This window comes from Oncorhynchus mykiss, chromosome 7 (genome assembly GCF_013265735.2).
Source record: "Oncorhynchus mykiss isolate Arlee chromosome 7, USDA_OmykA_1.1, whole genome shotgun sequence".
In the NCBI taxonomy this organism is placed as follows: Eukaryota; Metazoa; Chordata; class Actinopteri; order Salmoniformes; family Salmonidae; genus Oncorhynchus; species Oncorhynchus mykiss.
The window spans coordinates 66850024-67138295 of record NC_048571.1 but is presented as its reverse complement, the minus strand read 5'-3'; the positions used below and the strand labels follow the sequence as shown (position 1 = coordinate 67138295).

The window sequence follows — 288272 nt, the reverse complement described above, 5'->3', positions numbered from 1 at the left end:
TGCAACATCAAGGTCCAGACCCATTTCCTCGCAGCATGGGCAGCGCTCTTATACTTTTTCTGCGTTTAGACGTCACATTTGATTGGTCTAAGTTGGTACCAGTTTGCTTTGTGTCAGTCTCACCAGAGATGCTCCCTTTCTTCTGCTTGCCTGACTTTCTGAAATTTGACTCCCTTTGTCGCTCGGGCAATTACCATGTCCATATCTTTCTTTTTCCTCATTAAATCCAATTAACTTCTTTACATTTTTTATATTTTGGCACAAGGGATGCTGGAGCAACATTTTGGTTACTGGAAATCTCTGCAGGTTTCTTTCTTTTGAGTAACTTCTTTATCACAATCAGGAATGGGAGCTTGGCAGACTCACAGCTTCTGTTTGAATCCCAGTTTTTGCTTGAAAACTCTCAGGACATGTCGCGGGACATGGGCTTTTCAAACAGAACATCTGGTAACGTTAGCTCACAGTCACAGGAGGTAGATATTAGCCCATATTTTCCTCAATTTGCTGAACCAGCTTCTTTTCACATCATCATGTCCATGTTTGTGCCACAGTGTTGAGTTCAGTAAATGCATTATATTTGCTCATAATATGTAATATACCATCAATTTACAACACAATGTTTGGAAATTCACCTGATGAGCTCAATAACAAACTCTAAATTGTCAGAGCTTCTCTTTGTTTAGTTTAGTTTATTAATTCGTCCATTTAAAAAAACAAGCACACATAAAACTTAAAACCCATACATGCACATGAATAAAATCATTGAGGATAACACACAAGAAAGTCTGGGACTTATTTCCATTGTGGTCCTCTTGAGACACGATGGCTAGACAAGATGGAACACAGTATGGCAGTGAAATAATAAAACAAAAACAGAGAAGAAGAACATCTATCTCATCATTCCAGTTACATCATATGGGTTGTTTCAGGTAAGTGAGCCAAAGATTTTTAAGCAGTTACAATGCCACACTATTCCTGTTTGGAGACGTAAAGGACAAAGTGAGGGTGCCAAGCTTTACAAGGGACAAAACTATTGGCGTGAAGAGGACGAGAAAAAGGCAAAAATAAAATTGTGAGAGGTAGCTGTGCCTCATGAGTGTCACCTATGTCCATGTTTCTGCATGGGTTTTATTGTGCGAAAGATACAACAATATAAGGTAGCCTATTTTGTGGTTTAATTGTATTTTTATCAGTGACATTCTCACCTCTGGATTCCTACAGTTTTGTGACAACCTTGAAAATGTAAGTCAACATCCAGAATGAAATATTTTTGCTGAATGGTGCTGCTGGCCTGGTACTCGTTTTCTGATATGATAATGATCAACCCTGCTTCTATTTGGGTTGCAGATCAAGCTCTCTGTAAATCACATTGATCAGAGCACTACAACGGGCAACACAGATTTTGCAGACATATAAATTGCTTAGAACAATTTATCTTAACTTTCAGTAGAATATATTTTGTAATTCTCATTAATAAACATGTTTATAAAGACATAATTTCTCAGACCAGTAGAGGGAGCACTTGTTCAGTAGTCAAATGATGATCTTGTGCATATTTTATTTTTTAGAAAAGGTCTTAACCTCTATTTTGAAATTATGATGAATGAACTGGTCTCGGTGGCTATAATGGCCAGTATGTAATATAGATGGTGTCTATCTTTTTGCATAGGTCTCTAGTTCTCTGGATTGTGTTGTATTCATTTGGATTATCATTCAACATATTTTACAGTGCAGAAAAACCTAGCCAGCCTGCGGTTTGGCTTTGCACAGCAGTTTGAGGCCATGCTGAATAAACTGAGCTCCCAGAATCAGATGCTGAGAGAGATGGAGGACAGAGGTGAGAACAGGTGGAATTTATATCTGTAATTAAAAGCCTTTGTCCTGATGTTGAATTTACACGTTATGAGGGTGTTTGGGGGGTGAGTTGGTAACAAGTGTGATACTTAAGTGATAATGCCCGAGAAGCTGTTTGGAGTATATTGTCACAGGTGTTGTTAAGGCCGGCAAACCATGGCAATAAACTCCTCTCACTGTCAACTGTGTTTTTTCAGCAAATTTAACGTGTAAATATTTGTGTGAACATAAGATTCAACAATTGAAACATAAACTGAAAAAGTTCCACAGACGTGTGACTAACAGAGATGGAATAATGTGTCCCTGAACTAAAGGGGGTGGGGGTCAAAATCCAAAGTAACAGTCAGTAACTGAGGTGGCCACCAGCTGCATTAAGTACTGCAGTGCATCTCCTCCTCGTGGACGGCACCAGATTTGCCAGTTCTTGCTGTGAGATGTTACCCCACTCTTCCTGAAAGTTCCCAGACATTTCTGGGGGCAATGGCCCTAGCCCTCACCCTCCGATCCAACAGGTCCCAGACGTGCTCAATGAGATTGAGATCCGGGCTCTTCGGTGGCCATTGCAGAACACTGACATCCCTGTCTTGCAGGAAATCCTTCACAGAACGAGCAGTGTGGCTGGTGGAATTGTCATGCTGGAGGGTCATGTCAGGATGAGCCTGCAGGAAGGGTACCACATGAGGGAGGATAATGTCTTCCCTGTAACGCACAGCGTTGAGATTGCCTGCAATGACAACAAGCTCAGTCCGATGATGCTGAGACACACCGCCCCAGACCATGACAGACTGTCCACCTTCAAATCGATCCCTCTCCAGAGTACAGGCCTCGGTGTAATGCTCATTCCTTCGGCAATAAACGCAAATCCGACCATCACCCCTGGTGAGACAAAACCGCGACTCGTCAGTGAAGAGCACTTTTTGCCAGTCTTGTCTGGTCCAGCGACGGTGGGTTTGTGCCCATAGGCGACGTTGTTGCCGGTGATGTCTGGTGAGGACCTGCCTTACAACAGGCCTACAAGCCCTCAGTCCAGCCTCTCTCAGCCTATTGCAGACATTCTGAGCACTGATGGAGGGATTGTGCGTTCCTGGTGTAACTCAGGCAGTTGTTGCCATCCTGTACCTGTCCAACAGATGTGATGTTCGGATGTGCAGGTGTTGTTACACGTGGTCTGCCACTGCGAGGACGATCAGTTGTCCGTCCTGTCTCCCTGTAGCGCTGTCTTAGGTGTCTCACAGTACGGACATTGCAATTTATAATTTCGATAATATCAACAGAAACATGGCAAACGTTGTTTAGAATCCATCCTCAAGGTGTTTTTCTAATATCTATTTGATAATATATCCGTCGGGACAATTCGTTTTTCTTTAGGACCGATTGGAGTAATGGCTACCTCTGTACTTTACGCGAGAATCTCTCTCGGAGCCACCATGTGACCACTTACGCAATGTGCCCGCATACGGCTATTCTTCAACAGAAATGCGTAAAACTACGTCACAATGCTGTAGACACCTTGGGGTATACGTAGAAAGCGTAAGCTCGTTGATGGTACATTCACAGCCAAATAGGGAGTCATTGGAACACAGCGCTTTCAAAACCTGGGGCACTTCCGGATTGGATTTTTCTCAGGCTTTCGCTTGCAACATCAGTTCTGTTATACTCACAGACAATATCTTTACAGTTTTGGAAACTTTCTATCGAAAGCTGTCAATTATATACATATTCGGGAACGTTATTTTCCCAAAAATGAGAATACTGCCCCCTAGCACCAACAGGATAATAACAACTGTTCCACAGGTGCATGTTCATTAACAGTGTTTATACCCTTTACAATGAAGAGCTGTGAAGTTATTTGGATTTTTATGAATTATCTTTGAAAGACAGGGTCCTGAAAATGAGATGTTTCTTTTTTTTGCTGAGTTTATTGTCTCCAAACACCAGCTACGAGGGCATTATCACTTTTATATAATGGGTTACCAACATATTCAAATGTAGGGTTGCCACACAAGCCTGCTGGTCATTCGTTCTATCAGTTTGGTTGCCAGAGGCGCGACCCAGTTGTTAAGTCTTTTCGTTGTTGTTCTATTGTTCTATTGCCCTACTGGCCAGCAACTTTCCTATACTGAGTGGCGCAGTTGTCTAAGGCACTTCATCGCAGTCCTAGAACCGTCGCTACAGACCATAACAGTGAGCTAATGAGCTAATGATGAGCTAATGATGCATGATTTCACCTGGCATAGAAAATGTGATCTCTTCAGGACAATGTTGTTCAGAGGAGCTAGCCAACAACACAGCTAACACAATCACTTAAAATTGAAGCAGGAAAGACTGCAAACTAGCTGCGCTTCGTTTTTCGTTTTAGCTGTTTTCTATTGATATTTTTTTGTGTATATATACATAAAAACGATGCTGATTCATGATTTCGACTGGCTGAGAAAAGCTGCCTGCCTGTCTGTCTCATCCTGACTCCTGACACATTCATTACTATGCGACAACTGGAGATCAAATTTGAATATTGAAACAATGTTGCAAAAGTCAGAGAGACTGGCAGAAAGGTTTATTCAAATCTCAGCTGTTGAAAACGAAATGTTAGTCAAAAAGAAATGTGAGATAATGTCTAGAAAGTTTTTTTTTGTGGAGATCAAGTTTATAAATTGCCTAGCTGGGTTGTGGATTGCCAGTTGACAGTGGATTGACAGTGGATTGCGCATTCAGATGGAACAGAATAAATAGGCATTTTAAGGCCATAGATTTAGCCATGCTAACTTTTGGAATAGACACCAGCTGGAATGTGGTTTTAACCAGTCAGCATTCAGGATTAGACTCACCTGTTGTATAACCCTATAACTAGTCTCTCATGACAGACCAAACATTAACTGGCCGGCACACACAATATTTGGTTCTGGGTGCTGAGAATACTATTTGACATACTTAAGATAATAATTTAATGTAAATTATGCACATTTGATTATGTTGTCTTTGCTATTAGTTATTATGGGTACAAACAAACGTTGTTGTCTTCTATTCTGTCTTAGACTACAGCACTCAGCTGCCACATGCAGGGCCTGCAGCAGAAGCTGGAAGTCCTGAGACATGAGCAGAGCCGGGATCAAAAGCATGCTAGGAGAAGCCCTGTCCGTTCTAGGCACCTTAGTTTCCCAGCACTGGTCCGAACACCAACTCACCCCTGTCAGGGTGACAGACTGCATGGCCCAGATGTCCCCAGGACTTGTAGAGGTTCTGCCTGGTGAGTGAGGAGAAGAGGTGCTTCGAAGGTGTACGTCTCTGCGGCGCCTTCAATAGCAGTGGCATCATGTGTTGTAAGGGATACTGAAAGAGGGGCAGCAGGGCGGCTGCACCCTGCAGAGAAAGGACCCAGAGAAGGACCCTCAGAGATGTGACCAGGGCCAGGCCAATGCCCCCATAGCCCTGTACCTTCCTCCTGTGATGATGAAGGAGGCGGAGGAGGATCAGCTGGAGCGGTATAGCCAGATGGTGCTGGATAAGCTGGCTAAGACCTCCTGGCAGATGGTGTACCGATACCAAACATACTCTACCGCTGTGACTTATGGACCAGGGACAGGCACAGGACCCTCTGCAGCTACAGCCTTACAGTACTCCATGCAGGGCTTTCAGGACCCCAGCAGGGCCTACGCACTGCTACAGGACGTGACCATTAGGAGCACCCGCACCATCATGACCTCAAACTGCGATCCAGAGTAGAGCAGGCAGCCCGACCACAGCGAGCCTGCAGCGGTCCCCTCAGAGAGCCCCAGGGGCAGGAGCACCATGGCTATACGTAGGTTCACCCAGAGAGGCCAGGGACAGAGGAAACCGCCCTTCAGGAGCAGGAGGAGGGAACCGATGCCACCACAGACCAGGAGTAATGGTGGAGTAGTGGGCAGGGGTCAGGACAAGAACTGACAGCCCCTCAAAAATCAAAGGAAGCAGGGAGATGGATTGACTAGCAAGGAGCAGCATGATCCCAAGAGAATGGAAATGGACATTCTCAAACCAGAACCTCAGAAACGACAGCAGGACAAGGAGAAAAGGTCTAACAAAGCCTCTGGAGGCTACCGCAACCCTTTCAGCTTGTGGTCCCAGGACAGTAACAGCTCTGTGTGCGGGGCCACAGGGAACAATGTCAGGCCCGCCTAGGAAGAGACTCCGTCACTACCTGAGCCCCAGGCTGTCTCAGAGAGAAACAGGCTTATGGCAGCAGTTTGACATACTGTGATTCTGATTGATGTCTGATGGGGAATCAGGATGTCAGTGTATGGAGGGAATGAGAAGGGAGTTGTTTGACAAGCTGTTGTATTTGGTTAACCTCATTGTAAAAAAAAGCACTTTGTGTTTGAGTGTTTTCAAAAACCTTGAAACTGAAAATGTTAAATAAGTAAGATTAAACCTTTTATAGAAAATAATAAGATACGCTAATATTTGTGTTTTGTTGATTAATTGTGTGATGAAAGGTCAGAGAATATCTGGCCACACAAAAAGGAGCGGATGAAAAGAGGGAAGCAGTGGGATGAATAGTTGAAAGGAGAGAACATTTTCTATCTTTACTCACTGAGTGGATTATTGCCAACAAAACAGACCAGATATGTAAAAGTCTTATGTTGTCATAGTCAACCACAAGAGCACATGCGTTATATTCTTGACAAATAGCACAAACATATGACATGACAATATCATTTGAATTCCTAATGTTTTGTAAAATCAGTGTATAGTACTGTACAGGGTTTCTACACTTTGTTGGAGAGCGAGGTAGCGGCATTGTTCCTTCCCATTTGAAGTGTTTCCACAAATACATGATTAAGCCTGAGCAAAGACTCAATTGTACAGTGGCTTGCGAAAAAGTATTCACCCCCCTTGGCATTTTCCTATTTTGTTGCCTTACAACCTGGAATTAAAATAGATTTTTCGGGGATTTGTATCATTTGATTTACACAACATGCCTACCACTTTGAAGATGCAAAATATTTTTTATTGTGAAACAAACAAGAAATAAGACAAAAAAACTGAACATAAGCGTGCATAACTATTCACCCCCCCAAAGTCAATATTTTTTAGAGCCACCTTTTGCAGCAAATACAGCTGCAAGTCTCTTGGGCTATGTCTCTATAAGCTTGGCAAATCTAGCCACTGGGATTCTTCAAGGCAAAACTGCTCCAGCTCCTTCATGTTGGATGGGTTCCGCTGGTGTACTGCAATCTTTAAGTCATACCACGGATTCTCAATTGGATTAAGGTCTGGGCTTTGACTAGGCCATTCCAAGACATTTAAATGTTTCCCCTTAAATAACTCGAGTGTTGCTTTAGCAGTATGTTTAGGGTCATTGTCCTGTTGGAAGGTGAACCTCTGTCCCTGTCTCAAATCTCTGGAAGACTGAAACAGGTTTCCCTCAAGAATTTCCCTGTATTTAGTGCCATCCATCATTCCTTCAATTCTGACCAGTTTCCCAGTCCCTGCCAATGAAAAACATCCCCACACCATGATGCTGCTACCACCATGCTTCACTGTGGGGATGGTGTTCTCTGGCTGATGAGAGGTGTTGAGTTTGCGCCAGACATAGCGTTTTCCTTGATGGACAAAAAGCTACATTTTAGTCTCATCTGACCAGAGTAGCTTCTTCCATATGTTTGGGGAGTCTCCCACATGCCTTTTGGCAAACACCAAACCGTGTTTGCTTTTTCTTTCTTTAAGCAATGGCTTTTTTTCTGGCCACTTCCGTAAAGCCCAGCTCTGTGGAGTGTACGGCTTAAAGTGGTCCTATGGACAGATACGGCAATCTCTGCTGTAGAGCTTTGCAGCTCCTTCGGGGTTATCTTTGGTCTCTTTGTTGCCTCTCTGATTAATGCCATCCTTGCCTGGTCCATGAGTTTTGGTGGGCGGCCCCCTCTTGGCAGGTTTGTTGTGGTGCCATATTCTTTACATTTTTTAATAATGGATTTAATGTTGCTCTGTGGGATATTCAAAGGTTCATATTTTTATTTTCATATTTTCATATTTTCAGTTATATTTTCAGTACATCCTAATTAAGACACTCCCCCTCTCCATCCTTAGTTTATGTCCAAGAGAAAGAAGGTAACCAGATACCAACCCTGATTACTCCTTTAAGGGGAACTGACCTCAACCCTCACCTCCTAATCCACAACCCCTCCTTCACCTAATCCACAGATATCCATCTGTCTTCCCTATATCAACATATCGCTCTCCTCTCCTCCATCAAACACATTCCAAAGCCTTCTGGGTTGCTACAGATGATTTCTATTCAAGACTTCGTCTCTATCATTTATTTAATATCTCAATGTTCAAAGTTTAGCCAATTCCAACAATAGCAAAGGGGGTGAATACATATGCACCCACCACTTTTCAGTTTTAATTAAACATTTTTTTTTAAGTTTTAAAGTTTTAATTAAGTAATTTTTTTTCCATTTCACTTCACCTATTCAGACTATTTTGTGCATGTCCATTACATGATATCAAAATAAAATTCAATTTAAATTACAGGTTGTAATGCAACAAATTAGGAAAAACGCTAAGGGGGTGAATACTTTTGCAAGGCATTGTATGTAAGCTTTATTTGAATGACAAAAATATAATCTTGAACACAGATGTAAAGAGCAAAAAGCAGTGAATGATTGATTTAAAATCATTAGATTGTGAAGGACCTGTCTATGGTTTACTTTCCAAAATTCTAGAGATCGCCAGAGGCATTTTACAACGAGATACAAAATCACAACAATTATATTTACAAGCTGTGCCATAAAACCCACTAAGGTATGATATTCATTGAAGATAGATACAATGTCTACTTCTAAATGTGCAAATCAGTAGTTCATATACAGTTCAAGACAAGTGCAGAGTTGGATTTTGTGCAGTGCCCCACTCAGGTCAGGGCTTCAAACACTAACTGTAATGTCACGAGAGATCAAATGCATCTCAATAAACCAACAAGCATCACCAGGATCAGCCAGCACTACTGCATTTTCACTCCTGGCCCACAGCAGCGGAAAGGTTTTGCTCAATATTATCAGCTCTCAGTTTTCAGAAAAAATCGTTATTGCCCAAGCTGCTCTTAGATAAGAACGGGTCCTTAGACCTTAGGGTGGGTGGGTGTCACTGAGTTACTAGGTCTGCCGGGGGAGACATGAGCTCCCGGGGATTGAGGCTTGCCACCAAGCAGACGTCGTAGGCATCATGCATCAGAACATGGCGGGCCACCACGGTCCAGCGGTTCTCCCATGGGTCTAGTTCCAGGATGTCCTTGATTATGTCCTCATGACAATCTGAGGGACACAGGGATTGGCATAGGCCAGGAATATCATTTTTGTCACTATTAGAATCAGGCATTTGAAAGAGTGGTGTGGCAATCAAATTAAACAGCATTCAGCTACAGTCAACTTGTTTAGGTCTTAAAAGGACAGGTAATCGTTTACTCAAACAAGTCCCACGTGATGTCACAGTTTTACGAACAGTGGAAAGTAAAAAAAGGCACTTGCTAAAGGTGCACGGGAATGATGCGATAACTTCAAAGAAAAGAGAAACCTGCACACCGCTCTTGCTAGTATCACTTAATTTTATTGAAGCTTACGTGTTGGCCTTCAAAGCTTTGGCGAAGGCCAAGAAGGCTGACACGTAAGCTTCAGTAAACTTAAGTGATACTAGTAAGGGCAGTGTGTGGGTTTCTCATTTTTTATGAACAGTGGAAAGGAAAGTGGGTTTAGTTACCGGCTCCCTTGTTGTATCCGCACACATATAGCTTGCCCCCCACCACTCCGGCGTTGGAGGCATTGCTGCGTAGGGATAGCTGCGGAGAGGGCATAGTGGGCCCATCTCTCCAGAAGTCTCCATCGGGGTTGTAGATCTCCACAGCATCAAGGCAACGACGGGACTGCCCACGATCTACCCCATCACAGCCGATGCCCCCTGTTAGAACACAACTGGGTTGTTTTTGTGTACTGAGACATTCACTTCTTGTGTTGTCAGGTACTACTTTCAAAAACTATTAAACTGATCTGTCCAAACATACTATTTATTTTTTTATTTATTTATTTTATTTTACCTTTATTTAACCAGGTAGGCAAGTTGAGAACAAGTTCTCATTTACAATTGCGACCTGGCCAAGATAAAGCAAAGCAGTTCGACAGATACAACAACACAGAGTTACACATGGAGTAAAACAAACATACAGTCAATAATAAAGTATAAACAAGTCTATATACAATGTGAGCAAATGAGGTGAGAAGGGAGGTAAAGGCAAAAAAAGGCCTTGGTGGCAAGGTAAATACAATATAGCAAGTAAAACACTGGAATGGTAGTTTTGCAATGGAAGAATGTGCAAAGTAGAAATAAAAAAAAATAATGGGGTGCAAAGGAGCAAAATAAATAAATAAATTAAATACAGTTGGGAAAGAGGTAGTTGATAGGGCTAAATTATATGTGGGCTATGTACAGGTGCAGTAATCTGTGAGCTGCTCTGACAGTTGGTGCTTAAAGCTAGTGAGGGAGATAAGAGTTTCCAGTTTCAGAGATTTTTGTAGTTCGTTCCAGTCATTGGCAGCAGAGAACTGGAAAGAGAGGCGGCCAAAGAAAGAATTGGTTTTGGGGGTGACTAGAGAGATATACCTGCTGGAGCGTGTGCTACAGGTGGGAGATGCTATGGTGACCAGCGAGCTGAGATAAGGGGGGACTTTACCTAGCAGGGTCTTGTAGATGACATGGAGCCAGTGGGTTTGGCGACGAGTATGAAGCGAGGGCCAGCCAACGAGAGCGTACAGGTCGCAATGGTGGGTAGTGTATGGGGCTTTGGTGACAAAACGGATTGCACTGTGATAGACTGCATCCAGTTTGTTGAGTAGGGTATTGGAGGCTATTTTGTAAATTACATCGCCAAAGTCGAGGATTGGTAGGATGGTCAGTTTTACAAGGGTATGTTTGGCAGCATGAGTGAAGGATGCTTTGTTGCGAAATAGGAAGCCAATTCTAGATTTAACTTTGGATTGGAGATGTTTGATATGGGTCTGGAAGGAGAGTTTACAGTCTAACCAGACACCTAAGTATTTGTAGTTGTCCACGTATTCTAAGTCAGAGCCGTCCAGAGTAGTGATGTTGGACAGGCGGGTAGGTGCAGGTAGTGATCGGTTGAAGAGCATGCATTTAGTTTTACTTGTATTTAAGAGCAGTTGGAGGCCACGGAAGGAGAGTTGTATGGCATTGAAGCTTGCCTGGAGGGTTGTTAACACAGTGTCCAAAGAAGGGCCGGAAGTATACAGAATGGTGTCGTCTGTGTAGAGGTGGATCAGAGACTCACCAGCAGCAAGAGCGACCTCATTGATGTATACAGAGAAGAGAGTCGGTCCAAGAATTGAACCCTGTGGCACCCCCATAGAGACTGCCAGAGGTCCGGACAACAGACCCTCAGATTTGACACACTGAACTCTATCAGAGAAGTAGTTGGTGAACCAGGCGAGGCAATCATTTGAGAAACCAAGGCTGTTGAGTCTGCCGATGAGGATGTGGTGATTGACAGAGTCGAAAGCCTTGGCCAGATCAATGAATACGGCTGCACAGTAATGTTTCTTATCGATGGCGGTTAAGATATCGTTTAGGACCTTGAGTGTGGCTGAGGTGCACCCATGACCAGCTCTGAAACCAGATTGCATAGCAGAGAAGGTATGGTGAGATTCAAAATGGTCGGTAATCTGTTTGTTGACTTGGCTTTCGAAGACCTTAGAAAGGCATGGTAGGATAGATATAGGTCTGTAGCAGTTTGGGTCAAGAGTGTCCCCCCCTTTGAAGAGGGGGATGACCGCAGCTGCTTTCCAATCTTTGGGAATCTCAGACGACACGAAAGAGAGGTTGAACAGGCTAGTAATAGGGGTGGCAACAATTTCGGCAGATAATTTTAGAAAGAAAGGGTCCAGATTGTCTAGCCCGGCTGATTTGTAGGGGTCCAGATTTTGCAGCTCTTTCAGAACATCAGCTGAATGGATTTGGGAGAAGGAGAAATGGGGAAGGCTTGGGCGAGTTGCTGTTGGGGGTGCAGTGCTGTTGACAGGGGTAGGAGTAGCCAGGTGGAAAGCATGGCCAGCAGTAGAAAAAATGCTTATTGAAATTTTCAATTATGGTGGATTTATCAGTGGTGACAGTGTTTCCTATCTTCAGTGCAGTGGGCAGCTGGGAGGAGGTGTTCTTATTCTCCATGGACTTTACAGTGTCCCAGAACTTTTTTGAGTTAGTGTTGCAAGAAGCAAATTTCTGCTTGAAAAAGCTAGCCTTGGCTTTTCTAACTGCCTGTGTATAATGGTTTCTAGCTTCCCTGAACAGCTGCATATCACGGGGGCTGTTCGATGCTAATGCAGAACGCCATAGGACGTTTTTGTGTTGATTAAGGGCAGTCAGGTCTGGGGAGAACCAAGGGCTATATCTGTTCCTGGTTCTAAATTTCTTGAATGGGGCATGTTTATTTAAGATGGTTAGGAAGGCATTTTAAAAAAATATCCAGGCATCCTCTACTGACGGGATGAGGTCAATATCCTTCCAGGATACCCCGGCCAGGTCGATTAGAAAGGCCTGCTCGCTGAAGTGTTTCAGGGAGCGTTTTACAGTGATGAGAGGAGGTCGTTTGACCGCTGACCCATTACGGATGCAGGCAATGAGGCAGTGATCGCTGAGATCTTGGTTGAAGACAGCAGAGGTGTATTTAGAGGGGAAGTTGGTTAGGATGATATCTATGAGGGTGCCCGTGTTTAAGGCTTTGGGGAGGTACCTGGTAGGTTCATTGATAATTTGTGTGAGATTGAGGGCATCAAGTTTAGATTGTAGGATGGCTGGGGTGTTAAGCATGTTCCAGTTTAGGTCGCCTAGCAGCACGAGCTCTGAAGATAGATGGGGGGCAATCAGTTCACATATGGTGTCCAGAGCACAGCTGGGGGCAGAGGGTGGTCTATAGCAGGCGGCAACGGTGAGAGACTTGTTTTTAGAAAGGTGGATTTTTAAAAGTAGAAGTTCAAATTGTTTGGGTACAGACCTGGATAGTAGGACAGAACTCTGCAGGCTATCTTTGCAGTAAATTGCAACACCGCCCCCTTTGGCAGTTCTATCTTGTTTTTGTTATCTTATTTATGTTGAGGGGAGTTGAGGTGTTTCTCTAGGAGAAGTGACCATCATCGCCATGACCATCATGAAACTAATGAAATCAATGTGCTAATAAACAAACAGCCTATGTGTTGTTTATCTTTTAAATCTCACCCATCACGTAGATTTCCCCATTGAGCGCCACAGCACTACAGCGGTACTTAGAGTGCTTCATGGGACCCAGCTCTGTCCACTTGTTTGTCTCAGGGTCATACTCCAACAGACGGTTGCTCAAGCGGTCTGGCTCGTCATCCACCCGCCAGGACTGCCATGGGGAGTGACAGGACAGGACAGGTGCAGAGTTTAGAGAAGGAGGAGGGGATAGAGAGCAGGCTCACAGTCACACACTGACACAGATAGTGTGTCTCTCTGCTCTCAAGGCCTCACAGCCTCAAGCATAGTGTGTACATGAGTGAGAGTGAGGGACTCCAAAAATACATGGATGTTGTGAGACTGAATTAAACAAATGTGAAATGCCCCTTGGCCTACCTGCCCGCACATAGCACACACGCAGACACAGATGCACACACACACAAACACACAAACAAAAACATAATACAGAGTAGCATTGACTGACTATTCATCTTACTGTATATCAAACCCCTTCTCTTTAGTCCATTACCTGTGGAGTTCGACCCCCGAGCACGTAGAGACGGTCCTTCAGACGCACCACGCTATGATAGGCCAGTGGCATGGGTAGCGGGGCGGCACTACGCCAGGGCCCACCCTGCAGGGACCAGCGTTCCACACAGTTGGTGATGAGGTACTGGTTCTTCAGCTTCATCTGGCCTCCCAGCAGGTAAATAGTATCACCCAGCGCCCCCAGTGCATATGAGTCTCGGTATTCAGCTGAGCTCAGGTGCTCCCAGGTCCCCTGGGCCTCCACCCTGTACCTGAGGAGGACAACACAGACAAGTCAGGGACAGGGGTTTTAGTCAGACTCTAGCATGCTAAAATAAACACAGGGGTGCTGACCATCATTATCACCTGACCACACATTCTACCTGTCTACATGTAGCAGTCTAAAGTGTCCCCACTTGCACCAGAGAATGTCTAGCTTTCACGTGGCACAGACTGGTAAGAAGCTTCAGGAGGGCTGTCACGTGTGCTAGCAAGGCAGAAGCCCTGGGTTCAAGCCTCGTGTGAGCCCAATCAGGAGGAAGTGGTACTCCCTAAGCAAGCATAGTGACGTTGTTTACATACACACACTACCTGGCCACAGCACGTTAACAGTATGCCACTGACTGTCACTCTCATCACTGACCAATGGGTTTATTACTGCTGATGATTTCATTCAAACACACAAAGCTCATGATACCGTTCTTCCAGATTCCTACCTGAATAGCTCCACATTCCTGTTTGTTTGCCTGGCCATTTTCCTCACCCCTGCCTCCCCAGCCACCACAATCTCATTGCCCTCGGTGACGACCCCGGCACACACGACTCCCAGAACATCTCCGTAGCGCGGGGATGTGATGTAGTAGGTCCGGCCCGTGGAGGGGGCATAGCAGAAGCTGCGTTCTGAATAATTTCCATACCGCGATCGGATCCCTCCGCCCTCGTTGCCGATGCAGAGTAGCAGATCTGTGGTCTCCATTCCATATCGGAGCTTCAGTTTCCTGGGAGCAACTGAAGGGTGCATCCCAGTGGCCTCCAGAGCCTCCTCCATCATCTCCAGACACTCTGCATCTGCCAGAAGGGACATATTCCTCTTCATGGCCTCCTTCAGGTAGTCAGGGGCCACCAGGGGGAGGCGCACCTTCCTCAAGAGCTCAGCCAGGTGTCTACTCCGCCCGTACTCCACCCCGTCTCCTAGAGTGTCCTGTCTGACCCAGTGCAGCACCACATCCAGGATGGTCTCCTCGCGTGACACGTTGAGGTCGTCGGAGCTCAGCAGCGCCCCCAGCTTATGGGCCTCTAGTTCTAGAATCTCCTCGCTCATACACACCTGAACGAAGTGCGTCCGTAGGTATCTCTGGGCATGGTCGGCCAGCTCCTCGGCTCCAAGGTCGCGGGCATAGTAGTACACCCCGAGGCAGTTGGAAGCGTCCATGTTCTCCCTCATGTGGCTCTGGCAGCGGTTGAATACCTCGTCCATCTGTAGAAGGAAGGCGGCAACGGACACCCCCTGTACATTGGCGTTGTTGAGTGGGAGCTCAGAACAGTACATGTAGTTCAACAATAGACCCAGGCTATCGGCTGGGGTGTCACGCAGAAATACTTCCCTAGTACTGCACTCCCGCAGGCCACAGGTGAACATGACCCGGAAGTAAGGGCTGAAGGCTGAGAGGACCACGCGATGGCAGGGGAAGCTGATGTCCTCAGCCACCAGCACCACATCTGTCAGCTTCTCTGTCTCCCTCATCTTCCTCAGCTGGTCCAGAAGACCCAGACTATGTTTAGCTCTCAGATCCATTTGGATCTAATGTCTATTCAACAGTAATAACTTAACTTAGAAAATAATTACGAAAAATGTAAATAGATTTAAATAAATATCAAAACAAGGAGGTTCTTTATCTGAAAATATAGAAAGAAAGAAACACAAGTTCAATGTTAATGATCAAGACCCCAGTACATTGTTTACATTTATGTTGAGTAGAGTTTTGTAATCTAAGTCATTTTGTGAATATTTGATAGTTAAAAAGACATTCCTTATCTTCAAATTTGTAGTTCTGACCTCGTCAATATAAATCAGTAAGTGTGACATTTCTTACTGGAATTCCAATTTCCCCTATTGACACATACACCACAGCATAACAGTACCACAACTAAAGCACGTTCATGCCCTGCTTGCCTCTGTGAAACCAGGGATCCATGTTAAACACTAATCAGTATCATCTCCCACTATGCATTATGTTACTAAAGTCTTACGTTCTTTAGTCTTATTAGAGATTATTTTGCCCTTTGATCACACAGTAGTCAAGCCTATTTCATCCTGTCCTACCGGTCCGTGGGAATACTCTTATTCCAGTAGACCATCAGGTTCCTCAGTCAGCCAGGCTGCAGGCGTTGTTGTTAATGTAGCTGAATGCACCAGGAAGAGTGGTCAGAGAGACAGGGGGCCAAGCTATCCTCTCTGAAACCCAGCACTGTTTACCTTCCCCTTCTCTCGCTTCCCTGCCTGAATGCCCTGTCCTTCTGAGCTGAGCAACACACCTTAAAATAGACTATGATATGGCCAATGGAACGGCAACTGGGTCAGAGAGGCAGCAGGCATATATGGGCGAGGGGCACATTTTGTTTTTACATGGAATAATGTCAGGAGACTCACATATGATAATGTTGTGTCATGTTGAGCAATGGTCTATTAGAATTTCACAAGTAAAATATAACCCGATTGCTATTCTTTGCTATCGCTATATTTTTTTTGGGGGGGGGGTGTAGGCTTATGATCACATGTAGGCTTATGTATCTGTGGACTGGCACATGGAACCAGCTTCTGGGTTGGATTCTTCACGTCACTCTCTTAAAGCAACTACAGTCATTTTGAATGATAATAGTCACAATATTCATAATAATCATAATAATAATCTTGCGATGATGCAGCTGATACTTTGTTCATACCACTCAACAGATTGATGTTAAAATTTTAACCTGAGGCGGTGTGAACCATAGAATTAGGAATTAGTAATTGCATAGTATCTCTATGGTGTGTACATCCTGAACAGAGAATCAGAGAATGGACTAATCTGACACAGCCTCCCCTGACTGAGCGTCTAAAAAAGTCCTTCAGGTAAGGCACAGAAGATGAGTGTGTGTCTGTGTGTATGTGTGTGCCCACGCACTAGTCTAAGGTGTGTGAATATGTGTGTGAGTTTCTGATTTATTGCAAATAGATGTGGTCCTGTGGCTCATGCTCATTGCTGCCTGTTGGCTGGAAGCATATACTGTACGGTAGATGAACCATATAGTGTACTGTAGATGAACCATATACTGTACTGTAGATTAACCATATACTGTACTGTAGATTAACCATATACTGTACGGTAGATGAAATATATACTGTACGGTAGATGAACCATATAGTGTACTGTAGATTAACCATATACTGTACTGTAGATTAACCATATACTGTACGGTAGATGAAATATATACTGTACTGTAGATTAACTACTGTACTGTAGATGAACCTGTCTTCCTATAAAAATACTTTAAAGCACTACTATATATATTTTTGACATCTTTTACTTTTACTCCACTACATTCCTAAAGAAAATAATGTACTTTTTACTCCATACACTTTACTGACACCCAAAGTTACATTTCGCATGCTTAGCAGGACAGGAAAATGGTCCAATTCACGCACTTATCAAGATAACATCCCTGGTCCTCCCTACTGCCTCTGATCGGACAGACTCACTAAACACAAATGTTTCCTTTGTAAATTATGTCTGAGTGTAAATTTTAAAAAACATACTTTACTTTTGATACTTAAAAGTATATTTAAAACCAAATACTTTTAGACTTTTATTCAAGTAGTATTTTACTGGGTGACTTTCAACCCCCCCCCCCCCCCCCCCCCCCCCCCCAACACCTCCAGATGCACAGTACGCAGGCTGAAAGGTAGTGTGATGGGCTGTCTGCCTGTACTCTACTAGCTGCCCTGGTACACTGTCTGGGACTATGGCATGCCAGACCTCATCTCTGGCATCAGTGAGGGTATCATGCACTTGCCACAAGGTACAGTAAGACCACAACCCCATGGGTAAACCACAAAAACACTATTATACTAAAAAACAACATGCCTTTCAATGGTCGTCATCTTAATGACACACACTTCATGTGGACGGCTACAAAACAGAACATTTCATATATATTATTCAAGTTATAAAAGAATGAGAGGAAAATTAATAGTTGAATGTTTTTTGAACAGCGCTGGTATGGCATATGTATTGCTGGCCTCCTGCATAGGTCTACTTCTTCTTTGGAATGTCCAGACATATTTCCATAGTCAAGTGGACAGAAATATGTACCAGTAGTTTGGGAATGGTTGATAAAGACTAAGATTAACACTCTCAGTCAGCCCAATTCTTTATGTGTATGCAATGTACATACACAGGTGTCGTTATGTTGTGTGCAGGTGCAGGTGCGTTTGCAGTGCTCAGTGTCATGGTTGGAAGTGTGACAGAGAGGTTGGCTCCAGACAAAAACTTCCAACAAATCAAGTCACATTTTATTAGTCAGATGCGCCGAATGCAACAGTGAAATGCTTACTTACGAGCCCCTAACTAACAATGCAGTTTTAAAAAATACAGATAAGAAATTAAAGTAACAAATAATTAAAGAGCAGCGGTAAAATAACAACAGCGAGGCTTTATACAGGGGTACCGGTACAGAGTCAATGTGGAGACTATATACAGGGGGTACCGGTACAGAGTCAATGTGGAGGCTATATACAGGGGGTACCGGTACAGAGTCAATGTGGAGGCTATATACAGGGGGGTACCGGTACAGAGTCAATGTGGAGGCTATATACCGGGGTACCGGTACAGAGTCAATGTGGAGGCTATATACAGGGGTACCGGTACAGAGTCAATGTGGAGGCTATATACAGGGGGGTACCGGTACAGAGTCAACGTGGAGGCTATATACAGGTGGTACCGGTACAGAGTCAATGTGGAGGCTATATACAGGGGGTACCGGTACAGAGTCAATGTGGAGGCTATATACAGGTGGTACCGGTACAGAGTCAATGTGGAGGCTGTATACAGGTGGTACCGGTACAGAGTCAATGTGGAGGCTATATACAGGTGGTACCGGTACAGAGTCAATGTGGATGCTGTATACAGGTGGTACCGGTACAGAGTCAATGTGGAGGCTATATACAGGTGGTACCGGTACAGAGTCAATGTGGAGGCTATATACAGGGGGGTACCGGTACAGAGTCAATGTGGAGGCTATATACCGGGGTACCGGTACAGAGTCAATGTGGAGGCTATATACAGGGGTGTACCGGTACAGAGTCAATGTGGAGGCTATATACCGGGGTACCGGTACAGAGTCAATGTGGAGGCTATATACAGGGGTACCGGTACAGAGTCAATGTGGAGGCTATATACAGGGGGGTACCGGTACAGAGTCAACGTGGAGGCTATATACAGGTGGTACCGGTACAGAGTCAATGTGGAGGCTATATACAGGGTACAGAGTCAATGTGGAGGCTATATACAGGTGGTACCGGTACAGAGTCAATGTGGAGGCTGTATACAGGTGGTACCGGTACAGAGTCAATGTGGAGGCTATATACAGGTGGTACCGGTACAGAGTCAATGTGGAGGCTATATACAGGTGGTACCGGTACAGAGTCAATGTGGAGGCTATATACAGGTGGTACCGGTACAGAGTCAATGTGGAGGCTGTATACAGGTGGTACCGGTACAGAGTCAATGTGGAGGCTATATACAGGGTACAGAGTCAATGTGGAGGCTATATACAGGTGGTACCGGTACAGAGTCAATGTGGAGGCTGTATACAGGTGGTACCGGTACAGAGTCAATGTGGAGGCTATATACAGGTGGTACCGGTACAGAGTCAATGTGGAGGCTATATACAGGTGGTACCGGTACAGAGTCAATGTGGAGGCTATATACAGGTGGTACCGGTACAGAGTCAATGTGGAGGCTATGTACAGGGGGTACCGGTTTTTGATTTTATTTTATTTTACCTTTATTTAACTAGGCAAGTCAGTTAAGAACAAATTCTTATTTTCAATGACGGCCTAGGAACAGTGGGTTAACTGCCTGTTCAGGGGCAGAACGACAGATTTGTACCTTGTCAGCTGGGGGGTTTGAACTTGCAACCTTCCGGTTACTAGTCCAACACTCTAACCACTAGGCTACCCTGCCGCCCAATGTGCGGGGGCACCTGTTGGTTGAGGTAATATGTACAGGTAATATGAGGTAATATGTACAGGGTGCAGGTCGCTGTTGCTAACACTCTCCTAGGAGGACTCATCCAGGTCACAAACAGAACAGTTCAGACGCTAATAGAAAATGCAATACAATACAACACAAGACAATATTCTACACTACGCTTCAATACAATACAATACAACATAAGAGCTATGACACATAATCAGACAATCATGGATAATTTATCCTTACTATGACAGACAATAAGTATACACTATGTTGTGTTTGAATTTTCATGCTTCCACTTTTAGGTGGCACTGGGGGTGGTGAAGTTTGTGTTTGTGGGTATCTACCTGTCGGAACCCCTGGTGCGAGCCTACACAAAAGCAGCTGCTGCCCATGCTGTGGTTGTGTGATCGCACAGCTCTTTGGGGTGTCAATCACATGCTTCAGTGGACCACTGTCACTAGTTTATGTGAGTACCGTGCGTGTGTGTTTACATCATGTGTGTGTGTTTGTATCATGTGTGTGTGTTTGCATCGTGTATGTGTGTTTGTGTTTGTGTGTGTGTGAGTGACACTAATTCAACTGACACTTTAAGTCAACCTCTGAACTACACCCTGACCCTGCTCTAATATCAGTGTGACCCTTGTCCTTAGACCCTGGTGGAGGTGTGCTCCAAGCTGCCTTAAACCCATCTCCCCACTCTGTTGGTCAGTGGTGTATCCATGGTGTTTCTAATCGCAAGCAAGGAAATCAACTTTTGCAATCAGTGCCCAACTGCCCATGCCCATTACAGTGGAAGTCATCACAGTCAGTTTCTATGATACTCTTGTCCCTTGTCGTACAGTCTATTCTTGATCTACATCCCCTGTTGTTCTGTCAGTCTCTTCTTTATGTTTTTTTTCTACAAAACTATCTTGACTGGTCGTATGAACATTTGAACTTTGAATATTTGACAATGATTATTTGTTTGGGTATATAATGGTAAAATAATTTCTGTCCAGTCTAGTTCATGTTGACGAGTCTTGGCTGCTGCATATGAAAACAGACATGTAGCAGAACGGCCCTAGTCTAAAACAGAAGAGATAAGTCAACTATATGACTCTTCCAATGTAGTGTATTAGTATCATACACAGCAGACACAGTGGATTCATAACTAATTTTTACATTTTTTTATGTTTTAACCTTTATTTAACTAGGCAAGTCAGTTAAGAACAAATTCTTATTTAAAATGACGGCCTACCCCGGCCAACACTGGGCCAATTGTTCGCTGCCCTATGGGATACAGCCTGGAATCAAACCAGGGACTGTAGTGAGGCCTCTAGCACTGAACAGCAGTGCCTTAAACCGCTGCGCCACTCGGGAACATTTCTGACTTCTGATTGACCCCGACCAATGTCCACTAAATGATTGACGTGATGTTTTCCTCTCAAAATTCCCACCAGACCAGTTAAATTGAGAAGATTGTGACTAAGTCGTATTGAAAAGGGTGTGTTTTTATTTTGATAAAGATTGTGGCAGCGACGGTGATATTGTCCTACACCTACCAAACTCAGTAGTGGGGGATATTCCCAGAGGTTAAGTATTTAGAGTGAAAGAGACAGTGTTTGCACTCAACAGTATGTGTGTGTGTGTGTGTGTGTGTGTGTGTGGGGGGGGGGGGGGGTCATAAAGTGTGTGTGTGGGAGTGAAACAAGTAATAATCATTAATAGCTTGTTTGATCTTTCAAATTGTACTTCTCCTTCTGTTGACCTCTACTCTTGCTGGTATCTGTTGATTCTTATTACTGACCCCTGCTGGGTCATGATTGAGATGTTTCTACAACTTGACTAGAGTCCACCTGTGGTAAATTAAATTGATTGGACATGATTTGGAAAGGCACACACCTGTCTATATAAGGTCCCACAGTTGACAGTTCATGTTAGAGCAAAAACCAAGCCATGATGTCAAAGGAATTGTCCGTAGAGCTCCGAGACAGGATAGTGTCGAGGCACAGATCTGGGGAATGGTACCAAAACGTTTCTGCAGAATTGGAGAGAGCACCGAGGCCTCCATCATTCTTAAATGGAAGAAGTTTGGATGCACCAACTTCCTAGAGCTGGCTGCCCGGCCAAACTGAACAATCGGGGGAGAAGGGAGATGACCAAGAACACAATGGTCACTCTGACAGAGCTCTAGAGTTCCTCTGTGGAGATGGGGAGAACCTTCTAGAAAGACAAACATCTTTGCAGCACTCCACCAATCAGGCCTTTATGGTAGAGTGGCCAGACGGAAGCCATACCTCAGTAAAAGGCACATGACAGCCCGCTTGGAGTTTGTCAAAAGACACCTAAAGACTCTCAGACCACGAGAAACAAGATTCTCTGGTCTGATGAAACCAAGATTGAAATCTTTGGACTGAATAAAAAATAAAATAAATATTTCACCTTTATTTAACCAGGTAAGCTAGTTGAGAACAAGTTCTCATTTATAACTGCGACCTGGCCAAGATAAAGCAAAGCAGTGCAACACAAACAACAACACAGTGTTACACATGGAATAAACAAGTGTACAGTCAATAACTGTCACGCCTTGACCTTAGAGATCCCTGTTTATTCTCTATATTTTGGTTAGGTCAGGGTGTGACTAGGGTGGGTACTCTAGTTTTTGTATATCTATGTTTTCTTTTTCTTTGTTAACCTAGTATGGTTCCCAATCAGAGGCAGCTGTCTATCGTTGTCTCTGATTGGGGATCATACTTAGGCAGCCCTTTTTCCCACATTCAGTTGTGGGATCTTGTCTTTGTTTGGTTGCATGTATTTTTGCACGACGATCGTTGTATTGTTTATTGTTTTTTTTGCTGGTTCACATTTTAATAAAATATGATGAACTCAAATCACGCTGCGCCTTGGTCTACCCTTAACGACAAACGTTACAATAACACAATAGAAAAAAATAAAGTCTATATACAGTGTGTGCAAATGGAGTGAGGAGGTAAGGCAATAAATAGGCCATAGTAGCGAAGTAATTACAGTTTAGCAAATTAACACTGGAGTGATAGATGATGGTGTGCAAAAGAGCATAAAACTGGACGACCAGTTAGATATACCTGCTGGAGCACGTGCTACGGGTGGGTGTTGTTATCGTGACCAGTGAGGTAAGATAAGGCCGAGCTTTACCTAGCATAGACTTATAGATGACCTGGAACCAGTGAGTCTGGCGACGAATATGTAGCAAGGGCCAGCCGACTAGAGCATATAGGTCGCAGTGGTGGGTGGTATAAGGGGCTTTGGTGACAAAACAGATGGCACTGTGATTGACTGCATCCAGTTTGCTGAGTAGAGTATTGGAAGTTATTTTGTAAATGATGTCGCCGAAGTCAAGGATTGGTAGGATAGTTAGTTTTACGAGGGTATATTTGCCGGCGTGAGGGAAGGAGGCTTTGTTGCTAAATAGATTCTAGATTTAATTTTGGATTGGAAATGTTTAATATGAGTCTGGAAGGAGAGTTTATAGTCTAGCCAGACACCTAGGAATTTGTAGTTGTCCACATATTCTAAGTCAGAATCGTCCAGAGTAGTGATGCTAGTCGGGCGGGCGGGTGCGGGCAGCGAACGGTTGAAAAGCATGCATTTGGTTTTACTAGCGTTAAAGAGCAGTTGGAGGCCACGGAAGGAGTGTTGTGTGTCATTGAATCTCGTTTGGAGGTTAGTAGGGTTGCCAGTCCAAGGTCGGTGTCGAGGGTCGCCGTTCCAAGGAGGACACTAAAGCGGACAAAGACTATGGTGGAGTGGGGTCCACGTCCTGCGCCAGAGCCGCCACCGCGGACAAATGCGCGCGGGGGGGGGGGGGGGGGGGGGTACTGTCACGTTCTGACCATAGTTCTTTTGCATTTTCTTTGTTTTATTGTTGGTCAGGACGTGAGCTGAGTGGGCATTCTGTTGTATGTCTAGTTTTCCCATTTCTATGTTTGGCCTGATATGGTTCTCAATCAGAGGCAGGTGTTAGTCTTTGTCTCTGATTGGGAACCATATTTAGGTAGCCTGTTTTGTGTTGGGTTTTGTGGGTGGTTGTCTTCTGTCTTCGTGTGTCTGCACTACACAGAACTGTTTCGTTTTTTCACATTTGTTGTTTTGTATTTTGTAGTGTTCACGTGTATCGTCTTTATTAAACATGATGAACACTAACCACGCTGCGCTTTGGTCCTCTTCTTCGTCCACAGAAGAAAGCCGTTACACACTGGGAGACAAATTCACCTTTCAGCAGGACAATAACCTAAAACACAAGGTCAAATATACACTGGAGTTGCTTACCAAGATGGCATTGAATTTTCCTGTGGCCTAGTTACAGTTTTGACTTAAATCAACTTGAAAATCTGGAGGACAGACAGTGTCACCCTAGTGACAGAGTCGGAACTGCAAGACAGGGACACCACCACTCTGGGCTCCACAGTGAGGATACCATGAGCCGGGACCTGGATAAGTTCTCCCAGGGCTCGCTGGGCAAGAGGACTTTTGACATCCATTCCATCATCCTAGACCTATCCACGGCTAACTTCATCAACACCGGGGCTATCAAGACCATGAGAAATGTGAGTGGGTGATGATGAGGAGAGGGAAATTATGAGATCGGGGAGATGGCCTTGAATTGAAGAGACAAAAATCAGGAATGTACCTCCAATAAAAAGCATAAGGGGAGAAAATGATTAGGATGACAATGGTTTGGTAGGTTGAGATAACAGGATCAGTGGGTCCCCCACAGGATGGTTGAGCTTACGTAGGCTATGGCGATTAGGATGAGGTTGTAAGTAACATGAACATTTCCCAGGACATAGATATCTGATATTGGCAGAAAGCTTAAATTCTAACTGAACTGTCCAATTTACAGTAACTATTACAGTGAAAGAATAGCATGCTATTGTTTGAGTGCGTAGTTATGAACTTGAAAAGTTATTAATAAACCAATTAGGCACATTTGAGCATTCTTGATACAACATTTTGAACAGATGTAATGGTTCATTGGATCAGTCTAAAACTTCACACATGCACTGCTGCCATCTAGTGCCCAAAATATAAATTGTGCCTGGGCTGGAATAATACATTATGGCATTTCTCTTGCATTTCAAAGATGGTACTTTTTTTTTTAAACATGTTTTTTTCTTTGTATTGTCTTTTACCAGATCTAATGTGTTATATTCTCCTACATTAATTTCACATTTCCACAAACTTCCATGTTTCCTTTCAAATGGTATCAAGAATATGCATATCCTTGCTTCAGGTCCTGAGCTACAGTTAGATTTGGGTATGTCATTTTAGGTGAAAATTGAAAAAAAGGTTCCGATCCTTAAGAGGTTTTAAAAGCAGAGTGCTTATCCTCCAGTCCAGTTTTGACAGATATTTTACAACTTTGGTGAGATTGATGTTACTGTCTACATGGCTAGGTGTCAATTTAAGTGAAACCTGTATCTGTAGCTAATAAATTAATAACTCATTACTTTGAATAGGATGTGTAAATAACTCATACTCTTACTATCCAGCATCTGTAGTGGAGCAGTTAAGAGCTGGGAGTGTTCTTCTGAGTCCATCACTAAAAGACATCTGTTTGCTCCAGTCCATGATGCTGCGCTTCACTGCCTTGGCCACCAGAGAACATCAACGCCGAGCTGTGAGTGTTCACTGATGAGAGACATGCATATCTGCATGCCAAAACACATACAATACAATCATTCAGTACAGTTAAATGGAAAATACAATATGGAAGACTCTGTAAATATTAACCATGTCTGTAAATGTCATTGCAGGAGATGCAGTGCAACACCAAACTCTGAGGAGCCTTACCCGAAGTCTGACATTCTGCATATTTCTCATATACTTTCTGTTATGGGGGTGGGCCTACCCTTTTGAAAAGTTACTGTAAATTGGGAATATAGTATACAGGTATATACTGTGTATATGGTAGTTCTAATGCTGCAAGAAATGCATGACTGCGAGGTCAGTGCATGAAACCTCAATGTATCAACATTTAAAAAAAAGAGCTTAATAATTAATGAAATACCTACAAAAAATAGAAGGTACAGTAAACCCCTACAATGTCCAAATAATATCCTCCCCCGAACAAGAGCAACAGAGCAGGGGGACTAGTTGCCAAATATGGATATGCTTCTGCCAGGGTTCTGTCAGAAACAGCTTTGGCAATGGGCCTTACTTGATCTCTGTGACTCCACTGAAATTAGAGAAATAACTATTACTCAAAACCTAAAGTATACTTTATTTGGAGCAGAGGAAAGTGATTCAGTGCATTTTGGAACAAACACAAAACAAGGTGAACAACACAACATGGAACAAAGTGAACAATATGGAATAAATAAATAATACTTTAAAAATACATATACATCCAATACCGGAAGTAGATTGAGAAGTACTGGAATCAAGTGACAGAATGAAAATAATTTCCCCCATACATAAAACATAGATAATAAAACAATCTGTGCAACGTTTAAATAACAGTTAACATGCTTCATCACATCTGAAGATGGGGGAGGGGTCTTTGGGTGATGGCAGACAACGTCATCACCCAAAGATACAGAGGATCAGAGCAGACATGATCTAAAGTCATCACTCTAGTCTATGTTAAACATGACACTGTAAAAACCTGCACAAAGCCTAATGTAACAGCTCATACGAATGCACGTACATGCAAATAGTAGCATGATTGACCCTCTGCAATATGTGTATCAGAATGACAGTCTCACTCACTGAAAATCTAACATGAATGTTTTGTGACACACAGAAGGGAGGTAAAATTGTGCATACATATAATGTAAACAAAGTTTGGAATTACACATGAATTCAACAAACAGTGAACAAACAAGGAAATCAGAAAATTTGTTTTTTTTCCCCCTCTCACAGTTGCATAAATCCTAAGTGACCACAGTCCCTGAATATCAAATATCTCTTCGTACTGGCCAGAGGTGTCGTCATGGGAGATTGTGAACAGCAGGACAGAGTCAAGTTAGGTTGGGGCGTGGGGTGGTGGTAGGGTAGCTTTCTGGTAGCTTTGGGCTGAAGAAGAGGGGTGGACGAGGTCTATGCCCACAAACTACAATGTCTGAACAAATATTTGAACCACCCATCTTTGGGACCAGCTTTCAAAGTTGGAACTAGTGTAATTAGTGGACTTAAGGGGAGGTTATTGTTTTTGGTTTCTAGGCTACAGCAGTACAGCTACAGTTCCTGATGGGAGTCAGCAGTGTGCAGTTGTTCAGGGCTGGGCTGAGACTGCTCCCCCTCGTCCTCTGCGTCCTCCTCCCCCTGCTGTGACACCAGCTGCTGGTAGCGAGCCTGGCGCTGGTAGTCCGGGTCGATGTTGATCCAGTTATTGGCCACCCACTTAGTTCCGCGGGTGACCACACAGCCGCCGTGCAGAGAGTACTCATCCTGCTCCCCCACCCAGCCTGTGGGTAACAGAGAGCAGTTCATATGTGCATTCAAAAGCAGCTTTGATAACAGCATAACTGACATGTGGACTAGTAGGAGTATTCTTTTTCAATGCGTTTCTAAAACAGTGGGCATAACCTTCATCAAAACTACACATGCTTCAGTTTTTAAATAAGGACCTGAACAGCAGTGATAGAATGAAGGGGTAAATTGCTGTGTACAATAAGTTGTGTGTCCTGTCTGATGGGCAGTAATTAAGCTGTAGTAGTGTGTACATTGAAGGGTCATTCTATGTCTGTACCTTGTCCATCAGAGAGGTAATTGTACCATAATACAGCTGTCCCTTTAGTAGGGTTCACCCTCAGGTTGCTCTTATCACAGTTCTTCCTCGTGTCCATAAGATCCACATCGTTCTGAATCAGAGACTGAAAACAAACATACGCACCAGGGCTTGACATTAACTTTTTTTTGCCAAAAGCTCAAGTCACTTGTCCCAAAATAATACATGGTCTAACACAATTTTTACATCACTGTATGATGCAAGGAACCACTTTACAAAATAAAATGCATTGCTATCCATTTTACCATAGAGAAAGACAAAACAAAAAAAACTCTGCCTATTGGCTGCCTTGCATATTCAAGCCTGTCTCAAAATACAACAATGCCACTTTAAGGCTCTCCTGGAGGATGGTTGGCCACCCTTGGTAGCCTATAAAATATTGGGTAACACTATACTTGTCACCCAATGTCATAACACATTCATAACCATGGCATAACAGCTGACATAACTTGTCATAATATGGTCATAACACTGTCATGAGCCACATATTTATTGTTACATATATTGCGTTATTTTATGGCTGGTTATATCACCTACATAAGTGTCAAAACCCACATTTATTCAACAAATGATTCATTACAACAAAGGATTTAAGAAACAAACATTCAAAACAATAAAAAAATCCTTGGCAGGGAAATAACTAATTTGAATATATGTGGGTTGACACTCTTGTGTAGGTGTCATAAGCAGCCATAAAATAATGCAATATGTCACAACAGGTGTAAATATTTGAGTCATGACAGTTATGTCCATGTTATGACAAGTTGACAGTTGTTATGACATGGTTATGACCCTGGGTGTCAAGTAAAACGTTTGACCAAATATTGCAACAATACATTGACCAAATACTTTCTCTTTATAAAATAATTCCCTCCAGAGTTCTAAATTATGGGCGTCCCATCGTCCCTGTGACAATAAAAAAAAATATATGTCTATGATTCAAAACGGACTCTGGGACGACAGATCCCAAATTCATACAACCACTGCACATAAAAAATATTTAAAAAGCAATGAGGCTGATGGATCAGACCATTTAGCTTAAAATGTTGATGACGTTTTATTTCTTCATATTACACCCCCAACAACGTGCACATGGCTGTAGGTTATGCGTGAATGTTCCAAAATGCAATTAGCGGGAAAAAACTGTCCTCAAAAGCACATCAAATGTGCGAGCTGTTTAATTTGACAAGAGATTTAAATATCCGTTAGAAACGAAGAAAGGGGAGATCTAAAGATCCATCAACTAGCATGGGTTACTAATATGACTAGGATTATGCCTTCGGCTGCTGGACAATACAATAAAGTTGATTTGAAAACCAATAGAACATGAGAAAAATGCTAGGATATTAAGTGTTTATAAAATAATTCCTTCAGCATTTCTATGATGGTATTTTGGCTAGCCTACTTTGAAACAAGTTAAGACATGCTTCATGAAATGACATAAAATGTCCAGGTTTTAAACAATTAAGTTTATGGTTAAATAGTTTCAAAATGTTCCTCAGCTCAGATTCAAGATGGGTGATGTGCGGTGCACAACAGGCACTGTCCTTCACTCTCCGGTCTTTTTACTATTTGATCTGAACAAACAGAGCCTCGTGTTTTTCAACAGAATCAAGCCTTTAAACGTTAATAATCCTTCATTAGACTATATTTGTCACACATGACTGGTGTTTAGCCAATATTTATATTTTTGTAATTAAAGGTATCATTAAAGCATCGGGTTGGACATGAGGCTCTAGCCAATATGTATGTCACCCACACTTTGACAAGTAGGGTTATTTATTTATGTACATGAAAAATAGATTTGAATATTATCCCAATGTTGGCCTCTCTGATCCTATTCTGATTAAAGTAATTGAGGCGCCAGGTAGCCTAGTGGTTAGAGTGTTGGGCCAGTAACCCGAAAGGGTGCTAGATCGAATCCCCGAGCTGACAAGGTAAAAATCTGTTGTCCAGCCCCTGAACAAGGCAGTTAACCCACTGTTCCTAGGCCATCATTGAAAATAAGATTGTGTTCTTAACTGACTTGCCTGGTTAAATAACATAAACAAATATTTTTTTCAATTGTTTGATATTGTGATTTTTACATTTGATTTTTTAACTTGTTCAGGACAAGAGGACAAGCCTTAATGCCAAGCCCTGCACACATAATCACTCATTAATACCATTGACAAAAACATAGAGATACAAACACGCAAACACGTAATATAGAAATTATATAAACATACAAGAACCCACACACAGACACACAGAGTAAATAACGCACCACTTCCTCATATGTCCTGTTGTCTGCCACAGGGAACGCGGTCTCCCCACCCCCCTCAACAGAGTTTAGGTAGAAGAGAACTGTGATGTACCTGGGTGTGCAACAAAACATTTAATACACACACAGACCAACAACACCATAGATATGTAAGACTTAGTCACAAACTAACTGATATATTTACATGCGCTAAGTTAAAGCCATACACCACATAGTTTACCACAAACACATCCACCTAACGTTCACAGACTTTACAGTACATTATCACACAATAACTCCACCTAACCATCTTAACCCAAAGGACATCTAACCAGAATTATGAATATACAGTATTATTAAAACAAAGCCAAGATCAAGGCGTTGGCTGACTCAACACAGCACTCTCTCACCTGCAGGAGGTCTCGAAGGGTGTGGAGGTGTTGGCAGCGAGGCGTGTGTGTGTGCAGGCTGTCTCAGGGTAGACAGGGCCGCTGTCGTGGTGGGCGTGGTAGTGACCACCCTGCTCATAACGCACCACCTGGAGTGGCTCACTCAGATCCACCAACGCAGAGGGCAGCCGGGTCAGACGGGTCACCCTAGGGAGGAGAGACAGAAGAGAAAAGAGAGAGAAAGGGACAAAAATCCTTAACATCAGATTCCAATAACCTTGGCCATGGTGTTTATTCTAACTGTTTTTATTCATGTATTCAAACAGATACTGAACAAAACTATAAACACAACATGTAAAGTGTTGGTCCCATTTTACACAAGTTGAAATAAAAGGTCCCAGAAATGTGCCATACGCACAAAAAGCTGATTTCTCTCAAAAGTTTTGCACAAATTTCTTTACATCCCTGTTAGTGAGCATTTCTCCTTTGCCAAGACAATCCATCCACCTGGCAGGGTGGCATATCAAGAAGCGGATTAAACAGAATTATCATTACATAGGTGTACCTTGTGCTGGGAACAATAAAAGGCCACTCTTAAATGTGCAGTTTAGTCACACAACACATGCCACATGTCTCAATTTTGAGGGAGCGCGCAATTGGCATGCTGACTGCAGGAATGTCCACTAGATTTTATGTTCCTTTCTCGACCATAAGCAGTCTCCAAAGTTGTTTTAGGGAATTTGGCAGTACATGCAACAGGCCTCACAACAGCAGACCACGTGTAACCACACCAGCCCAGGACCTCCACATCTGGCATCTTCACCTGCGGGATCTTCTGAGACAAGCCACCCAGACAGCTGACGAAACTGAGGTTCTTTTCTGTCTGCAATAAAGCCCTTTTGTGAGGAAAAACGTATTCTGATTGACTGGGCCTGGCTCCTCAGTGGGTGGACCTGGCTCCCAAGTGGGTAAGCCTAGGGGCCCAGTCATGTGTAATCCATATATTAGGGCCTAATGAATGTATTTAAATTGGCTGATTTCCTTATATTATATCAGTAAAATCATTGAAATTGTTGCATTTATATTTTTGTTCATTATTCTTGGCTTAAAAAAAAAAGAGAAAAAAATCCTCTATCCCAGTGTTATCTATACACATGCAATGGAAACAATATCAGTAAAATCCCACTACTCTTTTCATACAAAACTATCCGTCATTAAAACATTTGGAATAGTAACGTAATAGAGGGAATAGAAGAGAGAGAGGAGAGATAGAGAGACCAGTGCAGAGGCGAGACTATGAGGCCAAGACAACATTTGACAGTGATGCTCTCCTCACCTCTTCTTGAGGTCTCGGAGTACCTGATGTGCCCCCTTTCCCTGGTACAGCCAGGTGTGTCTGCTGTTCCTGACCAGCTGGCTGCTCTTCACCCCGCGCTGCTGCAAGAACCGCTGGAACGCATTACTGTCCAGACTCCTGAACTCCTCCAGGCTCAGCAGGCCTAATGCAGACACACACAGACAGATTGACAGGGGTCACAGACACACAGGGGTCAGATAGCTATCACAAAGACACACAGACAGGGGTCACTTAGCTACAGGTACAATTGAAGTCGGAGGTTTACACACACTGAGGTTGGAGTCATTAAAACTCATTTTTCAACCACTCCACAAATGTATTGTTAACAAAACTATAGTTTTGGCAAGTCGGTTAGGACATCTACTTTGTGCATGACACAAGTAATTTATTCAACAATTGTTTACAGACAGATTATTTCACTTATAATTCACAATTCCAGTGGGTCAGAAGTTTACATACACTAAGTTGACTGTGCCTTTTAACAGCTTGGAAAATTCCATAAAATTATGTAATGGCTTTAGAAGCTTCTGATAGGCGTATTGACATAATTTAAGTAACTTGGAGTTGTACCTGTGGATGTATTTCAAGGCCTACCTTCAAACGCAGTGCCTCTTTGCTTGACATCATGGGAAAATCAAAAGAAATCAGCCATGACACAAGTCTGGTTCATCCCATTTGGGAGCAATTTCCAAATGCCTGAAGGTACCACGTTCATCGGTACAAACAATAGTACACAAGTATAAACACCATGGGTCCACGCAGCCGTCATACCGCTCAGGAAGGAGACGCGTTCTGTCTCCTAGAGATGAACATACTTTGGTGCAAAAAGTGCAAATCAATCCCAGAACAACAGCAAAGGACCTTGTGAATATGCTGGAGGAAACAGGTACAAAAGTATCTATATCCACAGTAAAAACGAGTGCTATATCGTCATAACCTGAACGGCTGCTCAGCAAGGAAGCAGCCACTGCTCCAAAACCGCCATAAAAAAGCCAGACTGTGTTTTGTAACTGCACATGGGGACAAATATCGTACTTTTTGGAGAAATTTCCTCTGGTCTGATGAAACAAAAATAGAACCGTTTGGCCAAAATGACCATCGTTATGTTTGGAGGAAAAAGGGGGAGGCTTGCAAGTCGAAGAACATCATCCCAACCGTGAAGCACAGGGGTGGCAGCATCATGTTGTGGGGGTGCTTTGATGCAGGAGGGACTGGTGCACTTCACAAAATAGAGGAAGAAGAATTATGTGGATATTTTGAAGCAACAACGCAAGACATCAGTCAGGAAGTTTAAGCTTGGTCACAAATGGGTCTTCCAAATGGACAATGACCCCAAGCATATTTTCAAAGTTGTGGCAAAATGGCTTAAGGACAACAAAGTCAAGGTATTGGATTGGCCATCACAAAGCCCTGACCTCAATCCTATAGAATATTTGTGGGCAGAACTGAAAAAGTGTGTGTGAGCAAGGAGGCCTACAAACCTGACTCAGTTACACCAGCTCTGTCAGGAGGAATGGGTCAAAATTCACCCAACTTATTGTGGGAAGCTTGTGGAAGGCTACCCAAAACGTTTGACCCAAGTTAAACAATTTAAAGGCAATGCTACCAAATACTAATTGAGTGTATGTAAACGTATGACTCACTGGGAATGTGATGAAAGAAATAAAAGCTGAAATAAATCATCCTCTAGTATCATTCTGACATTTCACATTCTTAAAATAAAGTGGTGATCCTAACTGACCTAAGACAGGGATTTTTTTTCCTGAATTAAATGTCAGGAATTGTGAAAAACTGAGTTTAAATGTATTTGGCTAAGTTGTATGTAAACTTCCGACTTGAACTGTATACCTATATGATAAGCCTGACAAGAAGAAGCTCGTGGAGACGTTGCTGTGGATGATCATTGTCCCTGTGCAAAGAATACTACTTTTTATTTTCATGCTTGTTCCCTGGAACTGGTTTTCAATTTGACTTGGTGTCACAGACGGATTATAGTGGATGTATTCTGTTGGTGTTATGGATTAGTTAGCTCTGTATGCTGAGGCCTTGCTGAGAATGACACTCTCTTACCGTTACCGTCAGGGTCAGCCTTCAGTCCAGCATAGATCTCTCTCAGATTCTCTGGTGTTAGCCAGATCCCATCCCTCACTCGTGAATGGGTCAATATCTGTAGAAGGCCCAGGAAACACATATATAAAATGTTTTTTTTTTTTAATGTAAAAAAGCACACATTACACAGACATATAGAAGATAATACAATACATCTTTATTGATCCATTATAAAGGAACAAAATACATTGATATTTTGCTGCCACAGTACCCAGCCCCACCACCCAGTGCGCACAGTACCCAGCCCCACCACCCAGTGGCCTTGTGGTTCGAGTGTCTGCCCTGAGATTGGAAAGTTGGGACTTCAATCCAAACACTGTAAAAATTGGGACCCGATGAGTCTCTGCTTGGCACTCAGCATTAAGGAGATAGAATGTGGGTGAGGCCCTGCGATAGACTAGTGTCCTGTCCAGGGGGTGTACTTGTACATCAAGCTGCCTCACGCTAGAGAAACAGGAGATAGGAACCTGCTCCTATGATCTAGTCTGGCTCGCACAAACCAAGACTTGTGCAAGGTTACTTACTTCACTCACAGACACACACATGCCTGCTTGCCCACCCACCTCCTGGAGTTGGAGCTGTCCGTCCTGATTGAGGTCCAGCAGGTTGAAAATCTCATCAGGGCTAAGGTTGAGCTGCTCCGTCAGCTCCTCCTGTCCTTCAGGCACCATCACCTGGCTCTCCATCAGGCCCTTCAGCTGGGCCAGCTGCACCACCACACGACACTCCTCCTCAGACAGGAACCCTGGGATCTCTGGAGAGACAGATACACACACAGCACACACACGCGTAGGTGTTCACACACACGCAAATGCACGCACAAACACACACACATTCAACTTCAACGTAAACAGAGAACCTTTGAGAGCAATGACAGCAGACACTAACTCCGTGAAGAGGGCTGAGCAGAGCAGAAGTTTAGTAGCGAGCTCTCACCAAACAGTAGGGGCTTCAGGCTCAGGGTCCGCATCTCATGCACTTTGTCTGGCACCAGTGACACTTTCTGGACATGGCCCACCTGAGAGACAACACTGTGACTATAACTTCATGCCTTCAAGATTACATGGAACGCACCATTCATATGGAAGTAGAATAGCACAACTGACACTAGCCCAGCGCTGAAGCTTATTATACACCTACTTTCTGCAAGGTTGAGTTCTGGGCTAAACAGACACAGAATTACACGGGCATCCTTATCTCACCCGTATGCCCTCTAGGCGTGGAAGGTACATGTCCCGCTGAAAGCCAGAATATGACGGTTGCTGATGGGACTCGGGAGGCTTGTGATGACTGCTTCCCCCGCTTGCCTCATCCCTGTTCTGGGTGGCCAGTACGTCTCCCGGGCCGTTGTTGTAGTGCACGTATAGGAGTAGCACAATGACATTGATGATGTATACATGGAAAAAGACCATCACCACCATGAAGTAGGAACGGGAACATATGCTGCTCTTCTGCAAAGGGACCCGCTCTCGTGGCATAGGGGGTAGGGTTGGTAATGGCAGGGTTTCATGTTCATCGCCGTCGTCGCAACACTGTGGTTCAATCATCTTTGACCTGATATGATTACGGACCATAAGCTTATTCACTGGTGTGTTGTTCTGATTACATTTGTGGCTCTAACGAGAAAGACATGTCATTGAATTGACGTTGTAAACAATGGAGTCAGTTCTCTTCTGGTAGGCTAGGTCATAAAAGTTACCGCATCAGTGCACAATCCATACTGTCCCGACTCAAATCACCATATCTTGCCAGTCATAATAACCATTCTCTGTTATGGTACCTGTCAACTAGCTAGTTTATGTTATTATTTTCTCTAAATATAAGCGACGAAACATGTGAAGTTTGGTGGTTCTTTAGGTTGAAATCACAGCAACGTTAGTTCTAAATCACACTCCCAGCACCGCAGAGGACTTAATCCAGCGTCTTGTTTACGTTGCGATTTCAGCTATCCGTGTTGCGTACTTCTAAAAATAGAGGAAAAATAGCCATTTCAAAAGGTGTGCGATATATCCATTCGAAGGTCCTTGGTGCAGTAATCATCTAGTAAAATTGAAAAACGAACAAATATGCGGCCGACCCCGAACTCTCATTCCTGCCACAAATTCCTCTGTGGCGTTTGTTTTCCGGCTGATAATGCGCCACCATTGCCCTGACAATTACTGCAGTAGCTCATCTCGCAGCTACTTCAAACTATCACGCTGACAGCGAGCAGGGAGCAAAAGGACAGTAGTGCCCCCTGACGGCTCGAGTCGACACTGCATGCTGATTCCCTTGCGAAAGTAAGTGATTGACAGTGCATTTCCACGTAACACTTAGGCTCGGTCTTTCAACCAAATGGTTAATGCACTTTTCAGGTCAGTTCAGATCAGAGTGCAGAGCCGCGCGTGTGCACAGTTGTTGATATTCTTTGCTAGTTTGCAAGTTATTAGCCCAGTTATAGATAAGTATAGGTCAGCAATGGGGAGTTGCTGCTTAAAAAAGTAACTCCTTGCACAAAACGTGTAGGCTACATTTCAAAATGTCTTTGAAAAGCCAGGTAAAAAGCTTACGTCTTAATTAAAGGGGCAATGTTGTATTTTGAGACACGCTTGAATATTAGGGGTAGCCTACATTGTCTAAATATCTGTATGGTAATAATAATTAATTGTATTTTGTAAAGGAGTTATTGCATCATACAACACAATATCGTTTACAGTGACCTCTTTGGCCCATGGTGTTACAGAACAAGTTAAAAAATTATGAATTAATGTCAAGCCGTTCATAATGTAAAAACGTTTTTAAAAGTCTCATGCAATGTAGTCCTGCACTGAACACCACATATAGGCTGATGTAGGCTATATTTATTTAACCTTTATTTAACTAGGCAAGTCAGTTAAAGAACAAATTCATATTTTCAATGACAGCCTAGGAACAGTGGGTTCGTTCTGCCCCTGAACAGGCTGTTAGAGCGTTGGACTAGTAACCGAAAGGTTGCAAGTTCAAATCCCCGAACTGACAAGGTACAAACCTGTTGCCAAGCAAGGGCTTTGGGATGGAGATGCAATATGGCAGTCGTGCCAACATATCTCATTAGCCACCTGGTGGAAGGGACTTTTTGGATCCGAGGCTCTTTGCCCTGTTGCCTCCATCATCCTCCAAATCCAACCAACATCAGCCACCTCAGAGCGCAACTGGTCCTTGTTTGGGAACACACACACCAAAGCACGCAACAGGCTGACCAATACAAGGGTTGAAAATTGGTGGCCATCCTGGCAAATTTTAGGCTTTTTGAGCCTGACAATGAGCCATCTTATACAAGGTTGGAAAGTGACAGTGAAGATGAGGCCTCAGAGTCTGATGTTCAAGAGGTGGACATTGAGGAGGTCCAGGGAAAAGACATGGAAGCCTGAGAAGAAGATAACCAAAGATTTAGTTTCCAGACTATCATTTTTACAGATGTATGTTGAAAACGTTTTTGGGAGATGCGATGGATCATTGGGGATCATTCAATATTCCCTTTCTTTTGTTGTTCAGTGAAATCATCCCATGTGAATAGTCAACTCATTTATTTAAAGTTCAATTTGTAACTAAATAGCTTTTTTATTTTTTATTTTGGAAGGATTTAATTATTTTCAATTATGTCTACTTATGTTAAGGTAAAAGGTTTCTGTTTCTGTCTCCATAAGATATGGTAAATATATCCAATGCAAAAAACATCTACATTTAAATGGTATTAATATTAATTTGCATATATTTCCATTAATTCCCATATATTCCTGTTAATTCCCACAGAAAGTTTCCACCTCTGAGTATTCCACAAAATGTGCTACCCTAGCATTGAGTGACTCAGTCTGTATAAGTGACAGCCAATGTTAAAATTATACCTTCAAGTCATATGGCCAAGGTACAGTTGATGTCGGACTTTTACATACACTTAGGTTGGAATCATTAAAACTCGTTTATCAACCACTCCACAAGTTTATTGTTAACAAACTATTTATTTGTTATTTTATTTTTATCTCACCTTTATTTAACCACGTAGGCAAGTTGAGAACAAGTTCTCATTTACAACTGCGACCTGGCCAAGATAAAGCAAAGCAGTTCGACACATATAACAACACAGAGTTGCTCATGGAGTAAAACAAACATACAGTCAATAACAGTAGAAAAATAAGTCTATATACAATGTGAGCAAATGAGGTGAGATAAGGGAGGTAAAGGCAATAAATAGGCCATGGTGGCAAAGTAAATACAATATAGCAAGTAAAACACTGGAATGGTAGATTTGACAGTAGATGAGTGTGCAAAGTAGAAATACTGGGGTGCAAAGTAGCAAAGTAAATAAATAAATACAGTAGGGGAAGAGGTAGTTGTTTGGGCTATTTATAGATGGACTATGTACAGGTGCAGTGATCTGTGAGCTGCTCTGAAAGCTGGTGCTTAAAGCTAGTGAGGGGGATAACTTTTTCCTGTTTCAGAGATTTTTGTAGTTCGGTCCAGTCATTGGCAGCAGAGAACTGGAAGGAGAGGCGGCCAAAGGAGGAATTGGCTTTTGGGGTGACAAGTGAAATATACCTGCTGGAACGCGTGCTACAGGTGGGTGCTGCTATGGTGACCAGCGAGCAGAGATAAGGCGGGACTTTACCTAGCAGGATGACTTTACCTAGTAGATGACCTGGAGCCAGTGAGTTTGGCGACGAGTTTGAAGCGAGGGCCAGCCAACGAGAGCGTACAGGTTGCAGTGGTGGGTAGTATATGGGGTCTTGGTGACAAAACAGATGGCACTGTGATAGACTGCATCCAATTTGTTGAGTAGGGTGTTGGAGGCTATTTTGTAAATGAAGTCGCCAAAGTTTACAGTCTAACCAGACACCTAGGTATTTGTAGTTGTCCACATATTCTAAGTCAGAACCGTCCAGAGTAGTGATGTTGGACGGGCGTGCAGGTGCAGGCAGCGATCGGTTGAAGAGCATGCATTTAGTTTTACTTGTATTTAAGAGCAGTTGCAGGCCACGGAAGGAGAGTTGTATGGCATTGAAGCTCGTCTGGAGGGTTGTTAACACAGTGTCCAAAGAAGGGCCAGAAGTATACAGAATGGTGTCGTCTGCGTAGAGGTCGATCAAAGACTCACCAGCAGCAAGAGCGACATCATTGATGTATACAGAGGAGAGAGTCGACCCAAGAATTGAACCCTGTGGCATTTGACACACTGAACTCGGTTGGAGAAGTAGTTGGTGAACAAGGTGAGGCAATCATTTGAGAAACCAAGGCTGTTGAGTCTGCCGATGAGGATGTGGTGATTGACAGAGTCGAAAGCCTTGGCCAGGTCAAAGAATACAGCTGCACAGTATTGTTTCTTATCGATGGCGGTTAGGACCTTGAGCGTGGCTGAGGTGCACCCATGACCAGCTCTGAAACCAGATTGCATAGCGGAAAAGGTACGGTGGGATTCAAAATGGTTGGTGATCTGTTTGTTAACTTGGCTTTCGAAGACCTTAGAAAGGCAGGGTAGGATAGATATCGGTCTGTAGCAGTTTGGGTCAAGAGTGTCCTCCCCTTTGAAGAGGGGGATGACTGCGGCAGTTTTGGGAATCTCAGACGATACTAAAGAAAGGTTGAACAGGCTAGTAATTGGGGTTGCAACAATTTCAGCAGATCATTTTAGAAAGAAAGGGTCCAGATTGTCTAGCCCGGCTGATTTGTGAGGGTCCAGATTTTACAGGTCTTTCAGAACATCAGCTGACTGGATTTGGGAGAAGGAGAAATGGGGAAGGCTTGGGCGAGTTGCTGTGGGGGGTGCAGTGCTGTTGACCGGGGTAGTGGTAGCCAGGTGGAAAGCATGGCCAGCCGTAGAAAAATGCTTATTAAATTCTCAGTTATAGTGGATTTATCGGTGGTGACAGAGTTAAACTATAGTTTTGGCAAGTTGGTTAGGACATCTACTTTGTGCATGACACAAGTAATTTTCCAACAATTGTTTACAGACAGATTATTTCACTAATAATTCACTGTATCACAATTGTGTTTACATACACTAAGTTGACTGTGCTTTTAAACAGCATGGAATATTCCATAAAATGATGTCATGGTTTAGAAGGTTCTGATAGGCTTATTGACATCATTTGAGTCACTTGGAGGTGTACCTGTGGACATATTTCAAGGCCTAACTTCAAACTCAGTGCCTCTGCTTGACATCATGGGAAAATCAAAAGAAATCAGTCAAGACCTCAGAATTTTTTTTGTAAAATCTCCACAAGTCTGGTTCATCCTTGGGAGCAATTTCCAAACGCTTGAAGGTACCACGTTCATCTGTACAAACAATAGTACGGAAGTATTAAACACCATGGGTCCACGCAGCCGTCATACCGCTCAGGAAGGAGATGCGTTCTGTCTCCTAGAGATGAACTTACTTTGGTGCGAAAAGTGCAAATCAATCCCAGAACTACAGCAAAGGACCGTGTGAAGTTGCTGGAGGAAACAGGTACACAAGTATCTATATCCACAAAAAACAAGTTCTATATCAACATAACCTGAAAGGCCGCTCAGTAAGGAAGAAGCCACTGCTCCAAATCCGCCATAAAAAAGCCAGACTACGGTTTGCAACTGCACATGGGGACAAATATTGTACTTTTTGGAGAAATGTCCTCTGGTGTGATGAAACAAAAATGTAACTTTTTGGCCATAATGACCGTCGTTATGTTTGGAGGAAAAAGGGGGAGTCTTGCACGCCGAAGAACACCATCCCAACCGTGAAGCACGGGGTTGGCAGCATCATGTTGTGGGGGTGCTTTGCTGCAGGAGGGACTGGTGCACTTCACAAAATAGATGGCATCATGAGGCCAAATCATGAGGAAAATGATGTGGATAAATTGAAGCAACTTCTCAAGACATCAGTCATGATGTCAGGAATTGTGAAAACTGAGTTTAAATGTATTTCGCTAAGGTGTATGTTAACTTCCGACTTCAACTGTATGTCTCCATGGCTTTGATGCAGATTGAAATATGGAAGTTGAAGCTTGGTCGCAAATGGGTCTTCCAAATGGACAATGACCCCAAGCATACTTCCAAAGTCGTGGCAAAATGGCTTAAGGACAACAAAGTCAAGGTATTGGATTGGCCATCACAAAGCGTTGACCTCAATCCTATAGAAAATGTGTGGGCAGAACTGATAAAGCGTGTGCGTGCAAGGAGGCCCACAAACCTGACTCAGTTACACCAGCTCTGTCAGGAGGAATGGCCAAAATTCACCCAACTTATTGTGGGAAGCTTGTGGAAGGCTAACCAAAACATTTGACCCAAGTTAAACAATTTAAAGGCAATGCTACCAAATACTAATTGAGTGTATGTAAACTTCTGACCCACTGGGAATGTGATGCAAGAAATAAAAGCTGAAATAAATCATTCTCTCTACTATTATTCTGACATTCCACATTCTTAAAATAAAGTGGTGATCCTAACTGACCTAAGACAGGGAATTTTTACTATGATTATATGTCAGAAATTGTGAAAACTGAGTTTAAATGTATTTCGCTAAGGTGTATGTTAACTTCCGACTTCAACTGTATGTCTCCATGGCTTTGATGCAGATTGAAATATGGTTGTTTAATGACAACTAGTGGTGGGGACACGCAACTGCAGGTAATTTGGGTCAATATTCTGCAGTATTTTTTTATATTTTTATTTCACCTTTATTTAACCAGGTAGGCAAGTTGAGAACAAGTTCTCATTTACAATTGCGACCTGGCACCTGTTTAAGTGCTGTTTAATTTTTTCCGTGGTGCATGCAGTTAATTTACGTAAACAAAATGGTAGCTACTGAAATTTTGGTTATGATGTTATTACAAATGGTATTACATTATAGGATATATTGTTATATGCGTCAGGACCAGCACCATCTTCAAGTGATACAGTTTTGTCAGGGAGGAGTGTGGAAGTGGAGGAAGAGGTGAAAGACAGTGCAGGCAGTACCACTGCAGATGATGAGGATGGAGCAAATGAGAAAAGGAGCACAGAAAGAGGTAGACAAAGTGAGGATGTTGAAAAACAAGCTGATCGGTGACTTTCGGTGACTTCTTGGTGAGTAAGGCTGAGCAAGGGCAAGTGATAACTGTTAAATGTTATGGCTTTGGATATTGGATCACTACACACATGATGCCCACAGGCTGAGAACAAGACTGAGAACAAGTAATTTTGCAAAGTAATGGCTGGATTGCCATAAAATTTGTTGTGCACAATCAAGACCCCAAGTGGAATAAACCTATTGATTTGGTGACCTCTTGACCTTTCCTCTAGCGCCACCATCAGGCCTTTTCAATACCATTTCCATTTTGTTTTCCATTTTCCATTTCCACTTTTACAGCTGCTTATTTTCTAGTTGGTATGTATATTTAGATCAAAAATCTGCTGCTGATTTTATTATTTTGTTTGTTATATCATTCTATAGATGATTATTTTATTTTAATTGAAGAGGTCAATGTGTATTTAAGTTATATGTATTTTAAGTTATTCATTAATGTTAAGATCATTTTCCATTCAAGCATTTTATCATTAAAATCACATTCAGAGTGTAAAAGATGGGCTTTAGCACATTTCTTATAGACGGTATCAGTCTTGCATCAAATAGTGAATTCCACTGTATGCATAATGTTGCACGCATGTCTGCACAGTGTTATATTTTCACAACTCACTGTAATATTGGACTACAAGAGAGTTGCAAGCCTGCAAAGGTAGAGTTATTGAAAGCTTTGAATGGGTCTATTAGGTTCTGGAGGTGTGTGGTTATAGCAATTGCACAGGGTTGGTGTGGTCTGTAGTTGTGGAGCCCAATGTGATATCATTTCATGCGGCCCAAAATCCCTTGTGGTGTCCCTGACCACAACACTACATAAAGAGAGACATAAGACAACAACATAGCATGGCAGGAACACATGAAAACACAGGTCCTTGGTAGCAACACAACATGACAACAACATGGTAGCAACACAACATGTCAGCAGCACAACATGGTAGCAGCACAAAACATGGTACAAACACAGACAACAGCGCAAAGGGAAAGAAGGTAGTAAACATTAAATCACGTGAAGCAGCCACAACTATCAGTAAAGTGTCCATGATTGAGTCTTTGAATGAAGAGATGGAGATAAAACTGTCCAGTTTGAGAGTTTTTTGCAGCTCGTTCCAGTCACTAATTGCAGCGAACTGAGAAGAGGAGCGACCCAGCAATGTGTGTGCTTTATGGACCTTTAACAGAATGTGACTGGCAGAACGGGTGTTGTATGTGGAGGATGAGGGCTGCAGTAGTTATCTCAGGTAGGGGGAGTGAGGCCTAAGAGGGTTTTATAAATAAGCATCAACCAGTGGATCTTGCTGCGGGTATACAGAGATGACCATTTTATAGAGTAGAATAGAGTGCAGTGATGTGTCCAATAAGGAGCATTGGTGGCAAATCTGATAGCCGAATGGTAAAGAACATCTAGCCGCTCGAGAGCACCCTTATCTGCCAATCTATAAATTATGTCTCCGTAGTCTAGCATGGGTAGGATGGTCATCTGAATCAGGATTAGTTTGGCTGCTGGGGTGAAAGAGGAGTGAAAATATTATAGAAGAAACCGAGTCTAGATTTAACCTTAGCCTGCAGCTTTGATATGTACTGAGAGAAGGACAGTGTACCCTCTACTCATACTCCCAAGACCTTGTATGAGGTGACTACCTTAAGCTCTAAACCCTCAGAGGTGGTAATCACACTGGGGGCATTATTACCAAACCACATTACCTTTGTTTTGGAGGTATTCAGGACAATATTAAAAAACAAATAGCAATTTACATATATAAGAGTTGTATACGTTTGTTGTCCCTCTCTGCTATCGCCGGTCCGTCTGCTGGATAATAGTTCATCAGAGAGTCTATGGTTGCATTACACAGAAGTCCCAAGGACTTCGTGGTTGTTGTTGTTATAATGGAAACTTCAGAATACCATTCGGAAATGTTCTTAGATCGGAAGCGTTTACCAGACTAAGGTATTTAAACAGCTGCAGTCTGAATAATTGTTCTTTAATTTGTAGATTTCATAGCCATTTCAATGAGGGGACCTCATCCCTGTGTTTTTTACTCTTGTAGAGTTGCCAACCAGGACTAGTGTTAAAAAAAAGAACAAAACATTAAATATATAAATATGGGTTCACAGTGGGGCCGAACCGAGGTCTCCATACCGAACGGTTTTCTACCAATATGTGTACCTTACACCCCTAGTATACTCTATACTCACCAATGGTCACACTGCAAAGTTGAATGTACACTATTTGGACTCTCTCTGGACAATTGTTGTCATGCTATATTTAGACATGATGATAACAGACATGCCTGTCAGACTGTGGTTATTATGCGACTCACCGTCACTGGGTCTTGATGCTGACAGTCTTCTACACCACAAATGTATTCCTCATCTTAGCACATGTGGTAGTTTGTGTCATACTCTCACCCTCACTACAACATCAGCTCCAGCTCCAAATGCACATAGGCCTACACAGACACTTGCTTGCACATAGATGCTTAAATTCTCTCTCTCTCTCTCTCTCTCTCTCTCTCTCTCTCTCTCTCTCTCATTGGCTGCAGCTGTGGGCTTACAATACTTCACATTGCAGGGAAGATTAGCAGTAGTTACAACATGTAGTTGTACATCTGTTTATGTACAGATTCAACTGCACAGTTTTGAAAACAAAAGTACCAATAGAAACATTCATTCACATACATTTCAACCCAAAATGTGAAGGTAACTGTGCAGCCATCAGGGAGTTTGAGCATAGGGTGTTCTACAGCTGGATGCTGAAAAGTCACACTTACATTACTGCATTAGGCCAGTTATTCCCAAACTGGGGTATGGGGTACGTGCAATGCCGTCGGGGGTATGCCAAATAAAAATGTGATTTACATTTTTTTTTCTCACATTTTCAAACAGTACATTTATATTCTCCAACAGGGCTATATGTTTGGGTGAGGTTTTTTTTCTCCCCTGAGTAGCCTCATTTCAATGTCAAAAATAAAATGAAACCATCTAGTGTTCAGCGAAATAACAACACAATGTCAAATACAGGTAGCCTAGTCAAATAATTAACATCCAATTACATTAACCGTTACTCTCTCGCGGGAAACCTTCACTCATAAGCAGACATTTAGAAACGAAACATGACAATTTGAAAAATAAGCCATGGGAGTTTTTTGAGTGAGAATAAAGACAGCTTTCGAGTAGTAAGACATGTATAAAAGCAACAGATACCATTAATAACAAGGGGCTAGAAGCGTCTTATATGGTGAGCTACCTAGGACAGACAAGCCCCATACTATTGTGGAGGACTTCATTCTTCCTGCTGCCGCGGATATGGTTGGGACAATGTTGGAGGAGAAGGCAAAAAAACTATACGGACAATGTCTTCATCAAACAACACTGTTTCACGACACATCAGTGACATGGCAGGATATATTTTGAAACAATTAGTGAATTATATGCGTTACAGCCGGATAAGTCAACAGATGTGGTGGGCCTGGCACAGCTCCTGACGTACAGTATGTCCGTTACGTTTATGGGGGGTCAATTAAGGAACACATCCTCTTCTGCAAACCACTGAAAACCAGGGCAACATGAGATTTGAAAAGTACTGGACAGCTTTGTGACATCAAATGGACTTTGGTGGTCAAGATGTGTTGGTATCTGTACTGATGGTGCAAAAGTCATGACAAGAGACATAGTGGAGTGGTAACGCGCATGCAAGCAGTTGCTCCCAACACCACTTGGGTACAGTGCAGCATCCACCGAGAGGCTCTTGCTGCCAAGGGGATGCCTGACAGATTGAAATACATTTTGGGCATGACAGTGAAAATGGTTAACTTTGTTAAAACTTCTTATGGCTGGGTGCAGTATTCAGTAGCTTGGATGAATAAGGTGCCCAGAGTAAACTGCCTGCTACTCAGGCCCAGTTGCTAATATATGCATATTATTAGTAGATATGGATATTCTGTAAGATGTCCAGTCATTTCAATTATTCTTCTTTCACAGGCATGATCACATCACATACTAATGTATTTCCTATTGTATATAGTTTTAATATCACCCTTAATCATCATGTCAGATACAAAGTATTGAATGCAAGTGTCATCCCTGATGGACAATTTATTGACAACAAGAAGGCTTCAGAGAAGCTCCTGGGATCAATAGATGTGGACAAGAGTCAGTACAAGTTTGGGCACACTAAGGTAGAGCAATGGACTGCAGTATCACTTTTCCCACAAAAACCACAAACATTGAGCTCAATTGAAAAAAATTGTAGCTCTGTATTTTCTATAAATATAATAAAGATCAATATTCCTATAGGTGTTCTTCAAAGCTGGTCTTCTGGGTACTCTGGAGGATATGCGAGATGAGAAACTGTTTTTTAAATGATTATTATTAACAGAGAAGCAATTTACTCCATCCAATACAACATCCGCTCATTTATGAACGTAAAACAGTGGCCATGGATGAAGCTGTACTTCAAGATCAAGCCTCTTTTAAAATCAGCAGAAGCTGAAAAAGAGATGGCCGCAATGAAGGAAAACTTTGAGAAAATTAAGGAGGATCTGGCAAAGGCCTTGGCCAAGATAAAAGGACTAGAGGAGAAAATGGTTTCTCTTCTGCAGGAAAAATAATGACCTGCAGCTACAGATAGCATCTGTAAGTTAACAAATTGCTTGTTTAATACAATTATTTTTGATGTCATTTAATTTGCCTTTGATTTCCAGTGTTGTTTAATTTATATTTAATCTGCTGTAGGAAGAGAATACTCTCTCTGGTGCTGAGGAAAGATGTGAGGGACTCATCAAGAGTAAGATCCAGATGGAAGCCAAACTCAAAGAGATTACTGAGAGGTTGGAGGATGAGGAGGAGATCAATGCTGAGCTGACTGCCAAAGAGAGAAAATTGGAGGATGAGTGCTCTGAGCTTAAGAAAGACATTGATGACTTGGAGCTCACCTTGGCCAAAGTGGAGAAAGAGAAACATGCCACTGAAAATAAGGTTTACCTTTTATGACGAGGTTGTGAAGTTGTGTATTAATTTTAAATGTAAAAGACAAAGCATTGATGATTTTATATGAAATAATTCAATTTAGGTTAAAAACATGACAGAGGAGATGTCTTCTCAAGATGAGTGCATTATCAAGTTAACCAAGGAGAAGAAAGCCCTCAAGAGGCACACCAGCAGGTCCTTAATGATCTCTAGGCAGAGGAAGACAAATTCAACACTCTGACCAAGACCAAGACCAAACTTGAACAGCAAGTGGATGATGTGAGTAAGAGATGTGACAACCAAGGTCATACATAGCCCTCTTAAAACAGCGTCATGTTATCATCCAAGGAAATAAAATAAATGTACTGTTTACTTAATATTGTGAAACTGTTCTTGTGTGGTCTAGTTGGAGGGTACCCCTCCGCATGGACCTTGAGAGAGCCAAGAGGAAGCTTGAAGGAGATCTGAAACTGGCCCTGGAGTCCTTGATGGACCTGGAGAATGACAAGAAGCAGTCTGATGAGAAGATCAAGAAGTACATTTAAAATCTAAGCAGTTGTTGAACCATTCTCTAGAAGGGATCGCCTGATATATATTTTAATATATACTTTTTTATCCAAAACAGGAAAGACTTTGAGACAAGCCAACTTCTCAGCAAAATTGAAGATGAGCAGGCATTTGGTGCTCAGCTTCAGAAGAAAATCAAATAACTCCAGGTGATCTGTCAGTTCAATATGCCACAACAAATAAGATTAATAACATAGATACATTATGGAGCCCTATTTAAATATGTAATGTTTTAAGCAAATAAACATTTAAATCCATTGTATGTTTCAGGCCCGTATTGAGGAGCTGGAGGAGGAGATTGAAGCTGAACGTGCTGCTCGTGCCAAGGTTGAGAAGCAGAGGTCTGATCTCTCTAGGGAACTTGAGGAGATCAGTGAGAGACTTGAAGAGGCTGGTGGTGCAACATCTGTTCAGATTGAGATGAGCAAGAAGCGTGAGGCTGAGTTCCAGAAGCTGCGTCATGATCTTGAAGAGTCCACACTGCAGCATGAGGCCACCGCTGCTGCTCTCCGTAAGAAGCAGGCCGACACTGTGGCAGAACTGGGAGAGCAAATCGACAACCTCCAGCGTGTCAAACAGAAGTTGGAGAAGGAGAAGAGTGAATACAAAATGGAGATTGTTGACCTCTCCAGCAATATGGAAGCTATCGCCAAAGCAAAGGTGGGAGATGATGTGGTTGCCAGAATATTAAAAAAAAAAATAACCTGATGAAAATAATGAAAAATAACCTGTTAAACGTTCTTGATAGGGTAATGTAGAAAGAATGTGCTGAACCCTTGAAGGTCAATTGAGTGAATTAAAGATAAAGAATGATGAGCATGTCCACCAACTTAATGACATAAATGTTCAGAGAGCAAGGCTTCTGACTGAGAATGGTGAGTTTAAAAGGGAAGGTTAGTATTTCTGTTTGTTTTCCATAATACCAATAAACCTAACTTCCAACTTTCTGTCTCAATCAGGTGAACTTGGTCGTCAAATGGAGGAGAAAGAATATCTTGTTTCACAGCTGACCAGGGCTAAGCAGGCTTACACACAGCAGATTGAGGAACTCAAGAGGTATATTGAAGAGGATGTGAAGGTCAACTGCCATCTTCTACTATACTGCCTCTTTGTGATTCATATAAATGTTCCATTTTGATGAAGTGCTTAATTTTAACTTTTGTTTTGTTACTGCTGACCATTAGGCCAAAAATGTCCTAGCCCATGGTGTGCAGTCAGCCCAACATTACTGTGATCTGCTTCGGGAGCAGTTTGAGGAAGAGCAGGAGGCCAAGGCTGAGCTGCAGTGTGCCTTGTCCAAGGCCAACAGCGAGGTCGCTCAGTGGAGAACCAAATATGAGACTGATGCCATTCAGCGCACTGAGGAGCTTGAGGATGCCAAGTAATTTAAAAAACATTCTACCACTCTATCTTCATAATCACCAAAGTACCTACAATGGCTAAAATTAGAATTTTCTTCTGTCTTTTTACAGGAAAAAGCTTACCCAGTATCTGCAAGATGCGCAGGAAGTTGTTGAAGAAACAAACTCCTAGTGTGCTTCTCTGGAGAAGACCAAGCAAAGACTGCTGGGTGAAGTGGAGGATCTCATGATTGATGTGGAGAGAGCTAATGCTTTGGCTGCCCAGCTTGACAAGAAGCAAAGGATTTTTGACAGGGTAACGTTTTGACAAAGATATCAATGAAATACAGTCAAATCTATACATTATGAATTCTTGCATATTCATTTACTTAACTGTGCTCCCAGGTTCTGGTCGAGTGGAAGCAGAAGTATGAGGAGGGCCAGGCAGAGCTAGAAGGGTCTCTGAAAGAGGCTCGCTCTCTCAGCACTGAACTGTTCAAGATGAAGAATTCATATGAAGAAGCTTTGGACCACCCGGAGACACTGAAGAGAGAGAACAAGAACCTGCAGCGTATGGGGAAATTAAAATAAATCACTCTCTTTTTAACAATGCACCATCTATGCTCTGGTATGTGTGGATACAAATCCACAATGTTATTCATTTCCCTCCCTTTTTCATTTCAATAGAGGAGATCTCTGACCTGACTGAACTGGTTGGTGAGTCTAGAAAGAGCATCCATGAACTGGATAAGGCAAAGAAGACTGTGGAGAATGAGAAGGCAGAAATCCCGGCTGCACTAGAAGAAGCAGAGGTGTACACCCCAATAGTTTTTATCTCAACAAAGTGATCTTGATAATATACATGTCATTCCTACATCACTACATTATTTAATGGTTTGGTTATTGTTCAATTCTATAGGGCACACTGGCGCATGAGGAATCCAAGATTCTTCGTATACAGCTGGAGCTCAACCAGATCAAAGGGGAAGTTGACAGGAAGCTGGCGGAGAAGGATGAGGAGATAGAGCAGATCAAGAGGAACGTGATGGACTCCATGCAGAGCATTCTGGACTCTGAGATCAGGGGTAGGAATGATGCTATGAGAGTCAAGAAAAAGATGGAGGGAGACCTCAATGAGATGGAGATTCAGCTGAGCCATGCCAACCGTCAGGCTGCTGAAGCCCAAAAACAGCGGAGGAATGTCCAGGGAGCACTCAAGGTATAAACTTTATTTTTGTATTGAGTCCCACATGGATTGTTCTTTCTCTTTAGATGTTGTTAAAATACATTTTACAAATATCCTCACGATGCCCAACTGCAACTTGACGACGCCGTCCATGTCGCAGATGACATGAAGGAGCAGGTATCTATGGTGGAGCGCAGGAATAACCTAATGATGGCTGAAATTGAAGAACTGAGGGCTGCCCTGGAACAGACTGAGAGAGGCCGCAAAGTGGCGGAGCAGGAGCTGGTTGATGCCAGCGAGCGTGTAGGACTCCTGCACTCTCAGGTACATATAAAATATTAACTTTCTCTCGGTTACAAATGGGGTGAGGTACAATCATGTTTTGCAATGTGATTAAATGCCCCCAATTCATACAGAATATCAGCCTCATCAACACTAAGAAGAAGCTGGAGGTTGACCTCACTCAGGTCCAAGATGAAATGGAAGACACCGTCCAGGAGGCAAGAAGTGCAGAGGAGAAGGCCAAGAAGGCTATTACTGATGTGAGTTTCATGTTCTGGCTTTTGTATATAATAACAATATCTTACAATGTGATAAGTAAAAATAGTTTGGACATTTAATTGTTCATACATCATCAGTAACTATCATATCATTTACCTTTTACAACTACTGCAGAAGTGTTCATATAATCAATGTACACAACATATTATTCCAGGCTGCCATGATGGCAGAGGAGTTGAAGAAGGAGCAGGACACCAGCAGTCACCTGGAGAGGATGAAGAAGAACCCGGAGGTCACAGTCAAGGACCTGGCACACTGCCTGGATGAGGCTGAGAACCTGGCCATGAAGGGAGGATAGAAACAACTCCAGAAACTGGAGGCTATGGTATGTACTATACATTACAGCATGTACAGGTGTAGAGCAAGCTACATTGTATATGAGACCTTAACTGAGAAAAGTAAGGTAAGGTCCAAGAACTGGAGGGTGAAGTTGATGCTGAACAGAGACGTGGAGCTGAAGTCATTAAAGGTGTTCGCAAATATGAAAGAAGAGTCAAGGAGCTCATCTACCAGGTATAACCATGATTCATTGATTATAAAAATAAAAGATATTGTGTACTGCAGTGGAGTATTTGACAGGACATTTCCAACTCTTGTAAATTCTACAGACTGAAGAGGAGAAGAAAAATGTGAGCAGGCTGCAGGATCTAGCTTCAGTTGGAAATGAAGGCCTACAAGAGAGCGGCTGAGGAAGCTGTGAGTATCATATTCCTTTACAGATTTTTTAGTATTGGGGACATACAGTGCCTTGCGAAAGTATTCGGCCCCCTTGAACTTTGCGACCTTTTGCCACATTTCAGGCTTCAAACATAAAGATATAAAACTGTATTTTTTTGTGAAGAATCAACAACAAGTGGGACACAATCATGAAGTGGAACGACATTTATTGGATATTTCAAACTTTTTTAACAGATCAAAAACTGAAAAATTGGGCGTGCAAAATTATTCAGCCCCTTTACTTTCAGTGCACACAAACAATGACTACATCTCATCAGCCCCACATGCTCACATCCCCATCACTAGTGCCTGCATTATTATTTGGCCTTAAATTGTATCAATTTGTTTTTCTCAGTCATCCATGTTTGCATTTGAATTATAACAGCATCTAAACAGACCACCTGGTGTCTCTTTCAGCGTGTAGCTGAGCTATGCCATTATTGTGTCCATATCAGTCCTTTGATAAAACTGGCATTCCTTTGTTTTCCCATGAATAGGCTGTCAGTATCATACATCTATCCATTTGTCTGGGGGTGTCAGTTCTCTAAAACCTCATAAGACAATTACTGCCCACTTTATTTACTGGCCTCTGTTAATCAACACATCATTCAGCAGAATATCCTCAAATGAAGTTAACTGAAGTGGCTATTGCACTGATCTGATGGTGAAAACTACATGAAAGATCAATGTTCATGCATTTAGAATAAAGCTGTGAAAATGCAACTTAAAATTGGGATGGGGATATTAAGATGTTGTTCACACAGCAGTACTACATCCAGATATAAGGGAAATTAAAGTCTAAAATGCAGATGTTTTATGGTTCTGCAAGTCAATAAATGGCAACCATTAGATCACAACCAGATTGCTGTTAGCAATCTTATGACATTTCTGTTAGTATTTCATGAGACTCCAACCCCTTTAATGTTTTAAGCAGTTGCTTTGTTGTTAAGAAAGACAGTGATAGAGCCTCATACCACAAATGACATTGCAGCCTCATCTTCCACTCCACACTATTCTATTAGCTTGGTACTGTATGTATGCCTGTATGAAGGTAAGCGCAGATACACAAAAAAAGAAGGAAAGTCTTTCTAAAAATAACACATTTAGCTAACTTAGTCCTATTGTTCTATGAAGAGTGTCATGTTAATATCTCGGTAATGTAAAAAATAAAAAAAGAGGTGTTTTACCAATTAGTCTTGCAAGCATTTGTCAAATGTTAGTCCTACTGTACTAAGTGAGCAAGGACACGCTCTGTTCTTCTAATTTGTCATTTAATTCACAGGACAAAATCAGTCCAGCACGTAAATCCATTTACCATTTACTTACCACAAACCAGTATTGTAAAAGAGAGTAAGCTACCTGCAAATCTTAAACTGATGGTTATCATATACATCTACTTGACACAAAATGTTAAAATGGAAGAGGTACAACATAAAAACTAACATGGGTTTGACATATTATTTTTTGCTGAAAAATGGCAGAAGAACTTTGACTTACAGTTGCATTTCCAACGAGGGGCTAAATCATGACTGAAGAGAGCAAGACAGTTTTATATCAAAAGTTGACACAAAATAAGGCTTTGTCACACTTGGTGACAAAAAACTAGGCTGTGAGAGCATTGCTGAGTAGGCAGCTATATTTATATTCCATCCTAATAAGAACACAGGGGAGGGTAAGAGATCAAGTATCGGATTTGGATTGAATATATTACCTATTTTATGATGTGTAAACTTCTCAGAAATGTCTTAATGCCCTCTATCTTGGCCTGTTCAATATCATCTTTCCACAAGGAAAGAATGCGAGCTAATTCACAACATATAATTCGAGCCACTCCTTACTTCCCTATATGATCGAATGATATATTGTGAATTAGCTCTCATTCTTTCCTTGTGGAAAGATGATATTGAACAGGCCAAGATGGAGGGCATTAAGACATTTCTGAGAAGTTTACACATTTTTATACAAAAGGCTAAGCTGTGTTTCAATATATTTAACTTGTGATTAGGAATATTTTCTAGTAATATTTATATCCGTTGCGTTATGCTAATTAGTGTCAGTTGATGACAACGCTCCCGGATCCAGGATAGGTAGTATCAATAGGTTTTAACTACCAGGAAACATCATTATGGTGAGGTTGATTTCACATCTTGCCAAGTATTATACAGATGAAGAACAGAGGGTCAAATCTGTGGAGTGGTTGATTGACTTACAGAGGCATAAATCAGTGGCAAGTTTCTTTTTTGCAGTTATAGGTGTAAAGGATCTTACTTTGACCAGTATTGTCGTAGCAAAATAATCCTGCAGCAACAGGATTTGAATGTTACTTGATCGGTGGTAAGGCTATGAAACTACAGTGCTCAGAATATGTGGGAACTCCTTCAAGACTGTCACCTGGAATGCTTTTCCAGCAATCTCATGAAGTTGGCTGAGAGAATGCCAAGAATGCAAAGCTGTCATCAAGGCAAAGGGTGCCTGCTTTGAAGAATCTAAAATCTAAAACATATTTTGATTTGTTTAACACATTTTTGGTTACTAAATTATTCCATATATGTTATTGTAGAAAATAGTAAAAATAAAGAAAAACACTTGAATGAGTAGGTGTGTCCAAACTTTTGACTGGTACTGTGTATTTTTTTAAAATTCTGCAGTCCTTTAAATGTACTTTTCAAGGAGATAAGCCTGTTTCCACTGTCATGTGTTATCATCATTCTATCAAGTCCACAGACTGACAACTGTTTAGGCCCAACTTTGCTTGTTAGTCACATGAAAGACTTGCAAGGATTCTGGAACAGTATGCCGGTGACATGTGAGAGCTTCTCCACAGTTAAACTGGGATCCTCTGCAGTGCCAAGGTGCATTAGGGGAGATTAGCTTCAACATAAGACCAAAACAATGTCTGAACTCCAGTAACTGATATCCTTCACAGAACAGCATTTTCACAACATTAAGAAACGGTAGATCACAAGTGACCTATTCTATAAATACTCAGTGAAATTGAACCCACAGTTTGGGAGGCTTAATTTCCATTGTGACTAGGTTGCCATTTATACTTCCAATACCGCATTCTATTTGAGAACAGAGCTCTTAATCAAGAATTAAATATTGATGTCAGCTATAAAAACATATTTGACATAGTAACATATATTAGATTATCCATTTATGTTCAGCAATGGCCACAATCACTTGACTACATTGATAAGTATTTAAAAATGACAGAAATATCAGTGGCAAGTTCAGTATCTTTGTATGTTAATGACACAGACACAAGATACAAAATCAGAATAATGAATACTTCTATAGACTGTAAAATAGGTGGCATGATGTACAGATGATTCATATGTTTGTTATTTACTTTTTGGTATTACATGACTTGAATATCAATATCAAACTTGAGCAATTTTACCAGTATTCTGATTAGTACATCCTGATTGAAATAATAATGAGTCATTATAGATACAAATTCCCTTAACAAATATCCACTTGGTTTTCCTTCTTATATTTTCAGATCACCTTTGCAGTACACATACTTTTCTCTTGGAGAAGGAAAGCAGGAAGATTAAATAATATTTGCTTATTGATCCATCTTGAGTAGCATTTATTAGCATTTAAAAAAGTTGATTTATCGCTTTGAAAATGCATTTTTCCAATTAATCGAAACTAACAGAATTTGTTGGCATGTACCAGACAAAAGTTTGGACACACCTACTCATTCAAATTATTTCTTAATTTGTTTTATTTTCTATAATACAATAATAGTGAAGACAACAAAACTATGAAATAACACATATGGATTTATTTTGTAACCCAAAAAGTGTTCAACAAATCAAAATACATTTTATGTTTGAAATTCTTCAAAGTAGCCACCCTTTGCCTTGATGATAACTTTGCACAAGCTTGGCATTCTCTCAACCAGCTTCACCTGTAATGCTTTTCCAACTGTCTTGAAGGAGTTCCCACATATGCTGAGCACTTGTTTGCTGCTTTTCCTTCACTATGCTGTCCAACTCATCCCAAACCATCTCAATTGGGTTGAGGTCGGGTGATTGTGGAGGCCAGGTCATCTGATGCAGCACTCCATCACTATCCTTCTTGATCAAATAGCCTCTACACAGCCTGAAGGTGTGTTGGGTCATTGTCCTGTTTAAAAACAAATGATATGCCATCTCATCTGGTTTGCCCTTAGAGGGACTATCACTGCAGAATGCTGTAGTAGCCATGCTGGTTAAGTGTGCCTTGAATTCTAAATAAATCACAGACAGTGTCACCAGCAAATCACCACCACATCTCCTCCTCCATGCTTCACGGTGGGAACCACACAAATCAAATCAAATTGTATTGGTCACATACACATGGTTAGCAAATGTTAATGGAAGTGTAGCGAAATGCTTATGCTTCTAGTTCCGACAATGCAGTAATATCTAACGAGTAATCTAACAAATTCATGACTACCTTATACACACAAATGTAAAGTGATGAATAAGAATATGTACATACAAATATATGGATGAGCGATGACCATGCGGCATAGGCAAGATGCAGTAGATGGTATAGAATACAGTATATACATATGGGATGAGTACTAATGTAGGATATGTAGACATTATTAAAGTGCCGTTATTTAAAGTGACTAGTGATACCTTTATTAAATCAATTTATTACATGTATTAAAGTGGCCAGAGATTTGAGTCTGTATGTTGGCAGTGGCCACTCTATGTTAGTGATGGCTGTTTAACAGTCTGGTGGCCTTGTGCTGTTTGGTGGCCTTGTGTCTGGTGCTGTTTTTCAGTCTCTCTGTCCCAGATTTGATGCAGCTGTACTGACCTCACCTTCTGGATGATAGCGGGGTGAACAGGCAGTGGCTCGGGTGGTTGTCGTCCTTGATGATATTTTTGGCCTTCTTGTGACATCGGGTGCTGCAGAGATCATCCGTTCACCTCCTCTGCATCTCACAAAGACACGGAGGTTGGAAGAAAAAATCTCAAATTTGGACTCATCAGACCAAAGGACAGATTTCCACCGGTCTAATGTCCATTGCTCGTGTTTCTTGGCCCAGCAAGTATCTTCTTCTTATTGGTGTCCTTTAGTAGTGGTTTATTTGCAGCAATTTGACGATGAAGACCTGATCCACATAGTCTCTTCTGAACAGTTGATGTTGAGATGTTTACTTGAACTCTGTGAAGCACTTATTTGTGCTGCAATCTGAGGTGCAGTTAACTCTAATGAACTTATCCTCTGCAGCAGAGGTAACTCTGGGTCTTCCTTGCCTGTGGCGGTCCTCGTGAGAGCCAGTTTCATCATAGTGCTTGATAGTTTTAGCAATTGCACTTGAAGAAACTTTGAAAGTTCTTGAAATGTTCTGGATTGACTGATGTCTTAAAGTAATGTTGGACTGTTTTTTTTCTTTTTGCGTATTTGAGCTGTTCTTTCCATAATATGGACTTGGTCTTTTACCAAATATGTCTATCTTCTGTATACTACTCCACCTTGGTCACAACACAACTGATTGGCTCAAACGCGTTAAGAAGGAAATAAATTCCACAAATTAACTTTTAACAAGGCACATCTGTTAATTGAAATGCATTCCAGGTGACTACCTCATAAAGCTGGTTGAGAGAATGCCAAGCGTGTGCAAAGCTGTCATCAAGGCAAAGGGTGGCTACTTTGAAGAATCTCAAATATAACATATATTTTGATTTGTTTAACACTTTTTTGGTTACTACATGATTCCATATGTGTTATTTCATAGTTTGATGTCTTCACTATTATTGTACAATGTAGAAACATTTTCCAATAAAGAAAACCCTTGAATGAGTAGGTGTGACTGGTACTGTATATACAGTGGGGTCAAAATGATTGACACCCTTGATAAAGATGAACAATGATGTCTATATAAAGCAAACAGTTCAAATACTGAGCTGTATTGTTTGCTCAAAATCTTCAGAACATTTTTGGAATTATATTATTGTATACAATTGTTACACAAGTAATATTTTTATTTAAAAAATGTGTAAAAAGTTTAATGTTTGGTCCCATATTCCAAGCTTGTGACTCTACAAACTTGTTGGATGCATTTGCAGGACCCCAGTCTGAGGTTATGAACACTCTGGAGATGGTTTTCATCAAGGATCTCTCTGTACTTTGCTCTGTTCATCTTTCCCTAGATTCTGACTAGTCTCCAATTCCGTGCAGCTGAAAAACGTCCCCACAGTATGATGCTGCCACCACCAGGCTTCACCATATGGATGTTGCCAGGTTTCCTCCAAACTTGACGCTTGGCGTTAAGGCCATTAGACCAGAGGATCTTGTTTCTCATGATCTGAGTCCTTTAGGTGCATTTTTGCAAACTCCAAGTGGGCTGTCATGTGCCTTTTACTGAGGAGTGACTCCCATCTGGCCAATCTACCGTAAAGGCCGGATTGGTGGAGTGCTACAGAGATGGTTGTCCTTCTCAAAGATTCTCCCATTTCACAGAGGAACTCTGGAGCTCTGTCAGAGTGCCCATCGGGTTCTTGGTCACCTCCCTGACCAAGGCCCCGATTGCTCAATTTGGCTGGGTGGCCAGCTCTAGGAAGAGTCTTGGTGGTTCCAAACTTCTTCGATTTAAGAATAATGGTGCCACTGTGTCCTTGGGGACCTTCAATGCTGCAGAAATGTTTTGGTACCCTTTCCCAGATCTGTGACTCGACACTATCCTGTCTCGGAGCTGTAAGGACACTTCCTCTGACAAGCGCTGTTAACTGTGGGATGTTATATAGACAGGTGTGTGGATTTCCAAATCGTGTCCAAGCAATTGAATTTACCAGAGGTTGACTCCAATCAAGTTGTAGAAACATATCAAGGATGATCAATAGAAACAGGATGCACCTGAGCTCAAATTCAGGTCTCTTGTTTTCACTTTGTCATTATGGGGTATTGTGTGTAGATTGATGAGGAAAGACATGTAATTTAATCAATTTTAACATAAGGCTCTAACGGTAAAAAAATGTGGAAAAAGGGAACGGGTCTGAATACTTTCCGAATGCACTGTATAGGTTGGGGGTCCCTAGGTTGCTAATTTGCCATGGGCGGGGTCTCTGTGCAAGAAAAGGTTGAAGACCCCTGATTTACATTGTTGTTTTTATCCCATAATGTTTATAAACCCTGGATTGCGTGTGCAATGTATTGGCCATTGAGAGGCTTTGAAACCACCGGCCGGCCATATTGGGACTCCCCAGTAGGAGCAGTCCTCCACTGGAATTAATGGAATTCTACAGTATTTCAATAAAAAAATGTCAAGGACAAAAAGACAAGCATTTAAGTGTTTTGTTGTTGTAGTGGGGACAGTAACATAAGTACTCTAAAAGTATAATGTTTTTATATTTATTTTTGTATGTTTAGTTCACATATAATTCAAAAGTATGCATTATGGTGTCTGTAATAGAATAAACATGTCAAAAACGAATTAATAAATGCATTTCTATGGCTTCTAATATATTTTTTTACAGTGGAGGAGGAGGACCAAGATTGCTGTTCGGTGGCTTCAACACAGCGCCTCCTGAGAGAGGCAGGTTGAAGTGGCCAGAGTCAGAGAAATGTAGAAGGTGTCGTATGCTGAGTAGTAGATTTGTGCCAGCACAAAGGGATAGGCAAAAGAGTTTGCCTATTTATTATTCAGTAAGGTTGGCTTTTTAGCGTTCACAGCAATGGTTATCAAAATAGTGATTTATTATTCAGTAAGGTTGGCTTCTTAGCGTTCATAGCAATGGTTATCAACTGTACTGCAGAAATGGAACATAAATCACAGAAAATATATTTTGTAGTGGCAGCTGCAGAGATGTATTTGGGTATACGAGATTTGACTTCAGAAGAGTTACAAGGTGTGTTGAGGGGTGGTGTCCCGTCCTCCCAGGCCATTGGCATCGTGCAGGAGGAGATAGGGTCAAAATAGTGGAATGGGGTAGTGGGTTTTTAATGACTGTATATGGTGGTGTTTCACTTCCTAGACTACTAGATGAACAAGACTAATGAAGATAATTTAATGTCGTTCGACCGTGCCTGGCTTTACACTCCAGTACAGTAGGTGGCGGTGTACGCATGTAAAAGTTTAATCCGACCGCCAATCAAATCCCAAAGAAGAAGCACCTGGCACCCCTTGGCATCTTGTGAGTGGCGGTTGATTCAATATGGCTGCGGCAGAAATGGGAAAGAACGACTCAGGATTTGTTTGGATCAATGACAGTATCCTTTTACTTGGTTTCAATCAAAGACAGCCCCCGTATCTTATAGTCAATATTGTCAGTATGTTGATGAAGGTTGGATACGTTTAACTAACAAGCCGGGTGTTGTGTGGTGAATTTGCTAACTAGCTATAAACATTAAATTATGCTAGCTAACTTTAGCAAATCTGGATTTAATTGGCTAGTTTACGTTAGCTAGCTAGTGGTTTCTCACCTGGCTGGAAAACTGATCGGTAGCTAACTAGTTTGTTAGTCAAGGGATGTGAAATACCTTGCCAGAAGATACCGACCCTACCGTTACACTTCTTTAAGACTTGAACTGCATTGAGGTCGGAACGCAATCATTAACGCACGGCAAGCAGTACCAGAGCGCCAAGTCTAGGACCAAATGGATCCATAACAGCTTTACACCCCTCCCCCTCCATTTGTTTTGTACACTGCTGCTACTTGCTGTTTATTATCTATGCATAGTTACTTCACCCCTACCTACATGTTCAAATGACCTCAACTAACCTGTACCCCCGCACACTGACTCGGTGTCCCCTGTATATAGCCTTGTTATTGTTACTTTTTTAATATTTTTTTTTACTTTAGTTGGTAAATATTTCTTAACTCTTCTTGAACTGCACTGTTGGTTAAGGACTTGTAAGTAAGAATTTAACGGTAAGGTCTACACTTGATGTATTCGTTGCATGTGACAAGTACAGTTATATTTGATTGCATTAAAGACACCATGGTGCCAGTGCGAAATATGGATAGGAAATGTACCACAATGCAGGGATTGGATTTGCCTGGAACCTTGACATTGAATTGCATTGAATTCTATTTCTGGCAGAAATTTGTGTTTGAATCAGGAAACTTTCTTGTGATCTCTACAAGCCAAATGTAGAATAAAATTATATTTTAACGTACTTTACCAGTTGTCCATGTGGTTGGTCCTTTTGGCATTAGGAATGTGAGAATCTATCCACAAGAAAGTGGATATTTACATCAACTTTTCAAAGTGCTGGTAGTGTGTAGAATATTTATATCACCTGAAGTGTACAGACAACATAAAAATACATGCACAAGAAGAAGCATGCATATTTGTGGGGCTTGTGCACATGTTTACATGGTTCTGAGCATGCTCCAGGTGGTAGAAATATGAACAAGTTGTAATTATACTTTCCTGTGGATCTATTCCAAATTCAAATGCTTATTTCTGCCTGACTTAGAATTCAATGTAAGGATGGGATAGGCCACTGAATTCCACATTTTTGATTTGTAGTGCTCCATCGAGAAGATTGAAATATTCCTAGTTTTCCCAGAAAACTGCCATTTTCATCCTCATGCTAACTAGCAATATCCACCGCAGCCATTTTGGAATGGCAGTGTCAGCCAATCAACTCCTTTGTTGTTCAACTCAACGTGCCATTCCATAGTGGCTACTCGTAGCTAGCATAAGGACGAAAAGGGCAGTTTGTTATGGGAAAACTAGCAGTATTTCAATCTTTTCGATGGAGTAGTATAGATAAAGGTACCATTTGAAGTACAGTGGCACGTCCCATAACTGCTTTGAGGTACAATTTCCAACCAATATCTCGCGCATGCTCCAGTGTCTTAATGTAAACATGATTGTGTTCTGAGCTCAGTGTAAACAAGCGTAGCGGTAGGGTCCATTTCTTTTGGAAATGAAGTACCAATGAATGAAGAAACAATGAAATACCTATTCAAATGTTTGTAGTCCCGTGTGGCTTAGTTCGGAGAGCATGGTGCTTGCAATGCCAGGGTTGTGGGTTCGATTTCCTTGGGGGACCAGTATGAAAATGTATGCACTTACTACTTACTGTAAGTTGCTCTGGATAAGAGCAAATGACTAAAATGTTAAAATGTAGCTAATTTTGCCTAGTTAACTAATTAGGTGTCCGCTTCCTATTTTTGGGAAGTTGGCTAACGTCAGCTAATAAACAAATGCCAGCCACTTTCTGAACCCAGTTCAGTGGCTTGCCTAAGCCAATTACAACATGCTGATTTTTATTGAAGTGAGGGTCTTGTTAGAGACCATCAAATATATTTCCTAATTCAATTCACACAGCATCAGATGAAGACCAACCTGTGGTGTTCATTCCAGGTGAGGACATTAGCACTTGTCAAAGGCATGTGTGAGATAGTTCTGACCACTTTTCCTATTGCTGGCTGCTAATGTTACTGCATTTTCCATGTTTCTGTCTCTCAGGAGCGAACAAAGAGGGACACTTTCGGACAGCTTTTAAGTCGGGCACCTGGTCCAACAGCAGTGAAAGAAAGGTGAAAATGAGGTCTAAATATGGCTGTCAGATCCGAGGAGAGGCTCCTCTGAGATGGGGCAATAAAAAGCGAGGCCAGCCTCTTTCCCTGTCCTCTGTCTCTGAGTCCTCTATGGGTAGAGGACAGCTCCAGATTGCACCTGAAGCCGCAGTCCCATCCCCCAGCCCAGCCACTCGGCAGCATCTCCTCACCACCTCGCAGGTAGGTTTGCCAAGAGGGACCTCTCCCTTGACCCTAACTGGTTACTAGCTAATAACCTCTCCAGTCGGAACAGGCCCTTGAAAACATAAAGACTGGGTACACAGCTATTTCTTTATTCAACAGGGATGTGGATGAATAAAACATTTCTGATTTGAATTCTGATTGAAATTGATATTGGCCCTCTTTTCTCAGATGTTCTAAGTTGTTCTGGTGCTGATCTCATGCCTGATTAAACAATGCTTGCTAATTTGGCCAAACCAGGTAAAATAAAAAAGCAGAAACAGGCTGACATTCAATAGGGTAGTATCACTCAATATACTGCACTGTTGCTCGATGCTTGCCAAAAGTCATTGCGCTCTTTTTTTTTCATGATCTATATGTCCCCGTTTTATGTGATTCATAAAAAAACTGTCTTTTGCTCAGGCACTCTCTGAGGTGACCCAGGCTAAGAGCAGGGCCTCTCTGAAGGACCTCTGTCCCGAGGATAAACGGCGCATCGCCAACCTCATCCAGGAGCTGGCCAGGTAACTGCTCATTCAACATAAGAGGGATTTTGTGTGTGTGTTTGGCAGGGAGTGGGGGTGTAGAGATATTAGGGCTGTCCCCGACTAAAAAAAATCTTGGTCGACCCATAGTCGTCCTGTTCTTTTGACCAATCTATTGGTTGAAATGTTTAAACTTATTTTTCCATATATAAACAGACATCCTATGTGTTTGAATAAAATCAACTGCATATCTACTGAGCTTGTCTGACACTATTTGATTAAATAATTAAATAATTAGCTACAACGTAATTTCAGCCATTTAGTTTCTGACTAAAAAGTTGTTACCGAAATCCCTAATTTGTTTATGAAAAAAATGGCCCTGCTCTCTTTACGTGAAACATGTAAATATCGCATGCATGTGACCAACAGAGCCTGACCTATAGCCTATCATTATCACATCAATCAATTGGTTATAAGAAACTCCGAACACAGTAACACGTGACAGCAAAATGGATGTGGAGGACGTAAAAAATAAACTTGAAACGGGCGATTGTTTACTGGTTGCTAAGGAGGGAAATTAAATCAAGCTTTATTTATACATCACATTTCAGAAATGGAGTGCAACTCAATGTGCTTTACAGGAAAAATAAAAACAATGAAAATAAAAGCTGAAATATTTACTACACAACAAACATAAGAGGATAAAACAACAAAATAATGAGACACACTGAACAACTAAAAAGCACTGCAAGGAAAAGCAAAGCTAAAAATGTGTTTTAAGATCTCTTTTAAATATGTCCACAGTTTCGGCCACCTTCAGGTTCTCTGGCAGGCTATTCCAGAGGCTGGGGGCCTAATAATGAAAGGCTGCCTCTGCATGCCTCTTGGTCCTTTGCTTTGAGATAATTAAAAGGCCAATGCCAGAGGACATGAGCGACCTACTGGGTACATAACTTAAAAGCATGTCTAAAAACCAACAGAATAATATTAAAATTAATTCTAAAACTCATAGGCAGCCAGTGCAGAGACCTTAAACCGGTGTAATGTGTGCTCTTCATCTGGTCTTGGTCAGTACCCGTACTGCAGCATTTTGAATGTTTTGCAATTGACCAATGGATTTCTTGGGTAGACTAGACAGGAGAGCATTACAGTAGTCAAGCCTACTTGTAATAAAAGCATGGCTGAGTCTCTCTGCATCAGCCTGAGAGAGAAGCGGCCGTACCTTGGCAATGTTCCTCAGGTGGTAGAAAGCTATTTAGGTCACAGGGGAAGTCAGATCTATGGAAGACATTTGACTTAGTTGTGGAAACTACTGGAGATCAAGAAAAAGGAGGGTATAAGAGCAAGCATTGCGAGAGTATTATGTGTGCCAAACAGTTGCTGTTAGATTACAATATTATTATTATGTCTGACCATTTGGAACAGTGTAAACAATACTAAATAAATAAGTGTACCTCAGAGTCTGTTCTAATGAAATAAATATATAGTCTTTATTACAGCAGGCTAAAAACATTTACATTGCGGGTTTATTTATTGTTTAAGTTAAGTAATGAAAGCTCCCTTTATTTAATTGTATAACAAAAATGCTTGATTGCATTTCAAAGCATGAATGTCTCGTATGCTGTGTGACGGCATGAAGGAATGATTGATTGATACAGTAGCCTATACAGTATATTGAAATTTTCGGCCTTAGTAAGTTACGGTATTAAGACTAGACAGGACACGCTCTTAGGCCTACAGCTCAATGATGGTTATACAAGGCAACTATACAAAGCCGACTAATCAAAACGACATTACTTATTATAATGATGTGTATAATAATAATTGTAATAATAACAATAATGAGATCAAGAAAAATGAGGGTATAGGAGTGAGAGCTGCGTGCATATGTGTGACAAAAAGTGGTGTTAGATTACTATATTTTTTTCTGCGTGATTGGAATAGTGTATACAACACTAAATAAATTCAAAGTAATACCAGTCGGTTGTAACGAAAAACAATTGTAAAGCCTTTATTATAGCAGAGCAAATCTTAACAGCCAAATCTGTGAAATTGCTAAATCAAACTTTTTTTCCGTTGCATGAGGCTTAAGTGCTCACGGAATCAGTAGGCGATTAAACTCTCAAACAGGCAACAGAAGCAAGCCAAGAGTGTGCAAAGCTGTCATTAAGGCAAAGGGTGGCTACTTTGAAGAATCTCAAATATAGAGAATATATTTAGATGTTTTTAACACTTCTTTGGTTACTACATGATTCCATATGTGTTATTTCATAGTGTTGATGTCTTCACTATTATTCTACAATGTAAAAATAATGAAAAATCCTGGAATGAGTAAGTATGTCCAAACTTTTGACTGATACTGTATATGGATGATTTATAAAGCCAGGGACATTTAACAGTTAGGCTATTGATTATTGGCCTAATTAAGTTGGCCTAATTGACCTAATTAGGCTAGGGCTCTTTCCTCTTCTCTGATGCTGCTGCCTCCGCTGCATTGTTCTCAATACCACCCATTATTCTGGTTAACTTGGCTATTATGCACAACATAGGGAAGGGCGCCAATTATACGGCGCACTGAAAATTGTTTTAGAACTGTGGACAGAGACCGTATCCTCCGCGGGAGAAAGCGCATTTGTTATAAAATAATATTAGATTTATTAGTGTTAGACCATTATTTTTACATAATATAACCATGTACAATTTCAGTATCACATGTGTTTGAGTGATGGACTGTGCCATCCCCGTGGTCGCCTCAATGGAATTGTCCACTGGACAGGCATGAATCAGACAGATGTCTTTTGCGCCATGAAATAAATATATATAATTGCAACTGCTCGACTAAAGAAATCTCGGTCAACCAACAGCATATCGACCACTTGACTAAATGGGATCAGCCCTAAGAAATGTTCTCAAGAATTAAGTTTATTCTGCTATAATCCCTGACCCTCCACCTCTTCTTTCCCAGAGTGAGTGAGGAGAAGGAGGAGTCGGTACAGAGGTTGAAGGATGAACAGGAGAACTTTGAGTGCAAGATTCTACAGCTGGAGCAGCAGAACCAGCTCATTGTACAGGAGAGAGAGAGTATCCTTTTCTCCATGGATGCATACAGAGTAGAGGTCGACCGATTAATCGGGATGGACGATTAATTAGGGCCGATTTCAATTTTGACCAATTGTGGCCGATTACATTGCACTCCACGAGGAGCCTGCGTGGCAGCCTGACTACCTGTTATGCGAGTGCAGCAAGGAGCCAAGGTATGGTGCTAGCTAGCATTAAACTTATCTTATAAAAAACAATCAATCTTACCATAATCACTAGTTAACTACACATGGTTGATGATATTACTAGTTTATCTAGCTTGTCCTGCGTTGCATATAATCGATGCTGTGCCTGTTAATTTATCATTGAATCACAGCCTACTTCGCCAAACGGGTGATTTAACAAGCACATTCGCGAAAAAAGCACTGTCGTTGCACCAATGTGTACCTAACTATAAATATCAATGCATTTCTTAAAATCAATACACAAGTATATATTTTTAAACCTGCATATTTAGTTAATATTGCCTGCTAACATGAATTTCTTCTAAATGGGGAAATTGTCTCACTTCTCTTGCGTTCTGTGCAAGCAGTCAGGGTATATGCAGCAGTTTGGGCCGTCTGGCTCGTTGCGAACTGTGTGAAGAGAATTTCTTCCTAACAAAAAACGTAATTAATTTGCCAGAATTGTACATAATTATGACATAACATTGATGGTTGTGCAATGTAACAGCAATTTTTAGACTTGGGGATGCCACCCGTTAGTTAAAATACAGAACGGTTCCGTATTTCACTGAAAGAATAAACGTCTTGTTTTCGAGATGATCGTTTCCGGATTCGACCATATTAATGACCTAAGGCTCGTATTTCTGTGTGTTATTATGTTATAACTAAGTCTATGATTTGATAGAGCAGTCTGACTGAGCGATGGTAGGCACCAGCAGGCTCGTGAGCATTCATTCAAACAGCACTTTCATGCGTTTTGCCAGCAGCTCTTCTGTTAATGACTTCAAGCCTATCAACTCCCGAGATTAGGCTGGTGTAACCGATGTGTAATGGCTAGCTAGTTAGAGGTGTGCGCGCTAATAGCGTTTCAAACGTCACTCGCTCTGAGACTTGGAGTAGTTATTCCCCTTGCTCTGCATGGGTAATGTTGCTTCGAGGGTGGCTGTTGTCGTTGTGTTCCTGGTTTGAGCCCAGGTAGGAGCGAGGACAGGGACGGAAGCTATACTGTTACACTGGCAATACTAAAGTGCCTATAAGAACTACCAATAGTCAAAGGTTAATGAAATACAAATGGTATAGAGAGAAATAGTCCTATAATTCCTATAATAACTACAACCTAAAACTTCTGACCTGGGAATATTGAAGACTCGTGTTAAAAGGAACCACCAGCTTTCATATGTTCTGAGCAAGGAACTTAAACGTTAACTATTTTACATGGCACATATTGCACTTTTACTTTCTTCTCCAACACTTAGTTTTTGCAGTATTTAAACCAAATTGAACATGTTTCATTATTTATTTGAGACTGAATTGATTTTATTGATGTATTATATTAAGTTAAAATAAGTGCTCATTCGGTATTGTTGTAATTATCATTATTACAAATATATATTTTACATATAAAAATCGGCCGATTAATCGGTATCGGCTTTTTTTGGTCCTCCAATTATCGGTAGAGGCGTTGAAAAATCATAATCATTGACCTCTAATACAGAGGGCCTATCTCACTGGCATTGTCTGTGTGAAGTATCCTCAAATCCAGTCTTTGAGGGCCACAGTGCCTGCCGGTGTTCTGTTGCCTTCCCAGGTCTGTATCAGTCACTGATTTAAAAGAGCCATGTGTATTTGCCCACACTGCAGCCCAGTCTGCCACTAAATAATTAAAAGCTATTCCTATCTGTCAGCAGGGGGCAGCATTGCATACAGCTTGATATCACCACTGCAAACCTCAGTGGTATGACAGATACTCCATGAGCGTTATTACATGCACACGTAGCTCCATTCCCTCCTGCTTTTTCTACGATTTTGAGTCTTGGCCACGTCTTGACATTTTAAAATGACATTTGCCCCATGTCTGAGTTCACTGTGGTTTACATCCAGTGTTTTGAAACCGTTTCCTTCTCTGACGTTTTATCTTGTGGGACTGTGGCATTTGCTCTTCTCTCATGTCTTGGTAATCTTGTTCTTCTTGATGCACTGAATTCTGTCATACACTACAAGACCAAAGGTATGTGGATCCCTGCTTATCGAACATCTCATTCCAAAATCATGGGCATTAATATGGAGTTGGTCCCCCTTTGCTGCTATAACAGCTGCCCGTGCTTTGTGCACGGGGGCATTGTAATGCTAAAATAGGAATGGGCCTACCCCAAAATGTTGCCACAAAGTTGGAAGCACAGAATCGTCTAGAATGTCATTGTATGCTGTAACGTTAAGATTTCCCTTCACCGGAACTGAGGGGCCTAGCCTGAGTCCAATGGCGGCGTGCTTTACACCACTCCAGCCGACGCGGCTACTCGGCCATGGAAACCCATTTCCTGAAGAACAGTTCTTGTGCTGATGTTGCTTCCAGAGGCAGTTGCAACCGAAGACAGATGATTTTTGCGCGCTTCAGCACTCTGCGATCCCATTCTGTGAGCTTGTATGATCTACCATTTCGGGGCTAAGCCGTTGTTGCTCCTAGACATTTCCACTTCACAATAACAGCACTTATAGTTGACCAGGGCATCTCTGGCAGGGCAGAAATTTGACTTGTTTAGAAAGGTGGCATCCTATGACGGTACCATGTTGAAAGTCACTGAGCTCTTCAGTAATGCCATTATACTGCCAATGTTTGTCTATGGAGATTGCATGGCTGTGTGCTCAATTTTATACACCTGTTACCAACAGGTGTGGCTGAAATGGCTGAATCCACTAATTTAAAAGGTTGTCCACATACTTTTGTTTCTTACCTTTTTATGACCAGTTACAGCACCACCAGTTGATTCTCTTGGCCTGACCTGGCAACTTTTCTATAATTCCAACAGCATCCCATAATTACCCTGTTTCCTCTACTTTTGCACCCCCCACCCTCCTTGATGTCCTCTTTAATGATTCCACTCAGGTCAAACCGACGTGGTGAGAGCCGTCAATTTAGGGGGAAAACGCTGCGAAATATGAAAAGTAATCGCCGGTTGGTAAATTGCACAATTGGCAGCAGAGCTGGGAAATTAGAAAAGCACAACTCAATTAAAGGCACTTTGACTGGGAGACCTGGCATTTACACAAAACTTCTAAACTCCATTAAAAACAAATTTGAGGGGGGAAAACCCTTTGATTAAAGCACCCCGAGGGGATAACCGGTCTTTAACGCACACAGAGTCGTAAAGAGTTCTGAGACGTAGGATTCCAGATGGATCTTTTAAAGGTTAAGGAGACACCAAAGGCAAACAGACTAGGGGAAGACTTGTAAAGTCTAATTCCATGACAGTCTTATCTACCAGAGTCAGGTTATCAAGGGGAGGATGTGTATATTTCTCCTATCTAAAGACCCGCAATGAGAGATGAGTGAAAGCGTTCTTGTTGAAATGTTGTTTGTCAGGACCATTTTGGAGCTCAAGTGCTGAATAAAATGTAAGATTTGAATAAGCTTGTAGTTGGTTATTTCTCCTTGGCATGATGTCTTGGAGAGGTAAAAAGGATAGATATCAATTCTGAGTTGGTGCTTCACAAATCACATACTTCTTTTTTAATCAATTACCTTACTATTCTGTCAGTGGCCGTGGTTGAAATAAGTGTCTCTACCCTCCTCCCTTAGGCAATGGTTAAAGGGCTAAACTTAGAATTTTCTTTGTCACATAATTTTTGTTAGACCTTTTAATACCATCAATTGACAGAGTAAACCTTAAGCTATAGTGATTGTTAGCAAGTCTATTTATTGGTATTTGGTTGGGTTGATTGTAAACTGGTTTATTTGTATTGGCTATAAGGCAGTTATGCTAACTACACTTTCATCAATTACCCATCACCGTGACCTAACACACACCCAGTCGATTTTGCACAGTGCAAAAATGGCCGGCTTTAAAAATATTCCTCTCCTGTGCAAATTTATTCCACCTAGAGGTGGATTTCATTTGGGCGTGGCCTGACGGGGCGAGTGAATAATTTTGACAGGCCCTGTCTGAAGCCTTCGAAAGCAAAGTCTTGATTTTGTATATTTTTGGATTGAGGGGCAGAAGAAGCAGTTGCTACCGCTTTGATTGAAGAGGGTGGGCATTCGGATTGGCTCATGCCCAAGACTTTTACTGTTTTTGGCATTGGAATAGAACCTTATCAATTGCTCTCTAGTCGTCTTAGATTACCAGGCCTTGAGAGGCGGGTCTGCGTCTGCCCAACAATGTTTTTAACGTAAGTGTGTTGTTTACACTCAGAACATCCACATCCTATAATCGGCATAGGTATTGTTTGTGGTTGCAATGACTGTTGGTTGGAGCATGAGGCTTGCAATACCAGATTTGTGTGGGTTGACTCTGACATGTACTAGATTCCTTTGAATAAAAGTGTTAACCCAGAGGACATTATATTACCTATATGAATCGGTTGACATGGAAATTGAAACAAATGATTGGTCGGTTCTGTCGAGTTTTGATAGCCATGTGTCATAACATAACTTCAGTTGTCATGACTCCCTATGATTGCTATGACGTAACGTCAGTGGAAAAACAGCCTTATGCAGACAGACGGTTCAGGTGTTACTTACCGGTAGAGTGTATGAAAGAAGCTTTGGAGCATTTGTCGACAGGGCATTCACTTTCATTCCACTTCATCTGAAGTCTTTCTCTTGCTCTACTCCGTTTCATTTCCCAGGCTTGATTGAACTCCTCCGACACCAAAGTGTTTTCTCCTAGCTTATCCTTCCACAGACTGTTACTTCAATATGGCTTCACTTTGAAACTTTCATTTGCTGTTAAATCAGGGACTTTTAAAGGTGATGTGTTGAGAAACTCATCAGCCAGGGGCGATGGCCCACCCATAAAAATATATGGCCTGGAGCAGGGAGGTTTATGGGTAGTAGTTGGTTGGTAGGAGTGCGTTTGAGACTGTGTACCCGTCTTTGTGGGTGACTACAGGTGAGGATTTGGTAATGTGTTATTCTAGGTTCATTGCAAATTCTCTGTGTGGGGGTTTGCATATACAGCTCTGGAAAAAATGAAGAGACCACTGCAAAATGATCAGTTTCTCTGGTTTGACTATTTATAGGTGTGTTTGGGTAAAATGAAAATGTTTGTTTTATTCTATAAATTACTAACAACATAAAATGTTGTCATTTAGAGCATTTATTTGCAGAAAATGACAACTGGTCAAAATAACAAAAAATATACAGTGTTGTCATACCTCGAATAAAACAAAGAAATACGTTCATATTAATTTTAAACAACACAATACTAATGTTTTAACTTAAGGAAGAGTTCAGAAATCAATATTTGGTCTAATAACCCTGATTTTCAATCACTGCTTTCATGCGTCTTGGCATGCTCTCCACCAGTCTTTCACATTGATGTTGGGTGACTTTATGCCACCCCTGGCACAAACATTCAAGCAACTCGGCTTTATATGATGGCTTGTGATCACCCATCTTCCTCTTGATCACATTCCAGAGGTTTTCAATGGGGTTCAGGTCTGGAGATTGGGCTGGCCATGACAGGGTCTTGATCTGGTGGTCCTCCATCTACACCTTGATTGACCTGGCTGTGTGGCATGGAGAATTGTCCTGCTGGAAAAAACAATCCTCAGGGTTGGGGAACATTGTCAGAGCAGATGGAAGCATGTTTTCTTCCAGGACAACCTTGATTCATGCGTTCTTCACAAAGACAAATATGCCCAATTCCAGCCTAGCTGAAGCACCCCCAGATCATCACCGATCCTCCACCATATTTCACAGTGGGTGCGAGACCTGGAGAGGCCTACATGCCTCTTCTTCTTATTGGTGTCCTTTAGTAGTGGTTTCTTTGCAGTAATTCGACCACGAAGGCCTGATTCACACAGTCTCCTCTGAATAGTTGATGTGGAGATGTCTGTTACTTGAACTCTGTGAAGCATTTATCTGTGCTGCAATTTCTGAGGCTGGTAACTCTAATGGGGAAAAAAAAAAAAATAACTTATCCTCTGGGTCTTCCTTTCCTGTTGAGGTCCTCATGAGATCCAGTTTCGTCATAGCGCTTGATGTTTTTTGCGACTGCAATTGAAGAAACTTTAAAAGTTGTTTAAATTTTCCGGATTAACGGACCTTCATGTCTGAAAGTAATGGACTGTCTTTTCTCCTTGCTTATTTGAGCTGTTCTTGCCACAATATGGACGGTCTTTTACCAAATCGGGCTATCTTCTGTATAGCAACTGTACCTTGTCACAACACAACTGATTGGCTCAAAGCATTAAGAAGGAAAGAAATTCCACAAAATAACTATTAACAAGGCACACCTGTTCATCAAAATGCATTCCAGGAGACTAAATGGCAATAGTGTGCAAAGCTGTCAAGTCAATTTGATTTTTTAATATATACCCTTATTTTACCAGGTAAGTTGACTGAGAACACATTCTCATTTACAGCAACGACCTGGGGAATAGTTACAGTGGAGAGGTGATGAATGAGCCAATTGTACGCTGGGGATGATTAGGTGATCGTGATGGTATGAGAGACAGATTGGGAATTTAGTCAGGACTCTTGGGTTAACACCCCTACTCTTACGATAAGTGCCATGGGATCTTTAGTGACCACAGAGAGTCAGGACACCCTGGGGGTGGCTACTTTGAAGATTCTCAAATATAAAATATACTTTTTTGGTTCATACATGATTCCATATGTGTTATTTCATAGTTTTGATGTCTTCACTATTATTGTACAATGTAGAAAATATTAAAAATAAAGGAGAAACGTGGAATGAGTAGGTGTGTCCAAACTTTTGACTAGAGAGAGAGATCATTAGGAAAGTATTCAGAACCTTTGACTTTTGACATGTTTTTTACTTTACAGCTATATTCTAAAAATGATTACATTTAAAACATTTTCCTCATCAATCTACACACAGTGACAAAGCAAAAACAGGTTGTTAGAAATGTTTGCAAATGTAACAGGACATCCACCATAAGTACACAGCCAAGACAACGCAGGAGTAGTTTCGGCACAAGTCTCAATGTCCTTGAGTGGCCTAGCTAGAACCCGGACTTGAACCCGATCGGACGTCTCTGGAGAGACCTGAAAATAGCTTTGCAGTGATGCTCCCCATCCAACCTGACAGAGCTTGAGATGATCTGAAGAGAAGAATGGGAGAAACTACCCAAATACAGGTGTGCCAAACTTGTAGCGTCATACTCAAGAAGAATTGAGGCTGTATCCTCCAGACGTGACATCCCACAGCACGATGCTGTCACCATCATGCCAGGTTTCCTCCAGACGTGACACTTGGCATACAGGCCAAAGAGTTTAATCTTGTTTTCATCAGACCAGAGAATCTTGTTTCTTGTGGTCTGAGAGTCCTTTAAGTGCCTTTTGACAAACTCCAAGCGGGCTGTTGTGCTGTTTTCTGAGGAATGTCTTCTGTCTTGCCACTCTACCATAAAGGCCTGATTGGTAAAGTGCTGCAGAGATGATTGTCTTTCTGGAAGGTTCTCCCATCTCCACAGAGGAATTCTGGAGCTCTGTCAGAGTCACCATTGGGTTCTTGGTCAACTCCCTGACCAAGGCCCTTCTCCCCCTATTGCTCAGTTTGGCCAGGCAACTAGCTCTAGGAAGAGTCTTGGTGGTTCCAAACTTCTTCCATTTAAGAATGAGGAAGGCCACTTTGTTCTTAGGGACCTTCAATGCTGCAGAAATGTTTTGGTACCCTTTCCCAGATCTATGCCTTAACACGATCCTGTCTCGGAGCTCTCCTTTGACCTCATGACTTGGTTTTTGCTTTGACATGCACTGTCAACTGTGGGACCACTTAGACAGGTGTGTGCCTTTCCAAATCATGTTCAATCAATTGAATTTACCACAGGTAGGATGGAAAGGATGATCAATGGAAACAGGATGCCCCTGAGCTCAATTTTGAGTCTCATTTCAAAGGCTCTAAATGCTTATGTAAATAATGCATTTCTGTGTTTTATTTTTCATAAATATTCAAAAATGTCTAAAAACATGTTTTCACTTTGTCATTTGTCGTTGTGTTTAAATTGATTATATTTATTTAATACATTTTAGAATACGGCTGTAACGTAAAAAGAAATGTGGTAGAAGGAAGGGGTCTGAATACTTTCCGAATGCGCTATATACGGATGATTTATAAAGCCAGGCACATTAACAATTAGGCTATTGTTTATAGACCTTATTAAGTGGGGATTTCCTCTCTCCTCACTTTTCTTAGACAGTTAAGGCAAGGGCTGTTTTCTCTTCTCCTAACTCCGCTGCTGCCTCCGTCGCATTGTTCTTAACATCAATATGTTGGTTAACTTTGCTATTATGCACATACCAACATGGTCTAGGGAAAGGCGCCAATTCAACAGTGCCCTAATGTTTCAGAACTGCGGACAGTGACCACTATCCAACGCAGGAGAAAGTACATTTTATGTAAAAAAAAAAATATATATATATATATATATATATATATATATATACATACAGTGGGGCAAAAAAGTATTTAGTCAGCCACCAATTGTGCAAGTTCTCCCACTTAAAAAGATGAGAGAGGCCTGTAATTTTCATCATAGGTACACTTCAACTATGACAGACAAAATGAGAAAGAAAATCCAGAAAATCACATTGTAGGATTTTTAATGAATTTATTTGCAAATTATGGTGGAAAATAAGTATTTGGTTACCTACAAACAAGCAAGATTTCTGGCTCTCACAGACCTGTAACTTCTTCTTTAAGAGGCTCCTCTGTCCTCCACTCGTTACCTGTATTAATGGCACCTGTTTGAACTTGTTATCAGTATAAAAGACACCTGTCCACAACCTCAAACAGTCACACTCCCAACTCCACTATGGCCAAGACCAAAGAGGTGTCAAAGGACACCAGAAACAAAATTGTAGACCTGCACCAGGCTGGGAAGACTGAATCTGCAATAGGTAAGCAGCTTGGTTTGAAGAAATCAACTGTGGGAGCAATTATTAGGAAATGGAAGACATACAAGACCACTGATAATCTCCCTCGATCTGGGGCTCCACGCAAGATCTCACCCCGTGGGTTCAAAATGATCACAAGAACTGTGAGCAAAAATCCCAGAACCACACGGGGGGACCTAGTGAATGACCTGCAGAGAGCTGGGACCAAAGTAGCAAAGCCTACCATCAGTAACACACTACGCCGCCAGGGACTCAAATCCTGCAGTGCCAGACGTGTCCCCCTGCTTAAGCCAGTACATGTCCAGGCCCGTCTGAAGTTTGCTAGAGAGCATTTGGATGATCCAGAAGAAGATTGGGAGAATGTCATATGGTCAGATGAAACCAAAATATAACTTTTTGGTAAAAACTCAACTCGTCGTGTTTGGAGGACAAAGAATGCTGAGTTTCATCCAAAGAACACCATACCTACTGTGAAGCATGGGGGTGGAAACATCATGCTTTGGGGCTGTTTTTCTGCAAAGGGACCAGGACGACTGATCCGTGTAAAGGAAAGAATGAATGGGGCCATGTATCGTGAGATTTTGAGTGAAAACCTCCTTCCATCAGCAAGGGCATTGAAGATGAAACATGGCTGGGTCTTTCAGCATGACAATGATCCCAAACACACCGCCCAGGCAACGGAGTGGCTTCGTAAGAAGCATTTCAAGGTCCTGGAGTGGCCTAGCCAGTCTCCAGATCTCAACCCCATAGAAAATCTTTGGAGGGAGTTGAAAGTCTGTGTTGCCCAGCAACAGCCCCAAAACATCACTGCTCTAGAGGAGATCTGCATGGAGAAATGGGCCAAAATACCAGCAACAGTGTGTGAAAACCTTGTGAAGACTTACAGAAAACATTTTACCCCTGTCATTGCCAACAAAGGGTATATAACAAAGTATTGAGAAACTTTTGTTATTGACCAAATACTTATTTTCCACCATAATTTGCAAATAAATTCATAAAAAATCCTACAATGTGATTTTCTGGATTTTCTTTTCTCATTTTGTCTGTCATAGTTGAAGTGTACCTATGAAAATTACAGGCCTCTCATCTTTTTAAGTAGGAGAACTTGCACAATTGATGGCTGACTAAATACTTTTTTGCCCCACTGTAAATAAAAAAGTGTTTGTGTTGCACCATTGTTCAAACATAATATAACCATATACCATTTCTGTAGCAAATGTCTTAGACTGATGAACTGTGCCACCCCCATAGCCTCCACAATGGATCAGTCCACTCAGACAGGCACGAATCCGACAGGTGTCGTGTACACCATGACCAACAGCCTATCGACCAAACAATGGACCAGTCGACTAGATGGGGTCTGCCCTAGTACACAGTATGAGATCCCATGCTTTCTTACCCCCATTGCCACTCTTGCATGAGTATGTATCCATATATGTGTACCTACCTTACTCACTCAGCCCGGGTGTGCGTGCGAGCGGTGCCACCACCGCCATTAGCGGGACCCTCATGCCCAGCAGTGGTTCTGCACCAGATGAGCTGTGTCCTGCCTTCTGCAGCGTGGCGCCAGTCAGGTGCCAGCTCTCTGTCTGGCATCACGGCCCAGCTCTGCTCAGCCTGGGCCGACCCAGATGGAGAAGTCTATAAAGCCCCTCAACTTTTTATCATGCTCTCTTTTCAGTTTGTCCTTTTCAACTTTTTGAGATAACGCACTGTTCTGTTTACTTTCCTGGCCTAATGAAGGCATGGTGGTTGGAGATGTCATTTTGGGGTTATATTTGATGTCTTCAAAATGTCAATTGAAATTTTTCCCAAAAAAGGGAATAAAGACAAGAATATTACCCTTAACCCCCGCCCCCTGTTGCCCAGGCCTACAGCAGCAGTACCGGGAGTGCCAGGAGCTGCTGGGGCTCTACCAGCAGTACCTCTCTCAACAGCAGGAGAAACTCAACCAGTCTATCGCCCAGCTCAGCCACTCCCGCAGCTCCAACTCCCACAGAAAGGTACTCACTCTGTGTGTGTCTGTACGAGTGTGCGTAGTAAGTGTGTGTGATACAGACGTGTGTCTGAGAGAGATGGCGAGTGGTGCGTGTCTGTGTGTATAATCTTCCCCGGTGAGCTATCTCCAAGCTTCCGCCACTGTTCACCATCAATCACAATGCTGCCAACTGGGAGAGAGAGACTCACACACACATTTTATTTTTAAAGGACCCTTACTTGGACCTAGACAGCATATCAGATATCACAATAGTATAAAAAAAAATAATATCACTATACATTATGACCACATACAGTAAGTAGCAGAACCGGTTGCTTTTCTCAAGGTAACCATTTAGAGACATCTTCCTGGGTCCCCCTGCTCTGAGGATAGATCACTTTGTCGTCCTCCGTGTCCTACAGTGGGGCTGAGTAATGTGTTTGCATGCTCTGTGACCTCACACTGAATTAGTCACTCTCTTGTCTTGCTGAAGGTGGGCTTTACCTTACTTTGTGTTTATCTCTCTCGCTTCATTGACCTTCGTTTCCCTGTGCTCAGCACTTTCATGAGAATCTCAGTCTTTCCCAAACCCAAATCTTAGTTCTGCATTCTATTGGTGTCGGGTCCATCTTGGCTTAACCACTGCTTTCTCACAGAAAAGTTAAAAAGGGTGAAGGGAAGGAGTGACTATCAGAGTGAGGTAACTAACTGCAAAATTGACCTCTTGCCCTTACCACTTATACACTTGTGGAGATAGGAGACAAACACATGACACATTTCAGATTTTATTGATGCTCACATAGAGCTTACTATAGGCTGAAATTTAGTACAGGTGCATAACATTAAATAGTAACATTGAATAATATATTTACAATAGATGATAAAGAAGGGTATATTTGACTAGGTGGCTCTCTTGTCTCCACAGGCCCCCAGCAGTGAGGTAGGCTCCACCAAGCCTAGCAGGGCAGAGATAGCCACAGCCTGGGATGGCTCCTACCTGGGCCTGCCCACTCCTGGAGGAACAGGGACAAACGGAGGAGGAAGAGAGAGAAGTGGCAGGGGAAGAGTCCCATACCTCAGTCCCGCCTCTCTCTCAGACGACCTCCACTCAGCCACCTCCCCTCCCTACTCCTCCTCTAGCAACCAATCCCAGGGACCAATCAAATGCCAGGGTTGCCGGGGAGTAGGAGCCCGTAGCAGACGGGAACATCTGGTCAATGGGCGGTCTCCCCATAGGGGGGCCACAGAAGATCATCGACTGGGCAACACCAGCCCACGGCTCCACAACAATTCTGGTGAACCACCCGAAGACAGCAGACGTCTACCTGGACCCCGGAGGTTACTACTCGAAGGGGACCCAGCATGGCAGGAAGCAGGGTCAGAGAGGGACCTAACCGCTCCCCTCCTGGGCCGGGAGGACTGGGAGGAGAGGAGGCACCAGCTGCTCCTGCAGAAGCTGCAGCTGGAGGTGGAGAGGGAGCGACTGCAGGCGCGGCTGGCGCAGCAGGAGGAGAGGCTGATCAGACAGAACCAGCAGCTCCTCCACACACGCCTCGATTACAGCAGGTATTGAGTTTAACTATATTTTAGAAAAATGATACATCTAACAATATATGCACAATAATTGGGGCATGTACTTCATTTTGTCTCTCTTGCAGGTTCCAGCAAGCCACTGCAGCTGAACTCGGCCACTCCATGTCCAGAAACGGAACTGATCCTTTACCCAATGAACATGTGTTACTCAGGTAAAATCATGTCACTCACTCACTCACTCACTCACTCACTCACTCACTCACTCACTCACTCACTCACTCACTCACTCACTCACTCACTCACTCACTCACTCACTGTATCTAGTAATCTAGCCTTTAGCTTACCAAGCAGTTGAATGTGAGCTTGACTGTGTGTGTCTGCAGTGGAATGAGAGGGTGTGACGATGCAGAGAACTTGGGTGAGACAGCAGAACAAGAAGCTCCTCCACTCAAAGACCATACTGCACACATCCCCCTGCAAAACTCCATACATTTACCTGGTAGGTTGTGTGTGTGTCGGGTCGCCAGTCCTCCATCCCTGGCTAATCGTCTCCGTCATTAGGGTTTTGAAGTCCATTTGTTGTTGTCCTCCATCTGCAGAGCCTTGTCATAACAATTCCAGGAGGGATATGGCCACCTCTCTTGTGGTGTCCCATAGCAGACTCGAAGCCACCCCAGCACCAGTGATGCCTCCCGCGCTACGTAGGACTCCCGATGCAAGGTAAGCCACATTGGATCCCGGTGTCCCAATCAAAACACTGTTACATCCCATATACCACTGCTGTTTCCACTGTACTGCACCGCAACACCACATCATTATCAGCACTCTCAAGGTCAAAATAAAGTGTGTTGTCCAAAAAGTAATTTATGATGACATTATTATTATTATTGTCAAATTTTGTGTACGTAAGTTGCAGGTGCTGGGTACAAAAAGTAAACACAAAATAGAGAATAGGTCCCTGATGGAATAGAGAATAGATCCCTGTCCACCGATGAATTCTCCTGGTGTTCTGTTGTGTAAGGTCAGCTTGACCTTTGACCTTGGGTCAAAACGCTGCACAGTAAAACAGCAGGAGCGTTCATCAGTGTGCGGGTTGCTATACGTTATATCATATGTGTACATTATTACAATCTATTATTAACACACACTATGAGCACTAAATAAACAGAGCATCTTTAAAAGTAGTTCTATATTTTCAACAGCATTTCATAGTGCATTTTTTACCCACTTACCCACTCTGGAAACATTTAGATTAGAAATACACAAACCAGACTATTTTTATGAACAGAGCACGGGGGAAATGCAATATATCGGTGCACGGGTAAGGAAACAAAATACAGGTTAGAAAAAGGAAAGGAAGGAAGGAAGGCAGGCCTGAGGCAGGCCTGGCCGGCATTGGTCCTTAGTGTTTGATGGGCTAAATTAAGCTTTCTCCCAGGCTAGCGGCGAGGCTGACAGGAGCCAAGCTGCGTTCCATTAGTCGGTCTAGCTGGGACCCAGCAGCAGGTAATTGAACAGACTTCTGTGGGGATGCACTGTCTCTCTCTTTCTCTAGCTCTCCCGCAATAATGAGAGGGGAGAGAGAAGAAGGAGAGACAGAGAGCGCAGAGAGGAATGAATCACTAGCGTGAGACACACTATAAAAAGGGAATGAAATTCAATTATTACCCCCCCCCCCTCCCCACACTTTTTGTTGAAAGGTAATTAATGTGACAATATGTGTCTGAGTGTGCACTTCTAGTTAGCAGAGAATGCTGTGGACAAATGTTTATTAGCATGTCATTTTTATGTTTCTTACTTTTTCCCTTTTTTACTTCTGGCAAGTGTATTTTTGTCTTTGCATATGAGATGTTCTTCAAGTGTGAACTCCAAATTTCCTTCTACTGGTCCATAGCCTAGCCAACATGAAACAGAAAGACAGCTTGTCTCTGACTCAGCCAGAAGGACAGCTCTTCACAATGTTCTGAATCATAAACAATGCAGTATGGTTCAAGTAACCACCACCACCATGCCAATCGAACAGTGTAAACTCAAGCAGATGGCCATTAAAACCACAAAGGGAAATAATGGATACAGATCATAATGACAGTGAACTTTGAAGGCATTTCAATTGGGTCCTTCTGAGAGGTTTGCTCTTAACAATGACCTCGTTTATCATTGTTAAACCGCTGTATTCACCATTCAATAGTTTAATTATTATGCGCTTGATCCATTGTTAAACTGTAAACTTTAAACAAAACAAAAAGTTTTGCTGAGGTCAGTGCAAGACATCCAAGATTGTCTTGCACATTTCACACTCTGTATGTTCAAAAACCAACAGATGTCTGTCTTGGATAATTGATCGAAGCCAACTAAATGGGAGCAACAGACAGTTCTGGTCTCCTAAACCCCTCCAACCAGCATAGTAGCCAAGAGTTGATTTGTAATCTTCCAACAAACCGACTGTAATCAGTCAGATTAGACTAGCGCATCTCCTCTGCCTGCTCTGCTCTTAACTGCCCTTTCATCCAGACAACAACCAACCCCAGAGATGCAGAGCTGCTTAGGCTAACAAGCACCGGAGAATGCTAGCTTATGTATGGACAGATAAATATTTTGTAGTCCGCAGTCTGGCAGCAGCTTCCTGCATTATTCAGATAAAAATCTGATTTTGTGTGTGTGGAGGGAATCAATGAAGCGAGTCATTTTAAGGGTTTTTGTTTTGCAGGGAGGGGATGTTGGCGAGGGTCGTCCTGACACTGTAGACTTTTGCAGATGTTATGAGACTGATGGGTAAGCCCTACGATGCCCATGTGTCCCCCCAACAAACCCAAACAATCATTAAGTCTTAACTAATAGAATGTTAAAGGTGCAAATCGCTAAATGGGACTGTGGGTTAATCCCCGGCCTCCTGTGTTAGTTAGTAAAGAGTTCCATTGCACCCTACTGCTCCTCCTGCATTGAATGGCAGGGTATGTACCTGCCTGCCATCATAGGATTTTTAGATTACTGTTTGGACTGAAAATGAAAAGGGGAGCTGGGCAAGATGGCCATCTATAATGAGAGAAGAGCGAAACAACTGGGAGGGAAGGAGAAGTGGATAGACAAATTGCAGTTCTGCGAGAGCCAAGTTAAAACTTTTATAGTAACCCAAGAAAGTATAGATATGTCTGGTGAATTTAGCCGCCAGTCTGATGTGGAGGGTAGCAACATTTTTGAATAGTCATTGTCTAATGTAATTATTATTTTTGTCATTGTGACTGTGTAAATACACAGAGAGTAGTGAAGCAGAATCATAAAGGGCTCCCTTGAGTTATATTAATACCCGTAGGCCGTTCGCTATTGAACCTTGCGTAAAACAACGAAGGCCTTTGGTACACATGGCCCCTCCAAACCATTAGAATTCTCACCATTCGGCCAATTCCCTTGCCGAAACTGTACCCACCCCCCCAACCCCTTCCTCTTGTTATAGATTGTGACCACCGGTAAGTGATGCATTATTCATTACAGCGATGTCATCCGTTGATGGATTGCTGTTTGAGAGCCCTGTCCATTAAATAAATCTACAAATATAAATGCTAATTCTCACATTTCAAGAGGGAGCCCAGACAAAGTTTCTCTCTCTCCCACTCGTTCTCTATCTCTCACACACACACACACACACACACACACACACACACTGTCATTCCTCTCCCCACTAACTGCTATTGACCGGCAGAAGGAGACCAAATGAAGAAGACAGATTTACTTACTTTAGCTTCAATCATGTTTATTTCCCAGCGGGTATTATCCCCTATAGGTGTCCCCTCTGTTTTCTCTCTCCACACTCACAGATTCATTCAATGTACTGTACATAGATTTTCTAAATCATTTGATGGAAAACTACAGTGATCATTATTTCTAAACCAATTAAAGCCATGAAGTTAAAATACAGAAAATAGAACTAGAAATATTATGTAAACAAATACAAAAAGACTCTGACCGCACATGCCAACTGTCGGCCAGATGCAAATCGATGCTGCTTAAAACGAGCAGAGAATTATGTTAGCGTGCTTTAAGAATTCATGTTTTCTATCTGGTATGCACTCGTCCAACTGTGTACACACTGAATAATTTATCAAGCAGCCATACTGAAGGATGGAATCTTTATTAGCTTAATCTTTCGCTTTGGTTTATTTATTTCTGCCCTCATTCTTATTCTGGTAGAGAATGCCCCCGTGCGTCCTCGCTCGACTCTTTCTGTTGCACCTGTAACATCTCATGCCCTTTTGCTTGTCGACCCCAGGGCTTTAGACTTTTATCGCTGGTTGTGTTAGGCATCAATGGACACTACAGAACAGAAACATTTTATTTACAGTTCATCCGTATAGGGATATCCTTTCATATCTTCTGTATGCTAACAAATACGAGGTGCACTACACATTTGCACTACAAGCTTTGTGCCACAGACATGCTTTGGCCTCATGCCTTGTCTAATTCTTGTTAAGCAATAGAATAACATGAATGCTGGAGAGTTTTAATTTTAAGAAAGGACAATATTACAAAGGCAATATTGCAATTATGTTAGCAAGAAGACTTACCATAGTTATCAAATGCGTTTTCATTCATTGATTCCTCTCTTCATCTGTGTTTTTGCTCTAGGTTGGACTCCTCCTTGATTGAGTTGTTGGAGGTCTTCAGTCCCATCTCTGTGCCCAAGCGAGGCAACCCTCCCCGACGCCCGCCCCCCCTCAGTGCCCCAAAACCAGCCCACCAAGCTCTGCTCTCCCGTCCTGGCACCTACCGGACCCCCCAGCAGGACCTGGAGGAGAGCCAGATACTGGAAGAAATCTTCTTCATTTGCTGAGGGGGTGGGGGATCCGGGGGTAGGTACCCTGAGAAAAATATGTATATTGAAATCAATCTTAATAATTAAAATCAAGATCAGTGCCTTCTGTTTGTCTTACAGTATGAAGTTCCAAAACAATCATGATTTTGTTAATTATACTATTTTGTGTTTGCAATACTTATTTTTATATTTAATATAAATAAACTGTAATTGAATATCTTTGTGTAGTGGTCCCCACATGTAGTGACATGGTCACCCACAAAGTAGCTAAATGCGCTATATTTCTACTCATATATGGATGTCTTTTAACTTCAACATAAATGGTCAATTGTTTGTAAAACTTCTGTGTGCTCCACTGACCACCTTGGTCACATTATCTCAGAGATGGACACATTAGGAAACTGAAGTATTATTAGATCTGGGTCATATTAATTAGGGCAAACCGTAGCAAAACAGGCCCTGTTTAAGGCCCTTTTAGAATATGCAGTAAGTTTGAGTCAAGACACAGGTGTATTCTAGACTGTGCTTTATTATTGAGCTAAGCTGAGACGCATCATTCATTAAAATGACAAAAGAGTCCAGGGACCAGAGAAGAGATGAGGGCGGGAGCCTAAAGCGCATTAATCAATGAGAAGCCTACCTCATCAGACATGGCAAAGCTCAACACGTAACATTCAATTCCCCATACCCTTCATGTGCTGAAATTGTCTTCAGAATACGTTTGAATCCATTGAAGAAGTAAATGTTATTCTCCTAAGAACACTAGCTTGTAGGAATAAACCCTTGATAACAGCATTGAAGGTAGACTAAATGATCAGAAATTTAGTAACAATATTTGATGAAATAGTGCAGTTTTTGATGGGTGTTTTACCCTGGATAGAACTGAACACTTGTACAACACCAGAGCTCTATAAGACATTAAAAAGAAAGATAACATGATTAATACAGAACTCCTAACACCTCAAAATAAGGTACACATTGTATGTGGGATTTATAATTATCTTAATTGTATTATCCCATATTGTATTATCCCATATTTTGAAGTGTTACAAGAGCTTAGACAGTCAACAACAGAGCAGTGTTGAAACAGAATGATAAAACATCAAAGGTCCATTCAAATTGTTGAACACATTCACAGCTAACAAGGTTTTTATGTTTTTCTGGAAAGGTTTAGTTGTATTTATTTACATTTTGAAACAGTAAATTGTCATGTTATTGTCATTGCAGCCTATAGGCTGCCACATTTAGCTGAATTCTCAATTTGTATGTGAACATTTACTAATATACCGCAATTTGAATGGACTTATAAGCAATAATCATCTAGGAAGATTGAACAGTTGACATACATTTAAATACATGTGGGTAATGTCTGGTATGATAAAGTAGAACAGTAGAGCTCTGATATTGAATAAAACAGCATCACAAATGGTAAAAGAACAGCGGAAAAAAACTCAGATTACTTAACAAAACAATTGTCAAATATGAGCATAATCTCTATTTCTCAGTTAACTGTTGGAGTCGTGATCCTGTAGACAATAACAGTAGTCAACAATGTACCACAATGTAGGCCTATACGTGAATATAAAAAACTATTTGGTCACATACCAACTCATAAAAAAATAATGCCATGAAATCATGCATATCGTATTGTTTGTAAACAGAAGTAATAAATACGTAAATAAATCAATTAAAGACACCCCAAAACACTTGTATAAAAAGGCCAATGCATGTCTATGCTCTAACTGAGTTCAATGCTCTCCCTGACTTTTCTGGTTAAATGCCTAGGTCAGGTCCCACAGTTGTACCATATCCCTATGGACTCTTTTTAAAAACCTGGTTTAATTTCTTGTATGTTTTCTTTCGTTCATCTTTTCTAAGTATTTCAAGTTGAATTTTTATTCAGTCCTTGTAGATAGAAGTAAAATTCCTATAAAATATGCAAACCTATGTACAGAGGAAAACAGAGCAACAAAAGCATTTACAGTATATTCATCGGTTTATGTATATATTTATAGATATTTATATTCAAACTTCTGTTTGTTTCTCATTTGTTTTTTAACCACTGTTCTCTCGGTGTATATGTAAACAGTTGCAGCTGAAAGTTAGAGCTTGTGAAAGAGGTGCTCAATTCCAGTCATTCCTCTGTCTTCATTTGCTCGATTAGAAAACATTGGGATAGGTCTAAGAAACTCACTAATAGATCTATAGCCTATTTGAAAGGCTAAGGGAGTTTCCATGATATTGCTGACACCTATCCAGTACTCTCAGGTCTTGGAGTTCAGGTTGAAACTAAGCAGAGAGAGGGGAGCAAGCAGGGAAATAAGACAAAACAGAACAAAATGGTGAGTAAGGGTTGAATTTCAAGGGGAAAGTGTACATGAAAGGAGGGAGAGAGAGTGAGCTGAGTAAAAGCTGGTATGGAGAGAAGTGAAGGCCTCTTTTCTAAAGGAGAGGGGAGACACATTGAAGTGACTTAGGATTCAAATCCTAACTTAGATGCTCATAAAACTTTGAATTTCAAGTAAATCATAAATTGATCGATGCCAATGGGAATATCTCAAGAGCTCAAGATAGGGTTGACCCTTGATAAATAATGGGGAGAGGTGTTTTAGAAACACTTGACTTGACAAACCCAACGAAATATGGATGTGTCAAGGAGAGTTTTAGGCCTGTTTGCATCGGGGGGGACAGGGTGAGATGGACCTTGTTGCAGGGATGTAGTAGAGGCTAGTTGCAGGTAAAAACAGTTTTGATATGATGTTTAGCAGTTATGCACCTAGTGCGCTAAATTAACACTGTTAGCATTGGCGTTGGGATCTGCCTGGCAGTCTCGACCGGCGTTCAGTGTTTACCCACCTTTTATTTACCACTACATCCTTGTCTGTTAGGAAAGGTTAGACGCGGGCACTGGAATGGTGTGGCGAGAGCTCCATACAACAATGGCTGAATTGGCGCTGGCTGTTTACATTAAAAAATACTTCCTGGTTTCTTTGTGTACAGTAGAAAAAACCCTTTTCTAGGTCTGCAATTTGTTTTAACATCATGAAACTTCACAAATAAGTTATACAATTCGCAATGTCAGGCATTTAACCTCTTATCATCAATTTAATTTTGATCAAACCTAATGGAACCCAGCCTCAAGGTTTCTTATACTTGCACAGCATTTCCAAGCACTCCCTTTAGTTAGTACCTGTTCTAGCGGAGAGTACATAATGCCCACTTTGATAGAAAGTGTAATGACAAATAATGCTAGTCCAAGTAGTTCATGGTACTTTATGGATGTTTGAGAGGACATTGATGGTCTTAACATCTGAACGATTTGTTAGCTTTGACATGCTTTACTGCTAAAGCTCTCTATGGAGATGTGAAATGACATGACTGATGCGACTGCAGTATTGACATCATCGTAGTGCGTTGGCTGCTTGCAGTAGTGTTATGAGTAGGGTTGCAAAATTCCTGGAACATTCAATCAATTCCCTGGTTTTCCAGAAATCCTGTTTGGAGGATTCTGGATGTCCTGCTTATTCCCTCCTTATTCCAGGAAAACTAGGAAATGTATTGAAAGTTCCAAGAATTTTGCAACCCTAGTTTTGAGAGCACAGTGCTTGATGGCAGATTCTGCAGGTGACAAGGCACACCTATGGTGACAGCCCATACACTATATGCACTTACTTACTGAATGCAATTAAGAGAGCGAAAAGGTCATGGTATCAATTTATTTTGGTTAAAGTTTCAAAGAGCACACTTAGTTTGTACATGTTCAAGTTTGTGTAGTGTACTGTGAAGTTAAAAAGATAGGTTTGGAATCGAGTCGAAGATGTTTGTCCTTTACGTCTAATATTAATTTAGCCTGATTTCTCTTTGAGCCTGCTACTGAGAAGTGGCTTTTTTGCATTTTCAAATAGTATGTACACCTAAATATGTGAATATTCACACCAGTGGAGGCTGCTGAGGGGAGGACAGCTCATAATAATGGCTGGAAACCATGTGTTTGATGTATTTGATACCATTCCACTGATTCCGCTCCAGCCATTACCATGAGCCCATCCTCCCCAATTAAGGTGCCACCATCCTCCTGTGCTTCACACATATATTTAGGAATACGTGTGTATCAGCATGTATAGTTTTTCAGAGAGAGGAATGACTGCAGTTTTGGGAGCTGCCAGATTTGCGCCTCATCCTAAGCACAGCAGTGTTTCAAACTCCAGCTAAAATCTACAAAAAAATTACAACATAGTCAATAGCCGTTCTATATACAGACACACATACATAAAATATGTGCATATAAATACATATCTTATTTTGATTAATATCTTTATCCATATATACTGTATATATGTGTATATATATATATATATATATGAATACATTAGCTTTGTGTGTTATACATATACAGTACCAGTCAAAAGTTTGGACACACCCGTAGTAACCAAAAAAGTGTTTCACAAATCAAAATACAGTGGGGCAAAAAAGTATTTAGTCAGCCACCAATTGTACAAGTTCTCCCACTTAAAAAGATGAGAGAGGCCTGTAATTTCCATCATAGGTACACTTCAACTATGACAGACAAAATGAGAAGAAAAAATCCATAAAATCACATTGTAGGATTGTTTATGAATTTATTTGCAAATTATGGTGGAAAATAAGTATTTGGTCACCTACAAACAAGCAAGATTTCTGGCACTCACAGACCTGTAACTTCTTCTTTAAGAGGCTCCTCTGTCCTCCACTCGTTACCTGTATTAATGGCACCTGTTTGAACTTGTTATAAGTATAAAAGACACCTGTCCACAACCTCAAACAGTCACACTCCAAACTCCACTATGGCCAACACCAAAGAGCTGTCAAAGGACACCAGAAACAAAATTGTAGTCCTGGAGTGGCCTAGCCAGTCTCCAGATCTCAACCCCATAGAAAATCTTTGGAGGGAGTTGAAAGTCTGTGTTGCCCAGCAACAGCCCCAAAACATCACTGCTCTAGAGGAGATCTGCATGGAGGAATGGGCCAAAATACCAGCAACAGTGTGTGAAAACCTTGTGAAGACTTAAAGAAAACGTTTGACCTCTGTCATTGCTAACAAAGGGTATATAACAAAGTATTGAGAAACTTTTGTTATTGACCAAATACTTATTTTCCACCATAATTTGCAAATACATTCATTAAAAATCCTACAATGTGATTTTCTGTATTTTTTTTTCTCATTTTGTCTGTCATAGTTGAAGTGTACCTATGATGAAAATTACAGGCCTCACATCTTTTTAAGTGGGAGAACTTGCACAATTGTTGGCTGACTAAATACTTTTTTGCCCCACTGTATATTTTATATTTTATATTCTTCAAAGTAGCCACCCTTTTCCTCGATGACAGCTTTGCACACTCTTGGCATTCTCTCAACGAGCTCCATGAGGAATGCTTTTCCAACTGTCTTGAATGAGTTCCCACATGCTGAGAACTTGTCTGCTTTTCTTTCACTGTTCACTCAATTGGGTTGCTGGTCAGTGATTGTGGAGGCCAGATCATCTGATGCAGCACTCCATTCTCCTTCTTGGTCAAATAGCCCTTTCACAACCTGGAGGTGTGTTTTCAGTCATTGTCCTGTTAAAAAACAAATGATAGTCCCACTAAGCGAAAACCAGATGGGATGGTATATCGCTGCAGACTGCTGTAGCCATGCTGGTTAAGTGTGCCTTGAATTCTAAATAAATTACTGACAGTGTCACCAGCAAAGCACCCCCAAACCATCACACCTCCTCCATGCTTCACGGTGGGAACCACACATGCGGCGATCATCCGTTCAACTACTCTGTGTCTCACAAAGACATGGCGGTTGGAACCAAAAATCAGACCAAAGGACTGATTTCCACCCGTCTAATGTCCATTGCTCGTGTTTCTTGGCCCAAGCAAGTCTCTTCTTTTTATTGGTGTCCTTTAGTAGTGGTTTCTTTGCAGCATTTTGACTATGAAGGCCTGATTCACACACACTCCTCTGAACAGCTGATGTTGAGATATGTCTGTTACTTGAACTCTGTGAAGCATTTATTTGGGCTGCAATCTGAGGTGCAATTAACTCTAATGAACTTATCCTTACTTTCCTGGGGCTGTCCTCGTGAGAGACAGTTTCATTATAGTGCATGATGGTTTTTGCGTCTGCACTTGAAGAAACTTTGAAAGTCCTTGACATTTCCTGAATTGACTGACCTTCATGTCTTAAAGTAATGATGGACGTTCGTTTCTCTTTGCTTATTTGAGCTGTTCTTGCCATAATATGGACTTGGGCTATCTTCTGTATACCACCCCTACCTTGTCACAACACAACTGATTGGCTCAACGCATTAAGAAGGAATGAAATTCCACAAATTGACTTAACAAGGCACACCAGTCAATTTAAATATATTCCAGGTGACTACCTCATGAAGCTGGTTGAGAGAATGCCAAGAGTGTGCAAAGCTGTCATCACTTTGAAGAATCTCAAATATAACATATTCGTTTACTACTTGATTCCAAATGTGTTATTTCATAGTTTTGATGTCATCACTATTATTCTACAATGTAGAAAATAGTAAGAATAAAGAAAAACCCTACAGTGAGTAGGTGTGTCCAAACTTTTGACTGGTACTGTATATGTACTGCAAATATAAACAAGTTCATATATTTCAAAACATTATTATGTTGTTTTAACTATGAGGTTAGGATTTCATGTTAGAAAAGGTAAGGCTGCAATATGGAACAAACCTTCCCATGCACTCTCCATTTCATCCCCCAAGAGAAAATGAGAAGGGGGGAAAAAATTAACATTTTGAAAAGTTAATTGTAAACTAGTGAAGTGAGCGACCCCATCGGCATCGGAAATAGTTTTGGCTGTATTCAAAAAGCATATCAGCAATATATATGTATGTATACATGTATTGTGTGTGTGTGTGTATGTATGTATATATATATATATATACACACACACACTGTACACCTTTTAAATGCAACTCTTTAATCGGTTAACAGCGATTTAAAAGAGATACAGTGGTCTGAGTATATTAATAGAGCTACAAGTCCTCAGCAATAAAAATGTTTGGTCTTTTGGTCCCTAAAACAACTAAGGAATGACAGGTAAGACTCCCTGGAGACCGTTGCTCTGGCTCTCCTTGCCAACGGTGTCCCCTGGAAACAGACAGGCACTCCAAGCTAAAGATGAAATATCGCTTTCCCTACAAAGTTCTCTTTCTTCCGAGAAACATATTTTTTCGTTTGTTTCTAGTCCTGTAAAATTGTTCTTTAAAAAGTTGTTTCCCCATACCCAAACACATTTACATAGAGATATCCTATGGCATTCCCCCATAAAGTATTTTCAAAGTTTGTTTAATTCTTGGAACTCTTATTATCCATGTTTCCTCCATCTCTGTTCCGTGTGTTTTTTTTATTTATAATTCCTCACTTGTGGTCCTGTAAGGTAGCTGTCGTTCAGGTGTGGTTAGGTAGAGAGAGAGAGGAGGGGAGGCGATAAAGACAGTCGGAGCCCTGGAGCTACCCAGGCTTGCAGGAGTTTTCTCTGAGGTCCAAAAGGTACATCCAACAGAATTTTCTGTTACTTGGTCATCTATTTGTTCATGTTCAGCCCAGTATCTGATCCAGTTTCATACCAGCCTCAAAGAATACCTGTGTCCCGGTGATCCGTCAGTTCAATGGCGTTGTTCATGTAATCAACATATGTTCCAGCTCAACAAAAACCTGGAAAATTGAGAATACTGTCCTTTACTCATTGCTTACAGTAAAATCAGATCTATGCATAGTCACTTTAATAACTCTACCCAAATATTACCTCAACTAACCGGCACATTGACTCTTTACCGGTACCCCCCTGTATACAGTCTCGCTATTGCTATTTTACTGCTGCCCTTTAATTACTTTTTACTTTTATTTCTTATTCTTATCTGTATTTTTTAAACTGCATTGTTGGTTAGGGGCTCGTAGGTAAGCATTTCACTGTAAGTATGCGACTAATACGATTTGATTTGAGATTGCTCTATATGCCCCAGCAAAACATATTTTCACAGTAAAATCAAATATATTCTAATTTGTTTGAACTGTATATATGTAATTAAATAAATTAAAATGTACTATATATATATCAACAAATATGATGTACTGTAAATGCTAATTAATTTAAATATACACATGTTAAATATTCCATGCCTTCATAAAGTATTCATACCCTTGACTTGTTCCTCTCTATACATTTGGTTGTTGATCATTTTTGTTTTCAAGTTTTGCAAGACGATTTCAAGTTAAAACTGTAACTAGGCCACTCAGGAACATTCAATGTCATCTTGGTAAGCAACTGCAATGTATATTTGTCCATGTGTTTTAGGTTATTGTCCTGCTGAAAGGTGAATTTGTCTCCCAGTCTCTGTTGAAAAGCAGACTGATACAGGTTTTCCTCTAGGATTTTGCCTGTGCTTAGCTCCATTCTGTTTATTTTTTATTCTGAAAAACTCCCCAGTCCTTAATGATTGCAAGAACACCCACATGACGCAGCCACCACTATGCTTGAAAATATGGAGTGGTACTCAGTAATGTATTGTTTTGGATTTGCCCCAAACATAATGCTTTGTATTCAGGAGATAAAGGTCATTTCTTCACCACTTCTTTTGCAGTTTCACTTGAGTGCCTTATTGCAAACAGGATGCATGTTTTGGAATTATTTTATTCTGCACAAGCTACCTTTTCACTCTGTCAATTAGGTCAGTATTGTGAAGTAACTGCAATGTTGTTGCTCAATCCTAAGTTTTCTATCACAAACTCTAACCGTTTTAAAATCACCATTGGCCTCATGGTGAAATCCCTGAGCAGTTTCCTTCCTCTCCGGCAACTGAGTTAGAGTTTGCAACGTATAATGTGACTTGTTAAGCACATTTGTATTATTGAACTCATTTAGGCTTGACATAACAAAGGGGTTGAATACTTACTAACTCAAGACATTTCAGCTTTTCATTTTAATAAAAAATATATAATTTTGAAAAAACAATTCCACTTTGACATTATGGGGTATTGTGTATAGGCCAGTGAGACACAATCTCAATGTAATCTATTTTAAATTCAGGCTGTAACACAAAACCTGTAAAAAGTCAAGGGGTGTGAATACTTTCTGAAGGCACTGTATTATATAATTTAGGGGGTCTAATTGCGGGCGACTGCTCACCTGTGTTTCCCTGTGTGCAGCATCTGCCTTATCCCCCAGGGCAGGGGTGGCTAGGAGTGGCTAGTAGGGGCGGTTGGCGTCCTTCGGCCTCTTGAGCTGCACCTTGAGTCTCTTCATGCCGATCTGAAAGCCGTTCATTGACTGGATGGCAGCCTGGGCACTACCTGGGTTGTCGAAGCTCACAAATCCTGGGGGATGGGTCGCAGAAAGAGAGATGGAGACCAGAAGATGGAAATATATATATAGCGTGAGAGAGAAGAGGGACGGCGTTAGATAAGTGCAAGACCAAAGAAAGGACCGTATGAGTGACAGTTGGAGGTTTATGAAAGGGTAGCATGAGATGGAAAGAAAGAAGGAAGACGGAATACAGGATGAGCGGAGTGGTCAGATCAAAGCTACTTCAGATTTCAAGTCGATTACATGATTTCTTCATTTTGCCACATTTGTAACACACATACATTAACTTGAATGAATACTGTACTTCATCATGCAATCAATATAGCACATTTCCTGCCATAGCCATTCAGATTATCAGATTTTTTTTTTTTAAATCTCAGTTTACAACACTTTAAAAACACGTATCACTTCATTTACAATACCATCGTGTGGACTTAACATATAATGCATGTTAAAGTTACTATACATTAGACACAGTTTGACACGGCATGCAATAGAAACACAACACTAGGTCACTCAACTCAATGGTATTAACCATAGAATTAGAACATATAGAACAGACATCACTCGTCGAAACGGCACTTTAGTTTTTATCGGCAATATTTATGACTCAATCTGCAAAACATCACCTCTCAGTGAAATAATAAATATCTATTTAATTCTGGCTCTGTTAAAAGGCCCATGAAAATTATTCATAGACTATGTTACACTAAATAGTACAATGTCCATTCCAGATGTTGTAAATCTATGGTGGCGACTACTCAATGAATGTGTTTCGCCAGGCCTGTCATGGGTATCACCATAGAGAGAGTGTTTAAGGGTTAACACTGCTAGAACTCCACGTAATTTAATTGTCATAAACCTGTCATTAGCATATAACAGCTGTTATAAGCAGTCATGATATGTCCATTTATGCTGCAATACATTCCTGGTTGCGTTCAGTGATATGCCAACTAACCACTAACATTTCCTATGGATACCCTCTTCATAATGCATACTGTATTGCATTATGCATACCTCATACAGTATGGCATTAGAAATGTGTTTATAAGGTATTATGAAGAGGATATTCATAGAAAGTGTTATGACCATGTCTGGTTTCTCAGCTTGTTGACACTCTAGTCTAAATTATTAAAGCCATGACATGTATCATATGTTGTCATAACCTGACATAAACCATTATGACAATTTATTACATCTGCTCTGTCATACTAATGAGCATAAGGATCACTTTATGATGCAGTTACAGGTGTTTCCTACCCCTAAATCCATTGCATTTACAGTGCCATGAGAAAGTATTTTCCCCCTTTCTGATGTTCTCTATTTTTGATATTATTGACACTGGATGTTATCAGATCTTCAACCAAAACCTAATAGATAAAGAGAACCTGAGTGAACAAATATAATACGTATTTTTTAAATGTAATTAACAAAGTTATGCAACACCTAATGCCTCTATGTGGAAAAAGTAATTGCCATCTTACACTCTTTAATTGGTTGTGACACCTTTATCTTCAATGACTGCAACCAAATGCTTCCTGTAATTATTGATCAGTTCCTCACATCGCTGTGGATGAATTTTGTCCCACTCTTCCATGCAGAACTGCTTTAACTCAGCAACATTTGTGGGTTTTCGAGCATAAACTGCTCGTTTCAGGTCCTGCCACAACATCTCAATTGGGTTGAAATGTAATGCTTTTCAGCCATTCTGATGTAGACTTGCTTGTGTGTTTTGGATCATTGTCTTGCTTCAGGACCCAGCTGTGCTTCAGCTTTAACTCATGTCTGGCCTGACATTCTCCTGTAGAATTCTGATACAGAGCATAATTCATGGTTCCTTCAAGTCATCCAGGTCCTGAGGCAGTAAATATCCCTAAACCATCACACTACCACCACCATGCTAGGTCATTGGTATAAGGTTCTTACTGTGGAATGCAGTGTTTGGTTTTCGCCAGAGATAACGGGACCCATGTCATCCAAAAAGTTTATTAAATAAATGACAGAAATTGCATTTTTGTGTTATTCGTTCACTCACGTTTCCTTAATCTAATATTAGGTTTTTGCTGAAGAGCTGATAACATTGTGTCAGAAATATTCAAAAATAGAAGAAAAAAACAAAGGGGGCAAATACTTTTTCAGGGCACTGTTGTATCTGTAACAGAAGACCCGCAAGACATATTCACTCCCGCCTGGGCCCTGAATTTTCAAGCAACTATATAATTTACAATGTCTCTTTTCAATGTTTTCTAAAAAAGAATGTGAAAGAATAATCATACGGATAATAATGAAGAATAAATCATCTTTACAGGTGTTTTATCATTTTTACCCACCAAAGCATTTACTTTGGTTTGTCGCCCGATCCACAAACACTTTGGAGGAGATGACATTACCGAAAGGCAGGAACATCTGCATCAGCTCGCCATCCCCAAACTCCTGAGGGAGGTGATAGATGAACAGGTTACAGCCCTCCGGCCCTGCACAGAGAGAGAGAGAGAGAGAGGAAGGATGGGATGGTGGAGAGAAAGGAGAGGGGAGGGGGAAAGAGAGGAGGGGAACGGTGGCATCGGGGAGACAAAGGAAAGGAGAGAGGGTGGGGTGGCATCGGGGAGAGAAAGGAGAGGAGAGGGGTTGCGGCAGGGAAGAGAGAGGAAAGGGGTGGGATGGAAGAGGGGGATGGGGTGGGAGAGAGAGGGGGTTATAGCAAAGGAGTGAGAGATGGTGGTATAAAGGGGGGGGGGGGGGGGAGATCAATCAACATGATGATGCAAGTAAACAGGTACATAATATGATATCAGAAAGACTATGTAGAACAAGTTCTGGAGTCAGATGATGCCCCAAAAGTAGTGCACTATAAAGGGAATAGGGTGCCATTTGGGACGCAAAATGATTCCCATATGTTTCATCTACACTCCACAGGGGGGAGCCAGAGTCCCAAGCCAATGTCATCCAGCACACAGGTCAATGAGTTCTCCCTCCACATCGGCTGATTACAGCAAGTCTACCGTTATGCATCTCTCTCACTTGCTTTCTTCCAGGACAAAAGAAAACACAGAACATTGGCTGTTTCCCAAAGTATCTACATGCTAAATCGCCGGTGCTGCTGGTGACAAAGAAAGGAAGCTATTGAGGTGCACCCCTCATGTAACATTGAGGCATACTGCATGGAAGTGCTATGAAAGGGACAGTTGATTTGCTAGTAGTGTATGAGCCTGGAGACAAGCAAAAAATACCAGCCACTTTAATACTTTGATCAGATTGGCATAGACCAGGGTTGGTCTGTGTGTGTGCCTCACCTTCTCTCTGCTGTTGTGGGATGATGGGAGGAGGCTGGGGAAAGGCCTGGCTGATCTGGCCATATGCAGCAGGGTAGGCTGCTAAGACACACACATACATAAGCAGATCAGATAACACTCAAAGGCTGGAGAGCCGAGCGCACACACCTACACACCCACTTATACACACACAAATGTATTTGATAAGACACTAAGACTAATGTTTTTACACACACACACCTACATATCAGATTATGCATACACACACACCATGTGAGAGTGACATACCTGCATACTGCTGGACTCCTGTGTAAGCCTGCTGTAGGTGATCTGCTGCAGTGGGACTCTGAGCTGTTGAGTCGAAGAGAAGGAGAGAGAGAGTGAAAGGACAAGAAGAGTAGGAAAAAACAGTAAGAATGGGAAGAGGCAATGAAAAAAGGAGGGAGAGGGAGATATGAAACGGTTAGAGAGGGAGATATGAAACGGTTAGAGAGGGAGATATGAAACGGTTATTGAGGGAGATATGAAACAGTTAGAGAGGGAGATATGAAGGAGTCACTGTGTGCTTTGTTTGAGCGTGAATGGCAATTTAACTTAATCTCTCACCATTTTCTCTCAAACAACTAGGCAAAAAGGACAGTCTGGGACTGGCTATATTTCCACACATACAGACACCAATTTGAACAGTTTTAATGACCAGATTGACCACTATAACACGCCAAGATTCATGTAGATCCACCCCCTCCGCACAAGAACTCCTGGCACTATAGGATATTCTTGTGTGGTGCACATTTTTGGACCAAAACATGTTACAGACACACAGTGAATTGGAAATATTACACCTCAATAATAACCAACACCAATACCATGCCACTACACACACTCATCAGAACCACACTGTCACACACATGCATGTAAACACACCCACATTTCCACCATGAAGCACCACACACACAGACACAGACACACACACACACACACACACACACACACACACACACACACACACACACACACACACACACACACACACACACACACACACACACACACACACAGGGGAGAAAGGCTTGAGGATGGGGTGAATGGGTACCTTCAGAGAGAGAAGAGAGGAAGCAGCCACCCTGAACTCCAAAACAACTCCGCTGAGCCAAACCGTTTTTCTCAGAGTCCTCTCTAAAAACCACCTCCTGTAACACTGGAAAGAGATTGGAGAAAGAAGCATTTCCTCCACTATTCACAAACCCAAGGACGTTGACACACATACTGGCTAACATTGGAACATGATGTAAGCGCATACTGTACATCAGCAACCTTTATAACCTTTTATAAACATTCATAACACAGCTGTTCGTTTTTTTGTCCTTTTGTAAGATGACTACAGAAACCTGTTTTTCAATACAGCCAGCCCTCCTGAATAGAATCCAACATCATGCCCCTCTGAAAGGATGGGAAATGTTTGGGGCAAAATAGACCTGCTGCACAAGTTACCCTCAGTCACAGATTTGCACCACAGCCACATCATCATTACATGTTAGAACCGTGTAAAAGATGAAATTAAACGCAGTCTCAAAAAGCCCCCTGTCCCTTCTAATAGCCGGGCAATGGCACACATTTCAGCAAATAAACGTCTGTTTCAAATAAACGTTGGGTCTAAATGAATTGTTTACATGGTTTAATGTTTGATTTTTTACATTACATAATTCAGTAATGACTCGAAAAAATGATGTAAATCATATATTTCTATCACCAGTAAGAATCGTCTAGCCATTGGCTGCTAACAGTTGAGAACTGCTAGCTAATAGTGATGTGCAGCTTGCGAACGATAAGCTATTTTTGAACAAGTATTTTTACTGACTCAAGAGTCATGAATCAGTGACTCCTTCATTTTTGATGTTCATTTGACCTGTACTAGTGCTGGCCACAATGAGTCCTGCAGCAGTATTAACACACACTTCTCAGGCTCAGCGACTCCAGAGACGTGCTCCGAGTCCGACCGTGAACTATCTGTCATATGAGCGTAGCAAAATAGATCATGAGCATAAATAAGAAAAATACACTTTTAGATCTGATAATTGATCACATGGTGGAAAAATGTGTGCAATTAATAGATTTTTAAATGTTATGATGCACACAGCTTTTTAGAACCAAAACATACACAGCTTCTGCTCAACAAACTCGAGAATAAATCGTTTGCGGGGCTGCAGTTCGCAAACGGCATTCTGTTTATTACCCTCGTGGCAGTCAAGCAAGGCATTCTGTCAAGAGTCGTTTGCATTCTAGTCTAGATGCGGTCACAACTGGACCTCGCTTCAAATGTATCAAGAAATAATCTTATTTGTATGCCTAGCAATCAACAAATGTTAATTGTTTAAAGCACATGTTTACAACTCTCAGTCACAAATGACAGCTTCTAATAAGCCCCCTATGTGGAAAGACAACCTGTGAACAAGAGGCTTGTAGAATCATGACTCTTTCAAGTTTTCAGTTCATTGTCAGCAGGTATGGGGCCCTGTCTGCTCTGGGAATTACTGACTCAAATGAACAAAATTAGTCAAAAGATTTGAGTTTTAAAAAAAGACCCAAACTTCCCATTAGTACCAGCTAACTGGCAAGCACAAAAGCAGTTAACAACTTCGGCAGTACAGACCCCAGAAAATGCCCGATTGCCTTCTAGTGGCGAAAGTAAGAACTGACGAAAATGCACAATAAAAAGAGGAGAATAATTATTCTGTCAAGGAATAATTTTTATAGAGGAATGCTAAGACAAAATAAACTTGACACAGTGTGTAAATGATTACACAGTGCAGGAAATGAAGAAATTGCTTCAAATGCTGGAAGTGAATGCTGGAAATAAACAATTAACTGCAAATTAGCAAAAGCTGTGTGTATTAAGGAAATAGACGCCTGGCTCAAATAGAAGTCTGTCTCCAATAAGTGCCTGATTTAAGCAAATAAAAGCCTGGGCAATTAATTTAAGTTTCACGGTAATTACATCAGTCTTTGGGAATTCAAAGATTCAGGTAAATGTGTAATATTGGGTAATATGTAACATATAATATACATGGCTCTTGTTCTATCCATGTAATGCATGTAGGCCTACTGTATATGTCAATCATTGGGTGCACCTTGCATGCTTTGTGGTGAGTCTGTTGGCAAGATCAGCACAGAGAATGCTGAATTCCTAAGGCTACACAGAAGAAATTCTTCATACAATGAAATGAAGAGTCACTTCGGGGGCTGCCCTACACGTGTATCACAGCGAGTGTGTGTTATTTTGTCAGCAAGTATGTGTTCTCTGCAGTGTGTGTGGTGCTGAATGTTTGTGGTAGGTGGATGGGTGGTTTGAGGTGGCTTACCAGGATAGGAGTGTATCCCGTTGGTATACACAGCTTCGGCAGTGGGCTGCCCATTGGTCTGATGGGGGGGCATCCCAGCGAAACCATTCACACTGATGGGCGAGGGGATACTGGTCACTGTGGGGGCGCCAATACCAGGGGGGGTACTGCCACCTGGCAGAGAGAAATAAATAAAGAGATGAGCAAGGGACATTGTCAGTTGTAAGGCCAGTTAACTGACAAGTTTGGTCTGACAACTGACAACTGACCACTGAGGGTGTTTTTTACTGACAACTAAGTCCCCCCCCCCCCACACCCGACAGCTGATAATATCTTAATATGATTGCCTTACAGGTGGAAAAGTTGAACCCTTGACCCCTGGCCTCACCTGACGTGGGGGTCATGTGCCCCCCTGGGAGGCCGTTGATGGTGGCCATGTGCTGCATCTGTGCAGCGGCAAAGGCTGCCATGGGGCTGAGGTAGCCCCCCTGCCCTACTGACGCCATCAACGCTGCCTGCTGCTGCTGCACCTGCATGGAGAGATGGAGTGAGGGGGAGATAGAGAGATATTTTTATTTATTTTTTATTTAACCTTTATTTAACTAGCCAAGTCAGTCAAGAACAAATTCGTATTTGCAATGACAGCCTAACCCGGTCAAACCCTAACCCAGATGACGCTGGGACAATTGTGCGCCACCCCATGGGAATCAGGGTCTGTAGTGACGGCTCTAGCACTGAGATGCAGTGCCTTAGACCGCCCCGCCACTCAGGAGAGAGGGATGGAGAGTGTGACTTTCTTATTCTGCACAATTGTAACTTTTTTTAATACTTTAGCTCATATTCTATTTTGTGCATGTGTGAGTGTGTGCGTACTTGTGTGTGTAAATAACTGTATATATGAATGGACACAGCCATCGATCACGTGATACCATTCATTCCTATGTGAAACTCAGTAGCACATTGAAGCCAAATGGCGTCTCATGGAGACATAATAGATTGAGCTTATCCAGGAAGGGATGTTGCAGGCTAGCTCAGTGCTGCCCAATGTTCCCTCCAAAATATTTCTTCACTGAGTAAATTTCAGGTCTCGTTTTCACAGCGCGCATTTACTGTGAACACTGTACACGCTTTAAGTTATAGTTTCAACAGTGGCCAAATAGGCTATGGTGTCTATTTGATCATAATGTATGCCTACCAAAAACAATGAAGAACATGCATCCCATAACATTTTAACATGGAAATAGCTCTTCTATCATTTAGCCTACAGTAGCAGCCAAAGTGTGGTGTTCCTTGTACATTCCATGAAACGTTTGAAAAAAAAACATGCAGGGCTTGACATTAACCTGTTCATACAATTGTCCTTCAGACAAGGTGACTGAAAATGTTGTTGTGTTGCTTGATGCAAAAAACACTTTACAAAATAAAATGCATTATTATTCCCATTCCATTATAACAGAGAATCAGACAAATTATGCTACCCTTAGCGTATTCAAGCCTGTCTCAAAAAACATCACTGCCCCTTTAAAAAAAAAAAGAACTCTTCACCTGACTCGCTTTTCAAAGATGTCTAGAAATTTCCACGTTTTGTGCTCTTGTATGAATCAATCACTTCCTTATCGCTGACTACAAATTATCTATAACTGGGCTAATAACTCACTAACTAGCAAAGGATGTGAACAAATGTGCATGTGGCTACATGTAGCTCTGACTTTGATCTCAAAACAAGCGCATCTACTCACGACCGCTCGTACTGTAAACACAGTCCAGTTCAAAGCAAATGGCACAGACCCATATACGGCAATGGTATATTTGCATATAGGCATACTGCAGCTCTGATTGGTTATGCCACACCGGTCAGTCTAGAGTACGGGCAGAGTTGTGTGTGCCAATGCAATAGTATCCTACTCTGATGCTTTCTGCCTACAATGTTGCATTTAAAGTGCAAATGTTGAGTTGATTCGATCGAAATTGACACAGTAAAGGGAAACGTTTACAGTGTTAACAGGGAAAAATCTAGAACAGTGGTCGCCAACATTTTCTGAGTCAAAATGCAAGCTGAGATCTACCGCTCAGATTTTTTTTAACCTGACTTAAAAAATGTAAGCCTATGCAACATTAACCAATTAAAAACAGTACTGTAGCAATGAGGTTTGTCCAGTAAGCTATAGATCAAATCAAATCAAATCAAATGTATTTATATAGCCCTTCGTACATCAGCTGATATCTCAAAGTGCTGTACAGAAACCCAGCCTAAAACCCCAAACAGCAAGCAATGCAGGTGTAGAAGCACAGCCCAATACATTATCACCACATATTGGCTTTACTTGAATTGCCCTGCCAATCTATTGTTGTTCGGGCCATTTGAGATAGGCTATATGATCACACCAGTAATAGAGCCATTGTTGTATCACTTGTAAGGCACAGCAAAGTGAGTATACAGTTAAATCATTTAATTTTAATTTTACTGAACTGATGTTGCCCACATCTGATGGTCAGTCTCAGCGGAAGAAGACAGCAGCAGACTGAGATGACAGCAGCAGACTGAGATGCCGCCTCTCAACATCCCTCCGCTCATCCCTCAGCTCTCATTGACACTGACCAAAAAGGGACACTGTCTCCCAGCTTATTGCAAAACTTGAGTCGCACCTCATTATTTCAGCCTCATACACAAATTCATGTTGTCACACTCTGTTTGAACAGAGAAAGTGAAATATTCCTCAATACTAAAAAGACCCAAGCTGCTAATAATGACAACAACGCAAGCCTATAGATACACTTTCCTCTTCATTCATTACTGCTGCAGTGCTTGTTGTAGCACTGAGGGGAAATAGGAAGAACGCACATTTTATGGATTCTAAAAGTGTTGAATAGAAAGTGTTGACAGTGCTGAGTAAGAACTTAAACATGAACTCAGTCATAAAAACAGTAGCTCTTTGCTGTATTCATTGACAGTCTCTCTCTAGTCTGGTTTGAAATGTTTTGAAATCTCACACTATAAACTTTGCTCTAGCTTTCTTTTATGCCTGCTCCGTTACTGGAGACACGGTCACTGCAGCTACTTGATTTGCTCTCCTGCCGGGAAAGCAGAGTTTTTACCTTCAGACACATGAAATGGTTAAAAAAGGCAACAGTTCACCTCCCCGGGGCGCAGGGCAGTTGAATTGGGTGCACCTACCGCCGTCAGGCCGAGACCAATAAAATAAAAAATCATTGGGTTTTTACAGAAATTGTTTTTTAAATTATTTTTAATCCCCAATTGGTAATTACAGTCTTGTTCCATTGCTGCAAATCCCTTTACGGACTCGGGAGAGGCGAAGGTCAATAGATGTGCGTGCTCCGAAATACGACCCTGCCAAGCCACACTGCTTCTTGACACACTGCTCGCTTAACTCGGAATCCAGCCGCACCAATGTGTCGGAGGAAACACTGTACAGCCCGCCGCAGGAGTCACTAAAGCACAATGGGACATGGACATACCGGCTGGCCAAACCCTCCCCTAACCCGGATAATGCTGGGCCAATTGTGCGCTGCTTCATGGGTCTCCCGGGCGCGGCCGGCTGCGAAACAGCCTGGGATTGAACCAGGATCTGTAGTGACGCAGCTAGCACTGTGATGCAGTGCCTTAGACCTCTGCGTCACTCGGGAGGCCCCCTTTACAGAAATGCTGGGCAATATTGACCGGTTGCTGACCACTGCTCTAGAAAGTTGAGTGGGTGTGTTGAGTGTAGGCTGATATTTATTCTGTGTGGCTGTCCCGGGGAGCTGCATGGCAGTCTCGGGCTACTGCGCCCGCTCACATGGGCAGCTTAGAGCGAACATTGGTGCTACCCCCACTCATTAAGTAATTCAAGTTGAAGGCCGACCGGGGTACTGCAGGTTGCCATTAGCAACAAAATTATCCTTATAACTTCTTCTGTATGCAATAAAAAAAAGCTTAGTTCAAGGACATACATCTGGTGTATTAGATGCAATTATTGGTACCATGATTGTCTTCTAAAATTTTTTTCATTTACACAAAAATTGACCACGAAGATTTCCATTTTTTCCATTCACTATAATGGGGGATCCTGTTTTCTGCTAACTATGCCTGCAGTACCGTGGTCGGCCTTGAATATCCATGGTTTCAATGAGAGTCAAGTCATTCTCCCCTGGTGTGTCCTACCTGTGCATAGGCCCCGTAGGCCCCAAACTGCAGGGCCATGGGGTTGAAAATACCCATCTGACCAGCCATCTGCTGCATGCGCCGGATCGTGCGCTCCTTATCTGTGTCGGCAAACTTCACCACCAGACTTGAGGATGCACCCTGCCACACACACGCAGGTAAGCATGCGCGCACACACACACACACACACACACACACACACACACACACACACACACACACACACACACACACACACACACACACACACACACACACACACACACAGAGAGAGAGCAAAGGAGTACATATGTTAACACATACACACACACAATACAAAGGACACACACTAGCTGATACACTCACCATATTGAATACTGAACTCACAGGCATTGTCTGGCTGCCGTGTAGAGCACTGATAGCTGCCTGAGCTTCAGCGTGAGAGGAGTACTTTACAAACGCACAACCTGAGAGAGAGAGAGAGAGAGAGAGAGAGAGAGAGAGAGAGAGAGAGAGAGAGAGAGAGAGAGAGAGAGAGAGAGAAACAGAGAGAGAAACAGAGAGAGAAACAGAGAGAAAAAGAGAGAAGCAGATAGTGTGAAAGAGACAAAAAAGACAGTCAGTCAGACAGTCAGTCACTACCCACGGGGCACACATTGGTTGAATCAATGTTGTTTCCAAGTCATTTCAATGAAATAAAATTTTGAACCAATGTGGAATAGACGTTTAATACCCACATCATTCAAACCCGCTTTCATTAGAGGTTAACTGATGAAGCCTAACGATGATGCTTACACTTACAGTGTAACCCTTACTACCTCTGAAGCGTTACTATCGATTAAACCTAGTGATGAGTCTAGATGATCAAGCTCACAGCAAATATTCGGCATCCCCCATGCCATCGTTCCCATTCAACTCACTGAAGGAGCTCACTGATGAGGCTTACTGATGACTGTGAATGATCAAGCATACAGTAATTATTGGGCTTAGTTGTGATGGAGCCTATTGATTAGTGTCAGCCCACTGATAATGAAGTGAAGCAATGAAGCGGCACTGAAGAAGCTAATGAGGTTTACTACTGAAGCCTGCCAATAAAGCACACTGATGAAGGGTGTACGGTGAAGTTACCCCTAGACGCCGATCTTGGGTCAGTTTGGCATTTTTCCCACAAATGGTTCATGTTAGGATTGGGGGAGGGGAAGCTGATCCTAGATCTGTACCTAGGGGAAACTTCACCTCGAGCCTGATGAAGAGGATGGTAAAAGCTTTTAGGATCACTGTTAGCCAGACATAAGCTATTGCACATCTAAAGATAAATGCCAGAAAGGATTCAAGGATTCTAATTCAAGGTGTCAATTGTTCAAACTCAAATAAATACAAATAAATAGATAAATAAATACATGTCTTTAATGATATGGCGTGAGGATGAACATAACAAAATTATGAAAAGCTGGAACCACAGACACTGACCTTTACTGTTTCCATCAGGACCTCTAAGGATGGTGCACTCTTCAATGCTGCCGAAGGACTCGAAGAGACATCGCACATCATCTTCAGACTGCTGCTTGTTGAGCATGCCCACAAAGAGTTTTCTGTCTTCTGAAACAAAGAGGAACTGGTCATGAACAGGTATGTGTGTGTGCACGTGTGTGTGAGTGCCTGTGTGAGGTTTGTTTGAGTGTGAGTGGGTCTGTGAATGTGTTCAAGTGTGCATGGATTTGTGTGTGTGTGTGTGTGTGTGTGTGTGTGTGTGTGTGTGTGTGTGTGTGTGTGTGTGTGTGTGAGAGAGTGTGTGAGTGAGTGTGTGTAAAGGGGCTGCTCTCCCTGCTGCCTCTCCCTGACAGGCTGTCCTTGCCGAGTCAACAAGACTAATCTCGGCTCTGGCCTTGCACAGGGGGGAATGTTAACAAGTGTGGCCCGGAGATCAGGGGTGGAGGACACGCACACACACGCACATGCCCACACACACATACACACACACACACACACACACACACACACACACACACACACACACACACACACACACACACACACACACACACACACACACACACACACACACAGAGAGAGTGGAGGGAAAAGTACTCCATTATCATACTATTAATACCTGAGTAAAAGTATCTGGTTTTAAATGTATTTCAGTACAGTGGTGGAAAAAGTACTCGATTGTCATGCTTAAGAAAAAGTAAAAAGTAAATGCAACACATCATATTCCTTATATTACATAAACCAGATGGCACAATTGTCTTGTATTTTTATGTACGGACAGCCAGGGGCACACACCAAGGCTCAGACATGATTTATAAACGCAGTCTTTGTGTTTAGTGAGTCCGTCCGATCAGAGTCAGTAGGGATAACAATGCATTAAATTGAGCAGGTTTACATTTATTCTCATGAATCTTGCACTGGCGGAAGAACTAAGCTATTTTTTGCTAGATGGGCTAGCTGTAAAGTCAAAATTGTATGTGTTGTAAAAATCAGCTTTTTGGTCTTAATTCAAGGTTAGGGTTAGGCATATGGGTTTAACATTGTGGATAAGGTTAGGTTAAGGTTAGGGTTATAAAAATCAGATTTTTATTACTGTGGCTACAGGGTCGACGTTATGGGCTAACGTACGTCCTTGCCCGTCAAAATAAAATATTGATCATTTATTTGACCGAGACCTGCTAAACAGACAGATGCGTATCAATTTCAAATAAAGCCTCTGAGTGAGCAAAATAGTATGTGTCTATGTCTACCATGTATCTGATTCTGTTTGGACAAAAACAGTATGTGTCTATGTCTACCATGTATCTGATTCTGTCTGGACAAAAACAGTATGTGTCTATGTCTACCATGTATCTGATTCTGTCTGGACAAAAATAGTATGGCATGTCATACTATTTCTGTCCAGACGGCATCAGATACATGGGTTACATTTAGCAAGACAGAGGGGTTCTGTTTTGCTCGCTCGGATGCTTTCTCCGGTGAGATTGTTCCAGCAGAGAGGAAGAGGCGAAGCGAGAGGGCCCACTCTCGCCAAAATCTATCCATGATAAGCGAAATGTGTATAAAAAAAAAATTAAAAAAAATAACACGTCTTTAGATGTGAGGTACTATTACAATGGGGCCATCCACGGAAACTTTTTACACTTTCAGTCAGCTGAAAGCTTAGATGCAGCAGGTCTCACAAAAACGATAATTGATTGCCTTGAAAAAATAAAAAATATTGTGGGGCATGAGCGGAAAGCATTCTAGTGTGTCTGCACGGATTTAAAACAGTGCAAGATTTGCATTTTATGTGCACTGTAATGCACATTGTTTGAATTTGGTTCTTGTCGATGCTGTAAAATCAGTGCCTGAGGCAGTTCACTTTTTTGCTCTCCTGCAGAAGCTGTATAACTTTGTACGTTCATCTCAAGTGGCTTGCAGTTCAGAAAGAGCTGTATCCACAGCAGCAGCCCAGGGAACTACAGAGACTTACGATAATAAGATGGGCATGCAGATACATGGCATGCCGTAATCTGAGGTACAGGCTTCCAGCAGTTCTGAGAGTGCTACAGGATATCACACTTGAAAATAGTGGTGATAGATCAATGGAGGCAAGGGGCCTTCTTTCTCAGATAGATTTACATTTCAAAGGGCTTTTGGTTACCTTTGGTAAAGTGCTTGGTGATGCCAAATGTCTTTCTGACATGCTCCAATCGAGCTCTCTTAACCTAGCAAGGGCTGTAGGTGCCCTTACAGACACATCACGGGACTACAGAAGTGAGGGTTACTTTGGATAACTATGGAAAGAGGTTGAAGAGATTGCAGAGCACTGTGAAATAAGTGTACAAACAGTGTGTAAAAGACAGCCTAAAACAAGCTTAAGATTTCACGACTCATTGATAATGAGCACTGTAGGACAAAATATAGTGACCAAAGTGATGGTGAGAGCTTCCAAAGAGCTATCTTTCATCAGGTGCTTGAGTCTCACAGCTGGGCTGCAACGAGGCATTTTTCAAATAGGAATTGCGAGATAATGCAAGGGGTCCAGTCTCTCAACCCAAAGAGTACAACATTCTTGAATGAGGAGCCTCTTTTTGCCTTTGCTCAGACATTTGAGTCAGATTTAGAGGACCTCAAACATGAGGTTCATCAAACCAAGCGGCTTCTTGATAGGGGAGAGAAAAGTGGAAGGGACAGTCCATCTACTCTCCTTGACTTTGTTGTGTTTCTGGAACCTTATAAAGAGGTCTTCCATGAGCTATTTAAAATGGATTAAAACCCACCTTAGGACAACAATGGTTGATGACAGGTTAAGTCACCTCGGAATTCTCAGTGTTGAGTCAAGGAGGGCACGCTCCCTCAACATGGATGAGTTTGTGAAACATTTAGCCAGTTCTCACCAGAACCGCAGAATTATGCTGTTTTAAATCTACCTAGGATAATTTGGCACTTAGGCGGTCCCTCTGGTCATGATTAAAACCTGCACTATGTAATAGCTAGTACACTGACATTCTAAAATGATAAATCCAAAGGGTATCATGTCACACAGATTTAATTTGGTCTTGATTAGGCCAATTCCAAAAAATGTATTTGCTGTTAGTTAACATAATATATATGAGCATAAATATGATACTGTAAGTTTGTAATATTGATGTGCACCAAAATTATAAAACATGTTCAAGTCCAATTCTACTTGATACCTGGTATGTTAAATTGCAGTGTGTTTTTTTCTAAATTATTTTTTGTGTAAATAAACTATGCAATGTATCTTATCTCCTTGGAGCATGAGCTTTATTTTCTGAAAATATTTTGGATGTTCAACACTTATAGACCCAGACTATATATTCATGAAAACAGTGACCCATGTCTCTCCAATGTGTGTGTGTGTGTGTGTGTGTGTGTGTGTGTGTGTGTGTGTGTGTGTGTGTGTGTGTGTGTGTGTGTGTGTGTGTGTGTGTGTGTGTGTGTGTGTGTGTGTGAGAGAGAGAGAGAAAGAAAGAGAGAGAGAGAAATTGAGCTGCAGCTCTGAGGTAGACACTGACTATTCATAGTATGTTAAAGAATTCTAGTGAAGTAACCCTTTTGGACCACACTATCTGCCACACTGAAGAACTCCGGGTTAAGTGAATTATCACTTCTACCTCTAATCAGCAATCATAGGATTCATTCATGCTCCTTAGATGCCAGGTTAGGGTTACACACAAATGTTCTGTCATGGTCTATGGACCCCTGAAGTAGCCATGGCCAACCCATGCTGGCTTCCCTTCCCCTTAAGTAAAATTATGTTTTGCCAAAATGATACGATATTACTCCTGTCTAAATAAAATCATTATAAATCCTACACCAGAGAGCATGACTTAGTCACAGAGGATCATTAGCTTCTTAAAAAAAAATAGCTGAAGATTGTTTCAAATCACAGGTGCATATGCCTATGACTATTTTATTGGTAAGCCTGCAATTTGGGCAGTATGCGTGGCAATAGGCCTAGCAGATTATTCACTTGCGACTGTCATTGAAAGGCTTCTAAAATATGTGTGAAGATAATGTATCTTGAGTATACTTTAAAATGTTGAAACAAGAAGGGGAGGGGTGTGTGGCAAAGATAAGCATCTTTCCAGAATGCTCTCAGCTGTCTCCCGAAAATTATTGCGCATTCATTGTGTGAATTGTTTGGCCTTTGATTGTTAATTTTTTATACATTCCCCATTACATATGTCACCAGTAGGCCTAGTAAATGTACCATTAACGCATGTATTAATTACAGTAAAACATTGTTTGCAGAGTTCACAACCGGCTACACTTGTGAGAAACAAGCATTGGATTATTTCATAGCCATCATTTATGAGTTTTGTCAATTTGTTAATTGTCTTTTGTTGGACTGATCCATGTGAGCATGGTTTATCTATTCTCTATCCCTTTAATAAGGGAGAGCGCGCCTGAGCACCCTTTGGAGGCCTAGGCTGTGCGCAAATGTAGGAGTGCCCACTTGGGATGTCTGATTTCTGATTGTCTTACCTCACCACGTCCACCAATAATAAGCTGAGCTTCGCAGTAATACAACAAATACTGTTTTTTTAAACATCATTGCGAATAATAATAGTTCCTCACAGTCTTTGGGAAATCTTTCCAACACTTTCCCAGCCTCGATAATCACCAGGTCTCCAGTTTGTGAACTGAGGGCCCGGAATAGGCTAGTTGATACAATGTTGCAAGTTAGCGAGTGACAGCTTTGGTCAGGATCCAATTGGTTTGGTAGCTTATGTTGCACTTCACTAGCGATAGCTCAAGTCAAGACAGATAGAAAGGGGGGCAGACAAGTGGAGTAGAGAAATTCATGAATTTTTATCATGATATTTTCTACTGTTTTTATTTGTAGGCGTTAGGCCCATGTATTTTACTTAGTTGACGATGTAAGTTATATGCGCTAATTTCTTTGATTGCCATTGGATCACGGTGTATCAATGTGTCCATATGGCAGAGACTGGTGCTCTAGCATTAGTTGAATTTTATCTTTAAAATTCCGCTTTTTATGATTAACCACTTGACAATGATTTTGAGAAACAAAAACTTTATTAAAATGAAATTAAAATGATCATATAAAAATAATCATAACTGGCACGCAGATCGGTAGAAATGCTAGGATAAATGGTAAGCTTCCCCAAACTTCAAACTCACGAGCCGACCTATGGTCTTTACTATAACATCCATTAAAACAATTATAGTAGGTCCTGGGAAAAAAAACATGCCCGCCTAAAGAAATCACATGCTCCTTCAACTGATTAATTCTGCCGCCGGCCCTGTGTGGATATGCCAGTAAGTGATCACTGTGCAGAGCTGCCTCCAGGGCAAGATTCATGACAATAAATGTCAACCTACAGTACCAGTCAAAAGTTTGGACACATCTACTCAGTTCAGGGTTTTTCGTTTTTAGTGAAGACATCAAAACTATGAAATAACACATATGGAATCATGTAGTAACCAAAAAAGTGTTAAACAAATATTCTTTAAACAAATATTCTTCAAAGTAGACATCCTTCGCTTGATGACAGCTTTGCACACTCTTGGCATTCTCTCAAACAGCTTCATGAGGTAGTCACCTGGAATGCATTTCAATTAACTGGTGTGCCTTGTTAAAAGTTCATTTGTGGAATTTCTTTCCTTTTTAATGAGTTTGAGACAATCAGTTGTGTTGTGACAAGGTAGGGGTGCTATACAGAAGATAACCCTATTTGGTAAAGACCAAGTCCATATTATGGAAAGAACAGCTCAAATATACAAATAGAAATGATAGTTCATCATTACTTTAAGACATGGTCAGTCAATCTGGAAAATGTCAAGAACTTTGAAAGTTTCTTTAAGTGCAGTCGCAAAAACCATCAAGTGCTTTGATGAAACTGGTTCTCATGAGGACCGCAAAAAGAAAGGAAGACCCAAAGTTACCTCTGCTGCAGAGGATAAGTTCATTAGAGTTAACTGCATCTCAGATTGCAGCCCAAATAAATGCAACTGTTCAGAGGAGACTGCGTGAATCAAGCCTTCATGGTCGAATTGCTGCAAAGAAACCATACCAATGAGAATAGACTTGCTTGGGCCAAGAAACACGCGCAATGGACATTAGACCAGTGGAAATCTGCCCTTTGATCTGATGAATCCAAATGAGAGATTTTTGGTTCCAACCACCATCCCTTTGTCAGACGCAGAGTAGGTGAATGGATGATCTCCGCATGTGTGGTTCCCACCATGAAGCATGTAGGAGGAGGTGTGATGGTGAGGGGGTGCTTTGCTGGTGACATTGTCAGTGATTTATTGAGAATTCAAGGCACACTTAACCAGCATGGCTACCACAGCATTCTCCAGCAATACGCCATCCCATCTGGTTTTCGCTTAGTGGGACAATCATTTGTTTTTCAAGAGGACAATGACCCAACACACCTCCAGGCTGTGTAAAGGCTATTTGACCAAGAACGAGAGTGATGGAGTGCTGCATCAGATGACCTGGCCTCCACAATCACCTGACCTCAACCCAATTGAGATGGTTTGGGATGAGTTGGACCACAGAGGAAAGGATCAGTAGCCAACTTGTGCTCAGCATATGTGGGAACTCCTTCAAGACTGTTCGAAAAGCATTCCAGGTGAAGCTGATTGAGAAAATGCCAAGAGTGTGCAAAACTGTCGTCAAGGCAAAGGATGGCTACTTTGAAGAATCTCAAATTTAAAATATATTTAGATTTGTTTAACACTTATTTGGTAACTAGATGATTCCATATGTGTTATTTCATTATGTAATGCCTAAACTATTATTATACAATGTATACAATTGTAAAAAATTACGAAAAACCCATGAATGAGTAGGTGTGTCCAAACTTTTGACTGGTACTGTAGGTTGGAAAATTCACACACATGTACTGTAGGTAGTGAATTTGACCATATTGCTGTCCTGTCTGGTCCTTCGAAATGTAAGAAGTACTTTTAGTTCAGGGAAAATGAATGGGAGTAAAAAGTACATATTTTTTTAGGAATGTAGTGGTGTAAAAGTTGCACACACACACACAAACTCATTAATGGCCGAAGCCTTCACAGTTCTCATGGGATGGCACCATTAATTCTCACTTCTCTCTTCGAGAAACAACTTGTAACACAACAAACAGAAATATTCAGCTGGAAATGAAATGAATAGGGACCAATGTATGATGAGAGTTTCACTTAGGGCCAGTTTCCCTGACACAGATGAACGAAACTCCTGGATTAAAAACAACTATCAATGGAGAATCTCCATTTAAAGAATGCATTAGTCCAGGACTAGACTTAATCTGTGCTCAGGAAACCAGTCACTAATGTAACACCACCATTTAAATAAGGGCTTCATTCACTACATTGGCCTAAACTGAGAGGCCTGTGTTCCCAGGTCTGAATCAGTTCCTGGTTAGTGGGGAAGAAAGAAAACTAGCAGTGGGAGCAAGGACTGGATTTGAGAATGAGGCACTAAGAGAAACAGGGGGGTGTGTAGAGGTAGAGGAAAGGGAGGTGGAGAGGGAGAGGAAGAGCGAGGGAGAGAGGTGGGAAACAGGAGGGACGGAGAGAGGTAAAGGAAGAGAGAGGGAGAGAAGTAAGAATCCTTCTCCAGCTCATCCACTGATTGTTTCTCTCTTGTCTCCCCAGCTCCATCAATCACAGTTAGAGGACCAGAATAAACAGGGAGGAAGTCATGCAATCCCTCAGTAACTCTCTCTCTTTCTCCCTCGCTCTCCTCATTTGCTCTACCTCTTTATCTCTCTTTCTAAAAATGGTTCCCGCACACTCTCACTTTTTCTCTCTTCTTCTCCCACTCTCCTCTCCTCCGCCATTCTCTATTTTTCTCTCTCTCTCATACAACAATGTTTATTCATGTTATGTTGCAGGCAGAAATATGTTACAGTGTGAAACCAAAACAAAAATTCTCGCTGCACTGGAAGAATGTTATCTTGAACTGGTTAATCAGTGGCCCATGTGTGTGTGTACCGTATGTGTTTGTGTGTGAGTCCTTTGAAGAAAATGAAAGTTACTGAGATAATGATTGACTTTTAAAAGGCCATAGTTGACTGACCCCTTCACTCTCTCTAGCTGATGCTATTCAAAACTCTCAAACTTGTGTATGATTAATTCACAACTAAATATGTTATGCATGAAAAAAAAAAGAATAAGACAAACATCTAAAGAGGAGAGGAGCTATAGGAGGAGGACTGGCTCATTGTAATGTCTGAAACGGAATAGAGTCAAGCATGTGGTTTACATATGTTTAATGTGTTTGATACTGTTCCTTTTATTCCATTCCAGCCATTACAATGAGTCCATCCTCCTATAGCTCCTCCCACCAGCCTCCTCTGATTTGCGTGTGTGCTTGTCTAGGCCAGATAGGGGTAATGGTGCCACTGATGTGGGACGGTCGGCTGCTATGTTTAAAGAAGTGGAGCACTACCTCCTCGACTCTCGCTGTCCGCAGGCTTCACCTGGATAGGCCTGTTCATCTGGAGAGGGAGAGAGAGAGATTGAGAATAGAGAGGGTAGGAGGGAAAGAGAAAGAAAGAAAGTAAGGAAGAGAAGACAGACGAGAGAGAGAGAGAGGGAGAGGGAGATGTTAGGATTGCTTACCTAACAAGAAAATAAAGCTGCACACCATTTCCTAAATGTCATTGACAGCGTTGGCAAATAAGTAACAATACTTGTAAATATGTTTTGAGATGTAATTGTGTAGGTTGGGAGAGAAGGACAACCTTTGAGATTTGATAGTACAGGTTCAGAAAGAGAAAGGGAGAGGATGTGTGCAAGCTCTGTTCAAGTACATTGCAGTTCACCCGGGCCTCATTACAGAGACCTGTACATTTGAATAATTCTGACTAGGTCTAACTTTCTGCCTGTCTGCTTGTCGCTCTGTCCATCTAATCTAGACACCCAGTTCTCATATAAGGCCTTGTCACCCTTTTCCATTCCTCTTTTCATTCCCCCTACACTCCTCCTTTACATTCCTCATTTCATTCCTAGTTTACACCCATTATTTTATTCCTCCTTTACACTCCTCCTTTGCACTTCTAATTTCATTCCTCCTTTACACTCTTACTTTTCACCCCTCATTTCCTTTCTCCTTTACAGTCATCATTCCATTCCTCCACTGCCTGTCTGTCAATTCTGGCTGCTTTCCCACTGCTCTCCGGCTCAGTAATACATGCAAGCCACAAAATGCTCGAGCCAATCAATTTTTAATAATGCCAATCGCCACACTGCCAGGAGGGAAGCGGAGAGAAGGGGGGAGTAATAGAGAGAGGGGAGAGAGGGAGTGAGGGAGGGAGAGGGAAGCAGAGAAGGGGGGGAGTGAGAACAAGAAGGAGAGGGAGACTGGGGAGAGCTTGAACGATGTGCCACATAGGGAAAAGAAGTGTGTGTGTGTGTGCGTGCGTTATCAGGTAGTGTATGAAAGGATGTATGCTTCATGGTTCTGCAATTCTTCCACTTTGTTGCATTTACAATGTACAGACTAACCAAAACACTGCTGAGTGCTACACCTTAATGAATTAAATCAGTGGTTAGTGGACTAGGCAGCACTCTGGATGAGATGGAGATCAATAAAGCCATGTTTTGCTCTAAAGTAAACGACCAGTAAACTACTAGAGGCTGACAATATTAGGGGAACACTTTGGTATATTACTGTCTTTTTACCATCTCTTCCTCAGTGTAAAAGGTCCAGGTCTGCTAAATCTCCCAATGCACTATAACACTCCTTCTTTTAAGGCCCAGTCCCCCATTCTCCCTCCTCATTCATCACCAGTAAATGTTTTTAATGTGTTTTGATGCATTATTTATATCACTCTGGCTGATGATATTGAGAGAGATAGAGAGTGAAAGAGAGAGGGGGGTGTGGAGAGAGGGCTATTGGGAAAGGGTGGTGGAGAGACTGAAAGACAGCGAGAGAGAGAGAGAGCAAAGAGAGAAAAAGGGCTAGGAGTGACAGAGAAATAAGTGGGACTAACAGAAGTCACAGCTAGATGGTAGCATTGAGCAACATTATGCATCACGCACAACAGCCTACAACTCTCTACCTCCCCATTATACACTTCCCTGAGACAGAAAATACTATCTCCACCTCAAATTCACACAAAGGAGCACCATTAAACGCACCCACATTCACACGCATGTACAAACATACACTCAGGCACTCATACACATTTGCACATCCACCCACGGTGTCTTAGTGAGAAACAGACTTCTTACTGTTTTCTTGTGAGTTGAGAATTCTATGCTTCAGTCATCACACACACACACACACACACACACACACACACACACACACACACACACACACACACACACACACACACACACACACACACACACACACACACACACACACACACACACACACACACACACACACAACAACACCTTGCCCAGGAACATGTTCCTCCTCCTGCTACACACACAGAGCTCAGCCCATTGTTGCTCCAGTGCTGCAGCAGCTCTGTTAGTTTGGCCTTGCAGAACACATGAGATACAATCAGTCCGCTGGTGTTGCGCACGCACACACACACAGACACTTCTCTCCCCCTTTCCCCTATGTGGCACATCGTTCCAGCTCTCCCCAGTCTCCCTCTCCTCTCACACAATCACACATACGTTCAATGTAACATCGATAGGTTAAGGCTACATGATACTCAGATTTTGCTACAACCTAACCAAGAAATGAAAGTTTATAACACAGGTTGAAAGACAAATAAGAGTAATCAAGGTGACAGACACATTCAATACCGCCTTGTACACTCTTACCTGCATCTAGCTGATCTCGGGTGTAAACATTAGTCTAAAACAAAAGTTTCTATTGGATAAATTCAGAGTGGTCCCTCCTTGTTCCATTTGCTTCCGTTTAAGAAATGTTTTGCAACAGAATCGGTGGAATGAATACATCCGTGATCACCGCACACACACAGGCACATACTGCATCATTACTTTGCTTCTTGTATATTTGCGCTCTCCTCCTCTCACTTTTTCCCTTTTGCTATCTATGACCAGGTGCAAAAATCTCTGAGCCAAACCACTACACAACCTGTGACCATATTAAAGCATATTAAAACTAGAACTAACGCGTTAGTACCAATAAGGCAATCCATGTGTACAATCACGCAGTACAGTGTACAGAAAGCTGTTTAGCAGTCTCACCGGAGGGCCCCGATGGCAATAAATTAATAAAACCGAAAGCTTACCTTGACTTGGAAAAGTTGCCGTGTTGTATAGCCTTAGTCAGCTAACATAAAAAGCATTCCTCTCTGGTTTAGTCAGGCTGTTGAGTAGGCTAAATTAGCTGCATTAAGCTTAAAGTAAGTGAAAGGTAAACTAAGAAAAAGAAAAAAAAGAAAAAAAAATGAAATACAGCTAGCTCTCTCAGCTGCTTGTCCTTAATGTTTTGAAGAAAAGAATTTGTTCAAAATATTTCAACTATTGTATTTCTCGCTCTTTGAGTCAACTACTCAGCTTACTTTATGCACTACAGTGTAAGCTAGCTGTAGCTTGTGCTTTCAGTAATAGATTAATTCACTGACACTTTGATTGGATGGACAAGATGTTAGTTCACAATGCAAGAGATCTGATAGGTTGGAGGACGTCCTCCGGAAGTCATCATAATAACTTTGGAAGTCTTTGGAAGGGGGTGAGAACCATGAGCCTCCTAGGTTTTGTATTGAAGTCAATGTTCCAGAGGAGGACGGAAAATAGCTGTCCTCTGGCTACACCATGGTGCTAGCCTAGAGGGGGCTGTTGAAGCTACAGTAGACGTTAAAATAAAACGTTATTGGTCACATACACGTATTTGGCAGATGTTATTTCAGGTGTAACAAAATGCTTGTGTTCCTAGCTCCAACAGTGCAGTAGTATCTAACAATTCACAACAATACACAAATCTAAAAGTAAAAGAATGGAATTAAGAAATATATAAATATTAGGATGAGCAATGTCAGAGTGGCATTGACCACAATAAGGTAGAATAGAATACAGTAAATACATATGAGATGGATAAAGCAGTATGTAAACATTACTAAAGTGACTAGTGTTCCATTATTAAAGTGGCCAGTGATTCCATGTCTATGTACATAGGGCAGCAGCCTCTAAGGTGTAGGGTTGAGTACCCGGGTGGTAGCCTGTTAGTGATGGCTATTTAACAGTCAGATTGACTGTTGAACAGGCTGTGGCTCAGGTGGTTGATGTACTTTTTTTTTTTCTTTTTGGCCTTCCTATGACATCGGGTGCTGTAGGTGTCCTACAGGGCAGGCAGTGTGCTCCCGGTGATGTGTTGGGCAGACCGCACCAACCTTTGGAGAGCCCTGCGGTTGCAGGCGGTGCAGTTGCCGTACCAGGCGGTGATACAGCCCGACAGGACGCTCTAAATTGTGCATCTGTAAAAGTTTGTGAGGGTCTTAGGGCCTCCTGAGGTTGAAGAGGTGCTGTTGCGCCGTCTTCACCACACTGTCTGTATGGTTGGACCATTTCAGATTGTCAGTGATGTTTACGCCGATGAACACGTTATCCACTGCGGTCCCGTCGATGTGGATAGGGGCGTGCTCCCTCTGCTGTTTCACGATCAGCATCCATGATCAGAATTCATTGCAAAACAGTGTTTTTTAATCAGGTATTTAGTATAGTTTTATCTAAAAATGTTAACTTTCATATTCCTTCCTCAGATAGTAGCAGTTGTCTTTTGTTACAGTCTTCAATTTAACTGGTGTTTACTTAGAAATTGTATAGTGTTGCATAATGTTATAACTACTATTTGATGCTTTAACATAACATACAATTGTATTGGCCATCAAAAAAAAATTGTATTTTTGCTCTGTTTAATTCCAAACCTCACAGATACCACACACACTGTGGTGACAATTTACCAATTGAATTGACTAAGAAATAAATAAAAACAGCCAGAAAGTATCAATTGTTACTGTTGTTTTCTAACTACTATCTGTGCCAGGATTGTAAAGTAAAGTGTTAACAATTCTCCCTTCCTCTCACACCCCTCCTCACTATAGTAAGACAGGACAAGTCCTTTTCTTTCACGTCTCATACATATGGGAGAGGAGAGAACAATTCTTCAAGACCTAGTTGTTTGGCCATGTATTGAGTAGCACGTCAGTCACATGGGAGGAAGCAAAACAAATGCTAAATAAAAAACCATCAAGATGAATTATGAATTGGCACAATCTGTGCTTCTCTTGGCGACTCCTGCAGCCAGTCGGCTACTCTAACTGTGATATGGTCAGACGCTGCATCACTGATAAGAAGCCGTGCTGTTCAGGGTACACACACACACACACACACACACACACACACACACACACACACACACACACACACACACACACACACACACACACACACACACACACACACACACACACACACACACACACACACACACACACACACACACACACTTTATAATTAAGATTTTTAGCATTCGGTTTTCCGCCTGATCAATTAAAAAAAAAGACCCATGGTCATTTTCTTTTTCTTAAAGGCCCAGTGCTGTCAAAACCTTATTTTCCTGTGTTTTATATATATTTCCACAGGTTGGGATAATACTGTGAAATTGTGCAAATGATGATAATGCCCTTTCAGTGAAAGAGCTGTTTGAAAAGGCCGCCTAAAATTCCAGGCTGTTATGGTGGGATGGAGTTTTGACCTGCCTGTTGACATCACCATGTGGTAAATTTGTTAACAGACCAATAAGAAAGAGTTTCAAAACCTCTCTGCCAATAACAGCTAGTTTACAGTTTTCATCAGACAGTCCTAGCTAAATGATTATCTTTGCTAAGAAGCTATTTAGTTTATTTTTGACTATTTTAATTGAAAACAATCACAGTAAGTTACTTCATTTTTATCAATAAATTATTTGATATTGAGATAAAAACATCTGCATTGTATGTTTAAATTATTTAGAGTTCACAGCCTGCAATCCTTCACAATTAATTTCCTTGACAGTCCTTCCCTCTTTCTAGAATACATTCATCTTAAAAGGACTCACATGAAATAATACTGGGTGTCAAGGCACAAGCAGTTTTAAATGCTAGGCAGAAAAAAAGACTTTGGGAAAATCTCAAGCAATCACGTCTTCTGTGGCTGATTTCGCTTTGTCTCCATCAGCTATGTGTTCAGCAGGCTACAGACTAGAGCTTCACTCCTCTTCCCACATCCTTTCTTTCAACTGTTTCACACCAATCTATCTCAATCTCTTGTCCTGTTTATGTCTTCTCTCTTTCTTGTCAAGTTACAGTTTGTCGATAGCTTAAGCAACTAGAGACCATTTACAGGGGACCATTCAAATAAATATACATACAAAATATACATTTTTTAAATATACAGTACATTTGCCTTTCATTTAGTCTGTCTGACAAAAAAAATGCATCAGAGTTTGTGACAACAGCAGTTCATTTAGCCTTCAAACACATTTGAAATGCAACCAGTATCATATTACAGTTAGATAATAATAGAACGTACAGATGTGTTGTTTGTTGAGAATAACTCTGCAACACGCATGGATTGCTTTTATGCAAGCTGTTGATATCTCGTATGTAATACATGATCTGATGAAACACAGGCACATGAACACACACACTGATCGCTATATAATTAGACATACAGTATGCAGGCAATCAACAGCCTCTGACGTTTACATGGTGATTATAGGAGACACTATAAAAAGAGAGGGTCTATATAAGAAAGGCAGAAGGTGGTGGAGTGGGAGAAGAAGAAGAGGGAGGAGGAGAGGAGAAGAAGGAGGAGGAGAGGAGAAGAAGGAGAGGGAGGAGGTGAGGAGAAGAAGGAGAGGGAGGAGGAGAAGGAAGGAGAGGGAGGAGGAGAATGAAGGAGAGGGAAGAGGAGAAGGAAGGAGAGGGAGGAGGGGAAGGAAGGAGAGGGAGGAGGAGAAGGAAGGAGAGGGAGGAGGAGAATGAAGGAGAGGGAAGAGGAGAAGGAAGGAGAGGGAGGAGGGGAAGGAAGGAGAAGGAAGGAGGAGAAGGAAGGAAGGGAGGAGGAGAAGGAGGAGAGGGAGAGGGAGGAGGAGAGGAGAGGTAGGAGGAGAGGAAGGAGGACAGGGAGGAGAGGAAGAGGGAGGAGAAGAAGGAGAGGGAGTAAGAAGGGAGAAGCAGGAGGAGAGGAAGAAAGGGAGGAAGGAGAGGAGGAGGAGAGGGAGGAGGAGGAGGAGAAGGAAGGAAGGGAAGATGGGGAAGGAAGGGAGGAGAGAGAGAGGGAGGACAGGGAGATGAGGGGGTGAGGAGGAGAAGGAGAGGAGAGGGAGGATGAGGAGAGGGAGGAAGAGAAGGTGAGGAAGGAGAAGGAGAGGGAGAGAAGGCGAGAGAGGAGAAGAAGGAGAGGGAGGATGAGAGGGAGAGGTAGGAGGAGAGGAAGGAGGACAGGGAGGAGAGGGAGAGGGAGGAGAAGAAGGAGAGGGAGTAAGAAGGGAGAAGCAGGAGGAGAGGAAGAAAGGGAGGAGGGAGAGGAGGAGGAGAGGGAGGAGGAGGAGGAGGAGGAGAGGGAGGAGAAGAGGGAGGAGGACAGGGAGGAGGACAGGGAGGAGGAGAAGAAGGAGGGAGAAGGAGAGCAGACAGAGAATAAGACAGAAGGGAAATTGGTGGGCAAAAGGTTAAGGGCAAAAAGAGGTGTTTATGTGCACGTGTGCCTGTGTGTGAGAGAGAGAGAAAGAGAGGGAGAGGGTGTTGAGTATTTCCTTAGCCTCTTTCTAAACCCACTGCAACAGAATGCATAGGCTTTGCAGCGTAGATTAGGTGACACGAGAAAGCCATAAATTCTCCTTTCTTTCCCCAGAAGTGGACATAAATCAAGCTACAGCAGCAGCAGCGTGCCATCACTGGATTTGCTTTTACTTATCTAATGAATAAGAAATGAAAAACAAGTTCAAAAGCTGTCAGATTTGGAACTTGGCAAAATCTCTCTTTTTCCTCTGTCTAGTGGTCACTGAGGTAGAGAGAGTGGGCTTTAGTTCATTTGGGTATTTCTGTATTGTGTTGTCATCCAAAGCATTCCCTGCACACACACACACACACCAACACTTCACATTTTCTCAGTCTCTCGCTCTCTCTCACAAACACACAAGCACATACACATCCTCTCTCTTTCTCTCCTGTCTCCTCTCTGTGGTAGTGTGAGGAGCGGTACAAGGGCATGGTGACTGACAGTCCAGTACCACACCCTCCATTCGCTCACTCTAACATCCAGAGACAGAGAGAGAGACAACTGTGTGTCGGGGTTGTAGTGTGTGGGCGGCAGGAAGCCTAGAGGTTTAGAGCATTGGGCCAGTAACCGAAAGGTCAGTGGTTCAAAGCCGAATAGGTGAAAAATCGGTTTATGTGTCCTTGAGCAAGGCACTTAACCCTAATTGTTCCAGTAAGTCACTCTGGATAAGAGAGTCTGCTAAATGATCAACATTTAAAGATATATAATAGCAAAACAGGTATTTTAACAGGTTTTTGGAATCCTGGATGCCGAGTTATTCACCACAATCCCTGGGTAATGCCTGTTAACAGTTCCATTTGAATTATCAATGTGCATCCACTGTCTCACAGGCAATATATAAACTTAATCTACCAATAAGGTGCCATCCATGTCAAGAATGACAGAGTAACGCCTGCAAGAGTTATGTAATGTTCAACCTCCATCTCTCTCTTAACTCCCTGACCCTGGACCATTGGCACCTTTGGAGAGTGGGGGGGATGCATAGTTCTATAATTTAGACTGACTTATCTTTCTCTCCCTCTCCTCTTTGCTCTCTCTCGCTCTTTTTCTTTCTCCCTCTCCATCTCCTTCTCTCTCCCTACCCCCCCCCCCCTTCCTCCAGTCCTGGAGACAGAATGCTGAAGTGTTACTTTCAGAAAGGGAGGGCAGATCTGAGGCCTAGGACCGTAGGGACAATTTACGGCTGTAAGTAATCTCTATAGCAGGGAACTTCCTTCTCTCTGGCTGGAGTAAACACAATTATGCATGGATACACACATGCACACAGTCATGATTAAGTGCGTGCACACACGCAACAGTATGCAACAAAGAGATCAGACACACATGATAATACACTTCTCAAACTCCTCACTAAAACCAAGCATCCTGAGACATACACAAACACCTGCACACAGACAGCCCAGACACAGACTCATGACTGCTCTCACCCTTCTCTCTCCCTGGCTGATTTAATACAGAGCATGGAGGAGGAGGGGAGTGTCATACTGACAAATCTGCCTGTAATGCTTTGACTAAGAAACAACAGTGATTCTTTCAGTAAGCCATCACCATCCGCTCAAACTTCAGAGGATAACTATAGGTGAGAAATTTCCCTCTCCCACACATCAAACACTCTCATTACCATAATACTTTTGCAATTGAATCACTGTAATTTAGTCTGTGTTGAAAGCAACTCACAGAGACTCTCTTTAAGAGTGTGGAACTTTGTTGTTCCCTTAGAAAAGGTCCTCCACCCTTGGAAAGTGTCAAGGACAGACAAGTGCATCTGTCAATCACACTTCTCTATCTCTCATCTGCTCTTTTTCCACTTCCCACATTCCTGCCTTTATTCAATTCCACTGCTTCAGCTATTCACCCCTCTAACAACAGGGCTCCTTAATGAGCAGCACACCACTGTCTTCTCAGTCCCACATAAGAATGATTAGAATCATTTTAAAACTTCAATCATTCCAAATGCAATACCTGAGACAGAGAATGAGAAAGAAAAGAGACAGAGGAGGACGCTGGCACCGCTGAAATTAAACCGGCAGCTCCTAATTTGCCCTTTGAACAAAGCTGAAATATGTCTGTCCCCCCCAAGGTAGGATGTAACGTTAGCAGGCCCACCACCACTTCCCTCCCTGCATCTTAATTTACTAAATTGACTTGGACTTCGTTTGTGGACACCTTCGGAGGACGTGGCGAGGCCTGCCAAAGAAAGGAAAGGAAAGGGAGAAAATTATCTTAGTCTGTGTCCAAAATAGAACCCCTTTCTCTATATAGTGCACTACCTTTAACCAAGGCTCATAGGACCCTTAAATTGCATCCGTCAATATCTCTACAACGTCTAGCATGTCTACAGAGGGAGGGAACGTTATCAGAATGCATAGCTCCAGGATTGGTCCGATCCGGTGCATTTATAATGAACCCTGGGAAAAGTCAAGGGTCAAACCTTCTCTCACTCTGAAGTATACTACTAATTCCAATATGTTAGACATTCTTGCATTCCCTTAACTGAACTATCGACTTAATTCCATTGTAAATGCTAACAAATACATAGAAAAGTCAGATAAACATTATTTTCTGCTCAAGATGGTTATACTGTAAGATATAACAAAATAATCACAATCTCCATTGTTTGGTACCCCGTGTGAGAATTACTTACATTTGACATCATTTTAATCAATTGGAGGTGTACCTGGGGATACATTTCAAGGCCTACCTTCAAACTCAGTGCCTATTTGCTTGACATCATGAATGAATCAAAAGAAAAGAAAGAAGAAAGAGCTCAGGAAAAAATAAATTGTTGACCTCCACAAGTCTGGTTCATCCTTGGGAGCAATTTCCAAATGACTGAAGGTACTACGTTCATCTGTACAAACAATAGTACGCAAGTATAAACACCATGGGACCACGCAGCCGTCATACCGCTCAGGAAGGAGACGCGTTCTGTCGCCTAGAGATGAAGGTACTTTGGTGCGAAAAGGGCAAATCAATCCCAGAAGAACAGCAAAGGACCTTGTGAGGATGCTGGAGGAAACTGTTACAAATGTATCTATATCCACAGTAAAACGAGTACTTTATCGACATAACCTGAAAGCCCCCTCAGTTTTGCATCTGCACATGGGGACAAAGATCGTACTTTTTGGAGAAATGTCCTCTGGTCTGATGAAACAAAAATAGAACTGTTTGGCCATAATGACCAGTGTAATGTTTGGAGGAAAAAGGGGGAGGCTTGCAAGCTGAAGAACACCATCCCAAACCGTGAAGCACGAGGGTAGCAGCATCATGTTGTGGGGGTGTGATTTGCTGCAGGAGGGAATGGTGCTCTTCAAAAAATAGATGGCATCATGAGGAATAAAAATGATGTGGATATATTGAAGCAACATCTCAAGACATCAGTCAGGAAGTTAAAGCTTGGTTGGAAATGGGTCTTCCAAATGGACAATGACCCCAAGCATAATTCCAAAGTTGTGGCAAAATGGCTTAAGGACAACAAAGTCAAGGTATTGCAGCGGCCATCACAAAGCACTCACCTCAATCCTATAGAAAATTTGTGGGCAGAACTGAAAAAGCGTGTGCGAGCAAGGAGGCCTACAAACCTGACTCAGTTACACCAGCTCTGTCAGGAGGAATGGGCCAAATTTCACCCAACTTATTGTGGGAAGCTTGTGGAAGGCTACTCGAAACGTTTGAAGTTAATAATATAATTAATATAATTAATAATAATTGAGTGTATGTAAACTGTATGTAAAAAGACCCACTGGGAATTGTGTGCCCCCCCGCATTGTGTTCCCCCCTCCAAACCCTCTTTTTACGCTGCTGCTACTCTCTTTTCATCATATATGCATAGTCACATTAACTATACATTCATGTACATACCACCTCAACTAGGCCGACCAACCAGTGCCCCCGCACATTGGCTAACCGGTCTATCTGCATTGTGTCCCACCCACCACCCGCAAACCCCTCTTTTACGCTACTGCCACTCTCTGTTCATCATATATGCATTGTCACTTTAACCATATCTACATGTACATACTACCTCAATCAGCCTGACTAACCGGTGTCTGTATGTAGCCTCGCTACTTTTATAGCCACGCTGCTGTACAGTATATAGCCTGTCTTTTTACTGTTGTTTTATGTCTTTACCTACCTATTACTCACCTAATACCTTTTTTGCACTATTGGTTAGAGCCTGTAAGTAAGCATTTCCCTGTAAGGTTGTATTCAGCGCACGTAACAAATAGACTTTGATTTGATTTGAATATGATGAAAGAAATACAATTTTAAACAAATCATTCTCTACTATTATTCTGACATTTCACATTCTTAAAAGAAAGTGGTGATCCTAACTGACCTAAAACAGGGAATTTTTACTAGGATTAAATGTCAGGAATTGTGAAAAACTGAGTTTAAATGTATTTGGCTAAGGTGTATGTAAACTTCCGACTTCAACTGTACATAGCTGGTGCCCAGTGTGAGGATTACTTAGATTTGTGTGTATTCGGTAGTTGTTGTGGAATTGTTAGATTACATGTTAGATATTGCTGCCCGGTCAGAACTAGAAGCACAAGCATTTCATTACACTTGCAATAACATCTGCTAACCATGTGTATGTAACCAATGCGATTTGAGTTGATTTGACTTACATAGCTGGTGCCCAGTGTGAGGATTACTTACATAGCTGATGCCTAGTGTGAGGATTACTTACATAGCTGATACCCAGTGTGAGGATTACTTACATAGCTGATACCCAGTGTGAGGATTACTTACATAGCTGATACCCAGTGTGAGGATTACTTACATAGCTGATACCCAGTGTGAGGATTACTTACATAGCTGATACCCAGTGTGAGGATTACTTACATAGCTGATACCCAGTGTGAGGATTACTTACATAGCTGATGCCCAGTGTGAGGATTACTTACATAGCTGATACCCAGTGTGAGGATTACTTACATAGCTGATACCCAGTGTGAGGATTACTTACATAGCTGATACCCAGTGTGAGGATTACTTACATAGCTGATACCCAGTGTGAGGATTACTTACATAGCTGATACCCAGTGTGAGGATTACTTACATAGCTGATACCCAGTGTGAGGATTACTTACATAGCTGTAAGTAATCAGTGTGAGTGTCAGGATTACTTACATAGCTGATGCCCAGTGTGAGGATTACTTACATAGCTGTAAGTAATCAGTGTGATTGTCAGGATTACTTACATAGCTGATACCCAGTGTGAGGATTACTTACATAGCTGTAAGTAATCAGTGTGAGTGTCAGGATTACTTACATAGCTGATGCCCAGTGTGAGGATTACTTACATAGCTGATGCCCAGTGTGAGGATTACTTACATAGCTGATGCCCAGTGTCAGGATTACTTACATAGCTGATACCCAGTGTGAGGATTACTTACATAGCTGATACCCAGTGTGAGGATTACTTACATAGCTGGTGCCCAGTGTGAGGATTACTTACATAGCTGTAAGTAATCAGTGTGAGTGTCAGGATTACTTACATAGCTGATACCCAGTGTGAGGATTACTTACATAGCTGTAAGTAATCAGTGTGAGTGTCAGGATTACTTACATAGCTGGTGCCCAGTGTGAGGATTACTTACATAGCTGTAAGTAATCAGTGTGAGTGTCAGGATTACTTACATAGCTGATACCCAGTGTGAGGATTACTTACATAGCTGGTGCCCAGTGTGAGGATTACTTACATAGCTGATACCCAGTGTGAGGATTACTTACATAGCTGGTGCCCAGTGTGAGGATTACTTACATAGCTGATACCCAGTGTGAGGATTACTTACATAGCTGGTGCCCAGTGTGAGGATTACTTACATAGCTGATACCCAGTGTGAGGATTACTTACATAGCTGGTGCCCAGTGTGAGGATTACTTACATAGCTGTAAGTAATCAGTGTGAGTGTCAGGATTACTTACATAGCTGGTGCCCAGTGTGAGGATTACTTACATAGCTGTAAGTAATCAGTGTGAGTGTCAGGATTACTTACATAGCTGATACCCAGTGTGAGGATTACTTACATAGCTGTAAGTAATCAGTGTGAGTGTCAGGATTACTTACATAGCTGGTGCCCAGTGTGAGGATTACTTACATAGCTGGTGCCCAGTGTGAGGATTACTTACATAGCTGATACCCAGTGTGAGGATTACTTACATAGCTGATGCCCAGTGTGAGGATTACTTACATAGCTGATGCCCAGTGTGAGGATTACTTACATAGCTGGTGCCCAGTGTGAGGATTACTTACATAGCTGATACCCAGTGTGAGGATTACTTACATAGTTGATGCCCAGTGTGAGGATTACTTACATAGCTGTAAGTAATCAGTGTGAGTGTCAGGATTACTTACATAGCTGATACCCAGTGTGAGGATTACTTACATAGCTGTAAGTAATCAGTGTGAGTGTCAGGATTACTTACATAGCTGATACCCAGTGTGAGGATTACTTACATAGCTGATGCCCAGTGTGAGGATTACTTACATAGCTGATACCCAGTGTGAGGATTACTTACATAGCTGATAACCAGTGTGAGGATTACTTACATAGCTGATAACCAGTGTGAGGATTACTTACATAGCTGATGCCCAGTGTGAGGATTACTTACATAGCTGATGCCCAGTGTGAGGATTACTTACATAGCTGATACCCAGTGTGAGGATTATTTACATAGCTGATACCCAGTGTGAGGATTACTTACATAGCTGTAAGTAATCAGTGTGAGTGTCAGGATTACTTACATAGCTGATGCCCAGTGTGAGGATTACTTACATAGCTGATGCCCAGTGTGAGGATTACTTACATAGCTGTAAGTAATCAGTGTGAGTGTCAGGATTACTTACATAGCTGATAACCAGTGTGAGGATTACTTACATAGCTGATGCCCAGTGTGAGGATTACTTACATAGCTGATGCCCAGTGTGAGGATTACTTACATAGCTGATACCCAGTGTGAGGATTACTTACATAGCTGATAACCAGTGTGAGGATTACTTACATAGCTGATGCCCAGTGTGAGGATTACTTACATAGCTGATGCCCAGTGTCAGGATTACTTACATAGCTGATACCCAGTGTGAGGATTACTTACATAGCTGATGCCCAGTGTGAGGATTACTTACATAGCTGATGCCCAGTGTGAGGATTACTTACATAGCTGGTGCCCAGTGTGAGGATTACTTACATAGCTGATACCCAGTGTGAGGATTACTTACATAGCTGATGCCCAGTGTGAGGATTACTTACATAGCTGTAAGTAATCAGTGTGAGTGTCAGGATTACTTACATAGCTGGTGCCCAGTGTGAGGATTACTTACATAGCTGGTGCCCAGTGTGAGGATTACTTACATAGCTGATACCCAGTGTGAGGATTACTTACATAGCTGATACCCAGTGTGAGGATTACTTACATACCTGATGCCCAGTGTGAGGATTACTTACATAGCTGATACCCAGTGTGAGGATTACTTACATAGCTGATACCCAGTGTGAGGATTACTTACATAGCTGATGCCCAGTGTGAGGATTACTTACATAGCTGATACCCAGTGTGAGGATTACTTACATAGCTGATACCCAGTGTGAGGATTACTTACATAGCTGATGCCCAGTGTGAGGATTACTTACATTGTTGATGCCCAGTGTGAGGATTACTTACATAGCTGATACCCAGTGTGAGGATTACTTACATAGCTGATGCCCAGTGTGAGGATTACTTACATTGTTGATGCCCAGTGTGAGGATTACTTACACAGCTGATGTCCAGTGTGAAGATTCTCTATCGTAAGGTGCTTTAGGAGGACGTAGTATAACTTCTCCTAGAATAATAACGCATTGCCTGCATCCCAAATGACACACCTTTACCGTGTGTAACAGCATAGCTTCCTTCCCTCTCCTCGCCCCGAACCAGGGATCCTCTGCACACATCAACAACAGCCACCCTTGAAGCATCATTACCCATCCCGCCACAAAAGCCATGGCCCTTGCAGAGCAATGGGAACCACTACTTCAAGGTCTCAGAGAGAGTGACTCACCGTTTGAAACGCTGTTAGCGCGCACCACCGCTAACTAGCTAGCCATTTCACATCGGTTACACGTGCACTATTTTTGTCAAAAGAGGTGCACTATATGGACCAAAGTGCCATTTGGGAACCAGACTTAATCTCAGTATTTGGCATACATTTTTGTTGAGCAACTGTTACTGTTTCATACTCTATGAATAACTTAAATCGGTTATAAAAGGTAGTTGTATTTATTTTCAGGCATTGTATTATTCTTATGACTAACAGTAGGTTACAAGTCAGGTTCTTTAAATTATGTGCGTCCATCTTTTTTGCCATATACAGTATCTAACCTAACCATGTATCTGGCTTAAGGCCAACGGAACATTTTCTCTGGATTTCTCTTTTTCATAGGACGTTGGTCAGAAGTAGTGCACTACATAGGGAATATGGTGCCATTATGGACATATTCCCAGTCTCTTCATCCTGGTAGAGAAGAAGTCTTTGATGGCCCATGGGACTGGCCTGTCAGACTCAGAGAATGTCCTGCTGGGGCTGCTTCTCAGATGGGTTTTTCCATCTCTCTCCCTGGGGGTCCCGCCCACGACTTACCCAGTGAAACAAAAATCAATGGCTTAATGATCCAAAATGGGTAATAGAATGAAAAGAGAAGCCCTAAAACAACAACATGTATTTTGACAGGGGCCACACTGTCCCGGGCCACAGTGTGTGGGTGGTGGTTGTGTGGGACTGTGTTAAGTGTATGTGGGAGAGAGTGTGAGTTCACCCTGGCTTAGTGGCGCAAAACATATTGATTTATCGAATGCCTGTTACACCCACAAACCTCTCTCTCTCTTGCTCTCTAGCCATGCCCGCTGTACAGGCTCATGGGACTTGAGACTGTAGTGGGGATTGGGAAGGCAAGGCAAGGCAAGGCAAGGCAACGCTGGGGAAGGGAAGCCGGGGGATGTGAAGGCGGTGGAAGATGAGGGAAGGTCCATCTCCCAGTTGACTCACAAGCCTTTTAACCAAGGCCCCTAGATTTATGAACTTGGCCAAAATCTTGACCTATCTGCAAGGTGAGATTTATAAGCGTCTTAAAAGGAGGTTGCGTAGGGTGCCAGACCTCCTGTCCCACCATTGATGGCAGGGGTGGGGGCAGCTGTACTTTGTGATTAGCAGACATGTTGTAGTTTAAGATATACTCCAAGTCGGCTCCAAATTGCAAGATCAAAACTATATCATCATATCCTACAATACAAACCGATGTCTCATATGACCGAGTATACTGCAGTGCAATACAAACTCAAAGAGGTAGCACCTTTTCGGATCGTACGTTAGAAACGTTCTCAACAAACCCACAGCAATCAAAGCACTGTCTAAGACAAAATGGAAATGCAGACCTAACACACCACACGGAAGCATTGACAAGGCCTTGAACATTAGAACAAAGTGTATATGACCTCCAACAAGACCTGAGATGTGTTTATCTGTGATCCTTAAGATACTGTGACAACATCAAACCCACGATGAGAATCTGCTCTCGACACAACCAAAACATGTTGAAGTCATTGATTTATCCCCTAGGTTGATTATGATTCATACCAGTATATCCCATGTTACCACACTATCCTCAACCCAGTGCCTCCATAAATTATAAAGGGAGTGAAATACGAGTCCCATTTGAAAGCACTTCATCTCTCCCTCCCTCGGCGACTCAACACATGTAACATTTGGTACAGCTTTGTCCCTTTTAGAGGGGGAGGTGCACATGTACGAGAAACAAAACAATATTGAATCGCAGACAGAAATAATCACTGAGCGAAAAGAGAAATCCACCAGGACAGAAATTGCAAAGTCAGTGAGAGGTGGAGTGGGCCTTCCATGCAACCCTGGTTGTCATGACGACTTGTTATCCCGCGCGCTCTCCCAGAGGCAGCGGAATCAGGAGGGGAGGGCAGCGGGGACCGAACGCTATTCTTAAACACACAGCAACAGGCAAATGAAATTACAGACCCAGGGTGAGCCAGGCCGAATCAAATAAAGCAGGGGGCCTGTCGGAAGCCTGCCAGTCACCTGCAACAGCACACCCAGGAACTGAGCTCTATTTATCTCTCATGGGGCACTGAAGGACCCCTAATCCTGGGGAGGGGGTCAAGGGAGGTGGGAGAATGCTAACACCAACAATGGTAATGAGAAAGGTTATAGTTGTCTATTTCACATCAGACATGTCATGCGTTTAACATTCAAATGCAGTTCAACAATGAGCAGAAAGAAGTGCAGTTGTAAAAGGTTAACCAGTCTAAGCAACTGACTTCAGGGGTGTCCAGGGCTCTGGTAAGATGTAGTGCACTATATAGGGAATAGGGTGCCATTTATAACGAAATCAGTGGAGTAAAGGTGTTCCAGTGTAATGGAGATGTTCGGCGTGCTGAATGACTGACTCCAGATCAGTTTGGTCACAAAATAGTGGAGGTGTTTAAGCTAAGCGACTGACTTTAGTCTTTTCATCTCCTCTGGGGGTTAAGGAGACCGTCTGATTGGGTCTTGGCATGGTGCGACGCTAACACCAGCCAACTCTCTTACAAATTAGAGGACCTCTGATTACGTTAACACCAGCCAACTCTCTTACAAATTAGAGGACCTCTGATTATGTTAACACCAGCCAAATTTCACTGATTCAAATCACAATGCTCTAAAATGCTGCAAGACTAGCAAGGTCCACTTGAGGACACCCACTTCAAATCTCCTGAAAAGACAAGAGTGTAAAAGTAGCTAATTAAACATTATTACTATGGTTGAACTATACAACTCAAAACTTAACTAAATTATCCTATCTGTTTCTCTATAGCTCAGTTGGTAGATCATGGTGCTTGCCAGGATAGTGTGTTCGATTCCCACTATCCTGGCATTTGTATTTATTGAGGATACCCATTAGCTGCTGCCAATATTACAACATTACAATGTGCATGTGCCTGTGTTTGCATCTCTTTACAGGCTGCGCTGTTCCATAAGGTGTAGTTTCTGTTTTTAAATTGGATTTGAATGCTTGCTTGAGTTACTTGACGTGGAATACAGTTCCATGTAGTCATGGATCTACGTAAAATGTATGCATGCATGACTGTCAAGTCGCTTGGTATAAAAGCATCTGATAATACATATATAATATAATAGTATATGCTATTTATCTAGGTACCTTGCTTGAACCCACTCATTACATAAGATATGTAATTGACGATCGCTGACGTTGGTACACTACATAACCAAAAGTGTGGACACCTGCTCATCAAACATCTCATTCCAAAATCATGGGCATCAATATGGAGTTGGTCACCTTTTGCTGCTATAACAGCCTCAACTCTTCTGGTAAGGCTTTCCACTAGATGTTGGAACATTGCTGCAGGGACTTGCTTCCATTCAGCCACAAGAGCATTAGTTAGCACTGATGTTGGGCGATTAGGCCTGGCTCGCAGTCAGCATTCCAATTCATCCCAAAGGTGTTCGATGTGGTTGAGGTCAAGGCTCTTTGCAAGGCAGTCAAATTATTCCACACTGATCTCGACAAACCATTTCTGTAGGGACCTCGCTTTGTGCACGGGGGCATTGTCATGCTGAAACAGAAAAGGGCCTTCTCCAGGCTCTGTCGTAACCGGCCGCAACCGGGAGGTCCGTGGGGCGACGCACAATTGGTCTAGCATCGTCCGGGTTAGGGAGGGGTTGGCCGGTAGGGAGATCCTTGTCTCATCGCGCACCAGTGACTCCTGTGGCGGGTCGGGCGCAGTGCGCGCTAACCAAGGTTGCCAGGTGCACGGTGTTTCCTCCGACACATTGGTGCGGCTGGCTTCCGGGTTGGATGTGCGCTGTGTTAAGAAGCAGTGCGGCTTGGTTGTGTTGTGTATCGGAGGAGGCATAACTTAACCTTCATCTCTACGGAGCCCGTACGGGAGTTGCAGCGATGAGACAAGATAGTAGCTACTAAAACAATTGGATACCACGAAATTGGGGAGAAAACGGGGTAAAATTCAAAACAACAAAACAAAGGGCCTTCCCCAAGCTGTTGCCACAAAGTTGGAAGCACAGAATCTTCTAGAATGTCATTGTATGCTGTAGTGTTAAGATTTCCCTTCACTGGAATGAAGGGGCCTAGCCCGAAACATGAAAAACAGCCCAAGACCATTATTCCTCCACCAAACTTTACAGTTAGCACTATACATGGGGCGGCAGGGTAGCCTAGTGGTTAGAGCATTGGACTAGTAACCGAAAGGTTGCAAGTTCAAATCCCCAAGCTGACAAGGTACACATCTGTAGTTCTGCCCCTGAACAGACAGCCACTGTTCCTAGGCCGTCATTGAAAATAAGAATTTGTTCTTAACTGACTTGCCTAGTTAAATAAAGGTTAAAATAAATAAATAAATAATAATAAATACATTGGGGCATGTAGTGTTCTCCTTGCATCTGCCAAACCCAAATTTGTCCGTCGGACTGCCAGATGGTGAAGTGTGATGCATCACTCCAGAGAATGTGTTTCCACAGTTCTTGTGCTGAAGTTGCTTCCAGAGACAGTTTGGAAATCGGTAGTGAGTGTTGCAACCGAGGACAGACGATTTTTACGCGCTTCAGCACTTGGCGGTTCCGTTCTGTGAGCTTGTGTGGCCTACCACTTCACGGCTGAGTCATTGTTGCTTCTTGACATTTCCACTTCACAATAACAGCCGTTACATTTGATCAAGGCAGCTCTAGCAGGGCAGAAATTTGACTGACTTGGAAAGGTGGCATTCTATGACTGTGACACATTGAAAGTAAATGTAAGGCCATTCTATTGCCATTGTTCGTCAATGGAGATTGCTGGCTGTGTGCTCGATTTTATATACCTGTTAACGGGTTTGGCTGGAATAGCCAAATCCACTAATTTTAAGGGGTGTCCACATACCTTTGGCCATGTAGTGTATATCAAACGATATACCTAACCCTATTATGTTGCATGCAAGTGGAAAGCAGGCTAGCTCTGCCTAGCTTGTTAGCCAGCTGTAGTGATGCATCTGTCATGAATGTGTCAGATATGTTGACATAGACAGACATCCTTTAAATTGTCTGCTTATGACATCTGGAGCTAGGTTGTGTCAACTTCAAACAGTTTTATGACAAAGGGTTCAAGTGAACTAAAGCTTATGAGAGAGAAAAAAAATCAACTAGCTACCACACAGCACACTTTTGTCTTGTTAGCTTGTGAGAGAATGAAACCTTTAGCTGGATAATGGAAGAACATAGTGAACAGAACTCTGTTGCTATTTTACAGAGTTTCCTGATCTGAGGAAGGACAGGTGTTGAATTATATTATTTTAACTGGCATTCTGAAGTATACTTAATGGAGGAATTGTAATTAAGATTCTGGTGGAATATTTGCATTCCAAGTAGCACAATATTCCCTTTATAGTGCACTACTTTTGACCAGGGCACATAGGAGGAACTCAGAGGAGAGATAGCAAATAGGAGGAACTCAGAGGAGAGATAGCAAATAGGAGGAACTCAGAGGAGAGATAGCAAATAGAAGAGAGAACAGAGAGCGCAGTTCACAGAGAGAACAGAATGACACCAGATGATATGCATCTTAATAATGGAGAAAGAGAGGGAAATGAAGAGAGCACATTCTTTTTGGAATGGTTTTCATTCTCTGAGATAAAGGAGAAACACTGTCACAAGCTCTAAAACTTGGTAACAATGCTCTGACCTGAATACTCTTTCATATGGCTTAATAAGCAGCCATATGATAGAATGCTTATGTTTGATTTTAAGTCCCTGTTGCCCAGGTAACAGATAGGGAAACAGGTACTTCCTGGCACTTACTTTAATCGTTTGTTTAGCTACCTGGAGCCAAACAATACAAAATGGTGCTTGTTTAATGAATGAAATGTTTTATTTGACAGTCCTATGAGCTTCAAAATTAAAAAAGAGGCCTATATAAGTGTGTCATATGGAATGAGATCCTTATATTCCAACAGCCTTGGCTATAATTTCTTGGACCTGAGGGGCAAAGCTAGTGCCTGCTTCCCAAATGGCATCCTATGACCAGACTGGTCAAAAGTAGTGCACTATATAGGGAATAGGGTGCCATTATAGGGAATATGGTGCCATTTGGGATGCATACATACAATGGTTACAATGGAGACTAAGCTGACTAACAGCTTTCGTAACATTTCATCCAGATGAGTTCAACGGGTTCTCTTGGAAGCCTGCCTGGACAGAGTGTAAGCATGTGAGGTCTATGTGCCAACAAATATGAGAGCAGAGAGTCTGAACTGTCCTTGATGATGACCATAATGTATACAGGACTACAGGCAGAAAGCTAATGATAGGTATGAGAGCACATGACACTCTTCTACCCTACATCCCTTTTCTCACTAGCTGATCGGTAGATTATCTATCCCACTTCACTATTCAAGGCAGCTAGAGAAGGACTTGGCTGTGCCCTCTACCCTTTTCACTCTATTTCCCCTTCCTAAGAAAGGCTCCTCCCTGGCCCTGCTTCACTCTCTGGGGGCCATTCAAGGAGTTTTTGACCTGCCCCGCCCCACCCTAAAGGGTCGTTTTAGGATGCTTGGCCTTGCCCTGATCCCACCTCGCCACACACACACTCACACTCTCTCTCTCCCTGGTCTTTCCCCTCTCTAAAGGCTAGTTTTCTACTGCTAATAAGTAGGTGTAATTAATGGCTGGCCTTGGACTTGGCCCTGGCTCTCTGGTTCTGGCCGGGGGGGAGGAGGGCTGATCGCCTGGGCCTCTCTCCTTACCTCTCTCTTGTCATTCCTTTTTCAACAGAGACACATGTTGCTGAGGGATGGGAGGAAGAACCACACACAGGGAGCAGGAGAGGAAGGGGGAGTGAAGGAGAGGGGGAGGGTGAGAGAGGTACAGTGAGAGATAGAGGGAGAGAGTGGGGGAAGGAGAGGAGATAAAAGAAGATAGATATTGAGAGGTAGATGGAGAAAGGGGAGGGAGGTAGAGTCGAAGTAGAAAGGAGAGAAGGAGGAGAAAGGGAATGAGAAAGAACGAGGAGTAAATGAGGAGATAGAGAGGATGGGAAGACATGAGGGAGATATTAAGAGAGAGACGAAAACAGGAAGTCGGAAATAGCCAATAGCCAATAGCCAATAGCCAATAGCCAATTCTAGAGTAAGAGAAGGGGAGGGGGTGGCATAGGGTTACTATAGTACCACATGTAAAAATACCAGCAAAGCAGTGCCCACAAGACTGCAGTCTTCACACTGAGAAACCAATAAAATAGCAAAGGCTGGATGTGATCAGCAATATCTACTAACTCACTTCACCACACTGTGATCAAAAATGTCTACGGCTGTACAATAACTATTTACAGACTTAGCAACTGGCCACTCTCAAGTACACACTCTGGTAACTATGACTCATGACTCAATATCTATCCTTAGTACCTTATTCCCCGAGTCTCAAACCCACTCGTCTTCCCTTACCCAAGTTATTGTTGTCATAAATTGACACTACCGATTATAACAGATGCTAAAACATAATGTGCATGAAACATCCAGAAACAAAGCTAAATAAAACATGCTTCCTTATTACCAGAAATAGTCCGATTTTCAGAATGAAAACCTTCGTCGTCCCAGGGCTTCTCGCCAACAGCAATCTCATAACGTTGGTCTGGGGATGATCTAGTGGTTAGGGCCACTGCCTTCAAAGCACATAAACCACGTCGGCATGGGTTCAAATCTGGCCCACGCCCTTCTAACACAAACCCTCTTTCAACTTTCCTGTCTCTCTATTTCATTAAGAAAAATAATGAATCAACAGCAGCCCAATCAGAGGACAGCGCTAGCCATGTATGGCTAATTAGAAGGATTTAGTGTTGTGCATAATAAAGCTAAGCTAATAACTACACAATTATGAATCTTTAATATCATTATGGGGACATGAAGACAGTGCCACTGTGGTAATGACATGCAATTAGAGCACAATAGTTATCACCAGCATCAATAATTCAACATGGCCACATCTCAGCCCAGTTGCTGAGTGAGGATGACATCCAGCCATGAAAAAGAGAGGCTGAAGGAGATGGCTGGCTCTGTCCGGCACCCAAATGGTGATGGCTGATGCAATATAATTGGGCTGCCAGCAAATATATAATTAAATATGTTATTTGGGGGGCTAAGAATGTTCCAAGAACAAATGTTAAAATTCAAGCCGAATACTCTCAGAAATGAATTGGTTCTGGTCTCCAAAATGCTGTTAATGCTGATTTCATTTCCAGAACAGACCATCAGCCATGAGTTCTGAGATGGACTAAATGCTGTTGTTTTGTATTGGTATGATTGCAGTTTTGCCTTCCAGAAAAATGTTCACACAACGTTTCGGGAACATTCATGTCATATCCAAAATGGTAATGAAATGTATTGTAAAAGATTCCTAAATGTAAAAGGCAGAGAAAGGTTCCAGAGAGAAGCATTAGAGTGCCACACCCATTTCATCCTTGGTAGAAGTATACAGGACATAGCCAGCGACTCAATCCAAGGGCAACAGTATGTGCAGTATGCAACTCTAACGACCAAAGGCTATTTGAGTTGACGAGACATTTAGCCAGTTGAGGACAAAAATATGACTGTTGGATAAAATTGAGTTATTACACTAAAGGAAAGAGGGGAAAAACAGCCAAACTAAACACACTGACCTATAAAAACTGTTTAAACATCAATCAATCTAGTTAAAGATTAACTAAAAAATAATCAAAGGTTTAATTAAGGAATGTGAACATCTTCATAGAATTCAACTGCGATTCTCAACATCTGGGCTCCTTTGAAACCTGACAGCTTGCCTGCTGTTCAGAGAGCTGCCAGATAGTCTCAATGGTCCGCCCCATGTGTGAGACAGGCAGAACAAATGAATGAAAATCATAGTTCCAGGACCTCGGCGTGAAACAGAGAGAAAAGGGAGAGAGAAAGGGAAATAAAGACAGCGAGAAACAGATAGGAAGACAGAGATGAAGAGCGAGAAACTGAGAGTAAAAGGGAGAGAGAGGGTAAGAGAGAGATGGGAAGAGAGTGAAAGAGAGGGAGAGTGAGAAAAAGAGAAGTAAGAGAGAAACAGAGGGAGGGTGCAGGATAGCAGAGAATGGTGGTGCGTGTTAAATTAATCACAAACTTTAATGTAAAGTCATGAAAATTCATCAAACTTTAATGGAAAGTCATGATGTACCAAGATCAAGAGAAAGAACTAAAATAGAGAACTCCCTGAGAGAGAGATTGATAGAAAGAGAGAGAGCTGTAGAGATTGAGAGTAAGAGAAAGAGAGAGTAAGAGAGAGATGGGGGAAGAGAGAGCGAGAGAGAGTTGAAATGTCTTGATTCTTTTGGAACTTGTGTGAGTAATATTTACTTTTCACTTTATTGTTTATTTCAATTTTGTTTATCCATTTCACTTGCTTTGGCAATGTAAACATGTTGCCCATGCTAGTAAAGCCCCTTGAATTTAATTGAGAGAGATCGAGGGAGATGAAAATGCTCTGACCAAAATATGTCTTTACTGTGGGCTCAGCACTCAATCTGTAAACAAACACACGTGCACACGGACACACATGCATAACCCTGCACATAACTGATGTTTGACTCTATCCTAACACTGATTTGGTATCAGGTCTCCCTACTCCTAAATCTCACTCTAACTATTACAGGCGTAAGAAAACTGTCCCTGGCTGGACCAGCCCTTAGGGGCCTAAAGCACTGACACCATCAACTCCTAGAGGTTGATGACTGATGGATGTTGGGAAAGTGAGAAAACAGTTAGTCCCTAGCTCGATCACTTCTGTTTGTCTAGTAGCAGGCACTTTCAATCAGGGCCACACAACACTCATATTTTACCTTTTTATTTAACTAGGCAAGTCAGTTAAGAACAAATTCTTATTTTCAATGACGGCCTAGGAACAGTGGGTTAACTGCCTGTTCAGGGACAGAACGACAGATTTGTACCTTGTCAGCTCAGGGATTTTGAACTTGCAACCTTCCGGTTACTAGTCCAACGCTCTAACCACTAGGCTACCCTGCCGCCCCATATATGTTTGCGAATGATCTAAAGATAGACGATCTATTGTAATTATATATTCCCCTGCAATGCTCATAGAGAAGGTGAAGTTAAGTACCTTTCCCAAGGGTGAGATAACATGGCCTCAGTGCTCCAACTTTTATTACAGCGAGTTGGTCAACACAGAATGGCTGATGTGTGTGTAATAACAGTGGTGGTGAATGAGGTGAGGTACCCTCCTGGAATGTAAAAGCATCTAGTGAAATTTGCTTTATACTTGAAATCTACTTTGGCCTAAAACACCCCAACTGCTTTTTTGACTGAGGTTAGTGATATTTAAAACAGTAGCAACACAGTAAACAGTGGTCACATTGCTGTCTACCTTTAACAAAAAATAGCACAAGTATAACTCTAACTGAAATGCCTCATAAGTGACTTGTTTCAGGAAACTGGGCGTATGTCGCACAGAAAAAGACAGGAACCTTAACTAGATGTGGCTGGGAGGTGGTTATAGCATTTTCACATGACCCATTTTCACATGACCCATCAATTTAGAAAAGTGTGTCTCATCTAATAATGATAAAATACACTTTCTGTTTTTGATATTGATACTGTCATGACATTGGCCTGGGGGATAGGTTTATGACAGTCATAAATACCTCTTCCCCCCTTTTTCTTCTCTCTACCCTACTGAGGTTACATTTAAAAAACCCTTGGTTAACATAGAGATGCTGGGAACTTCAGTAGGTGGGGGAAATGAACTAGATTCTGGTAATCCGAACAATTGAACAGATGCGGTGGTACTTAATGAATATGATGTCAGTTCGGTTGTCATCTGAGACATTCTCATCAATGATAAGATGACAAACTCCACAGTGGAAAGTCTACACATCAGAGTTATCGGATTCACATGGAATTGTTGTTCAATTTAAATGTTTGAATATGAAATTATTTGTGACGGGATGAAATGTGATTTTAGCTTCTAAAATGTGAGATGTGGGTTTTCATAAGTTAGGGCTGCTCACTCAGTGGCCCACTTCTGTGAAGGGACATGGGCTATAAAACTTCTCAATCACACCCTCTTCTCCCTTCCTATATAAAGCCTTGACGACAATAGAACTTCCTGTTCAGATGAGGTAGGATGACGGTCCGATGTCAGAATGGTTCAGATAATAACTACAGAACGAAGCCAACATCTGCATGAGTTTTGGTTGTGAATGGTATGAACTTTTGAACTCTTATTCACGACAGAAGTGATACCTCCTAGCCGTTGAGTTAGCGACCGCAGCTGCAAACGCAGGTTAGGAAGGAAAAGACAGAGTATCCCATCTACCAACTACGTTACTACAACGTATCCAATTGACAACCAGAGACATTCTTCAAAGGACAAAGGACTCGGTTTGACAACACGGTCTTCCATCTACCACCAACCTACTGAAGCGCAGCTCAGAGTAAATATTTATTGCATTTTCCTTTTCCAAATGGGCGGTAATTTAGAATGCATAAGATACTGTATTTAAGATAGCACAGCTTTTTCCCTTTGTTCCTCAGTCTCCCGCTCTTTCACTCAACCCAGCCCCTTTTCCTTTGTGTAACAAGCTGTCATATCTGTTCCGCCCGCTAGGGACGTTTTCCTTCATGACGCAATTTGTAATCAAGTATATGATTAATTGTGTGTATGTGAATTCTGTGTGATTAGTTAGGTATTTAGTAAATAAATAATTAAACCCAATGTTGTATTGCTGATTCAAATTGTTAGCCAGGGTTCTTGCAGATATCAAGAATTTACAACTTTCAGATTATGAGACTGAAGTAAGATGAAGATTAATGTTGACTGCTATTGATGTAAAATATTACTAGGTCTTTAACTTCTTGGATATAGGGGGCGTTATTTTAATTTTTGGATGAAAAACATTCCCGTTTTAAACAAGATATTTTGTCACGAAAAGATGCTCGACTGTGCATTTAATTGACAGCTTTGGAAAGAAAACCCTCTGACGTTTCCAAAACTGCAAAGATATTGTCAGTGAGTGCCACAGAACTTATGTTACAGGCGAAACCCAGATAAAAAATCCAATAAGGAAGTGCCGCATTTTTTGAAACCACCTCATGCCAATGGCTCCTTATATGGCTGTGAATGGGCCACGAATGAGCTTAGGCTTTCTGTCGCTTCCCCAAGGTGTCGACAGCATTGTGACGTACAGTGCCTTGCGAAAGTATTTGGCCCCCTTGAACTTTGCGACCTTTTGCCACATTTCAGGCTTCAAACAAAGATATAAAACTATATTTTTTTGTGAAGAATCAACAACAAGTGGGACACAATCATGAAGTGGAACGACATTTATTGGATATTTCAAACTTTTTTAACAAATCAAAAACTGAAAAATTGGGCGTGCAAAATTATTCAGCCCCCTTAAGTTAATACTTTGTAGCGCCACCTTTTGCAGCGATTACAGCTGTAAGTCGCTTGGGGTATGTCTCTATCAGTTTTGCACATCGAGAAGACTGACATTTTTTCCCATTCCTCCTTGAGCTCGAGCTCAGTGAGGTTGGATGGAGAGCATTTGCGAACAGCAGTTTTCAGTTCTTTCCACAGATTCTCCATTGGATTCAGGTCTGGACTTTGACTTGGCCATTCTAAAACCTGGATATGTTTATTTTTGAACCATTCCATTGTAGATTTTGCTTTATGTTTTGGATCATTGTCTTGTTGGAAGACAAATCTCCGTCCCAGTCTCAGGTCTTTTGCAGACTCCATCAGGTTTTCTTCCAGAATGGTCCTGTATTTGGCTCCATCCATCTTCCCATCAATTTTAACCATCTTCCCTGTCCCTGCTGAAGAAAAGCAGGCCCAAACCATGATGCTGCCACCACCATGTTTGACAGTGGGGATGGTGTGTTCAGCTGTGTTGCTTTTACGCCAAACATAACATTTTGCATTGTTGCCAAAAAGTTCAATTTGGTTTTATCTGACCAGAGCACCTTCTTCCACAAGTTTGGTGTGTCTCCCAGGTGGCTTGTTGCAAACTTTAAACAACACTTTTTATGGATATCTTTAAGAAATGGCTTTCTTCTTGCCACTCTTCCATAAAGGCCAGATTTGTGCAATATACGACTGATTGTTGTCCTATGGACAGAGTCTCCCACCTCAGCTGTAGATCTCTGCAGTTCATCCATAGTGATCATGGGCCTCTTGGCTGCATCTCTGATCAGTCTTCTCCTTGTATGAGCTGAAAGTTTAGAGGGACGGCCAGGTCTTGGTAGATTTGCAGTTGTCTGATACTCCTTCCATTTCAATATTATCGCTTGCACAGTGCTCCTTGGGATGTTTAAAGCTTGGGAAATCTTTTTGTATCCAAATCCAGCTTTAAACTTCTTCACAACAGTATCTCGGACCTGCCTGGTGTGTTCCTTGTTCTTCATGATGCTCTCTGCGCTTTTAACGGACCTCTGAGACTATCACAGTGCAGGTGTATTTATACGGAGACTTGATTACACACAGGTGGATTGTATTTACCATCATTAGTCATTTAGGTCAACATTGGATCATTCAGAGATCCTCACGGAACTTCTGGAGAGAGTTTGCTGCACTGAAAGTAAAGGGGCTGAATAATTTTGCACGCCCAATTTTTCAGTTTTTGATTTGTTAAAAAAGTTTGAAATATCCAATAAATGTCGTTCCACTTCATGATTGTGTCCCACTTGTTGTTGATTCTTCACAAAAAAATACAGTTTTATATCTTTATGTTTGAAGCCTGAAATGAGGCAAAAGGTCGCAAAGTTCAAGGGGGCCGAATACTTTCGCAAGGCACTGTATTTGTAGGCATATCATTGGAAGATTGACCATAAGAGACTACATCTACCAGGTGGTCGCTTGGTGTCCTCCGTTGCAATTATTGCGTAATCTCCAGCTGCAGTATTTTTCCGTTAGCTTCTGATGAGAAACCAACTGTCACGACTGATATATTATGGAATAGATATGTGAAAAACACCTTGAGGATTGATTCTAAACAACGTTTGCCATGTTTCTGTCGATATTATGGAGCTAATTTGGAAAAAAGTTTGGCGTTGTAGGGACTGCATTTTCCGGTCTTTTTCTTAGCCAAACGTGATGAACAAAACGGAGCTATTTCGCCAACACAAATAATATTTTTGAAAAAAATGAACATTTGCTATCTAACTGAGAGTCTCGTCATTGAAATCATCCGAAGTTCTTCAAAGGTAAATGGTTTTATTTGAATGCTTTTCTTGTTTTTGTGAAAATGTTGCCTGCTGAATGCTAGGCTTAATGCTATGCTAGGCTATCAATACTCTTACACAAATGCTTGTGTAGCTTTGGTTGAAAAGCATATTTTGAAAATCTGAGATGACAGTGTTGTTAACAAAAGGCTAAGCTTGTGTTTCAATATATTAATTTCATTTCATTTGCGATTTTCATGAATAGAAAAAGTTGCGTTATGCTAATGCATTATAGTTGAAGTATTTTTCTGTCGATTTCTCAGCCAAGGAGGATGAACAAATGTGACGTTTTTCGCCTACAAAAATATTATTTTTGGAAAAAAGGAACATTTGCTATCTAACTGGGAGTCTCCTGAGTGAAAGCATCTGAAGTTCTTCAAAAGGTAAATTATTTAATTTGGTTGCTTTTCTAATTTTTGTGAAAATGTTGCCTGCTGCCAGCACAGCCTAGCATAGCATTATGCCATGCTAAACTTACACAAATGCTTGTCTAGCGTTGGCTGTAACGCATATTTTGAAAATCTGAGATTACAGTGTTGTTAAAACCTGTTAAATCTACCCCCACCTTTTTTGAAAATTCTGTTAAAAATCGCGCAACTTTTCAGCGTCCTGCTACTCATGCCAGGAATATAGTATATGCATATGATTAGTATGTGTGGATAGAAAACACTCTGAAGTTTATAAAACTGGTTAAATCACGGCTGTGACTATAACAGAGCGTGTGTTTCATTGAAAAACGCAAGAAAAACTGCTCTCTGAAAGCAAAAAATAATTTCCATAAGTCACTTCCACCAGTTGTTAAAGGAGAACAGAATTTAATGGAAATTTGCCTGCACTTCATACAAATTCCGCACGATGGCGCCATTGTACTAATTTTCAATCGAATTAATTGTTGGAAAATCCATCTGTCTGACCCCAAGTTTTCCAGTCTTCACCCGGATGCAGTTCAAGGAGAGATCAGATTGCATTGTTTTTGAAGTGAGGACCTATTGAAGAGACATCGCCCTGTAATCGTTTTGATAGATTATAAACGTTTACTAATACCTAAAGTTGGATTACAAAAGGATTTCGAAGTGTTTTGTGAAAGTTTATCGTCGACTTTTTTAATTTTAAAAAATTACGCAGCGTTTAAAAACGATGAATTTTTCTGAATGACACTACTTCAATACAAAGCTATTTTGGGTATATATGGACCGATTTAAACGAAAAAAAGACCCAATAGTGATGTTTATGGGGCATATAGGAGTGCCAAGAAAGAAGCTCGTCTAAGGTAATGAATGTTTTATATTTTATTTCTGCGTTTTGGGTAGCGCCGTCTATCGCAAAATCTGTTGTTTACGTGTCGAGCTGGCATTTTGGGGGGTGCATGCTATCAGATAATAGCTTCTGATGCTTTCGCCGAAAAGCATTTTAAAAATCTGACTTGCTGGCTAGGTTCACAACGAGTGTAGCTTTAATTTAATACCCTGCTTGTGAATTTTGATCAAGGTTTGAGTTTTAACGAGTACATTTAGCATTTAGCGTAGCGCATTTGCATTTCCAGGTGCCTACTTGGGACATGTGCGTCTCAAGTAGATTCAAGAAGTTAACAAAAGGCTAAGCTTGTGTTTGAATATATTTATTTAATTTAATTTGCGATTTTCATGAATAGGAAACGTTGCGTTATGGTAATGCACTTGAGGCTATGATTACGCTCCCGGATACGGGATTGCTCGTCGCTAGAGGTTAAGAGTTTATTCAGAAGATAACAGCTCTATAAATATGATTTTGTGGTACCCAACTCTCTAGTTAATTACATTTACATGATTAGCTCAATCAGGTGATATTAATTACGGAGAATGTATTTTATAGAATAGCATGTCTTATCAATTAATCCGGCACAGCCAAAGACACAACAATACTATGCAAGTAACCTCTTCACTGTACCGTTTACACCTTCTGTATCCTGTACACATGACAAATAAACTTAGATTTTATTTGACATAGCGTGTTTACGACTTGGCCTCACATGTGAATCCTTAAAGAGATGGGTGGAGCCAAGGCTTAAGAGGGTGTGAACGATGATGAATGGGTGTTAACAAAGAAGAGCTCTCAAGTAGGTGTACCAAAACATTTAAGGGCCACTCTCAAAAGTGGGGTTACAAGTTTATCAACTTTCAAAGCAGAATTACTTTACTATTGTTCCTCAAATGCAGTGTATGATATACCGTTTTCTAGCTCCGAGTCTCTACTTTTATCCAATGTAACACAGTTTCTAATTTTGCTGCTATGAATCAAGGCGGTCAGTCACAAATGTCTAAGCCTTTAACTCCAAATGATCCTTGAACGTGAAAACTGCCGGTAACACAGGCTAACATAACTAAGCAATCGTTCAAAAACTCAAATGTTCTATTTTGCAGCCAATGGGAATTTATTTGTCAGTTTAATTTCGCAGGTGCCCTTAACACGCCAATCAACAACTGGCGGCTCGCCGTGAACAAGCGGCACCATCTGTGTGTGCTGGGGCGCCAGTCACCATGGAGTCATCCCTCTATGCGACGGCAACGCTAAGGCAGCATCACAAATTGCACCCTAATCCCTATATAGTGCACTACTTTTGACCAGGGCCCATAGGGTTCTGGTCAAAGGTAGTGTGCAATGTATGGAATGGGGTACCTTCTGGGATGCAGCCTGAGACTCCATTAACAATCGCTGGTTCATGCCTCTTTGACCATCATTTATTTGGCAAAGACAATTAGGTAGCCCCCAAAGACACAATTTGTGGTAGGACCAAGTCTCCCCTCTTAATCACTTGTAGTAATTCATTTCTATGAGATGTAACATTAGATATCAGCACAGTCACAGTCTTCCCAGCCAAGGCATGTAGGAGATGACAAAGGAAAGAAAAAAAGGAGGGATTCATCACAAAAATCGAGGATCTGGAAGAGTTGGGTGGCCGTCCAAAAACGTTACAAGGTTGTCCCACGAGGAGCGTAATCCATCAAAGTGATTTTTCTTCTCCCCCCTCCTGTTCCAACCCCCTGTCTCCTTTGCAACGTACTCATTTTCCTCTCAGAGGGTGTGACATTCATAAAGGATGCTGCGGCTGGGCTGGTGCCACTTCCTGCCAAGGTTTGGGAAGCTAGAAGTGCGTCTTAGAAGTGTGCCTACAGCTGATGGGTGTGGGTGTCTCCTCTACTCTTCTCTTCCCACGTAGCCCTGTTCCAAGACTCTCACTCTGCTGTCTTCCTTCCCCTTCTTCCTTACAATTTTTTTTATTTTGTTCTTTCATTCTCAGGGCTTCTTTCATCTATACAGCCTTCTCAGATCAGAGATCAACTAAATTACTTGAGCAAGAAAGCAAGCTGTTTGAAGAACATGGAGAGAACATGCGTTGTGAGTTAAAGGTCAGTTCCAAAGTCAGGGTGATATGACCCCTGTGAACCCTTCCTGACCTGAAGACACAGGGTATCTGATCCTCTGACTGTGGAAAAGACAGCCTTACATACCTGATGTAAGGCCGTCTTGTCAATCCGGCTACCTGTCAATCTGGCTCAGTTCTAGACAGCCTAATCCGCTCTCTGCAAACGTTAAGGAAAATGTATCTTTCACTCCCCTCCTGCTTCAGCAAGATTCAAGCAAACCTATACAGGGGTGGACTGAGACCAGAAATCGTCTCAGGGATTTCTAACACACCGGCTCATTTCCTTCCTTGAGGCCCCACTATTAGCCAGATACTGATCATTTTGCAACTACATACGACTGCAACTCGGATTCTGTTGATGCGCTGACCTAGAAAATGTCCAGACAGACAGACGGACAGCGGGACAGAGGGACAGACAAGAGGAAAAACGCAAACACCGTCTGACATGTTTGCGGTGCATTTGGCTCAGGCAGCGAGATTCCTTTAGGATCTGAGAGTGTGTCAGAGAAGAGAGGAGAGGCGAGGATAGAGAACATAGTCAGAGCGATTGTTCTTCCATGTGGAAAGGTGACACAAAGAGAAATGTGAGCGGGTCTTCCAGTGGGAGGGGGTTGTGAGAGAAATCTAGAGACAGAATAAACGAGGTACAAAGATTGTTGATGTAAGGAAGCTAGCTGAAAGGAATATGATAGAGTAAATAATGTTACAGCAAAAATGTGAAATATTACTGCAGTGGAATACAGTATCAGGGCATAGTATACTGAAGGCTCATTGAACACAGTCTGGCAGTCTGGACACACACACAAATGCAGGTGTATGCACACACACAGCACAGCCAGGGTATAGGGAGGGACAGAATGTTGTGTTACAGCAGAGTAGAGAGAGACTCTCCACAGCGCCATAGAGAGAGTCCATAAACAGTGATGGATGGCACATCATCATTTAACTCTTTAGTGACTTTTCAACAGTGTCACACCCCACAAAGCACCTGCAAGTGGTTGCAGCAGACAGTACAGACAAAGTGAAAAAGGCAGAGAGCACAATAGAAAGGAAATGCAGACAAAATGAGGCCCAAGTGGGACAGGAAAAGTCACCATCCCACACATACTAGCTGTATCTCGAGCAGGGGTAGGCAACTGGATTCAGCCGTGTCAGAGTGGATGGTCAGAGGACAGGAACATAATTATAATAATTAGAAAAATACAAAAACATATATTTGTCGACCCCTGATCTAGAGTATGAAAAATTCACTATCTCCTCCACTCACTTATCCTCCCCTGCCAACACAGAGAGAGAACGATTGAGAGCTAGAGAGAGAAATACTAGACAGACCTCCCCTGCCAAACTAGAATGCTATTTGACCCTAAACAGAGAGTACACAGTGGCAGAATAACTGACCACTGTGACTGACCCAAACTTAAGGAAAGCTTTGACTATGTACAGACTCAGTGAACATAGCCTTGCTATTGAGAAAGGCTGCATTAGGCAGACTTGGATCTCAATAGAAGGCAGGCTATGTGCACACTGCCCACGAAATGAGGTGGAAACTGAGCTCACTTCCTAACCTCCTGCCAAATGTATGACCATAGAGACACATATTTCTTTCAGATTACACAGATCCACAAAGAATTTGAAAACAAACCCAATTTTGATAAACTCCCATATCTACTGGATGAAATACCACAGAGTGCCATCACAGCAGTAAGATGTGTGACCTGTTGCCACAAGAAAAGGGAAACCAGTGAAGAACAAACACCATTGTAAATACAACCCATATGTGTGTTTATTTATTTTCCCTTTTGTACTTTAACCATTTGCACATCATTACAACACTGTATATATACATAATATGACATTTGTAATGTGTTTATTCTTTTGGAACTTGTTTATTTCACTTTTGTATATTATCTACTTCACTTGGCTTGGCAATGTTAACATATGTTTCCCATGCCAATAAAGCCCCTTGAATTGAATGTAAAAAGAGAATGATCGGGAGCGAGAAAGAGAGAGAGAAAGAGAGAGGCTCTGCTCACACTTTCTGGTCTGAGGCCAAACCACATGACTAACTTTGGACACTTTATGGAACACAAAGCCTTCACTATCTCTGGAATATCCAAGGCCTGAGGTCATCTGCCTTTGACCTAAAGAACAGGAACCTGGAATTCACCAAAGAAATCAGAAATACAGACATTGTCATCCTACAAGAAACATGTTTATCGAGGAGATGGACTGACTGGTTGCCCTCTAGGTTACAGAGAGATGGTAGTCCCGTCCACCAAACTACCATGTGTGAAACAGGGAAGGGACTCAGGGGGTATGCTAATTTGATATAGAGCAGACCTAACTCACTCTATTAAATTAATCAAAACAGGAACAATTTATATTTGGATAGAAATTCAAAAAGAAATGATCTCAACAGAGAAAAATGTCCACCTGTGTGCTGCCTATATCCCCCCACCAGAATCCCCATACTTTAAGGAAGACAGCTTCTCCATCCTAGAGGGGGAAATCATTATTTTCCAGGCTCAGGGATATGTACTAGTCTGTGGCAACCTAAATGCCAGAACTGGACAAGAACCTGACACCTTCAGGGCACAGGGGGACAAACACCTACATGGAGTTGACAGCATCTCCCCCCATATGTCCCCCTAGGCACAACTACGACAACATAACCAACAAAAACGGGTCACAGCTCCTGCAGCTCTGTTGCATGCTGGGTATGTACATAGTCAATGGAAGGCCTTGAGGGGACTCCTATGGTAGGTACACCTGTAGCTCATATTTTGGCAGTAGTACTGTAGACTACTTTATCACTGACCTCAACCCAGAGTCTCTCAGAGCGTTCACAGTCAGCCCACTGACACCCCTATGAAATCACAGTCTACTTGAACAGAGCATACTCAATCACGAGGCATCAAAGCCAAAGGAACTGAATAATATTAAGAAATGCTATAGATGGAAGGAAAGTAGTGTGGAAACCTATCAAAAAACTATTAGGCAACAAACTCAATCCCTTTTAGACAACTTCCTGGACAAAGTCTTTCAATGTAATAGTGAAGGTGTACACTTGGCTGTAGAAAACCTAAACCGTATATTTGACCTCTCAGCTTCCTTATCAAATCTAAAAACTTCAAGTAGACAACCTAAGAAAATGAACAACAATGACAAATGGTTTGATAAAGAATGCAAAATCCTTGTAATGGCCGTCGTCTGTGGAATAAGGTGAGGACCAAGGTGCAGCGTGGTAAGTGTTCATGATTTTTAATTATAATCAAAACTGAACACTAAACAAAACGACAAATTGGAAGAAAGAACAAAGGAAACAGTCCTGTCTAGTGAATACCACAAAACAGAAAATAAACACCCACCACACGGGTGGAAAAAGACTACCTAAGTATGATTCTCAATCAGAGACAACTAACGACACCTGCCTCTGATTGAGAACCATACCAGGCCAAACTCAAAAACCAACATAGAAACACAAACAGACTGCCCACCCCAACTCACGCCCTGACCATACTAAAACAAAGACAAAACAAAGGATCTAAGGTCAGAACGTGACAAACCTAAGAAAGAAATTGAGAAACCTATCCAACCAAAAACAGAGACCCAGAAAACCTGAGCCAACGCCTTCATTATGGTGAATCACTAAAACAATACAGAAATACACTATGGAAAAAGAAGGAACAGCAGGTCAGAAATCAGCTAAATGTAATTGAAGAATCCATAGAATCTAACCACTTCTGGGAAATTGGAACACACTAAACAAATACAAAGAGTTGTCTATCCAAAACAGATATGTATGGATAAACCACTTCTCCAATCTTTTTTGGCCTTATAACAAAGAACAGCAAAAACATATACATGATCAAATACAAATCTTAGAATAAACAATTAAAGACTACCAGAACCCACTGGATTATCCAATTACATTGAATGAACTACAAGACAAAATACAAACGCACCAATCCAAAAAGGCCTGCGGTGTTGATGGTATCCTCAATGACATGATAAAATATACAGACAACAAATTGCAACTGGATATACTTTTACTCTTTAACATCCTCCTTATCTCTGGCATCTTCCCTAATATTTGAAACCAAGGACTGATCACCCCAATCCACAGAATTTTAGACAAATTTGACCCCAATAACTACCATGGAATATGCATCAACAGCAACCTTTGGAAAATCCTCTGCATTGTCATTAACAGCAGACTTGTACATTTCCTCAGCGAAAACAATGTACTGAGCAAATGTCAAAAATTACCATTCGACAGACCACATAGTCCCCTTGCACACCCTAATTGACAAACACACAAACCAAAACAAAGGAAAAGTCTTCTCATGCTTTGTTGATTTCAAAAAACTTTTGACTCAATTTGGCATGAGGGTCTGATATACAAATTGATGGAAAGTGGTGTTGGGGAAAAACATACAATGTTATAAAATCCATGTACACAAACAACAAGTGTTTGGTTAAAATTGGCACAAAATCACACATTTCTTTCCACAGGGCTGTGGGATGAGACAGGGATGCAGCTTAAGCCCCACCCTCTTCAACATATATATCAGTGAATTGGCGAGGGCACTATAACATTCTGCAGCACCCGTCCTCACCCTACTAGAATCTGATGTCTACTGTTTTCTGATCTGGTGCTTTTATCCCCAACCAAGGAGGGCCTACAGCAGCACCTAGATCTTCTGCACAGATTCTGGACATTCCAAAAAAGGTCCAGTTGCCTGGACCACAAATACAAATTCCATCTAGACACCATTGACCTAGAGCACATACCTCAGCCTAAACATCATAGCCACAAGTAACTTCCACAAAGCTGTGAATGATCTGAGAGACCAGGCAAGAAGGGCCATCTATGCCATCAAAAGGACCATAAAATTTGACATACCAATTAGAATCTGGCTAAAAATACTTGAATCAGTTATAGATAGAAAAAAACTGAGCAAACTAGAATGCTATTTGGCCCTAAACAGAGAGTGCACGGTGCCACAATACCTGAACACTGTAACTGACTCACAATTTTTTTTTTATTTTTTTTTTTTATTTTACCTTTATTTAACCAGGCAAGTCAGTTAAGAACAAATTCTTATTTTCAATGACGGCCTGGGAACAGTGGGTTAACTGCCTGTTCAGGGGCAGAACGACAGATTTGTACCTTGCCAGCTCGGGGGTTTGAACTCACAACCTTCCGGTTACTAGCCCTTCCGGTTACTAGCCCAACGCTCTAACCACTAGGCTACCCTGCCGCCCCAATTAAGGAAAGCTTTGTCTATGTACTGGCTCAGTAAGCATAGCCTTGCTATTGAGAAAGGCTGTTGTTGACAGACCTCTCAAGAGAAGAAATGCTATGTGCACACTGCCCAACAAAATGAGGTGGAAACTGAGATGCATTTCCTAACCTCCTGTCAAATGTATGACCATATTAGAAACACATATTTCCCTCAGATTACACAGACCCACAAATAAATCGAAAGCAAATCCAATTTTGATAAACTCCCATATCTATTAGGTGAAATACCACAGTGTGCAATCACAGCAGCAAGATTTGTGACCTGTTGCCACAAGAAGAGGGCAACCAGTGAAGAACAAACACCATTGTAAATACAACCCATTTCAATGTTTATTTATTATCCCTTTTGTACTTTAACTTTTTTGCACATCGTTACAACACTATATACAGTACATAATATGACATTTGAAGTGTCTTTATTCTTTTGGAACTGTTGTAAGTGTAATGTTTATTGTAAAAATGTTATTGTTTATTTCACTTTCGTTTGTTATCAATTTCAATTGCGTTGGCAATGTAAACATATGTTTCCCATGCCAATAAAGCTCCTTAAATTGAAATTGAGAGATTGAGGGAGAGGGAGAGAGAGAGACAGATGCAGCAGGAGAGAAAGAGAACAATGATGAAACAGCGATAGTGTGTGATAAATAGGGGGAGGACAAAAGAGAGCTACTGTAGAGAGAGACAGAAAAAGAAAGAGCAATAGGGCAAGAGAGAGGGGCGACATCAATCGCTTTCGCTAAGGCAATGAAAAAGAGAGTCCGAAAAAAAGCAATTGTATGGTGTGACACAGAAGAGCCAAAGAGAGAGAGAAAGAGAATGTAGTAAGTGCACCTAGAGAAAAAAAATGCATTTACTTTCTCTTTTCACCAGAGAGAGGGCAAAGTAAACCATCTATTACAGTTTACCTTCACCCATGGGAGATGTGAAATTGGGGCACTCAGAGAGGGCAGAATGAGAACCTGAGTTACCTTGCAATTCCCATGACATAACAGGCCTTGAGAGTATCAAAGCAACACATTGAGAGATCAGTAGTATAGTAATATAATAATATATTATAAACTGGGTGGTTTGAGCCCTGAATTCTGATTGGCTGAAAGCCGTGGTATATCAGAACGTATACCATGGCTATGACAAAACAGTTAGTTTTACTGCTCTAATTACACTGGTACCCAGTTTATAATAGCAATAAGGCTCCTCGGGGGTTTGTGATATATGGCCAATATACCACGACAAAAGGCTGTGTCCAGGCACTTCGCGTTGGCCATATACCACACCTCCCCGGGCCTTATTGCTTAAATATATCCCATTTAACAGACACTTTCATCGAAAGCAACATACTGGCATGAGTGCAAAAACTATAGAATAGTAATTAGTGTAGTATAGTATAGTCAAATAAAATAAAACAAAATCAAATTGTATTTGTCACATTCACATGGTTAGCAGATGTTAATGCGAGTGTAGCGAAATGCTTGTGCTTCTAGTTCCGACAATGCAGTAATAACCAACAGTAATCTAGCTAACAATTCCAAAACTACTACCTTATAGACACAAATGTAAAGGGATAAAGAATATGTACATAAAGATATATGAATGAGTGATGGTAAAGAGCGGCATAGGCAAGATACAGTAGATGGTATTGAGTGCAGTATATACAGTGCCTTGCGAAAGTATTCGGCCCCCTTGAACTTTGCGAACTTTTGCCACATTTCAGGCTTCAAACATAAAGATATAAAACTGTATTTTTTTGTGAAGAATCAACAACAAGTGGGACACAATCATGAAGTGGAACGACATTTATTGGATATTTCAAACTTTTTTAGCAAATCAAAAACTGAAAAATTGGGCGTGCAAAATTATTCAGCCCCTTTACTTTCAGTGCAGCAAACTCTCTCCAGAAGTTCAGTGAGGATCTCTGAATGATCCAATGTTAACCTAAATGACTAATGATGATAAATACAATCCACCTGTGTGTAATCAAGTCTCCGTATAAATGCACCTGCACTGTGATAGTCTCAGAGATCCGTTAAAAGCGCAGAGAGCATCATGAAGAACAAGGAACACACCAGGCAGGTCCGAGATACTGTTGTGAAGAAGTTTAAAGCCGGATTTGGATACAAAAAGATTTCCCAATCTTTAAACATTCCAAGGAGCACTGTGCAAGCGATAATATTGAAATGGAAGGAGTATCAGACCACTGCAAATCTACCAAGACCTGGCCGTCCCTCTAAACTTTCAGCTCATACAAGGAGAAGACTGATCAGAGATGCAGCCAAGAGGCCCATGATCACTATGGATGAACTGCAGAGATCTACAGCTGAGGTGGGAGACTCTGTCCATAGGACAACAATCAGTCGTATATTGCACAAATCTGGCCTTTATGGAAGAGTGGCAAGAAGAAAGCCATTTCTTAAAGATATCCATAAAAAGTGTTGTTTAAAGTTTGCCACAAGCCACCTGGGAGACACACCAAACATGTGGAAGAAGGTGCTCTGGTCAGATGAAACCAAAATTGAACTTTTTGGCAACAATGCAAAATGTTATGTTTGGCGTAAAAGCAACACAGCTCATCACCCTGAACACACCATCCCCACTGTCAAACATGGTGGTGGCAGCATCATGGTTTGGGCCTGCTTTTCTTCAGCAGGGACAGGAAGATGGATGGAGCCAAATACAGGACCATTCTGGAAGAAAACCTGATGGAGTCTGCAAAAGACCTGAGACTGGGATGGAGATTTGTCTTCCTACAAGACAATGATCCAAAACATAAATCAAATCAAATCAAATCAAATTTTATTTGTCACATACACATGGTTAGCAGATGTTAATGCGAGTGTAGCGAAATGCTTGTGCTTCTAGTTCCGACAATGCAGTAATACCAAGTAATCTAACTAACAATTCCAAAACTACTGTCTTGTACACAGTGTAAGGGGATAAAGAATATGTACATAAGGATATATGAATGAGTGATGGTACAGAGCAGCATAGGCAAGATACATTAGATGGTATCGGGTACAGTATGTACAAATGAGATGAGTATGTAAACAAAGTGGCATAGTATAGTATAAAGTGGCTAGTGATACATGTATTACATAAGGATACCGTCGATGATATAGAGTACAGTATATACGTATGCATATGAGATGAATAATGTAGGGTAAGTAACATTTATATAAGGTAGCATTGTTTAAAGTGGCTAGTGATATATTTACATCATTTCCCATCAATTCCCATTATTAAAGTGGCTGGAGTTGAGTCAGTGTCAGTGTGTTGGCAGCAGCCACTCAGTGTTAGTGGTGGCTGTTTAATTAACAGTCTGATGGCCTTGAGATAGAAGCTGTTTTTCAGTCTCTCGGTCCCAGCTTTGAAAAAAGCAACATCTACAATGGAATGGTTAAAAAATAAACATATCCAGGTGTTAGAATGGCCAAGTCAAGGTCCAGACCTGAATCCAATCGAGAATCTGTGGAAAGAACTGAAAACTGCTGTTCACAAATGCTCTCCATCCAACCTCACTGAGCTCGAGCTGTTTTGCAAGGAGGAATGGGAAAAAATGTCAGTCTCTCGATGTGCAAAACTGATAGAGACATACCCCAAGCGACTTACAGCTGTAATCGCAGCAAAAGGTGGCGCTACAAAGTATTAACTTAAGGGGGCTGAATAATTTTGCACGCCCAATTTTTCAGTTTTTGATTTGTTAAAAAAGTTTGAAATATCCAATAAATGTCGTTCCACTTCATGATTGTGTCCCACTTGTTGTTGATTCTTCACAAAAAATACAGTTTTATATCTTTATGTTTGAAGCCTGAAATGTGGCAAAAGGTCGCAAAGTTCAAGGGGGCCGAATACTTTCGCAAGGCACTGTACATATGAGATGACTATGTAAACAAAGTGGCATAGTTAAAAGTGGCTAGTGATACATGTATTACATAAAGATGCAGTAGATGATATAGAGTACAGTATATACGTATACATATGAGATGAATAATGTAGGGTATGTAAACATTATATTAGTTAGCATTGTTTGAAGTGGCTAGTGATATATTTTACATAATTTCCCATCAATTCCCATTATTAAAGTGGCTGGAGTTGAGTCAGTGTGTTGGCAGCAGCCACTCAATGTTAGTGGTGGCTGTTTAACAGTCTGATGGCCTTGAGATAGAAGCTGTTTTTCAGTCTCTCGGTCCCAGCTTTGATGCACCTGTACTGACCTCGCCTTCTGGATGATAGCGGGGTGAACAGGCAGTGGCTCGGGTGGTTGTTGTCCTTGATGATCTTTATGGCCTTCCTGTGACATCGGGTGGTGTAGGTGTCCTGGAGGGCAGGTAGTTTGCCCCCGGTGATGCGTTGTGCAGACCTCACTACCCTCTGGAGAGCCTTACGGTTGTGGGCGGAGCAGTTGCCGTACCAGGCGGTGATACAGCCCGACAGGATGCTCTCGATTGTGCATCTGTAGAAGTTTGTGAGTGCTTTTGGTGACAAGCCACATTTCTTCAGCCTCCTGAGGTTGAAGAGGCGCTGCTGCACCTTCTTTACGATGCTGTCTGTGTGGGTGGACCAATTCAGTTTGTCTGTGATGTGTACGCCGAGGAACTTAAAACTTACTACCCTCTCCACTACTGTTCCATCGATGTGGATAGGGGGGTGTTCCCTCTGCTGTTTCCTGAAGTCCACAATCATCTCCTTAGTTTTGTTGACGTTGAGTGTGAGGTTATTTTCCTGACACCACACTTAGGACAGTAGATATCCCACTGTCCTAAGTTAAAGATCTTCATCGTATTATCAGTTGTGTTTTGTGAAATAACGAAACAATGTTTAAATGAATGGCCAGAACTAGCACCACATGGAGTGTGCCTCAAATGGCACATTATTCCCTATACTGCACTACGTATGACCAGAGCCTGGGCCAAAGTATTCACAGACCATTATTTTTTTCACATTTTGTTGTGTTACTGCCTGGTTTTAAAATGTATTACATTTTGATTTTGTATAACTGATCTACACACAATACTCCATTATGTCAAAATGGAATTTTGTTTGTAGAACCTTTTTTAATTAATAAAAAATGAAAATCTGAAGTGTCTTGAGTCAATAAGTATTTAACCCCTATTTTTTGGCAAGGCTAAATACATTCAGGAGTAGAAATGTGCTTAACAAATCACATAATAAGTTGCATGGACTCATGTGTTCAATAATATTGGTTAAAATTATTTTTTTATGACTACCCCATCTCTCTACCCCACATATACCATTTTCTGTAAGGTCCCTCAATCTAGTAGTGATTTTCAAGCACAGATTCAACCACAATGCCTTTTAAAGAAGGGCAAGGATTGGTAGATGTGTAAAATATATTAATTAGGCTTTGGATGGTGTCAATACACCCAGTCACTACAAAGATACAGGTGTTAGAGAGGAAGGAAACTGAGTTAGGAAGCCAAAGGTGATTTAAAAACAGTTCAAAACATCCTGTTTGTAATAAGGCAGTTAAGTAATCCTGCTAAAATATGTAAAATTAATTAATTTTACGTCCTGAATACAAAGCGTTATGTTGGGGGCAAATTAACACAACACATCATTAAGTACCACTCTTCAAATTTTCAAGCATGGTGGTGGCTGCATCATGTTCTGGGTATGCTCGTCATTGCCAAGGACTAGGGAGTTTTTTTAAGATAAAAATAAATGGAAGGGAGCTAAGCACAGGCAAAATCCTAGAGGAATACCTGCTTCAGTCTTCTTTCCAACAGACACTGGGAGATACATTCACTTTTCAGCAGGACAATAACCTAAAACACAAGGCCAAATCTACACTGGAGTTGCTTATCAAGATTACATTAAATTTATCTGAGTAGCTTCGTTAAAGTTTTGATTTTAAATGAGCTTTTTCACCTTTATTTAAATAGGCAAGTCAGTTAAGAACAAATTCTTATTTTCAATGACAACCTAGGAACAGTGGGTTAACTGCCTTGTTCAGAGAAAGAACGACCGATTTGAACCTTGTCAGCCCGGGGATTTGAGCTTGCAACCTTTTAGTTACTAGTCCAATGCTCTAACCACTAGGCTACCTGCCGCCCCAAAAAATAATAATGGACAAATATTGTACAATCATGGTGCAACGCTCTTATAAACTGACCCCCAAAATATTCATAGCTGTAATCTCTGCCAAAGGTGTTTCTAACATGTATTGTCTCAGGCGGGTGAATACTTATCTAATCAAGATATATTAGTGTTCTATTTTTCATAACTGAGTATTTTGTGTAGATCGTTGACCAAAAATTACAATTAAATCCATTTTAAACCCACTTTGTAACCCAATTGTAAAAAGTAAAGGGAAAGTATTCAGAACCCTTGACTTTTTCCACATTTTGTTACGTTACCATCTTATTCGAAAATTGATAAAACATTTTTTTTTCTCAGAAATCTACACACAATAACGACAACGTGAAAACAGGTTATTAGAAATGTTTGCCAATGTGGAAAAAAACAAAACAGAAATACCTTATTTACATACTGTAAGTATTCAAACACTTTGCTATGAGACTCGAAATTGAGGTCAGGTGCATTCTGTTTCCATTGATCATCCATGAGAGGTTTCTACAACTTGATTGGAGTCCACCTGTGGTAAATAAAATTGATTGGAAATTATTTGGGAAGGCACACACACCTGTCTATATAAGGTCCCACAGTTAACAGTGCATGTAAAGCTCTGAGACAGGATTGTGTTGACAAACAGATCTAGGGAATGGTAAAATTCTGCAGCATTCAAGGTCCAAGAACACAGTGGCCTCCATCATTCTTAAATGGAAGACTTTATCAATCACCAAGACTCTTCCTACAGCTGGCCGCCAAGCAAAACTGAGCAATCAGGGAGAAGGGCCTTGGTCAGGGAGGTCATGATGGTCACTCTGCCAGAGCTCCAGAGTTCCTCTGTGGAGATGGGAGAACCTTCCAGAAAGACAACCATCTGTGCAGCACTTCCAAAAACAGGCCTATATGGTATAGTGGCCAGACAGAAGCCTCTCCTCAGTAAAAGGCACATGACATCCCACTTGGAGTTTGACAAAAGGCACCTAAAGACTCTCTGACCATGAGAAACAAGATTCTCTGGTCTGATGAAACCAAGAGTCACGTCAGGAGGAGACCTGGCACCATCCATATGGTGAAGCACGGTAGTGGCAGCATTATGCTGTGGGGATGTTTTTCAGCGGCAGGGACTGGCTACGTAGTCAGGATTAAGGCAAGGATGAACGGAGCAAAGTACAGAAAGGTCCTTGATGAAAACCCACTACAGAGCACTCAAGATCTCAGACTGGGGTGAAGGTTCACCTTCCAACAGGACAACAGGACAATGTCCCTAAGCACACAGCCAAGACAACGCAGGAGTGGCTTCGGGACAAATCTATGAATATCCTTGAGTGGCCTAGCCAGAGCCTGGACTTGAACCCAATCAAACATCTTTGGAGAGACCTGAAAATAACTGTCAGCAATGCTCTTCATCCAACCTGACAGAGCTTGAGATGATCTGCAGAGAAGAAGGGTACAAAAGCTTGTAGCGTCATACCCAAGAAGACTCAAGGCTGTAATCGCTGCCAAAGGTGTTTCAACAATAAAGGGTCTAAATAGTTATGTAAATGTGATATTTCAATTTTTATTTTTAATACATTTGAAAAAAAAAACTAATTTTAGCTTGTCGCTTTATGAAGGGAAAAAAACAATTGAATCAATTTTAGAATAAGGCTGTAACGTAACAAGAAAAAAAGTCAAGGGGTCTGAATAGTTTCCAGCCTGAATTAAAAATGTAATAAATATATTTCTCACTCTTCTACACACAATACTTCATAATGGCAAAGTGAAAACGTGTTTTTAGAATTTGTAGCACATTTCTTGAAATGAAATTCAGAAATACTGTATCTAATATACATTAGTAGTCACACCCCTCAATCCAGGGCCAGCTCTAGCCTTTTGGGGGCCCCAAGCGAGGTTTGGTTGAGGGCCCCTCCCCCCCACTAGCAAAATATTTTAGTGTACCCTTCCCGCCTCTTGACGGTGGAGAGAAACAGTTACGTTTTAAAGTTGATTTCCTGCATTTCTAATAATTTTGCCATAGGGCAGAGATAAAAAAATAATTCCTTGCAATTCTACCCATTTTGCCATGACTGTTTTTTTTATTTTATTTTATTTTATTTATTTCACCTTTATTTAACCAGGTAGGCTAGTTGAGAACAAGTTCTCATTTACAACTGCGACCTGGCCAAGATAAAGCAACGCAGTGTGACAAACTCAGAGCTACACATGGAATAAACAAACATACAGTCAATAACACAATAGAAAAAGTATATATACAGTGCCTTGCGAAAGTATTCGGCCCCCTTGAACTTTGCGACCTTTTGCCACATTTCAGGCTTCAAACATAAAGATATAAAACTGTATTTTTTTGTGAAGAATCAACAACAAGTGGGACACAATCATGAAGTGGAACGACATTTATTGGATATTTCAAACTTTTTTAACAAATCAAAAACTGAAAAATTGGGCGTGCAAAATTATTCAGCCCCTTTACTTTCAGTGCAGCAAACTCTCTCCAGAAGTTCAGTGAGGATCTCTGAATGATCCAATGTTGACCTAAATGACTAATGATGATAAATACAATCCACCTGTGTGTAATCAAGTCTCCGTATAAATGCACCTGCACTGTGATAGTCTCAGAGGTCCGTTAAAAGCGCAGAGAGCATCATGAAGAACAAGGAACACACCAGGCAGGTCCGAGATACTCTTGTGAAGAAGTTTAAAGCCGGATTTGGATACAAAAAGATTTCCCAAGCTTTAAACATCCCAAGGAGCACTGTGCAAGCGATAATATTGAAATGGAAGGAGTATCAGACCACTGCAAATCTACCAAGACCTGGCCGTCCCTCTAAACTTTCAGCTCATACAAGGAGAAGACTGATCAGAGATGCAGCCAAGAGGCCCATGATCACTCTGGATGAACTGCAGAGATCTACAGCTGAGGTGGGAGACTCTGTCCATAGGACAACAATCAGTCGTATATTGCACAAATCTGGCCTTTATGGAAGAGTGGTAAGAAGAAAGCCATTTCTTAAAGATATCCATAAAAAGTGTTGTTTAAAGTTTGCCACAAGCCACCTGGGAGACACACCAAACATGTGGAAGAAGGTGCTCTGGTCAGATGAAACCAAAATTGAACTTTTTGGCAACAATGCAAAACGTTATGTTTGGCGTAAAAGCAACACAGCTGAACACACCATCCCCACTGTCAAACATGGTGGTGGCAGCATCATGGTTTGGGCCTGCTTTTCTTCAGCAGGGACAGGGAAGATGGTTAAAATTGATGGGAAGTTGGATGGAGCCAAATACAGGACCATTCTGGAAGAAAACCTGATGGAGTCTGCAAAAGACCTGAGACTGGGATGGAGATTTGTCTTCCAACAAGACAATGATCCAAAACATAAAGCAAAATCTACAATGGAATGGTTCAAAAATAAACATATCCAGGTGTTAGAATGGCCAAGTCAAAGTCCAGACCTGAATCCAATCGAGAATCTGTGGAAAGAACTGAAAACTGCTGTTCACAAATGCTCTCCATCCAACCTCACTGAGCTCGAGCTGTTTTGCAAGGAGGAATGGGAAAAAAATTCAGTCTCTCGATGTGCAAAAATGATAGAGACATACCCCAAGCGACTTACAGCTGTAATCGCAGCAAAAGGTGGCGCTACAAAGTATTAACTTAAGGGGGCTGAATAATTTTGCACGCCCAATTTTTCAGTTTTTGATTTGTTAAAAAAGTTTGAAATATCCAATAAATGTCGTTCCACTTCATGATTGTGTCCCACTTGTTGTTGATTCTTCACAAAAAAATACAGCTTTATATCTTTATGTTTGAAGCCTGAAATGTGGCAAAAGGTCGCAAAGTTCAAGGGGGCCGAATACTTTCGCAAGGCACTGTACAGTGTGTGCAAATGAGATAGGATAAGGGGGGTGAGGCAATAAATAGGCCATAGTGGCGAAATTATTACGATATGGCAAATTAAAGACTGGGGTGATAGATGTGCAGAAGATGAGTGTGCAAGTAGCAGTACTGGGGTGCAAAGGAGCAAAATAAATCAAATAAATAACAATATGGTGATGAGGTAGTTGGATGGGCTATTTACAGATTGGCTATGTACAGGTGCAGTGATCTGTGAGCTGCTCTGACAGCTGGTTCTTAAAGCCGGTGAGGGAGATATGAGTCTCCAGCTTCAGTGATTTTTGCAGTTCATTCCAGTCATTGGCAGCAAAGAACTGGAAGGAAAGGCAGCCGAAGGAGGAATTAGCTTTGGGGGTGACCAGTGAAATATGGAGCGCGTGCTACGAGTGGGTGCTGCTATGGTGACCAGTGAGCTGAGATAAGGCGGGGCTTTACCTAGCAATGACCTATAGATGACCTGGAGCCAGTGGCTTTGGCGATATGAACCAGGGCCAGCCAACGAGAGCATACAGGTCGCAGTGGTGGGTAATTTATGGGGCTTTGGTGACAAAACAGATGGTACTGTGATAGACTGCATCCAATTTGCTGAGTAGAGTGTTGGAGGCTATTTTGTAAATGACATCGCCGAAGTCAAGGATCGGTAGGATAGTCAGTTTTACTAGGGTATGTTTGGCAGCATGAGTGAAGGATGCCTTGTTGCAAAATAGGAAGCCGATTCTAGATTTCATTTTGGATTGGAGATGATTAATGTGAGTCTGGAAGGAGAGTTTACAGTCTAACCAGACATCTAGGTATTTGTAGTTGTCCACATATTCTAAGTCAGAACCGTCCAGAGTAGTGATGCTGGACGGGTGAGTAGGTGTGGGCAGCAATCGGTTGAAGAGCATGCATTTAGTTTTATTTGCATTTAAGAGCAGTTGGAGGCCACGGAAGGAGAGTTGTAATGGCATTGAAGCTCGTCTGGAGGTTAGTTAACAAAGAAGGGCCAGATGTATACAGAATGGTGTCGTCTGCTTAGAGGTGGATCAGAGAATCACCAGCAGCAAGAGCGACATCAGTGACGTATTCAGAGAAGAGAGTCGGCCCGAGGATTGAACCCCGTGGCACCACCATAGACTGCCAGAGGCAGTGTTGGGAGTGATCAGCCAACGATCAAATTGGGTTGCCTATGGTTTGCAGGGGTGGAAGTAATTAATTAAAAATACTCTTGTTACTGTAATTGATTAGCTTTGTTCGTAATTCAGTAATTTTGATTTTACTCAAGTATGTTTTGAATTAGGTATTGTACTTCGCTCCCTTTTTAAAACCATCCGTTACAGAATACAAATGTGTAGGCTCTCTCTGGTCTGATCCATAATAGACCCTTTTCCAGTACACGAAACACTGAGGTCACGGACACAAACGCATGCGATTCTTGACAGCAGTAAGATAGCCATCGTCACCTGCGCCCATTCAGCATAGCCTAGATTTATGTTTTTATTACTTCTAAACAAAATAACTTTGGGGGGGTTCTCATACGTTTACAATGATGTTTTGATTCTTGCTTGAACAGCCGCTAAGATTATATTTGGTTGTGATCTTTGCAAAATAACTATTTTGGATGCAGCAGTTGTTAGCTAGAATGCTAACGTTCATTGATATTACAGTGGCAAGAAAAAGTATGTGAACCCTTTAGAATTACCTGGATTTTTGCACAAATTGGTCATCAAATTTGATCTGATTTTCATCTAAGTAACAACAATAGACAAACAGTGTGCTTAAAATAATAACACACAAAGTATTGTATTTCTCATGTCTATATTAAATACATCATTTAAACATTCACAGTGTAGGTTGGAAAAAGTATGTGAACTCCTAGGCTCATGATTTCTCCAAAAGCTAATTAGAGTCAGGAGTCAGCTAACCTGGAGTCCAATCAATGAGACGAGATTGGAGATGTTGGTTAGAGCTGCCTTGCCCTATAAAAAAACCACACAAAATTGGAGTTTGATATTCACAAGAAGCATTGCCCGATGTGAACCATGCCACAAACAAAAGAGATCTCAGAAGATCTAAGATGAAGAATTGTGGACTTGCATAAAGCTGGAAAGGGCAACAAAAGTATCTCTAAAAGCCATGATGTTTATCAGTCCACAGTAAGACAAATTGTCTATAAAATGGAGAAAGTTCAGCACTGTTGCTACTCGACCTAGGAGTGGCCATCCTGCAAAGATGACTGCAAGAGCACAGCGCAGAATGCTCAATGAGGTTAAGAATCCTAGAGTGTCAGGTAAAGACTTACAGAAATCTCTGGAACATGCTAACATTTCTGTTAACAAGTCTACGATATGTAAAACACTAAACAATAATGGTGTTCATGGGAGGACACCACAGAAGAAGCCACTGCTGTCAACAACAACAAAAAACATTGCTGCCTGTCTGAAGTTTGCAAAAGTGCATCTGGATGTTCCCCAGCGCTACTGGCAAAATATCCTGTGGACAAATGAAACTACAGTTGAGTTGTTTGGAAGTAACACACAACACTATGTGTGGAGAAAAAGGCACAGCACAGCACAGCAACATCAAAACCTCATCCTAACTGTAAAGTATGGTGGAGGGAGCATCATGGTTTGCGGCTGCCTTGCTCCCTCAGGGCCTGGACAGCTTGCTATCAACAACCAAAAAATTAATTCCCAAGTTTATCAAGACATTTTTCAGGAGAATGTAAGGCTGTCTGTCCGCCAGTTGAAGCTCAACAGAAGTTGGATGATGTAACAGGACAACGACCTAAAAAACAGAAGTAAATCAACAACAGAATGGCTTCAACAAAAGAAAATAGGACCTCAACCCGATTGAAATGCTGTGGCATGACCTCAAGAGAGCAGTCCCAAGAATATTGCTGAACTCAAACAGTTTTGTAAAGAGGAATGGTCCAGAATTCATCCTGACCACAGAACATGTTTGGTTGAGGTTATTGCTGCCAAAGGAGGGTCAACCAGTTATTAAATCCATGGGTTCACATACTTTTTCTACCCTGCAATGTTAATGTTTACACGGTGTGTTCAATGAAGACATGAATGCGTATAATTGTTTGTGTTTTATTTTATTTTGAGATTCTTCAAAGTATCCACCCTTTGCCTTGATGACAGCTTTGCACACTCTTGGCATTCTCTCAACCAGCTTGATGAGTAATGATTTTCCAACAGTCTTGAAGGAGTTCCCACATATGCTGAGAACGTGTTGGCTGCTTTTCCTTCCTCTGCGGTCCAACTCAACCCAATCCATCTCAATTGAGTTGAGGTCAGGTGAATGTGCAGGCCAGGTCATCTGATGCAGCACTCACACCACTCTCCTTCTTGGTCAAATGGCCCTTACACAGCCTGGAGGTGTGTATTGTCCTGTTGAAAAACAAATGATTGTCCCACTAAGCGCAAACCAGATGGGATGACGTATCACTGCAGAACACTGTGGTAACCATGCTGGTTAAGTGTGCCTTTAATTCTCAATAAATCACTGACACTGTCACCAGTAAAACCCCCACACCATCACACCTCCTCCATGCTTCACGGTGGGAACCACACATGTAGAGGTCATCTGTTCACCTACTCTGCATCTCACAAAGACACTGCGGTTGGAACCAAAAATCTCAAATTTGGACTCATCAAACCAAAGGACAGATTTCCACCGGTCTACTGTCCATTGCAAGTTTCTTCTTCTAATTGGTGTCTCCTTTAGTAGTGGTTTCTTTGCAGCAATTCAACCATGAAGACCTGATTCACGCAGTCTCTTCTAAACAGTTGATGTTGAGATGTGTCTGTTACTTGAACTCTGTGAAGCATTTATTTGGACTGCAATCTGAGGTGCAGTTGACTGTAATGAACTAATCCTCTGCAGCAGAGGTAACTCTGGGTCTGCCTTTCCTGTGGCGGTCCTCATGAGAGCCAGTTTCATCATAGCGCTTGATGGTTTTTGCGACTGCACTTGAAGAAACTTTCAAAGTTCTTGACATTTCCCGGATTGACTGACCTTTTGTCTTAAAGTAATGAAGGACTTTCATTCCTCTTTGCTATTTGAGCTGTTCTTGCCACATTATGGACTTGGTCTATTGCCAAATAGGGCTATCTTCTGTATAGCACCCCTACCTTGACACAACAGAACTGATTTGCTCAAACGCATTAAGGAGGAAAGAAATTCCACAAATTAACTTTTAACAAGGCACACCTGTTAATTTAAATGCATTCCAGGTGACTACCCCATGAAGCTGGTTGAGAGAATGCCAATAGTGTGCAAAGCTGTCATCAAGGCAAAGGGTGGCTACTTTGAAGAATCTCAAATATAAAATATATTTTGATTTGTTTAACACCTTTTTGGTTCCAACATGATCCCATAAGTGTTAGTTCATAGTTTAGATTTCTTCATTATTATTCTACAATGTAACTTAAGAATGTAGATGACAAAAAACCCTTGAATGGGTAGGTGTGTCCAAACTTTTGACTGGTATGTACCTAAACAATAAAAACTTAGTTCATACTATACATTGATGTCCTCTCTTCCTTTGTCAATGTATTTAATTGAAAAGATCATGAGTAACAACGTTCAGGTAACCTTAGCGAAATTAGGTCATTATTTTAATTTTAAAAGGAACTAAGTTACTTTTAGTCTGAGTACTTATTAAATTAGCGACTTTTTACTTTTACTTGAGTAGTTGTTTACACCAGTAGTTTTACTTCGACTTGAGTAAAATGTCATTAAAGTAACAGTACTTCTACTTGAGTAGGAAAATGCAGTACTCTTTCCACCCATGATGGTTTACAAACCAAAGACTAATATTCAAGAGCCAAGACCAATATTTATACCAGGACACTGGTTCCAAGATCCAGACCCAGACACAGTGATTTGAGACCATGACAAGTTCAAGACATAATTTATGTGGTCTTGAGTGGTCTCAAGACCAAGACCACTAGAACAACAGTCCATGGGCCATTTCTTAAATTGTAAGAAACTCAAGTAGAGTAAACTCGAGTACAGTACAGAGCACAGTACAGTAAAGTACAGTGTAGTGCACAGTAGAGTACAATAGAGTAGGTTAAAGTACAGTATAGTAAAGCACAGTACAGTAAAGTACAGTACAGTAGATTACTGAACAGTAGAGCACAGTACGGTCTGTCTTCCTATATACAGGAGAGAGAGAGAGAGAGAGAGAGAAAGAGAGAGAGAGAGAGAGAGAGAAAGACACAGACAGAGATGGAGAGAGAGAGAGCGCTGGTGTGTCTACATCCCTGGACAGCCTCTATTGATCGCCACCCGGCACACATCACCACAACTTTCACAAATTGCTATTGAGAAGTGACCTGTAATGCAATTACTCCTCAATCCGGGGCCTCGGACACCATCAATTATTAAAAGCTGCCCGAGCCACGGCATGGCTGATACTGTTCCACCTCCACTCCCCATGTTGTCATTCTGCTCCCCCAGATAAAACATATTATGGCTATGGGCAAAATGTCTACATTGGGATTATTGGAATTAAAGGTGTTACATATTCCAGAGGTGTGTGTGTATGTCCTCTATTGAAGCTATACCTATGGACTCTGGTTAAAAGTAGTGCACTATACATTATATGGAATAGGGTGCCATTTGCGATGCATCCATGGTCTTTGTGCAGACGGGCCCGCCCTCTTAACCCCCCTTCTCTCCCAACACCCACACTCACAGAACCGAACCCCTGCCTCACCCAGAGAGCCAGGCAGTTATTGACCAATGAGGCGACTTATTGAGAAAGCTGCCATGAAACTGGGTCGAGCAGCCAATCAATGCTATAGATTTCTGGACCCGGCATTATCTCTCCTCGGGAAAAAAGAAACAGACACAAAATCAGTGGTACTGAGACGCCTCTCTCTCTCTCTCTATCTCTCCCTCCATCACCCATCTCTCCTTTCCTTTCCTTTCCTTTCCCTCAGTTCTTTTTGTCCCTGTGTTGAACCAGTGTAAGGGAGAGAGGGAAAGAGGGATGGCAGAAGGGTGTGTGTGTATATGAACAGGCTCTGAAATGACACATTGATTCACGAGCTTCTAAATATTTTCATCTGGCTCCCAGTTTGAACTATTACAGTATGAGTCAATCGGTACCGGATTTTTGTGTGTGTGTGTCTGTCTGTCTGTCTGTCTGTCTGTCTGTCTGTCTGTCTGTGCGTGTTTGAATGCTCACGGCTTTACACGTGTGTATTTGTGTATGTGTGTTTATGAGTGCGAGAGAGTATTTGTGTGTGGGTGTTTACAAACAAGGTACAGGCTGATCATGCCCCGTGTTCCCCCCCCCCCCTCCCCCCTCCCTGCTAGGGAGGCCCTGTGCCAAAATCAATAAAGGCTTTCTGATGCATCATGCTGTTGTATGAGTCTGAAACGTGAGAGGGGATCATAAATATGTCGTCCAGAGGCACACATTGGGACAGGTCCTGTTTTATACAGGTCATTTACACTGTGAATTATTTCATAGACGCACACTTTGAATAAATAATCTAATGCAAGATTTCTTATGTTTAGTTTATGTCTGGCATTAGTTTGACCTCAGCATAAGTTCTTCTTTGTAAAAGGTGGGAACCTGATAATGTGCCAGCAGCTGTGAAAACCTGTGGTGATACACAAGTACACAGTCTAATCAATGTCAATCAGTAATCAGTCACTTCAACTGTGATTATGATACATAAAAACAAAGAAGTATCTTATCCTACTAAAATACATACTAGTAGTTTAGCTGACTCCACACAAAGAACTGTATTACCAAATTACCAATCTGGCCCTCATACCATCATGGCCACCTTATCATCCCTAATATACAATTGGCTCATTCATCCCCTTCCTCTCCCTTGTAACTATTCCGCAGGTCGTTGGAATGTGTTCTCAGTCAACTTACCTGGTAAGGGTTAATAAATAACATATACAATGTTGAATGCACCACTAACTGATACAATCCATTAACACTAGCATTGCTACATTCTCCAAAAAAAGCTAGCCAGGAAATTCTGGACATTGCTAGATATCCATCTAAACGTCAACATGCTAGGAAGTCGAAAATAAGATCAAACTTCCAAAAGTTGAACTATCACTTGTAATAATAGGTCAGAGATACTCAAATCAAGCACAGTTTCACTTTTTTTTGTTGCCTGGTAGGTAACTGCATTCACCTGGTGCACTGGGTCTAAATCAAACCCTGACTAAAGGGCGAGAATGAAGTGGAAATCAAGCTCCAGATTTGAGTATCCCTGCATTTGGAAAGTATTCAGACCCCTTGACTTTTTCCACAGTTTGTTACGTTACAGCCTTATTCTAAAATCGATTGAAGATTTTTTTTCTGTTATCAATCTATACACAATACCCCATAATGAAAAACTGAAAACAGGTTTATAGAAATTTTTGCACATTTAAAAAAAATACAAAACAGAAATACCTTATTTACAGAGGTATTCAGAGCTCAGGTGCATCCTGTTTCCACTGATCATCCTTGAGAGGTTTCTACAACTTGATTGGAGTCCACCGGGGGTAAATTCAATTGATTTCACATGATTTGGAGAGAAACACACCTTATAAGGTCCCATAGTTGACCGTGCATGTAAGCACGAAAACCAAGCCATGAGGTCGAAGGAATTGTTCGTAGAGCTCCGAGACAGGATTGTGTCGAGGCACAGATCTGGGGAAGGGACCCAAACATTTCTGTAGCATTGAATGTCCCCAAAAACACAGTGGCCTTCATCATTCTTAAATGGAAGAAGTTTGGAACCACCAAGACTCTTCCTAGAGCTGGTGGCCCGGCCAAACTGAGCAATCGGGGGAGAAGTTCCTTGGTCAGGGAGGTGACCAAGAACCCGATGGTCACTCTGACAAAGCTCCAGAGTTCCTCTGTGGAGATGGGAGAACCTTCCAGAAGGAAAACCATCTCTGCAGCACTCCACCAATCAAGTGTTTATGGTAGAGTGGCCAGACGGAAGCCACTCATCAGTAAAAGGCACATGACAGCCCTTGGAGTTTGCCAAAAGGCAACTAAAGGACTCTTTAGACCATGAGAAACAAGATTATCTGGTCTGATGAAACCAAGAACTCTTTGGCCTGAATGCCAAGCATCACGTCTGGAGGAAACCTCGCACCATCGCTACGGTGAAGCATGGTGCTGACAGCATCATGCTGTGGGGATGTTTTTCAGCGGCATGGACTGGGAAACTAGTCAAGATGGAGGGAAAGATGAACGGAGCAAAGTACAGAGAGATCTTTGATTAAAACCTGCTCCAGAGTGCTCAGGACCTCAGACTGGGGGGGGGGGGGGGGGGGGGGGGTGACAGTTCACATTCCAACAGGACAACGACCCTAAGTACACAGCCAAGACAACGCAGGAGTGGCTTCGGGACAAGTCTCTGAATGTCCTTGAGTGGCCCAACCAAAGCCCAAACATGAACCCAAGAGACATGAAAATAGCTGTGCAGCGACACTCCCTATCCAACCTGACAGAGCTTGAGAGAATCTGCAGAGAATAATGGGAGAAACTCCCCAAATACATGTATGCCAGGTTTGTAGCCTCATACCCAAGAAGACTTGAGGCTGTAATTGCTGCCAAGGGTGCTTCAAGAAAGTATTCAGTAGAGGGTCTGAAAACTTATGTAAAAGGGATTTTTATATATATATAAATTTGTACATATATACATTTATTATACATTTGCAAAAAAATATATAATAACTGTTTTTGCTTTGTCATTATGGGTTATTGTGTGTAGATTGATGAGAGGGATAGTTGGGTAAAAAGAAAAGAAGCAAATGCAGATTACGCAGCATATAAAATGTCCCACTGCCTTTCTCATCTCTCTGCCAAGTCCCTGTTCTTTCCCTAATGAACTAATTTGATGCGTTTTGCCGTCTTTACCTCTATAAGGCTTCATAGAAGGCATCTCCCAGACTCGTCTGCTTCTTTAAGATTGGCTGCTCATACTTGGACTGTCCCAGACAATTATAACTGTTTACTTAACATTCACAATGAGTCGACAAATCTGAGCAATCATCGGCGGATCCGATTAGGGATTGACTAATTAGCATTTCTTATTAAATGATGGTGATGGGTAGTGACTTCAGTTACATTTATTTGACAAACGCTACGGGGGCTGGTCTCGTCTAGTCGCTAAAGCTTTCAAAATGTATGGATCGCTACATGAAAAAGGGCCCTTTATTGCTAACATAGATGCCGTACCACGTACAACACTCAAATAAGACAAAAACTTCCAACGCAAACACATTCCATGTGAATGTAAAATCCCCTTCTCGTTCAAGCCAAATATTTAATCTCTCTTATTTTTTTGTGTGTGACTATGCCATTCCTGCTCTGTGGGAAGAAGGGAAGGGCGGATGAAATAAGAGAAAGAGTGAGGGATCCACAGCGGCAGAGGCAGCACACGCCTCCTCTCTTCCCCACTGCACGTCTATGATGTCATAATCATTCACATCAAAGGCTTTCTGCTCAACACGGCGACTGTCAACCTCCCTGGAGGCGTCATTAAAAAACGAACAGACCCAACCGAGCGAGCCCTGACAGAGACGCATCAAAACTCAGGCAAATCAACACACACGTACGCACGCACGCAGACCCGCGCGTGCACATGCATGCATGCACACACACACATCAGCTATAAATAGGCCGGCTCTGATGTGATGCTGTGTGGTTTCTTCTTGTGGGTTAGTGTGACTGTCAGAGGGAGAATGAAAAGGGGAGGTGAGGGGGAGAAAGAAGGAGATTGAGGCATGGAGAGAAAGAAAGCGAACAAACGTGAAAAGGGACATGTGTGGGCATGTGTGGTAGTGTATACAGTATGTCAACAGAAAGTTAGGAAATAAATACAAATGTGTGGTACATTTGAGAATAAACGTGTGGTGGCGAGCTGCATGGGTGTCGAATTGGTTTATCATTTGATATTGTTCTAATTGTTTTTACATTTTATTTCACCTTTATTTAGCCCGGTAGGCTAGTTGACAACAAGTTCTCATTTACAACTGCGACCTGGCCAAGATAAAGCAAAGCAGTGCGACACAAACAACAACACAGAGTTACACATGGAATAAAAGAAATAGAGTCAATAATACAATAGAAAAAGTCTATATACAGTGTGTGCAAATGAGGTAGGATAAGGGAGGTAAGGCAATAAATAGGCCATAGTGGAGAGATAATTACAATATAGCAATTAAACACTGGAGTGAAATATGCGCAGAAGATGAATGTGCAAGTAGAGATACTGGGGTGCAAAGGAGCAAAATAAATAAATAACAGTATGGGGACGAGGTAGTTGGATGGGCTATTTAACAGACGGGCTATGTACATGTGCAGTGATATGTGAGCTGCTCTGCGAGCTGGTGCTTAAGGTTATTGAGGGAGATATGAGTCTACAGCTTCAGTGATTTTTTTCAGTTCGTTTCAGTCATTGGCAGCAGAGAACTGGAAGGAAAGGGGGCCAAAGGAGGAATTGGCTTTGGGGGTGACCAGTGAAATATACAGTTGAAGTCGGAAGTTTACATACACTTAGGTTGGAGTCATTTAAACTCCACAAATGTCTTCTTAACAAACTATAGTTTTGGCAAGTCAGTTAGGACATCTACTTTGTGCATGACACAAGTAATTTTTCCAACAATTGTTTACAGACAGATTATTTCACTTATAATTCACTGTAGCACAATTCAAGTGGATCAGAAGTTTACATACACTAAGTTTACTGTGCCTTTAAACAGCTTGGAAATTCCAGAAAATGATGTCATGGCTTTAGAAGCTTCTGATAGGCTAATTGACATCATTTGAGTCAATTGGAGGTGTACCTGTGGATGTATTTCAAGGCCTACCTTAAAACTCAGTGCCTCTTTGCTTGACATTGTGGGAAAATCGTAGGAAATCAGCCAAGACCTCAGAAAAGAATTGTAGACCTCCACAAGTCTGGTTCATCCTTGGGCGCAATGTCCAATGCCTGAAGGTACCACATTCATCTGTACAAACAATAGTAGGCAATTATAAACACCATGGGAACACGCAGCCGTCATACCGCTCAGGAAGGAGACGTGTTCTGTCTCCTAGAGATGAACGTACTTTGGTGCGAAAAGAGCAAATCAATCCCAGACAACAGCAAAGGACTTTGTGAAGATGCTGGAGGAAACAGGTACAAAAGTATATATATCCACAGAAAAACGAGTCCTATAGCGACATAATCTGAAAGGCCACGCAGCAAGGAAGAAGCCACAGCTTCAAAACCGCCATAAAAAAGCCAGACTACGATTTGCAACTGCACATGGGGACAAAGATTATACTTTTTGGAAAATGTCCTCTGGTCTGATGAAACAAAAATAGAACTGTTTGGCAATAATGACCATCGTTATGTTTGGAGGAAAAAGGGGGAGGCTTGCAAGCCGAAGAACACCATCCCAACCGTGAAGCATAGGGGTGGCAGCATCATGTTGTGGGAGTGCTTTGCTGCAGGAGGGTCTGGTGCACTTCACAAAATAGATGGAATCATAAGGCAGGGACATTATGTGGATATATTGAAGCAACATCTCAAGACATCAGTCAGGAAGTTAAAACTTGGTTGCAAAAGGATCTTCCAAATGGACAATGACCCCAAGCATACTTCCAAAGTTGTGGCAAAATGGCTTAAGGACAACAAAGCCAATGTATTGGAATGGCCATCAGAAAGCCCTGACCTCAATCTTATAGAACATTTGTGTGCAGAATTGAAAAGGCGTGTGCGAGCAAGGAGGCCTACAAACCTGACTCAGTTACACCAGCTCTGTCAGGAGGAATGGGCCAAATTTCACCCAACTTATTGTGGGAAGCTTGTGGAAAGTTATCAAAACGTTTGACTCAAGTTAAAGAATTTAAAGGCAATGCTACCAAATACTAATTGAGTGTATGTAAACTTCTGACTCATTGGGAATGTGATGAAAGAAATAAAAGCTGAAATAAATCATTCTCTCTATTATTATTCTGACATTTCACATTCTTAAAATAAAGTGGTGATCCTAACTGGCCTAAGACAGGGAATTTCTACTAGGATTAAATGTCAGGAATTGTGAAAAATTTAGTTTAAATGTATTTGGCTAAGGTGTATGTAAACTACTGACTTCAACTGTACCTTCTGGAGCGCATGCTACGGGTGGGTGCTGCTATGGTGACCAGTGACCTGAGATAAGGCGGTGCTTTACCTAGCAAAGACTTTTAGATGACCTTGAGCCAGTGGGTTTGGCAAAGAATTTGAAGAGCATACAGGTCGCAGTGGTGGGTAGTAGATGGGACTTTGCTGACAAAATGGATGGCATTGTGATAGACTGCATTCAGTGTTGGAGGCTATTTTGTAAATGACAATGCCAAAGTCAAGGATCGGTAGTATAGTCAGTTTTACGAGGGTATGTTTGGCAGCATGAGTGAAGGATGCTTTGTTGTGAAATAGGAAGCCAATTCTAGATTTAATTTTGGATTGGAGATGCTTAATGTGAGTCTGGAAGGAGCGTTTACAGCCTACCAGACATCTAGGAATTTGTAGTTATCGACATATTTTAAGTCAGAACTGTCCAGAGTAGGGATGCTGGACGGGCGGGCAGGAGCGGGCAGCGATCGGTTGAAGAGCATGCATTTACTTTTACTTGCATTTAAGAGCAGTTGGGGGCCACGGAAGGATTGTTGTATGGCATTGAAGCTCATCTGGAGGGTTGTTAACACAGTGTCCAAAGAAGGGCCATAAGTATACAGAATGGTGTCGTCTGCGTAGAGGTGGATCAGAGACTCACCAGCAGAAAGAGCAACATCATTGATGTATACAGAGAAAAGAGTTGGCCCGAGAATTTAATCCTGTAGCACCCCCATGGAGACAGGCCCTCTGATTTGACACACTGAACTCTGTCAGAGAAGTAGTTGGTGAACCAGGCGAGGCAGTCATTTGAGACACCAAGGCTGATGAGTCTGCCGATAAGAATGTGGTGATTGACAGTGTCGAATGCCTTGGCCAGGTCGATGAATACAGCTGCACAGTATTGTCTCTTATCGATGACGGTTATGATATCGTTTAGGACCTTGAGCGTGGCTGAGGTGCACCCATGACCAGCTCGGGAAACCAGATTGCATAACGGAGAAGGTACGGTGGGTTTCAAAATGGTCGATGATCTGTTTGTTAACTTGGTTTTCGAAGACCTTCGAATGGCAGGGAAGGATAGAAATAGGTCTGTAGCAGTTTGGGTCTAGAGTATCTCCCCCTTTGAAGAGGGGGATGACTGCGGCAGCTTTCCAATCTTTGGGGATCTCAGATGATACGAAAGAGAGGTTGACAAGGCTAGTAATAGGGGTTGCAACAATTTTGACAGATAATTTTAGAAAGAGAGGGTCCAGATTGTCTAGCCCAGCTGATTTGTAGGGGTCCAGATTTTGTAGCTCTTTCAGAACATCAGCTATCTGGATTTGGGTGAAGGAGAAATGGGGGAGGCTTGGGCAAGTTGCTGCGGGGGGTGCAGGGCTGTTGACCGGGGTAGCCAGGTGGAAAGCACGGCCAGCCGTAGAAAAATGCTTATTGAAATTCTCAATTATCGTGTATTAATCAGGGGTGACAGTGTTTCCTAGCCTCAGTGTAGTGGGCAGCTGGGAGGAGGTGCTCTTCTTCTCCATGGTCTTTACAGTGTCCCAAAACATTTTGGTGTTTGTGCTACAGGATGCACATTTCTGTTTGAAAAAGCTAGCCTTTGCTTTCCTAACTGCCTGTGTATATTGGTTCCTAACTTCCCTGAAAAGTTGCATATCACGGGGGCTATTCGATGCTAATGCAGTACGCCACAGGATGTTTTTGTGCTGGTCAAGGGCAGTCAGGCCTGGAGTGAACCAAATGTTCCTGGTTCTACATTTTTTGAATGGGGCATTCTTATTTAAGATGGTGAGGGAAGCACTTTTAAAGAATAACCAGGCATCGTCTACTGACAGAATGAGGTCAATATCCTTCCAGGATACCCGGGCCAGGTTGATTTGAAAGGCCTGCTCACTGAAGTGTTTTAGGGAGCGTTTGACAGTGATGAGGGGTGGTCGCTTGACCGCAGACCCATTATGGACACAGGCAATGAGGCAGTGATCGCTGAGATCCTGGTTGTAGACAGCAGAGGTGTATTTGGAGGGCAGGTCGGTTAGCATGATATCTATGAGGGTGCCCGTGTTTACGGATTTGAGGTTGTACCTAGTGGGTTCATTGATCATTTGCGTGAGATTGAGGGCATCAAGCTTAGATTGTAGGATGGCCGGGGTGTTAAGCATGTCCCAGTTTAGGTTACCTAACAGCATGAGCTCTGAAGACAGATGGGGGGCAATCAATTCACATATGGTGTCCAGGGCACAGCTGGGGCAGAAGGTGGTCTATAGCAAGCAGCAACGAGGAGAGACTTGTTTCTGGAGAGGTGGATTTTTAAAAGTAGAAGCTCAAATTTTTGGGGTACAGACCTGGATATTAAGACAGTTCTCTGCAGGCTATCTCTGCAGTAGATTGCAACTCCACCCCCTTTGGAAATTCTATCTTGTCTGAAAATGTTCTAGTTAGGGATGGATATTTCAGGATTTTTGTTCTTCCTAATCCAGGATTCAGACACGGTTCGAACATCCGGGTCGGCAGAGTGTGCTAAAGCAGTGAATAAAACAAACTTAGGGAGGAGGCTTCTAATGTTAACATGCATGAAACCAAGGCCTTTATGGTTACAGAAGTCAACAAATGAGAGTGCCTGGGAAATGTGAGTGGAGCTAGGCGTTGCAGGGCCTGGATTAACCTCTACATCACCAGAGGAGCAGAGGAGGAGTAGGATAAGGGTACGTTTAAAGGCTATAAGAACTGGTCGTCTAGTACGTTCGGAACAGAGAGTAAAAGGAGCAGGTTTCTGGGCACGGTAGAATAGATTCAAGGCATAATGTACAGACAAATGTATGGTAGGATGTGAATACAGTGGAGGTAAACCTAGGCATTGAGTGACGATGAGAATGATATTGTCTCTATAAACATAATTATTTTACCATTCGTTTACCATATATTCTCCTGGCTGTATGAGAAGGTGTTTGAGGGGACATACAGTACATAGAGCAAATGGGCACCCTCTTCCCAATTTAGTGCACTAGCTATGGTCAGAAGTAGTACACTATATAGGGAATAGGGTACAAAGACTATTACACTGTGGTGGTATCTTACCCCTGGCAGGGTCTTCTGCTCGTGGAGGGCATTCTGAGCTTTCAGGGCCGACTCTCTGGTACAGTAGGTAAGGAAGGCACAGCCTGAGAGAGAGGACAGAGAGGGCAGAGAGATGGTAAAGAAATGTTAGCATACTGGGACAAACACTGAGACAGCAACTGGAGGAGGAGACCACTCAAAACCATCACAGAGAAAAGCCAAAAACAACACAAACATCCGTCCCCTGAGTATGAGAGGAAGAGAGAGAGAGAGATAGCTCCACAAACACACACACACACACACACACACACACACACACACACACACACACACACACACACACACACACACACACACACACACACATACACACACAGCAAGCCTGCAGCTAAATAATTATATATCTGTGTGCACAGATCTGTGTTCTTGCTTTAAAGACAACCGTTTAGTTTTGCTTACGAAAACTACTTACTCTACAGTATATATGAGGAACTATTTACTTTCCCTATTGCCACTTCTTATGTAGCAGAGATTTGGAAATGTGTGAAAGCTAATCTAGCTACAGTAGCTACTTTCTTCCATAACATGTCAAATCTGATGTGGCTCTCCCTCTCTCTCCCTGCCAGTCTAAGTCTGCGGTTATCCAGTCGTCCATCGGTGTGTGTCAGTCCTCACTTTGCTGTGACAAGGCAGACATTTCCCTGACAGCCTCTCTCTCCGCTCTATATGTTCCCACAATCCCTTGTTTCCTTAGCACCTGGCTGACGTGAGGGGGCTGCCAGAGGAATGCCAGGGACTCAGGCAAACGAAGAGATACCTCGGAAACATGTCACTCACACAGGCCCCCTTGACAGAAAGCCTATGTAGTGCTGTCATAAGGCTGACATAGTATCAGCTATGTCAACTAAAGGGAATCTTATTTAGAACTGTTCAACTTTTGATTGTAAATGTTATTATGGAGACCCGCCATGTGCAAATATATACGTAACACAAGAAACCATGGAACCATGTTCAGAGGACATTTGAAAACGTTATGCAAACATTCAAGTAACATCCCTACTCATAGACCTCTAAAATTTAGCTTGCATCCCAAATAGCATCATATTCCCTATTAAGTACATTACTATGGGCCTTGGTTAAATATTGGATGGTTAGTCCTTGCATCCGTAGTTCTGTCTATGAATTTAAGAGTGGTTACATTTCTCCAACCCCATCCATTTTTACATTTAGCAGCCACCCTTATCCAGAGAAACTTACAGGAGCAATTGGGGTTAAGTACCTTTCTCAAAGGCACATTGACAGATGTTTTTTCACCTAGTTGGCTCAGGGATTCAAACCAGCGACCTTTCAGTTATTGACTAAACACTCTTATCCACTAGGCTACCTGCCAATCCTCAGCTTTTTAACGAAACAGGGGCGGGGAGACACATTGTTATTGTTTCAAATGCTGATTGACGCTTTAGGGCTGCTGTATGGGTATGGTTGGAGGCATGTCCAACCCACGGTGCCATCTTGAATTAGGCTGCAGGCCCATTATTTCAAGTAAGTGTCTGAAAGGGTTAGGGTTACACAGCAGCCCAAGCAGCCACTCAAAATGAGAGGCACAAATCTGCGCGATTTCCATACACACAATTGTGTTGATACGGCCATTTATCAAGTCTTTATCACACACACACACACACACACACACACACACACACACACACACACACACACACACACACACACACACACACACACAGACAGACAGACAGACAGACAGACAGACAGACAGACAGACAGACAGACAGACAGACAGACAGACAGACAGACAGACAGACAGACAGACAGACAGACAGACAGACAGACATAGCCTTTTGAGGATTTGATGGCCAATGCCAAATCTTTTCAACCTCCTGAGTAGGTTGACTATGTGCTTGTGTGTGGACCCTTTTAAGTCCTTAGTGATTTGGACACTGAGGAACTTGAAGCTCTCGACCCTCTCCCCTACAGCCCAGTTGATGTGGATACGGGCATTCTCTGAGGGAGAGGTTGTTGTCCTGTTGCACCACACTGCCAGGTCACTGACCTAATCCCTATAGGATGTCTTATCATTGCCAGTGATCAGGCCTACCACCGTCGTGTCAGCAAATCCAGGATCCAGTTACAAAGACAGGTGATCAGTCCCAGGGTCCTAAGCTTGGTGACGAGGTTGGAGGGGACAATGGTGTTGAACGCTGAGCTGTAGTCAATGAACAGCATTCTCACAAAGGCATTCCTCTTATCTAGGTGGTTGAGGGAAGTGTGGAGTGCAATTGAGATTCCGTCGTCTATGAATCTGTTGGGGCGGTATGCAAAATGGAGGGGATCTAGAGTGTCTTGGATGATGAAGTTAATATGTGCCATAACCAGCCTTTCAGAACAGGGCGTTAGTCATTTTTGCAGGTAGCCTTAGAGTTTTTGGGAACAGGAATGATGGTGGTCAGATTGAGACGTGGGGATTACAGGCTGGGACAAGGAGAGGTTGAAAATTACCGTGAATATACCTGCCAGGAGTCTTTGACAAAAAAAAAACTCCAGCCACCCAAGTCATAGACTGTTCTCTCTGCTACCACACGGCATGATGTACCGATGCACCAAGCATGGAACCAACAGGACCCTGAACGCTTGTACTCTAAAGGTATAAGACTGCTAAATAGTTAGTTAAATACTTAGCCAATAGCTATCAGGACAATCTGCATTGACCCTTTTTGGACTAACTCTTTTGACTCATCACATACACTGCTGCTAATGTTTATTAGCTATCCTTTTGCCCAGTCACTTTATCCCTACCTATACTGTATGTACAGGGCATTCAGAAAGTATTCAGACCGCTTGACTTTTTCCACATTTTGTTATGTTACAGCCTTATTCTAAAATTGATTAAATTGTTTTTTCCCCCATCAATCTACACACAATACCCCATAATGACAAAGTGAAAACAGGTTTTTAGAAATCTTTGCTAATTTGTTCAAATCAAAAAACAGAAATTGCACATTTCGATTGCAAATTGCACATTAAGTATTCCGATTCTTTACTCAGTACTTTGTTGAAGCACCTTTGGTAGCGATTACAGCCTCAAGTCTTCCTGGGAGTGAGGAGTGGCTTCCGTCTGGCCACTCTACAATAAAGGCCTGATTGGTGGAGTGCTGCAGAGATGGTCTTCACAGAGGAAAACCAAGCTTTGTCCGAGCGACCATTGTGTTCTTGGTCACCTCCCAGACCAAGACCCTTCTCCCCCTATTGCTCAATTTGGCCGGGTGACCAGCTCTAGGAAGGGTCTAGGAAGGGTCTTGATGGTTCCAAGCTTCTTCCATTTAATGATGGAGGCCACTGTGTTCTTGGGAACCTTCAATGGTGCAACTCCAATCAAGTTGTAGAAACATCTCAAGGATGGTCAATGGAAACAGGATGCACCTGAGCTCAATTTTGAGTCTCATAGCAAAGATTCTGAATACGTACGTAAAAAAATATATTTCTGTTTTTTCGAATAGCCTGTTTTCACTTTGTCATTATGGGCTATTCTGTGTACATCGATGAGGGATTTAAAAAATATATATATTTTAGAATAAAGCTGTAATGTAACAAAATGTGGAAAAAGTGAAGGGGTCTGAATAATTTCCAAATGAACTGTATTTACCTCAATAACCTCATACCCCTGCACTTCTGGTACCTTGTGTATATAGCCATTTTGTCATTACTCAATATGTATTTATTCCTTGTGTTATTATTTTTAAATAATTTCTTTTTTTTTTCTCTCTGCATTGTTGGGAAGGGCCCATAAGTAAGCATTTTACTGTTAGACTACACCCGTTGTTTATGAAACACATGACTAATAACATTTGATTTGATGATTCTATTTGGTTTCTGTGCATGCTCTGAGAACGCGTCCAGGAATACCGTCCAGCCCCTCGGCCTTGTGAGTGTCGACCTGATTAAAAACATTATTCAAGTTGGCCTCAGAGAGCAAGATCCCGGTGTTGGCGGGGGCCCTCATGCACTGCTCAGTGTTATTTTTCGTCTGGTAGAGAGACAATGTTGTGCAGATTCAAGCTGGGTCTTTCTTAGTAATCCGTAATGGACTGTAGCCCCTGCCTCATGCTGCGGGCATCGGAGCCTGTGTAATAGGATTCCACCTTGTTTGTATACTGTCCTTTTGCTTGTTTGATGGCTCTGTGGAGGTCTTAGTGGGACTTCTTGTACTTGTTTGTGTCCTCAGCTGTAGCCTTGGGGTTGGCTGCGATAGCCCTGTGTGCGGTAGCCCTGTCCTTTAATTTAGCGCCAATCTCGGTATTAATCCAGGGCGTTTGATTGGGGAAGCGGCAAACCTTCACTGTAGGTCCAATGACGGTGATGCATTTCCTAATGAAGCCGGTGACGGAGGTGGTTAGCTCGTCGATGCTATCGCCGGAGTCCCGGAACATATTACAATCAGCGCTAACAAAGCAGCACAGCCTCCGGACCATTTCTCTAAGGAGCGCATCACGGGTACTTCCTGTTTGAGCTTTTGCTTGTAGACAGGAAGCAGGAGTATAGACTCATGATCGGATTTGCTGAAGGGGACGAGGGAGGGCCTTGTACGCTTGCTTAAGGATAGAGTAACAATGTTATTAATTCGCCCTGGTGCCAAAAGAGACATGTTGATGGAAGTTGGGCATAAAGTGTCCAAGTGGAATTAAAATCCCCAACAAGCAGATTAGCAGCCTCCGGGTGCATGATTTCCTACGTGTTTATAGCCTAATACAGTTTATTAAGTGCCACCTTGCTGTTTTTTTTTGTCCCGAGGTAGAATATATACAGCAGTCACGATAACAGCTGAAAACTCTCTTGGGAGGTAGAAGGGTCAGCGTTTGACCATCAGGTATTCCAAGACGGCTGAACAATAGGGTCAAGACTTCCACTCTGCTAGAGTCAGCACACCATTTGCTGTTGATGGAGAGGCACATCCCTCCCCCTCTCGATTTTCCTGAATCCAATGTCCTCTCTGCTCGGTGAATGGGGAATCCATTGAGTTGAATAGCCATGGGGGTATCTTGTCCGCACATGACATACTGGTAGTAGAAATTGATAGGCAGTCATAATTTGTTGCCTTACATTGGTTCACAACGCCTCAAATTCAAATCAACAACAGTGCAGAGGGGAAGGACAGAGATGTTGAATTAGAGAGAAAAAAAAGAGAGAGTGAGAGAGGTAGAGATAAGGGCATTTAAAGGAACAGGAGAAAGCAGGGGGAGAGAAGGGAGAAGAAAGCGGTGAAGGGAAAGAGGCTAAGCGAAAGAGAGAGTATAGATGAAGAGGGGGATGAGAGAGAGGTAGATAAAGGTAGAGAGAGAGAGGGAGTGAAGATAAGATCACCTAGCTTCTGTGAACACCATTCCCCTGTGTCCTACACTCGCCTCTTATCTCAACCACTGCAGACACCCTAAAGGGGGACACACCCACCGAGAGAGAAAGAAAGAAAAAGAGAAAGACAGAAGGGAGTAAAATGGAAACAGGGATTGAAAGACACAAGGTCTAAAAAGTACAAAAGACAGGTTGGAAAGACACCACTACTCTTCCAATTACGTGCTTTGTCATCATCTTACTAGTGATTGTTTGAGAAACAGCTGTCGTGGTAATAATGTTTACTGCCAAGTGGCCAAACTCTCTTCTCTTTTGTCACAAGAGATGTCAAACTGAAGATTTACTGGCATCAATTAAGCCGGTCCCTCTGTCATAGAGTCTACTTTTACCCAGTCATAATTATGATTTAAAAGATGTGAGATCATGAGACTTGCTATTATCATTCATCTACTAATAAGTGTTACCATTAGTTCTCATTCCAATGTTTTCGTCCAAATGATCTTTTGTCCATTTATTCTAGAATCACGAAACGGGAAATAAAAAGTTGTAGCTGTTTTCCTCTTTGTGTTTCTCAATGCTCTTTAAACTATTAGACCATTTCAGATAGAGCCTTAAGAGTCAATTGCATGAAATGACTCTATACACCCTTGCACATAAGGAACTCTGAAAGAAAATCATTGCCTTGAAACTTTATTCAGCCAGTCAATAGAAATCTCCAGATCTCTCATCTCTGTTTTGTTCATGTCAAGGGGTGCGTAACTGGAGGCATGAAGTCAAACGCAGGAGAGCAGAACTGGGTAAATAGCCGGATCCGTTTAATGTACATAACTACCGGCATACAAAAATAACAAAACACATGGGCACAAAACCCGTATCGCACCAGTACATAAAGCACACGCACTTACAATAAACAATTCCCGACAAGGACATGGGGGAAACAGAGGGAACATATACAACATGTAATTAGGGAATTGAAACCAGGTGAGTGCGACATCCAGACAAAACAAATGCAACATGAAAAATAGATCTATGATGGCTAGAAGACCGGCAACGTCGACCGCCGAACACCGCCCGAACAAGGAGAGGGACCGACTTCAGCAGAAGTCGTGACAGTTTGCATCTATCTGGACCTGAAACGCACGACCAAGGACAACCTTTGCTCCATACACAAAATACGTCTTCACTTCAGTTTATAGATTGATTTTATGACATAAAAACCTGACTACATTACTATTATGTGAGGCCTCACTTCTCTGTGTGTTGTACTACTAAAGCCTTTGCAACACCAATATATATATAGCAAAATACTTAATTGCAAATGAATGAATGGACCATGTTATTCTATAATGCATACAATAGCAACACAGTCACTTGTTGGAAGGCTAACAAACCAACCAAATCATTTCTTGACATGTATCCCTTTAATGCAGATCAGCAATCCCTTGGCTCAGTGTGTACAAGGGCTGTGTCCATATATTATTCAACATCTTGCTATAGTCCCCTTTCTTTCAATAACACTGGCAGGTGAATGGACTTGATATTTCCTTATTTCCTTAGTTTCCTTATAACACTTTCAGATCTTTGCTTTGAGGAAACAATATAAGGAAAGGGAGTTATCTTATACTATCAAGACACAGTCAATGTCCACCCCCATATCATCTTAAAATATGTATTTGGCTGCAGTAAACCCTTGATGAATTAAAAATGCTATATGAGCTCGGAGCAGAGTACGCAAATATAAAATCTTCAATTACTGTGCAGAGAAATGTCCGTTTTTTTTGTTCCGTAAAATAAGCCTTAATAATTCAGCAGCTGTTTCAGACACTAATGAATGATCATTTTGAATGCCTACATTCTAAAAGTGACGGCATGCATCATGACATTTTGATCCCAGTTTGGATCTTGGTCAGGTCAAAACCTATAAAAGGCATAGACTAACAAAAAGGAACATTGAAACAGCATGTCACTGTGTGTGGATAGTGGAGGTCAATAAGTGCACCACATCTCTCCCTGCATGCTGCTTCCCGAGTGGGCCAACTCCAAGCCTGCATCCAAAATGGCACCCTATGCCGTAAGACGATATCGGCACTGGTCAAAAGTAGTGTACTATTTGGGAATAGAATGCCATTTGGGGTGCAGACCTATGCTCTAGTTAATCGATTGGCAAAGGAGGAAAAAGGTCTGGCTCTAATGTGTTGCATGTGAAGGATTTACTGGAGAGCAGAGCCACTGAATCAATGGAGTAGAAAATGCATCATTAGGACAGTGTTGTTGCCGTCGTCCCCTCGCTCTCGAGAGGGATGGGGACCACACACACACACACACACACACAGACACACACACACACGTACACTCACATGCTGGCGCGCACACACACACACACACACTCTCCCACTCCCACACACACATGCACAAGTTAAAGCAGAAACAGACACATACCAGCATACACTGTATACTGTATACATACACACATGCATACAGGCACACTTTGATGAGTTCTCAATGTCACTAGTCAGTAGTTTGAATTATTCTCTCATTCATACCTATTCCCCACTGTCATTGTTTCGTAAATACGTGTGTGATTATTTTAAATAGTGCAGTCTACTAATTCTAAAACAGTAAATTACCATCACAAAGACATAGGCTAAGTTAATTACACATTATTTTATTAATGTTCATTAATTAATAATGAAGCTAATCCATTTAACCTTGTCCCTTCATTGGCCCCTCGTTTCCTATGTTTGCAGGTTGTTGCTCCCCAGGCAATTGGACTTGTGCTTTGTGCAGATAAATATTTCAGTAATATTTCAACCTAATTTTGTAGCGTAATCCTTTCCATCTCACAGTTCTTTCACATTAACAATCGAGAAGAAAACAACAACAAAATAGTAATTTGTCAAAAACAGGAGCAGGGGTCTGTGTCTGACACACAGGGGTTGGTCTGCCCTCCCATTACAACACTTACAACCCTAAACACAAGCATTAATATTCCTCTCCTCTCTCCTCTCCTCCTCTCGTTCCTGCTTTCCTGCCCTATTATTTCACCTCGACAGAGAGACGTCTTGTCCTATCCCGTCCTCCACAGGGGAGACAAGACGAGAGGACATTCCAAACAGGGGCGACTTGGGGAGGACTAGGGGGGTGGAGAGGGAACATGGATCATTACACTTCCTGTTGCGTCCCGGGAAGAAAATTACGCTACTCCTGGGCCAATTGATTCTGGAGAGTTAATTTGCTTTATTAGCGAAGATGTTGGACCCGCGAGGGGATCCCGTTCTACAACCGGAGGCCCCACCTTACTCCTGCATTCCCCCGTTCCTCCCCCCACCACTCCACTCCAATCCAATCCCTGCGAAAAAGAAACCCTGCGTAATTGTTTTCCCTCCATCTTCCGTGTCATTGTCAGATGGGTCCTGTGGGATTATTAGCAACCCCAGGTCCCTCAATAATTCATCCTAAACTATTTATACACAGATGGAGAGTCCTCTAATGTCTCCCTCAGTGAGCTTATCTGACGTTCAGACGGAGAGTGGGGGGGAGGGAGAGAAAGACAGAAAAACAAGCGATACAGTGAGGTGAGAGATTGAAAGAGTGAGAGAAAGGGAGACAAGGGGGCAGACTGAGAAAGAAAGGGATTGGGAGTGGCAGTGAGACAGCAGCACAGAGGAGTGTGTTTGTGTGTGTGTGTGTGTGTGTGTGTGTGTGTGTGTGTGTGTGTGTGTGTGTGTGTGTGTGTGTGTGTGTGTGTGTGTGTGTGCTTGTGTGCTTGTGTGTGTGTGATTCTTTCCAGAGAGAGAGCGAGAGACAGAGAGAGAAAAGCTTTTTTTTTTGGAAGAGGCACAATGACCCTGTTTCATGGTGTGCTTTCAGTTTCAAGGTGAAGCCGTTCTCTCTCTCCCCCGCTTTGCCAAAGTGAACAAAAGCACCATCCGGGGAATAGCAGCCTCCCCCACACAATCCTTCATTAATGGCTTTTAATTAATCTGGCCCCTTTTTTTCCTCCATTTAACACAATTAAGATGTTTGCAAGGCTAACATGGAGTACCAATCATTAAAGGAAGGGCACATGAAAGACACACAGGGATTTTCATATTTACATATGTACCATGCAAACACACAACAGTTAGTTATCCCTCCTCTGTCTTATGTCAATGAATAAGATCAACAAACACAGCACTGAATCATTCCACCATTCCTTCATAAACACATAATCATACGATATCATCCCACATTAGCATATTAGCATTTGCACATTAAGAAGCTTTTATCATTCTAAATACAAAGCGGTGTGGTTTGAGAAAAAGGCTTTCTAACTTGTTTTTTAACTGCCTAGCTGTGAGTTTTAACTAGGCTTTGTGGAAATAACCATTTTTCAGGGGAACAAATAGTTACTTTGGAGGTAACAACAATTATTTAAAGATCCCCAAAAAAGGACTACATTTAAAAAATATTTGAATTCAGATACCAGGGAGTGAATACCTTTCAAAACTATTTTAATACAGATCTCAGAAAGTAACTACTTTTGTATACTATTAGAATACAGATCTGAGAAAGCAACTAATTAAAAAACGTATTTTTGAATACAGATCTCAGGAAGTGACTACTTTTCTGAGACTATTGTTTGCCTTCAACAAGTGGCAGGGCTGTATCTGGAACTACTTGTTGAAAATAGAAATAGAATGAAAACAGCACAAACCACTTACTATACTATTCTAATCTATCTAGTCTAATTCCAAAATGCTATATACAGTATATCACTAAAGTGAGTACACCCCTCACATTTTAGTAAATATTTGAGTACATCTTTTCATGTGACAACACTGAAGAAATGACACTTTGCTACAATGTAAAGTAGTGAGTGTACAGCTTGTATAACAGTGTAAATTTGCTGTCCCCTCAAAATAACTCAACACACAGCCATTAATGTCTAAACCGCTGGCAACAAAAATGAGTACACCCCTAAGTGAAAATGTCCAAATTGGGCCCAATTAGCCATTTTCCCTCCCCGGTGTCATGTGACTCGTTAGTGTTACAAGGTCTCAGGTGTGAATGGGGAGCAGGTGTGTTAAATTTGGTGTCATCGCTCTCACATTCCCTCATACTGACTGGTCACTGGAAGTTCAACATGGCACCTCATGGCAAAGAACTCTCTGAGGATCTTAAAAAAATAATTGTTGCTCTACGTAAAGATGGCCTGGGCTATAAGAATATTGCCAAGACCCTGAAACTGAGCTGCAGCACGGTGGCCAAGACCATACAGCGGTTTAACTGGACAGGTTCCACTCAGAACAGGCCTCGCCATGGTCGACCAAAGAAGTTGAGTGCATGTGCTCAGCGTCACATCCAGAGGTTGTCTTTGGGAAATAGACATATGAGTGCTGCCAGCATTGCTGCAGAGGTTGAAGGGGTGGGGGGGTCAAATTGGTCTGCATGGCTGTCGTTCCAGAAGGAAGCCTCTTCTAAAGATGAAGCACAAGAAAGCCCGCAAACAGTTTCCTGAAGACAAGCAGACTAAGGACATGGATTACTGGAACTATGTCCTGTGGTCTGATGAGATAAACTTATTTGGTTCAGATGGTGTCAAGCATGTGTGGCGGCAACCAGGTGAGGAGTACAAAGACAAGTGTGTCTTGCCTCAGTCAAGCATGGTGGTGGGAGTGTCATGGTCTGGGGCTGCATGAGTGCTGCCGGCACTGGGGAGCTACAGTTCATTGAGGGAACCATGAATGCCAACATGTACTGTGACATACTGAAGCAGAGCATGATCCCCTCCCTTCGGAGACTGGGCCGCAGGGCAGTATTCCAATATGATAACGACCCCAAACACACCTCCAAGACGACCACTGCCTTGCTAAAGAAGCTGAGGGTAAAGGTGATGGACTGGCCAAGCATGTCTCCAGACCTAAACCCTATTGAGCATCTGTGGGGCATTTTCAAATGGAAGGTGGAGGAGTGCAAGGTCTCTAACATCCACCAGCTCTGTGATGTCGAGTGGAAGAGGACTCCAGTGGCAACCTGTGAAGCTCTGGTGAACTCCATGCCCAAGAGGGTTAACGCAGTGCTGGAAAATGATGGTGACCACACAACATATTGACACTTTGGGTCCAATTTGGACATTTTCACTTAGGGGTGTGCTCACTTTTGTTGCCAGCGGTTTAGACATTAATGGCTGTGTGTTGAGTTATTTTGAGGGGACAGAAAATTTACACTGATATACAAGCTGTACACTCACTACTTTACATTGTAGCAGTGTCATTTCTTCAGTGTTGTCACATGAAAAGATATACTCAAATATTTACAAAAATGTGAAGGGTGTACTCACTTTTGTGATACACATTTTTCAGATTAGAGTTTTTTCATCTGAATTGATTGCTTATGGATACCAGGTATGTGTGTAAAATATTACTGTTGTCAGATTTTATTCATTGATTTTTAAAGTGTGTTAAAGTGGGTGTTGTTGCAAAATGATATGTATCCATTGTTTAGCTCAAGTTTTGTGTCCTGTAAATTTGACATGTGGTTGTCTCACCAAGCTATCTTACTTTAACTGTCTCTCTAGATAAGAGATTCTGCTAAATTACTAAAATGTCAAATGTAAATGTTTTACATACAGATCTCATATTACTGCACTGATTCATTTTAGATTACATTTTTTAAATATTAATGTCACAAATGTATCATACTTTTTTGGGGGCTATTTGTCACATTTTGACTGTGTAAAACCAAGCAGAACTAACTATTTCTCTGAGAGTGAGGTGGATATACAGAACCAGTCAAAGGTTTGGACACCTACTCATTACAGGATTTCTCTTTATTTTTTTACTATTTTCTTCATTGTAGAATAATAGTGAAGACATCACAACTATGAACGAACACATATGGAATCATGTAGTAACCAAAAAAAGTGTTAAATCTAAATGTATTTATATTTAAAATTCTTCAAAGTAGTCACCGTTTCCCTTGACAGCTTTCAAATATTATTTGTTTTTCTGGGACCTGTATTTGAATATCAAAGAAAATAGTTGCCTTTTAGTTGAAACTATATAAACTATATTTGAATATCTCGAGGATTTGAAAAGTTGGAATTTACAAATAAACTACAAAATACAAACATTTTCTGCCCGAGTCTGCTAGCCAAAATACTTTGGTTACCCTCCCTCCCTGCCTCGGTGGAGAGACATTCTGTTGTCGTCTGACTAATGAGGCCGCTGGCACAGGCAGTCGATTTTCAGTCCTTTTATCGGCTCTTGAGCTGCAGATAATTATAAATATTTAGCCATTTGGCAGATGCTTTTATCCAGCTCACTTAGAAGGCTGCAACTCCCTCTTGGACAAATTGGGACATTGAAATGCAGATTGGAATCACTGAGTTTTTACATTTCACATTGGAGGAAAATGTGGGTGGAAGAATGGAACTCTGCAAAATTGATTGGTTAGATGATCAAAACATTGGCTAGTAGGTGTCTGATCCTTGCTGTACCATAGAACATTAACGTACATGTACAGCATGACATGCCCATTGGTCACGTTTAATGTAATGGTATCATGCAATGTAATATCACATCTAGAAACTTATTTCACCTTGATGCAAATGGAGGTCCATTTTGCCATTTTTATCCTAAGCATTGCCAGCAGGTCTCAGTCAGACCAGTACACGGTGGTAACTGGCAACCCCTGTCCAGAATTAGTAGGACTATGCCCTGTCCGGAGGGACCATTGTGTCCTTTACTGTAAATAATTTTTTAGAGTCTAGAAACCTACAAGTGGTGCTAGCGAGAGATCTCAGAAGCCATGAAATAATTTGCTGAAGGGTTTCTTTCCAAATCATTCCTGGGCTGACTTGTTCGTTGAGTTATGTGCTGAATGGCCAAGCAGAGATCCAGCTGAGCCCACTGGCCGCTGAGCCAAGTAGTCTCCTGTATCTCACACACACACACACACACACACACACACACACACACACACACACACACACACACACACACACACACAGCCATTTTCTTACACACAGATCTATATTGAGGCAGAGGCCACAAATCGTAATATTGATATCGTGGCATTGATGCATTAATTAATGTACACATATCATGTATATATTCTGAACTACAGCATACATTATCTTCAAAATAAACATTCCACCGCGTAAATAATTGTTTACTCATTGCATAGCTTTCGCCAACTAAAACCCACATTTCTAAAAAGGCAGTATATATTTAAGCGGCAGGAAATTAATGGAGGCGAACGGCAGTATGCTAACCTTCATGCCTTTCCCTTAACTTAAATCTTACCTTAAAATCAATGGAACTATACCTAACCTTAACCTTAACCTCACCCTTGTTCCTCAACCTAACCTTAACCCTAATAACCCCTAATATATATTGACCCTTGTGCCTAAACATATGTTTCTTATGTGGGTCAAATATCCACTTATCTAGGAGATAACCAACTGAAAGCAGTTTACATGAAGTGTAGCAGAGAAAAACAGCAGGTACTATTATAGGCACAACAACAACATTAACACGTTGTAAAAAATGGCTGCCTACATCGGTGAGCGCTTGCTTATTCACCCCTGGGGGCGGCTTCAAGCAGCGAGGCTGAATTCTGCTCCCATTGCAGGAAGGTCATTTTCCTTCCAGGGCAGTGATTGCTACAGATTAGTGCTTAAATCTTGCAAAACGCAACCTATAAATTACAGCAAAGGACAGAGGGGTCAGAGCCTGCCGTGGAACGGAGCCAGGAGTCATCTACTTGCAGGGAGGGGGACATCTGTCTTTGGGAGTCCCTCTGCCTCTCTCTCTGTTTCTCTGTTTCTCTCTCTCTGCCTCTATCACTCTGCTTCACTCTCTTTACCTCTCTCTTAATGCACTCTTCATTTATTTCAGTCTCCACCCTGCCCCTTCCAAAAGCATATCTGAAGTTAGTATTCCATCTATCATAAATTTGATTGAGACTTGACCTTAGTCGTACCAACTCTTACCCTTACCCCCAAACTGCCACCGAAACCTCAAACTTCCCCATGACTTATTCATCGTCCTCCATTTTCTGAATCAAACTTTGCCTTGAATAATTAAGGAGATCATTCCAAAAGCCTCAACCCCTTCCCGACCTCCCTTTTACAAGTCAACTTGGTACATTCTTTATTGGGTGCATGAAATAGAAATGAAATGAGATGGAGAGGAAGTCTAGTTGAAGCAAAGACTCCCCCAGTCTCGGTTATGGGTATAACAAGTTAATTCCGAGAGGGATAAATGCATATCTTTCCTCACATAATGACACAAGCTTTGCCTCTTTAGTCTTTGGCTTCCGCTCCATAGGATCAACAGCAGAGAGGTAGCTAGTCCTAGGATCAACAGTCTTTGGCTTCTGCTTCATAGGATCAACAGCAGACAACTACATTACAGCTAGTTATAGAATCAACCGCAGGTACCCTGTAGCTAGTTCTAGGATAGTAGCTAGTTATAGGATCAACAGCAGGTACACTGTATCTAGTTCTAGGATCAACAGCAGGTACACTGTAACTTGTTCTAGGATCAACAGCAGGTACACTGTAACTAGTTCTAGGATCAACAGCAGGTACACTGTAGCTAGTTCAAGGATCAACAGCAGGTACCCTGTAGCTAGTTCTAGGATCAACAGCAGGTACAGTGTAGCAAGTTCTAGGATCAACAGCAGGTACACTGTAACTACTCCTAGGATCAACAGCAGGTACCCTGTAGCTAGTTCTAGGATCAACAGCAGGCACACTGTAGCAAGTTCTAGGATCAACAGCAAAGAGGTACACTGTTGCTAGTTCTAGCATCAACAGCAGAGAGGTACACTGTCACTAGTTCTGGATCAACAAGAGATCAACACTCTCTCTAGTTCTAGGATCAGAAACCAATGGGTACACTAGCTAGGCCTATGTTCCTTGTTCCAATGTTGATCTTAACTAGATATTTTGTATCTACTAAAAGCTTTTATCTATTTTGATTTATACTTGTGTACCTGTTTCTTGTCACAGATGCTTATAAGACCTTTATTTAGCTCATTATTCATGATATTGAACAAATGTATGCTAATTTAATGGATGCTTTGATTTACTTTCGCTTGATTTATCTTCTGTTCTTGCCCTAATATTGCTTCTATTGGATATGCTGTAATGCATCCCACAGGTTTCCTTGAAAACATCTTGAAGTGTATCCTGATTTTTTATTTTTATTTAATCCATTTCATGTTCCCACATTGATCTTTAAAGTTTCAAGATACAGAATATCCTATTACAAAAAAAAGTATATATGATCCAAAGGACACACACCGGCATGTATATTAAACAGTGAACAATCATGATATTGTTGCCTAATGCCATCATATCATGTCTTTGTCTGATTTGAGTACACATTTCAGGCTTTCTTTGTCTGATTCGAGTACACATTTCAGGCTTTCTTGGCTCTCTTCTGGATGTGAGTAAACTTCCTTACTACTCCTATTCCTGCCATTTGATAACATTCAGCCACCTAAACCTCAAGACAGCATGGAGAGGCACACACACACACACACACACACACACACACCACCTCTCTGCTTGCACCACAATCTTACTAATAACAATCTGTCAAGGTTTACATTCATTAGTAATAGAGCTATAGTATAGAGACACAGCACAGTGCATTCAGAAAGTATTCAGAGTCCTTGACTTTTTCCACATTATGTTACGTTACAGCTTTATTCAGAAATGTATATTATGAATGTTTTTCCTAAATCTACACACAATACCTCATAATGACAAAGCGAAAACAGGTTTATAGAAATTTCTGCAAATGTATTACAAATAAAAAGCTCAGTTTTTCACAATTCTTGACATTTAATCCGAGTAAAAATTCCCTGTCTTAGGTCAGTTAGAATAACCACTTTACTTTAAGAATGTGAAATGTCAGAATAATAGTAGAGATAATTATTTATGTCAGCTTTTATTTCTTTCATCACATTCCCAGTGGGTCAGAAGTTTACATACGCTCAATTAGTATTTTGTAGCATTGCCTTTAAATTGTTTAACTTGGGTCAAACGTTTTGGGTAGCCTTCCACAAGCTTCCCACAATAAGTTGGGTGAATGTTGGCCCATTCCTCCTGACAGAGCTGGTGTAACTGAGTCAAGTTTGTAGGCCTCCTTGCACACACATGCTTTTTCAGTTCTGCCCACAAATTTTAGATAGGATTGAGGTCAGGGCTTTGTGATGGCAATTCCAATACCTTTACTTTGTTGTCCTTAAGCCATTTTGCCACAACTTTGGAAGTATGCTTGCAGTCATTGTCCATTTGTAAGACCCATTTGCGACCAAGCTTTAACTTCCTGAATGATGTCTTGCTTCAATATATCCACATAAATTTCTTTACTCATAATGCCATCTATTTTGTGAAGTGCATCAGTGCCTCCTGCAGCAAAGAACCCCCACAACATGATGCTGCCCCCCCCCCCCCCCCCCCAACCGTGCTTTTCCCTCCAAACATAATGATGGTCAATATGGCCAAACAGTTCTATTTTTGTTCTCCAAAAAGTGCGATCTTTGTCCCTATGTGCAGATGCAAACCGTAGTCTGGGGTTTTTATGGCGGTTTTGGAGCAGTTGCTTCTTCCTTGCTGAGCGGCCTTTCAGGTTATGTCGATATAGGACTCGTTTTACTGTGGACATATATACTTTTGTACCTGTTTCCTCCAGCATCTTCACAAGGTCCTTTGCTGTTGTCCTGAGATGGGGTCAGATCAAGATGTCACTTCCTGTGCCATGCAGAGAGATTGGGCACTCATTTGAGTGGAACTATTAAATAATAATTAAAACTTCACTTAATAAAAATAATAAAATAGGCGCACAAAAAAAAATACTGGACAAAAAAATAAATTTAATCCATAGAGACGTGAAGGAGAAGCTCGTCGGATGTTGATCTCTTCTTAATTTGAGAACCGTAGCTTTTGAAAAGAAACACCGCGAGGGGTACAATCTCATTCAAAACCAACAAATAAAGGTGACGATATTAGTTATATTCGCACCAAAGTACGTACATCTTGGGGAGACAGAACGCGTCTCCTTCCTGAGCGGTATGACATCTCCGTGGTCCCATGGGGTTTATACTTGCGTACTATTGTTTGTACAGATGAACCTGGTACCTTCCGGCATTTGGAAATTGCTCCCAAGGATGAACCAGACTTGTGGAGGTCTTTCTGAGGTCTTGGATGATTTCTTTTGATTTCCCCATGATGTCAAGGAAAGAGGCTAAGTTTGAAGGCACTGAGTTTTAAGGTAGGCCTTGAAATACATCCACAGGTACACCTCCAATTGACTCAAATGATGTCAATTAGCCTATCAGAAGTTTCTAAAGCCATGATATCATTTTCTGGAATTTTCCAAGCTGTTTAAAGGCGCAGTCAACTTAGCATATGTAAACTTCTGACCCACTGGAATTGTGACACAGTGAATTATAAGTGAAATAATCTGTCTGTAAACAATTGTTGGAAGAATTACTTGTGTCATGCACAAAGTAGATGTCCTAACCAACTTGCCAAACTGTAGTTTGTTAACAAGAAATGTGTGGAGTGGTTGAAAAACGAGTTGCAATGACTCCAACCTAAGTCTATGTAAACTTCCGACTTCAACTGTAAATATTCTGACCCTTTGCTATGAGACTTGAAATTTAGCTGAAGTGCATCCTGTTTCCATTGATCGTCGATGAGATGTTTCTACAACTTGATTGGAGTTCACATGTGGTAAATTAAATTGATTGGACATGATTTGGAAAGGCACACACCTGTCTATATAAGGTCCCAGAGTTGACAGTGCATGTCAGAGCAAAAACCAAGCCATGAGGTTGAAGGAATTGTCAGCATTGAAGGTCCCCAACAACACAGCGGCTTCCATCATTCTTAAATGGAAGAAGTTTGGAACCACCAAAACTCTTCCTAGAGCTGGACGCCTGACCAAACTGAGAAATCGGGGTAGAAGGGCCTTGGTCAGGGAGGTGACCAAGAACGCGACTCTGACAAAGCTCCAGAGTTCATCTGTGGAGATGGGAGAAACTTCCAGAAGGACAACCATCTCTGCAGCACACCACCAATCAGGCCTTTATGGTAGAGCCACTCCTCAGTAAAAGGCACATGACAGCCCGCTTGGAGTTTGCCAAAAGGCACCTAAAGACCATGAGAAACAACTCTTTGATATGAATGCCAAGCGTCACGTCTGAAGGAAACTTGGCACCATCCCTACGGTGAAGCATTGTGGTGACAGCATTATGCTGTGGGGATGTTTGATGAAAACCTGCTCCAGAGCGCTCAAGACCTCAGACTGGGTTGTGGCAGAATGTTTTTGTTTTTTTATTTGTAATACATTTGTGAACATTTCTAAAGACCTGCTTTTGCTTTGTCATTATGGGGTATTGTTTGAAGATTGATGAGGAAAAAAGCAACAGTTGAATCCATTATAGACTAAGGCTGTAACATAACAAAATGTGGAAAAAGTAAAGGGGTCTGAATACTTTCCGAATGCACAGCATACAAACAGCTGACCTATAGACAAAGGAACTTGTATCTTACTCTATAATTATATAGCTTGTGTTCTCTATGATGTAACAGTGTACATATTGCCAAACATGTACACAGTGCAGATATGTGCTATAGCAATGAATGTCATGTCAGAGAGATTGCCTAACAAACAGTAGAGAGGGTTGTAGTAATTCACTATCATTATGGTACAAAGTATGCAGCACAACAATATCGATATAAATCTCATTCAGGAGACCTTTTGAGTCCTGGGTTGAATTTGCTGCTGTTCCCAGCCTGACCTATATGTTCCATTGATCTCTAAGAAGTCAAACTTCTAAATGTCAGTGGACGTGTGCATCAAACCTACAGTGGAATATAACCAAGTCAGAATGTTCCAAGGCTTTAGCCTTACTAAACCTTCAACTGGTCCTGTAGGAGAGAGAAAGTTGGGGATGGGGAAGAATTGTGGTTGTTCCATTGGCTTGGTTTGGTTTGATTTCTGCATGGGCCCCACACACACAAACACATGCACATACGCACACACACACACACACACGCACGCACGCACGCACGCACGCACACACACACACACACTGTTCAGATGGAGCGATAGCGATAGCAGGATATTTGAGAACTAGCATTTTAAGAGGAAGATATCTCTGTCAAATCAAATAAAGAGGGGTAATAAAAACTGGGTGAACAACAGAAGGTTTCCACATTTTGAAAGCATTGCATTCTCTCACTCCGGAACAGAGGTTATATCTGAAACAGCAGGGAAACAAGCAGATGGATCGAACAGACCCCAAGCGTCAGCCTCTTGAAACATTTAACATGGACCACAATAACACTTACAGTTGAAGTCGGAAGTTTACATACACTTAGGTTGGAGTCATTAAAACTAGTTTTTCAACCACTCCACAAATTTCTAATTAACAAACTATAGTTTTGGCAAGTCAGTGAGGACATCTACTTTCTGCATGACACAAGTCATTTTCCCAACAATTGTTTACAGACAGATCATTTCACTTATAATTCACTGTACCACAATTCCAGTGGGTCAGAAGTTTACATATGCTAAGTTGACTGCGCCTTTAAACCGCTTGGAAAATTCCAGAATAGGATGTCATGGCTTTAGAAGCTTCTGATAGGCTAATTGTGGATGTATTTCAAGGCCTACCTTCAAACTCAGTGCCTCTTTGCTTGACATCATGGGAAAATCAAAAGAAATCATCCAAGACCTCAGAAGAAAACTGTAGACCTCCACAAGTCTGGTTCATCCTTGGGAGCAATTTCCAATTGCCTGAAGGTACCACATTAATCTGTACAAACAATAGTATGCAATAATAAACACCATGTGACCACGGAGCCATCATACCGCTCAGGAAGGAGACCTGTATCAAACCCAGACAACAGCAAAGGATCTTGTGAAGATGTTGGAGGAAACAGGTACAAAATTATCTATATCCAGAGTCCTATATCGACATAACCTGAAAGGCTGCTCAGCAAGGAAGAAGCCACTGCTCGAAAACTGCCATAAAAAAGCCAGACTACGGTTTGCAACTGCACATGGGGACAAAGATTGTACTTTTTGGAGAAATGTCCTAGTTTCATCTGGTCTGATGAAACAAAAATAGAACTGTTTGGCCATGATGACCATCGTTTTGTTTAGAGGAAAAAGAGGGAGGCTTGCAAGCCGAAGAACACTATCCCAACCGTGAAGCATGGGGGTGGCAGCATCATGTTGTGGGGGTGCTTCGCTGCAGGAGGGACTGGTCACTTCACAAAATAGATGTCATCATGAGGGAGGAAAATGATGTGGATATATTGAAGCAACATCTCAAGACATCAGTCTTCCAAATGCACAATGACCCCAAGCATACTTCCAAAGTTGTGGCAAAATGGCTTAAAACTTCTTCAGGCTTCAGCCTTTTTTCTCAATTTCCGCCTGACTGATGTGCCCAAAGTAAACTGCCTGTTACTCAGGTCCAGAAGCCAGGATATGCATATAATTGGTAGCATTGGATAGAAAACACTTTGAAGTTTGTAGAAATGTTAAAATAATGTATGAGACTATAACACAATAGATATTGTAGGATCATTTTTTTTTAGCGCCCATGCTCTTACAATGGAAAGTATAGGGGCATATGAGAATCCAGCTCCCAGATTGCAATTCCTATGGCTTCCACTAGATGTCAACAGTCGTTGTTCAAGGTTTCAGGCTTGTTTCTTCCAAAACGAGGAATAATTATGAGTTTTAGTATTGGGACTCAGAGTTGGAAATCAGTCTGTGCGAGCGCAACGAAGAGGACGCGCACCTGCTAATATTACTTTTCTACTAAACATACTTCTTTCCACATTAAATATTACAGTTTAATTACATTTTAGTGTATCTCAAGATTAAACAGAAGTGTATTTTGACTTGCTTTAACAAAGTTTAGCGGTAGCTTTTTGGATTCCTTTCTCTACATGTTGAACAAGTGGATTACTCAAATCGATGGCGCCTACTAAACAGACTTTTTGGGATATAAAGAAGGATTTTATATAACAAAACAACACTACATGTTGTAGCTGGGACCCTTTGTATTGCAAATCAGAGGAAGATTTTCAAAAAGTAAATGAATATTTAATCGCTATTTGTGATTTTATGAAGCCTGTGCAGGTGGAAAAATATGTTGATGTGGGGCGCCATCCTCAAAAAATCGCATGGCATGCTTTCGCTGTGAAGCCTATTGTAAATCGGACAGCACAGTTAGAACCTCTTGAAGCTAGGGGGCACTATTTTTATGTTTGGAAAAATAACGTTCCCAAAGTAAATGGCCTATTTCTCAGGAGCAGATGCTAGAATATGCATATAATTGACAGCTTAGGATAGAAAACACTCTAAAGTTTCCAAAACTGTAAAAATATTGTCTGTGAGTATAACAGAACTGATATTGCAGGCGAAAGCCTGAGAAAAATCCAATCAGGAAGTGACTCTTATTTTGAAACCCCTGTGTTCCTATGCATCCCTATTGCCCATTGAAAGGGATATCAACCAGATTCCTTTTTCTGTGGCTTCCCTAAGGTGTCAACAGCCTTTAGACATAGTTTCAGACTATTATTTTGAAGAATGAGCGTGAACGACCACATTGCGTATGTGGACAGGTGGGGGCTCTCAGAGTGATTTGTGCGCAGCCATTGTTACTCCCGGTCCTAGTGAAAAGCCAACTGTCCCGGTTGATATATTATCGAATAGATATTTGAAAAACACCATGAGGATTGATTATAAAAAACATTTGACATGTTTCTGTGTACATTATGGATATAATTTGGAATTTTTGTCTGCATTGCCGTGACTGCTCTTTCCGGTGGATTCCTGGGCTTAACGCACCAAACTAACGGAGGTATTTGGAAATAAAAAACATCTTTATGGAACAAAAGGAACATTTGTTGTCTAATTTGGAGTCTCGTGAGTGAAAACATCCGAAGATCATCAAAGGTAAACGATTCATTTGATTGCTTTTCTGATTTTCGTGACCAAGTTACCTGATACTAGGTGTACTTATTGTTTTGTTTTGCTATCGATAAACATACACAAACACTTGTGTTGCTTTCGCTGTAAAGCATAATTTCAAAATCTGAGACGACAGGGTGATTAACAAAAGGCTAAGCTGTGTTTCGCTATATTTCACTTGTGATTTCATGAATATTTTCTAGTAATATTATTTGACTGTTGCCCTATGCTATTCAGCGTTGCTGATGACAAATATACCGGATCCGGGATGGGTGGTTCTAAGAGGGTGTTAACAAGAATGTAAGCTTTTAACTGATATAAGACACTTGTATGTACCTAAATGTTTAATATCCATAATTTTTATGATTTTTTATTTGATTTGCGCGCCCTCCAATTTCACCGGAAGTTGTCGACAGGTGTCCCCGCTGGCGGGACGACTAGCCCTAAGAAGTTTTAAGGACAACAAAGTCAAGGTATTGGAGTGGCCATCCCAACGCCCTGACCTCAATCTCATAGAAAATTTGTGGGCAGAACTGAAAAAGCGTGTGCGAGCAAGGAGTCCTACAAACCTGACTCAGTTACACCAGGTCTATCAGGAGGAATTGGCCAAAATTCACCCAACTTATTGTGGGAAGCTCTTGGAAGGCTACCTGAAATATTTGAACCAAGTTAAACAATTTAAAGGCAATGCTACCAAATACTAATTGAGTGTATGTAACCTTTTGACCCACTGGGAATGTGATGAAAGAAATAAAAGCTGAAATAAATCATTCTCTACTATTATTCTGACATCTCGAACTTTAAAATAAAGTGGTGATCCTAACTGACTTAAAACAGGGAATTTTTACTAGGATTAAATGTCAGCAATTGTGAAAAACTGAGTTAAAATGTATTTGGCTGTGTATGTGAACATCCGACTTCAACTGTAGATGATGCAACAGCCTTGAAAATAGAAACTATTTAACCCTCCAAAACAGCGCTACAAGAAGCTTTCAGCCACTCAAAATCGCCATAGCAATGACATGGCAATAGCAAAAAACTAAAAATATAATTTTAATATGAGGAAGGAGGTTGGACTTTGGGCAATTTCTTTAGCCTCTTTTAGGGAATACAAAAAGGCTAAGCTGAGTAGAGTTTTAAGGGTGACCAAGTGTGCTTCAGATTTTGAATTTTGTATGCAGTATAATTACTTATCAAGCATTATGCCTTTAAGGCTACAGGTATGGGTGTGGTTAGAGGCGCGTCCAACCCACAGGTGCCATCTTGAATTGGCAGACTCAATGGGGTGATGTCAGAGTTGGGTCATCCCAATCATCCCACTTTGCATTTACCATCTTTAATTAGGCTGAAGGCCCATTGTTTGAAAAGAGCCTATCATTAATTGTTACTAATAAGAAGTAGTTGTTTGTTTTCTAAAAAGAGTAGTAAATAGTTCAAGAAAATAAGTATAGTTCAGAAAAAAAGTGCTTGGTGTCAAGCTAGGCTGTACAAGGCCTAGCCTACAAGCTTGCTTGCATCGCACCACCAGTAAGCATCAGGACTATTAACACACTATTCTTATATGGATACATCCTTTACTTGATTAGACCTGAGATTATTCAACAATAGCAGGTAGCACAGAGGTCTGTTATATGTAGTTATGCATACAACTAGTTATACAGTGCATTCAGCTAGGGTTAAGGTTAGGGTTAAGGTTAAGTGTTAGGGGTTAGGGGTTAGGGAAAATAGGATTTTGAATGGGAATCAATTGTTTGGTCCCCACAAGGATAGAAAACAAACGTGTGTGTGTGTGTGTGTATTTGTTTGTTTGTTGTGCGTCCGTGCATACACAAGTTGCAAAGTGCTGGCAAATACTTTTCCAATTACTTCCATAATATGAAGGGTGGAGTCACATCTTAGTTCAGGAGAGTTCTCTTCCCCCCTGACAACCGTCATGACTCTCTACCAGCAGTTAGAATGCTGATCCCTTACTCTTCCACCCCCCCCACTGTTTCCCTCCACCCTCCCCCCATCCCCCTCCTTCCTACATGGCCATCGCCCACCGTGAGTAACTGGCCCTCTGGGCTAATGGCCGGCCCCTTCTGACTATCCCGGCCAATCATAATCATCAATAGCAGCCGAGGTGCCTTGACAACTGTCCACGCTGACAAATGAGAGTTGACATATCTACGTACACGTCTCTCGTTCTCCTCCCTATATTTATTGTCTTGCGTCTCAGATGTTTTTAGATGCGTGGGGTGGGTGACCTGGGGGAGGACTTTAGCGAGACATGACCTTATCGGTGACATATGTTGCCTCTTTTCCTCAACAAAACGCTCAATATTGATCACGGTTCGTCGTCATAGAAACAGGGCACGATGTGATGTCTAAGTATGCATTCCGATTGGAGCTGAGTGGAGAATTCTGGGCAGAGGATGAGAGGGAAGGAGGGGTACACACACACATCCCAAATCAACGACGTGAGGAGAAAAATGAGCCCACAGAGGGGCTGATGCAACATGAGTGAAATCCTGCGTCCGGAACGTGTGGCGCATTAACACAGCCCGGCAGAAAAACACCTTCACTGAGTCCCACAGGATATTACCTTTACGATACTGCAGTACATTCAGACATTCTGTCCATTGACAATGTTCCCAGTTTCAGCTAGTTTTCAAAGCAGTCAGGGTCCAGGTTTTATGGATTTTGAATGATAGAAGAAATGTAGAAATAGTTCATGAAGATTTCCATTGCTTCTCTAAGAAGAAGGGTCACTAGGTGGATACCTGTAATCCAATAAAGTAAGCCACAGGTCTAGAACTGTAAAGGCCAGTTACCCAGACCCAGATTAAACTGCTCATCAACACCCTGTCCAGTATATCACCCTCTCTATCCACTATACTGCCCTACCAAGCAAAAAGGCAGTAACTGCTCATTTGGTCAAAAATGAGTTAATGTTATTTTTGCTACATTAAATACATTCTTAATCATGTGGACACGTATCCTGCCTCTATTGTATTGTGTTTTGGAGAAAATGGGGCTCATGTTAGCAGTAACTGCATAAAGTTACTGTGAAACCAAGGTAAATAAAAGCCATTTTTCTCAGTTCAACGCTATGAGCAATTATTGCCTTTTTGCTTGGTGGGGCAGTATAGTTACAGACGTTTACCTGTCCTCTCTTAAGCAAAAGAGTGTAGGAATGGTAGCTTACTAACTGTGAATACATTTAAATAACTACCTTTGCTATATAAAGTCCTTTCAAATACTTGTATTAATTATAACACAGAAATAGATGACCCCTCCACAGTTTTCGTAATCGTAGCCTATCTAGTAATTTTAGAATCACCAAAGTTTGGTAGACTATGCTGTTGCCAGCACTTTTTTGGCCATGGGCATGGTTGTTCATGCGGTGGTTACAATATAACACTGATCAAATCTTCTCATAAAAGGTTGGCGGCAAAACCACTGCAGCAAACGAGTTTGGTTCAGGGATAAACATACTTTTTTACATGCAAATCTGATTGGATACAACATTTGATTATTGAAATATTATCCTCAATTTAACATCAGAGTTGCTTTTTATTTCTGAGGGCTAATCAGGGACATTTTCAGGGACAGCTCTAGCCGGGTACAGGCCACCCAAATCTGGGACTGAAGAAGAAATTGGGGATGTCTAGTCACCCTAATTTAGGGGATCTTGACAATGTATCTACACCACTTGCCAGCCAGCTACTCGCTGTTTAATATCTATGCATAGTCACTTTACCCCTACCTACATGTACAAATTACCTCGACTAACCTGTACCCCTGCACATTGACTCGGTACCGGCATCCCCTGTATATAGCCTCGTTATTGTTCTTTTATTGTGTTACTTTTTATTGTTTTTTTCTTAACTCGTTCTTGAACTACATTGTTGTTTAAAGGCTTTTAAGTAAGCATTTCACGGTAAGGTCTACACCTGTTGTATTCAGGCGCATGTGACAAATTAATTTTGATTTGATTATCTAGGACAAAATAAGGTGAGGGCAGAGAGCCCAACGGGAGCCTCTTTCTTTCTTTCACTTGAATTCCTCAAAAAACACCCCAAGATATCAGTATACTAGGGTTTTTCTCACTTTCAAAGGACTCCTAGGAAAACCCGAAGCAGAGGAACTCAAAGCAACTCTAACTCTAAGGGAGAACATTTTCAGTGAATGTAATAATACATGTAATTACTCCGATACTACACGCATACTACATTGTTATTACACCAAAGCTGCACTGTTGGTTAAGGGCTTGTAAGTAAGCATTTCACGGTAAAGTCTACACTTGCTGTATTCGGTGCATGTGACAAATTAAGTTTGATTTGATTTGAAAGCAACTGATGATACACGATACATACATTGCTGACACTTGACAGTCATACATGTTAGGATTGACCCACTGACCTAAAGTGTATTACTGTACAGGGGCGTATTCTAGCTAGGTCACCTGGTTCATAGTGTGCTGCCATATCTCTCCCCACCCTCCCTCCCATACTGCATTGCAAAAAAATTGCGAAACGGCCCCTCTTTGTGCCGACGTCCGTCTCAGCATGCACGACGGCAGCCGGTGATGGTTATAAATGGCCTCTATTAGCACAGCCCAGTCGCAGAAGGGAGAGAAATAAAATCAGTGGGAGAATGTAGGGCTATTGCTGTCGCCTCTGTGCCCGTTCCCTTCCCACCCCAGCCTCCTCTACAAGCCCCCTCCCTTTCAAGGGGATGGCAACCTAAAGACTAGATTACTAGTGATACATGGGGTCATTATTTGGATGGTAATTGCAATAGTATAGTTAGTAGTATCCGAGGCTTTTGCAACAATGAAAATACTAGCTAGGAGTTTGTCTAACAATTATTGTGGTGTCACATGTTGCTATAACATTGTAGAATATTAATAGCATCTATAGGTGCATCTATATATTCACACTAAATGAATTGAGGGTTGTTGTGAACCAGGGAAATAAAGAGGGAAATGGGGTTTGGAGGAAAGGAGGAGGAGAGGAGGGAGAATCAGGGAACGGCGTAAAGGTGTAAATAAAGTACGTGGAGGAAAGAGAGAGGTGGAGGAGTATTTCGATGAGAAGTTACATGCTACTGAAAGAAGAAAATGAGGAAACAGAAGATGGAGAGTAAAAAAAATAAAATGGAGTGAACACGTTTTGCTGTGGCTGGAGGGCTGGAGTCTGAGATTTAGGCAAATAACCTTAGGAGCCAAGCCATCAATCAGCTCAGAGCATTCCAATAAGTGTCAAAAGGCTGCAAATGTTCTAAGACCCTAGTGTTGTGCACTTTTCTTGCAGTATTAATCCCAATGAAAAGGCAATAACTTTCTTCAACCCTAAAGTTGTTTATAGGGCAACATTGCCCTTGTTTGACTTTGAGCTTTGGGACTATATTTTGTACAATAGTCAAAAAATGATGCCGTACACATTTTGCCAGCTTATAGATATATCCAAAATACTGGCAACACTTTACTTTAGGCCGACAGGTATAAAGCATTATGATGCAGTTATAATGCATGCCAGACTTGTTGTAAGCATGTATGAACCAGTTATAATGTCTTACTATCATCTCATAATGATCCTGACTAGGCTTTTCAGTCGGTCTCAAAATCGTAGCATCAAATTCCACAATCGTAACACTTTATTTGACAGTGCCATTTTGGCATGTATATGATAGTGTCGTTTCACAATGACATTTAGTCAACCATGCTATGACACCAACATAACGAGAATGCTGTCCATGGTGTAGACCACTACAGTCATAACACAAACCGCTGCCTCTGTCATGACAGTGGTTATTTGGCATGAGAGGTTATGATTGGACATGACCCCTTATGGCATAACACCTTCATATCTATGACACAGTCAAATATTTTAAGCCTTGGGGCTTCCCAGGTGGTGCAGTGGTCTAAGGCACTGCATCACAGTGCTAGCTGTGCCACCAAAGATTCTGGGTTCAAGCCTGAGCCCTGGAGTCATAGCGATGGGACGAGACAGTAACTACTAATAATTGAATACCACGAAATTGGGCGTAAAAATAATAAAAATATAAATACATTTTAAGGTTTCTAATAACACATTATACATGCTTATAACAAGCAACAAAGCACTATACCTGTTGGCTGTAAAAAATATGATTTACTTACATTAAAACATTCAGACATAACCTTACAATAACTTTTTTTTAAACTCAACATTCAACAAAAATCCACTGCTTGTGGGAAGGTGTGGGGATATTGGGCTGGCTGGGAGAAGAGGTGTATACACACACACTGTCTATAGCCAACCAGCTAGCCAGCGAGAGAGCTATTGCATCCAGCTAGTTATAATATGAGAGCGGTGCTGTGAAGGGGGGTGCACTAATAAAAGCGGGGGCCTGGCCTGTGATGCCAGGCAATATATCGCCCTAAGGAGACAGTTCCTAGAATCAGCCGGCATGGCCTCCCATAGTTCACGGGCCGTACGTGATTAACCGTCGGACAGGGAGTCGTTACTACAGCTGGGCTATTAATAAAAGATACCCCTCCTTCCTCTTCCCCCTCCTCCTCCCACTTCCCTCTCCTCTCTTTGGTTCCCCCATCCCTGGCAATCTCCTCCTCCCTTCCTCCTGCTTTATTTCTATATCATCATTATTTATCGACACATGCAAAACGTCATGTTGGTAACAGGATGGGGGAGGTTGTACTTTAACGTCCACATATGAAGTGACCCATGGAGTCTGAAAATGCCCTCCAGGTGTAGCAGATCAATTAGTGACTTCATTAAGATTCTGATGCCTTGAGCAAATAGGGAATAACTAACCACTGGCTACCCCTCTAAAGAGTCTGAAATCAACGTCCATAACATTGGTCATTACCCTTACACCAAGGTATATGGCTGGCAATTACCCTTACACCAAGGCATGTGACCGATCGTTAGCATTACATTGAAGATGTGACAGTTCATTGCATCACACAACAGGTATTCAGCATTGTGTAAAATGACCGTAACACCAAAGGGGTGACTCTTGATACACCATCATCAAGGCTACAGGTACATGCAAATATTAAACAGCTGAGAGATTAACGCACACACGCAAACAAACAAACACACACACACACACACACACTCATACATACACACAGTTATCACTCTATAAATCAGCTGGTTGTTCACCTGTCTTTACGTCATATTCAAAGAGTTCCATGACATCCTTTTTACTTTCTAAAACCACAAAACGTCTGCCTAATGTCAGGAACAAGACTAGAGAATAACCTCAATTACATATTGTAGGTAAGGTGGGTGGACCACAGGTATGTGTAATGTGTACTGTAGAATGCATTATGTAAAATCTAAGAAAGTATTGGTTACATTTTCTCAGAGAATAATACAGTAAAAAGCATGTACCCAATCACGCACGATCGCGCGCACGCGCAAGCACACACACTAACACATTTTTCCTCCCTCCCTCTCCTCCTGTTACAAGCAACTTGGCATAACGCGCAACAGAGTGCAAGATGGTGCCGTGGGCAAGAAGCCATGGGCTCCTCCGGACTCCTCCGGTGAACTTTCAAGCGTGGAGATTCTACACTTGTGAATGAATGCACAATAACTAAATGTGTGACTTACTCTTAACACCATAGCCTAAACTTCCAAAGTTACAAGACAAACTGTGACTTATAATATTGTTACACAATAGCCTATTAGGTCGTGATGCTTGACAGCACGGTGTGCCTGGATATCTCAGAACTAGAGATTTGAGGATATGTTAGTTGAAATGGCTAAATATTGACCAAGGAATCAAGACGATAGAAATGGACTATTCCACTTTCTGTTAACATGAACATGAAACCTGTGGAGAGTAAACTACAATAGTAAATGTCACACTAAAAACTACTGTAAACGCAAGTAATATTACGCAACCGGAGCCGCAGAGAAAAGAGCGTGAAGATGGGGATTCCGCTCTCTCGGGGACTGGTAGGCTCAACCCACCTTTGTGCATGCCCGTAAAGCGGTCCTTGAGTACCGTGAGCTCGTAGATCTTGCCGAACTCCTCGAAGAGCGGCCTGAGGTCCTTCTCGTCCAGGTTGCGCGGTATTTGCCCGATGAACAGTTTAATGGCGTCGTGGTCCTTCATGGGGATGGTGCCCCCGCAGCCCGCTGAACTGTGGCTGTGGCTTAATCCGTTCACTAGCCCGTTTGTGCCGTCCACCTGTCCATTTGTTAAAGTTGCCATCTTCGGACCGGCAATGAGTTGTGATAACAGCGGCGGCAGCAGCAGCGCAATCTTGGTGGCCGTTGTATAGAAGCTTCCGAACGAAGTAGCCTATTGATTAAAAAAAAAAAGTCTAAAAAGCCTTGCTGGTCCTGCTTGTAGTCCTACCAATGCAAATATGTACATTAATAAATATACATATGTCTCATTGGGCTAAAACGAATATCAAAAGCTTGGAGCAGGCTTTCTTGTCCCGGTGGAGGCGTGATTCCGTGTAGCCTATTTATGTCCTAATTAATCATTCATTCATTCATTTACTAAAAGAGAGGAGAGAGTGGAGAGAGAGAGAGACCAAGAGCTTTCGTATTCTATTTACACCTCATTTCGTTCCCCTAGTCCCTGCTTCTAGGTTCCCTTTTAATTTTTGCATTGAGAAGTTGGTATGGGTGTTCTCGGTTTAAACGGACGGGGCCAGCTCAAGGGCTACAAGGAATGCGGGGAGGTATAGAACGAGGGGAACCACTAGGATTCGATGTTTGTGTTAGACAGCGTTTTATCTCCCCCTTCCCGTTTAGAAAGCCGAATGGTACGATCCAAGGGGAACGGGGTCTATAAAAAAAGAAAATAGTGACAGTAATCTGTATGGCTCTTTGTGCAATAGTCTATCATGTGCAAATCACGCCACGTCCGCAGCGAAATAATAGGCCTAATAATAATAATAATATGCTATAAAATATATGTCAATCCCTTCAAAATATAGGCCCACTCCAAAAGGCCACGGATTTTAATTGAAAACAATTTTAATTTGGTGTGAAAAGGCCATTCAAGTGTAGTAGAACAATTCGGAGAGTATTGAACTTTTGAAGGGGCTTGAACTGCTTGAATAGCGGGTGGGTGGACAGCGCCTGGTGCTGAAATCGTCGAGCCTAGTTAAAAAGCAACATCCGCAGCTAAAATATATTTCAGGGAACGTTAGGATGTGTCACACAAAGCAGTGTCGCACAGTATCGTGTAGCCTATAGTTCAAGGAGGCATCTATTCCGTTCAGATTCTGATGTAGATGTCATTCGAAGAGAAGGAAGTCTGTGAGCACCGCCGAGCGGCGTAGACGGGCACATCGGAGGGAGCAGCAACTAGAGAGGGAAGAGAGAGGGTAGAGAGAGTGTAAGGGTAGACTACAATATACGAAACAGCACTGGGATCCATTCACAGGTGCAAATCTGATGGTATAAACACCTAAAATTCAACTCTGGACATAGAAGCCAGTACCATTGCTTGTTCTAACCAGGGACTGATTTAGACCTTGAACACCAGGTGGGTTAATTAATTATCAGGTAGAACATAAAACTAGCAGGCTCCGCACCCCGTAGAGTAAGAATTTAATACCTCTGGTATAGACAAACTAGAATGCTAGGATATGACATAAAAATACGCTGTTGCCCAACCCCATGTGCATTTCACACTGACAGCCCACGCGCAAACACACCATGGCTCACATGGCAACTCTATTTCCACGTGACACACAGCTGTCAACTGCAAACAGGTAGGCTGCTCCCACAGGTCTATGTTGTGTGTTTGATCAGTGAGGTGAGAGGAAAAGATGACTGTCAATAGTTCAATTGCAACACATGCACAATTACAGCCATAAACAGCAACAAATGGAAAACCAATAGGTGGGTGGATGGAGGCATGCTGTCTGTTTCTATGGCTGCCCCTATGGGCCCTGGTCAAAAGTAGTGCACTATATAGGGAATAAAGTGCAATTTGGGAAGCAGACTACCAGAGGAAGATAATCTGGCACTCTTCAAATAATGTACTTTTAAACACATCCTTTCTTCCCACCTTCATGTAGCCCATTGGTTCCCAACTGCAGTCATCCAGTACCCCCAACAGTAGACATGCTTGTTGTAACTCCAGTCAAGCACACCTGATTCAACTAGTCAACCAGTCATCAAGCCCTTGACAGTTTGAATCAGGTGAGTTTGTCCCTGGCTAAAACAGAAATGTGTGCTGTTGGGGGTACTGGAGGGCTGAAGTTGAAAAACATTGATGTAGCCTATTCACTGATCTGCATGTGGCTGTTGATTTAACTGTTCAAACTTGATCAGAGGAATTTGATAAGAGATTTTTAGATTTGCTAATGTACAGCTGTCTGTGAGAGATTCACAACATTCTTTAGATTTCAAGTTCTTACCTCCACTTTTCTTTCGTTGACAAAATATTGTGCCCTCCCTTCTCACTGCAATGTAGAGTAGTACAGCTGCTGTCCATGGTGCTGAAAGCAGACTCCACTAGACCTATACGTGCATTGAACTGTTACTGTCCATGGTACCAACAGGTTACAATGCCCATTGTGTCCATTGTATCCGTCACTGCATGTCCATGGTGCAAATATTGTCAGCTGGTCTTTCAGGCCGAAATAAATGGATGTGCAATACAGTAGGCTAAAGTTAATTTGATAAAATGTGAGTGTTACTTCCTCTCTTTGTATTTCAATATCCTCCAATTAAAACCAACGGAGTTCAATGAGATGGCCTAATAGGCCCATCTATACACATAGTCCAATGAGTATGACGCCCGATTTGTTTTCAATATCTGGCTATCATACATGGACGCTCCGCCTAAACATTAGCCAACCAATAAAAACAAAGGCGAAACACTCCGTGACTCTTTCACCTCCCGCGCTCTCGGCCCAGCGTCATCCCACACTCACAGCAGGCATAGCCTGGACTCGGCGGAGGGAGAGAGGGAGGGAGGTAGTTGGCTTTTTTTGGCATGACACCGCAGTCTGCTCGCCAAGCAGCGGCCCTCCCTGCCTCACGCTCATACATGCCTGTCTTGTCTTCAGCAATATTTTTTTAATACAAGGGCGAAATGGGAGAGCACAAATCATTGTCATTATGGTGAGTGGGGTAGTATCGCGATGATTATGGAAGGTATGTTGCCAGTATTGTCCCTCGACGGTCTCTCTCTCCTCACCTACTTGCACGGCTGCTCTGAAATGTTTTCAATGCACCGCGTGTCGCCCTGAGTGAAACGCTTCCACTGAGTGAACCCATCGGACTGATAATAATAACCCGCAATTAACAGGCAATTTACTGAACAATGTGTCTTTGCCTCCACATGATTGTAGTTATTTCATACCGGTAGGGACAGTCAAATATGACAATAGGGCCCTGGCAATTCCACTGAGGGGCAATTTAAAATGCAAACGACTTGCTGAGAAAATCTCAACCACCACAGGAGGTTTTGGATAGTCTCATTCCCCATAGCTCCCATACAGGCCTTGAAATGAACGAACAACACAAAGCAGACCTTCCTACGTGAGTAAATTAGGCTACCTGTAGTAAGTACATTGTATAAGCCTACATGACTGCATGAAGTGGATTTAGCCTACTGTAGGTTAAAGTCAAATAGTAAATCAACCTAAGGATTTTGATATGAACCAATTTGTCTGGCAGCTGTGGGGAATTCACACAACATTTTTTAAATTCCAAGTTCCACATCCTCTCCTTCCTATTATTTACAAAGGACTGTGTGGTTCAACTGACTGTATTGCAAGCTAGAACATTGCAGCTGCTGTCCATGGTGCTGAAGGCAGACTCCGCTAGGGCCAATATGTGCAGTGAAGTGTCGCTGTCCATGGCACTGAAAGACTGTAATGACCACTGTGCCCATTGTATGAGTAGCGGTCCTTGGTTAGCTATCAAGAAGACTAGTATACAGAGCCATAATGGGACGAATCGTCAGTTAGCTACAATATATATTGAACTCAATCGACAATTATGTCCACCATTTGTAGTCAAGATACAAACCATTTATTGACAAGAGTATTTATCCTTTTTCAAGATACAGCATCTCTGTGTATTACCTTTTTACCCTTGAAAGATTGCTTCCTGCCTGCATGGCGATTCCAATTCCGGCTCAGCCCTGTAACGGGTTGAGGAAAGGAAAATAAACTAAAGGTGAATGAAATCCTTGCAGGGCAACAACAATAGATTCATAATCTGCATGGGCTGGTCATAAAGAGGAGCGGCGTTCCGATACGACCTATTCTGCATAGTAATACATTTTCTCACCTCTCCTTCATCTGGGACAATGTTCTACATCTTCCAGAGCCTTGAGTCACTGAGGCTATATATCACTTCCCCGAAATTTAGGGGGAAGAGCGGAGACAAAAGATGAAAGGGCACAGGCATGACTAAATGCTCGGAAAGTTTGGAGGGCCGACGTAGGAATGTCCTCTTTGACTTTTAGGCTAATGCTAAATATTTGTGGGGTAAGAGGGGGGAATGCGCTGTTATCCCTGCATGTGTGGGAAAACAATGACACAGCAAGCATAAGGAAACAAAGATCCTTCTACAAATAAGAAAATATTTATTAAATAATTGTAGGTCTTTGTTTCCCAGGAGGGTCTTTGACTTGTTTTTGGGGAGTAGAGTGAAAAACAAACACAGCTAATGGCTGAGGGTTGTAGAGACAATGCTGAACCAACAGTACATATTCATCCTCAGTGCAAAACATACACCAAGTTTTAGTCCTTTCATTACCCATCATAATGTAGAATACAAGTATATCCTTATGATATGTACAGTTACTACTGCACTGCTTGTTTGATTGAACCTTTTATTTGTGCCATCAGTTTATCATTGCTTTTGTTTCCTGGAGATATATGGAGGTTACTTGGGCTGCACTAGGGAGAAATCAGTGCTCTGACACTTGACACGGGTGGGTGTCTCTTTTCATGCCGAGTCCCACCAGAGCACCATCTCTCCATGACAGATGAGCTAGCCTGAAAACACAGCCTTCCCACAAATGAACACAGACACACACACACACACACACACGCATGCACGTGGAGGCATGCACACGCACACACAGAGACACACATAGATATGGAGACAAACACTGAGTGTACAAAACATTAGGAACACCTTCTCTTTCCGTGACATAGACTGACCAGGTGAATTCAGGTGAAAGTTATTATCCCTTATGATCTTTTATTAAATCCACTTCAATCAGTGTAGATGAAGGGGAGAAGATTGCAACAAAGGGGTTAAATAATGATTTTTAAACCTTGAGACAATTGAGACATGGATTGTGTATGTGTGCCATTCAGAGGGTGAACGGGCAAGAAAAAATATTTAAATGCCTTTGAACGGGATATGGTAGTAGGTGCCAGGCGCACCGGTTTATGTTTATGGGGCGGCAGGGTAGCCTAGTGGTTAGAGCGTTGGACTAGTAACCGGAACGTTGAAGTTCCGGCAACTCAATATTAGGAGTTGTTCATAATGTTGTGTACACTCAGTGCACACAGATGCACCCACACAGACCCACGCACACCCAAGTGCAGCAGGAAACTAAAATACACAGAGGAGGAGGCAGACCAGACCCAGACTAACTATCTTTTTGAGGCGATTAACAAATCCCCAAATTAATCCGATTTATTTATCTCTTAGTCCTCGCAAGTGGGCAAAACAGCCTTATTTCTGGTATTATGGCTCTGTTTTGATTTGCGTTTCACCGGTCTTACAACAAGGTTTAAAACAACTCCTAGAGGGGCTCCTCGTTAGTCACAACATACATCTTCTTAAAAGTAAAGTGGGAGGAAGAGCTATCTGAGTGTGTGTTCCAAATATCACCCTCTTTCCTATAAAGTGCACTACGTTTGACCAGGGCCCATAGGGGGCCCATAGGGCTCTGGTCAGTGCACTATGTGGGGAATAGGGTGCCATTTGGGATGCAGTCTCTATCTGGGTGTCCGGCTCATGCCATTCCAAATCCCATTTCACCACAACAGATCAATTCCAGGGAGAGGTCAGGGGCTATCACGAAGTCAGGGGCTTTAACCCTGCAACTGTCGTAGAGTGGCTGTGACACTGAGAGGGCGTGACCTGGCTGTCAGGCGGCTGTGCCCCACCAGGCTTGATGGCAGCCATGTTGGTGTCTGAGGGTCCCTGACCCCACACTGCCTCTAATTGCTTTAGGAGGGAGAAGACGGTGGTTTGGAGAGAGTGTGAGGATGCACCGCCACCTGATTCTCTTCTTGATTGTTGGTCCAAGGGTAGAGGATGAGTGGGAAAGGTATTGGTTATTGTGTAGCAGAGCAGCTCACCCGCAGCACACTTGCAATCTATGGGGGGAGTTGCTTCAACACACACATACGCACACACTCCATGTATGAGGTGTGTGTGAGCAACTCCAAGAATCGGCACATCGTCACTCAAACAATAGTGGAATCCCATGACTGACAAATTCCATGTGTTACAAGAGAAACCCCCATATTAACATAAAGACAAACAAGACAGGTTTATGTGCAGGTGGGTTATAGGGCCTAGAGGACAGCAGAGGTGGAGGCTTCTTCACATGCAGTCCCCCAACAGAAAATGATTAAATATCATCCATCATTGTGTAGTACCAGTATTTACAGTGTTTGTCTCCACCGCATTGAAATGCTATCAGCTCCTCTGACTGTCCCTCCCTATTCTCTCTACCTGAATAGCTAATTCTAGAGGCTTTAGTGTGGCTTTCCAAAGCATGCATCCTTGAGGGAATCCTAGAGGCAAGTGTTGTACTACTGTGTAACTCAACCCCTGGGGCCAGGGTGGACACAGAGTACAGCATGATTAGAAAGAAACGATGTAGAACCAGAACTGATAGTAGATGGGTATACAGACAGACAGACAGACAGACAGGCAGGCAGGCAGGCAGGCAGGCAGGCAGGCAGGCAGGCAGGCAGGCAGGCAGGCAGGCAGGCAGGCAGGCAGGCAGGCAGGCAGGCAGGCAGGCAGGCAGGCAGGCAGGCAGGCAGGCAGGCAGGCAGGCAGGCAGGCAGGCAGGCAGGCAGGCAGGCAGGCAGGCAGAGACATCTGTAGATAAATGGACAAACAGAGACGGATTAGAATATTCAGATGTTAGCATTTGCGTGTGCCTTTCAGAGTGAATGAACTGCATTGTACAGTATTATTGGTGCATCTGAATAGGAGAGTTTTAGCAAGTGCACGTGTACTGGATGTATGGGCGCACACACACACACACACACACACACACACACACACACACACACACACACACACACACACACACACACACACACACACACACACACACACACACACTCTCTCTCTTCCATCCACTTGGTTGATCTTTAAGTTCATTAGCATTAGAATGGGCTGTGATGAGATAGCTTGTACTAAATGCCAGGTGGCTGGAAGACCAGTCTTTCTCATATTGCCTGTCTGTCTGTCTCATACTGTCTGTCTGTCTGTCTGTCTGTCAGAATAAATGGTACCTTAATCCCTATATAGTGCACTACTTTTGGCCAGAGACCTATGGAAATAGGGTGCCATTTGAGAAGCAGCCTTTGTCTGTACCACAAAAGCCTAGCTCAGTTTAGGGATTCAATCAATGATGTATATAAACCCTAGATTGCTGATGCTATGTATTGGCCATTGAGAAGCTTTGAAGCCACCGGTCGGACATTTTGGCACTCCCCAGTAGGAGCAGTCCTCCACTGGAATTAATGGAATTCTGGAATTAATGGAATTACAGTACTTCAATTAAATGTTTCAAGGACAAAATTGCATGTATTTAAATATTTGTTTGTTGTGCCGGGGACAGCAATATTAGTAATTTCAAAAATGTATACTTTAAGGAACATATTTGTATTCATATGTTTAGCTCATATAATATAATTTAGGGTACCACATAGATATGGAGACATACACTGAGTGTACAAAACATTAGGAAAACCTGCTCTTTCAATGACATAGACTGACCAGGTAAGTCCAGGTAAAAGCTATGATCCCTTATTGATGTCACTTGTCAGATCCACTTTAATCAATGTAAAGAAGGAGTTTTAAGCCTTGAGACAATTGAGACATGGATTGTGTATGTGTGTCATTCAGAGGGTAATTGGGTAAGACCAAAGCTTTAAGAGCCTTTGAACGGGGTATGGTAGTAGGTACCATTTGCACCAGTTTGTGTTAAGAGAGTAAGGCTGCTGGGTTTTTCATATTCAACAGTTTGCCGTGTGTATCAAGAACCACCCAAATGACACCCAACCAATTTGACACAACTGTGGGAAGCATTGGAGTCAACATGGACCAGCATCCCTGTGGAATGCTTTCGACACTCTGTAGAGTCCATGCCCTGACAAATTGATAGAGTCAATATTAAGGTGTTCTTAATGTTTATATAATAACTCTATTTCTATATTTTTTACAATGGAGTAGGAGTGCTAAGATGAAGGCACGGAGGCTTCAACACAGCACCCCCTATCAGTTATCTAGTGAGCGATCTCAACTGGTGTGATGCGATTTTGTTTTGAATGGATCTGAGTTCAAATAAAATTGAAATAAAAATGATATATATATATATATATATATATATATAACAATTTTTCTTCAGTCTCAGTATTTTCAATATAGAATTATTATCAGCGCTAATATAGCGGAGTTGGTTGAATTTGTGGTCTCAAACCAGTCAGCTTGACATTATTTATCAATAATATGGGAAAATGTATATTATTAACAATGAAAATGGTGGGAGTGTTGTTCTATTGTCATATAATTGGTACATTTACTATTAATATATATTGGATCGCGACTCTGACAACCTGGCTCTGCACATGTATGAAAGCTCATTAATAATCAATACTGAATCAGCATTTGAAAAAGGTTACCGTGCACACAGTCTCTTCCTTATACCTCTCCTTTTTTACCATTTCCAATACCCTTTTCAGTTCCCGCACACTGTCACCTCTTTTGTTAGGAGAACGTTGAGCTATGGCTTCTGCCGTCTCACTGCGGAGCAGAGAGGAAGTGTGTGTGTGCGGGGGAGGGAAAGAACTATGAGCCAAGTGGAATATAATCTGACGGCTGTATGTCTGAGTGGCATGGGGGGATTCAGGTTTCTCACTCTGTTGCTGTGGCTGCGCTTTGTCATAAACATCTAATTCAGGTGGTGATGTGTATTATTTCTGCTTTCGCCTCTGAAGTATAGGGCTGTAGGGCTGTTGCACATATGCACAAATGCGCGCGCGCACACACACACGCACGCACGCACGCACGCACACACACACACACACACACACACACACACACACACACAGAGAGCGAGACAACGCTATTGTCTGAGTCCATACGTTAGAGAGCTGTACATTGTCCTAACATTGTCAATAAGTTAAGTACAGGAGATGGGCCCTGGTCGATTGCACTAGACACTTCATTCTGCTTATTCAATCAAAAGAGAGAAAGGGAGTCGCAAGAAAGTCCAAAGTAGCGACAAAACAGACGGCATAATGAAAGGCGAAAAGAGGAGAGATTGTAAAGCAGCTCTCAACAATCCTCCTACAAAGCTGTAGAAGCCATAACTACCATGTAGAGTGTGTTCCTGCTAACTAAGTCCATTTCAAACCTTTTTAAACGGCTACATGTAGAAGGTGACAGTTTGTCATGACATTGACCTGTTGTCTTTGTAATAGACTGGCATGAACTGATTTATAATCCCTGTATTGTATATTCAGATATATAACTTTCTGTTCAGACACATTTTTTCTGTATGCAGACTGTGATGTGCACACAGACTGTGATGTGCATACAGGTTGACTGAATCATCGCTGTAAAAAAGCAATTTTCATAAGCTGGAGAGCTATAGGCCCATGTATACTGACTAAATTGTAGCAATGGCTTTCACATAGATATCACCTTGAGTTTGATTCACTTTTGGCACAAAGCTTTGTTGTCCTCCACTTTCAGATCTTTTCCTGAGTCACGTTGTTGGTTGGTTGAGCATCCATCATGAGATGTATTCCCTTACAATGTTGATATGATGTGGTTGTTACGGTTCCCTTAGTGTACTTACCGTCAGTAATTGTAGATAGCATGCTGTTTGGCTGCCTTGGTAAACAACAGTACCATTACAATGAAACAGCTAGGCCAATCGTTCATGGTTTATTTCATGGACTATGCAAAATGTTTGAATAAACGGCAACATCCATTTCTTGGTTTTTGTTCCCCTCACCCAACACTGTCTTTGAACTACACAAGGAATTTTACCCTGGAAACATCTGAAGACATCTCCATGGAATTGGATGGGGAAACAAGACAGGGTTTCACTTGACATTTTAGACCTCTGGTGTGTTCTTCTTGCGGGGGTCTTTGGTTATGACTTAAAAGGGTGCTGTGCTGGAAATGTGAACACCAAAGGAAGCAATTTCCTGAGCAGAAACAGTGTGTGAGTAAAATCCAGTGTGAAGGCCATATTCCCCCTCCCCCCCTCCCCCAGATATCTTTAGACAGATTTTGGTTGAAAACAAGATTTTCCTCTGAGAGACCATTGTTGTCAGTCGGTTGAGCGTCCACCATGCAACACTGAAAAATACGGTCGGCTGCAACTGTATTAAAACAGGTTAAAACAGTGGTATTTTGTGTATTTTGCATTTGTGAAATGATTTTGACGTGATTGAAAGTTAAGGGTGGATGAAAACCCAGGTGATCTCCCTATACCTATTATTCCTCTGTGGAAAAGGGCTGTGGACATTGTGGGGGTTGTGATTTGAATGGCTTACTAACAGAAGGTGGGGATTCGTTTGCTAAAGCACCCGCCATCTGTTTCTGTACTCTAGGAGGCCATTTCACAGAGGGAGGCCTAGATATTATGTTCATTCACATTTTATTATTTTATTAAAGTGATAACATTAATCCGCCTCTCTCGGCCTGAGACGAGGCAGTTGGAGAAAGAATGAATGGTTTCTGCCGCTGGGTAGAGTCTTTGAAAGGCTGCTCATTTCTTTTTTTGTGTATTTATTTGTCTGTTAGGGGCCAATGGTGGAGCCATCTATCCTCTCCTTTTTCCTTAGTAATAAAACAGCCTCCAAGTCCAGCTTGTTTAGTTGTTTAGAGGAGATCCTGCAGGGATTTGCGAGGCCATGTATTTTAGAAGAAAGAAGGGAAGAACCCTGTGGCACTGACTGAATTAAAGACAGCCGAGAAGTCTGCTGTGTGTGTGTCGTCCCTGTAGCATGTGGAAGACAGAGAAGTCCTCAATTAAAACTTTGAGTAACACTTTCCATTACAGTGACATTAAACTATAATAAAATAACGTAACACACACACACACACACGCATGCACGCACGCACGCACACACACACACACACACACACACACACACACACACACACACACACACACACACACACACACACACACACACACACATACACACCATAAGAAACAACCACATCATAATAGCATCAAAATAAAATACATCTCAGTTACGAGGAGAGTTTAAATGATCTGCCACATAAGGAACGGCCCTATGTAGCAGACATGAAGAGGTAGGGTAATAGAAACACAGTGAAAATACAAATAGCTATTGGGAGTCATAATAGGCACAAGCTGTGGGTGGACAGTCCCTCTCCCTGACTCCCTACCAGCCAAACTTAATTGTTGTGTATGCAGTGATAGCCGCCTCCATAGCTACCTAGGGGTCTGTCTCTGGAAGCACGCTCATTAGCATGTGTGTGGAGCATATGGAGTGACCAGAGCTCCTTGTCCAGCACTAAGGCAGAGATAGGGCAGTGGCTGGACGGGAGATAAGAATCCTGGGTGGGTTGGCTGTGGGGGCCGGCCGGCAACTGGGGCACCAGCCTGCGGGCATGGAAAGAAGAAGAGAGGAGAGAGGAGGAGAGACAAGAGGCGAACAGCGTTATCAGGGCGGTGCAGGGCTAGGCAGAGGGGCAGGCTGGGAATTCCATAACTGAGAGAGGGAGAGAGAGGGAGAGAGAGGGAGAGAGAGAGAGAGAGAGAGAGAGAGAGAGAGAGAGAGAGAGAGAGAGAGAGAGAGAGAGAGAGAGATTCTCTGTACGAGCACATGTGTGGCTTTTGAGTCCGAATAAGTGTTTCACAGCATGCTGGCCCACATCATGTGTATGTATGTATCCATGTACTGTCAGCAGTGGTCAACCCACTCACAATATCCAATACCCCAACCCACAGAATGCCATTTCACAACAATACATTGCCATACACACAACGCATGTTGCCAAGCCTAATATGATGCAGACAACTTACTACAATCTTGCAGTACGCCTCTCATTTAATGAGGAGAGAAAAAACCCTTGCTCTCTCGTCTTTTTCTATCTAATTTTCACACATTTTCTCCATCTCTTTTCTCCCTGAGTGAGGAACAGCTGAGAAAAGTATCTCTTTGAATTCCAACTTCTCCTCCCAAACCATATCTTGGATTTGTTTTTCTTTAGTTATCAGCATAAAGCTCATGTACTACAAACCTACGCTAATAAGTCACTTTGGATAAAAGTACATTTTCAATGACCAAACATACAGTATGTATGTACGTCAAAACACAAAGCAATAGAACTATCTGTGTGGATCAGGAGTGACAGATTCCAACCAGGATTTGTTCCATCCCTCATCACTCACTTCCATGTCTCAATCACCCAATGTTAAAAGCTCTTCTCCCCTCAGACACACAGTCAATTACAAAATTAGCCACTTTGTCCCCACACATTTTTTTTGGTCATCAAGCTTGAAGAGTTGAAGCCCCTTGATGATGAATTGGAAATAGGCCCCGGTAAATGGCAATAGCAATGAAGGGTCTGTCGACTGTGACTGACTCTATCCACAGACTACTCTGTCCTGGATAAGCTTTCTCCAACCGTGACATTGCTGGCACGGCTCCCCACCCCTCTTTGAGGAGAGGACGAAAGAGCAGAGGTTGTGAGGAGAAAAGGAGATGTGAGAAGCCAATGTAATTGGAAGGGGAGACAAGACAGGGGGACATTTGACATTTTCAACCTCTTGCATGTTCTTCTTGTGGGGGGCTTTGGTCATGAATTGAAAGGGTGCCATGAGGAAATGTGAACACCAAAGGAAGCAATTTCCTGTGGAGAAACATTTTGCGAGTGAAATTCACATACCCTCCCCCCCAGGTCTCCTCACCGCGACAAGAATGTTAGCCTGCTGAGCTAAAGCCTATGAATTGATTCAGGGAGCTAAAGTTGGTATTTAGGTATATAGTCCATATCTTCTGCAGTACAGATTTGATCCAATGTCACACCTAGTTGGTTGGTTGTTGCTTCTGTCTGTCTTCAGAGGTGGGTGGGTGTAATGCCCGGAGAAGTCCTTGTCAGCGTTCCAAATGGCACCCTTTTCCCTTTATATTGCACTACTTTTGCTCAGGGCCCATAGGGCTCTGGTCAAATGTAGTGCACTATATGTGAAATAGGGATGCATTTGGGATGCAACCCTTGTCAGTGCAGGGTGAGGAATCCTCCACGCTGTCAAAGCCACCTGGCCAGGATGTTGTGTGATTTTCTCCGGCTACTGAGGTCCCGCTACAGGGAATCGAAGCGTGACAGGCAGCCTCCTTGGCTTGGTGCTGCTCAGTACTACCAAGCAAAGCTGCGGCAAGTGACATTTGCTGTCAATATATCAACTGGGATGTCAGGAAGTTGGTTACAGGCTTTTCACACAGCCAGGGCATGCCTGTCAGACCCTCACCAACCCCACCACACACACAAACACTATACCTTCCCCCCTCCCGGAAAGCCTGGTAAATGTCTGGTGTTGAAACAGAAAACACCTGCCCTGTTCGATGAGGTACTTCCGCTGAGAGGAAGAGAGAAACCAACGGGGCACACAAAGAGTAATCAGGAGGGAATGAAAGAAGAGGAGACGGATGAGAGAAATTGAGGGGGAGGTGTATGTCAATTATTGCTCCGATAGCAAGTGTTAATTAACACAAAAAACAACCGTTGTTCACCAACAGTCAAATAGTTAACAGTGTGAGAAGCCCTCGTATGGCAGTTGATTAGTCCAACAGCCTGGGTTGCAACTACAACATGAGATTGCTTTTAGAAGGATAAAGTGGTCCCAAGACATAATGTGGGCTCAAGACCGAAGTCACATATTTACACCATTGAATAATGGAAATAAAGAAGCTGGCTTTTTGAAAACCTTGTTTGGTGAGATCCCGGGCTAAATTTGACCAAAAATATGTTAAATGGTTATATCATGTGCCTGTGATACGCACAGTTCAGTCTCATTAAAACAATATATGGGGAAAGAAAATAAATTGCATCCCACTTCTGCCACCAAATGCAGTAGAAATAGTATGATAAAGGCAGGGAGAGGTGTTTCAGGAGAGGTGTTTCAGGAGAGGTGTTTCAGGAGAGGTGTTTCAGGAGAGGTGTTTCAGGCCCTGAGGGAATGTGCCAAAAAAAGGGTTGTGGACCCCTGCTGTCATATATAGCATTGTCTTCCTTGCTCCTTCCTGTTCTTATATTTTGGACAGGACCATAAAAACATGTTATAGGAATGGCCCTCCCGAGAACAGAACAGCCTCCACCCTTGATTAGTGTGGAACCTGTTCCAAAATCAAATTGTAAACAAATATTTTGAAGCTCTGTTTTCCATGATATTGCTGGATGTGTCTCAGGCAGCGTAGAATCTGTAAGGCAGTTCCAGCGACAAGTGTGTTTCAGAACTGCTGCCAGATATATTACCAGCAGGAAGTGGAGCAGAACAGCTCTGGCGATGCACCATGGACATTATGCAAATACTATAAGAGAACATATTAACTAGTCTGTCACTTTTGGTTCTCAGATGCCTACCCCAAATTGTCTCAGAAGTCGAGACCAGGCTCCCACTGAGCTGGAAAGAGGGCAAATTTAAATCAGGGAGCCACACCAAGCCTCTGACATATGAGAGATAACAGGTCTGCTATACAACAGCGACATGTGGAGAGATGCTTTACCAAATGCATGAAGATACATTTTATTAACTCATAACATTGTGAATGTCTTAATGCATACCCAACTATAAACTTAAATCCCACTTAAACCTCAGATATTATATATTGATTAGCACACACTGGAAGATGGCATTTCCCTGTAATCATCTCTGTTTGTTTACAAGTAGGCTGAGTAACGCATGCCATTACAGGGCTAACGATGTACGATTGTCATCGCACACATGGCAGACTTAATTGTGCCACTCAGATTGCGGCTAATGACTTTACGAGGAAATGATTGACACAATGATCTGTGCCGAGGTTCTACAGGTAGAATAAATAAATAAGCAACCCCCCCCCCCCCCCCCCCCCCCCCGATGGAAGGGTCGTCAATCTTGCCAACTGCCTCCAGAGTGCCCCAGTCAGTTAACATTTTAGAAAACGGCTGCTCCATTAATAATAAAGCCATATTAACATAAATGAATTCCTCCTCAGTGTAGGATTCGCCTGAACAGTTATTAAATTCAAATTTGGCCCCATTAATAATGCATACACCTTTGACTTTCTAATATCAAGATTATGTGGAATTACGGCGGGCATTCATTATTTATTAACGACATTCAATTGGGGACCTTGATGAGCTCTAATTAGTGGTGGTGGGGGGGGGGGGCATGAAGCTGCCCCTGATGAGACTTGTCAATCAAGCCACCATCCTTAAGACCCCCCTCCTAGTCCAACACACACACACATTATGTGCCACCTGTGTAGTTGTGTACAACAAGGGCACAGGACAATGCCACCACCTCTGTGCCAAGTCGAAGTTGCTGAGGCCTCTCTCCTTGTCCATCATGCCTATTTGAAGAAGTGCCATGAAGGGTTGGCATGCCATGGAGTGCAGAGCGGACCCTTTCCCCTCCACGGCATGGCCCTTCTGTAAAATGAGGACCGATTTCAAGCTTAATTGCTCCTGAGCCAGGCTGAATGACACAAGAAGGGTGAGGGACTGTCACACTCTGGTCCTCAGGGTCTCTTATCAGTCAGTCAGTCAGTCTCTGTTTCAAGCAGGCACACAGACGCTAGAGCTGCAAACTATTACAGACTACAAAGGGAAGCACAGCCGAGAGCTGCCCAGTGACACAAGCCTACCAGACGAGCTAAATTACTTCTTTGCTCTCTTCGAGGCAAGTAACACTGAAACATGCATGAGAGCATCAGCTGTTCCGGACGACTGTGTGATCACGCTCTCCGCAGCTGATGTGAGTAAGACCTTTAAAGAGGTCAACATTCACAAGGCCGCAAGGTCAGACGGATTACCAGGATGTGTACTCCGAGCATGCTCTGACCAACTGACAAGTGTCTTCACTGACATTTTCAACTTGTCCTTGTCTGAGTCTGTATTACCAACATGTTCCAAGAATACCACCATAGTCCCTGTGCTCATGAACACTAAGGTAACCTGCCTAAATGACTACCGAAACGTAGCACTCATGTCTGTGTCCATGAAGTGCTTTGAAAAGCTGGTCATGACTCACATCAACACCATTTTCCCAGAAACCCTAGACCCACTCCAATTTGCATTCCTGCCCAACAGATCCACATATGATGAAATCTCTATTGCACTACTACCCCACACAGCCCTTTCCAACAGGGACAAAAAGGAGTACCTATGTGAGAATGCTACTCATTGACTACAGCTCAGCGTTCAACACCATAGTTCCCTAAAAGCTCATCACTAAGCTAAGGAGCCTGGGCCTAAAAACCTCCCTATGCAACTGAGGCCTGGACTTCCTGACGGTCCTCCCCCAGGTGGTAAAGGTAGGAAACAAAACATCCTCCATGCTGATCCTCAACACGGGGGCCCCTCAAAGATGCATGCTCAGTCCCCTCCTGTACTCCCTGTTCACTCATGTCTGCACGGCCAGGCACGACTCCAACACCATCATTAAGTTTGCCGATGACACAACAGTGGTAGGCCTGATCACCAACAACGACAAGGCAGCCTACAGGGAGGAGGTCAGAGACCTGGCCGAGTAGTGCCAGGACAACAACCTTTTCCTCAACGTGATCAAGACAAAGAAGATGATTGTGGACTAAAGGAAAAGCAGAACCGATCACACCCCCATTCTCATCGACGGGGCTGTAGTGGAGCAGGTTGAGAGCTTCAAGTTCCTTGATGTCCACATCACCAACAAACTAATATGGTCCAAGCACACCAAGACAGTCATGAAGAGGGAAAACAAAACCTATTCCCCCTCAGTAGACTGAAAAGATTTGGTATGGGTCCTCAGATCCTCAAAAGGTTCTACAGCTGCACCATCGAGAGCATCCTGACAGGTTGCATCACTGCCTGGCATGGCAATTGCTCGGGCTCCGAACGCAAGGCACTACAGAATATGGTGTGTACGGCCCAGTACATCACTGGGCCATCCTTCCTACCATCGAGAACCTCTATAACAGGCGGTATCAGATGATGGCCCTAAAAATTCTCAAAGACTCCAGCCACCCTAATCATAGACCGTTCTCTTTGCTACCGCAAGGCAAGCGGTACCGGAGCGCCAAGTCTAGGTCCAAGAGGCTTCTAAACAGTTTCTACCCCCAAGCCATAAGACTCCTGAACATCTAATCAAATGGCTACGCAGACTATTTGCATTCCCCCCACCCCTTTTACACTGCTGCTACTCTCTGTTATTATCTATACATAGTCACTTTAATAACTCTACCTACATGTACAACCCACAACTAACTGTTGCCCCAGTATACTGACTTTGCACTGGTACCCCTTGTATATAGCCTCGTTATTGTTATTTAACTTTTGCTCTTTAATTATTTGTTACTTTTATAAAAAATAAAAAATAAATCTTCGAACTGCATAGTTGGTTAAGGGCTTGTAAGTAAGCATTTTTTGGCGCATGTGACAAATAATATTTTATTTGACTTGATATGGACCAAAAGTCTTATGTAACTATTTTGCTCGATAACGATAAATACAACAATATTTATTTTTATGGACAGTTACTTTACAGACTATCATCCTGTTCAAGGGGTGTACCTATACATCAAGCTGCCTCACACTACAGAAACAGCAGATAGGAGCAGGAGCCTATGAGCCATTCCGTCTTTCAAAAACAGCGGCTCGTGCAAGGCTACTTACTTGACATTAGCTGCAAGGTTTTAGACAGTTTTTTCCAGTACCTACCCGAGCACTCCATTCTGCCATGTCACGTTGGTATAAAGGGGCAGGAATGTGTATTTTTTTTAAATATATCTTTACCCAAATTATATTGTGGCGGGTACAGGCACGGGGATGAAGACCAAAAAAACACATATACCAAAACCAGGGTTGAGACCCAAACAAAAGAGCGAGGAGTACCTCAAATAAATACAGAATCGCACAAGGATTATTACATGGGACGAGACCCGTAATCATCTGCACAATACAAGTGGCACGAAAGCCAAAACAACACAGCACAGGTACTCACACAACCAATGGACATTGGAACAATAATCGACAGGACAACGGTGAACAAATGGCACGCTTATGCAATTACTAATCAATGGGAATAGGGGCCAGGTGTGCGTAATGACAGTTCCGGAAGGATCCGTGAGATGCCGCCTATGGACTCTTGGCCTTCCCACCCCTATGGGAGGGAAGCTCCCGCTCAGCGCAGTCCAAGCTTTTCTCTGTCCTGGCACCCAAATGGTAGAAACAGCTTGGCCCTGAAGCTAGGACTGAAGAGTCCCTGCCCATCTGAAACCCTACCTCTTCAAAGAGTATTTTTTATTTATTTAACTAGGCAAGTCAGTTAAGAACATATTCTTATTTACAATGACGGCCTACCAAAAGGCAAAAGACATCCTGCGGGGACGGGGGCTGGGATAAAAAAAATAAAACATGAAATAAATAAACAATATATAAATATAGGACAAAACACACATCACGATGAGAGACAACACCACATAAAGAGAGACCTAAGACAACAACATAGCAAGGCAGCAACACATGACAACACAGCATGGTAGCAACACAACATGACAACAACATGGTAGCAGCACAAAACATGGTACAAACATTATTGGGCACAGACAACAGCACAAAGGGCAAGAAGGTAGAGACAACAATACATCACGCAAAGCAGCCACAACTGTCAGTAAGAGTGTCCATGATTGAGTCTTTGAAATCCCCCTCCTCACCTCAACCCCCCCACAATAAAATAATAACACTTGTACTTGACCCCCCCCCCCAGCTCTGACTTTGCTGATAGCTACTTTATTGAGGAAAAGGGTACTTACTATACCGGTGATACTGATATGGTTGTCTCACCTGGCTGTCTTAAGATGAATGCACTAACTAACAGTAAATCGCTCTGGATAAGAGTGACTAAATGACTACAATATAAATGTAAGACAACTGAGATGGTATCCTATGATTAAAAAAGGAAGCTATTTCATCTAACATATCCAGGGAATACATTATTGATATTTTTATGTGCAACCTGTCAAATTATCTGATTTCTTTTTGTCTCTTCAGAGATGATTTTCCCGACATCTTTGTGCATGTTGGCCTAAGCTACATTATTCAACTCAAAACACTTAGCTGGATAGCGAACTCAAAATATGATATTGTTGCTAGATACCAATGTAGGCTAATTTATTAATCTATCAGTAAATGTAACATCCTACAAAAACGTTTTATCGCTTGGACTGGGCTACATTCTCTCTCTGATTGAGATATTACAGTGTATTGCAGCTAATCAAACTCACAACCGCAAAATCCAGTCCACAAAGACGTTAGGGCGGCCCACCCCCGAAGTGACTCTTAACACTCTATGCAAAGGCCTCAGAAATGCAGCCTTCCCTGCATTATCTCCTCAACCCCCATGATGTCACACCTCTGTGTAGCAGAGGTTCTGTTGTCTTGTCATCCTGTAGGTCTGATAGCTGATTGGTCAACAACTCAGATTTTGAATCCAAACAACTCAGATGCTTATTACAGGATCTGCATTATCTCCTCAACCCCCATGATGTCACACCTCTGTGTAGCAGAGCTTCTGTTGTCTTGTCATCCTGTAGGTCTGATAGATGATTGGTCAACAACTCAGATGCTCATTACAGGATCGTAGATGTATTGTCTCTTTCTCTTTTTCTTTGTTCCTGGCTTGCTGTGGTGAGATATTCTCTCTGTATTTCTCTGTATTTCTCTCTCCACTCTCTCACCACACCATGGCCTTTCAGGCTATGACTTCACTCCGTCTCTGATCATGCTTAGAGTATTGCATTTTAATGTTTGTTAATGCTTTGTAACTTTAGCTTTATGCCTTTATGTGATTTAATTCATCTTACAATGTTATTAAAATATCTGCCTTTAGTGTTCCACTCCATTCAGACGAATTCAACATCAACTCTATGCCTAACACTTGCTTACATATTTTAATTATACTTATGGAGTCAGATAATTCATTTAATATACTTTGTTAACATATTAAATGCATAGTCTTATCACAAGTTGCATGTGAGGTATATACAATATACACATATAAAATATTACCCCACTACAACATTCTACTCAATTTATTCTCAATTGGCGATGATGAAGATTTAGTCTACAGCACATTATAGTGGCGTGGAAATAATGATGACATTTCTAAAGGAGGCAAGTAAATAGCAGGAAAAACTTTTGTCATTATTGTGATGCCATCATATTTAATTAAGATGTAGTATAACATTACCTAGATAGCTAAAAGTGAGGGGAAAGCACCAGATTTTAGCTAGCTAATGTCAGCTTTGCGAGGTATTTTTTTTTTGGCGACGTTTGCTAGCTAAGAGTAACATTTCCATCGGTCTACATTCAATTTGACTAAGCTGTTTCCAACTAATTATTTGCCTACTTTGGCAATTTGGTTTTATTTCTAAGCCACTATAATGTAATTCAGACCAAACAATCGTTAGCCCCTGTTCAGAATAACTGGGCACCACTCGACTTTCTGGAGCCACTATGGCTGAGATGTCTTTAGAATGTTCATAACACTGGCATGACATGACCGAGTGACGGAGGTGCAACCCATGAATAGACTACAAAGAAACAGTGACTTGCATGGCATTCCCTTTAGATATTTCCTAGTCTTTGAGCAGCTTTCTGCTGTGGAAATATGACAACAGTAACATTGAATAGATGGAAAAGAATAGAGGGGGGGAGGGAGAACGAGTGCTGTCTGAAAATGAACTCCGCTCTCCTGAGCACCTGCAGGAGATCAGATGAAATGAGAGAAGGAAGGTAAGAAAGGGAGAGAATAGAATAAAGGAAACATAGACATGAGTATAGTATCATGGCATTTTAAAATGTACTTAGCAACCTGGAATGAGACTGTGCTTATCCTTCTGCTTATTAGCAGAGCTCCATTCAAGTCAACGCCCCCCAGAACCCAGAGATGAACAGATTAGCCCCTGTGCGCATGCACACACCAGCACAGACACACACATTTCTGACATTATTTACTGTGAACTCCAGTTGACCATCCTCCAACCAACTAAAGTCCTCTTTTGTCCCCTGCTCTAGTCCATTTTCTTCGGGTCCTATGTGAGTCTGCGCATGAGGCCAATTAGGTTCATATGGCAATTGACACCCACAGGGGTGGACCAATCATGGAGAAAGAATAGCATTATTTCCATCATGCTATGGTTCATTTGGCATCTGGGGAACTCTCCGAGAGAGTTCATAATGTTAATCATTGGGCTATATTATTTTAGCACAGATTAAAGCAGCACTTTAGCAGATCTTTAATTCAAATGCCAACATGTTTTTAAAATCTGGAGAAGGGAGATTTTCGTAGACCAAGTACTGTACAGGCAAATGAAGAAGCACCTTTGCTTGCTTATAAGATCCTGACGTTCTTATCTTCTTGATATCTTTTATGGGTCCATATCATTGTCACATTCAATTAAAATATTTTGGATTCAGAACATATCATGCTTGTTTTCATTGAACACTCTGTGGGGATGTTCTCTACAAGGTCTCATTGAATGTTTCCGTTAAAAAACTCAAATGCATCCACTAAATATTCTGTCTGTCCCTATCCATCACTTTAAATGTTACCTAAGCACCAACTGGATGCCATCCGTTATAATTGCCAATTCTTTTCTGGCTCTGACTATACAGAGGAGTGATTTCCTCGTATTCAAATCTCTGAGTCGCACAAAGCCGGCGTGTCAACTTTCCACTTCATTACAGGATGGGCAATAGACTCATTTCTCGCAGGCGCGACGCTCCGATAATTGTTTTCTACCCCTCAACCCAGATAGCTAATTTACATGCATTCCTTCCTCACCATGCAGGTGTAGGAGAGAGAAGAGAAAGATGAAAATGCTCCCGGTTTTCACATTTACTCGCTGTCTATTAACAACATGACACATGGAAGCCAGGAAATAATATGTATTGCGTCCCCTTTTATATAATTTGCTTGGTGACATGTGATATGTCCAACTGGGCTTGAAATTGGACAGAAACATGTGGATGCCAAGTAGACCCACTATGAGAAGAAAGGAGGATGACAGAGCAGGAAATGATGCAATTTAAATGATAAATGGATAGAGTGGAGGAAATGCTCTGTTTTTCAAAGATGGTTCAAGAGGCCCTATCTCTTGACACCATTGTTGGTTAGTTTAGTTCTGTTGGTATTGTCCATATTGCAGTACAGCTCATGTCAACACATATTAACACATGTAACAAGCATATCTCAATTCTCTATAGCTTATAGATATGTTTTAATTTAGTTAATTCTCAAAATGATGTGGATAAACTAAAGACCGAATGCTTAAAGTATATACAGAATCCTCCTCCTATCTCTCTTTGTTCTCTTTCTTCATCTCTTCACTGGCTCTGTAAATCCTCTTTCCTCTGAAGTCATAGTTCCCCTATAATCATGCCCCCCTCCTCTGTAATTCTCTCTCATCCTCTTTGCATCCCACACTCCTCCTCCGTCTCAGAACCTCATCTTGCAGAGCCAATTGGTACGCAAAGCAAATACATGTCTCTGTTATGTCACCCTATGCATAGACAACATGATAACACATGACAATGGTTAGACATACGCTCAGACAGCCTTCTCCCTTTGCTTGGTACAATTAGACAGAACTCCAGAAAGAAAGTTGCCAAGCAATCTTACAAGTAGCAGAGCCCTTACAAAAATATTGAACTACGAATTCTATGATCTAATGTAAATAGCATACTTACAGTATTGTAAAACAGTATTGTGAAGCTCCAGAGTCAGATGTTCCCTGTTAGGCATATTGTTGCGGGGGCTAGATTTGAATCAGAAACTTAATACTTGTCAACCAAGCACTTGAGTCTAGACCTTTTGACAGGGTTAAATAAATAGTCCATATACTGTCCAATTTCTTCAAGAAGTGCACCCATACAATTTCTGCAAGTCCCAGGCACCCTTCTGATGACCAACCTTACCCACTAAACCTCACATATGACACCAACATATAAAAAGTGAAGGGTGGGTATGATCCATGAACCTCACTACCCCAACAATATAGCCAATGTTCCCAAAAGAAGACAGGCACGACCTTTGCAGCATCCCAAAGCGTTGGGATATACAGTTGAAGTCGGAAGTTTACATACACTTAGGCTGCAGTCATTAAAACTCATTTTTAAATTCTTTTTTTCAACCACTCCACAAATTTCTTGAAAAACAAACTACAGTTTTGGGAAGTAGGTTAGGACATCTACTATGTGCTTGGCACAAGTCATTTTTCCAACAATTGTTACAGACAGATTAATTCACTTAAAATTCACTCTATCACAATTCCAGTGGTTGCTCTGACATGCACTGTCAACTCTGGGACCTTATATGTACAGGTGTGTACCTTTCCAAATCATGTCCAATCAATTTAATTTACTCCAATCAAGTTGTAGAAACATCTCAATGACGATCAATGGAAACAGGATGCATTTGAGCTCAATTGAAGTGTCTTATAGCAAAGGGTCAGAATACGTACAGTTGAAGTCGGAAGTTTACATAGACTTAGGTTGGAGTCATTGAAACTCGTTTTTCAACCACTCCACACATTTCTTGTTAACAAAGTATAGTTTTGGAAAGTCGGTCAGGACATATACTTTGTGCATGACACAAGTAATTTTTCCAACAATTGTTTACAGACAGATTATTTCACTTATAATTCACTGTACCACAATTCCAGTGGGTCAGAAGTTTACATACGCTAAGTTGACTTTGCCTTTAAACAGCTTGGAAAATTCTAGAAAATTATGTCTTGGCTTTAGAAGCTTCTGATAGGTTAATTGACATCATTTGAGTTAATTGTAGGTGTACCTGTGGATGTATTTCAAGGCCTACCTTCAAAATCAGTGCCTCTTTGCTTGACATAATGGGAAAATCAAAAGAAATCAGCTAAGACCTCAGAAAAAAAGATTGTAGACCTCCACAAGTCTGGTTCATCCTTGGGAGCAATTTCCAAATGCCTTAAGGTACCACATTTATCTGTACAAACAATAGTATGCAAGTATAAACATCATGGAACCACGCCGCCGTCATATTGCTCAGGAAGGAGATGCGTTCTGTCTCCTAGAGATGAACGTACTTTGGTGCAAAAACTGCAATCAATCCCAGAACAACAGCAAAGGACTTTGTGAAGATGCTGGAGGAAACCGGTACAAAAGTATCTCGATCCACAGTAAAATTATTCCTATATCGACATAACCTGAAAGGCCACTTAGCAAGGAAGAAGCCCTTCCCCTCAAAACTGCGGTTTGCATCTGCACATGGGGACAAAGATCGCACTTTTTGGAGAAATGTCCTCTGGTCTGATCCAAATGGACAATGACCCCAAGCATACTTCCAAAGTTGTGGCAAAATGGCTTAAGGACAACAAAGTCAAGGTATTGGATTGACCATCAAAAAGCTCTGACCTCAATCCTATAGAAAATGTGTGGTCATAACTTAAAAAGTTTGTGCGAACAAGGAGGCCTACAAACCTGACTCAGTTACACCAGCTCTGTCAGGAGGATTGGGACAAAATTCCTCCAACTTATTGTGGGAAGCTTATGGAAGGCTACCCAAAACTTTTGACCCAAGTTAAACAATTTAAAGGCAATGCTACCAAATACTAATTGAGTGTATGTAAACTTCTGACCCACTAGGAATGTGATGAAAGAAATAAAAGCTGAAATAAATAATTCTCTCTACTATTATTCTGACATTTCACATTCTTAAAATGAAGTGGTGATCCTAACTGACCTAAGACAGGGAATTTTTACTAGGATTAAATGTCAAGAATTGTGAAAAACTTAGTTTAAATGTATTTGGCTAAGGTGTATGTAAACTGCAGTCACAACACTTTCCTCCACAAATCACAGCCCGTCTTCCTGTAATCTAGTCTGTGACAGTTGTTTTTCTGGACGTACTGAAAGCCATAACTAAGCAGAGAAATCTTCAGAAGACCAGGATTTTAATTGCTTCTAGGCAGGTTTTTTTTTTACCTCGACTGTGCATTGTATCCCCTCTTCTCCAGGAAAAATGTGAAATCTTGGAACAGTGGTTAAAGGATTTCTGCCTGTGCAAGGCCTCCTGTGCGGAGTTTGTCAACGGGAGCCCTCTACTATACTTTGCTGACAAATCCTTGTTAGGCATCCTTATTCCCTAAATAGTGCACTATTCTGACCATATAGTGCACTATTCTGCACTACATAGGGTATAGGGTGCCATTTCGGACCGACCCACTGATTTGCACTCCCCGAAAAATGAGTAAAAGGCAATCAGCAGACCCTGCTGCCCTCAATAACTATTGGGCTACTGTAAGGCTACAGGGATTCTGCTTTGGTTATAACATGAAGGCACACGTCCCCCAGTATGGCCCATACATCTCTTCAGTCTCCCCACATGTGTGCCCCTGACTCTGTTGCTGTGGTGGCGAGAGATTCTCTGGTGTGTGAAATAGACACTCAGCGCTCCAAGGACAATTGCTTTATAAGAGCACTCCATTTGTATTTGAATAGAGACTGGAAGAGAAGGAAAGGTGCAGAAAGACAGTGTGTCAGTTTCAAGCCTATACAGTACTGCAGTTGAATGAATGTGATTAAACAACTTGCTGTACTTGTGTGGGTAAAGAAATGGAGAACAAGGATATATGTACACACATAACGCGCATGACATGAACACAAGCACACAGTATATTTTCTTGATGACTTATTCATGACCCTCGAGGTTCTTAAAAGCAAGTCACTATTCAGCTGAGTATGGCACCATGTCACTCATAACAATGCCATGGCCAATGCGACTCAACATGATGGAGGGGCTGGGTGATTTTGCTTTGACAGGAACTTAGCTATAAAATAAAATGTTAGTAGTCACATGCTTCCTAAACAACAGGTGTGGACTAACATTGAAATGCTTACTTAGGGGCCCTTCCCCAACAATGCAGAGAGAAAGAAAATAGAGAAATAATAGAAAAGTAAAACACATAATAATAAAAGTAATAGTAGATACACAATGAGTAATAATTACTTGGCTATATACACTGGGTACCAGTACTGAGTCAATAACAACTTGGCTATATACAAGGAGTATCAGTACTGAGTCTATGTGCAGAGGGACGAGGTAATTGAGGTAGATATGTACATATAACTAGGAATAAAGTGACAGATAGTGGACAGTAGCTGCAGCGTATGTGATGAGTCCAAAAAGATAGTGTAAAAAGGGTAAATGCAGATCGGTCGTGTAGCTATTTGGTTAACTATTTAACTAACAATTCAGCAGTCTTATGGCTTGGGGGTAGAAGCTGTTCAGGGTCCTGTTGGTTCCAGACTTGGTGCATCAGTAGTGCTTGCCGTGCGATAGCAGAGAGAACAGTCTATGACTTGGATGGCTGGAGTCTTTAACCTTTTTTAGGGCCTTGCTCTGACACCACATGGTTTATAGGTCCAGTACCGGTGATGTACTGGGCCGTACGCACTACCCTCTGTAGCGCCTTGCGGTCAGATGCTAAGCAGTTGCCATACCAAGCGGTGATGCAGCCAGTCAAGATGCTTTCAGTGGTGCAGCTGTATAAATTTGAGGGCCCATGCCAAATCTTTTTAGCCTTCTGAGGTGGAAGAGGCATTGTCGTGCCCTCTTCACGACTGTGTTGGTGTGTTTGGACCATAATGGATCCTTAGTGATGTGCTACAAAGCAACAAAGTGTGTGTGAGTATGCATATGCATATGTGTTACTGCGTAGGTGTGCACATTAGCATACATTCACATTTGTTAGCATGCACATCTAAGACCAAGGTTTAAGAGGGTGTTAGCTACCACCTCCTATTTTTCATATCCCAGTAAGGATGACTGATCTCCCTCTTTCCTTCTTCCTTCTTTTCCTCTTTCAAGTGGATTCAGTCTTTTCTGAGAGTAGAACTAGGGTGCCGGGAGGTGAAGAGCCTCGGCGACTCAGCAGGAAGGGCTGTGCCGTGGGGCACTGAGGGCCTCTGTACCGCTTAGTCGAGCCTGGACTATCTCCCTCTCATCCTTCCCCTGGAGCTGCACCTCGGTGCCACTCTCACATAGTCCCATACGTACTGCGCTGGAAGCTGGGACGATTCCGGGGAAGCCCAGCTCTAGGGCCGGGTTCCACCATTCAGGGTTCAAAGCTCTCAGAAGGGATGATGAGGCGTATTTAAGGGGGTAGCTATTTGAAATGATAAGGGAACCACTGCGAGAGTGTTTGAGAGCCCCCCCTGCGGTGCTTAAAAAAATACTATTGTAGGCTAACTCATACGTGGATGAGCCTCTTTGTAGAAACTCCAATTATATTTGAAACATTGTAACAGACATGGCTGCGTAGGTAAGCCCATGATAGAACACGCTAACACCCAGTGTATCTATTAGTATTGGCTGCATGTGGAAATGTATTTGATAACAATTGATAAGATTGACATTTTCTTGATTGCCAAGAACATGTATGGGGGTCGTATCTATTAGCAGTGTAATATGAATATTGGTATGCATGGCTGGTGGTATATCAGATGGACAATTGGTTGCACAGCCAAGGCAAAGAGAGACAAATGACAGTAGGCTGTTGATTTTAGGGATGTAACCAAGTGTTTTGAAATCAGCTCAAGTGCTGCTCGTTCCATCATCTGAAACAATAAGATTGGATGTCAGACATTATGCTTGATCAGCTAGGACCACTATATTTTCCCATTGGATCTGTTGACTAAAACTCAAATCTTGGTCTTTGACTGAGTTTGCATCTCTGCGCTGCTTTTAGTACGTCAAAATGTTATTCGCCCCTTCCACATTGCTCTCTCCTCACTTTTTCTCTCTCTGTTCTCGGCTTTGTCTCTGGAGAATATGATTTGTCATGGTGACTGAGAGAGGAGATAGAATAAAAAAAATTACCACAGGAAAAAAACGTCTTGAATGCCCCTTAATGTATTATTTTAAAAGAATCGACGCAGTGGCATGGACAAATATTAATTTATCACGCCATCAAGCACAGGAACAACTGCAGGGAGGAGTGGGTGCAAAATGCGAGACGCTGACAACGCCTGCATTACAGATGGATTTCTCTGTCTGCGTTTCATATTGAGATGCAGGCAAAAAAAATATAAAACTGTCAGCTTTTGTCAAAACTTTCTGACGGGTGTAATTTTGATCCATTAGCTTTCTGCTGCTCGCCTTGGCCAATTTTCCATCCTTTACTTTCCCTGTAGAAGAACTGCCCAGGGGAGAGATCCTTCTGGTTGTAATAGCATCTGTTTTCAATGTAAAAATGGGCATAGTTACATACAACCCTCCCCCTCTCCCCCCCACACACACACTCTCCTACACACACTCTCATCTGAGTGTTGTCAAATTATATGCATAGATATAGAATTCATCAAACAAGACTGTTAATTACTTAAATGGAAAAGTTCAAAGTTTCCCTACAATTGATGAAACTGAGCGTGATTTTGCTTGGATGGAGAATTCCACTGCCATGTCCAAAAATGGACACCTTTCATCATATTGCTGATAGTATACCTGTTTGAGAATATGAGAGGAGAGAAGAAGGCTTGATTTCAGACTGTAAAAAAACACACAAAAAACATTATTTAATCAAGGTTGCATAATTGGATTTGGTTAATGTGTGAAAACTTCATATTACATTCTTTGTCACAGCACAAGAAGAATTTAGTGTTCTTTGTTATTAAACCTGGATAAACAATACATTTTGATTGAAAAGGGCCCTGGGTTACTCACCATCTCTCCAATACCTCTCCACATCTAGATTAGTGGCCCTGCATGCCCTCAAGCACTGTTCTAGGATCAGCTTCCCAATCCCACCCCTAACTAGAAGGTATTATAATCAGATCTGGTAAAACTCACTGGAAACCTCCTACTTCCTTTTGCTCTGCAGCAGCCAGAGGACTAACCGTCCAACCGCAATTATCGGTGGGGCAAAGTTTCCAAAAAGAATCACTGTGTATCAGCAGAGTACACAGGTCTCCCCCAGCCTGACCGTCCTACCGGAGAACCACAACACCCTCATGCTTGGACACTCAACACCTTTTGGCACCAGATTAAAAAGCTAATCATGTTTTATCAAGAGAGAGGGTCAATAAGATATTGAAGCTACACTCCGATTAAAGCAAGGGGTGCCCGATAGAGATTATGGCATAGTTAAGAGGGCCCCTGTTCACTATGGATTGTGTGGAGGCCCCTGGGAATGTGAAGACCAGATAGGGAGCTAATCTGAGAATACTGAGAGTTGAGGAAGAAAAGGACAAGAGCTGATAGGGGAGGGATTGGAAATCAGTATAGATGACGAAGAGAGGAGAGAGGAGAGGGAAAAAATAGAGGAGAGGAACGAGGTTGTGCGTGTTGGTGTTTTGTATCACAGGAGGCTGGTGGTAACTTAATTGGGATGGGCTTATAGAAATGTCTGGAACAGAATAAATGGAATGGTGTTGAAATCACGATTTTCTTGTGTTTGATCCCATTCCATTCACTCAATTCCAGCCATTATTATGAGCATTCCCTCCCTCAGGAGCCTCCTGTGATTTGTATCCACATTCTCTGCTTCAAACATGTATCTAAAGCTTCTTTCCTATTCCTCTGCAAATGCCAAATTTCAAATAAAATCCTGCCGGCAGCAGAATAAATGAGTATACTCAGTTTCAGATCACTAATTCTCAATTTCATTTATAATGCAGAAAATGAATTTTTACACTGCGCTCATTTAACATAAATAATCTTATAATGAGAAATTGCCGTGCAGGGAGTGTCAGTAATAAAATTGCATGGAGATTTTATTTCAGTTGATGGCAGAAGAAGTAAAAAGCTCATAGAAGACTGAGTTAATAAATAAAACATGTTGTCAGTTTGCAATCTCTCCCACTTCAAATATAATTCATTTTCCCCTATTAAAGGAGTTAGTTTCCAACAATGTCCAATAGGTGAGAGACCCCCATTATAACGTTCTAATTAAAAAACTAAAATAAATAAATAAATGTACCCCCCAAATAACTACATAAATGTGGGAAAAACTAGAGAAGCTTATGAAGTTCCTGCTATCGCATCAGACCCATTAAAGGGGAGAGGAATGGATCAAATTGAAAGTGACGGTAGCGTCTTTAGGAGGTGGTGTTTGATTTCCAAATTATCATATTTTCAGAGTCAATAATAAAACGCTTATGATAGCGCAAGCTATGCTGACAGGCTTTAATAAGATAGGGCCAGCTGAGCGCAGCGGATGGAACAGAAAGCAGGCCCAAGTGTGTGTGTGTGTTTGTCAGTGAGAATGTTTGTGTGTTTGTCAGTAAGAGAGAGAGAGAGAGAGAGAGTGTGTGTGTGTGTGTGTGTGTGTGTGTGTGTGTGTGTGTGTGTGTGTGTGTGTGTGTGTGTGTGTGTGTGTGCGTGCGTGCGTGCGTGCGTGCGTGCGTGTGTGTGTGTCAATGCGAGTTTGTGTTTTAGAGTGAGTGTCTGTGAAAGAGAGAGGTGTGTGAGTCTGAACAAGTGTGTGAGGAACTGTCACAAGACTGCTCTTCCAATGGAAAAGACTTGTCAGGTGAGGCTTGCAAAGGTTTTTAAGAGAAGCACAAGATTCCAACTGAGAGCCCAATTCAACAGTAATCTTACAAACTGTTGTCCATGTGCATACCTGCCATACCTGTCTTATCCTGTAAACTGGAGGTAACTACATTATCTCATAAGTTACTCTCTGGTATTTCCTGGTATTTCTAATGGTACCGACAATGACACCGCTGTTTAATTTGACAACAGAAATAAGGTCTGTTTAAATCAGGGGAGAACGACTGCCCACTCTCATTGTAGTCACAGGAGTTAAAGGCCGACCACAGTACTACAGGCAATATTTGCAGAAAACAGGTTCCCCTATTATTGTGAATGGGAAAATGTTAATCTTCGTGGTCAGTCTTCATCTATATAAAACATTTTTAGAAGACAGTCATGTTACCAATAATTGCTTGAATACACCAGATGTATGGCCTTGAACCAATTATTTTTAAATGGTACACACCCGAGCCACAGCCTGTTCACCCTGCTATCATCCAGAATGCGTGGTCAGTATAAGTGCATCAAAGCTGGGACCGAGAAGCTGACAAACAGCTTATATCTCAAGGCCATCAGACTGTTAAATTCTGTTAAATATCCATCACTAGCACATTAGAGGCTGCTGCCCTATATACATAGACTTGGAATCACTAGCCACTTTAATAATGGAACAATAGTCACTGTCACGCCTGCTCCCGCTCCCCCTCCCTGGCGACCAAAGGCGCCAGGCTCCCCAGTATTACACACTCCTGCCACCATCATTAAGCACACCTGCCTTCCCCCGTCACGTGCATCAGCGATTATTGGACTCACCTGGACTCAATCACCTCTGTCTTTACCTTCCCTATATATGTCTGTTCCCTGCTTCAGCATTGATTGTTGTTTTGCCCGTGTACTGACGCTGTGCCTGTCTTGTTTAATGTCTGTTCCTTATTATATGTTAACTCCCCGTACCTGCTTCTCTTCTCCGGTGTCGGTCCTTACAGTGACTTTAACAATGTTTACATGTTTTGCATTACTCATAAATAAACTCCCTTTTTCAGGACCCTGTCTTACAAAGGTAATTCGTAAAAATCCAAATAACTTCACAGATCTTCATTGTAAAGGGTTTTAACACTGTTTCCATGCTTGTTCAATGACCCATAAACAATTAATGAACATGCACCTGTGGAACGGTTGTTAAGACACTAACAGCTTACAGACGGTAGGCAATTAAGGTCACAGTTATGAAACCCTATGACACTAAAGAGGCCTCTCTACTGACTCTGAAAAACACCAAAAGAAAGATGCCTATTGTCCCTGCTTATCTGCGTGAACATGCCTTAAGAATGCTGCAAGGAGGCATGAGGACTGCAGATGTGGCCAGGGCAACAAATTGTAATGTCCATACTGTGAGACGCCTAAAACAGCAGGGAGACAGGACGGACAGATTATCGGCCTCGCAGTGGCAGACCACGTGTGACAACACCTGCAAAGGTTCGGTACATCTGAACATCACACCTGCGGGACAGGTACAGTATGGCAACAATCACCAGGAACTCACAATCCCTCCATCAGTGCTTAGACTGTCCGCAATAGGCTGAGAGAGTCTGGACTGAGGGCTTGTAGGCCTGTTGTAAGGCAAGTCCTCACCAGACATCCCCGGCAACAACGTTGCCTATGGGCACAAAGTCACTGTTGCTGGACCAGACAGGACTGGCAAAAAGTGCTCTTCACTGACGAGTCATGGTTTTGTCTCACCAGGGGTGATGGTTGGATTCGTGTTTATCGTTGAAGGTACGAAAAGTTACACCGAGGCCTGTACCCTGGAGCAGGATCGATTTGGAGGTGGAGGGTCTGTCATGGTCTGGGGCGGTGTGTCACAGCATCATCGGACTTAGCAGGTTGTCATTGCAGGCAATCTCAACGCTGTGCATCACAGGGAAGATATCCTCCTCCCTCTTGTGGTACCCTTCCTGCAGGCTCATCCTGACATGACCCTCCAGCATGACAATACCACCAGCCATACTGCTCATTCTGGGCGTGATTTCCTGCAAGACTGGAATGTCGGTGTTCTGTCATGGCCAGCGAAGAGCCCGGATCTCAATCCCATTGAGCATGTCTGGGACCTGTTGAATCGGAGGGTGAGGGCTAGGGCCATTCCCACCAGAAATGTCCGGGAACTTGCAGGTGCCTTGGTGGAAGAGTGGGGTAACATCTCACAGCAATAACTGGCAAATCTGGTGCAGTCCCAGAGGAGAAGATACACTGCAGCACTTATTGCAGCTAGTGGCCACACCAGATACTGACTGTTACTTTTGATTTTGACCCCCCCTTTTGTTCAGGGACCCATTATTCCATTTCTGTTAGTCACATATCTGTGGGACTTGTTCAGTTTATGTCTCAGTTGTTGAATATTGTTATGTTCATACAAATATTTACACATGTTAAGTTTGCTGAAAATAAATGCAGTTGACAATGAGAGGCATTTTTTTTTGTGCTGAGTTTACATCCATCCTATTCTACTGTATCTAAGTCTATGCTGCTCTGACATTGATCACCCAATATTTATATTTTACTATTTCCATTCCTTTACTTTATATTTGTGTGTATTCTTGTGAAATGGTTAGATATTGCTGTACTGTTAGAGCTGGAAACACAAGCATTTTATTACACTCACAATAACATCTTTTTTTTATTTTTATTTTTATTTTACCTTTATTTAACCAGGTAGGCAAGTTGAGAACAAGTTCTCATTTACAATTGCGACCTGGCAATTGGCAACCTTATAAACATGTGAACTTGACAAATGAAATTTGATTCGATTTGAGAAGAAGTAATAAGGACAACTTAGTTGCTAATGACAGCCTGCAGTACCCTGTTTGGCCTTCAACTTGAATGTAAAGTTGATTTCCCCCTTCTGCTTAAATGTATGTATTAAGACGTTTTTGTCCACAAGGCTTTTTCCATTAATGATTACATAAATATCACTGACACTGCCACGTGAGATGACTTAAGGGTAAGAACGTCTGTTATATGTGGAAGTGAGAGCATGATTAGAATCTCCCCTGCCACTCACTGACAGAGACTGGCGCCTTTTATGAAAAGCAGGCAATGCCTTGTCCTTTCAAATAACCTTTCCCTAGAGAACAGGGAGAGAAAGATAAAAGAAGTGAAGAAGAAAAGAGAGAGATAGTGCGAAAGAGAGAGAAATGAGGAGGAGGAGAGAACGACAGATCTTGTTGGGGAATACCTCAACATTTAAAAACAGAACAAGATGGCAAGTTCTCTTTTTGTTTCTTTTTTGGGGAAGGGGTTGGGAGAGTGGGGGGTGGAATTATCGCACATATAGGGCTGTCAGGGCTACATCTGAACCTCTCATTAGATATGCGAGCACATTAGCGGCGACGGCTGTCTTGGTAAAGGTCAGGGTTGCTGGGACAAGCGCTCGGTGGAGGGGAGCGGTGAGCTGAAACCTTCAGTCTGCGTCTCAAATGGCACCCTGTTCCGTATGTAGTGCACTACCTTTGACCAGAGCCTGGTCAAAATTTGTGCACTATATAGGAAATAGAATTTGAACTTCAATCATTTTGTCTCTTTTTTAATAGGTCCACTGGGAGGATTTGAGGAGAGAAAGGGCGAGGGGGAAACAGCCTTAATGGAACATCACGCCACCATGACATTTTAATTTAGAAGATTCCATATTTGTATGTGATACAAAGTTGGACAAGCACAGATAGAGCCTTACTGGAAATGTACTGTGCATGTTAAAAACATGTTGAAAATACATGAATTACACAAGAACCAATTTTATTGTTCCACAAATTTACAAAGTTGGTTACACAAAGACGGAACCCTATAAGAAATGTAGGCCTACATGCTAAACATGTGTTAGAAATACAATAATTACACAATCATTTGTTTTTGTAACACAAACTGAATTGTATCATCTTTACTTTCATCTGAAACGCCTGAAAAACTAGTTGGGGCTTATGAGTGCATTTGTAGTTCCTAAATTCATTGCAAATGTATTGGAAACAGGTTATCAAGCCATTTCACATGCCATGGAGCATGTTAGAATTGAAAATGGGATGTGTTAAAAATTGTGGGAAATCTCCGGTATGGAAGATATGCCATCTTGTAGAGTTGTCTCTTTAACTTGGATGGTGAGATGGTAAGCACATGGATCTGGTGCTACAGCTTGAGGGAGGGATGTCAGTTTTTTTCCTTCGGACATCATTGCATTCGCGATAGAATGGCAGAGTATGTACTACAACATGTTTTACCACGATGCTGGATGATAATTTCTTCTAAAAAAACCCAATAACAACTGTGTCTGTGGCGACCAGGGGTACTGTTTCGCCAATCGTGGATATCAGCTTTTAAATAAAAAAAACTCATACACACACACACCTGAGCAAACGCACAAATAGGTACTTCTTCCAATTGCTGTCTACCTTCCTCGAAATTACACCAAGTCAGTGTAGTGAAGTCAATGGACATTGCTCCAGTTCCTATTTTGACAAAAATCCCATCTTGAGCTATGAAGAAAGAAGCAGTTATCGATCGAGAGGCCACCTAATTTATCAGACTGCATGACATTCCTCAAAAAATATTTGACCAAGGGGGTTATTCAATACCATTTTCTTTTTCTGCACACCGATTTAAACTTGTGTTCTTTTCCAGCCTAAAAGTGAGTGATAACAGCTGTCAGAGGGAGGAGATTTGACAGAAACTCTCTCTTTGTTGCTTTTTCCTCACTGCGGACTTAATTTACAACATGAATTGTCTCAATGCTCACAAAACACTGATCTAAGCACTTGCAACAGTATTGAGAGAATTGCCTGGATGCATTTTACTTTAGGGCTTATACTGTGAACTAATAACCTGTGTTACTTCAATGTTATATGCTAATAAGTACATGCAGTTATTGCTATCTCTATTTAAAATACATGGATAATAAGATGATAGTTGGGGCTGTGTTAGATTGCAGTGTAGCCTTTGATGTTATTGATCAGAAATTGTTATTGAAGAAACTCACTTGCTATGGCTTTAAATCACCTGGCATCACAGGGTTGGAGAGGTATTCTCTAACATTTGTACAGTGTGGTGTGTCCCTCTGGGCAGTTGACTTGGGCCGTTACTTTTCTCTATTTTTACAAATGATTTGCCACTGGTTTTAAACAAAGCTAGAATGATTATGGATGCTGATGGTTCCACACTACATGTCAGCACCCAAAGCCAGTGAGCCCACTGACATTCTAAATAAAGAGTTGCAGTCAGTGATTAATAATAAACTAGTGTTAAATAGGGCTAAATCTAAAAGCACTGGATTTGTTTCAAAGCATTCTCTAAGACCTAAACCTCAACTGGAGTTGTGTATAAAGGTTGTGACAATTGAGCAAGTTGAGGAAGCTAAACTTTTAAGTATAACATTGGAAGGTCAATTATAATGGTCAAGTCATATTAACAAAGTTGTTGTGAAGAAGTCTGTCTATGTCTGTTAAAAAAATATGTTCTGCGTTTTTTACACACAAATCAACTGTACTAGTTGTATAGGCTCTGGTCTTGTCAAGTGCAGCAAAGAAACACATAGCAAAGTTGCAGCATGCCTTGCCCTTAACTGCACATACAGAGCTAACATCAACAACATGCATGTATTTCCTGGTTGAGGGTTGATGAAAGATTAACTGTATCAATTCTTGTTTCTGTGAGAAATATTATTGTGTTGAAATTTCCAAATTGTCTCCATAATCAACTGACATACAGTGCCTTCAAAAAGTATTCATATCCATTGACTTATTCCACATTTTGTTGTGTTGTACCCTGAATTCAAAATAGATTAAATAGATGTTTTATGCCTGAACGTATGCCTGAACTTATTTAGGTTTGCCTTAAGAAAGGGGTTGAATATCTGACTCAAGACATTTCAGCTTTATTTTTTTTATAAATGTATTTTTTTTTGTGAAAAACTTAATTACACTTTGTGAATACATGTTTTTAATTTAATAAAATTTAAATTCAAGCTGTAACAACAAAATGTGGAAAAATTCAAGGGGTGTGAATACATTCTGAAGGCACTGTATAGATCTGACAGACATACTGTACTTACCACACCACATATGCCACCAGGGGTCTCTTCACAGTCCCCAAATCCAGAACGGATTCAAGGCAACAGACAGCATTATATAGGTCACATATCACTTTCCATCTCAAATTACTCAAGCAAACAGCAAAATTATATTTAAAAAAACAAGTAAAACAACACCTCACAACACCTCTCCCCTGTCTGACCTAGTTGTAATGTCTATGTTAATGTTTTTAGATGTATGTAAATTGTAAAGTAATGTCACCATTATTGTCAGCTAATGGGGATCTAAATAAAATTAAAATTAAATTAAAGTTATACTGTACTCAGGCCACCCAGTTGGCTTAGAAGCACTCAATCGTAGGCCACAGAGGAGAGGGATGGAGACTAGGGAGGTGAAGAGAGAGTGAGAGAGAGAGGAAAAACGGAGGGGGGTTGTGTGTGTCTCTCCACCGTGGGAGTTATCTCCTGTGTCCCGGGTCCCAATCCGTTACCGAACGCCACCATAACTCTGGCCGCCGAGGCTGTTTGCGATGGTTTCTGTCGCGGGTTCATCCTTACACTGATAGCTAAGTGTTCAACAGGAAACAAAGTAGCTTCCCACTGGCATAGATCACTCCCAGCCCTGCCTAGGAACCACGGGGAGAAACAAACCTGAACCAATGCAAAACCATTCAACATGGCCAGAGGAAAAGAACAAACATTGTTGTACACAGACCTGACCTAAGGGTCGTTGGTTGCTCTTTGTTAACATTTTACATTTATAGGAAATCTTAATTTTAAAATGATTTTTAACCTCCCCTTGTTCTTGTATATATGATATGTTTATGTTTGTATGTATGTATTCATGGTGCAGAAGGCTTGCCATTCAGGGACCATAAAGATTTAAATCTGTATTACAAAACATCTGATGGAAATTGCATTTTGGTCAGGTTTAATGGAGAAAGGCAATAATTAGTGACTTTGATGGAAATAGGTGTGATGACTTTTTAAAAGGAATTCGTCAATATTTTTCCTATTCCCTTCTTTTTCCCTTTTCTTCTTTGTGGGGTACACACAGTAACAACATACAAAGACAATGGCTTTTTTGTTTCTGACACGGCACTGCGCATCCATACAGTAAATGTTGTCGCAGTGTCACATTCGTCATATAGAGGAGACCAAGGCACAGCGTGATGTGAATACATTCTTCTTTAATAAAAGGAGGAACACTAAACACACTATACAAAACAACAAAACAAACGTGACGTTATAAAGACTGTGTGCTGACATGCAACTACACATAGACAATAACCCACAGATAAACCAAGGAATATGGCTACCTAAATATGGTTCCCAATCAGAGACAACGATAAACAGCTGCCTCTGATTGAGAACCAATCTAGGCAACCATAGACATATAAACCCCTAGACTAGACAAAAGCTGGGGACCCTCGATGGGGACCCCGGACTGGGAACCGTTGCTGGAGACCCCGGGCTGGGGACCATCGCTGGAGACCCCGGGCTGGGGACCGTCGCGGGAGATTCCGGGCTGGGGACCGTCGCGGGAGATTCCGGACTGTGGCCCGTTGCGGGAGGTTCCGGTCTGTGGCCCGTCGTGGGACGTTCCAGTCTGTGGCCCGTCATGGGATGTTCTGGACTGTGGCCCGTCGCGGGAGGTTCCGGTCTGTGGCCCGTCGTTGGACGCTCTGGACTGGGTACTGTCGCCAGATGCTCTGGACTGGGTACTGTCGCCGGACGCTCTGGACTGGGTACTGTCGCCAGACGCTCTGGACTGGGTACTGTCGCCAGACGCCCTGGACTGGGTATTGTCGCTGGATGCTCTGGACTGGCGAGGTGCACTGTAGGCCTGGTGCGTGGTGTCGGCACTGGTGGTACCGGGCTGGGGACATGCACCTCATGGCGAGTGCGGAGAGGAGGAACAGGGCGTACTGGACTGCCGAGGCGCACTATAGGCCTGGTGCGTGGTGCCGGCACTGGTGGTACCGGGCTGGGTACACACACCTCAGGGCGAGTGAGAGGAGCAGGAACAGGGAGTACTGGACCCTGGAGGCGCACTGGAGGTCTGGTGCGTGGTGCCGGAACTGGTGGTACCGGGCTGGGGACATGCACCTCAGGGCGAGTGCGGGGAGGAGGAACAGGACGTACTGGGCTCTGGAGGTGCACGGGAAGTCTGGTGCGTAGTGTTGGCACTGGTGGTACTGGGCTGGTGACACACACCTCAGGGCGAGTGCGGGGAGCAGGCACAGGACGTACTGGACTGTGGAGGCGTACTGGAGGTCTGGAGTGTAGAGCTGACACAACCCGTCCTGGCTGGATGTTTATTTTCGCCCTGTTCAATGGTAGGGCACTGGCACAGGACGCACTAGGCTGTGCAGATTCACCGGAGACACAGTACGTAGAGCCAGCGCAGGATATCCTGGTCCAAGGAGGTATGTGCATCTCTGCATAACACTGTGCCTGACCAGTTACACACTGACACAGCCACCTGACACAGCCAATCTCCTCGTGTGCCTCCCCCCCCCCCCCCTGCCTCTCGGGGTTCCGTGCTAGCCGTGTACCTTCATTCCTTAGGATGGCAATACTCTCCCGGCTGTGTCCAGGGTCCTGCTCCATCTAATACCTCTTCCCAGGTCCATTTCCCCATTAATCACTGTTCCTCCTTTTCACGCCGCCTGATCCTAGTTTGGTGGGTTATTCTGTCACATTCGTCATATAGAGGAGACCAAGGCGCAGCGTGATGTGAATTCATTCTTCTTTAATAAAATGAAGAACACTAAACAAACTATACCAAACAACAAAACGACCGTGATGCTATAAAGACCGTGTGCTGACATGCAACTACACATAGACAATAACCCACAGATAAACCAAGGAATACGACTACCTAAATATGGTTCCAAATCAGAGACAACGATAAACAGCTGCCTCTGATTGAGAACCAATCTAGGCAACCATAGACATATAAACCCCTAGACAAGGTACCCTAGACAATACAAAAAAATGAAACACACCACCCTCGTCACACCTTGACCTAACCAAAATAATAAAGAAAACAAAGGTAACTAAGGTCAGTGCGGGACACGCGGGCTATTGCTGTATTTCCATTCCTTCTGAAAAGGGAAATGAAATCGACAACTGAAGACTGATGTGAAGTACCAACAAAGATTTTTGAATTGTCTCTGGTCTTGTCCCAATAAGTTTTAAAACAAAGAACTGTCAAATTGTAAACTACAACCAACACTCTAAATGTTTACATTTGAATTGGTTTGCTACATCCGAGGAATGATTGGAATTTGACACAACAAGGAGACAGACTCTGAAAAACAATCTCACCTTGAGTTACCCACCCAGTCAATTGACTGTTTCATGGTTTCTAAAGTCTGGGCTGTATTCACCCCTCTCAAACTAGCATGTTGTTTTTTATCAAAAAGTAGGGCTTCCTCCTCTTCTTCTTTTAAAAAGAGTGGGAAAATGTTTAAAATTGGTATTTTGATTATGGTACATAAATGCCATTGATAACAGATATTATCGACAGGTTCTCATTCAGTGTCTCAAAGTGCATTTGGATTTTGTGGTAGGACATTTAATAATTTTGTTATAGTGCCACTTGGTGTGTATTGAATGTTTTATCAAACATAACAATGAACTGGTACGTTTACAGTGAGTTGATATCCCAGTCGTACCCAAACAGTTATCTAATGGGTAGTGTTGTGTCTTTGGCTATTGTCTTTGGCTATGACGGATTAAGTGATATGACATGCTATTCTATAAAATAATTTCTACGTGATTAATATTACCTGATTGAGCTAATCATGTAAATGTAATTAACTAGAGAGTCGGGAGACCACAAAATAATATTTATAGAGCTGTTATCTTCCGAATAAACTCTTAAAGACCTAGTAATATTTTACATCAATAGCAGTCAATATTAATCGTCACCTTAATTCAGTCTCATCTGAAAGTTGTAAATTCTTGGTTATCTTCACGAACCCTGGCTAACAAGTTGAATCAGCAATACGATATTGGGTTTAATTATTTATTTACTAAATACCTAACTAATCACACAGAATTACACATACACATAATTAATCATAACTATAACTACTAACAAATTATGTCATAAAGGAAAACGTCCCTAGTGGGCGGAACAGATATGACAGCTTGTTACACAAAAGAAAAGGGGCTGGGTTTGAGTGAAAGAGCGGGAAGACTGAGGAACAAAGGGCGGAGCTGTGCTATTGTAAATACAGTATCTTATGCATTCTAAATTACCGCCCATTTGGAAAAGGAAAATGCAATAAATATTTACTCTGAGCTGCGCTTCGGTAGGTTGGTGGTAGATGGAAGGCCGTGTTGCCAAACTGAGTCCTTTGTCCTTTGAAGAATGTCTCTGTTGGTCAATTGAATACGTTGTAGTAACGTAGTTGTGTGATAGACTGGATACTCTGTCTTTTCCTTCCTAACCTGCGTTTGCAGCTGCGGTCGCTAACTCAACGGCTAGGAGGTATCACTTCTGTAGTGAATAAGAGTTCAAAGTTCATACCCTTCTCAACCAAAGCTCACGCTGATGTTGGCTTCGTTCTGTAGCCATTATCTGAACAATTGTTTATTTTTGCTTGTTTTTTTGTTGTTGAATTTTACCCCTTTTTCTCCACAATTTCGTGTTATCCAATTGTTTAGTAGCTACTATCTTGTCTCATCGCTACAACTCCCGTACGGGCTCGATGAAGGTTGAAAGTCATGCGTCCTCCGATACACAACCCAACCAAGCCTGCTTCTGCTTCTTAACACAGTGCCATCCAACCTGTGCACCCGGCAACCTTGGTTAGCGCGCACTGCGCCCGGCCCGCCACGGGAGTCACTGGTGCGCAATGAGACAAGGATTTTTCTACTGGCCAAACCCTCCCTAACCCGGACGACGCTAGGCCAATTGTGTGTCGCCCCACGGACCTCCGGGTCGCGGCCGGTTACGATAGAGCCTGGGTGCGAACCCAGAATCTCTGGTGGCACAGCTGGCGCTGCAGTACAGCGCCCTTAACCACTGCGCCACCCGGGAGACCTTATCTGAACCATTCTGACATCGGACCGTTGTCCTCACATCCTCGGAACAGGAGGTTATATTGTCGTCTATGCTTTATATAGGAAGGGAGAGGAGGGCGTGTTTGAAAAGTTTTATAGCCCATGTCCCTTCACAGGGGTGGGCCACTGATTGAGCAGACCTACCTTATGAAAACCCACATCTCACAGTTTAGAAGCTAAAATCACATTTCATCCCATCACAAATAATTTCATATTCAAACATTTAAATTGAACAACAATTCTATGTGAATCCGATAACTCTGATGTGTAGACTTTCCACTGTAGAGTTTATGTCATCTTAGCATTGATGAGAATGTTTCAGATGACAACTGAACTGACATCATATTCATTAAGTACCAACGCATATGTTCAATTGGTCAGATTACCAGAATATAGTTAATTTCCCCCCACCTTCAGATGTTCCCAGAATCTCTATGTTAACCAAGGGTTTTGCAAATGTAACATCAGTAGGGTAGAGAGAGGAAAAAGGGGGGAAGAGATATTTATGACTGTCATAAACCAACCCCCAGGCCAACGTCATGACAGTAGCTTGATTGAGTAAGGCAGGAACATGCACACCATTTCATTTCCACCAAAGTTTGGGGAGTTATATCTTTCATAATAAAAGTAATTTTGGTAAATGCTCTACCTACAGCAAAACAAAACAGGATTTGTATCCAAAGTGTCTGAGCATAGCACCTAAATGACTTTAGGCTAATGTAAATAGTGTTTATTAAATGCATTACTTCTGCAGATGTCATAATTTTATTTGAAGGTCATAACAGGTTTGAGGAACTATTAAGGAGAATTGATCTATTTGTACAAAACTGTAATTAGGTTTGCACCACAAAAAACAAATAGCTAAAATGTGTCTGCACTGCAGACTATCTTTAAGATAACTCTCTTTGCCAGACATGTTTTGTAATTAGCTTTTCTCCTCCATTTGAATACTCAATAACATGGAGTTCGAGTGATGGTAGAGAAGATAATGATACTTATCTGTAATGTTTTTTTGTCCACAAAAATAATCCTGTCATTCAGAGAGGGGATTAAAACAAGTAAGTGTTTCTGTCGCAAGTAATCACCAGCCTGAGAAGGACGTTCCCTCACAAAATTGTAAGAGTGCAGTACCTGTAGTTTTAAACCTAGCTTCCAACTAACTTTGGCTCTTTTTGTAGTAAACAAGGTTATGTTCGATGAACCAATACAATTACACTAAGTAACTCAGTCAAACTGTTTATACACTTCTCCAGGCATTGTGGAATCTGATAATCTGTGCAGGTTGACAGAAAGTAAGATGACCTGGAATACCCTTTAGTATCACTAGGGTTTTCTTACCATTATTGTGGAAACAAAACAAAAACTTGGGATGTTTGTCCACATTAGCTAAGGTACATGTAAGAGACTTGAGTGAGTCAGAGTCCTAAGAGGATGTCTTGTTTTCTCTCATGCGAAACAATGCAGCCTCTCTCCCACTGACGTGGCCCTCGGGGCCCAGACACTGGCGCCTGGCTGTGGACACATGATGGACAGCTTTATGGGGCCTAGCTTTGCACGTGTCACATTGGAAGATGTAACTGTCCTTGACAGCTTGTTTGTTCTGATTCCACCTGGATGGTCTCACCCCTGAACTGCACTCAGGCCAGACAGGACACTCACGGTACACTGACCAAAAACGATTGTATAACCGTGCCAAATACGTCACTGATGTTGAGTTGGAGGAATATCTCAATACATTGTCAGTAAGAAAGGAAAGTAGCTTGCTCACTTGATGACATGGAGAAAATTACAGAACATGTAAAAAAACAACAGATATCTCACAACAAAGAAGATTTGTTCTCCTGTGCGTTAATGTTCATCTCAATGCAATAATACCATAAAGATACATAATTTTCAATAGCTCTGTGAGACATGGGGCCGAACAAGGTTCACTGTCAGCTGAATTGGTCAAACTGTTCAGCAAGTGTGTGCATTTCGTGAGCAGCTGCATTTGTCTAACAGAAGTGTAGGAATGTGTGTCTGCGTGTTTGTGTGTGTGTGTGTGTCAATTGGTAAAGATAAATGTTAGAGCGCAATATGACAAAACCTGCCTTGATGTGCATGCTACAGGGGCCTTTAGCGTTTACTGGTGTTACCGGGTGAGGGAGGGAGATGACAAACACATCAGGCTGCTTCGGGTGGACAGGTCAGTAAATATACAGTCAGCCTTGGTGAAAACCACAACAAACTCAACCACCCCCACCCTCCTCCCCTCAACATCCTGTGGTGATCCTGTGGGAGAGGTGGTTTATCTGTAATCTTAAAGGACCTCGTTTCAAATGTAGTGTATATCCACATCCAATAACCTGCAGGTGCTGGCTACACAAGATAAACTGTTTCTAAGGCACTTGCATTAAACATACAGTACCAGGCAAAAGTTTGGACACACCTACTCATTCAAGAGTTTTTCTTTATTTTTACTATTCTACACTGTAGAATAATTGTGAATACATCAAAACTATGAAATAACACTTGTGGAATCATGTAGTAACCAAAAAAGTGTCAAACAAATCATAAGATATTATATATTTTAAATTCTTCAAAGTAGCCACGCTTTGCCATGATGACAACTCATCCGAAACCATCTCAATCCCGTTGAGGTCGGGTGATTGTGGAGGCAAGGTCATCTGATGCATCACTCCATCACTCTCCTTCTTGATCAAATAGCCCGTACACAGCCTGGACGTGTGTTTTGGGCCATTGACCTGTTGAAAAACAAATGAAAGTCCCACTAAGCGAAAACCAGATGGGAAGGTGTATTGCTGCAGAATGCTGTGGTAGCCATACTGGTGCCTTGAATTCTAAATAAATCACAGACAGTGTCACCAGAAAAGCACCCTCACACCATCATACCTCCTCTTCCGTTCTTCACAGGGGGAACCACACATGCGGAGATCATCTGTTCACCCACTCTGCATATCACAAAGAAGCGGCATTTGGAACCAAAAATGTCAAAGTACAGATTTCCACCAGTCTAATGTCGATTGCTCGTGTTTCTTGGCCCAAGCAAGTCTCTTCTTCTCACTTGTGTCCTTTAGTAGTGGTTTCTTTGCAGAAATCCGACCATGAAAGCCTGATTCACGCAGTTTCATCTGAACAGTTGATGTTGAGATGTGTCTGTTACTTGAACTCTGTTTATTTGGGATGCAATTTCCGGGGCTGGTAACTCTAATGAACTCATCCTCTGCAGCAGAGGTAACTCTGGGTCTTCCTTTCCTGTGGAGGTCCTCGTGAGAGCTAGCTTCATCATAACGCTTGGTGGTTTTTTTGCGACAGCACTTGAAGAAACTTTTGGTTCTTTACATTTTCCGAATTGACTGACTTTCATGTCTTAAAGTAAGGATGGGTTGTCATTTCTCTTTGCTTATATGTGCTGGTCTTGCCATAATATGGACTTGGTCTTTTACCAAATAGGGTTATCTTCTGTATACCACCCCTACCTTTTCACAACATAAGTGATTGGCTCAAATGCATTAAGAAGGAAAGAAATACCACAAATTAACATTTAGCAAGGCACACCTGTTATTTGAAATACCTTCCAGATGACTACCTCATGAAGCTGGTTGAGAGAATGCCAAGATTGTGCAAAGCTGTCATCAAGGCAAAGCGTGGCTACTTTGAAGAATCTCAAATATCAAATATATTTTGATTTGTTTAACACTTTTTTTGGTTACTACATGATTCCATATGTATTATTGTCTTCACTCTTATGTCTTCATTATTGTTCTACAATGTAGCAAATAGTAAAAATAAAGAAAAACCCTGGAATGAGTGTGTCCAAACTTTTGACTGTTGCTGTAAATCAAAAGATAAAATGGTACATCATATAATATTGTTACACCACTACCAATCTACAACACAAAATATATGATACCGCCATACAACAATATTACAATGTACGTGTGTGTAGAGTGCGTGTGCTAGCACTCATGTGCATATGTGTATTTCTGTACCTATGTGTGTGTGTGTCTCTTCACAGTCCATAAGGTGTATTTGTATCTGTTTTTTAAATCTGATTCCAATGCTTGGATCAGTTACCTGATGTGGAATAGAGTACCATGTAGCCATGGCTCTATGTAGTATTGTGCACCTCTAATAGCCTGTTCTGGAGTTGGAGATTGGTGGCATGACTTGTGAGGTGTGCATGGGTGTCCAAGCTGTGTGCTAGTAATTTAAACAGACAGCTTGGTGCATTCAGCTTGTCAACACTTCTTACAAAAACAAGAAGTGATGAGTCAATCTCTCCCCCATTTTGAGCCATGAAAGATTGACATGCATATCATTCATGTTAACTCTACGTGTACATTTAAGGGCCATTCTAGCTGCCCTGTTCTGAGCCAATTGTAATTTTCCTAATTCCCTCTTTTTGGCACCTGACCACACAACTGAACAATAGTCGAGGTGTGACAAAACTAGGGCCTGTAGGACCTGACTTATTTATAGTGTTGTTAAGAAGGCAGAGCAGTGCTTTATCATGGACAGACTTCTCCCCATCGTAGCTACTGTTGTATCAACATGTTTTGACCATGACAGTTTGCAATTCAGGGTTTAGTCAACTGAACAAGCAGTTTAGTCACCCGAATTTGCTCAATTTCCACATTATTCAATATAAAATTTAGGTTTTAAGTTTTTGAAATATTTAGGACTTATTCCTTGCCACCCATTCTGAAACTAACTGCAGCTCTTTGTTATTAAGTGTTGCAGTCATTTCAGTCACTGTAGTAGCTGATATGTATAGTGTTGAGTCATCCGCATATGTAGACACATTGACTTCACTCAAACACAGTGGCATGTTGTTAGTAAAGATTGAAAAAAGTAAGGGGCATAGACAGCTGCCCTGGGGAATTCCTGATTCTACCTGGATTATGTTGGAAAGGCTTCCATTAAAAAACACCCTCTGCGTTCTTTTAGACAGGCATGTTGTTAGTAAAGATTGAAAAAAGTAAGGGGCATAGACAGCTGCCCTGGGGAATTCATGATTCTACCTGGATTATGTTGGAAAGGCTTCCATTAAAAAACACCCTCTGCGTTCTGTTAGACAGGTACAGTGGGGCAAAAAAAGTATTTAGTCAGCCACCAATTGTGCAAGTTCTCCCATTTAAAAAGATGAGAGAGGCCTGTAATTTGCATCATAGGTACACTTCAACTATGACAGACAAAATGAGAAAATTATTTTTTATGAATTTATTTGCAAATTATGGTGGAAAATAAGTATTTGGTCAATTGGTCAATAACAAAAGTTTATCTCAATACTTTGTTATATACCCTTTGTTGGCAATGACAGAGGTCAAACGTTTTCTGTAAGTTTTCACAAGGTTTTCACACACTGTTGTTGGTATTTTGGCCCATTCCACCATGCAGATCTCATCTAGAGCAGTGATGTTTTGGGGCTGTTGCTGGGCAACACGAACTTTCAACTGCCTCCAAAGATTTTCTATGAGGTTGAGATGTGGAGACCACCTAGGCCACTCCAGGACCTTGAAATGCTTCTTACGAAGCCACTCCTTCGTTGCCCGGGCGGTGTGTTTGGGATCATTGTCATGCTGAAAGACCCAGCCACGTTTCATCTTCAGTGCCCTTGCTGATGGAAGGAGGTTTTCACTCAAAGTCTCACGATACATGGCCCCATTCATCATTTCCTTTACACGGATCAGTCGTCCTGGTCCCTTTGCAGAAAAACAGCCCCAAAGCATGATGTTTCCACCCCCATGCTTCACAGTAGGTATGGTGTTCTTTGGATGCAACTCAGCATTCTTTGTGTTCCAAACACGACAAGTTGAGTTTTTACCAAAAGTTCTATTTTGGTTTCATCTGACCATATGACATTCTCCCAATCTTATTCTGGATCATCCAATGCTCTCTAGCAAACTTCAGACAGGCCTGGACATGTACTGGCTTATTAAGCAGGGGGACACGTCTGGCACTGCAGGATTTGAGTCCCTGGTGGCGTAGTGTGTTACTGATGGTAGGCTTTGTTGCTTTGGTCCCAGCTCTCTAAAGGTAATTCACTAGGTCCCCCCGTGTGGTTCTGGGATTTTTGCTCACCGTTCTTGTGATCATTTTGACCCCACGGGGTGAGATCTTGCGTGGAGCCCCAGATCGAGGGAGATTATCAGTGGTCTTGTACGTCTTCCATTTCCTAATAATTGCTCCCACAGTTGATTTCTTCAAACCAAGCTGCTTATCTATTGCAGATTCAGTCTTCCCAGCCTGGTGCAGGTCTACAATTTTGTTTCTGGTGTCCTTTGACAGCTCTTTGGTCTTGGCCATGGTGGAGTTTGGAGTGTGACTGTTTGAGGTTGTGGACAGGTGTCCTTTATACTGATAACAAGTTCAAACAGGTGCCATTAAAACAGGTAACGAGTGGAGGACAGAGGAGCCTCTTAAAGAAGAAGTTACAGCTGTGAGAGCCAGAAATCTTGCATGTTTGTAGGTGACCAAATACTTATTTTCCACTATAATTTGCAAATAAACTCATTAAAAATCCTACAATGTGATTTTCTGGATTTTTTTTCTCATTTTGTCTGTCACAGTTGAAGTGTACCTATGATGAAAAATACCTCATCTTTTTAAGTGGGAGAACTTGCACAATTGGTGGCTGACTAAATACTTTTTGCCCCACTGTAACTATTTATCCACAATACAGCAGATTGTGTACAGCCATAATACACACATTTTTCCAGCAGCAGACCGTGATCGATAATGTCAAAAACCACACTGAAGTCTAACAAAACAGCCCCCACAATCTTTGTATTATCAATTTCTCTCAGCCAATCGTCAGACATTTGTGTAAGTGCTGTGCTTATTGAATGTCCTTCCCTATAAGCGTGCTGAAAGTTTGTTGTCAATTTGTTTACTGTAAAATAGCATGGTATCTGGTCAAACACAATTTTTTCAAAAAGTTTACTAAGGGTTGGTAACAGACTGATTAGTCGGCTATTTGAACCAGTAAAGGGGACTTAACTATTCTTAATCAGAGGAATGACGTTTGCTTCCCTCCAGGCCTGAAAGCACACACTTTCTAGTAGGCTTAAATTGAAGATATGGCAATTAGGAGTAGCAATATCGAGTAGCAATATCGTCTGCTATTATGCTCAGTAATTTTCCATCCAAGTTGTCTGACCCCGGTGGCTTGTCATTGACTACAATAATATTTTCACATCTTACACACTTTACGGAATTTAAAATGTTTGTCTTCATCATATGATCAGTTTTACTTAGATATGTAGTGTCAGTGTTTGATTCTGGCATGTCATATCTAAGTTTGCTAATCTTGCCAATTAACAAAATCATTAAAGAAATTGACAATATCAGGTGGTTTTGTGATGAATGAGCCAGTGAATGATGTAGCTGAGATTGTATTTTTGCCCAAAAGTTCATTTAAGGTGCTCCAGAGATTTTAACTGTCATTCTTTATGTCATGTACTGTCATGTTGTCTTGTCTCTGTCCTTTCCCTTCACCCTGTCTCCCTCTGCTGGTCGTGTTAGGTTACCTTTTCTCCCCCGCTTTCCCCCAGCTGTCCCTTGTCTCCTCTAACTACCCATTCACCCCGTTCCCCACCTGTTCCCTTTTTTCCCTCTGATTAGGTCCCAATATCTCTCTCTGTTTCTGCTCCTGTCCTTGTCGGATTCTTGTTTGTTTGTGTCATTCATGCCTGAACCAGACTGTCGTCATGTTTGCTGTAACCTTGTCCTGTCCTGTCGGAATCTGCCGGTCCATCTGAGCCTACCTATGTTTGGTAATTAAAGAAGCTCTGTTTAAGTTGATTCGCTTTTGGGTCCTCATTCACGCACCGTAACAGAAGAATCCGACCAAGAATGGACCCAGCGACTTCGGATCCTCTCCACTCAGCCGTCGAGATCCAGGGAGCGATGCTAGGCAGACACAAGCAGGAATTGTCTGCTGCTCGACATGCCGTTGAGACCCTGGCCACCCAAGTCTCCAACCTCACAGAACAGGTTCACCATCTCCGCCTCGATCCACCGGCCACTTCCAGGGCTTTCGAATCTCCGGAGCCCAGAATCAATAACCCGCCGTGTTACTCTGGGGAGCCCACTGAATGCCGCTCGTTCCTCACCCAGTGTGATATTGTGTTTTCTCTCCAGCCCAACACTTACTCCAGGAGCACTGCTCGTGTCGCCTACGTCATATCTCTCCTTATTGGACGGGCTCGTGAGTGGGGCACGGCAATCTGGGAGGCAAGGGCTGAGTGTACTAACCAGTATCAAGACTTTAAGGAGGAGATGATACGGGTTTTTGATCGATCTGTTTTTGGGGAGGAGGCTTCCAGGGCCCTGTCTTCCCTATGTCAAGGCAATCGATCCATAACAGACTACTCTATTGAGTTTCGCACTCTTGCTGTCTCCAGTGGCTGGAACGAGCCGGCCTTGCTCGCTCGTCTTCTGGAGGGTTTCCGCGCAGAGGTAAAGGATGAGATTCTCTCCCGGGAGGTTCCTTCCAGCGTGGATTCCTTGATTGAACTCGCTATTCGCATTGAGCGACGGGTTGATCTTCGTCACCGAGCTCGTGGAAAGGAGCTCGCGCTCTCCGTCGCCTCCCTCTCCGCATCACTACCATCTTCCTCTGCCGGCTCGGGTGCTGAGCCCATGCAGCTGGGAGGTATCCGCATCTCGACTGAGGAGAGGGAACGGAGAATCACCAACCGCCTCTGTCTCTATTGCGGTTCCGCTGGTCATTTTGTCACTTCATGTCCAGTAAAAGGCCAGAGCTCGTCAGTAAGCGGAGGGCTACTGGTGAGCGCTACTACTCCTGTCTCTCCTTCAAGATCCTGCACTACCTTGTCGGTCCATCTACGCTGGACCGGTTCGTCAGCTTCCTGCAGTGCCTTAATAGACTCTGGGGCGGAGGGCTGTTTTATGGACGAGACCTGGGCTCGGGAACATGACATTCCTCTCAGACAGTTAAAGGAGCCCACGGCCTTGTTCGCCCTGGATGGTAGTCCTCTCCCCAGGATTCAGCGTGAGACGCTACCTTTAACCCTCACTGTTTCTGGTAATCATAGTGAAACCATTTCTTTTTTAATTTTTCGTTCACCTTTTACACCTGTTGTTTTGGGCCATCCCTGGCTAGTTTGTCATAATCCTTCCATTAATTGGTCTAGTAATTCTATCCTCTCCTGGAACGTCTCTTGTCATGTGAAATGTTTAATGTCTGCCATCCCTCCTGTTTCCTCTGTCTCTTCTTCACAGGAGGAGCCTGGTGATTTGACAGGGGTGCCGGAGGAATATCACGATCTGCGCACGGTGTTCAGTCGGTCCAGGGCCACCTCTCTTCCTCCACACCGGTCGTATGATTGTAGTATTGATCTCCTTCCGGGAACCACCCCCCCCCGGGGTAGACTATACTCTCTGTCGGCTCCCGAACGTAAGGCTCTCGAAGATTATTTGTCTGTAGCTCTTGACGCCGGTACCATAGTCCCCTCCTCCTCTCCCGCCGGAGCGGGGTTTTTTTTTGTCAAGAAGAAGGACGGGTCTCTGCGCCCCTGCATAGATTATCGAGGGCTGAATGACATAACAGTGAAGAATCGTTATCCGCTTCCTCTTATGTCTACAGCCTTCGAGATCCTGCAGGGAGCCAGGTTTTTCACTAAGTTGGACCTTCGTAACGCTTACCATCTCGTGCGCATCAGGGAGGGGGACGAGTGGAAGACGGCGTTTAACACTCCGTTAGGGCACTTTGAATACCGGGTTCTTCCTTTCGGCCTCGCTAACGCTCCAGCTGTCTTTCAGGCATTAGTCAATGATGTCCTGAGAGACATGCTGAACATCTTTGTTTTCGTTTACCTTGACGATATCCTGATTTTTTCACCGTCACTCCAGATTCATGTTCAGCACGTTCGACGTGTCCTCCAGCGCCTTTTAGAGAATTGTCTTTTTGTGAAGGCTGAGAAGTGCACTTTTCATGCCTCCTCCGTCACATTTCTCGGTTCTGTTATTTCCGCTGAAGGCATTAAGATGGATCCCGCTAAGGTCCAAGCTGTCATTGATTGGCCCGTCCCTAAGTCACGCGTCGAGCTGCAGCGCTTTCTCGGCTTCGCGAACTTCTATCGTCGTTTCATCCGTAATTTCGGTCAGGTGGCAGCTCCTCTCACAGCCCTTACTTCTGTCAAGACGTGCTTTAAGTGGTCCGTTTCCGCCCAGGGAGCTTTTGATCTCCTCAAGAATCGTTTTACATCCGCTCCTATCCTTGTTACACCTGACGTCTCTAGACAGTTCGTTGTCGAGGTTGACGCGTCAGAGGTGGGAGTGGGAGCCATCCTTTCTCAGCGCTCCCTCTCTGACGACAAGGTCCACCCATGCGCGTATTTTTCTCATCGCCTGTCGCCGTCGGAACGTAACTATGATGTGGGTAACCGCGAACTGCTCGCCATCCGGTTAGCCCTAGGCGAATGGCGACAGTGGTTGGAGGGGGCGACCGTTCCTTTTGTCGTTTGGACTGACCATAGGAACCTTGAGTACATCCGTTCTGCCAAACGACTTAATGCGCGTCAGGCGCGTTGGGCGCTGTTTTTCGCTCGTTTCGAGATCGTGATTTCTTATCATCCGGGCTCTAAGAACACCAAGCCTGATGCTTTGTCTCGTCTCTTCAGTTCTTCAGTAGCCTCCACTGACCCCGAGGGGATTCTCCCTGAGGGGCGTGTTGTCGGGTTGACTGTCTGGGGAATTGAGAGGCAGGTAAAGCAAGCACTCACTCAAACTCCGTCGCCGCGCGCTTGTCCTAGGAACCTTCTTTTCGTTCCCGTTCCTACTCGTCTGGCCGTTCTTCAGTGGGCTCACTCTGCCAAGTTAGCCGGCCACCCTGGCGTTCGGGGTACGCTTGCTTCCATTCGCCAGCGTTTCTGGTGGCCCACCCGGGAGCATGACACGCGTCGTTTCGTGGCTGCTTGTTCGGTCTGCGCGCAGACTAAGTCCGGTAACTCTCCTCCTGCCGGCCGTCTCAGGCCGCTTCCTATTCCCTCTCGACCGTGGTCTCACATCGCCTTAGATTTTGTCACCGGACTGCCTTCGTCAGCGGGGAAGACTGTTATTCTTACGGTTGTCGATAGGTTCTCTAAGGCGGCTCATTTCATTCCCCTTGCTAAGCTTCCTTCTGCTAAAGAGACGGCACAAATCATCATCGAGAATGTTTTCAGAATTCATGGCCTTCCGTCAGACGTCGTTTCGGACAGAGGTCCGCAATTCACGTCTCAATTTTGGAGGGAGTTTTGCCGTTTGATTGGGGCTTCCGTCAGTCTCTCTTCCGGCTTTCACCCCCAGTCTAACGGTCAAGCAGAACGGGCCAATCAGACTATTGGTCGCATCTTACGCAGTCTTTCTTTTCGCAACCCTGCGTCTTGGTCAGAACAGCTCCCCTGGGCAGAATACGCCCACAACTCGCTTCCTTCGTCTGCGACCGGGCTATCTCCTTTTCAGAGTAGCCTCGGGTACCAGCCTCCGTTGTTCTCATCTCAGTTCGCCGAGTCCAGCGTCCCCTCCGCTCAGGCTTTTGTCCAACGTTGCGAGCGCACCTGGAAGAGGGTCAGGTCTGCACTTTGCCGTTATAGGGCGCAGACTGTGAGAGCTGCTAATAAGCGTAGAACTAAGAGCCCTAGATATTGTCGCGGTCAGAGAGTTTGGCTCTCCACTCAGAACCTTCCCCTTAAGACGGCTTCTCGCAAGTTGACCCCGCGGTTCATTGGTCCATTCCGTATCTCTCAGGTCATTAATCCTGTCGCAGTGCGACTTCTTCTTCCGCGATATCTTCGTCGCGTCCACCCGGTCTTCCATGTCTCCTGTGTTAAGCCCGTTCTTCGCGCCCCCGCTCGTCTTCCCCCCCCCCCCCCCCCATCCTTGTCGAGGGCGCACCTATCTACAGGGTCCGTAAAATCTTGGACATGCGTCCTCGGGGCCGTGGTCATCAGTACCTAGTTGACTGGGAGGGGTACGGTCCTGAGGAGAGGAGTTGGGTTCCCTCTCGGGACGTGCTGGACCGTGCGCTGATTGATGATTTCCTCCGTTGCCGCCAGGTTTCCTCCTCGAGTGCGCCAGGAGGCGCTCGGTGAGTGGGGGGGTACTGTCATGTACTGTCATGTTGTCTTGTCTCTGTCCTTTCCCTTCACCCTGTCTCCCTCTGCTGGTCGTGTTAGGTTACCTTTTCTCCCCCGCTTTCCCCCAGCTGTCCCTTGTCTCCTCTAACTACCCATTCACCCCGTTCCCCACCTGTTCCCTTTTTTCCCTCTGATTAGGTCCCAATATCTCTCTCTGTTTCTGCTCCTGTCCTTGTCGGATTCTTGTTTGTTTGTGTCATTCATGCCTGAACCAGACTGTCGTCATGTTTGCTGTAACCTTGTCCTGTCCTGTCGGAATCTGCCGGTCCATCTGAGCCTACCTATGTTTGGTAATTAAAGAAGCTCTGTTTAAGTTGATTCGCTTTTGGGTCCTCATTCACGCACCGTAACACTTTATATAATTAATCTTTGTTTCACATTATAGTTTCTTCTTCTTTTTATTGAGTTTAGTCAATTTGCAGCATGTTTGCTAATCGGTTGTGCAGCCAGACATATTTCCTTTTGCCTCAACCATACAATTTTTCAATTCCTCATCAATCAATGGGTATTTAATCATTTAATGGATGTATGCTTCTTAGTAACTGGAATAAGCAATACATGTGTCAAGTGCAGTCTGGTTGCTCCTCATTACACACCACAGAGCAACAAATATTACTTAAATCAACAACATAGTATAAAATGTTCCAGTGTGTTCCAGTGTGCTTGGGGTCATTGTCCATTTGGAAGACCCATTTGCGACCAAGCTTTAACTTCATGACTGATGTCCTGAGATGTTGCTTCAATATATCCAAATAATTTTCCTCCCTCATGATGTTATCTATTTTGTGAAGTGCACCAGTCCCTCCTGCAGCAAAGCATCCACACAACATGATGCTGTCACCCCGTGCTTCACGGTTGGGATGGTGTTCTTTGGCTTGCAAGCCTCCCCCTTTTCCCTCCAAACATAATGATGGTCAATATGGTCAAACAGTTCTATTTTTGTTTCATCAGACTAGAGGACATTTCTCCAAAAAGTACGATCTTTGTCCTTATGTGCAGGTGCAAATCATAGTCTGGCTTATTCATGGCGGTTTTGGAGCAGTGGCTTCTTCCTTGCTGAGCGGCCTTTCAGGTTATGTTGATATAGGACTCGTTATACTGTGGATATAGATACTTTTGTACCTGTTTCATCCAGCATCTTCACAAGGTCCTTTGCTGTTGTTCTGGGATTGATTTGCACTTTTCGCACCAAAGTACGTTAATCTCTAGGAGACAGAACGCGTCTCCTCCCTGAGCAGTATGACGGCTGCGTGGACCCATGGTGTTTCTACTTGCGCACTATTGTTTGTACAGATGAACGTGGTACCTTCAGGCGTTTGGAAATTGCTCCCAAGGATGAACCAGACTTGTGGAGGTCTACAGTCTTGGCTGATTTCTTTTGATTTTCCCATGATGTCAAGCAAAGAGGCACTGAGTTTGAAGGTAGGCCTTGAAATACATCCACAGGTACACCTCCAATTGACTCAAATTATATCAATTAGCCTATCAGAAGATTCTGAAGCCATGACATAATTTTCTGGAATTTTCCAAACTGTTTAAAGGCATAGTCAACTTAGTGTATGTAAACTTCTGACCCACTAGAATTGTGATACTGTAAATTGTAATTGAAATAATCTGTCTGTAAACAATTGTTGGGAAAATGTATTGTGTCATGCACAAAGTAGATGTCCCAACCGACTTTCCAAAACTGTAGTTTGTTAAGAAGATATTTGTGGAGTGGTTGATAAACAGGTTTTAATGACTCCAACAAGTGTATGTAAACTTCTGACTTCAACTGTACCTTCCTTCAGTATTCCAGGTAAGAAAGGAACTCCCAAAGCTGATTCAAAAGAACTTTGAGATGCTACAGTTTTTCTTAAAGCTCCTTTCGCTGTATTAGAAGTAGCTGAATTACAGACTTCACTCAACAGTCACCCCCTTTGCCTAGAGAACCCCCACCATGCCGACTTCTACCTCCACAGGCAATGTGCAGTCCACCGTGGGGTGGGTGTGCGCTCCCCCGGTTTCAATTCCGTCTCCACTCATGCACATTCACAAAGCATATCATTAAACACAATAGGGTTTTTATCATGGGCTGTCATGAAATACCGCTGGATTTGCATTAGAATTTAATTTGGCGTACTGAAGCTCACACATCTAAGAACCCCCGCTCTACTTCTCTCTCTCTCTCTTTCACTCCCACACACACACAAAGGTATATACTGTATGCTATGTTTCCAGTTAAGGGAGGTTTGGACTACTGTAAGGCCCAAGCTATTGCACTGAGCATTTTATATTATTTCTTATTAATTTCCCCTCAAAAATAAATAGCAAGTAATTTTTCAGCTTCAGCAACTTTGTAATTCAAAGTTGTGTGTCACTGTCAACTATCTAGTGTGTAAGTCCAGCTTGATCCAAACCAATGGTCCATAGTTCTGTAGATCACTTTGGTTAGCAGATCGTTTTATGTTCAGGCAAATAAATCTGAACCCTACATTTGGCTTTTAAATTCAAACCAGATACACCAGCAGGCCAAAGTTATATTTAAAAAAGAAGTAAGAGGTTGGTGCTTTCACTCTCTCTTTCCCACAATCTTCTTTTTGCCGGAGTAATCCCGACTCCATTTCACAGACAAAATATCCTCTATAGAAACTGTCAAAGTGTTTACCCAGTGGCTTGAGTCTATCTGAAGCTTGACATCTAATATAAAAAACTGCCCTGCAGAGACAGGGAGAGAGTTTCCACAGACAGTCAGTCTCACTCACCAGGGAGCGTTGGCAAAGTGGCTGAACAGCAAACGCCATCCACAAAAACCTAGAGACTATCTGTAGACAAGTATGCTCAGACACCCAGAACCAAGATCTTGCTTAATTTCGTCAGATGCTTGATTAAGTTCTGGGGGGAGACGTGTTATAATATGTACTGAGACCAGCGAAGTCTACACCCCTCTAAACAAAAACTCAGCCAGTTTTGTGCAAGTTTATGGGCCAAATGTCTCCTCCCCTTCTGAAATACGAAAGATGTGAGCACCTTGTCCAAATGATCAGTGACGAAAAATATGTGTACCGGAACAAAGTTCCTCGTTAGTCGTCACATCCCACAGTCTGTGGACAGATGTTACTACCATTTATGTTCCGTGCATCCACAAAAGATTAGAGAAGAAGTGCACAACACATACAATGTCTTCATAAAGCTGTCATTAGATGGACATAACATTCCATGCCAGTTAAAGAGTGACTGTATGGACCTATTTCACATGTATCTCTGTTGCTCATGAAGATAAACTAGATTTCAGTCTTTAGGGTGTGGTTCAATGTGGCAGTTTCTTATGCTTGTCCCCATGCGAACAAAGTCAGTATCACTTCCTCAAAATCAGAATGAATCAAAGATAACTAAAGAAATCTGTAAAAACCCATGAAACACAACATATTTCAATGACAGGGGTTATCTTTACTCATGACATGTTATGTTAGTGGTGTTATGATCACCATTAGTGCCTTTTGAAGATAATGTGTTTGAGTCACAGAAACGTCATCATTGACAAACAACACTCATAAAAATCGGCCATTGATGCATGATAACAGTGTTAACATTGATAATGCTGTTGCGCCTTCCGCGTGGTGCAGTGGTCTAAGGCGTGCTAGCTGTGCCACCAGAGATTCTGAGCCCAGTCTCTGTCGCAGCCGGCCGTGGCGACGCCCAATTGGCACAGCGTTGTCCGGGTTAGGGAGGGTTTGGCCAGCACGGATATTCTTGTCTCATCGGGCACTAGCGACTCCTGTGGCGGGCCGGGCGCAGTGCATGCTGACCAGGTCGCCAGGTGTACAGTGTTTCCTCCGACACATTGGTGCGGCTGGCTTCCGGGTTGGATGTGCATTGTGTCAAGAAGCAGTGGGTTGTGTTTTGGAGGACGCATGGCTCTCGACCTTCGCCTCTCCCGTGTCTGTGCAGGATTTGCAGCGATGAGTCAAGACATACTACTAATTGGATACCATGAAATTGGGGAGAAAAAAGGGGTTAAAAAAAAAGAGGACAATGCTGTTGCAACAAATCACAGGAATTGGAGGAGTATTGATAATGCATGCAAAACATGTAGTTCTCATCCTATACTCCTGCACAATATGTTACTATGCAGCCCTTTTCTGGCACAAAGCTACGATGCACAACAATGAAAAGGTAAGGGATTGGAACAAAATTTGTCCTTCATACAATGGAATTAAGTAAACAAAAGGATAATTCTCAACCCATTATTTTAAACTGGACAGTGCATTTTAAAAGGCACTAAAACAAATTGTTAATACAAAAATGCACAATAGGGGCTGAGACTGTAAAAGACATCATTGTCCCTATATACATTTGGAATTCCACCAGAGTAAATAAAACGGAGTAAAATAAAATACAAATTCCTTACACCAGAGTAAATAAAACGGAGTAATATAAAATACAAATTCAGTTTTTTAGACAGTTTATTCACCATGTGTAGAGCTGGGTGCCACTAAATGTACATGCTTTTACAACCTTTAGGATTTCTATGCAAAGGAAACCACCATTTGAGTAGCATCACATTTTAGAACACACACACACGCGCACACACGCACACACACGCGCGCACACACACACACACACGCGCACACACACACACGCACACACACACACACACACACACACACACACACACACACACACACACACACACACACACACACACACACACACACACACACACACACACACACACACACACACACACACACACATACACACACACACAAACAAACCAACTATATAGGGGACTTATCTCAAATTAGCTTGGTTATTAATTAAATGAAGCGCTCCCGTGAGCGCTTCAGGGGGCGACTAGTGAGATGGCTCTGGACACACAGAGACAGTAAGGTGATTATACTGGACGGCCATAATACCCATCCAGGGTTCTCATCTCTCCCTGCTCTGCTTCTCTGGTACACTGGAGCCTCGGAGGGTGTGTTCATGTGTGTGCGCATGTGCGTGTGGTGTGCGCGTGGTGTACTGGGAAGAGGAGTTGTAGGACTGCTGAGGGGAAAATGAAAGATGAGATTATGGTTGCACACTTTAAAAGCCATCTATGCATACTGTATTATGAACACATTATAAACATGTACAGTGGCCTGCGAAAGTATTCACCCCCCTAGGCATGTTTCCTATTTTGTTGCCTTACAACCTGGAATTAAAATGGATTATTTTGGGGGTTTGCATCATTGGCGGCAGGTAGCCTAGTTGTTAGAGCATTGGACTTGTAACCGAAAAGTTGCAAGATCGAATCTCCGAGCTGTCGTTCTGCCCCTGAACCCACTGTTCCGAGGCTGTCATTGAAAATAAGAATTTGTTCTTAATTGACTTGCCTAGTTAAATAAAGGTCAAATAAAAACATTTATTTAGACAACATGCCTACCACTTTGAAGATGAAAAATAGACAGAACAGAAAACATGAGCTTGCATATCTATTCACCCCCCCAAAGTCAACACTTTGTAGAGCCACCTTTCACAGCAATTACAGCTGCAAGTCTCTTAGGGTATGCCTCTATAAGCTTTGCACATTCTTGCCCATTCTTCAAAACTGCTCCAGCTCCTTCAAGATGAATGGGTTCTGCTGGTGTGCAGCAATCTTTATGTCACACCACAGATTCTCAATTGGATTGAGGTCTGGGCTGTGACTAGGCCATTCCAAGACATATAAATGTTTCCATTTAATCCACTCGAGTCTTGTTTTAGCAGTAAGCTTAGGGTCATTGTCTTGCTGGAAGGTTAACCTCTGTCCAGTCTCAAATCACTGGAAGACTGAAACAGGTTTCCTTCAAGAATTTCCTTGTATTTAGCGTCATCCATCAATTCTGACCAGTTTCCCAGTCCCTGCCGATGAAAAACATCCACACAGCATGATGTTGCCACCACCATGCTTTCCTGTGGGGATGGTGTTCTCGGGGTGATGTGAGGTGTTGGGTTTGAGCCATACATAGCATTTTCCTTGATGGCCAAAAAGCTCAATTTTATTCTCATCTGGATGGATTATTTCAAGCCACTCTTCCGTAAAGCCCAGCTCTGTGGATTGTACGGCTTCAATTGGTCCTATGGACAGATACTCCAATCTCCGCTGTGGAGCTTTGCAGCTCTTTCAGTGTTATCTTTGGTCTCTTTGTGGCCTCTCTGATTAACTCGCTCCTCTCCTGGTCTGTGAGTTTTGGTGGGCGGCCCTCTCTTGGCAGGTTTGTTGTGGTGCCATATTCTTTCCATTTTTTAATAATGGATTTAATGGTGCTCCGTTGGATGTTCAAAGTTTCTGATATTTTTTATAACCCAACCCTGATCTGTACTTCTCTACAACTTTGTCCCTGACCTGTTTGGAGAGCTCCTTGGTCTTCATGGTGCCGCTTGCTTGGTGGTGCCCCTTGTTTAGTGGTGTTGCAGACTCTGGGGCCTTTCAGATCAGGTGTATACATACTAAGATCATCTGACAGATCATGTGACACTTAGATTGCACACAGGTGGACTTTATTTATCTAATTATGTGACTTCTGAAAGTAATTGGTTGCACCAGATCTTATTTAGGGGCTTCATCGCAAAGGGGGTGGATACATATGCACACACCACACCACAGTTTTTTATTTGTTAAAAATGTTTGAAACATGTAATTCTTTTCATTTCACTTCACCAATGTTGACTATTTTGTGTATGTCCATTAAATGAAATCCAAATAAAAATCAATTTAAATTACAGGTTGTAAAGCAACAAAATAGGAAAAATGCCAAGGGGGATGAATACTTTTGCAAGGAACTGTATGTATTTCTCAACCCATCAGTAGAAGATGCCTGGTTTCACATTAAAACTGCCTTCCTCTCCATTTTAAATAAGCATGCCCCATTCAAAAAAAATAGAACTAAGAACAGATATAGCCCTTGGTTCACCCCAGACTTGACTGCCCTTGACCACAAAAACATCCTGTGCGTTCTGCATTAGCATCGAATAGCCCTCGCGTATGCAACTTTTCAGGGAAGTCAGGGACCAATACACTCATTCAGTTAAGAAAGCTACGGCTAACTTTTTCTAACAGAAATTTGCATCCTGTAGCGCTAATTCCGAAAAATTTTGGGACACTGTAAAGTCCATGGAGTATAAGAGCCCCTCCTCCCAGCTGCCCACTGCACTGAGGGTAAGAAACATTGTCACCTCCGATAAAACTACGATAACAGATAGTTTCAATAAGCATTTTTCTACGGCTGGCCGTGCTTTCCACCTGGCTACCCCTACCCCGGCCAATATCTCAGAAAACACTGCAGAAACTTGCCCAAGCTCCCTCCACCCGCTTCTCCTTCACCCAAATCCAGACAACTGATGTTCTGAAAGAGCTGCAAAATCTGGATCCCTACAAAACAGCTGGGCTAGACAATCTGGACCCTCTCTTCCAAAAATGTTCAGCCGAAATTGTTGCAACCCCTATTACTAGCCTATTCAACCTCTCTTTTGTATCGTCTGAGATCCCCAAAGATTGGAAAGCTGCCGCGGTCATCACCCTCTTCAAAGGGGGAGACACTCTAGACCCAATCTGTTATAGACCTAAATTCAGCAAAAAAAGCAACATCCCTTTTTCAGGGCCCTGTATTTCAAAGATCATTTGTAAAAATCCAAATAACTTCATCGATCTTCATTGTAAAGGGTTTAAACACTGTTTCCCATGCTTGTTCAATTAACCATAAACAATTATGAACATGCACCTGTGGAGATGTCATTAAGACGTTAACAGCTTACAGACAGTAGGCAATTAAGGTCACAGTTATGAAAACGTAGGACACTAAAGAGGCCTGACTCTGAAAACTACTGACTCTGAAAAACACCAAAAGAAAGATGCCCAGGGTCCCTGCTCATCAACATGCCTCAGGCATGCTGCAAGGAGGCATGAGGACTGCAGATGTGGCTAGGGCAATAAATTGCAATGTCTGTACTGTGAGACACCTAGGACAGCACTACAGTGAGAGAGGACGGACAGCTGATCGTCCTCGCAGTGGCAGACCACATGTAACAACACCTGCACAGTTGCTCCAGGAATGCACAATCCCTCCATCAGTGCTCAGGCTGTCCGCAATAGGATGAGAGAGGCTGGATTGAGGGCTTGTAGGCCTGTTGTAAGGCAGGTCCTCACCAGACTTCACCGGCAACAACATTGTGCCTATGGGCACAAACCTATCGTCGCTGGACCAGACAGGACTGGCAAAAAATTGCTCTTCACTGACGAGTTGCCGTTTTGTCTCACCAGGGGTGATGGTCGGATTCACGTTAAGTGTCGAAGGAATTAGCGTTACACCGAGGCCTGTACTCTGGAGCAGGATTGATTTGAGGTGGAGGGTCCATCATGGTCTGGGGCGGTGTGTCACAGCATCATTGGACTGAGCAGGATGTCATTGCAGGCAATCTCAACGCTGTGACTTACAGGGACGATATCCTCCTCCCTCATGTGGAACCCTGCCTGCAGGCTCATCCTGACATTACCCTTCAGCATGACATTACCACAAGCCATACTGCTCGTTCTGTGTGTGATTTCCTGCATGACAGGAATGTCAGTTTTCTGCCATGGCCAGCGAAGAGCCCGGATCTCAATCCATTGAGCACATCTGGGACCTGTTGGATCGGAGGGTGAGTGCAAGGGCCATTCCCCCAGAAATGTCCGGGAACTTGAAGGTGCCTTGGTGGAAGAGAGGAATAAAATCTCACAGCAAGAACTGGCAAATCTGGTGCAGTCCATGAGGAGGAGATGCACAGCAGCACTTAATGCAGCTGGTGGCCACACCAGATACTGACTTTTAATTTAGATTTTGACCCCCCTTTTGTTCAGGGACACATTTTTCCATTTCTGTTAGTCACATGTCTGTGGAACTTGTTCAGTTTATGTCTCAGTTGTTGAATCTTGTTACGTTCACACAAATATTTACACATGTTATGTTTGCTGAAAATAAGTGCAATTGACAGTGAGAGGACATTTCTTTTTTTTCTGAGTTCATATCCATCCTTCCCTGCCTTTCTAAAATCTTCAATAGCCAAGTTAACAAACAGATCACCGACTATTTCGAATCCACCCTACTTTCTCCACTATGCATTCTGGTTTCCGAGCTGGTCATGGGTGCACCTCAGCCACGCTCAAGGTCCTAAACAATATCATAACCTCCATCGATGAAAGACAGTACTTTGCAGCCGTCTTCATCGACCTGGCCAAGGCTTTCGACTCTGTCAATCACCACATTCTTATTGGCAGACTCAATAGCTTTGGCTTCTCAAATGACTGCCTCGCCTGGTTCACCAACTACTTCTCAGATAGAGTTCAGTGTGTCAAATCAGAGGGCCTGTTGTCCGGACAACTAGCATTCTCTATTGGGGTGCCACAGGGTTCAATTCTCGGGCCTTCTCTTTTCTCTGTATGTATCAATGATGTCGCCCTTGCTGCTGGTGATTCTCTGATCCACCTCTACGCAGACTACACCATTCTGTATACATTCGGCCCTTGTTTGGACACTGTGCTATCAAACTTCCTAACGAGCATCAATGCCATACAACACTCCTTAATGAGGCCTCCAGCTGCTTTTAAATGTAAGAAAAACCAAGTGCATGGTCTTCAACTGATTGCTGCCCGTACCCTCCAGCCCGACTAGCATCGCTACTCTGGACGGTCTTGACCTAGAATATGTGGACAACTACAAATACCTAGGTGTCTGGTTAGACTGTAAACTCTCCTTCCAGACTCACATTAAGCATCTCCAATCCAAAATTAAATCTAAAATCGGCTTCCTATTTCGCAACAAAGTCTCCTTCACTCATGCTGCCAAAGATACCCTCGTAAAACTGACTATCCTACCGATCCTTGACTTCGGCGATGTCATTTACAAAATAGTCTCCAACACTCTACTCAGCAAACTGGATGCAGTCTATCACAGTGCCATCTGTTTTTGTCACCAAAGCCCCATATACTACCCACCACTGCGACCTGTTTGCTCTCGTTGGCTGGCCCTCACTACATATTCTTTACCAAACTCACTGGCCACAGGTCATCTATACGTTTTTGCTAGGTAAAGCCCCACCTTATCTCAGCTCACTGGTCAACATAGCAACACCCACCCGTAGCACGCGCTCCAGCAGGTATATTTCACTGGTCATCCCCAAAGCCTTTCCTTACAGTTCTCTGCTGCCAATGACTGGAACGAATTGCAAAAATCACTGAAGCTGGAGTCTTATATCTCCCTCTCTAACTTTAAGCATCAGCTGTCAGAACAGCTTACCGATCACTGTACCTGTACACAGCCAATATGTAAATAGCACACCCAACTACCTCATCCCCATATTGTTACTTACCCTCTTGCTCTTTTGCACCCCTGTATCTATATTCTTTACTTGCACATCATCTGCACATCTGTCATTCCAGTGTAAATGCTAAATTGTAATTATTTCACCTCCATGGCCTATTTACTGCCGAACCTCCCTACTCTTCTACATTTGCACACACTCTACATAGATTGTTCCATTATGTTATTGACTGTACATTTGTTTAACTCTCTGTTGTTGATTTGTCGCACTGCTTTGCTTTATCTTGGCCAGGTCGCAGTTGTAAATGAGAACTTGTTCTCCACTGGCCTACCTGGTTAAATAAAGGTGAAATAAAAAAACAAAAATAAAAAAATCATGTTTGCTTTTATAGAGAGAGAGCATTAAAGGATACATCTGCAATTAGTACATCCAATAGTGGCAGGGTGGCCCTTTACTGATGTTTGAACTGCCCCTTTAAGCCCATAGTGTCAGCTGAGCTCACCGGTCATTTCAGTAACACTTTCTATGAACCCACTATTTATAATGCATTTATAGCATTGTACAGCAATTATAACAGTCGGCTACGCAAACCCGTTTTGGTGATTTCTTGTATATCACCAAAATATATCAATCATAGCACTATTTTGGACTTATTCAGCAGTTTTTACCTGATGAAGTACAATACCACTGGAAACGAATGTTGAAAGTTATATTTATATTCCTTAAACTGAAGTTGAAAGCGATGCTGTCACTGCTTTCTGTTGACATTACATTTTGATAAATAGCCCAATGTTAAAGCGCAGTTTAAACGTGTCCAAATCAATAACCAATATGCAGAAACAGTTGCAATATTTTGAAAACTTAAACATAAAATGTATTCGCTACACATACATGTGCAACAATAGTAATCAAATAGCTTGCATTTGTTTTAACGAGCACCTTATAAACTGCACACACACCAAAAACCCTGTTATTTTGACAAGTGGCAATAAATCACTCATATCGATTATGGAGGGACGTCCCTAATAACAGCTCACAGCTCATTTGGCAATGGATGTATTCAATAAAACACTTGCTATTATCACTCATTAAAGTTCTTATTCAGTTGTGACATTAACAACTGAATTGGTTGAGGTGTGTTAGAACTAGACTGGAACCAAAGCCTGTATGTCCTGCTTCCCTTGTTGACCGTGTCACCCACACATTCTGGTCTATTCAGATTGGGTTTATATGATGGAAGGTGGTGCTTAGAGGCCAGATAAGTATATAGTCCCTATTCATTTGAGTGAGCTCAGCTGGACAGCACCCCTTTAATTCGCCCCTGCTGTCTTCCCATGTTGAACCTGTCTGGAGACAAGGCTCACTCCATGTTGTCCCAAATGGCACCCTATTCCCTATATAGTGTGCTACGTAGTGCACTACAAATGGAATAGTGTGCCATTTGGAACACTGCATTTGTGTCCATGCACAACAACCGCCACCATTATGATCAGCCTAAGGCAAGAATCTTTCAGGTGTTGATTCATGCGGTGAATCTCCCTCCTTTAATCTCTCTCTTCAGGCCATGCCAAAAGTCCCCACTGGGCATGGGGGATGTTCGGGTAAGGGTCACTAAACTGCGAAGGTGTCGGTGCAGGGAGAGAAACGTCTTCACCAATCAGCAGAGACCTCCTCAACCTTGGGCCAAGGTCCCGTCCAGACCTCTGTCCGTGTGTGTGTGTGTGTGTGTGTGTCAGTCAGTGTGAGGGGGATTGGATGGGACATGCAGACAGAAGCTGTTATCCAATCTTATTTACTCCCTCTACTCTATAACAACCACTCCAGTGGCGTTTTTCTTCAGAGCATGAGAGCCCCTCCGTTTTTTTCTGTGTCCCCCACAACTGCAACTCCCTTCCTCTTACCCCCCTTTGATAAATGTTTCTCAAGGCTCTTGACAGAGTCAGATGCGTTTCCATCTGCTTGCCGTTGTCCGCTTTCCATGTCATATCGAACTCTAGAGCCGCCATAGTTCAACGGCCACTGACGTTTGATTTTGTAATTTAAATGAATCTGCATTTTGGAAGCAACGTCCTGCTCTTTCCTTGACTTTTCCTAAATATTTGTATTTTACATTGCTCAATTGTCATAATTTTTTATTAAAAAACGGCTTAAAAAAAATCTGTGTCACTTGACACTTCACAAAGGGAACAATCTGTCTAACATCACACTCGGAGTGGGCTTGTGATCACAAGTTTGCGAGTAAGAAAATAATAATAATGTGGATTTCAATCTTTTTTTTTTCTTCCAACGGTTTTGCATTTCACCTTCTTCCTGGTTTTTATTAAAGGGCCCTGTTGGAGCCCATCCACACTGCATATTGCGTTAGCCAAGCATGCTGCAGCGCAGGGGCCGAGCTTTTCATTATAAGCCGTGTCTTAGAGGTAGGATGTAAATCAGGAGGTCAGCATGTATTCATTCTAAAGCAATGTATGAACACTAGAGGAAGCCTTGCCTCCAAGGACCAATGCTATATTGCCCATCACAGTCCTGTAGCAGGGGCCTTGTAAAACACATACATCACCAGGAGACCCCCTTCGAATTATAGCTACCCCATCCTCGCTTCAAGGTATATCTGTACACAAATAAAAGCATACCCTGGTACAGTGGGGCAAAAAAAGTATTTAGTCAGCCACCAATTGTGCAAGTTCTCCCACTTAAAAAGATGAGAGAGGCTTGTAATTTTCATCATAGGTACACTTCTACTATGACAGACAAAATGAGAAAAAAAATCCAGAAAATCACATTGTAGGATTTTTAAGGAATTTCTTTGCAAATTATTGTGGAAAATAAGTATTTGGTCACCTACAAACAAGCAAGATTTCTGGCTCTCACAGACCTGTAACTTCTTCTTTAAGAGGCTCCTCTGTCCTTCACTCTCACATTAATGGCACCTGTTTGAACTTGTTATCAGTATAAAAGACACCTGTCCACAACCTCAAACAGTCACACTCCAAACTCCACTATGGCCAAGACCAAAGAGCTGTCAAAGGACACCAGAAACAAAATTGTAGACCCGCAGCAGGCTGGGAAGACTGAATATGCAATAGGTAAGCAGCTTGGTTTGAAGAAATCAACTGTGGGAGCAAATATTAGGAAATGGAAGACATACAAGACCACTGATAATCTCACTCGATCAGGGGCTCCATGCAAGATCTCACCCCGTGGGGTCAAAAGGATCACAAGAACGGTGAGCAAAAATCGTAGAACCACACGGGGGGACCTAGTGAATGGCCTGCAGAGAGCTGGGACCAAAGTAACAAAGCCTACCATCAGTAACACACTACGCCGCCAGGGACTCAAATCCTGCAGTTCCAGACGTGTCCCCCTGCTTAAGCCAGTACATGTCCAGGCCCGTCTGAAGTTTGCTAGAGAGCATTAGGATGATCCAGAAGAAGATTGGGAGAATGTCATATGGTCAGATGAAACCAAAATATAACTTTTTGGTAAAAACTCAACTAGTCATGTTTGGAGAACAAAGAATGCTGAGTTGCATCCAAAGAACACCATACCTACTGTGAAGCATGGGGGTGGAAACATCATCATTTGTTTTTCTGCAAAGGGACCAGGACGACTGATCCGTGTAAAGGAAAGAATGAATGGGGCCATGTATCGTGAGGTTTTGAGTGAAAACCTCCTTACATCAGCAAGGGCATTGAAGATGAAACATGGCTGGGTCTTTCAGCATGACAATGATCCCAAAACACACCGCCCGGGCAACGAAGGAGTGGCTTTGTAAGAAGCATTTCAAGCTCCTGGAGTGTCCTAGCCAAACATCACTGCTCCAGAGGAGATCTGCATGGAGGATTGGGCCAAAATACCAGCAACAGTGTGTGAAAACCTTGTGAAGACTTACAGAAAATGTTTGACCTCTGTCATTGGCACAAAGGGTATATAACAAAGTATTGAGAGAAACTTTTGTTATTGACCAAATACTTATTTTCCACCATAATTGGCAAATAAATTCATTAAAAATCCTACAATGTGATTTTCTGGAATTTTTTTCTCATTTTGTCTGTCATAGTGGAAGTGTACCTTTGATGAAAATACAGGCCTCTCTCATCTTTCTAAGTGGGAGAACCTTCAGAATTGGTGGCTGACTAAATACTTTTTTGCCCCACTGTATATCTGTCCTAAAATTAGGCTATTGCCTGGCTCTATGGCATAAATTACAGAGCCTTCAGAAAGTATTGATACCCCTTGACTTATTCCACATTTTGTTGTGTTACAGCCTGAATTCAACATTTATTAAATATGTTTTTTAACTATCTGCACACAACATCCCATAATGACAAAGTGAAAAACATGTTTTTAGAAATGTTTGCTAATTTATTGAAAAAAAAGCACGAAAATATCTAATTTACATAAGTATTCACACCCCTGACAGCTGTGAGTCTTTCTGGTTAAGTCTCTAAGAGCTTTCCACACTTGGATTGTGCAACATTTGTACATTATTATTTTCAAAATTCTTAAAGCTCTGTCAAATTGGTTGATGATCATTGCTAGACAGACATTTTTAGGGTGTTGCTATAGATTTTCAATTACATTTAAGTCTAAACTGTTACTTGGCCACTCAGGAACATTCAATGCCTTCTTGGTAAGCAACTCCAGTGGATATTTGGCCTTGTGTTTTAGGTTATTGTCCTGCTGAAAGGTGAATGCATCTCCCAGTGCCTTGTGGAAAGCAAACTGAATCAAGTTTTTCTCTGAGAGCTTTCCTGTGCTTAGCTCCATTCCATTAATTGTTTTTATCCTGAAGAACTCCCTTAACGATTACAAGCTTACCCATAACATGATGCAGCCAACACTATGCTTGAAAATATGGAGAGTGGTACTCAGTAATGTGTTGTACTGGATTTGGAAAAAAAGTTAATTGCTTTGCCACATTTTTTGCAGTTTTACTTTAGTGCCTTGTTGCAAACAGGATGCATGTTTTGGAATATTTTTATTCTGTACAAGCTTCCTTCTTTTCACTCTGTCAATTAGTAACTACGATGCGGTTGATCAATCCTCAACTTTTTCCTATCACATCCCATGAACGGTTTCTTTCCTCTCCGGCAACTGAGTTAGGAAGGACGCCTATCTTTTTGTAGTGACTTGGTGCATTGATACACCATCCAAAGTGTTTTAACAACTTAATCATGCTCAAAGGGATATTCCATGACAGATTTGTATTTATATATCCATCTACCAATAGGTGCACTTCTTTGTGAAGCATTGTAAAACCTCCTTGGTCTTTGCGGTTGAATCTGTGCTTGAAATTCACTGAGAGAGCGATTGTATGTGCGGGTATATTGAGAAATTAAACACTATTATTGCACACAAAGTGAGTCCAATTTATTATGTGACTTGTTAAGATATTTTTTATTCAGGTTTGCCATAAGAAATGGGTTGAATGTTTATTGACTACAGAAAATTCAGCATTTCGTTTTTAATTATGGGGTATTGTGTGAAGGCCGTTGACAAAAAATCGAAATGTTATCAATTTAAAATTTAGGCTGTATCACAACATGTGGAAAAGTCAAGGGGTGTGAATACTTTCTAAAGGCACTGTATACTATATCCAGGCTCTACTGTCATCCAAAGTGTACAGTACGACACACACAGTTCATCTAATACCCACATGATTCGTTCATGAATGTAAGAGATTGATTCAACATAATGATTTCTGGCTTGAAGACAATTAACCTAAGTCTGCCCCAGAAGCCTGAGCAACCAATCGCATTTCTCCAATGGATAGCAACTGTCATCGAGTCCGACACCTCGGACAAGCACACCTTTAAATCCCATGAAAGCCAGTGCGGGCTATAGCAAAAATGTAGAGTTTTCTTCGCAAAAATTTATTGTTTAAATGGGTATATCATTAAACAGTGCACCAGGAGTACTTGCTACTGTGATTCCTGAAATGCAGAGCATGTCGATGGAGTATTTTTCAAATCTGAAATTATATGTGTTACATTGTTTGCTAGCTCAGCTGGATAGCTTACTCTCAGTCCCATTAACCACTAAAGCCTCAATCAAACCAACAGTGATATAGCGTTTTGGTACACTGGAAGCACATTCACTTCCAATGGAATGCTGCGTTTGCCTTGCGGTATTGCAGAGGCAGTTGCAGTGCGTAAGGGATGGATTGAAATTTACAGAATGAATACCTGGAGCAAAATGAGGGAGGGTCATGCTTTTTCAATTTCAGTCAAGAGGAGGGTTTAGCATTTTTTATCTAGTCCAGAATAGGGTCATGTAATTGATGAAATTTCAATATTTCTGAGTGTTAAAGAAAAAGTTGCATATTAGGCTATATATTGTGCCTGATGCTGCCCCTTATCTCTGATTCTCTGCTGGGGACGCATTATCAAGTGTGCCTATAGGCTATTTAATGTGGTTGCTGTAACGATGTGCGCTGAGAGTCGGGAAGCAAGTTCAGGGAGTGAGTGTTCAAATAAATACACAACATATACAAATTAAGAGACGCGAACAACGCAGACATGACACAGGAACAGAAACAATAACACCTGGGGAAGGAACCAAAAGGAGTGACATACATAGGGAAGGTAATCCGGGAGGTGATGGAGTCCAGGTGAGTCTGATGATGCGCAGATACGCGTAACGATGGTGACAGGTGTGCGCCATAACGAGCAGCCTGGTGACCTAGAGGCCGGAGAGGTAGCACACGTGACAGTACCCCCTCCACAATGCACGGCTCCAGCAGGACTCCGACCAAAAATACTATCCCGGGGATCAGGAGTGGACCGGTCGCAGAGGCATGGGAAATCTGTCAATCCGGCTGAGACGCAGAAGCATGGCGACCTAGAGTGCCGGGGAGAGAGCATACCTGACGGTAACCCGTCCCTGGCGCGTTCAGCTATAGACGCAGGATGCCAACCCAAGGTACGATGCCGGGGATCAGGAGCGGACCAGTCCCCCCTGCTGATGCGCGGGAACCTGTCACCGGCTGGGATGTGGGAACCTGATAGACCGGTTGAGGTAGGAGAGCCTGGCGATCTGGCTGAGGCACGAGAGCCTGACGAGCCGGTGGAAGCAGGGAAGCCTGGTGATCCGGCGATGGCATGAAAGCCCGACGAGCCGGCTGAGGCAGGGAGCCTGGCAATCCGGCTGAGGCATGAGAGAGAGCCTGACGAGCTGGTGGAAGCAGGGAAGCCTAGCGATCCGGTGATGGCATGAAAGCCCGACGAGCCGGCTGAGGCAGGGGAGCCTGTGAAACTGAAAGCCTGAACCACTGCTTTTAATTAGGGCAAGGTGACCGGAAACATGACCGAATACAAACAGTGTAACTATTCCCTCCGCAAGGCAATCAAACAAGCTAAGCGTCAGTATAGAGACAAAGTAGAATCTCAATTCAACGGCTCAGACACAAGAGGTATGTGGCAGGGACTACAGGCAATCACGGATTACAAAAAGAAAACCAGCCCCGTCACGGACCAGGATGTCTTGCTCCCAGGCAGACTAAATAACTTTTTTGCCCGCTTTGAGGACAATACAGTGTCACTGACACGGCACGCAACTAAAACATGCGGACTCTCCTTCACTGCAGCCGACGTGAGGAAAACATTTAAACGTGTCAACCCTCGCAAGGCTGCAGGCCCAGACGGCATCCCCAGCCGCGCCGTCAGAGCATGCGCAGACCAGCTGGCAGGTGTGTTTACGGACATATTCAATCAATCCCTATCCCAGTCTGTTGTTCCCACATGCTTCAAGAGGGCCACCATTGTTCCTGTTCCCAAGAAAGCTAAGGTAACTGAGCTAAACGACTACCGCCCCGTAGCACTCACTTCCGTCATCATGAAGTGCTTTGAGAGACTAGTCAAGGACCATATCACCTCCACCCTACCTGACACCCTAGACCCACTCCAATTTGCTTACCGCCCAAATAGGTCCACAGACGATGCAATCTCAACCACACTGCACACTGCCCTAACCCATCTGGACAAGAGGAATACCTATGTGAGAATGTTGTTCATCGACTACAGCTCGGCATTTAACACCATAGTGCCCTCCAAGCTCGTCATCAAGCTCGAGACCCCGGGACTCGACCCCGCCCTGTGCAACTGGGTACTGGACTTCCTGACGGGCCGCCCCCAGGTGGTGAGGGTAGGCAACAACATTTCCACCCCACTGATCCTCAACACTGGGGCCCCACAAGGGTGTGTTCTGAGCCCTCTCCTGTACTCCCTGTTCACCCACGACTGCGTGGCCACGCACGCCTCCAACTCAATCATCAAGTTTGCGGACGACACAACTGTGGTAGGCTTGATTACCAACAACGACGAGACGGCCTACAGGGAGGAGGTGAGGGCCCTCGGAGTGTGGTGTCAGGAAAATAACCTCACACTCAACGTCAACAAAACTAAGGAGATGATTGTGGACTTCAGGAAACAGCAGAGGGAACACCCCCCTATCCACATCGATGGAACAGTAGTGGAGAGGGTAGTAAGTTTTAAGTTCCTCGGCGTACACATCACAGACAAACTGAATTGGTCCACCCACACAGACAGCATCGTGAAGAAGGCGCAGCAGCGCCTCTTCAACCTCAGGAGGCTGAAGAAATTCGTCTTGTCACCAAAAGCACTCACAAACCTCTACAGATGCACAATCGAGAGCATCCTGTCGGGCTGTATCACCGCCTGGTACGGCAACTGCTCCGCCCACAACCGTAAGGCTCTCCAGAGGGTAGTGAGGTCTGCACAACGCATCACCGGGGGCAAACTACCTGCCCTCCAGGACACCTACACCACTCGATGTCACAGGAAGGCCATAAAGATCATCAAGGACAACAACCACCCGAGCCACTGCCTGTTCACCCCGCTATCATCCAGAAGGCGAGGTCAGTACAGGTGCATCAAAGCTGGGACCGAGAGACTGAAAAACAGCTTCTATCTCAAGGCCATCAGACTGTTAAACAGCCACCACTAACAGTGAGTGGCTGCTGCCAACACACTGACTCAACTCCAGACACTTGTGTCTATAAGGTAGTAGTTTTGGAATTGTTAGCTAGATTACTTGTTGGTTATTACTGCATTGTGGGAACTAGAAGCACAAGCATTTTGCTACACTCGCATTAACATCTGCTAACCATGTGTATGTGACAAATACAATTTGATTTGATTTGATTTGATTTGGCGATCTGGCTAAGGCATGAAAGCCTGTAGCGGCTCCCGGACCCGACGTCATTCCACCTGACACAAAAAAATAAAACCCTGATGCTTTACTTAGGTGAGACATTATTCTGTAACGATGAGCGCTGAGAGTCGGGAAGTAAGTTCAGGGAGTGTGTGTTTTAATAAATAAACAACACAAAATAAGAGACCCGAAAAATGCACAGACATGACTCAGGAACAGAAACAGTAACGCCTGGGGAAAGAACCAAAGGGAGTGACATATATAGGGAAGGTAATCAGGGAGGTGATGGAGTCCAGGTGAGTCTGATGATGCATAGGGTGCTCTTAACGATGGTTACAGGTGTGCGCCATAAGGAGCAGCCTGGTGACCTAGAGGCCGGAGAGGGAGCACATGTGACAGTCGCAATCAAATGATCCATAGCCTATAGGCTATAGGCTACGAAGTGTATGCTCGGAGAAGCACAGCTGCTGGGATGGTGTAAAAAACTAGGCTGCATTACACACTGCAAAGAATATTCCAACCCTGAGCCCCGGCCTGCTCTGCTCTTGCTGATCAAAACCTTTTTAATGCTGCCTAACCAATGCTGTGCTGTGTAGGCCTACAGTTGCAGTTCAGGAGGAGAGTCAAAGAATTATTCTGAAAAGGCCTAGTCCAAACATTTTTAGATTTTGCGTGCGAACTAGAATATAGCCTATGTTCTGAACATTTTGAGAAGGAGAGCGCATATATGATAAGAAGGACAGGAGGTCAACTTTGATAGCTTGCTACTACTATAATAGATTTTAATAAAAACAATATATGTCTTTCCCATTATATATTCATCAGAGTTAATGACATCACAATAAGCCAGATTGGAGAAACTTACATTGTGTTGCTGAAACTTGAAGCAGCAGTAGCGACACAATCGATTGGAAATAGACAGCTGAAAGTATGCACATTTGAGTAGGTATAATTCATTTAAACTGTTTTGATTTTAATTAGACTTTACAAAAAAAGAGGGCTTGTGCCTATTTCTTCCTATTGAAGAAATAAGAGGTACAGTAGGTCTACCTGTTTGACAGACGAAATTAGGCTAAAGGCTGCTCAATACAAAGATTTTCTCTGCCAATTCCTCCACCCACCATGCACTCCTTAAATAGCCTACATCTGTGTCAGTGAAAGACTGTTAAGTTAAAACCGGAATTTGAATTGAGGGGGTATGAGAGGGTAGGCCTACCTTTTATTAATGAAAATGGAAAAAAGCACAGGCCTGCCCATTGTTGGCTTAAGATTTCTTCACTTTCTGTACAATAGAATATGTTTAAACACAGACAGCTTTTAGGGAAACACTTTTGAACTTCTCTTGTTTGGTTAAGCCACTGAAGAAAAGTAGCCAGCAGTTAAAGCTTACATTTGTCTGCAGCGGTAGGCTTACTGGCTGGAGTGGAAACGTAGGCCTTATTTTGAAATGACCATGCTCATATTTCTAAAGATGTATCAGATTCAATTATTTGCAAACAGGGACAGATTCATTGCAAACAAGACACACTGATTTGGCATTGGAGAAATGAAATACATGAACACATACGCCTAGCCCTCTGTCCATAATAGCCTGTAATTTCAGTAATTTGTGTGGTATTAAAAAAGATTCTGCTAATATGTAAAGTGAGGTGTAATTGCATGAAATGCTTATAAAAGGCATATTTTTCTCTATGACCTTTAAATACTAGTTGAATGCAATGCTTTTACTATAAAGGAGATCTTTATAGTGAACCCACAACCTTCTAAATTGTTGTCACAGGTAATCAATGGGGTCAGTTGAGACTTGGGTCCAGCTTAACGTAATCGGTGATGACTTCAAGGAAGAGGAAAGAAAGGATACATTTTCAAAGTTGTCCAACAAGGCTGTGAAACATTTTTCACTCTATTTAATAAAATGAACATTAGGATTCATTTCCTTTGCACCTTTTATTACTTTATGTTCTTCATTTGTTTGTCAACATTAAAGAACATGTATCAATTTGCTTTGATTTAATATTGAGCTGTTTCACAAAACACTAAAATCTTTTTGATGATTTCAGAAAATGTGAGTCTCTGAGACAACAATGGATATATAAAAAAAAGTCCCGAAGCGTTTGTTTCACGCAGGGCTTAATTCCGAAAAAATAGCGACACATTCAAAAATGGAGGTGAGGACAATGAAGAGAGAGATAGAACATGCTATTGCCCTCTCTGGGGAGTACTGCCTTACAGCTTGTAAACTCGTATTGTCTGTGTGTCTGTTTGTGTGTGTTTGCCTGCATATCCTGGGTGTGTGTCTTTATATTAATGTTGTCTCTGGGTCTATGTGTGCTTCTAAAGATAATATACTGTATGGTACATGAGACTGAATGTGTTGACTGCTGTCTGTCTAACTACTTCTGAATTTGCAGTTGCTTTGTAGCTGTGTGTGAGAGGAAGGTTGGTTCACAGTAGGTTTGTGCTCCTGAATGTGTGCATTTGTCAGTGTTTGCAGGCATTTATGTCTCTGTGACTCTGCATCTGTTTGTGAGTTTCTGTATGCTGTGTGAGAGGTATAACCATGCACGTTTGTGTGTGTGTGTGTGTGTGCGTGTGTGTGTGTGTGTGTGTGTGTGCTCAAATAGGTGCGTTTGCATGAGCATTTCCGCCTTAATTGTGTGTCACCTCCCCCATTTCTATTGAAATCAAATGCTGTGGCAGTCACAAGTTTACACATCTATTCAATCAACTCTGTGCATAATTACCCTTGCGCAGTATGGTAATCTATTGGGATCCAAATATTGCAGTTTGATAAATCCTTCATTTGTATTCAGACGTCACACAAAGCATCAATCGTGGCTGTCCCCCCCCCCCCCCCCCCCCCCCCCCCCCCCCCAGAGCACTGTGGAACCAACGCGGCTTGATTAGAACTGGGAGACATGCTGGGATCTGTGTTAGTCCCACATCCAGATGGCACTTTCCAGGTATTGGGATGCATGAGATGCCGTCGCCCATGGGCACCAATTTTGTCTCCCAAATGGCACCCTATCCCTTATACAGTGCATTACTTTTGACCAGAGCTCATGGTGCACTATATACAAGGAATAGGAGTAGGGAATAGGGTACCATTTGGGACACACACACAATACTGGAGAAGGAGGGAGGTTTTGGAGGGAGGGAATGTTATCTTGTGGGGAAAAACAGAGGAAAATAAACACGGGTCTGTATTTGCTGAGGTTTTGCCCACCCGTGGAGCTAATAAAGGCTCAGTTTTCCGATCGCCGTACTTGCGCTCCAAGGAAGTTTGATGCCTTAATTGCTGTGGATGATTGGTTTTCTACACTTGCGGCAAAGCATATTTTGTAGGAGATATTCATGTCTGGACATGATTATCAGCTTCAGCTTGCAGATAGGGACTGTCTTCAACAAGTCATTGAAGTTATTTGACAGTGAATTTTGTCCCAGGCTGATGATTGATTGCTCAATGTCTCAGTGGTGTGTCAAGTAAAACTTGAACATGTATAACACTAGAAATTATAGTTCAAGACCACATTTACAGTGCCTTCGGAAAGTATTCAAACCCCATTACTTTTCCACATTTTGTTGTGTTACGCTTGGATTTAGTGCACCCTGGGATTTGTGGCGACTAAACTAAATCCATACATCACAGACAAAGATCCCCAGAGAGCAGGCCCGGCCCAGTCATTTTGATGTTAAACAATGTAATTTGGTAAGTGTAAGTGAAATGTATTTTTGTCCATCAGGAGAAAGTTACACATTTTTTGTTGTTGCTTTAGATAAATGGATTCCTGACTATTTACTGTACCTCATGTGTTGGTCGTGCAGATGAGCGCTACCTGTTATGGTTTCTGTGGTGTTTTTGGAGTGGATATCATGTCATTCTCCCAACAAATGGGTGACTGAGAATCAGAAGATCATGTTTAAATCCATTGGGGGTCAGAGGAATCAGAAGGCGATGAGCGCCTAGTCACTTAGCTAGTCACCTAGAAATGATTCTTCTGACCCCCCAGTTTAACATCTCATGTCATGGATTCTATTATCATCCCTCCTGTTTGCCATTTTTTGTGGTTATTTATGTCTCTTAATGTCTCTGCAGTGGTTTGAATACATGCAGGAAATCTCCAGCAGTTCAGAGGATTAGGAGCCCCCCACCAAAAAAAAGGCTAGCCATTGGAGTGATACGAGTGAATTAAGAGATTAAGATGGTTTATAAAGACTGATTACAAAGCCACAGGGGTTTCTGAATAGCAAGACAAACCTTGAGATGGGATAATTCCCTTGTACCTTTCTCTCATGCACAGGCTATTATTTCGCTTTGCACTCCCTCTTCGGAATCGATTTGAAAAGGACACACAGATCGAGAGGAAGAGAGAACAGAAGAAGAGAAAGGAGAGAGAGAGAGAGGTAGAGGCAGGGTGGGTTTATACAATTATATTTCTTGTTTAATATTTTTATTGCATTGTAGTTACATTTACAGTAAGAAAGGGGATTATTTGTTATCCAACTGTGGGAAAATGCTGCTGTTTCAGCAGGAAAACTATAGGTATGGGAACTGGACAAGTCAGTTAGACTGATATTAATGAACCACTTTACCATTGGCGCTAACAGTTGCAGACAACATTTTGGCTAACAATACTTCCCAGTCATGACCATGATCCAAAACGAAACTGTGTTGACCTGAAAAAGCAACTGTAAACCTTAGCCAAACCAATACTTCCAGGAATTATCCTGGAACAAATCAATTCAAAAGTGCTTGCTTGCTGAGCACTGCTGCTCCTTGGTCCCAGCAAAGTGTTGAGGAGCAGAAGAACAAACAGAATGAATAAGAAAGAAATAAAGGCGAGAACAGATAGGTATGGAGATGGAAAATGCTGGCCACTGCAAAGTTTCCAAACAAAGAGGGTATGTGTGGCGTGTTCCTCAAGCCGTTCCCCTTACAAGAAGAGCCAGTAAGCACTTTTCTCTGAGCTGAAAAGCTCGCTCTCACACTCCCGTCCCATCAGCAATTTTTGGGGCAGAGCAGGAGCGGGAGATCCAGGTGAGAAGAGTATATGTAAAGGATTTCTCCCCCCATCAGTGTCTTTCACTGTCTCACACTCAGCTTTCCTGCCTTTCTCTCTCTCTCTGCTTCTATCCCCCTCTGCCAATCTACAGTACCAATCTCGCTATCTCTCTCTCTCCTAGTCCCTCTCTTTTTCGCTCTTTGCAACTCTCCCTCTTCATTGTCTCACTGGAGATATTTTCAAACCCTTATCACCCTGTTTTAGTCACACTCTCTCCCTCATTCAATCTTTTCCTCATCTCCCTCTCGCTGCATGTGGATTCCTATGTTTGGAAACTCATCCCGAAACCATCACCTTACGCCCATAGCTTTCTCTCATCTTATGCTGTGCTATCAGCATCCAGCGAAGAGAGAACCAATGGGAGAGTGACACACAGATATATGTGACATTCCTTTAATGCTGTGATAGTGAGGTTCATGTTATCATTCCTATAACACAAGATATCCCATCTCTTTTTTCTTACCAATTTCTGTACTTACACACAGTAGCCTACTACTCACTGTATTTACAGAATCAAATCAAAGTTTATTTGTCACATACTCAGGTAGACCTTACAGTGAAATGATTACCTACAAGCCCTAGCAAACAGTGCAATTTTTAAGGACAAAACAGGTATAAGGTGAACAATAGATAAGTAAAGGATTAAAAAAAACAGTAAAATGACAGTGAAAATAAGAGTAGCAAGGCTATATACAGGTGGTACCGGTACAGAGTCAATGTGCGATGGAAACAGTAAGTCAAGCTAATTGATGTAATACGTACATGTAGGTATTGTTAAAGTGACTATGCATAAATTATAAACAGAGAGTAGCAGCAGCGTAAAATAGTGGTTGGTAGCTATTTGATTACCTGTTCAGGAGTCTTATGGCTTGATGGTAAAAGCTGTTGAGAAGCCTTTTGGTCCTAGACTTGGCACTCGGGTATCGCTTGCCATACGATGACTGGGGTGGCTGGGGTCTTTCACAATTTTTAGGGCCTTCCTCTGAGATGGCCATACCAGGCAGTGATGCAACCAGTGTTCTTCATGTTGCAGCTGTAGAACCTTTTGAGGATCTGAGGACCCATGCCAGGTCTTTTCAGTCTCCTGAGGAGGAATAGGTTTTGTCGTGCCCTCTTCACAACTGTCTTGGTGTGTTTGGACCATTCTAGCTTGTTGGTGATGAGGACACCAAGGAATTTGAAGCTCTCAACCTGCTCCACTATAGCCCCGTCGATGAGAATGGGGGCATGCTGGGTCCTCCTTTTCCTGTAGTCCAAAATCATCTCCTTTGTCTTGATTACATTGAGGGAGAGGTTGTCGTTCTGGCCCCAGCCTACAAGGGCTCTCACCTCCTCCCTGTAGGCTGTCTCGTTGTTGTCGGTGATCAAGCCTACCACTGTAGTGTCGTCTGCAAACTCAATGATGGTGTTGGAGTCGTGCCTGGCCATGCAGTTGTGAGTGAACAGGGAGTACAGGAGGGGACTGAGCACGCACCCCTGAGAGGCTCCTGTGTTGAGGATCAGCGTGCCAGATGTGTTACTACCTACCCTCACCACCTGGGGCGGCCCGTCAGGAAGTCCTGGATCCAGTTGCAGAGAGTGGTGTTTAGTCCCAGGATCCTTAGCTTAGTGATGAGCTTTGAGGGCAATATGGTGTTGAACGCTGAGCTGTAGTCAATGAATAGCATTCTCACGTAGGTGTTCCTTTTGTCCAGGTAGAAAATATCCGTGTGGAGTGCAATAGAGATTGCATCATCTGTGGATCTGCTTGAGCGGTATGCAAATTGGAGTGGGTCTAGGGTTTCTGGGATAATTGTGTTGATGTGAGCCATTACCAGCCTTTCAAAGCACTTCATGGACACGGACGTGAGTGCTACGGTTCTGTAGTAATTTAGGCAGGTTATCTTAGTGCTCTTGGGTACAGGGACTATTGTGGTCTATTTGAAACATGTTGGTATTACAGACTCAATCAGGGACATGTTGAAAATATCAGTGAAGACACTTGCCAGTTGGTCAGCACATGCCCGGAGCACACGTCCTGGTAATCCATCTGGCCAAGAGGCCTTATGAATTTTGACCTGTTGAAAGGTCTTACTCACGTCGGCTACAAAGAGTTTGATCACACAGTCGTCCAGAACAGCTGATGCTCTCATGCATGCCTCAGTGTAGCTTGCCTCGAAGCGAGCATCGAAGTGATGTAGCTCGTCTGGTAGGCTCGTGTCACTGGGCAGCTCGCGGCTGTGCTTCCCTTTGTTGTCTGTAATAGTTTGCAGGCCCTGCCACATCCAACGAGCGTCAGAGCCAGTGTAGCACGGTTCAATCTCAGTCCAGTATTGGTGCTTTGCCTGTTTGATGGTTCATCGGAGGGCATAGCAGGATTTTTATAAGCTTCCATGTTAGAGTCCCGCACCTTGAAAGTGGCAGCTCTACCCTTTAGCTCAGTGCATGTGTTGCATGTAATCCATGGCTGCTGGTGGTGGTATGTACCCACAGTCACTGTGGGGACGATGTCCTCAATGCACTTATTGATAAAGCCAGTGACCGATGTGATGTACTCCTCAATGCTATCCGAAGAATCCCTAAACATATTCTAGTCTGTGCTAGCAAAACATCCCTTGTAATTTAGCATCTGCTTCATCTGACCACTTTTTTATAGACAGAGTCATTGGTGCTTTCTGCTTTAATTTTTGCTTGTAAGCAAGAATCAGGAGGATAGAATTATGGTCAGATTTGCCAAATGGAGGGCAAGGGAGAGCTTTGTATGCGTCTTTGTGTGTGGAGTAAAGGTGATCTAGAACTATTTTCTCTCTGGTTGCGCATTTAACATGCTGATAGAAATAAGATAAAACTGATTTGTTTGCCTGCATTAAAGTCCCCGGC

General features: G+C 42.3%; 4 protein-coding genes and 1 pseudogene across 18 annotated transcripts; 2 read left to right on the top strand and 3 right to left on the bottom strand.

Annotated features, from left to right (window-relative positions):
- Positions 1-7820: 7820 nt before the first annotated feature.
- LOC110528303 (kelch repeat and BTB domain-containing protein 12) lies at positions 7821-16105 on the bottom strand. The gene is made up of 6 exons (XM_021610257.2): positions 15938-16105; positions 14331-15510; positions 13616-13886; positions 13108-13258; positions 9586-9783; positions 7821-9143 (listed from the first exon to the last, which is right to left on the bottom strand). The coding sequence occupies exons 2-6, from the start codon at positions 15407-15409 to the stop codon at positions 8974-8976; spliced, it is 1869 nt and encodes a 622-aa protein (XP_021465932.1). The 5' UTR covers positions 15410-15510; positions 15938-16105; the 3' UTR covers positions 7821-8973.
- A 9963-nt stretch (positions 16106-26068) lies between these two features.
- Positions 26069-36194, bottom strand: LOC110528302 (transmembrane prolyl 4-hydroxylase). The gene is made up of 9 exons (XM_021610256.2): positions 34903-36194; positions 34637-34718; positions 34264-34454; positions 33662-33758; positions 31571-31733; positions 30256-30441; positions 29870-29960; positions 27565-27688; positions 26069-27280 (listed from the first exon to the last, which is right to left on the bottom strand). The coding sequence occupies exons 1-9, from the start codon at positions 35272-35274 to the stop codon at positions 27051-27053; spliced, it is 1536 nt and encodes a 511-aa protein (XP_021465931.1). The 5' UTR covers positions 35275-36194; the 3' UTR covers positions 26069-27050.
- A 9484-nt stretch (positions 36195-45678) lies between these two features.
- LOC110529006 lies at positions 45679-59013 on the top strand (annotated as a pseudogene).
- A 156-nt stretch (positions 59014-59169) lies between these two features.
- LOC110528300 (protein hinderin) lies at positions 59170-83106 on the top strand. 4 transcript variants are annotated; one of them, XM_036983895.1, is made up of 11 exons: positions 59170-59303; positions 61377-61412; positions 61518-61789; positions 62213-62313; positions 65240-65355; positions 76270-76403; positions 77304-77944; positions 78037-78123; positions 78295-78410; positions 78511-78631; positions 80619-80670. In XM_036983895.1, exons 1-11 carry the CDS (start codon positions 59249-59251, stop codon positions 80653-80655), a joined length of 1716 nt encoding a protein of 571 aa, XP_036839790.1. In that variant the 5' UTR covers positions 59170-59248; the 3' UTR covers positions 80656-80670. The 4 variants fall into 4 exon arrangements, with proteins under 4 accessions (XP_036839790.1, XP_021465927.2, XP_021465930.2 ...); XM_021610252.2 differs by lacking the exon at positions 80619-80670 and adding an exon at positions 82532-83106 and having other exon boundaries at positions 59173-59303; XM_036983896.1 differs by lacking the exons at positions 59170-59303; positions 80619-80670 and adding exons at positions 60696-60861; positions 82532-83105.
- Positions 83107-89223: 6117 nt separating this feature from the next.
- On the bottom strand, positions 89224-207258 carry LOC110529005 (CUGBP Elav-like family member 4). 12 transcript variants are annotated; one of them, XM_036983883.1, is made up of 14 exons: positions 206556-207258; positions 176246-176328; positions 112765-112813; positions 104307-104435; positions 103203-103303; positions 102858-102998; positions 99084-99225; positions 98717-98869; positions 96451-96555; positions 95646-95708; positions 95379-95459; positions 94416-94559; positions 91909-92096; positions 89224-90437 (listed from the first exon to the last, which is right to left on the bottom strand). In XM_036983883.1, exons 1-13 carry the CDS (start codon positions 206797-206799, stop codon positions 91969-91971), a joined length of 1563 nt encoding a protein of 520 aa, XP_036839778.1. In that variant the 5' UTR covers positions 206800-207258; the 3' UTR covers positions 89224-90437; positions 91909-91968. The 12 variants fall into 12 exon arrangements, with proteins under 12 accessions (XP_036839778.1, XP_036839784.1, XP_036839780.1 ...); XM_036983889.1 differs by having other exon boundaries at positions 94476-94559; XM_036983885.1 differs by having other exon boundaries at positions 95379-95456.
- Positions 207259-288272: the final 81014 nt, after the last annotated feature.

Bases quoted from the DNA above. Each gene is read 5' to 3' on its own strand.
- LOC110528302 (XM_021610256.2), bottom strand. From the start codon at position 35,274: ATGGTCCGTAATCATATCAGGTCAAAGATGATTGAACCACAGTGTTGC. The intron at 29,961-30,255 runs GTGAGAGAGTGC...TTGCACACCCAG, and splicing joins CCCTTCGAGACCTCCTGCAG to GTACATCACAGTTCTCTTCT. The intron at 27,281-27,564 runs GTACAGACATAG...TGTTACCCACAG, and splicing joins TTACCTCTCTGATGGACAAG to GCTGGGTGGGGGAGCAGGAT.
- LOC110528300 (XM_021610252.2), top strand. From the start codon at position 59,249: ATGGCTGCGGCAGAAATGGGAAAGAACGACTCAGGATTTGTTTGGATC. The intron at 61,413-61,517 runs GTGAGGACATTA...TCTGTCTCTCAG, and splicing joins ACCTGTGGTGTTCATTCCAG to GAGCGAACAAAGAGGGACAC. The intron at 77,945-78,036 runs GTATTGAGTTTA...TCTCTCTTGCAG, and splicing joins ACACGCCTCGATTACAGCAG to GTTCCAGCAAGCCACTGCAG.
- LOC110529005 (XM_036983883.1), bottom strand. From the start codon at position 206,799: ATGGCAACTTTAACAAATGGACAGGTGGACGGCACAAACGGGCTAGTG. The intron at 99,226-102,857 runs GTAGGACACACC...CTCTCCATGCAG, and splicing joins CCTACGGGGCCTATGCACAG to GTGCAGCAGCAGCAGGCAGC. The intron at 95,709-96,450 runs GTACCCATTCAC...TCGACTCAACAG, and splicing joins CCTCTCTTCTCTCTCTGAAG to CTCAGAGTCCCACTGCAGCA.
- LOC110528303 (XM_021610257.2), bottom strand. From the start codon at position 15,409: ATGGATCTGAGAGCTAAACATAGTCTGGGTCTTCTGGACCAGCTGAGG. The intron at 13,887-14,330 runs GTAGGAATCTGG...TGTCCTCCTCAG, and splicing joins AGGAATGTGGAGCTATTCAG to GTACAGGGTGGAGGCCCAGG. The intron at 9,784-13,107 runs GTGAGATTTAAA...GTGTTCTAACAG, and splicing joins TGGGGAAATCTACGTGATGG to GGGGCATCGGCTGTGATGGG.